Here is a 284465-nt window from a genome sequence, read left to right on the forward strand (position 1 = left end):
CGAGCAGGAGAGGAACCCACCTGGCAGAGAAGAGAGGACACACGAGACAGACTGCCGTCCACATCAGGTAGAGCCCGCAACAACACACACCACATTCACGTAGACTGAAGTAACTTTGTATTGGGACAGTGGTGATGATGATGATGATGGTGTGTGTGTGTGTGTGTGTGTATTTTATACATATATGCTGACAGTTATATTTTAATAGTTGCCATTAGCACTGTTCTATAACAGGGGCCGAGTGTTGTACAGGCACCTGTCAAGCCGATCACCGTCTGGAATAATTCATAGAAAACAACTATTAAACAGTTATTTTCTGCTTCTAATCGGCACATTTCCGTTACCCAAACTGATGTGGACCATTGTGTCATTCGAGCATTTCAGGAATATGCACATTGGTTCAAAAAACACCTTGGTTTCGCAGTGACGTCATGACTTTGTCCCGGCAGGGAGCCTGCATGGCCTGCGTGGTTACCCTCTGCTTGTTGCTGCTCCTGCCTCTGAGCTGGTCCCAGAGCACCTCGCACTCCGGGGCGGGGATCCACGCCCAGCCGCCCCCGGGGGCCCATCCGCCCGCACTGCCGGCGCCGTCGTCAGGACTCCTCCGAGACCTCCTCAGGGCCGATGAAACGAGCCACCTCAGCACAAAGCAAACATGTGAGTCATTGCAAGAAATGTCACGGTTCTCTCCAAGGCCCTTGCCTTATAAAAAAAATAACAGACAACTGACAGATGACTCCTAGATTTACTTTAAAATTAGCTATTTATTTTGCATAGTTTTAGTTGATGGATGTGTACAGCACACATAAGGATACTTAGTGAGAATGGTCAAATTCCCCCATTGGATAGAAGATTAAAGCCCAACAGGTGGATGCAGGGGAGGTGGAGGGAGTGCAGAAAGCAGGTAGCGAAACAGGTTGGGCAGGAGGGATTGGCGGCTTAAAAAGGCCGAGCCATAAGGGCGTGGCGGTGTTGTGGCGCCGTCAAGTTGTCTGACAGAAATGGCGTCGCAAGCTAGGCCTCAATTCCCGTCTCCTGAATTGTGTTTTTGTGTGCCCACAGATGCTCACCTGAACAAGGACAATGGCAAAGTGGGCCTGTTTGTCGGTGCAGCCGTGGGAACGGTCGTTCTGATGGCTATGATCTACTGCATTTATAACAAGTTCTACACTAAACAGCAGTACCTGCACACCCAGCTTCAGGAAGACCCGGGTAATGTTTGTTCATTGAGTTAAGATATATACAGACGTAAGACATAATACGTAGATTTTCTTTAATGTTTCTTTTTCATTCATTCATATATGATTGTTATTATGATTGACTCGACCTATTGGATGTCTTCCACTTTTTTGTGAGCTTGTAGCTCCTGAAAGAAACAAAAGCATCTTGATTTTAAGTAATAGTAATACACACATGAAATCCCATGAAGTAATCAACGTTTCTGTATTTAAATTTGTCTCCGCGCTCTCCCTATAGACCTGACCTTCGATCCTCCAGAGCCGCCGCCGCCCATGATGTTTTTCCACGGCTCGGCGGGAGAGGGACGAGAGAGGGTGGGCGGCTACGGCTCCCTCGCCGCTACGCCCTCCATCATCTCCGTGGCGCCCGGCCTCTCCCCTCCCCCCGCCGTTGTGCCCTTCCCTCCCGTCTACCTCTCCTCCCACTCGCTCCAAACTATATCGGCCAGGGATCTGGAGAAGAGCTTCCTCTGACAGGAAAAGAATACGGGAAGTCTCGGGATAGGAAACTAGTTGGAATAGTCTTGGCTTTACCCCCAATTCACATCAAGAGCGTCAGCGTCATGCCGCGAGGCCCCTTGCATTTTTTTCCCGTTTTTTTTTACGCCTCTGCTTTTTTTTCCCGCGCTGCGCGTGCAAACGGGAGCGTAAATTCCCACAGAGGTCCATTCAAAGATGTAATTAGTGAAAATACTTCATTACTAAACCTGATATGCATCAACCACATATATAAAATGTCTGATGCACAGTCCTAATTGGGATTACTGAGTTAAATTAACAAACAACTACATTTTAACCCCTCAACAAATTACCTCACTTATTTTAAGAAAATATTATCATTCCAGCAGGAAAATAAATAATCACGCCCAGGAATTGACTTTTGATTTGACTTCATAGCTTTATAAACTTTGTTGGTCTGGTGTCCGAATGTATCCATTGCATGTTTTTCTTCATTTAATAATCAAACCACAAATAACTGATAACAAAAATAATCAGAAAACACTTTTATTACATAAACAGCTCAATATATACACATCTTACATACATTGTAGAAATCTCCTGCATCCTCTTCTGGTTAATGGGACGAGCCAACCGCCCCTGGCTTCTCCTTCAGACCTCCTGTTAATAGCAGCAATGTTTATATATAGATTACTCAATCCAGCAATTAAACGTGTTGTATTTCAAGCCAGAAGCTGCTGGGTGAATATGTAAACAATGAACGCTAAACTCACAAACGAATCCATCTAATAAACAGTTAATAAACAGACTCGGAATGCGAATGACATGAAAAGCCAAGGGTCGACTTTTAACCCATTAAAGGTTGACACGTTCCACAGTTTGTAGTTTCAGTATAGAAAGGCTGGAGAGCGCTGCTTTCGGTAGCTTGACGCGCCGCTGACGTGGCGCTTTTGGCATGAATTGGGGTTTAGGCACAGCTGTCAGTTTAATTATCTGTCTTACCATATCACACTAGTTGGAAGTGAAAATTCACGTGTAGTGAAATATAATAAACTCTGGAGAGATGTTCTTTTTTTAAGTGTAATGCTTTGTGTTGTGTCCGTTGGTCAATTGCATAGTGAGAAGACAGGCTCTGTTGTTCAACCTTTTACTAAATGACAAGTTTGCACCAGTTCAGAATTAAAGCACTGAGTCGTACGCTTAAAATAAAAACGGGCCTCTATTTTGGGTTATTTTTTTGTCACAATTAAAAATATTTGGGCTATTAAATACTCTGAGCGTGTGCGTGTTTTCTGGGAATCCACACTAACAGCTCCTTAATCCTTGTTACGTATCAGAGAAGACGGTCTACTGTCGAGGTCTTTAAAGTGGAATTGAACCTATCCAAGCCAAGCTGGTTCATTTGTTTCAGAAATTTGATATCGGGCAAGTACCGTGGAATCGCGTCTTAAAGGGCAATTGTATTTAATGTGATTCTACACTGTTTTTATTCGATTTACTAAAATATCCCTCCAATATTGTATGCCCAGCCTGCTGACAGCACAGGTTTCATTTTTTTCATTTTATTTATGAAAACACAAAAAAAAAAAAAAAATCACTCCAAAATTACAACAGAGAGTACTATGGTAATAGTATGTACACTGAAATGACTCTTCAGTTGAAACACATACTCATAACCTGGTGCTGCATTCCAGTGGAACTCGTAAATCTGTAATTCCGAGTTAGTAGTCACCACTTCCAAGCTAAATGCTTTCTCTTGGATCTAGTGGCAGTGTATTTGTTTGCTAGCTTGGGCATTCTACAAGCATTTTTTTTTTTTTATAAGTTTACATCGAAGTTACATGTTTTCAAAATAAATTTGTTTTGGTAACCTAAACGCACCAAACCGTTCAAAACTAGAGGGCATTGTGTAGGTGGATAGTAAGGTAGTGGGGTTCAAACAGACACAGCTGAGCTGTTTGATTTGATTTGATTTTAAGATAATCCAGCAGCATTTTAAACTGTACCACGCTGAGTTCCAGCTCCCCCCCACAGACCAGGTCCAAAATATCACAACAGGCCGATTCAGAAACTGTTTTGTGCCCTTTTGTCCTTCAGCTCTTAAATCCTCAGGTGAAGTTTTTATCCGACGTGCTTCTATGTCGTTTCGGGGAGAGTTGTAGAGTGGGATGGTTGATCCGTTTGTGTGTTCTTTTATCAGCAAACTCTGTGTTTTATAATGGAGATGGACTTTGTGTGCGCTTCCTTCGTACGATGTAGTAGAGCGTCTGCGTTTTATATTTATGTCCATGCATTATCGTGAATTTTGCCTGACTCCACAACACATTCCCTAACAAGAACAATGGCGCTTCTTTGAGCCTTGTGACCTTCTCCCAGTAGGCTTGTCACATTTCTCCGAGCAGAGGTGTTGTTCGCACCCCGCCGGGCCGGTTTGGGGCGCACTGGGCCGAATCCGGCCCGCGGGCCGTACGTTGATCGCGGCAGCAAAGTCCCTCCATTCAGCCGGGGCGCTGGTACAGGAATAGCAGCTTCCGGGATGGTCTCCAGGAGGGAGGCGACACGAGACGCTCACTACAGCGGGGAGATTAGAGCGTGAGGCGCTAATCTGGGCTTCAGCACCACGGACAGCGAACATGCGGCCGCCCCAACGTCACCGTTACTTCGACGCGATTTCAACAAGTTTGATCCTTGAATAACTTTGGAAAATCTTGTCCCCCCCCCCAAAAAAAAAAAAAATTTAAAAAATTAAGAAGAAGAAGATGAAGATGATGCGTTTGCGAACAACGGTTTGTTTAAATTCGGTGACTTGGGAGTCGATTTAACCTTGGTTCGGAGCGAGTTGCCCGGTCCCGGAGGCCTGTTGTTTCCGGACGCGCCGAGGGGGAAAGTTTTTTTATGCCGGAGTGAGGAAGCGCGGAGGAGCGGCGAGCGCACGGACAGCGGGTCGGTCGGAGCCTGGAGTCGAGAGGATGGAGGTCCGACCGGACAGGTTCAAGATTGTGGCAGCCAAGACCCTGGGGAAAATCTATGGGTATGTACATCACTTTGATACGTGTCATCAGGACAGACAGGTTGCAACAAATATAATAATAATAATAATAAGAATAATAATAATAATAATAAGAAGAAGAAGAAGAAGAAGAAGAAGAATGAGAATAATATTAATAATTCAAGTGATAATAATAATAATAATAATAATAATAATAATAATAAGAAGAAGAAGAAGAAGAAGAAGAAGAAGAAGAAGAAGAATGAGAATAATATTAATAATTCAAGTGATAATAATAATAATAATAATAATAATAATAGTAATACTACTACTACTACAATTACTACTACTAATAATTATAATAGTAATAATAATAATAATAATAATAATAATAATAATAATAGTCATACTATGACTACTACTACTACTGCTACTACTACTACTACTACTACTACTACTACTACTACCACTAATTGCAGTTACCAATTTGGAAACTAAAAATCTTTATTGCAAGTCAGCACTAAAAGTCAGTATGATATGATTATATTATGAGTTATGACTTTTTTTTGGGGGGGGTGTCACCAGACATCAATTCAAACAACAGACAACACAGTACACGAGGGTAGGCCTGTACCCGGGCCTGTACCTGCAACCTGCCCAGGTGCTCCGAGGCACTGAGTTGTGGGACTTTGTGCAGAGTTATTCTGGAATCAGTTGCTGTGAGAAAATGTTCATTGGTGTATAAGTGATGTTCTCATATTCGGGAATTTGCGACCAAAACACTGTTTCGTTGTTTTTTTTTTTGGTTGTTTTTTTTTGGAGAGTGAAATGCGAGTGAAAACGCTTCGTCGCACCGGGACGCGTGGCGGCTGGTGGGAACAACCCGCGGCGGGTGAACGCGGTGCGAAGTCAAACAGGGATTTATTTCTGCGGAAACAAAACGTGAATTATTTCTGGTTCCTACATCATATCGATGTGAGCGCGGGACGCGGACTCCCGTTCTTCCCTCGGGATTTGAAGTAGCGTCTAAACACATAAATCCTCTCCAGAAATAGCTCCCTCGTCGTCCAATCTGTCGGCCCACGTAAATCCCCCGCGCACGGGCCGCGCACCTTGTCCAACGGTGGGGCTGCTCCCCGGTGTGCCCCCTCCTCCTCCGCCTCCGCCTCCGCCTCCACCCCTCCCCTCAACCCCACCGGTCCCCTCTTCTCCGCCCGGTGTGCCCCCTCCTCCTCCTCCTCCTCCTCCTCCTCCTCCACCCCTCCCCCTCAACCCCCCCCCCCCCCGGTCCCCTCTACTCCGCCCGGTGTCCGGTGTTCTAAGCCTTGATTTCCTGTCACATCCGCCCCGACGCTGCACGGGAGGGAGCGTCCGTCCCGTGTCACGCACGTTCTAGTTCTGTTCCCTTGAAGGTTCTGGAGACAGGACCCAGTCAGCCCCGCCCCTCCCTGACTCTTCTGTCCTGTCCTGTCCTGTCCTGCCCTGTTCTGTCCTGTTCTGTCCTGTTCTGTCCTGTTCTGTCCTGTTCTGTCCTGTCCTGTCCTGTTCTGTCCTGTTCTGTCCTGTTCTGTCCTGTTCTGTCCTGTCCTGTCCTGTTCTGTTCTGTCCTGTTCTGTCCTGTCCTGCCCTGTTCTGTCCTGTTCTGTCCTGTTCTGTCCTGTTCTGCCCTGTTCTGTCCTGTTCTGTTCTGTCCTGCCCTGTTCTGTCCTGTTCTGTTCTGTTCTGTCCTGTTCTGTCTTGTTCTGTCCTGTTCTGTTCTGTCTTGTTCTGTCCTGTTCTGTTCTGTCCTGTTCTGTCCTGTCCTGTTCTGTCCTGTTCTGTTCTGTCCTGTTCTGTTCTGTCCTGTCCTGTTCTGTTCTGTTCTGTTCTGTCCTGTCCTGTCCTGTCCTGTCCTGTCCTGTTCTGTTCTGTTCTGTTCTGTTCTGTCCTGTTCTGTTCTGTTCTGTTCTGTCCTGTCCCGTCCTGTTCTGTTCTGTCCTGTCCTGTTCTGTTCTTTTATATTCTGTCCTGTTCTGTTCTGTCCTGTCCTGTCCTGTCCTGTCCTGTCCTGTCCTGTTCTGTTCTGTTCTGTTCTATTGTGTTGTGTTGTGTTGTGTTGTCTTCTATTGTATTATATTCTATTACATTCTATTCTGTTCTGTTCTGTTCTGTTCTGTTCTGTTCTGTTCTGTTCTGTTCTATTCTATTCTATTCTATTCTATTCTATTCTATTCGATTCTATTTTGTTATAGTCTGTTCTGTTCTGTTCTGTTCTGTCCTGTCCTGTCCTGTCCTGTTCTGTTCTGTTCTGTTCTGTCCTGTCCCGTCCTGTTCTGTTCTGTCCTGTCCTGTTCTGTTCTTTTATATTCTGTCCTGTTCTGTCCTGTCCTGTCCTGTCCTGTCCTGTTCTGTTCTGTCCTGTCCTGTCCTGTTCTGTTCTGTTCTGTTCTGTTCTGTTCTGTTCTGTTCTGTTCTGTTCTGTTGTCTTCTATTGTATTATATTCTATTACATTCTATTCTGTTCTGTTCTGTTCTGTTCTATTCTATTCTATTCTATTCTATTCTATTATATTCTGTTCTATTCTATTATGTTCTACTGTGTTCTGTTCTATTCTATTCTGTTCTACTGTGTTCTGTTCTATTCCATTCTGTTCTATTCTATTCTGCTCTATTCTATTCTGTTCTATTCTATTATGTTCTACTGTGTTCTGTTTCTATTCTATTCTATTCTATTATATTCTATTCTATTCTATTCTATTCTGTTCTGTTCTGTTGTAGTCTAGCCTGTTCTATTTTCTTCTATTCTGTTCAGTTCTGTTCTTTTCTGTTCTATTCTGTTCTGTTCTAGTGTGTTCTGTTCCCTTATATTCTATTCTGTCCTGTTCTATTTTGTTCTGTTCTATTTTATTTTTTTCTATTCTATTCTATTCTATTCTATTCTATTCTATTATTTTCTGTTTTATTCTGTTCCGTTCTATTATATATTATATTATATTATATTATATTATATTATATTATATTATATTATATTATATTATATTAGATTAGATTATATTAGATTAGATTAGATTATATTAGATTAGATTATATTCTGTTCTGTTCTGTTGTATTAAATTATATTCTGTTATATGCTTTATGCCGAGTGTGTTCTGTTCTATTATATTCTATTCTGCTCTGTTCTACTCGGTTCTGTTCTGTTCGTTTCTGTTCTATTCTGTACTGTTCTAGTGTGTTCTGTTCTATTCTATTCTATTCTATTCTACTCTATTCGGTTCTGTTCTGTTCTGTTCTATTCTATTCTATTCTGTTCTGTTCTGTTCTGTTCTGTTCTGTTCTGTTCTGTTCTGTTCTGTTCTGTTCTGTTCTGTTCTGTTCTGTTCTCTTCTATTCTATTCTGTTCTGTTCTATTGTATTGTATTCTATTATTTTCTGTTCTATTCTATTCTGCTCTGTTCTAGTCTGTTGTGTTCTATTGTATTCTACTCTGTTCTGTTCTATCCTGTACTGTTATATTCTATTCTGTTCTATTGTATTGTATTGTATTGTATGGTATTGTATTGTATTGTATTGTATTGTATGGTATTGTATTGTATTGTCTCTTTCTTGTCTTGTCTGTTCTGTTCTGTTCTGTTCTGTTCTGTTCTGTTCTGTTCTCTTCTATTCTATTCTGTTCTGTTCTATTGTATTGTATTCTATTATTTTCTGTTCTATTCTATTCTGCTCTGTTCTAGTCTGTTGTGTTCTATTGTATTCTACTCTGTTCTGTTCTATCCTGTACTGTTATATTCTATTCTGTTCTATTGTATTGTATTGTATTGTATGGTATTGTATTGTATTGTATTGTATTGTATGGTATTGTATTGTATTGTATTGTATTGTATTGTATGGTATTGTATGGTATTGTATGGTATTGTATTGTATTGTATTGTATTGTATTGTATTGTATTGTATTGTATGGTATTGTATTGTATTGTATTGTATTGTATTGTATGGTATTGTATGGTATTGTATGGTATTGTATTGTATTGTATTGTATTGTATTGTATGGTATTGTATTGTATTGTATTGTATTGTATTGTATCGTTCTGTTCTGCTCTTCTCTGAATAGGATTCTGAATAGGACAGAACAGAATTCAGTAGAACAGAATATAGTATAATAGAAAAGAATAGAATAAGAAAGAGTATAATAAAACAGAATGGAATAGAATAGATTACATTCTGCTCTGTTATGTTCTATCGTATTAGATTCTGTTTTGTTCTATTAATTTTTATTAACTTCTATTCTATTCCATTCTGAGTATGATCTATTCTATTCTATTATGTTCTACTCTGCTCTGCTGTGTTCTGTTCTGTTCGTCTGTGCTGTTCTATTCTGTACTGTTCTATTCTAGTCAATTATATTCTGTTCTGTTCTAGTCTGTGCTGTTCTATTCTATTCTATTCTATTATGTTCTGTTCCATTCTATTCTGCTCTGTGCTAGCCTGTGCTTTTCTATTATATTCTGTTCTGCTCTAGTCTGTGCTGTGCTGTTGTATTCTATTCCATATTATTTTTTGTTCTATTCTATTGTGTTCTATTCTTTTCTATGAGTATAAGCCCTTCTACTATTCTATTATAGTCTATTCTATTACCTTCTGTTCTGCTCTATTCTGTCCTGCTCTAGTCTGTGCTGTTATATTCTATTGTATTCTATTCTGTTCTGTTCTATTCTGTTCTGTTCTAGTCTGTGCTGTTCTATTCTATTATATTCTGTACCGTTCAATTCTATTTTGTTCTGCTCTTTTCTGTTCTGTTCTTTTCTGTTCTAGTCTGTGCTGTTCTATTCTGTACGGTTCCATTCTATTCTATTCTATTTTATTCTATTCTATTCTATTCTATTCTGTTCTGTTCTGTTCTGTTCTGCTCTTTTCTGTTCTGTTCCGTTCTATTTTAGTCTATCCTAGTCTAGTCTGTTCTATTCTATTCTGTTATTTTCTGTTCTGTACTCTTATATTCTGTTCTAGTCTGTTCTGTTCTATTCCATTACATTTTAGTCTATTCTAGTATAGTCTGCTCTATTCTGTTCTATTCTATTCTAGTCTAGTCTGTTCTATGCTATTCTGTTCTATTATGTTCTGTTCTGTTATATTCTTTTCTTTTCTGTTCCTCATCTATTCTATTCTATTCTATTCTATTCCGTTCTTTACTTTTCTATTCCATTCTAGTCTAGTCCAGTCTAGTCTGTTCTATTCTATTGTATTCTGTTCTATTATTTTCTGTTCTAGTCTGTTCTGTTCTGTTCTATTCTATTCCATTCGACTTTAGTCTATTCCAGTCTATTCTCTTCTATTCTATTTGATTCAATTCTTTACTATTCTATTCTATTCTAGTCAAATCTGTTCTATTCTATTGTATTGTATTCTATTCTGTTGTATTCTGTTCTGTTCTGTTCTATTAAATTGTATTCCATTGTATTTTAGTCTCTTCTAGTCTGAATAGGATAGAACAGAACAGAGCCGAATTCAATATAATAGAATTCAATGTAACAGATAATAGTATAATAAGAAAGAATAGAATAGAACAGAAAAGAAACGAGTATTCTATTCTATTCCATTCTGCTCTGTTATGTTCTATCGTATTCGATTGTTTTGTTCTATTAATTTCTATTCACTTCTATTATATTCCTTCTATGGGTATGATCTATTCTACTATTGCAATCTTCTTCTTTGCTGTTTTATTCTGTTCTATATCACATTATATTCTGTTCTGTTCTATGACATTCTATTCTGTTCTATTCTATCATATTCTATTATGTTCTATGCTGTTCTGTTTGGTTTTGTTGTGTTCTACTTTACTATTGCGATTCTACTATTTTAATGAACTATTTGGACTGTCTGCAATTAAGAGATTCATTCAAATTTCATTTTTATTATCGGTCATCTGGTCACTGTGATAAATCCTATTCTATTATATTCTGTTCTTTTTGACTATAGGCCTTTGTGTTCTGTTGAAATGCATGCTGTTCTGTTGTGTTTTATTCTATTCTGCTATTACCTTTCTGCTATTCTAATGTATTATTTAAACAGCAGCTTTCTCATTTATATTCATTTCCATTTTGGACTAAATCCCCCAAAACCCAGTCCCTTCAATGACCCCAAAGCAGCCATAGGTCGATCGAACACAAATGAAATCAAAAATGCATTTGGAATTAGTTTTGAAGCCCAAACTGAACGGTGTCACTCAAATTGTTCACCTGCGAAATGGCCTGAAAATGGTCCTCTTCCTCATTTCCTTCACTTACCCTTGGCGAAAAATATCAAGAACCATAGAATCAAAAGCCAGGACATGAATCTCCTGCCTCTGAAGTCATTATGCTGAGTTATTATTGAGTTCTGCCTTTTATTGCTTCTAAATCAACAGGCTGATCAACATGTTTTTTTTCCACTCACTTTCACAACAATTTCTAGTCATCGCTCCCATTGAGCGCTGGGTTCGGCTGAAAGGTGCAAACCATCCAGACCCGTTATTTCTCTCTCATCCGATCAGTGATTACAAGCTGTTGATTGACCTCCGACCCGCGTCGCAGAACCGCCCTCCTCGCACGCCCTTGACGGATGAATTAAGAGATTAAGTGGGAATCTGAGTCGCGCCTCGAAACGCCCGGAACGGGAGGGGAACCAACGGGGGTTGGGCGTCGCCCCGCGCTTCACTCGGACGCGGGTCTTTGAACCACCCGCGGCGTCTCAAGCGGCCATTATGCTGTGACATGACCGGCCGCGGAGTGAAAGGTTTAGACGCGCGGCCGGGGATTATGACGGATTTTCTGCCGCTCGGGGTCGGGGACAAAGTCAGCCGGAAGTCAGCCGGTCGGTCGGGGCTGCAGGGGAATTTGTTTTCCATTCAACGGGGGTTCTTACCAGGTCCTTGAGGTGCCTCAAGTGCTTGAATTTCATCCTCAGAAATGTAATTCCTGGAGTACCTCGCAAATAGCACCTTTTGTGTTGAAGTGCTTGGAAAGTCCTTGGAAAAAAAACCCCACCGCTGAAAATCTGCGATTCTCCCCCTCCCCGTTCTGTTATTGAAATCATACATACAAACGAAATTCAAAAAAGTTCCAGAATCACTTTTACCACAGATTATGCCAAGGAAACATTCATTTAATTCAGCATGTTTGGAAATAGACACTTTTAATAATAGACGACGATGAGATTCCTTGAAAGTCCTTGAAATCCTTGAATTTCCTTTTGTAATTTTCAGACTGAACTCGGACTCAAAAAACATTGGAATTGCGCCCTTGTTTCTTTAACGGGTGCTTGGTAGGAAGGGAGGACCTCATGGAGAGAGCTTGAAAGCATCTGAGACTGAGAGAAAGAGGAGGATGGAGGATGAAACGCTGGGAGGAAGACGGATGCGGAGAGAGAGAGAGAGAGAGAGAGAGAGAGAGAGAGAGAGGGGAGAGGGGAGAGCGAGGGGCGAGGGACCGAAATAGTCAGAGAAAGAGTCGGAGATATTAATAATTCACAACCGAGTAGCATTAATACTTGATCAATGTCAGAGAGCGTCCAAACTGCGGCGCGCGGCTATTTTTGGCTCGCACGCTCCTGTGAAGGTGTCGCCGCCGAGCCGCGGTGCTTACCATTGAAGTTTAAAAATTGACTACACCGTGCAGGTTCTGCTGCCAAGAACACAGAGTCCTTCTCCAGAGTCCTGTCTGCAACCCGATCCGCTGCGGTCGCTGTCATTTGTATGCAACGCCTCCCAGCCAGGAGGAGATCCTTTGAAATCGGCGGCTGTGCGGTGACGGTTTTGCGGGCTTTGCCCGGCTGCCGCTTCCAGTCGAAGCGGGGACATTAATTCTCGCGTGCGGCCGGTCGAAGGCGGCACACAAAAGGCTCAGAGGGACAGGGACGTAGTCAACGAAACCTTTTAGAGGTGGGAGTAGAGGTGTGGCGATTATGGCATTACCGCCACCGTCGCAGTTATGTGAGCTGATCGATTCTAAAACCACGCGTTTCGGGTTGAGGCAGATAAATGTCTCTTCTTCATAATGCGTGTTATTAGACCACTGAAATCTTGTCATCGTGGCAGAAAATGACAATTCATTGCCAACTAAAATGTCTTGATCGGGGACACAGTGTACGGGATATGGAATGAGCTCTTGGCGACTTGCTTTCTCCTGGTCAGAGTGGACACATGATGATGTGGCCTCTTCCCTCTATGGCAGGTTTTGTCACATTAAATCAGTGCAAACAACTCACCGCAGCTAAAAAAAAAAAAAATGGCACTGCCTTATGAATGGGTTAGTCCTGCCTAACTTACAATCCCTGCACACAAGTAGTGTCACTCAAAGAGCCCTATCTAGTGACTGGCCACATGCCTCTAACTTGACAGATGCTATCCCTGAGACGCCAGTATGAAAAAACAATATCTTATAATTTTGGTGTGTTTGACTATTTTCAACGGATGTAGCGAGATAACATCGGGATTTCATTTTTCCTTCTGGTAGATTCATTAATGGGACTCCTCTATTCTGCGTTTAATGAAGCACAGGTTCCAGATCTCCCAAGACGACTGTGCATGACTAAAGGTCAAGTTTATATTTATATTTATATATATATATATATATATATATAAATATATCAGTTTATAACCTTTTTGAGGGAAGATCACTGATGTCTCTGATGATTATTTACCAGACTTACCATCAGATGAAAGTGTGAAGTAGGTGCCATTGGTCATCTGTGCTCTGTGCTGTAGGACTAGACTTGTATTATGGCCACAAAGCACGTTGCTATTTTAGACAATGTGTTTTTTTTTTGTTTTTTTTTTAATCTTGTTTTACTGTTATTAAAGGTCAGTTTCCCTCACTAGACAGCAAGATTAAAAAAAAACAAAAAAAAAACAATATTTGAACCCCTTAACTAATCTGGATCTTAAATTAAATAGATTGCTTTCCTGCTCCATCCAGTCTGCATATATTTGCCCGTCCACAAGTTCATTCATGTTTAATGGACGATCTGCTGCTGGAGTGGATGTTCACTCGGTGTGTCGACGGCCAGAAGCTGTCTGAGGTTCTTACAGTATCTTGGCGGTTTTTAGGGAAGCTGAGACGGAGTAAAGGATGACACTACCAGACACTACCAGATACTTGTTTCATCCCGGCGCATCGCGCCGGGATGAAACAAGTTGACAACCTCGATATACTCCCGTCTCGCTGCACCGCTCCGCAATGTCAGCGATGGAAGAAAATCCGAAGCTATTTTAAAAACAACTGAGGAGGGAGAAGACGTGCTCTCTTGTTAAAAGTTCCAGATGAGGTGGCGATTGAGGGTTGTTCGAGGTAAAAGATAAAGACCTCGTCTGTAAAGATGCGTATGAATCTGCAGGACAAAAGAGTAGACCGGCACTTTTTGGTACCAGGGCAACCAAATGTATGACGTGAAGCTTGACTAAACTTAAAAACCCAGTTCACTCAGCTGTCAATGATCGTCATCAGCTTCTATCCCTACATCGTGATATGACCTGATTTGACAGCAGCAGATCTGCTTTCAAGATTCAAGAGGTTTATTCGTCACATACATATACATACTTTCATACATAGATGCAGTGAAATGTCAATGCAACGCACCCGGTGATTACACACAATATGTTCTAGACACACACACAATAGCTACCTAAAAAATTCTGCTTGACTAACTAACTGATTCCTAAAACGTAATGCAGTAAGTAAGACGAATATTATAGAATAAATTAAAATAAAATAAGAACTCAAAGGTAATGCAGAGTGGGGGTACAAAATATAAATAAAGGGAATAGGCTAATGTATATGGGATAGGCTATTATGTATATACACATATGTGCATTAAAGTGGCATGTGAATAAAGTGAGGTAGTGTGTCTAGAGATGTACAGTACAGTATACAACAGTACGGCACGGCAAAACAGTAACACTGAACAGAACAGCAATACAGCACAGTATGCTGTAATCCCAGAACAGTGATACAGTATGCAGTACAGTATGCTACATACAGTACAATAAGGTAGTGGAGCCTATGTGTGTGGCTCAGTGAGAACCCCTGGTGAGTTCAGCGTGTACAGTCCTTATGGCTTGTGGGAAGAAACTCCGTCTCAGTCTCTCTGTTCTCGCTGTGTGACTTCGGAGGTGCTTGCCCGACTGCAGCAGCTGGAACAGTCCATTGTTGGGGTGTTGAGGATCCTTCATGACCCTGAGGTCTCTGCTACTACACCTCCTGGTGTATAGCTCCTGCAGGGAGGGGAGGGTAGTTCCAGTGGTACGTTCAGCTGAGCGCACCACCCTCTGCAGGGCCCGCCTGTCCTGAGCAGTACTGTTCCCAAACCAGGCAGTGATGTTGCCTGTCAGGATGCTCTCCACTGCTCCAGAGTAGAAGGACTTGAGGATCCTCACTCTGAATTTCTTCATCTGCCTGAGGTGGTAAAGACGCTGCCTCCCTTTCTCACCAGAGTGTCTGTTTGTAAAGTCCATATTAAATCCTCTGTGATGTGGACTCCCAGGTACTTGAAGCTGCTCACCCTGTCGACAGAAGTCCCATTAATCACCAAGGGCGCGTGCGTCGGTTGTAATCCTCGCCTCAAGTCCACAATCAGCTCCTTAGTTTTGCTGACGTTCAGGAGGAGGCTGTTGTCCTGGCACCAGAGTGACAGGTCAGCTACCTCGTCACGGTAGGCCTTCTCATCGTCGTTGGCGATCAGTTCCACCACGACGGTGTCGTCAGCAAACTTGATGTTGGTGTTTGAGCTGGACCTGGCCACACAGTCGTGTGTGTACAGGGAGTACAGTAGGGGGCTGAGGACGCAGCCCTGGGGGGATCCTGTGTACAGGGTGAGGGAGCTGGACATGTGCTTCCCCACCCTATAACCACCTGGGGCCGGGCTGAGAGGAAGTTCAGGATCCAGGCACACAGTGGAGTATTCAGTCCGATCTCCTGCAGCTTGACAGCCAGTCTGGTGGGGACTATGGTATTGAAGGCTGAACTATAATCGATGAACAGCAGTCTCACATAGGCCCCCTTCCGGCCATCCAGGTGTGTGAGCGTGGTGTGCAGTACCTGGGAGACCGTGGCTGGTACGCCAACTGAAACGGGTCCAAGCTTTTTTGGACTCCATAAGCTCACACACACACACACACACACACACTCTCAAACAGCAGTACCTAGTCCTTGTCTTGACACATTTTCTAAAGTTCAATCAAACAATTGTCAGATCAGACAAGGATACTCCAGTTTTTGGGGGAAATTCGCTTTTCGTCTGCCTTACCCAAATTCAGACAAGACGGTCAATACCAATTTCACCATTGTGTGTCCAGAACTGCGGTAGTGTCGGGTTGCATGCCTCGCTCGTGTAAAATCCGGGGAAAATACAGCTTTTAGCATCTCAAAAGCTGAGATTTTATAATCTTCCGTCTTTAATGAAGAGTTAAACAACAACAACAATATAAAACCAGGGTCTTCCGAACTATTTTCGATTATCCAACCGCTGGGTGCAGTGATTATCAGCTGTGAAGCCGCCTGTGGGACTCAATGCATGGATGCTGTAGGGTTGCCAGTTCAGCCAGAAGAGTTTTGTTGAAATTAATGTTCTGGTGCCAGGCAATGCGGTTCCTACCTGGCAACCCCAAACTCACTTGAAGCAGTGATTCACAGCTGATAATTAAAATAACAATTACATTATTTATTTTTTAACACTTTTTATGTTTGAATTCGAACTTGTCATAAAGACGCAAAGAGAGAATTTGCTGCGTATCAGTAAAATAAATGAATCTTAAAGAGTCAGTGTGTCCCATCTCAAAGTAATTACCAAATTCAAAAAATAAGAGCGGAAAAAAAGAGAAGAAAAACAACGGCAATCCACTCACGCCTTCGTACCTGACGTCTCCCTTGGCAGCGCGTTGGAGAAGAAACAAGAGAATGGCGAGACCATGGAGCTGTCGGCAGAGGGCCGGCCAAAGCTGGTGGAGGAGAAGGAGCTGCCTGTGGTGGACTGCACCTGCTTCGGCCTCCCCAGGCGCTACATCATCGCCATCCTCTCCGGCATCGGCTTCTGCATCTCCTTCGGCATCCGCTGCAACCTGGGCGTGGCCGTCGTCAGCATGGTCAACAGCCACACCGTCTTCAGGGACAACAAGGAGATCATCGTGGTGAGTTTGGGCGTGGCTGCGCGGCGATAATGGCTTTTCACCCGAGTTTTTCACACCTAACCTCCCAAAAACGTGAAGATGATCATGTCAGAAGTCCGTCTCTGTTCTTAAGATTTTAGATTTGGGTTTCAAGCATGGTTCCAATTACTGGTGTTCTGACCCACCTAATTAAGACTTGGACCCCACCAAAAGAGGTAAAAACAGCAGGTCGGGTGGGGGTCGAAACATTTATATATCCTTCTTACCTGTAATCGTGAACATTAAATTATATATCCCATATTAATGGCTGGAAAAATCTCTTCATACGATTTCAGACACCCCTAAAGCAGACCTTACCATTATGCTGGGCCACGTGCAGAGCTCCGCAGTGGATCTGCAGCTCAGATCAGAGCGATCATTTTTCTAAACAAAGCAAATAAAAACAGTGTTTTTATTGTAGATTTATTTATTTTCCTCAGATTTAACCCCCCCCCCCCCCCATTGTCATTGTATAATTCTCACTCTGGGTTCAGGGACCTGGTTAAATCCAAGGTCGCTTCAAAACGGCTCCCTGGCCAAACGGGAACATGAATGATTCATCTGAGGTCCTTGTGTGCGTTAGGCTCCGTTCTGCGACAAACGACAGATCAGTTCTGTCGTTTGTCGCCGATTTGTGACAGCATATCAGACCACTTTGTTACGTCACAGCATAAATGCATTGGTCAGTGCCACTGGACGAGATGAACCTTGCTGCTACCCCTCAATCTGAAGATCCTATTCCTACCGACTCTTTTCCTTCCCTCCATGCTAAATTCCAAGCCAAATGGTGACACTGAGGATAATCTTATATCTCGATCACCACTCTACTCCTTATGCTTGGCTCTCTACTAACACACTCAACGTTAATACAGTTATCCCCCTGGCCTCCTGCATTTAAGGAGGGAATTACCTTTATTTGACTGTGTTCATGCTTATTTTGAATTAAGTGAAATCACGGCTGTCTAAGAAATACATTTATGGTTTTTTTTTCTGGATGTGTGTGGGAGGGAAATATAAAATGTGCAGAAATCGAAGTAAAATATAAATCAAAAACCACAACAAAAGGGTATGTCAGCCATTTTCTCAAGTCTGGTTTTCTGCTTGGGCCTATCTCAGTCCAACATTGAAAGAACTTGGATTTATGCGTTAATTTTTCACCTCATGTGAAAGGTTTTGCCGCGATGCTACGACCCAAAGTTACGTCAGTCAAGACTTTTATTGGAAGCGGGCTTAAAACAAAGTAAATAAGTCACGTGTATAAAATAATATTAAAAAAACCCTCTTATTTCACCATATTCACAACAGAGCTTTGCAAACACTACAAAAAGGGTGTTTTTCTCTCTAATTGTCCAGCTGCACAAAATTCCCGCTGTTGTACTGGAAAAAATCTTCCATTTTCCTGGACATATTTTGCGATTGTGAAACTCAGGCGCAGTTCACCCGGCGGCCACTCGGGCGAAGGGTGCATTGGCTCGGCACAATTCGATATAGTTGGAGTCACTTCAAGTTTCTTCTGGATGGTTTGAAAGTTTTATACGCTTATATTTCTAAATAACAACAACTGGTTGTTTTAGCCTGTGTGTCTCTGGCCAACATCGATTCTGTATAACCTTTGACCAAACAGGTTTATTTGTGATGTTATATATGTCAGTTGGCCTCAGGTCTCAGACCTTGATCAAAATGAGTCGACCTGTCTCAGAATAGCTCCCGGAAAATCAGGGAATAATAATTCTCCTTTGGGTCATTCCTGACAGAAAGCCCAGTTTGACTGGGATCCGGAAACGGTCGGCATGATCCACGGGTCCTTCTTTTGGGGATACATCGTCACCCAAATCCCAGGAGGCTTCATCTGCCAGAGGTTTGCCGCAAACAGGTCTGTATTCTCCCCCGAGTCGTCACGCGCTCGGGTAGCGGCGGCTGCCGTTTAACCGGCGAATCCAATCTCACCGTGTTCTCTTCTCCCTTTCCAGAGTGTTTGGCTTTGCAATCGTGGCCACGTCTTGCCTGAATATGTTGATTCCGACCGCGGCGCGGATGCACTTCAGCTGCGTCATCATTGTCAGAATATGCCAAGGGCTCGTGGAGGTGCCTGGCCCTGCTCCATGGCTTTGGCTTTGCATGCGCAACTTCACACATACCGATTGCTTGTTTTTCTGTCGTGACGTGGCGGCGTGCCACTACTTTTAAAGATGGGAACTCTCGTTGAAGACAGCTTGTACTGAACTTGTACTGAACTAACTTCCGATGTCATTGGCAGGGTGTTTCATATCCGGCCTGTCATGGCATATGGGCGAAATGGGCGCCGCCCCTTGAAAGAAGTCGACTGGCGACCACAGCTTTTTGTGGTGAGCTTATGCTGTCACTGACCATTCGACCGTTGACTTTGTAATGCTTTGATAGATAACGTGATGAACATATCAACTGTGTGTGTGTGCGTGTGTGTGTGTGTGTGTGTGTGTGTGTGTGTATACACCAGGTTCATATGCTGGCGCTGTGATTGCCATGCCTTTGGCCGGAATTCTGGTGCAGTACAGCGGATGGTCATCCGTCTTTTATGTCTATGGTGAGTTATTACACCTATCTGGCTGTCTGTCCGTCCACCCGTCCGTCCATCTATCTATCTATCTATCTATCTATCTATCTATCTATCTATCTATCTATCTATCTATCTATCTATCTATCTATCTGTCTGTCTATCTATCTATCTATCTATCTATCTATCTATCTATCTATCTATCTATCTATCTATCTATCTATCTATCTATCTATCTATCTATCTATCTATCTATCTATCTATCTATCTATCTATCTATCTATCCATCTATCTATCTATCTATCTATCTATCTATCTATCTATCTATCTATCTACCTATCTATCTATCTATCTATCTATCTATCTATCCATATATCCATCTATCTATCTATCTGTCCTTTTCACACCCCCTGTGCTCTTCTGACTCTTGTCTGTTCTCTCTCTTTTTGTCCTCCTGTCCTTTCTGTCTGGGACTCAGGCACCTTTGGGGTGTTGTGGTACTGCTTCTGGATCCTGGTGTCTTATGAGAGCCCAGCGGCTCACCCCACCATCACAGAAGAGGAGAGGACTTACATCGAGGAGAGCATCGGCTTGTCGACGCAGAATTCCACGCCCGTGACGGTCAGTGATATCTGAATTCCCGCAGCATAGAGCCGCTGATACAAGGGTAAAGTGCAAAGACAAGGAAATTAAATAGATGCATGCAAAAGGGCTGGAACAAATATAATAGTTGGCATATCAACGCATAGTAGGTCCAGAGGCTTCCATTATTAATCTCCAGAATGATTTTGAATTTTTTTTTTTTTTTTACATTTTAATTTTCCTGTCTTTCTAGAAATTCAACACACCCTGGAAGTGTTTCTTCACCTCAATGCCAGTGTACGCCATCATTGTGGCAAATTTCTGCAGGAGTTGGACATTTTACCTGCTTCTCATCAGCCAGCCCGCGTACTTTGAGGAGGTGTTTGGGTTTGAGATCAGCAAGGTAATGGTTAAATCAACTGGGACTCAGACAACAGGGTTACGTGCAATGGGTTGTGAGTTGGGTTGAAGCATTTTGGTCCTTAAATTCCTGAAAGCCCATTCATCTTTCCCCGCCGCTTAGGTCGGCATCATCTCCGCACTTCCCCACCTGGTCATGACCATCATCGTCCCCATCGGGGGCCAGCTGGCTGACTACCTGCGCTCGAACCAAATCATGACTACCACCAACGTCAGGAAGCTCATGAACTGCGGAGGTAAAGTGAGGACGAACAAAGGAATATTTCTAGAAACAAGGGTCAGAGTCGACAAGGGTCAACAAGGGTTGAGTATTGGTCTCTGAGGCTTCCTCGCTGTTATATTTCAAGAGCTGTGCATCTTCTTTTATTGAGTCACTTGAGGTTCTGTGACAGGGTTCGGAATGGAGGCCACGTTGCTGCTGGTGGTGGGCTTCTCCCATACCAAAGGTGTTGCCATCACCTTCCTGGTCTTGGCTGTGGGGTTTTCTGGGTTCGCTATATCAGGTGAGAATTCTGGCCGTCAAGGTGCTTCTCCGTGTCCTTGTTCCCATACTTCTCGTTGGCGCTTTGCATCTAGAATGACTTTCCTCTCTGTCATCGATCCGACACTTCAAAAGAGATCTCACTAACACCAATAAACCCAACACTGGGTTCTCGCCCTAATCTTGTCTCTGAAGCAACCCCATTAATAAAGCAAATCTAATGAGGCATTTGACTTAAGAAAAAAAAAATATATATATATATATCCACGACTCTTTGAAGGGACTACTGAGGCAAAATACTTTTCATCGTTCTCGGTTCTCAGGCCAGTGGTACTGATGGGGTTTCCTTTCCCAAAAGGTTTCAACGTCAACCACCTGGACATCGCTCCCCGCTATGCCAGTATCCTAATGGGCATCTCCAACGGCGTGGGCACTCTGTCTGGCATGGTGTGTCCACTCATCGTTGGGGCCATGACAAAACATAAGGTGAGAGTTGACGATATCAGTATGTATTTCATTGAAACACTAAAACAAATGTCTTCATATATACAGTATATATACAGGTACGTACTGTATATATACAGTGTATATATATATATATATATACTGTATATGAAATGTATTTCAACCATCCACCACTCATCTTCATTGAGATTCTTCCCTTCATAACAATGACTCTTCCTCTCTTTCTGTCCTTCTCCATCTTGGGGCGCAGACGCGAGAGGAGTGGCAGGGCGTATTTCTCATTGCTTCACTCGTTCATTACGGAGGGGTTATATTCTATGGTGTGTATAACCCTTGTGTTTTTCATCCATCCCTTCATTGGTGCGTGGCCACATTCAAGTCTTCACTAACCCGTGTCGTGTAAAGGCATTAAACGTAAAGCGCACAAAACGTCAGGGTAACAAATTAGGTGCCGGGTGGGGGACGCCTTACCGTGACATTTGGCTATAAAATCGACACCGGTCACGGACTAACTCGACTCCGCCGCCTTTTGCAGGACTCTTCGCGTCCGGAGAGAAACAGCCCTGGGCCGAGCCGGAGCAGCTAAGCGACGAGAAGTGCGGCATTCTGGACGAGGACGAGTTGGCGAACGAGACGGAGGAGCTGTATCGCTCCAGCAGTGCCACCGGCGGTGGCTACGGAGCCACGACCCAGGGAGCGGACCCCAACGGCGGAGCTGTGGGAGGAGGCGGAGGGGGCTGGGTGTCGGACTGGGACAAAACTGAGGAGTACGTCCAGCCGGCGGGGACTAATAACTACCTGTACGGGGGAGAGGAGGAACGGGAGTTCCCATAGAAGGACTGCCTGTCGCGGAGAAGCCTTTGGGATGGTCGCCGTAGCGGCGCAGGGAGGGTAGATAACGGTACGGAGTTGCCCGCAGCACGGGGGGACTTGGAGAAGTGGGGTGTTGGGTGTTTTGGAAAATGGATTCGAGGCAGGAACGACTGATCGCACAATTACAATTGAACTCTTATAAGTAAATAAACAATGTAGATTTAGCAAAAGAATGTGTGTGTGTGTGTGTGTGTGTGTGTGTGTGTGTGTGTGTGTGTGTGTGAGGTTGTGTAATTTCACTATTGGGATTGGAATGGAAGTGAGACTTAAATATAATGCTTATTTCTCCCAGTGTTCCACAGTTAAATGATTTAATCATTCTGCAGTCGGAAGTGACACAGTGGTCTTCAGTTATATCGATTTATTTTTCAGTATTACCAAATTGTAGACACACATTGGACACATGCATACGACAGCAAGTTAAGAAAACATATGCGTAAATTCCAAAACCCCATATCTTAAAATCTGCACGGTAGTTAAAAAAAACATTTCATATGTGCCAATACGATAATATGTTTTATGCGCTAGTATTGGTTTGCTTATCAAGTGTTAACTAAAGAAAGCCACCCACCATACAGGTACCATGTTACAGTGAGGCTACCCCTTACTTGTTACCAAGGTGATATGAATTTCTCTCCAGCTGGGTCCAACTGTCTAGCACAGGCCATTCAATTGTCCTGCAATCGACTGTAAAGTGTGACATTATCCAGTGAAGTCACGGAAGTCAAAGGTCACTTTTTCAGCGATATATGCACAAAACATAATGCAATCGAACAAGAACGGCAAAGCGGAGTCATATGAATTTAGAAATTCCTCTTCTTAATCATTTTTATTTTGCTGATCGGATCACATATGAACATCGGTGGCAAATCCGGGTTCAGAAAGTAAAATTCCCCTCCGGGATTTTGTAGCCAACTGTGGTGGATTTGGCCGATTAGCCTCAACCCAGAGGTCCAACAAATGGCTCAGTGCAGGGCCGTTGCAAAAACACGGCAGGACTTTTCCTTTCTGGACCTGGAATTTCCCGACTGCATGTGAAAAACACTTTTGTACGCAACCCCTTTCCTTTTTCAACAAAACATATTTATTATTCATATTTATTCGTATCGCGTGTCGTTTCGGACATGATGTTGTAGACGTGTGTGTTTTTTTTCAAAGTGGTTTCAAACTCTTTAAAGTGAGTAGAAAAGCAGCCGTCATAGTGACAAAGCAATATCCAGGATACCCAGGATATCCAGGTGGTGTCGACGCCGTGCTCCTGATCTCGAAAATAACAGAGTTTGAGAAATAGGATACGCTCGAAACGCCCCGCTGTCAGATCAGCGTCACAGATCCATGGCAATAAGTCCAAAGTCGATCTTTTCTCACCTTCTGTCGCTGTCTCCCTTTCTCTCCCCTTCTCTGGATCTCTCCTCCCCTTTCACCTTTTCCTTTAAGGAAGAGAGGCAAGAGACGCAGCGGACGTTCACATTGTTACGCATGACTGTTCATTTGTGGCACACGTCGGCGCCATTTCACTGTACGTCCTGCAAGTTGTTTTTCTTGTTTCTTCAGTGTGTTTATTTAGGTAAATAGCCCCCAAACAAGGTTGAAGGCTGACGATCCCTGTGTTCGGTAAACGTAGTTATTTTACGCTCATTACAACATCATGAAAGAAGATGAATATTAACATTAGCGTTTTTACTGTCATCGTCGTTTTTGTTTTGTTTTGTTTTGTTCTATTCGTTGAAACTCTTTTCGGACTGAGCTATCAGTTGCTATTTGTTGTTTTTTTTTGTTTGTTTTGTTTTCTGTACCCTTTTTGTTCATTGTCAAATATAAAATATATATGTAAAAAAATTTGAAAAATATTACATTGAAAAATGGCAAATGATATTGTATAATAAAACCTAGAGGTGATAACCAAATCATTATAGTGTTATTACAGATACTGTGCTAACAACACTGCAAAATTATTAACAGAATATATATTGTCGTAGAATAACTCTCACTCACTCACACACACACGCACACACACACACACGCACGCATGCACACACGCACGCACAGGATGGAGACAGTGATGGGACTTGGAATCCGTCTCCCCTGATACGATGGTGTTATGTTTCCCACATTCTCCTCCCAGGTCTGGTATTGATCACTGAGCTCAAAGATATTCCACCAGGGGAAGAAATGTGACAGGAGCTCAGAGCGGCTCCCTGGGGCGGCTCCTAAGTGCGAGGGGAGAGGAGCCTCTGGCTCTCTGTGGACTGTACTCATTGTCTAAAACCAGGGTATCGTCCCTCAGAAAGTGTGTATGTATAGCTCTGTGGTGTGTGTGTGTGTGTGTGTGTGTGTGTGTGTGTGTGTGTGTGTGTGTGTGTGTGTGTGTGTGTGTGTATGGTGTGTGTGTGTGTGTGTGTGTGGGTGTGTGTGTGTATCCGTTGCTGATACTTGATAACCGTGCAACAGAGGTGGAAGATCTGGGTTCAGAAGGTACAATTCCACTCCAGGATTCTAAATCAACCATTTGTATTTTCTAATCATGCTGCATTCCTGTGACACTCTGAAATCTGCAATTGGGAAAAGTCGGAAGTCCCCACTTCCCTGCTAAATGTTGCAGGCATGCATTTGTTGGGAAAACATGAACATGTTTGATGACCTTGCGAATTCTAAAAGCTCCAAAACGTTTGTTGACATGACATGGAAAATGGCAGATAATGCAAGTTAGATGCGTTTTCTAATAGAAAACGGTGCAAAAAACGGACACGGGTCTCCTCTAACATATATATATATATATATATATATTAAAAAAAGGACCCCAATTAAAAGCACTTTCCAGTCCAGTTCCTGACCACGACATGGAATCACACCTGGATTTGGTCCCCGGGCGCTGACGTAGTGAAGGCTGCCCACTGCTACTAGCCGCCCTTGGAGGGATTGACGGCTGGGATGGGAGATACGCACCACTCCCTGCGTGCGTTTGTGATCGTCACCACTCCCTGCATCTGTTTGATTAGTGCAGTTGCGTCTGTGAGATCTGTGATTCTTCCATCCTGTCGTTTGCCTGTTCCTCAGTGGCAGCAGGGGTCGGGCAGGGCTCCATAGCGCCCCCTTGTGGCAGATGTACGCAATTGCTTAAAGCATATAGAACAGGGTAAAGTTTGTGAAAAAGGTGTTAACTGATAAAAAAGCCAACGTCCAAACCTGTGCTAAAACACCAGTGAACACTGGTGCAGCAATTCAACAGTGGAGGGAGCTCAGGACATTTATTTGTTGGACAGGTAAGTGACAGGACGTAGGGTTAGACACACAAGCTTGCTGCGGATAACTTTGGGTGCTGATGCTGCAACAACAGTCAAAGATATTTAACCACAATCCTTTTCTGGTCTTTCGTTATTTGCTGTCCAAAACTTTGTGTCTGTGAGGTTAATGGATACATTACCTTTCAATTGTACATAATTGATTTAATTTAATTTCAGTTTAATTCAGCAGTTAATACTTTCTGTCCATTCGAGGACACCATAGTTTATGTGAAGACAGGTTGGGGCAGTGTTGCCAGGGCCGAGGTTTTCCCGCGGAATTGTGCCACTTTGAAAGTGTTGCCGCAGGTTGAATTTGTTGTCCGCAGGTTGTGTATACCTATTTTGCATGCAAATTACATGAATAATATGTATAAATAAAAATAATAAAATTTCAAACACACGACAAACTCCCCCCTGTGCACCCTTCCTTGTCTTTCCTCACTTCTAGTGTGTCCCTGGAGATGAAAAAGGTTGCGAGTCCCTGTCCTAGCTTGGTTCCTCCATTTGCCAAAATATCAAGATAACACCAGGTGGTCGCTTTGGCACAATAGGATATTCCACACAATTGTACCATAATAGCCCTTGTTCTAATAAAGGATGGAGCTCAGAAGGGTCACTTGAACAGGTACCAACACTCCTAACCAGGTCCCAAGATGGAACGCAAGCATCGTTTGGGCGACCATGAAAATTAGCACAATGATGCTCAAAGTCCACCGAGATTCTGAGACTTTTGGATGACCGACTGTTAAATGTGAAATCTCTCTGATGTGTCTCTCTGATGTGCGTAGGACAACAGATGTGCTGGGACTTACCGATGTGGCTGTTGCTAAGCAGTGTTGTCCGATTCTTCCACACGGCTCCACGTGCATAATTACCAGCTGTAATTTACCCGGGGTGGTCCTGGCAAGTGGCTTTAAGTAACCATGGTTGATGAGGCTGTTGCTCGTGGTACGACACGTAGAAGGCTTCATCGGGTCCAAACGTCCAAATGAGCAAACAGGAGTAGCCTGCCTGCATGGAGGGGGGCCGGGGGAAAAAAAGTTGAAGACAATTTGGCAGAGCAAAATTACCTACTGGAGCCTGTGCCCTGTCCCTCCAAAAGGAAGACTCCGGCCATCCCAACTACGCTCTTCCTATAGCCATCGGTTACGTATTCGTACCTCAGACAAGCAGGTGTTGAGGATTAGGTAGGGTTAGGTATTGTTGTTAATTTAAAATAATATCTACACTAGTTAAGTTCGAAGGGAAACATTGTCCTCCGTCCTTTCCCAGTGCACTCCCTCCACCCTCTTTATCGTAATGTGCACACACTGTTAAACCGCTTTGCGGGTGGTTGTCTGCACAGGACCTGGGGCCGGAGCAGTGGTGCGATCATTGCTGCATTTTTTCACCCATCATTTGCTTTCGCTTAAGAGATCACTGTAACTGAATTTAAAGTAAACAATGGTCCCAAATGACTTGATCTTCATCACAATGCCATCCTTGTAGGCCCAGCACCTCCATCCCTGCAACCCATCCTCCTTCTGTAGCTCCATTGAGATACTACTACCCCTTAGCATCACCAACAGGCCAACAGGGATGCAGAGTGCGGCTTATGTTACTCAATCACCCTTGGGCATGCAAAAAGTGATTTATTGTAATTACCGAGGACCGAGATCTGGACTTTTTCGCTTTTTTGTCCATTGCTCTTATGTTCACCAGAGAAGGACCAGAGTGTTTGGAGGTAATGGCATCTGTGCTCCGAGTTTTTCTCTGTTGTGCCTGATCCCGGACATCGTTGAAGTACCACTTCACCTGTCTTCCAGCTTAACTGCTGCCACAGCTTGCCGTAATTGGTTCCCCAGAGAAGATTTCCGTGGATGTGGGGAGCATCAAAACTGATGCAGAGTGGTGCTCTTGTCTATAGTGTGAGTGCATCCACATTGAAATGTGACATCGCAATGAACTAAACTATTTGTTGTTTTAGCAGAACTGTTTTCAACAAAATGTCTTCAAATCAAGAAAATATAAACGACATACTAGATTTTGTAAGTGACACGATGAAAACAAACCTACACTAAATGACCAACTCAAAAAGGTAAAAAGGTTAAAACTGAAAATGATCACGCAGGACATGGTGAGTGTTTGACAGCTTATAAAGCCAGCTGTCCTGTGTCTAGATGGGATGACAGGCAGAGGCACTCTGCCTTAGGACCTCTTACCAACACAGGGTTTGCTGCCATCTATTGAAACACACTAGGTATGTTTAGAGTACTTACAGTTGTGCTTATTGTCCCAGTGTTGCCTAGCAGATGTGAAGACTCGTTTGTCCCTACAATGCATAGTACTTTAATCCCAATAACTGGCATTCAACAGTGTTTACGATGCTAAGCAAGAATCCCCAGCACCACGGCCTCTCTCGTGAGTCCTGGGTGAGAACATTGACTTAAAATGACACCAACATATGTTTTCTCTATGTAAGATAGAATGAAATGATCAGAAGATCTACGTATGCATGGCCTCGAGAATGAGGCACTTAGCAGAGGTAAGAAAAGCAGATTCCATCTTTTCATGGCTGCCGACCTCGGTAACAAGCAGCACGGAAACAAGTTGTGAGAGCCAGGCGATGTGAAAATGTAACAATATATCTAAATCCATTTCATCACATAAACATATATGCACACACATAATGAAGAACACAACTTCATGTAGCTTCCAGTCACACCCTTTTATTTCTGCACACAGGGTCAATTCTTTCACAAACCTTTTAGATTGTGTCCTCACTTGGGTTCCTGCCAAAAAGCTTGCCCCATCCTCAAAGCTTGCCTTATCTTGTCCTGACCAATTATTTTCTGCACCTGTGATGTCAAGTTGACTGTATACTCTCTCTATCTGTGACATCGAACTGACCATATATTCTCTGACTCCCTGAAAATAAACTGTTTGTCTCAGAGAGCTGCTCCTTAGCACATCTCTGATCCGACCCTTGTACAAGTAAAACCAACGTCCGTCTGCCACTTTATTTATGACCACCGATTGACAAACTGCAGATTGAAGCGAACCCATTAATATCTAACTAAAACACATCAGAGAACTGTCATTTTTCAGTAAGTCGAGTTCAGGGAGCTCAATATAACTGTTGAAAAGTAGGAAGAAAGTAAAGGCATTAGGTTTTTATCCTTTTTATAATAATATAATACAAGATAAAATGATTAATTCAGGTGTCACAGCAGCAATAAACAGTATGTTGAAGTGTAAACACTGATGGTGATTAAAATATATTATTAAACTATATTATTAAAATTGCATTGTCATGGAGTATTCCATTATTGTGGAATGGATTATAATATTGTTATATTCTCAAGGTCTGGTCAATAGCTTATAGAAACAGTTAGATGTTATCTTCTGATGTTTTTTAAATGGATTTTCTGTTTATATATCTTATATATCTATATCTCTTAAAAATATATATGTTATGCATCGTTACTGAGACATTGATTTTCACTGCGTGAAGTGCTGCCTGCAGACATCCACAGGTTTGGCTTGTCTATGGGCTAATACTAATGATAGTATTGACTAATTGTGTAAAATGTGAAGTTAAATTTTATTGTTTTTTTTTTGTTAATCAGAATCATGCTTCAAAAAGGCTTCATATGAACTCTACATTACTCCATCACATACTATAGTTCATTTGATAGATTTCATTCATCGACCGACATAGAATATCAAGTCCACCTGACTTGTACGTATGTCCTTGTAGGAGGTCAACGAGCCTGGTGCAAGAACTTGCAAGCTACAGGACCAGTGGCTTGGCATAAAGGGAAAGGGATTTACAAATTTTCACCAGGATGTCACGTGTTTACAGTCAGTCGGTCAGTGTCTCATCACAGGAAATTCTAGCGGGTCTGAGGAAGGTGGCTGTGTGAGTCTCTGCACACAGGTCGGGGTTTAGGGAGGCCCTGGCAAGCCATGAAAACAGCCGTTATCAAGCCGCTCTTAAAAAAGAACAATCTAGACACCTCACTTATGAACAATTATAGGTCTACTGTATATAATTCTTTCTTAAAGTAAAATCATTGAAAAAGCTGATTTTCAACAGCTGAACAATTTCTTGGCTCTACACAACTGTTTTGATGTCTTCCAGTCTGAATTTGGATCAAACCACAGCACTGGGACTGCTATTGTTAAGGTCTTCAATGACATCCATCTAAACTTTCAGAATTTCAGTCTTAGTATTATTATTAGATCTCACTGCTGCATTTGACTCGGTTGACCACAACAAATTATAAGACCGACTGGAAAAGTGGGTGGTCTTTCTGGGACGGTAATAAACTGGTTTAAATCCTACTTAAAGGACAGGGACTATTTTGTGTCGATAGGTAATTACACATCTAAGTGGACAAAAATGACATGTAGAGTTCCCCAAGGCTCCATTCTGGGGCCTTTTCTGTTTAGCATCTACATGCTCCCACTGGCTCAGATTATGGAAAACAACAAAATATGTAACCATAATTATGCCGACGACACACAAATTGACATAACCATAACACCAGGGGAGTATGGTCCAATTCAATCACCGAGCAAGAGCATTGAACAAATCAACAACTGGATGTGCTAGAATGAAACAAAAACAAAACTGAAGTAATTGTTTTTGGAGCCAAGGAAGAACGACTAAAAGTCAGCGCTCAGTTTCAATCGGTGATGTTAAAAATATACAAACCAAGCCAGAAGTCTTGGAGTAGTAATAGACTCGGACCTTAATTTCAACAGCCACATTAAAACAATTACAAAGTCTGCCTACTATCACCTTAAGAACATATCAAGGATTAAAGGACTTATGTCTTTGCAGAATTTGGAAAAACTTGTCCAATGCATTCATCTTTAGTGGACTAGACTACTGTAACGTGTCTTACAGAGTCCACACTAAGACCAAGAAAGTTGATCACATACCGTTCTCAGATCTTTACACTGGCTTCCTGTCCGTCAAATAATTGATTTTAAAATAGATTTTTCTGTTTGCCGGTGCCTTTTACTAAGCCAAATATTCATTTCATGCACTGCACCGAAACAATTTTTACTTGATTTTGTACTTGATTCTATTTCCTAACTTCATAACGTGTTCTTCCCTTTACAATGTGTTTATTTTGTCGGCACTGATTCGGCCGACTCAGGGCAGCTGTGCAGTCAAAGGGAAGGAAGCCATGCTGCCGTCTGCAGCCACAGCTAAACCATGCCCCTTGTGTGCCACTTACCCCCACCGCCTGACTTAGGCTGTGTAGCAGTCCGGCCGACAGCCGACTGATCTTGCGTTTATGTTCGGGCAGGCGATAAGGCCAAGCGCACCCTCACCCCTGGGGTCGTCTCCACATGGTGGTGTGTGAGACACGTGAAGCCTGGCAGGGAGGAGAAAACATGAGATAAGCGATGCTGAAGTGCGGCCACGTCCGCCCACTGGGACAGAGAGAGAGGGTCACTAAACAGGGCCGCCGAAGATCGGCTGCTTTTGGAACCTCCGGCCCCAACTCATCCCACTAAATGGTTCAGGTGAGGTTTAATCTTTCAGGCCGTGGGTTGGCAAGAATTTTTTATTCAACAAACTGAACAAAAAGGCTTGCTGGCCGAAAGGATAAATTATACAGAATAATGAGTTTGGGCGCAGGAGGAATGAGGTTCTGATCAGAAAGCTCCATGCCCCGGATTGGACCAATCAGTGCCGCCTGGGCGCTGATTCGGCCAACACGGGCAGCTGTGCGGTCGTGGGGAAGGAAGCCATGATGTCGTCTGCAGCCCGGCTTAAACACGCCCCTTGGTGCGCCACAGTGGCAAAAGATAGTGCTGTGGGGTGATTAATGACAAGTAAACTTTCCTTCATGATTCCAAGAATACCTAGGAAAGACCCAGTGAATGGTTTCTCTTCGTTTGATTTTATCTTTCTCCCTGTGTTGAAAATAGACAGGTCAGTGATGTATGCTAATGCCGAACGAGGGAGTTCCAAGTTCCAGTTAATGATGCTGATCTCACAAATTTCATCAAGCCTACTGAGAAATCCCGGCTTCCAGTTGCCTTGAACAACTACAAAAGTTCCCCAATGCATTGATTTCTCAGCAGTGGCTTTGTTTAGTACAGCTCTATCTATCTATCCATCTATCTATCCATCTATCTATCTATCCGTCTATCTATCCATCTATCCATCTATCTATCTATCTATCTATCTATCTATCTATCTATCTATCTATCTATCTATCTAATTGCGACAGTTACAATACAACACGTTTATGCCACGTGTATTTTCAGTCAAAATTCATCATATTCTCTCTCCATCCCACTCTTGCCCTCACACTGTTTGCCTTTTCTCTTCTTGATGTTATCTGGCTATGTCTGTGAGCCACCCACCTCCCTCTTGAACCCGAAACACACATGCACACGCAAACATGCGATGCTGGGGGGGGGGGGCTTTAGCATGGGAAGGATTAACCGGGTGCACAGGAGGAGAGCTGGTTCTTCAGAATAAGGACATCTGGCTACAGAGGCAGCGGTAACACCACTGTAGGGTGAAAGTGTGGTGAATACAGACCGTGGAGAGGTGCGCTTTTAAATGAGAGAATGCTCTCTGTGGCAGGGGGGCCGTGATGCCTTTCCCACGGTGTTGGACTCTCCTTGGGAGGCAGGATGTGGCACCCACTACACCTTCCTTTCAGCACACTCCACTGTGCATTACCGTGTGCATTAACCTACCTGAGCACACATTAACAGACTATCTGTCGTTCAGATTGCCCTATCGAACAAGGAACCAAAAACAGGAATGCACTCCACTGCGATGCTCTTAACCGTGCTTAACATCAAATGCGTAATCGTAACAGACAGTCGGATCCTCCCACTAGTGGCCATCTGATGAACTGCGTCTCAGTTTGGCATCACAGGTTGCAACCCGGCAAAATAAAATATAAAAAATGTAACTAGTCTGACCTTTTTCATGCTACACAGAACAAAACTTCAACCCATGCAGTTGGGAGCATTTGTCAGACTTTTTTTTCGTGATGGACTGAACGACATTTAAACCAATGCATTTTTGACTTTAGGAGGGGGGGAGGGGGTCATGCAATGGAAATGTTTTCCGCATTAGCTGATGGGTACATTAAAATTTTGGGCAAGGCGCCCATGCGAGCTATACGTACAGAATATCATAATCAAACGCTGACCTATACGGATAAATTGTATCTGTAAATTAAGTTTATACTGACGGTATGACCCTATATCCCTATTCTCGCCTAACCTTGAATTTACAGTTTTTCTCAATTGTTTACACACTAACACCGGTACGTGAGAAAACAATGACCACAACCTCTAACTCATGTACCAATCCCCTGAACTAATTCTACACTCAGTTCTCTACATTTGGCACAATCTTCATGAATAAAGTCTCTTGCATTCACATGTAACACACTGCCATTCAAAATGCTGAACTTAAATTTCCTACTATCCACACAGACGCCGCACATGGGCAGTTTCACAATTGTGCAATTAGCAATCAGAGCTTTACTGTAACAAAAGGGCCACATGCAAGCTCTTCTGTTTTGGAGCAATGGATGCCAGTATAGGAGAGCGAGTCATAGCAAGAGGAGTGAGAGTCCTATAAGAGGAGGAGGACAAGGTGAAGGAAGATGAGGAAGAGCAAGACCAAGGAGAGCCATCATCTCTGATGAAATCCGGGCCACTTCTGTTGACCATGTGGTCAACCATGGTCTAGTAATGAGGGAGGCTGGGCAGTGTACAACCAAACTTGAGCAGGTTCACAGCAGCGTCCATTGTCCGGACTTTCCCAAATGAGAATAGGTAAGAAATGTACTCTCATTACAGTATTGTAGTACTGCCTATCAATACAGTACTCAATGATAACTGTATAAAGTACATTTTTCTATTATTTGTTCTGTATGAAGAACACTGTACAGATCCAATGTTGTGTTTGTGGGGATGTATATAGCATTTTGGGGAAAAAATAAAAACATATTTTTGTTTATACTACAGCACATTTGTGTGTTTTATATTTGAGTATAAAAACATTATACGAAAATATTTTATGACAGACTACTGTGCATACGTAGTAAGTAGAACACTGAACATGCAAAAGGCATACATCTCCTGATAAGGCATTGGTAATAGTGTTTTCTATTCATAGTAGTTTTTTACATTGAGCACATCAGTCTTCAATTGGTTCTTAGAAATGTCTATTCATATGATGGTGTGATGTGTCATTTCAACACAAAAAAACATTTTGAGAAGACATAACATTGTTTTGAATTCTGAGTTTCATTTTACAAGACATTGGTGGAATTTTGCTTTGTGTGTGTGTTTTTGGATTTGTATGTAGAGTTCTGAGAATATGAGGTATGTTTTCAGAAAACGTGTGTAAACAACTGAGAAGACTGTAATAGACCATTCAATAGATTATTTTTCGTGACTGTGAGCACAAAAAAGCAAAACCAGTATCCTGCTTTTTTTCGCGCTAGACAGTACAAAATTTAAACCCATTTTAAATTTTAATACATACACGCACCACCACCACCTCTCAGCAGTGGCATACTTTCATCATAAGGGACGTGGTTAGTTTTCGTTTTTGAGGAGGTCTGGGGCAAAAATCAGAGTATCCATCCTATACGGCATTTACCCTTTGTTGCATTTGCTTGTATGCAGGTAAATTTGACGTATAAATCACTAGAGGGTGCACTGCACGTTTCTGCGACCCCCTCCTTTCCCATAACTCCCACTCCCCTTCAAAAGTTGAAAATGCATTTTTTTTTAATTTCATTCAGTGTAGCACAAAAAGAAGTGCAATCGTTCCGGGACACGATTCAATAGATACATTTTTTTGACTATGAGAACGAAAAGGTGTGATCACGGAAAACGAGAGCGCTCCTTTTTTCATTACAAAAGCGAGTAGTTTGCTCAGATGGATATTCACCATGTTCCATGAATGATAGTTTAGAACTCCCTTTATATAGTGTTTGTCGGTGCGAACAAAAATAAAAATTAAACACAATTCACTTCTATAAATACATTTATTTATAGTGAATATGGTGACATCCAACGTCAACATTAATAACATCATTATTTTGAATGCATGACTTAATTACTTCGTTTTAAGCCCAGTTCCAATAAGAAATTTGATTAAAAAAAATTTAAAAAAAAAGACCCTCAAAATTCCCCAATGCCTTAACGCAATTCTCTTCCCTTGAAACATTTGCATTAATAGAGTACGTCTAATAATATTCATTCACTGTTAATTGTTTAATGTCACAGTTTTCAATCTTTCTTTGATATAATCATTTTTTTGCACTGGCCTGCTTGTTTGCACCTGTTTTTTCTCCTCCTTCACACAGGTAGACAAGCCTCCCACCAGGTGTGATAAAGACGTCAACGCATGTCACGCACCTTAACGTAGTGTTTCCGATGTGAGGAAAAGTTTTGCCTTTCTCGTGTGATGCGGGTCGGGTGTGAACAGAGAGCCAGGAACAGGATCATGTTTAGAATGTCGTGGTTGAGCAAAGAAACGAGATATAACTGTTGACAGTTAGTCAAGGCATTACATTTTTATTATATTTATAATTATTTAAGATAAAGCTATTAATACAGTTTGTTGAAGTGTAAACACTGCTGTTGATATACTATATTATTAAAATTGCATTGTTGTTGCGTATTCCATAATTATTATGGAATGGCTGATAGTATTTTTATACTGTCGAGGTCTGGCCAATAGCTTATAGAAACAGTTAAATGTTATTTACTGACATTTTTTACATTTATTTTTTGTTTCTTTGACTGAACATGTGGGTGATTTTTATCACTAAGACATCTGCACAAGTATAGTTATTAACATAGAAGTAAGACTTTATTTCATAATTTTTGAGCAGTGTTAAAAAACATGGTGTGGTCTGTATAATGGCTTTGTAAAAAGGAATGCAACATAAATAATAAACAGCTAAAAATGCTCAAAAATATATTTTGTATGCATTGATACTGAGACGTTGAGGTTAACAGCGTGACGTGCTGCCTGCAGACATTCACAGGTTTGGCTCGTGGCACAGGTATCAGCCCTATGGGTGGTATTGACTTATTGTGTAAAATGTGAAATTCAATTTTCTTGCTTTTTTTTGTTAATCAGAATCATGCCTCAAAAGGGCTTCACATGAATTCTACATTACTCCATCACATACCATAGTTCATTTGATCGATTTCATTCATAGACCCATGTAGAATGTCCAGTCCACCTGACCTGTACGTATGTCCTTGCAGGAAGTCAAAGAACCTAGTGCAAGAACTTGCAAGCTACAGGACCAGGGGCTTGGCAGAAAGAGAGAAAGGGATTTTCACATTTCCACCAGGATGTCACGTGTTTACAGAGGCCAGTGTCTCATCACAGGAAATTCTAGCGGGTCTGAGGAAGGTGGCCAAAGATGGTGCTGTGGTGTGATAATGACAAGTTAACTTTCCATCATGTTTCCAAGAATACCCAGAAAGCACCCAGTGAATGGTTTCTCTTCGTTTGGTTATATCTTTCTCCCTGTGTTGAAAATAGACAGGTCAGCGATGTATGCTAATGCCGAAAGAGGGAGTTCCATGTTCCAGTTAATGATGCTGATCTCAGCTTCCAGTTGCCTTTAGCAACCACAAGAGTTCACCAATGCATTGATTTCCCAGCAGTGGCTTTGTGTAGAGAGTTTAATCTATCTATCTATCTATCTATCTATCTATCTATCTATCTATCTATCTATCTATCTATCTATCTATCTATCTATCTATCTATCTATCTATCTATCTATCTGTCTATCTATCTATCTATCTATCTTTCTATCTCTCTATCAATCTATCTATCAATTTAATAATGACTATCTAATTTCCCATTTTGTTTATGTAGTTATGATTGTCAAAATGTGAACTAGATTTTGTGCAATAGTGATGTGAATATTGTGGAAAATCTGGATGATGGGCAAAAGGACAGTGAATACCGAGTTACAATACAACACCTTTATGCCGCATTTCTTTTCAGTCTTTCAGTCAAGATTCATCATATTCTCTCTCCATTCCACTTTTGCCCTCACGCTGTTTACCTTTTCTCTCCCCGATGTTATCCATCTCTGTCGCTTAGCCACCCACCTCTCCCCTCTCGAACCCGAAACACACACGCACATGCAATGCACGTCAGGGGGCATGAAACGCACACAGCATCACCTCGCTGTACATCAGGCACGTGACCCAGTTTCACGCTCCCTGCCTCTGACATGGGAAGGGTTAACCAGCACAGGAGACGAGCTGGTTGTTTAGAATAAGGACATCAGGCTACAGAGGCAGCGCTCAACCACTGTAGGTTGAAAGTGTGGCGAATATAGACCGTGGAGAGGTGCGCTGTTAAATGAGAGAATGCTCTCTGCAGCACTTAGCAGGGGGGCCACAATACATTTCCCACGGTGTTGGACTCTCCTTGGGAGGCAGGATGTGGCACCCGCTACACCTTCCTTTCAGCACACTCCACTGTGCATTACCGTGTGCATTAACCTACCTGAGCGCACATTAACAGACTATCTGTCGTTCAGATTGCCCTATCGAACAAGGAACCCGAACACGAATGCACTCCGCTGCGAGGCTCTTAACTGGCTTAACATCGGATGTGTTATCGTATCTGACAGTCGGATCCTAGTGGCCATCGGATGAACTGCGTCTGAATTTGGCATCGCAAAATACAAAGATCAGCCACAACATTAAAACCAGTGACAGGTGAAGTGAATAACATTGCTCATCTCGTTGCAATGGCACCTGTCAAGGGGTGGGATATATTAGGCAGCAAGTGAACAGCCAGTTCTTGAAGTTGATGTGTTGGAAGCAGGAAAAATGGGCAAGCGTAAGGATCTGAGCGAGTTTGAGAAGGGCCAAATTGTAATGGCTCGACGAATAGGTCAGAGGATCCGAACCGGCTCATATGCGCCCAAGGCTCATTGATGTGCATGGGGAGCGACTGCTAGCCCGTCTGGTACGATCCCACAGAAGACCCACTGTAGCACAAATTGCTAAAAAGGTTAATGCTGGCTATGCTTGAACACAGTGCATCGCAGCTTGCTGCTTATGGGGCCGCATAGTGGGAGACCGATCTGAGGGCCACCTGTCCACCACCAAAAGCACCTACAATGGCCCCCTACGTGAGCATTAGAACTGGACCATGGAGCAATGGAAGGAGGTGGCCTGGTCTGATGAACCACGTTTTCTTCTACATCATGTGGATGGCCGGGGTTAGGGTCCGATCTGATCGAGCATCTGTGGGATGTGCTGGAACAACAAGCCTGATCCATGGAGGCTCGACCTCACAACTTACAGGACTTAAAGGATCTGCTGCTAACGTCTTGGTGCCAGATACCACAGGACACCTTCAGAGGTCTTGTGGAGTCCATGGATTCTATATGGAGGCGTCTCAGAGCTGTTTTGCCAGCACAAGGGGGAGCTACACAATATTTGTGGATATTAGTGGTGGTTTTAATGTTGTGGCTGTTCAGTGTATGTCAGGGAAAACGGGAGAGCTTGTTTTTTTCAGCACAACAGTGAGTAGTTCGCTCAGCCGGACTTTCACCATGTTCCGTGAATGAGAGTTTAACACTCCCTTGATAGTGTTTTTATGTGCAAACAACAATTAAAAATACGCACAATTCACTAACATAAATACATTTAATTATAGTGAATATGTGGACATCCAACGTCAACATTAATTACATCATTATTTCGAATACGTGACTTATTTACTTGGTTTTAAGCCCATTTCCAATAAAAAACTTGAAATTGAAACTTAACACTCAGCAACGCAGCGCCTCACAGCTTTTTCGTGTGCGGAATCCGACTCTCCCGAGGAATGAGTGGACTTCCGCTTTGCTCTTGTCATTTGTGGTTTTAATGAATACTGTACAGTACATGTAATATAATATTCACTGTTAATTGTTCAATGTCACAGCTTTCAATCTTTCTTTGATATGATGTTGTTTTTTTGCGCTGGCCTGCTTGTTTCCAGGCTTGTTTTGTTTTGTTCCTCGCACAAGTGGACAGCCCTCCACCTACTGTGATGAAGACGTCGATTCATGCCGCCGCACCTTTACGTAGTAGGGTCGGGTGTGAAGGGATTTCGGATGGCCTCATCTGGCGACGGAGGGAACAGCTGTTGGCCTTGTACACCTGTCGACGTCAGTAACAATAAGATAGGGGGGCAGAATCTGGCGGCCACCAATAGAACAGAAGAGGGGTGGTGTGAGAGAGAGAGAGAGAGAGAGAGAGAGAGAGAGAGAGGGTGGGGGGGAGGTTGAGGGAGTAGCAGAGCACACAAGTGAGAGAGGGGGGCTGAGAGACGGAGGGAAAGGGAGAGCTGCCGGAGCTACAGCGGACAATGGGAGTGAAAGGAGGGTAAGCCGAGCGAAAGAGAGAGATAGGTCCAGCCCGCACAAAGGAGAAAGGCAGAGAGAGAGAGCGAGAGAGAGAGAGAGAGAGAGAGAAGGAGAGGGAGAGAGAGGAGAGGGAGAAAGAAAGAAGGAGAGAGTGAGAGAGGAATCAGAGTTGTGACATAAAGTGAGTGAATGTGCAGGTGTGAGACGGGGGCTAGCCTCGGAGAACGGGTGTATGTGTGTGTGTGTGTGTGTGTGTGTGTGTGTGTGTGTGAATGAAAAAAGAGAGGGCTTGTCAGAGCCCTTGTTTCACCAAGACTCAGCGGCTCAATCGCTCAAGGTGCCGCTGACCCGATCCGCATCCCCAGAGGGGGGGGGGGGAGTGTTTTACCAAAGAGACGAGACAATCAACTTTTGAATTTTTCTGCCTCGTTACGTCTCACCCACCGGATCTTTTCCCCCCCCACAGCTCCCTATTTTGCTACGACTCCCCGGTGAAGGAGGTCACTGGAGATTCAAAGAGGAGCGCCGCCAACGACACGCTGAGAGGTATTTACTCAGAGGTAGATTACTTATTTCATACAAGCTCACTGATCCGTTCAGGCGCCTTTGTCTTCAGTTAGTTCCTCTCGACTTTTGAGCGATTCCGGCACAATCTCCGTCGCCGTGGCACTGTAGCGACGAGGGTGAGATGTCGATCATTTTCGGTGTTGGAGGTGCAAAAGAGAAGTGTCAGAATAAGGAAGTACGAACTTGTGATGACAAAAAAAAAGTGTCAATAGCAAAAAGATGAGAGGAAGAAGAAAAGCCGGAGACGAAACGGACGGATTTCATCGCATGCCAGAAGGGCTGTCTTGGAGAGCGGTGGTGCTCCTGGGGAGGGGACGGCGGAGTGCCGGAGAGGGGTGTGTGTGCCCATTAATGAAGAGGGGGAGGCTTTAATTCAGATGTTTCGTGGAGATAAGGAGCCGAGCAAAAGCGGAGCTCTGCATTAGCCATAATGATGAAAGTGGCTTCAAAGCCAAACTCCGCCGTAATTGCGCATATCACTGGAGAACAGCTTCAACACGGTTTTGTCCGGGGCTAAGTTCCCATTTACAGAACACACTTTATACGTACCCGCGTTCGGGCTTTCATCGCCACTATTTCTGGCTGTGTCGACTTTCATTGGGAGGCAATAAAAGATTTGTTTGTTTCTTCTAAATGGTAACTTTTCACAGAAATGAAATTTTCATTCCGCACGTACAGTAACAGGATTTCCCCCGGGTGCGTCCCGCTTTACACCGACGAACGCGGTCACTTCTGGTGGAAAAAAGTTACTTCCTCCGGGCCGAGGGCCTTTATGGCCGTTCCAAGTTTGGAGCCATAATTGAATCCCCGATGACTCACTAAAGCCCTGTTTCATGTGCACGGCTCCATTCTTTCACTAACTGTGTTCAATCACTCACAACCAGTACAATGCACAGTGGACTCGGGACCAACGCCGGGGGACAGAAAAAGCACTTTCTATGCTCAGCTTCGGCCAAAATCATTAATTTCTGCAATGAAGCAAATCGACCGTGAGCAGATCTGAGCCACGAACAAAATTTCCCCCGTTCCGATCACGCACAAAACGACCTACAGCACAAATAGAGACTGCAGCGTTAGAGGAGTTGGTGTTAAAAGGGGGAGGTGAGCAGACAGGAGAGACGCATGGGAGAGCTCACCGACACCCCCCCTCTCTCTCGCACTCTTTCTGTGAGGTGACTTGTCAACGAACCGGACAATACTTGCTGCTGGTGTGTTGTGACATTACCTGGCGAAAACTCTTTGGGGGTTCCACAATATGGACTCACCTAGGCACACACACACACACACACACACACACACACACACACGCGCGCACACACACACACTCGTATGCCTATACTCAATGTATAGGCAAACATCCCTTTAAGTGTATGTACAATTGATACATCTGGAACGCCTACTCAAACACACATAATCATAAGTTTTTAGAATTATGTTGGTGTGAGTGTATGTATGTGTGCGTGTGTCAGAGGTCGTGTAGTAAAGGATGCACCAGTGGTGAGTAGTAACCGTACTGTATTTGGGCGCTGCTGCGCTGTAGACTTTGATCCCTCCGATACAACCTAATTGGTTATGCAAAGCCTTCCCAGACCTACACACATAATGCACAACAAGCAGTATTGACTCTTTAAAGGCTTTTTTTTTTTTCTCCTATGAGAAAACTTGACCCGTGGGAATTAATTTGCAGTGAGGATGAAATTATACAAACCGTCCAATTTGAGGCGGGAGAGTGGTCACAGAAAGATTAATGACTCTCTCGCAAAACCCCAAAACAATTGATCAGAAGGGAGCGGAGGCAGCGGAGGCAGCGGGACGATGTTATCGAGGCCAGCGCGCCACTGACGGATCATATGTAATTTGGCTTTTCCCGAGCAGCCAAATGTGAGAAACAAATGACGTAAAACAGGACACAGGCAGGTAGTAAACAAACATGTCAACAAAACTGATGGCTCCCCCGGGGAAGGTGTCTGACTTGATCTCTTTGTATTCATTATCCAGTCCATTCCCATCTCAACTCAACCCACTTTAGTCTACTTTAATACCCGGCTCCGACGGTATCTTGCCCGGGCTTAAACGCTCTTAAAGGACCATTTTCTTCAGGAAAATGGCCAGTTGAAATGTCAAATGTGTATGCTGACTTGTCCTTAGATGGACTACCCTACCTTGCCCCAGTCCCACTGCATTGTACTTTATGTATTCCACTCTCCCACTCGCTCTCTCTTACCCTCTCATCGCTGGGAAGAGAGCGGTGTAAGGAAAGTGGTAGGTCACAGGCGGAAACTGTGACTATGCTACAGTATATGGTGCAGTGATTCCCGAGGGTTTAGTGTGAACAGTCGGTGCAGAAAAATGAGAGGGACACGCCGGGAATGTTCCCAGTGGCAGGTAACCGCTGTAGAGGAAATAAAGCCGGACTTGCTTAGCTGCTGGCCACTATCTCTGAAGCAAAGTGCAGCACTGGGTATTAAACAGTTCGACAGCAGAATGGAATGTACGGACAAAATAGATTTTTTCGCCATGCTACGTACCCATATTGTGACCAGAATGTGTGTCAATGTCATACAATGTGTCCTAAATACAACTGCACCCAGCAACCGATGCAGTCGCTTCAGCACGTAAATTTGCATGGAGAAATAATTTGATTCACCGAGATCACAAGATTATCTACCAACATTCTTTTTTAATGAACTCTTCCTATTGTTGTTTATAGGTCTGCAATAATAGAGACCTGCTGCGCTGCTCATTAAGAAGGTAGAACTCAACAGAGAAGCTGTTTCTCCTGACTCTGCAGACTGTTCATTACACAAGGAAGCGGACATCCCCTTGAGGAAAGATAATGGAGGACTGCCATAAGCCGCGGAACGCGTTATTGGTAAACGGCAACGCATCCTCGGTAATGAGAACTCGGGATAGCTCCGGCGGCTCATTTTTAAAAACGAGTTAAAAATGAAAGGCCTCTGACGTACCGTGTGATGCACTGCGGCTCCCTGTCTTCCTGTTCCCCTTACTAAGTGGTGTCAACAATTAGATTTCACAATATTAGCCGTGACATTTTTACATAATTGAAAAGGGCTTCTTGTACGCTGCCTCGGGATGTTGGGGCAGAGAAATATTCTGGCTTCTTAAAGCACATTCCATTCATCTCCTTCACGCTCTGGGTTTTTCGGGAGGCGGAGGCTGACTATGGCCGTTAGGCAGAGAGAACTTCTGAATGGGACACCAGTCCACTGCGATGCGATTAACCTGCACCCTTCTTAATGGGTTACACTCTTTATATATTAGACTCGCCGGATTCACACCAAACACAGCCTCCCTGTGTTTGGTGCTGCGCCTGGGTTTCACGTCACAATACGTCAGGGAAAATGTGAGAGCGCATCCTAGCTTTTCGCGTGCGGAATCCGACGAGCCGTAGGAATCAACGGACCTCCGGTTTGTTCTTGTCGTTTGCCATATTCGGTGTGAGGCCAGCTTGAGGGGAAACTCACGTAACCTCCCCTCAGAAAGGTCCTGAGATGAGATTTGAAGCCAGGTCCCTGGAGCTCTGTGGAGCCACAGCGCTACCCACTGTGCCACCATGTTGCTCATTGACGACGCTCCCGCCGTTAATGTCAACTCCTTATGGTCGACAGCGAGCGGCACAGCAGTACAGATCTGGGTTTGTTTTACATTTGTATTGTAGAACAATACGCCCTGTTTGTATTACCAGGCAACATTAATACAGGCTTTCATAACAGCCTTAACACTCGCCACTTAAAGGTGCAACACAAGCACACGCTTGGTAATCATTTGCACACAATGTGTGGCAAGGGCATTAGGATATCAAACAATGTGAAATATGAAACTATGGAGCGAAAGTGCTCTCAGTAATTTGTCTTGTTGGTGTGAAATTAGTTTCTTGCCCCATTAATATACAGCGGGTCCGTTTGTAACGTGACATGACAGTCACAGTTTACGGGCTTCCTGAAGTCGCGGGCCAGGTCCACATAGTGTCAGACACAGCTGTCAGCATATATTAACAGCCTGTTGGATTCATGTCCCCCTTTGTTACCTACCTGTTAACGGACATCCACACTAAGTGAAGCTGACGTCGCTGTATTGCGTCTTCTCTGGGTGATTAGTCCACGATAACATCAAATCTCCCACCTTTAAATTGGATTCTGTTGCCCTGGTCTAAGTGGTGCTGAGCACTTTCCATGCAGCGGTGTGCCTGTGACCTGTTTTCATTGTATTTGGCCTGAGGTCTGTGGTCGGGAGCTCTGGGACAATTCTAAAAAGTGAAACTTGTCCTTGAAACGGTGTCTTGATGTGAGATATTCCAGAGATGCTCCGCTTTAGTGGAAATGGTTTGCACGGCTGTGTTTTGCCTCTCTCCGCCTCTGCCGTTTATATGAGACACGAGGAGTCCCGAGGCAGAGCTGCCTTTGAAGTTTTGTCTCTCTTTTCGTGGCGTTTTTAATGTACATTCTGTCATATTCCGTTTGGAAGGAAAGACAAGGCAGCAAAGGAGGAGATGGTGTCTCCTGCATCACCCACAGAGAGCTATAGCCATTCTTTTTAATGCCGACAAAAATATTTACCCGACGTTGAGTATTACATTTTTTTTATATATACATAAAAATGTTGGCGGTGTAGCACAGGACACAACTGTTTTAGCAATAAAGGTCACATTTTAATACAGAGCAATATATATATATATATTTTTTTTTTACATTTCGTTTTCTGCAGTGGAAATGAGAGCCATAGTTACTTCCATTCATTTCATTTTTAAAAAGTAAATATTTAAACTTATTAAAAATTTCAAAGGATAATTGTACAAATTTGTTGTGGACATACACTACATTGTAGTCAAGATCTTAATAAACTTTCAATGCAGATTTACACTAAGTAACTTTTTTGTCTTTCATTTTGTGTTTGAAATTGTATTTGTAAGGCTAAAAATAATTTAAGAATGAAAGCAAGACACGTGATATTCAAGGCGCCTCGGTGCACTCTGTTCCGAAATGCAGACTTGCTGTGCAGTACCTTCCATTTGAGGGGGTTGGGGAAGAAAAAAGCATTTGGATGGAAAAGGGGAAATCTCAGTAATAGCACGGGGGTGTTCAGGCCCAAATGTGGGCCAAGCTGAGGGCTCCCACTCCTCCCTACCCAAGTGAGACTCCCAGCACACGCTCCATCCGACCCAATAAAAGCCCGTCTGACGAGGACATGGCTGGCTTTGATCCGCAGCCCGACCACCAGACTGCCTAAAAGACTGACTGACTGGCCTGGCACTTTCAGCTCATGGTCACTACACCCTTTTCCATGACGTTCCATGTGTTTGAGTGGTGTCTTCAGGAGTCCATCTTCAGTCTCACACAGCTTGTGGATGTGTGTGCGCACGCGTGCGCGCGCGTGTGTGTGTGTGCATGTGTGTGTGTGCGTGTGTAACCTCCAAGGAAAGCTATGGCCTCTTTTTCTGGAAAAAAAAAATTAATAATAATAATTTTTATAAACGATCACTGTGGGTGAGATGACTTGATAGAATGGCCGTGCAAGCATCAATCCAAGGAGTGGAGTGGAGGTGGTTGCAATGTTGAAATGGAAGGATTTGTGATGATGATGGTAAGCTAATGAATTTGATTTGAATCCACTTAATTAACGGTAAGATGTAAATCCTTTGTTTGAACGCAGGCTTGATTGGTGTTAGGCACACAGTGATTTTGTAGTTTTATCTCTGTTAAAGCAGGACTTCCTGTTGTGAGTGCTTGTGTGTGTGTGTGTGTGTGTGTGGTCTATTGGTAATAAAAATCTTATCTCTGTGTAGTTTTAATCAAGGCGGCTGGGATTGCCAATTAAGAGCTTAACGCTTGCCCTTGAATTTCATGAGATTTTCGTCAGTCACAGTAGATTTAGCTACCCTTGCAAATGGACAACTGTACATTTGCGATTCACATCTTAAATAAATTCTATTGCCTATTGATTTGCATGGATATTTAAAAAAGATTCTGGTTCAGTTTCTCACCTATTTTTATGGCTGTATTTTACATACAGTCATATTTGAACATACCTTTATTCAGCCTCCTCCTGCACAGGACTTTTACTATGCCTCAGAAACATTATCTCTCCCAATACTGATGACTGATAATGCATCTTCATTAGAAACAAAAAACCCACTCCTAAAACACCTCATCCAATATCAATTCCTGAATGCCTCCTGTCACAGTCGAGGGGAGTGCGGCGGTGGTGTGAACAAGGTTGAAGGATGGAGACCCAGTGAAAGAGGAATATGGAGGACACAACTTGGCCGCTCTACTTTCACAGGGCATAAAAGTGGGACAATCTGTTCCTTGGATGATTTCCAATTCTACTTTCTGGGGACTGATACACTGAAAATACATCTATACACATGCTCTGTCCTACATAGGCAGAGAGAGAAAGTGTATGTGACAAAAAGAGAAAGTGAAAGGAAAGATGAAAGAGAATGGACGTGACTACTGTGTTGACAACCCACAATCCCTCAGAAATGTCTGGTGGTGCGGATTTTATTTTCCGTTACACCCCCTGTGAGGGACCCAAAAGATGGGAGAAATCCTAGCAGTGGAGGGTGGTCTTGCAGCTGGTGAGGTCACTTCCTGTTCGTTAGTGGGTTGTTCTTCATTCACCCATGAGGCTGTAATTGCTCTCCCACTTGGAGACCACACTGACTCTACCTTCGCCCGTACGCTGAAATGAAAATGGCCTTTTGAGGGATCGGTAAATAGATTAAAAGCAGAAATGTAATGTACTGTAATTATAGTTGCCATTATAGTCGAGATCATTTAGGAATTATTTTGAAATAAGTCCTGCTAGACAGGAACATGCAACATGTTATTTATCAGCTTTAAGCCATGTGGCCTTTTGTTTACAAAACGCTTAAGATTCCTGGGAGACATACACAAACAAGTACAACAAAATACATCATGAAATAATAATGAAAGGGTGCATATCCTTGGAGGAGAAGAAGGTAGAACAGTTGAGACGGATTCAATTTGGTAAAATCTATTAAAAATATTGTATTATACAGACTCCAGGACACCCAAGTGTAAGAAAATGGGATTTAAGTTGTGATTTGAGGACAACGAGCTTGGCAGTAGGAATAATCCAGAGACTGCGGGCCCTGACCGCGAATGCCCGGTCAATCTGTTTAGTGTCTGGTCCGTGGAACGAAAAGATTCTGCTTCTGATCTCAGACTGAGGTGGCCCTCGAAGGGTTAAAGGATTAGTGATGTAACTGGGTGCAAACCTAGTCTTTAGAAGTCCAGACGAGATCTTAAAACCAATCCCAAAGTCCTCTCCTGAGTCGGAGAAAGCAAGACTGAATGACCGAATAGCCTGTCTGTGCAGGCTAAGCTGTAGGTGTCAGCAGGCCACCTTTGCTTTGTTTATCTATAATACATTTTGCGATATATTTCGCAATACATTTTTGTAATACATCCAGACCATGAAGACCTCGCGAGAAAGACTGGTGGAACCAGGCTAGGAGGCGGCCATTGGTTGTGTTGATTTGTTGGACATTGGGATTGAGTGTAAGGTACAATTAAATATCATTGTCATAGAAATGGAAATTAACCTTATATCTCTGAATAATGTAGTAACATACATATTGAAAATAAGAGGGGTCCAAGGGCATACACTAGGGGTACCCAATAGGTTATCTCTCCACTCAGTTACTAAGGTTTTCCAATTAAAAACAATCATCAGAGCTATTTCAATTGTTCAAAGAGAGCATTTTTACTTTTAAAGGAAATTAATTGCTCAGCAGCAGCTTTTTCTGAGGCCTCCTCTAGAAAAGGCACTTTGGAGATCGATCTATAATTATTCAGGGAGCTAGGGTCAAGTGAAGAACTGCATTTTTTAAATAAGTTGGGGCTGTGCCAGTTGTTAGAGACACATTGATTATGAACAATTCTATATATTTGGAACAATAGATCCATACACTTCTTTAAGGAATCTTGTTGGTAGGATGTTGAGTTTGCACAAGGAAGATGTCCTTTTACAAATATCCTTAGAGTATCCCTTGTAATTGTATTTATGGACTCAAATTACCTGTCACCCAGAAAGGAGTAGATACAGCGAGTGCTTAAGGCGGTTGTTCATTCTGTTAAGGTTAAAAACTTCCCATTTGTCAGGGCTGGGATCAAGGCTGACACATGATTGGGCAGGAGTGCCACTAATTATATAAAATAAATGATCCTAAAGTTATTACGATTGTTTTAATGAATACAATTGTAAAACTTTTCTGCAACAGTCTTATTTAATCTTTTTATGTATTTTAATTACCTGCAAGTCTGGTGGTTTTCCGACTCTGCTCTACCCTAATTATGCGTATCCTTTCAGTTATCCACAGTGAACAGAAATGGGAGGATTCTCTTTGCTTACTAATGGGGGCAATTTGGTCTAAGATCAGCAATCACGAGTTAAATTAAAGTTAATAAGCCTCACATTTATGTTAAAATTTGGTCCCATCTCAACCAACCAAGGGGAAGGATTAATGGCACTAGGGAATTGAGCAGCAGAGGTGGGGTTGAATACAAGAGTACACTTTTACACGGATTACTTGAGGAGCCATTTAGTAATACAGAGTCAAATATATAATAATTGCTGTAGTAGCACCCATGTCTTTACTCACATGACAAGGGTATGACCGTTGTTTGACTGCCCTGGTTAGGTTGAATGAACTATAATGAACTATAATGAACTATATATAAAAAACCTGTGGTTAAAGTGTTGCAGGACAAAAGTGTTTAAAGTGGTTCTGAGAACTCTCCCTGAGAAATAACCCAGGAAGTCACCAAGAGATTTTGGTCTATAAATTATGAAATTTGAATGTTACTGGCCCATTGGGAAATTGCCTAAAGAGCTAAGACTTTAAGAGATAAGACTTTAAATTACTACCCCCCACCCCACCGCCCCTACCAGATAACCTGGGGTGATTTTTAAAAAGGGAAAATTAGATGGTCAGGATTTAATAAGCGTGGTAACGTCACCTTCGTTAAGCCATGTTTCAGTTATCATAAAAAAGATCAATCCTGTCAGCTGATGAGGTCATTCCAAATTCACGACTTATTGCAGAGGGACCTGTGGGAGTGTTAAGCAGACCACTGACACATATCTGAGAATTTAAGAGAAACAGTTTATAAGGTAAATAAGTTGTTAATATTTTATGTGGCAGTTCCGCCTGCTACACTCCACCCGAGTGGCGTTTTCAGGGCCCTCCGACCTAAGCCCCTTTCACACATACAGTAGTTCCCAGTAAATTACAGGGATAATCTTTCCGGCACCGCTAGAGATTTTCAATATTCACACATGCAGCTACATTCAGGAAAATTTCCGTTTTGCCCCTTTTCACACATGCCATGATAATGCTGGAATAGATGGGGCAAGGGATAGCCCAGCAGAAGTCACCCAGTGCAGTCCTGGTCTGCACCCCCGCCCTCGAGAGCGACAGACAGAGCAGCAGCGCATGGAGCGATGAACGGACAAGGCTCATTCACTTGCACACACAAAGAGGAATATGTGGACGTAGCATGCAAATGAAAATAAATATGCCTATGAAATAAATCATTAAATAAATCAACAAGGCAATAAATGAGTAAATATGCCCCCGACGGACTGGGCGGAAGCAGGCGGAAGTGTGCCCAGCACAGCAACCCTAACCCAATGTTATTAAATCAGCGTGATAATTTTCCATCTGTTCTACACTCTCTGCCTCAGGAGAGGGAACATTTCCCACCCGTTCCGTCCTATCTGCTCGCTTGATGCAGGATGACGTCATCAGACCTTCCTGGGCGTAAAAGACACTTCTAGGGTCTGAGTGGCATTTTCAGAAAAAAAAATTATACGATTTCAAGAATATAAAGAGCGGTTTCCGTAGAGACTGGACGTGTTTCTCCTCTTTGCAGCTGAGCTCCACGGTTCGCCTCAGACTCCCCATTTTTCAGAATGTTTTTCTTTCTTCCCAAACTATTTTTTTTTTAACTTTTGTATGAAATTTATTTTCAGAAAAAACCCACAATTTGTGCTTTGCCGATACCGAATACAGATTCAGCTCCACCGGTACTTCACGTGCTTGTTATTTCTATGTACTGCTTATTACCGGCAATGTTACTGTTTCCATTCACAACACAGCTGTAACACAGCCGTACCGGCATTTTCCCAGAAATGTCTTAAGGTGGGAAATTGCCTGAACAGATTTCCCAGAATATCGATCCCTACTCTCCTTCACACATGACCCCATGCAGGAACGATTCCGGAACATTGCTGGGAAAGACTGCATGTGTGAAAGGGGCTATAGAGACACAGGCAGAGATGTTGCAAACACACCCATTTATTGTAGAGAGTGGAAAGATGTAACAAGCAAGGAGCAAATGGAAACTTGTGATGACAGAGGCTCTCCCCGAGTATGTGTGGGGATGGGTGATTTACCTCTTGCTCGTTGATCACTCTGACAAACAACAGGCATACAGCCAACCAGATCCCAGGCATAACTATCTAGACCCAAGACAGGTGTGGCTGCTTAAACCGCACCACCCCCACACCACAATGTGATTCTCATTTGTATGGTGATTATGTTCATTGTATCTACTATGATTTGGAAGGGCGAGAAAAACATCTTAATCACAGTCGTTTCTTGAGTATTCCCTGTTATTCTTTCTGATTGGGATGGAGCTGCACTGAGACTGAATCTGATATTGGATGTGCTAATGTCAGAGCCGCTAATGTTTTTTTTTTTATTGTTTTTGTCTGTGCGAAACACAGGGACTGGCATGAGGTAGCATATAGGTTGTAAGTGGCTAACAAAAGGAGAGAAGGAATAACTTTAATTCCCTTGCTGTTACAGCCCCAAGGGTTTCTATGAGCCAAAAAGGAGCCCCAAAATGATTGTGACTGTCGCACTTTTTTGCAAACAACTAAATCTAGATTATACCTACTGTTAAAGGCAAGGTAAAGATAGAAATGAAGAAGAGATGTCTTTTCAAATCCATCCATCCATCTTGCTCGTCGGTGGCTGAAGGAGGTTATCTATCTCTGTCCGTGTTATCAGGATTAATTATCGCCCAATCCTCATCTTAGTTTCTTTGTATAACCTTGGTTTCAGCGGACCAAGATCAAGTCCAGACTGCTCTCTGCTATGCTTGTCATCAATACTGAGCCTGTAAGGCCTCTCCTTGGATTGCAATGGACCCCTTCATGATCAAAACTCAAACTGTCACACATGGCATATTAGATTCCACCAGGCAGATTACACAAAATCCTCCCGTGACCCGCATCATGCCTCTTCTTAATCCCACTCAAATGTCAGCTGTCAATAAAGTTCAAGAGGTTCTGCAGGTTCCGGGGTTTATTTTTCCCGTCTCCATCCTTCTCAACATGGCGGTGTTCTTCTCCGCCACTCCTGTCTATCACTGATTGCGCTCCCCGAGCCCAAACGCAACTTCGCTCCTCTCATTTTTCCCTCCCTCCTCTCCTGTGTATTCTCTTTAGTTTTACACCCCAATTAGTTGGCCTCTGCCCGCCCCCTTCTCTTTCATTCTTGTTACTTACCTCCCCGCGCTCAAAGACTCAAAGTTCTTCAATATTTGATGAGACTTTGTTCATAAATCTACCTCTTCCAGTGGTCCTCCCTCACGCCTGAATGATAGTGGTAATCTCCCATGCCCTCGTAGATGTTGCCCCATTTCCACCTGGGGAGTTATTAAAGCGATCAGACAATATGTGAGTATTGTGGTCAGACTCACACGCCGTGGGAGAACACGAGCTGCAGACTGTATTTATCGAATGGTTGCTTCAGGGCAAAGCCGGCCGTGTTCCTCCACTCTTTCGCAACTGATGGATTTCGCTACAGTCCACTATAAACCTCTGTGGGGAGGAAAAAAGATTGATATTTTTGGTGGGATTAACCAGACATTCTCTCTCTCGTTGAGGTTGTTGTTTTCTTTTTTTCTTATCTATAACATTCCCTCCCCAATGTATTTGTTCTTGCTGAACTGGTAAGACACGTTTTCTCTCTTTCAGCCGGTCGCCATTCTTCTCGTCTCCCTCTGCTTCCCGCCTCGCTTCCTCTGACAGGCGTTTGTTTATGGTCATGCAGCCCCTCCTGTCATTCCAAACTCCGCTGGGGAACCACGCTCTGGCCGTTTTCAGTCTTTTTTCCCCCCAATGCAGTATTTGTCATTTCATCAGAAAATGCTCAACCGGCAGACTTCCTCACGGATATGTGACATGGACAAACCCGATTGTGAGTTTGTAATTCATATCCTGCTAGTTTAATGCTTGAGTGAGCCAAATTTTATTGCAGAGCTGAACATACTTGAAGCTGTAAAGCTGTCAAGCTGCTCAAAGAATCACATTATTTGATGCTTGTTTTAGCTGGCATTTTCTAAGAAGCAGCCATTCAATGTATTGGTGTTATGTCTGTGCTCTTGTATATGTTGTTTCTAATGTTGGTGGCGGGGTCCACCAGTCCAGGCGAGAATACAATGATCAGTCACACACAAGAAGTGAAAGGCAGCGAGGCAGAATTTGATAAACCGGCATAGCTCGCTAGCTGTGATCAATAAAATGTTGATATTGATAAACATTCACAAGAAAACACACAAATTGATGGATCAGAAAGTATACTTTGGAGAGAAGAATTGTTGAGGGTAAACCTGGATATTGGAGAAGTATAAGAAATTTCCGTTTCCAATTGAATTCTGGGACTTGTTATGTAATCCACCCAAAACAGACTAGATTACCACTTTAAATTAAAAACATATTGTTAGTGATTGTAGTCTATTCTCTATCTCTATTATTTGTCTACTAGCCATTCAATTACTAATTTTTTTTGCATCTTAATCACCTTTGTTAAGATTAGACAATATTACATTTATTGGAGTGAATTTAGGCCGCTGGAATTTATTTTCAGCCTACATGATGAACTGCAAAAGTACTGAGAACTGTGACACCAAGTGACTTTACGATCAATTGCCAATGTAGGGGAAACATATTTGATTAGCAGTGGATCCACTGATTCAGTGTGAGATTTTTTTTAATCATCTCGGAATATTTTGAGAATCCAGATCGCCGTCCAGATTTGCCTCCAATTCCCATACTATGTGCCCCTGGTCTCATGTGACTTATTGAGCTCCATCTGTCGAACTCGATATACTGATTCCGCTCTATTTTGGGTGCTCTGCTCGTGAGGCGTTCAGAGTGCTGCACAGTAAATTAGATGGCGGGGGGATTCCCGATGTCATTCGCCATCATTTTACCACAGCGGCCGGATCTGCCATTTTCCATATCTGGATAATGGCAAGCCGTCTGCAGCCAAATTCTACCAAGCAGCAAAACCAGATCAACTTGCGGACACCACAGCCTGATCTGAAACCCAAATGAGTAATTTAACAGATGTAGCAAGTGAAACTATTGATACAACCAGTTTCAAAAGACTGTATATTCCCTCTCAGAAATGACTTTCTACATTTCTACCTTCTTTCTATCTACTTATTCATAGCATTTCACTTTGGGTGAGCGGGAAAATTATCCACGACTGTGCTTTGGAAAACACCTTCCGCTGCATTCGTGGGACGGGGCAGTCTTCTTGACCACACACTAAACCGTACACCACCCTAGCTGTCGCCTATCCTGTGATGCAGATTCATAGAGTTTAAATATAACCTGTCTTCCATCAGCCTGCTATTCCCCGATGCATTCCCAGTAGCTAAATGGAAAATGTGGACCAGTTCGGTGCACTCATGCAAACTGTGAGATTTGCCTCCGGCAACTGCTTCTATTATCACGCTTGTCTTTCACCTCAAATAACTCACACTCTAAATTGATCGCCATAGCAGAGCACATGTGCGGGGCACATGTGTTAATATCAGCATAATGGTAACGTGAGGAAAAAGGGCCCAAGGCTTAAGGACTCTCTCCTCTGCTCCTGTTTCTCCACAGCATGTTCCTGGTGATGAAGCTGCAGGAGTTGCATGGGAGGGCCATGTGTCTCCATGACAGTGATGCCCTTCCAACCTCCCTGCAGTGACCCCCTCCCCAGTGAAGGATGCTGGGAAACAACAAGCACTTCTACCTGGACCAGGACGAAAAGGACGGGGAGGATGAGGAAGAGGAAGAGGAGCAGCAGGGCAGAGACTACAGAAAAGGGGAAGGCGGGCGCGACAGGGAGAACGGCGGGATGGATGGGCTGGAGGAAATGGAGTTGGGGGGCCGACGGTCGTGGGAGGGTAAAGGAGGTGAGCTAGGAAAACCGTCGGCCATCGTGGTCGGTAGACAGAGGGCCGACCGCCTGCTGAGGCCCGGCAACCCGGGGACACGGGGCCTCCCGTACACGTCCAATCAGGCCCTTGCTCATCATCAGCCGGCCAGTAAGCAGCTGCAGCACCATCTTATTCCGGCCAATCAGCAGCCTCATCACCCCGTACCAACCAATGCATTGCAGAAGAGGCGGGCTCTCATGGAGCGCAGTATGACCACAGTGGGTCCCCTGGAAGACACTCACCTGACCATGATGGTGTTCCGCGTTGGGATCCCTGACATCAAACAAACAGTAGGTGCTTGTTGTCACTTGAAACGCTCAGTGCTGACCTTTATGGGCATCGCCTTCTCTCAAACCCAGTTTCTTTTAATAAACCGTACCATTTCAAATCATTTATATTCCTCCTGCCATAGTGATGGCCATGATTGAATCATAAATTAGAGCACAGCAGGTGAGTCCCTCTTAAAGGCCACCCTCAGCATTTTTGAGCTGTTGAGTGTTGGTATTCCCAGCTGCAACACATCAATACCACAGTCACGACCACACATTTCTCACGAATAATTCACTTTATCACCAAATGTTACAAATTGCAAGCTCTTATTAAAACGGTACTTGTCAAAAAGTGACACGCAATTATTCAAGCTGGAATGCCCACTTACTTAGTATTGTAAGTTAAATAAAGTTCTTGACAGTTAGTGACTTCGCGACTTAGTCAAAAGAGCCTTTTGATGACAAGTCTATGGAGGGAATCAGCCTTTTAATATAGATAAATCCTCGACCACCAAACTTCTAAGTCGTCTCTACCTTCACTTCGGCACTGAATTATTTATGCCACAGTAGCTAGTGGCCTAGCATTTGTGAGAATAAGCTTTGTTTACAACTTGTGGCTAAAAGTTGACGGTCGTTTGGTTACCGCAACATGACTTTCTGTTTGGGGAAATATCACAAGGGAAGTGCGGGGTGGATTGAGGCCACTCCAGGCGGCCTTTAAGAGTTTTTACAGGTGAAACATCTTATCTTAAAAAAGAAAGAGAAGAAAAGTAATGGAAAAGCGTATGATATTCTTCTTGACCGTTGTTGTGAAACCAGCACGTATAAACACATGTAGTCAATTCAACATAACCAGCTCCCTCGGGCCACATGTATTCATAGTCCCAACATTTAGAAGTGAACCGAGCAGCTATTGTATTCACACTTGGTGAGCCCCACCAGTTGTAAGGTGGGAGCAGGTGGGAATTGGCTGGCCCCACACAGTGTGAAAACCGCTGCCTGGCGCTCAAACCCCTCCCACCACCGCCAGCCTAGCTCTGCGTTTCAAACTCCCTGAACATCCAGACTGTTCCACATGTCAACCAATCTGCCCTCAATATAAGAGTAATTGCTAATTATCTAATAGGAATTTAATGAGTTTGGAGAGGGAGCAGGGAGTGGGCAACGTTGGAGAGGCATGAATGTAATTAATGGTGTTTCGTGGTTGGTCGGGAGGGTCCAACGGCGCGTCGGCTCCACGCTCACACCAAACAAACAAGTCAGCCGCTCGAGCCTCACGGCGGAAACACGATTGAAGGTAATCAAGGGGTTGGAGGAAAGCGGCGGCGAATGTTACGAAGATGGCAAATTAAGAGAAGAGGGAAGATGTTTGAAAATGACAACATCACAACTGCGGGTTTGAGATGTGAACTAGCTCACATCATGCTGAAGGACTCCTGCTGGAAGGATCTCATAACACCCCACCAGGCTTTGAAAGACTCCCCTTCATTCATATTGCATTACTCTTCCCTCCCGCTGAACGTGCTCACACATATGGCCACAGCGAATGACACACACACACACACACACACGCACGCACGCACGCACGCACGCACGCACGCACACACACACACACACACACAAATCCCCATGCAGTTTACCTCCCAGGGACCACCAAGACATTGCTGCAGCAACGGATGCCTGGCTCCCGTTAATGAACCGGTTGCCATGCCAATGGTGTTGGCTACACTATCAAATGCAGGGACCCAGTGTGGGAAATATGAGAGTTTTTGTGTGTGTGTGTGTGTGGGGGGGGGGGGGGGGGGGGGTTTGGTCTGTGCTTAGCTCTGCAATTTTTACTTACACTTTGGCCATAATGGAACAATATGGGATCTACAGATCTCACCCAGGCCGCTTGGATCCGTTCCCTTCAGCTCGACCCCCATTGAATTTGCTCAGCCCAGGAAATGCGGTGAAATTAAGCGGTTGGGCGGGGGTGGGGCCACAGCGCAAATCACCGTGAAATCGAATTTAGAGTAGCGGCTGCACACGCAATGTCAAGGTATTGTTCACCGTGACCGAGAAATCGCCGCATAAAAGCCAAAGAAGAAGCTCATGAAAAACGTTCTTTGCTCCTCTCGTTCTGTTTCTCTTCCTTACCCTCTTTCTGTCTTGATCTCTCTGTCTCTCTCTCTCTCTCTCTCTCTCTCTCTCTCTCTCTCTCCCTCTCTCTCGGTCGATATCTCCTGAAATAAGAGAACAAACACGGCTACATTCCCCCCCAATATTGCATCTTTAGTTGACTCTATCTAGGATTAAGGCAAAAAGCGGCTTGTGAAAAAAGTCCTGACTGTTACGATGGAAGGTTTCTAGTAGAAGTCCTCGTATTTCCACAAAAATACTGATTAAATATTTACACTTATTCCATTCATATTCAGTGCACATAGGAATGCACGCTGCTTGGGCCGTTGTGTATATTACTGGAATTCAGTGCATCCTTCACAAATTAATCAACACTTCGCTTTTTTTTTGACTTGCTTATTCCTGTGCTGGGTCATGGGAGGCTGGCAGTTTTAAGGTCTTCACCATCTCCAGTGTTTGTATCCAGACTCGTGTTCTGCTGGTATACAATCATTTTCGCGAAGAGCTGGGTAACGCCGTCCCCGTCTCCCGTCTGTCAGAGGTGTCTGCAGTTTGACCCCGACTCCACGGTGTGGAGCGCCAAGCAGCAGATCATCTGCTCCCTCAGCGAGTCGCTGTGGGACGTCTTCAACTACGGCCTCTTCCAGCCTGCCGGTGACAGGAGGGACGCCAAGTTCCTGGAGGAGGAGCGCACCCTCCGGGATTACCCACAATCCTTTGAGAAAGGGGTACCTTACCTCGAGGTAGGAGCTCTCTGGCTGTTGGGTCGTTTGAGTTCGCTGGTATTGAACCAGCAGGAACATGTTTGTTCGTCTTCAGGCAGAAATATTCCTCGTTCTGCTGGCATCTCACAGTTGAATCCTCCCCCCGCCATCACACCGTTCAGCCAGTCCAACCCAATCAGCAGCGTCACGGGTGGCCCCAAAAGACCCACTCAAAGACACTTGGAAAGGTTTAAAAATAGGCAGAAATCTTTCTCGTTCTGGCATACAGCAATTTTGGTTTAGTAACAAAATTTCCAACATAGCACGCCTCATCCTCGTGACGTCAGAGTGCCCCAAAAATAGGCTCTCTGACATCAGAGTGCGTCCTTCTCCAATACACCCACAAACACGCACCTCTCCCTACTGTGCCTTGTAATTTCTCCACAAGTTCTACTTAAAGTGGTGTACACTTGTTAATCTTCAGACGGCAATGGGTTTTTATCTGTAAGTCTTTTATTTGCATGCTCATTCGACTCGTATACTTTGAGCTCCCAAGAGGCAGGACTGCAGTGTCATAGAACGGCTCACATTGTAAGTCTTGAGGTAAACAGCCAGATTGAGGAGTGAGAGAGAGAAGTGCGTGAGTGTGTTGTTTCTTCAGTTGCATGCCGAAATGCAATTAAATTCTCCGTGAAAGTTCCACCTATCAATCTCATTCACTCAATTCCTAGTTCATCGTCATTAATTACCTATTTTCACAATACTAATTGCATTATAGTTTATTCTGAAATGCACCAGAGTCCCAAGTCCATTTTGACATAATTCATTTTTTTTTTTCTTTTGAAAACGTGTGCCATAATAAACCTGCCACAGTTTCCCATTTTGTACAACATTTAGGTTGCAGCTCCCTCTAGTGGCATATGTGAGCAGTATCGTGCCCATGAATTGCATAGAGCTTGAAATACTGTGCTTTTTGGTTTGACTTGGAGCCAGAAAATGTGTTTACTTTTTAGAATTGCTGCCAGATGCAATAATGGTGAACATAGGGAAAATATTAAAGGGGACGCTGAATGTTTCCTGAGTTATCCCCTGCTTTTATCCGAAGCAAGGGCAGGCAAGTGGAAGAAGCTGAAGTGCATCGATTTTTGCCTGCATAGTCCAAGGAGTGAAAAAACCTTGGCACTTTTAGTGAGCTCCTGCTACCCACAAACAGCATCAAATAATTGTGAAAGAATTCTTTGCGACTCCAAACTGACCATGTTTAAAAGTTAAAGTCACTACTTTTTCCCCCCTGTGTACTGCAGTTCAGGTACAAGACCAGGGTGTACAAGCAGACGAATCTGGATGAGAAAATACTCGCCAAACTCAGCACGAAGGTACCCCGGCAGTTGTTATCGAGGCGTTCGGAGAGCGGGCACCAGTGCTCCAGCGCTGAATGGCTTTAACAACATTGATTTCTTCCCCTCAAGGCCAGTCTGAAGAAGTTTCTGGACTACATTCAGACCGGAGCGGTAGAAAAGATAGCTAAGGTGCTGGAGAAAGGGCTGGACCCAAATTACCATGACCCAGACAGCGGAGGTGAGCTCAACACCTACCCGAGGGTGGTTTCGTAAAATAGAAGGGTATAATTGACAATGTGCAACAGGGGTCATGCCTTGCTGCTGTCAAAAAAACCTTTTTTTTTTTTATGTTGATTCATTTAAAAATGGTCAGTCAGCTTTTGAGCAGCGCAGTGAGTGTGTGACCGACATGCTGATAAGCGGCTATTTTGAATAAGTCAAGGTTCGTCTCGAGATCTGTCTGAGCACCGTTATCTCGCTCCTTCCTCCCACAGAGACCCCGCTCTCGGTGGCCGTGCAGGCCGGTCTGACGGTGGAGGGGATCCGGCTGCTGGTGCAGGGCGGCGCTCACCTGGACTTCCGAACCAGGGACGGGCTGACGGCTGTGCACAAGGCCGTCCGGGCTCAAAACCACGCCGGGCTGCTGGTAATCCTCAACAACCGCACACTCACACAAAGCGGAATTCTGCTTCATGTCAGAACTCCTGATCAGAACAGGGCCTTCAATTAGCCCCAGGCTTATCTTTAAACCACGGGTCTTGGTTCATCTTTTTCCGTCAACTTGAGGCTAGTGATCAGTGTCGACCGGTATGACCGTCGTGTACCGTTGTGTCCAGGGTCCTCAGGGTCATCGCTTTATCGTCGTCTATCAGGTCTGGTATGTGCAAAAAGGGAGGTTCAGAAGAGCTGATTGTTCTTGTACGGGTATCCCTCCCGTCAGCCCTGAGTCATAGTCATCCCTTTTCAACAGTTCGTGTCGGCAGCCTTGTGCCGCACACAGGAGAAGGCCGACCGTCTAATCCCACCCCCTTGCACATTCATCACTTTGTGAACGATGGGAGCGCTTACACGTTTGCCTTATTGCGCTCGGTGTTCAGCGTCTAATGCGGTGAGCGGGGTGTCTGTGGGGACCATGAGACGAGCCTCTTTCATCCATTCACAGGCTGCTTCCACGTTTGTGTAGGGTCTTCGTCTGGTTTCTAGACCATCTCCATCAGAAATGTCCGGTTCCTTAGTGGAACGCAGACCAGCTCCTTCAGCTTGGATGGCCGCCTCAATGCTCAGTAGATGGAAGGTAGATTAAATGCGTAAGAAGGCTTCCACCGTTGTTTTCGGTATCTCACCCACTGCCCCCCCCGCTCCCTCACCCTCCTGTAGGCGCTCCTGTCCCTGGGCGCGTCCCCGAACTACAAAGACCGCCGTGGCCTGACCCCGCTGTACCACAGCGTGCTGACAGGGGGCGACACCTCCTGCTGCGAGACCCTCCTCTACTACAGGGCCAGGCTGGGCACGAGGGACGAGAGCGGCTGGGATGAGTCTAACCAGGTGGAGGCTGGTGGATCTATCTATCTATCTATCTATCTATCTATCTATCTATCTATCTATCTATCTATGTATCTATCTATGTGTGTCTGTCCGTCCGTCTGTCTATCTATCTATCTATCTATCTATCTATCTATCTATCTATCTATCCATCTATCCATCTATCTATCTATCTATCTATCTATCTATCTATCTATCTATCTATCTATCTATCTATCTATCTATCTATCTATGTATCTATCTATGTGTGTCTGTCCGTCCGTCTGTCTATCTATCTATCTTGCCGTCCGTCAACACATCACTACCTCAAACAGTTTTCCCTCCTTTTGGAATTCCCACACGATTTCCTCTCACATTTTTCATGTGAAACCAATATTTCCTGCTCCGTCCATCTCTCTTTCACTCTTTCATCGCTCTCTCTGTCCCTCCTGTAGCTCTCCCTCGCTCTCTCTCCTTGTAACACAATCCCAGTTACCTTCATTACGTCTAATGTCTAATCATTAAGCAGCAGCCTCCTCCGCCCCGCCACACTCTGACTCACCCTCCCCCTCCCTCCCACCCTCCTTCCCACCCCTCAGTCGAGTGCCCTTTTTCTCACTGCTCTCTCCATTCCCCTCCTCCTCCTCTCTATCCGTAGCCCAGGGATGAAGAGGAATATGGAATGGAAGAGATGCATAAGGTACCCTTCATCCGCCCCGTCACTCCATCCGCTGAACGCACAAAGGCCATTATACAATTAAAGTTGCCTAATGGCACAAGAAAAACAACAAAAACAAACACAATAAAACCCTTGAGCCACAGTCCGTCCGCCTGATAGGAATCATTTCAGCTTTGTATTTTTGATATTGAGTCCGCAGGGTTACAGTGTGTACCTTTATGTTTCTGTGGCACTCGAGTACATTTGCGTAAGGAGTAGTATGATCGTTGTTGTTTTTATTTATTGATTTATTGATTTTATTTATTGATTTATTTATCTATTTATTTATCTATCTATCTATTTATTTATTTATTTATTTATTCTTCTGTGTCGGTTGTATTTCACTTTGGCAGCTGCGTTGGCCTGTGTTTTACGTCCTCGTTTCTTTGTTGCCTCCTCTCGTTTTGGTACCTGCACAAAAATATGAGGAAACCTATTAGCCCCGGGGTCTTATTTCAGTTTGTTTGAATGGGCTTCTCTCTCTGTTTGGTTGAAGTGCAGATGTAATGGGGAGGTTGGGGTCCCTTCACTCTGACCTTCTTTGGGAGTGAAGTACAATATGAATGTGAAACCGAGACCGTGTATTCGGGGTTTTTGTTTTTTTTTCCTTCTCACTTATTGCATGTTTTCATCTGATTTTCTCTTTCCTCTTTGTCTCTCCTTTCCTCTTTCTTTCTCCCGCTCTTCCTTGCTCCCTAGCCGTCTCCTTCTAATGTACCACAACATGTTCACTTTATGCGAACATCGCTTCTTTTTTGTCCATTCCCTATATCTCCTCTTTTAGCTGTTGTAACCGGGCCAGGGTTTTAAATAAAACTCTTTGTATTGCGTTCCTTGTGTCTGAAGGCTTGCCAGAACGGTTTCGCCCAGCACTTGGAGCACCTTCTGTTTTACGGAGCTGACACCAGCTCTCAGAACGCCTCAGGGAACACCGGCCTTCACATCTGTGCCCTGTACAATATGGCAAGTATCGTAAAACATTGTTATTGAAATGTGAATAAGAGTTTTTTTTAATATTAAAGCTTATCGAAGACAATATCTTTGTGGTAGAATAGCATTAAAACAGACTGTGCCATGCAAAATAACTGCTAAATGTCAGCCCCCTGTGTTCAGACACCGTGATTTGTTTATATGACAAGGGAGTGAGAAAAACATTCTTATTTGCTCATGATAAAGACTTTCAAATAACACTTTTTCATTATTTGTTTTAATGGTCATCGTAATCTCTCTGCATGGGGCCAGTCCTCAATCAATGTTGGCCGGATGAATCTGATATCTGCTATTACTACTGGAACCATGCTTACTATGTCCCTCAAGATTACTTTGACATTGTTATGTATTTTTATATATAACAAATACATTTTAACGAATACTCGTCAGAAATGTGCTAACTGATCGCTGTGTCTCTCTGAACAAATCAGGAAAGCTGTGTCCGTGTTCTTCTGTACAGAGGAGCCAATAAGGAGGCAAAGAACAAACATGGCCAAACTCCTTTTCAGGTAAATACTCCCAAGATACTTTTCCAACACCTGCTTAGCAACAAAATGACATAAGTACGAATATCACAAAGTACAGTAAATAGTAGATGGAGCTAGTATGTATATGTAACCAAAGCTGTGTTTTCCTTGTGATACTGGCAGGTAGCAGTAATGTCTGGGAACTTTGAACTCGGGGAAATCATCAAAAACCACAGAGACGCTGACGTAGGTGAGCGTCATTTCTAGCTCGGTGTCACCCGACGGTCCCGGGGGCTTGTACTCTGCTTCTATTTGCCTGTTCTCGTCGTTAAATCTATTTAACTGTCACGTTTTCCCCTTTTCCCCATTAACCTCACCGCCCCTCCCTCACCTCTTACATTTCACCTCGTCTCACTGATTTACCCGCAATTCCTTCACCTTTCCATCTTTACCCTCATTATTGGACGCCCAGTGCCCTTCCTGGAATCCCCAAAGTACGTCCCAAAGCGTAAGGAGAGTGCCCGCACACTACCTCTCCCCCTGCTACACTCCCACCCCCTCCTGCGTGCCAACAGCGATAACACCATGACCCAGCCCGACCCCATGGCTCTCCCCAACAAAGCCGCCACCAACCCCGTTCCCAGACAGGTACTGAAGTGGGTGGTGGTGGTGGTGATGGAGATGGACTGTCTCTCTTCCAGCAGTATCCAGCACAGACAAGACAAACCCACAGCGCATGAAAAAAAAAAAAAAAAAAAGATTAAGTGATTCATCGACGTGAGCCATCACTCGTCGGCTTAACACTTAACATACATTCCATTTCGGCGTTACGTGACAAACGCATTAAGAAACACTAACTGCAAAATCAAGAAGCTTTGTCTTGGCAGTCTCTCATCTTTACCCGCCTTTTTCCCACACCAGAGAATCTGACATTTAAACTTTCAGATGTGTCTGAAACGCGCCATGTTACCATGGCAACAAATTTTCCTCCAGTATGGTCAGCAGTAGCTTGGTCTTGGTAGAGAAGATTACAATGCATCGGCGAGGCGGATCACGGAAGGGCCACATTCGTGCCTCTGTAGTATAATATAAAATAAAAAAGATGCCATTTATAATGTCTCATAATATGGCAATAGTAAAACCTTCAATTTGGACATTGCATAAAAGAAACATTTGGGAACCTGCACTGTACACTGAACGTCGGGGAATTTTTGGGACTGTGTGCAGGGCCAACGCAGGGCCTCGGTGGGCATGAGGAGCTCCAGCAGCCCCAGGACTCGAACCCGCTCTCCGTCCAGAGGGAGAGGCGGTCAGAGCGACACGGAGGAGCGCCACCGGCAGCCAAGAGGCCGACAGGGGTGAGCAGCCTCAAGAAAACAGTCTCACCATTATTTTGAGGGGGGTCTTTTCCCCCCCTCAAAATCGGATTGGATGGAAGAGTAGAGCCCGACAGGTGGATGCAGGTGGCAGCAAAGCAGGAGGAGCAGGAGGGATTGGCATCTTAAATAGGCTGGCCCATGAGGGCGTGCCGACAAGTCGTCTGGCAGAACTAGCTCCGCAAGCTACACCTTATTTACAAAGTAGGATCTATGATAACAGTATTGACATTGAGGGCAATGGGCAAACAGCATATTCTGACAGGTAGAGCGTGCAAGTAGTAACGATTCAGAAATACATTTTAAATTTTTCATTGGAATATTGAATATTTACTTTGTGAATGAATGAGTGAATGAAGACCAACAACCTCTCATTAAAATCACAAATACCTCTGTGTTTGTTCCGTAAGCTTTCAGTAGTAATGGGTTTAATAATTGGTCATAAGGCTTTTCCAGTGGATACACACACCTTTTAAAAGACTTTTTGTCTCTTTCTCGCTCTCTCTCTCTCTCTCTCTCTCTCTCTCTCTCTCCCTCCCTCTCTCTCTCTCTCGTTCTCTCTCTCTCTCTCCCTCCCCTCCCCGCAGGGGGACCCCGGCAGGGGGGGGCGGCCAGGTGAGGCGCATGTACAGTGCCGTGCCAGGGAGAGTGTATGTGGCCACGCGCGGCCACTCATCTTCGGGAGACCGAGAGCTGACGCTCAACAAGGGGGACAAGGTCAAAGGTCAGACAGATCTATCTATCTGTCTGTCTGTATATCCGTCTATCTATCTATCTATCTATCTATCTATCTATCTATCTATCTATCTATCTATCTATTTATCTATCTATCTATCTATCTGTGCATGTATGGTCTGTCTGCCAAATTTTAACCATCTTCCGCCCCCCTCCTCTCTCTCTCTCTCTCTCTCTCTCTCTCTCTCAGTGTTGAGCGTTGGAGAGGGAGGTTACTGGGAGGGGATGGTGAAGGGTCGCACTGGCTGGTTCCCATCAGACTGCGTGGAGGAGGTGGGAGCTCCAAATAAGGACAATCGGCCAGGTAAGACACACACACACGCACGCACGCACGCACGCACGCACGCACGCACGCACACACACACACACACACACACACACACACACACACACACACACACACTCTAGTAGTTATACTCATATGCCTATACTCAATGTATTGGCAATATAATAGCAGAGAAAAATACAGATGACTTCAGTAGTGCCTAGGGAATTGTTTTTTAATTCAAGAGCACTCAAATAAAATTTCAAGTGAAAAGGAAACTACGACGCCCTGTTTGCGCCCTACTGAGTTCTGTATTTGATTTACAAAAACACGTTCAGCCTCGACACTAAACTAAATGACTCATAAAGATGGATTTTGTTTTTTTCTCGCAGTGAGCGCGACGCCAGCCCCTTGCTGACGGAACTATAAATAAAACCATGAACGTGGTGCGAGATCCGCCAGATCTGAAGTGTCGCGATAACGGCAACGCCTCAGTGGAAACGCGCGCCGCGTCAGAGATTGGCGGGCGACTTTGACGAACTCATGCCACTTTGTCTTGTCTCCCTAGACGCGCGCAGCGAGAAAGCCAGGAGGAAGCTGTTCAGGAACGTCACCGTGGGGGCTTATGACGGAGTTGACGGCCCCAGGTGAGGATCCAATATGGCCTCCTACCAGGAGTGTGCTGAGCTGTCGCCTTGCCGCACCAATAAAGGGAATATGAAGACACCAAGCAATAACGCATTTACTCACATTGTGTTGCTCTGTGATGCTTGAGCACAGAGAGATGCAGTTACTGTATACTGTATGTACGGCGTGTGATTCATTTCATATTTCATCACATAAATGCATATCTAGCTGATGTCTGACTGGGGTACAGGTAAATGTGTTCATTTTTTTGTGCCATAATCGCCCTTTGTGAGTGTTTGATTTAACTACACTATATATGATAATGCAAATAAAAATAGAATAATTCTGTCGTCACCTATAATCTATCTTTCCTATAAGATATATGGATAGATAGATATATAGATATATAGATAGATAGATAGATAGATAGATAGATAGATAGATAGATAGATAGATAGATAGATAGATACATACATACATACATACATACATACATACATACATACATACATACATACTGTACATACATACTACATATACATAGAAACTTTACACACACCGAGTCGGAAATTACAGTGTCAAAGTAGCTCACCTCCAAATAGGCAATGGCAATAATAAGAAAAAGAATAAAAAGTAGAAAAGAGAAGCACTACACAATAAACCTCAATACAAAATGTCCTAAAAAAAAAAAGCGATGCACATATACCTGCATAAGAACTAAGCTAGAAATGGAGAAATTTGCAATGTATAATAAACCTTGTAAATTAAAAAAGAAATTAACTAAATATAGATAATGTAGAAAATAAATTTGGAAATGTACACTAGACCTAACAATAAATATTAGATATAAACCTATAAATTGAAAATAACTATAAAATTAACGAAAACCTTTAATCGTGAACAAGAAAATAATGGCAATGTACAGTAAACTAGAAGGCCAGACACTATCGATATAAAATTAACCCAAAAATACACAATAATAATAGAAATAGAAATAAACCTAGCAATAAACTGGGGGAAAATAAACCTAAAATGTGGATCTCTGGGAAATTACCCCTCGATAAATGAAGGGACGAGACTGTGGAAGAGAATTGATTTTCTGAACAAATCTCCCATCTCGCAGATCAGATCAAGTCTGTCTGGGCTCAGCTCGATTTTCTTTATTTATACACACAAAGCAACAAAATAGCTGCATTTCCTGCTTCACTCTCCACTGACCACTCGTATAGTTTTTATTTTGCATAATCTGCCATTTGAAAAAAAACGATGCTCTCAGTTTAAGAGCGGTTAAGACAGTTTAAGACGCCTTGGCGATGGGGCAGGCGGGACCTGAGGTGTCTGCTGGGATGGTCGTGGAGGGCAGTCCACGTTGGGTTGACTGTTGTTTGACAACATGACTTGTGTCCGTGTGTGTAGGATAGATTCGCACCTAGCTTTCCGCTTCCCACTCTGTTGCCATGCGTGCGTGTGAGTGCCACAATCCCCTCCTGTTTTGTTGTGGATCCAGATGATCTGATGCTCTTGTTCAGTCCTCCGCTCTGTCCAACTCTCCACTGAGTAAATGCCCTCGTATTTTGGTCCACATTGTTTACCCCACGCAAGCACTCTTCAGCCGGTGTTTCTTCTTTCCTCGCCACAGTGCGAGAGGCAGAGAAACTAATTGCAAAGATGGCCGGGGACCGTCTTTACTCATCGCCCGCATCACATCTGACTCAACCACTTGCGCCGAGCTGCACAGCAGCTCCCGGGCCGCTGCACTGGTGCATTTTACAGCCTACCCTGCATGGATGTGTGTTCGTCTGCGTTTCTAAATGTGCACCACGTGTGAGTGTGACGGCGTGTGTGTATGTGTGCAAGTGAAACCATGCCCGATTTTTGCTAAATCTGTCCATCCTGTGCACAGGAACAAGCAAAGGTTTGCCAGTCCACGCTCTGTGTGCACAAACAGGAAGCTTGCACTTGGCCTCTCCGGGGTTTTCGTTGTTGCTGTTGTGTTTTTTTTTCGGTTGTGTCTTTTGTCTTTCAGTGGGCCTGTGTGCATGTAGGCTCTGCAATGAGTCATGGAGAGGGTGGAGTGCCAAGCGCTGGTCAGGTCCAAGGACCAGTGAGTGGGACTCACTAGTCACCAAGGCCTTGGGAGTTTCCCGCACGCCGCCACTGACATTGGTCGGGAGCTGAAGCCGCTCTCGCTCTCACTGCGACATAGCCGCACTGCGATCTTACACCAAAATAGCTGCTAGTTGCTAAGATTACCCGGGTTTGTCACTGTGGGAGGTGGTGGGAGCACGATAACATTACCTATGTCAACTGTTGAGTTCTAATGACTGAGAGGATAGTGTGTGTGTGTGTGTGTGTGTGTGTGTGTGTGTGTGTGTGTGTGTGTGTGTGTGTGTGTGTGTGTGTGTGTGTCGGGAGAAGTGCCTCTCAATTAAGAGTGCAGTGATTTTTTAGATGTTCCTGACTACATCCCTGCATTTAGGAGAATGTCAATGAGCTTTTTAGTGTGTGTGTGTGTGTGTGTGTGTGTTTGTGTCTGTGGTTTAGAGAGAGCTGTTATTTTGGTTTTATTGGCAAAGAGGGAGGGAGAAATTAAGGTGTGTGTGTGTGTGTGTGTGTGTGTGTGTGTGTGTGTGTGTGTGTGTGTGTACATTTTTGTATGTGTGTGTGTGTTTCCCAAATGAGTAAACCCAGGGTGGGAATCAGCTGTTGGTGAATCTGTGATACACCAGTCAGTCGAATGTGCAAATACATGTCTCTCTCTCGCTTTCTCTCACTCTCTCTCTCTCACTCTCTCCATCTCTACCTCTTTCTCACACTCTCTCCATCTCTCCCTTTCCCCCTCTCTCCCTCAATGTGTCTGGATGCAGCTGTACCCATCCCCCCATTACCACCCGCAGATTCGAACCCTCTCTCCTCTCTTTCATCCTCCTCCCCCTATCTCTCCTCACATCAAGCACTGCCTCTATCCTCTCTCTCTCTCTCTCTCTCGCTCTCTCTTTCTTTCTATCTCCTCTATCTCTCTTCCTCTCTCTTTGCCCATGTCACTATCTCTGGCATTCTCCCTAGTCTTTGACGCTCTCTGCGAAAAGAGAGAGAGAGCCCTCTTTTTCGCACTGTCTTAAGCATGCCGGGTGCAGAGCCGGTGATCTCTCTCTCTCTCTCTCTCTCTCTCTCTCTCTCTCTCTCTCTCTCTCTCTCCCTTTCTACCCCCCCCCCTCGCTATCTGTGCTCCGCTCTCGCGACGCTCTCCGGCTGAGCTCTCGCTGGGAGATGGGCAGAAGGAGGGAGGAGGAGGGGGGAGGGAGGGAGAGAGGAGGAGGAGGTGGTGGCGGAGGAGAGCGAGAGAGAGCGAGAGAGAGCGAGAGGGAGAGGGAGAGGGAGAGAGAGAGAGAGAGAGAGTAGAGAGAGAGGAGGGGGGGACATGGCAATGGGGGGATGCGGAGAGGGAGATCTCTCTCTCTCCCTCTCTTCTTCGTGGCCGTCATTGGGTCCCAGAAACAGGAGCGTGTGGTTCATTTACAGGTAGCGGCTGCTTCCTCATTCATTGGCTGGCTATGGATGTGAGGAAAGGACAATGGAGAGAAGGGAGAGGTAGTGTTGCCACTGAGAGGCCGTGTTCTTCAAAGGCGGACTAACGAGCTATGTATTCTGTCTCTCTCTCTGTCTGCATGCATCTCTCTCTGTGTGCATGTGTGTGTGTGTGTACGTGTGCGTTTCATTGTCTTTTCCCCGTGCCTGTCCGAGCGTGAGACGAGTGACTGTTGGATGGAGATTGTGATTCTGCATTCTTACATCCTGTGGTGTTTCCTGTGGTGTTTCTCAATGCTATTTGTGTGTCTGTATCTGTGTGTGTGTGTGTGTGTGTGCGTGCGTGCCTGCGTGCGTGTGTGTGTGCGTGTGTGTGTGTGTGTGTGTGTGTGTGTATGACCGTGTGAGGGAGTGTGGATTGATGGATCTCACTCAGACAGTGTGGGTGTATTTCATTCTCTTTGACTCATGGTTTCTAAGAGCAGATATCTTTCATTCACCGAGACTTTCCATCTGTGTTTCGTATTTCTCTGTGACTTTATCCGCTGTATCATGTAAAATGGCTGGTTTTTCACTCAGAAATGTATGGTGGTCCGGTAGCATAAGATGAGTTATGTTAGCTAGTGTGGCTTGTCAGTTGCTCTTGCGCTTAATTTGGGTTTGCGTGTGTGCAGGTGTGTGCATATGTCAGGAATAGGCATGTATTCATGGTATATACTGAATACAAACACTTATTATTTAATCTATCTGGTCATCTAACCTGTAAATACATACTTTATTGTAGTTAATGGTCCTTGTGGGCGGTGTGCATTGTGCTCTTTTGTGTATCACTCATGTAATTCAGGTGGTTTACCTGTGATGTGTGGGCACCGTCCCCAAATGGGCAACCTATCCGCATGCGCGTTGGTTAAAACGCCCCCTTGCCTGTTTTGTCAGTAATTGTGGATAGGAGAGGATGACTCAGGAGTGATCATAATAACACAGCTCACTAATAGGCTTATAGCCCTGGTGAAACCGCTGCAGAGAGTGTGTCCTGCTAGCTGATAAAGACTAACCGAGGGCCATTTGGACCCTGGAAACCATACTCAACAGCGTGCGCTTGGATAACAGAGAGGCAATGGCGGCGTGAAGTCAAGGAACCCCAGTGTCTCACGACCAGCCCACCGACCTCAGGATCCGCTCCGGCCGGGGATTGATGGGGACTCTGATCGAGGGCCGGGCGAAATCTGTCCACCCACTCGGCGTTACTTTGATCCTCAGAGAGGCAAAGCAGGATGGAGGACAGGGTGCGAGAAAAAATAAATGAGGTGTTAGGAGCAGATGGAAAGGAGGCGGCGGTGCGTCGGCGAAACAGTAACGTTTACGGAGAACGCACAAGGGACGGACATCGGCAGGGGGAGGCTAACTTGCTCGCCTGTTCGGCGCGAACAAAGTTTGCCGAAGCGACTTGAGCGTAAAGCCCTTTAAGATTCCACATGAATTCACAGGGCAGTGGCTGGGCCTCTATCGCAAAGGAGAAGGAGAAAACTACGGCAATGGCATGTTGGTAGCATCTATGTCGTCTTATGCATACTAGTGAGCCTTGGGTTTGCCGTGAAAACTGACCGGGCTGCCCGTCGCGTGGCCAAATTCAGCAACTCTAGAAATTCATGTCATTCCTTTGATTTGGGTACAGTTTGAATCGGATGTCGGTTGAAGTTTAGTTCAGCGCCAACTGCGCTAATGCGGAAGCAGACCGTTAAGAAAATAAAGTGCCCAGAATTCCTCTTCAAACCGTACAATTCCGCCGGGGGCTTGGGCTTCCCGAGAAGGCATGAGTAAATTGACATTGGAGGAAAGTCAAGTCCTAGATGGGCGGTGATGTGTGGCAGCGGCGTGGCGTCCGGGATGTTTGTTTCCGCTATTACGAGAGACCAGGGTTTTGGGTTTTGATGTACCTGCAAAATCTAACTAGTCCATCAAAGACCCAGAAGACCCAGATGTACACGATAACGGTGTAATCAAACAGCTGGACTTGCTGGCGCCAAGCGTGCCACACCACCGCTCTCTTGCCGTGTAGTTGCAAGATGCAGTCGTCTGCCAACCGACAGCGTTGCAATTGACAATCGGTGACCACTGTTTCTGCCCTCCCCATACACCGTCCTTCAGGCTGTAAGAGGCTGAGTGGGGATGAAGATTTGAGGCCCGTTGGATTTCCCCACCGCACACAACATAATTTGAAGTGTCATGTATGACCAGGCGTGGGGCTCTACAGTCGGTAAAGCGGTGATCCCCGCAAAGGCACTCAGAGGCACTTAAGGCTAATGCCGCGGTTTAGGTGCATTCGGAAGTTTCCATTGCCGACAAAGTGGATGTGTGCATTTTTCTAACGTGCACCACCACCCCCTCCCAAGCCCACCCCACCAAGCCCCGCGACACTGCGAGGCAACACTGGCCCGATTAGGCCGTAGTATAGACGCTGACTTACTCACATGTACTACCACAAACCTATCAGTGCTTTTGGTATGATGAACCCGAGCCACCCCATCTCGCTGTTTTGGTGCAGTGTCATTTCATATTGTGATGCACTATAGCTGTCTCTCCTGTTTCTACTTAGAAAAATAGGCTTTATTTGCATGACAATGACACATTGGTGTTGCAGGAGAAGTCATATAGATCGCTCTCTCTCTCTCTCTCTCTTTCATTTTCTTTCTGCCTCTGTCTCTCCCTCTTGCTTCCTGCCCCTGCCTCCTTGTTGTTTTTAAGTGACTACATCATTAAGGAGAAAACAGTGCTCCTGCAGAAGAAAGACAATGAGGGCTTTGGCTTTGTACTCAGAGGAGCTAAAGGTGAGCCTGCTCATCTCCTCGAAAATGTACCTACGATGTCTCCACATGTTTCCATATAATGTTCTCTGTTGCAAAAACTCTACTACTCATCCAGGGATGCACCATACTGACAGTGAACATTGACTTAAATACAATCCCTGCATTGGAGAGTATCCCACGTGCAAATATGCATATGTGCATATGAAGATGATGATCAAATTGGATAATTACCGAAAAATGTCCTAACATCTTGATTCTATGTAAATTATTATGTTCTAATGACCACAAACGAATGGTCCAAACCTATAACATTCAGGAAAGTCATCCATTCAGGAAGAACAGCATCTTCTTCCTCTCTGTATCTCTACAGTCAATCACTCACTCACACACACACACACACACACACACACACACACACGTACAATTTACAGTATACCCACAGGTTTCATCAATCTGTCACTACTGGTTTCAATCTTTCCTCCAGCTCAGACTCCCATAGAAGAGTTCACCCCGACCCCGGCGTTCCCAGCACTGCAGTACCTGGAGTCTGTCGATGAGGGGGGCGTGGCTTGGAGGGCGGGCCTTAGGATGGGGGACTTCCTCATTGAGGTGTGTTTGCCCACCAGGGGGTGCGGGGGGGGGGGGGGGGGGGCTGTCGCTTCGAATCACTCCAGAAGCCGAGGACGACGCAGGACTTAAATAAGTTATAGGGAAAGGGACCTGCCCGTTCTTTAACCCAACACTTTGAAATCATAGATCTGAAGAGGTCAGGGTGACGAAATCAGGCTTATATTAAATCTTTCCTTAGCTTCTATTTCTGTTGTTTATATTGTATTGTTTCTCATTCGGAAGATGCTATCGATCTTTACTTTGAAAAGGCATACACAAATGATAAAGATAGACCGATCCTGTATTCTAATATGATGGGGGTTTTTTTACATTTATAGTACAGTACTGTAATTATTACTTACATTCACATTTGCACTTGTCACTAACATAAATAAATACAGTTGATTCTAGATAGAATTTTGTGTGTGTTTTTTAGGTAAATGGGCAGAATGTGGTCAAAGTGGGCCACAGGCAGGTGGTGAACATGATACGACAAGGGGGCAACAGCCTCATGGTCAAGGTCGTGATGGTGGCCCGCAACCCAGAGATGGAAGACACTTCCCGGAAGAAAGGTGAAAACCAACAATCGCCCTCCTTTATGCTGTGTGTATTCAGGTTTAGGATTCAAAGTGAAGCCCGAGTGCGTGTTTATTTATTGGCTTGTTTGTTACGTAATAGCGTAATGGTAATGGCAGTGGTGGAAGAAGTACTCTGAGTTTGTACTTAAGTACAAATACAAACACAAAATGACTCCAGTAAAAGTGAAAGAACCACCCTGACATTTCTACTTCAGCAAAAGTAGAGAAGCACTTGCTCCTAAAAGTACTTAAAGTATTTAAAGTCAAAGTACTTGTCATTTCCAGAACCCTGGATATAACCGATTCTATAATACTTCATGAACATTTTTCCTAGAGATGATCATGTTCAGTGCGTATCATGGTTAAAATTAACAAAAGAAAATCAGTATAAGTGGAGTCATGGTCATTTTCAAATACATGAAAGTTTCGTTCTGTTTGTCTGGTCTCTAACTCATTTTTCATTCTGCTTACTATATATTTTTGAATTTAATATTAATATTAATATTTTAATATTTTGTTTTATTTTGTTTTGTTTATTTTCTTTATTTTATTCTATACTATTTTACTTTACTATACTTTATTTTATTTTATTTTTTTATAATTATACGGATACTTTTTTACCTGAACTAGAAATGTAGTATAGTAAAAAGTACAGACATTTGTTTTTGAAAGGTAGTGGAGTAAAAGTTGAAAGTCTCCAAAACGGAGTATACTTCAGTCAGTACAGATACTTGAAAAATGTACTGAAGTACAGTAACAAAGCATTCGTAGTTAGTAACTCCGCTCCACTGGGTAATGGTTATAATGGCTGTGTGTTTGGCGGTCTCCCTGTGGCAGCCCCGCAACCAACAAAGAGGCTGACTCCTCCTGCCATCGCCCTCCGCTCCAAGTCGATGACTTCCGAGCTGGAAGACATGGGTAAGTGAGGGAAACGATGGGATTGGACGGCGGTAAGGAAGAGGGGGAGAGGGGCATTACGGGTGGAGATTAGGTGGAAAACAAACAATAAAAGTGTTTGCGACCGAGACGTCTTGATATCAGAAAAGGAAGAAAAGGCAAAAGTTTTACATCACTAAGACGCCCACGCGCCACCAATAATGAAAGCGGTGCCACTATTTAGGTGAGCTGAAAACTCCTCTTTACAAGTTGGACCACACTGTACTATCAGTGTAAGGGCTGCATTCGATGCTGTGCAAGTACAGCCAAGGTGTGATTTCATTTGAATTCGATCTGGCACAGTAACGGCAATGCGTCTCCCCCCCACCAACGATATCTGATGTCTACTGTGAAATACCAAAAAAATAACCACTTCCTCCTTTATTCCCCCCGCTCACTTCCAAACCCTCGACGTGTGTCCGCCAGTGGAGAAAGGTGGGAGAATCCCGGATTCCTGTGCTCTCATTGTCATTCCCATTCCCCATCGCCACCCCCCCATCACAGCATTCCCACCCCCTCACGAGTCTGAGTATGTACAGTGTTTCATGGTTTCAGCTGCACGTTCACGCGGACATATATGGTTATTCTAGAGCGGAGCCTAATTTTTTTTCTCCCTGCCTTTAACTCTCTATCTTTATCTATCTCTCTCTCTCTCTCTCTCTCTCATTGTGTATGCCGTAGCAGCGTCTCCCTGGAAAAAGAAAGGTGAATATCAGTCTTTATCTTTACGCCACCCACCCCCTCACCCACCACCATCCAACCCGGAGCCTTAATTAAGAGTTGGCCCGTTTGATGCAGAGATATCTATTTTTTTTTCCTTTCCTCTCCTCTTGCTTCAGATTTTGACTCCTCCCAGGCTCCCGATAAGAAGAGGACAGTCTATCAAATGGCACTAAGTAACTCATCCTAACTAACCTGTTGCTCTAAAATGTCTTGACTTTGGAAAGACGCAGACCCGGGCATGCATGGTGGTTGTGGTCCTTTCAAGCAAGCTCCCTTTATCTCTTTGTCTCAGATAAACTGGACGAAATCCTCGCCGCCGCCCAACAGACAATTACGCCGGACAGCCACGGCCAGAGAGGTCACGGGGGCAAGAGAGACCGAAGCAAAAGCATTGTTCCCAATGTCCCCAGCGAGGTACGGTGTGGGATCGTGGAAGTGTTGGGTGCGGGATCAGCGTTGGGTTATCGGACTTCTGTTTGTTTTTTTGTTTTTTACACCGCCAGAATCTGGTACGTGAGGACTGCTTTGTGCAGTTTTTTTCTTTCCTCCTCTTAGAAAAGGCACTAATTTATGGTAATTTATGGGATTTTTCAACTAAGGGCCCCTTTATATGAGAGAAAATGAACCAAGGACCCCCTTACATATGTCCCAGAACATAATTCAAAATTATTTGATATTTAATATATTTCTCACACTAGGGAATGTATTCAAAATATATGTATTGCATCATTTCAAAATACAAAATATTAAAACAATGTATTCAATTCAATTGACATCCATTCAATTAACAAGTAACATTGTAGTAACACAAAATATCCCACACAAATCAAGAGAAATCTACTATAGACAGGCACGCGCATGGTGGTGCACATGGAAGGACTTGTATGTATATATTGCATAAAAATATATATTCCAATATTATATTTCATTTCATTTTCCGTACACTTTTATTGCACTGAATTACTTTGCCACCCATAGCTTTCTAGAACACCAGCCTCCGCTCGAGGCCCCTGCTAGGGTCGAGGTGTAACCTTTTATTGTTGTTGATGATGTTTATGGACCATCTTAAACCACAGTCTCCAGTCCTGTAATGAAACCCTCACTTGCTGAGGTGCCCCAAACATCTTTTAGTTAGAGTAGTTCATGCTGTCACTGTGAAGCTGACATTTATTTCATAGAGGTAGATTTGCCTATAAATACACCATGAACCCTGTCCTCGTAGATTGTTCACTGTGATGCCGTTTAGTGGAGTCTTGCAGTGCTATGACATGCATCTGTGGCATGGATTCTTTGTGGGAAATCATATACTCGTCTCAGTATAATCTTTGCTGCTCTGTGAGTCATGCAATGTGTGTTTATTACTTCCCCTTTTCTTTTCGCCAGTACCATAGCTCTCTGTTGTGGTGCACCAGCTGTATATTGTGTCATGCAACTTCAGCTGCAGTAATATTCTTTTTATTAGTCTTTGTTAGGTAAACAGTTTTCACTCTACCCCTCCCCCCCATCCTGCTCCGTTCCTCTCTTTGACTCTCCCTGTTTTTTTTCTCATTTTCATTGTATGTATCAACACATGAAGGTGGGTTATGAGCAGCAGTCATCGGTGGTCATGATGCAGCCGGCACCAGGCTTTAGTTTCAACCAAGCTCAGTTTCAGCCTGGACACGGCTCTCAGCATGCAGTAATGATGCGGCAGAAATCCATCGGTAATGCTTGTCCAAGTGTCTCGAAATTCTCTGACAGTTTTTGAAATGTGAGCCTGCCGTTTCGCTATTATAACTAAATGTGTGTGTTGTGGTGTGTTTGTTTGTGCCTAGGTGTGACAGAGGAAGAGAGACAATACCTGAATCCCCCAGCCATGAAACTGGCCCGCAGTCTTTCCGTCCCAGGGCCCGAGGAGATCCCCCCGCCGCCAAATACCTCCGCCCCTGAGCCACCGTTATCAGCAGGCCCCGTCCCCGGAAGAGGGCCTGCTATGCCCATACCTCTTGTGTCCCAAGCCCACTACCAGCCCCACTCTCAGCCAGGGCACGCCAACCAAGCAGCTTGGGAACAGGGCGGGCCAAGCATGGTCCCCACCCTGCGCAGACAATCTGAAGGACTGACCCAATACAGCAGGGAGCCAGAGGCACCCAGGAGAGGTGGAGGAAAAATGGGGGGGCTGAGAAGGGGCTACAGTAGCGCTACGCCACCAAGTAGTGCGACGTCCAAATCCCAACATGCTCCACAACATCTCCCACAAGCGGTGAGCCGGGAGCAGAGCGGTGGAGGTGGTGGAGGCGGTGGTGGTGGTGGGGCCGGTAGGGCAGGAGCTCGGCGGGGTGGTAGGGGGGCTTTAATGAAGCAGTCAAAGGTAGAGGATGGACTGAGGCAGCACCGGGGGAAGGGAGGGGCAGCCAAGGAGAAGAGCTCCATCCCCATCCCCACCATTATTGTCAAGGCGCCCTCCACCAGCAGCAGTGGCCGAAGCAGCCAGGGCAGCAGCATGGAGGCCGAGCCACCCCCAGACATAAATGATGCCACTACTGCACCAGAAACCACCAACAGCCCCAACACCAGTCTGCCCTCCCCCCTCACCCCGACACCACCTCAGCCCCCCATCTTGACCCCTCTCCCACCATCTTCTGCAGCCCCCGCCCCCCCCTCACAGCAGAACTTGGAGAACCTGGAGTACACCTCCCAGTTCGGTGCGGCTTTCGTCGGAGCAGCACGAAGGGACAGGGAGCGTTTCAGAGACATGAGAAGAAAGAGCGCCTCATTCTTCCTCTCCTCTGAGGATGATATCCAGGGAGAGGCGGGGGGAGTAGAAGGTGGAGGAGTGGGTGGGGTAAGGATTCAGCCTTTACAGAGCTCTCAAATGGAGGTGCCAACACCTCGCCTCCGGCCGTCCAAGTCTATTGATGAAGGTATGTTCTCTGGGGACAACTATGTCAACTATGCGAGCAGCATGCCCCCAGCGTTTGGACTTCCAGAATATTCCTCCCCCATCCTTGGTCAGGACGGCCAGCCCAAGTCTGCTCCCTCCAGCTACGGCTCTGGATCCCAACCCGCTACAACCTTCATCCACCCACTCACAGGGAAGGTGCTTGACCCATCATCCCCTCTGGGTCTGGCCCTGGCTGCACGAGAGAGAGCTCTAAAAGATGACCGGAGGACGCGTCGAGAGGAGAGGCACTTTGGTCGGCAGATGTCCACCGTGGGGTCGTTCCCCACACCCGTTCAGACTCCCACCCTCTCACTGTTTGCCACCCCCACGCAGTCCGCCTACACCTCCCCCGTCTCCCTGCAGCTCACCTCTCCAACCACTACTACCTCCCCAGCCTCCATGAGTCGGCCTCAGTCACCTAGAATATTACGGCTTGGAGGAGCAGGAGGGGAGAGAGTAGACAGGGAGAGGGATGGAGGACCCAGAGAGGGTCTCAGAGTACGTTTCTCAGAGGACAGAACCAACCAATTTCAGCCCCAGTTTTATCCCCATGGCACCAGGGACAGAGAGAAGGATAAGGAAGGGAATGATGGGAGACCTGTTCCACCAGTACAGCCTCCTGCCCCACCGACACAGCCAGCCCCTCGCCGACCCTCCTTCCTACAGATGGAGAGCAGTCCTAACACCAGCTACGTGCCCCAGTACACTGTCCCAACAGCTCCAGCCCTGATGCATGAATCCGGAGGTGAGATTAGACCAGTAGGGCCTGGAGGTTTGGGACTCATGGTCCTACCGCCTCCAGCCCCCTCAATAGACGTAGACGAGGAGTTTGTCTTTGCAGACCCACTTCCCCCACCTTTACAGTTTGCCAACGGTGGCAACGACAGACTTCCCAAGTACCCCCAACAGCATCAGCCCCAGAACCAACGCCTCAATACCGTAGCCCCACCTCCCCCACCCCCACTTCCTCCCTCCAAACCAACTGTTGGAGGTGCCACACAGCCCTCCTCCCAGGGAGGGGACTCTGCCGCTTCGAGCCTCACCTCCTATGACAGCGAGGTGGCAAACCTCACACAATCTGCTCTCTCACCCTCCCTCCCTTCCCCCCAAATATTTCCCCCTTCCTCCACCGCCACAACCTCTGCGCCCTCGTTGCCCTCCACTTCACTCCACCGCCCCCAGCCCCTGTCCCACACCCACTCTTACTACAGCACACCCGGCAACCCACCTGTGAGTGGTCATACCCCAGCCGGCATGACCGTTACCCAGGACAGAGGTACTGCCGTCTTAACCACCACCATGACCTATGCCACCACCACAATGACAGCCACTGCTGCCGCTACCACCACCACAGCCTCACCAACGACCTCTGACTACAGCATGAGCTTACCTGGCTCCAAGACCGGCGGAGGAAAAGCTGGAGACCATCATATTCACCCAGCCGCCATGCCCAAGAGTGGAGACTGGCAGGACGCAGTTGTGGACTCTGGGATTGAGGAGCTGGACAGTCACAGCAGCAGTGACCACCATTTGGAAATGCTGGGAGTGAGCAGTCTGCGGGGAGAGAGAGAAAGCTTGGGTGGGGGAGACAAGAGTGAGAGGGATGGCGAATGCCATGACCCTTACGTGACCTACTCAGGTGGACAAACCTTTGAAGTGCACAATGCCAAACCCATAAACCCAGTATTTCCAAAGATGACTCATTACAAGGAGCCGGGGGTTAGGGCACCTCCTGTAGCGCTGCACCGGCAAAGCAGCACCCACCCTGCCTCCATGCAGCCCCAGAGACAGATTAATCAAGAAGAGGAGGCGAGGAGGGAGGGAGCTTTAGCAGATGACAGGAAACGCAGGCAAAGCAGGCCAAAGTTGGAGGATGGTTTTGGCTCCACATTGGCTGCCTGCTTAGAGAGACCCATGGAGGCCAGGACCGGGTGGGGGGAGCTGATGGAGCAGGAGCGAGGTGGTGCTGGGGTACAGAGGGGTGGCATTTCTATGGACGCACGCCGTTTACATTCGCCTCTCTCAGGAGTCAAGGCCAGCATCATCAACGAATTGAGCTCCAAGCTGCAACAGATGAGCCATGTTAAGAGCATGGACGACTGGAGCTACACCCCCAAGTCTCCCACTGTGCATAGGTCTGTGGTTTTGGTTATTTTGTTCCATAGAAACATATACAATCTCTGTTGTGTTTTATTTAAAGGGACTCTACTGTTAGTGTTAAGGTTTTGGGTTTGTTCTGTGTCTATTCCAGGTATTCGGCAGATTTCAGTGATGCGTTCCACAGCCCGCCCACAGGCCACTTGACGTCACCCTTGCCCACGTCCTCCCCGCAGCACCATCAGATCCTCACTCCCAACCTGTCCACCACCCCCTCCATCTCGCCTTCGCCGCAGGTTCAGCGCACCTGGAGCCGCTCTCCGTCTCCCCAGATGCCCCCCTCTCCGGTTCACGCCCACCCACCCCTGTCCCCAACTTACGCCCCATACCCGACCTCGCCCAAGCACCGGTCTAAGTTCCGCAGGCAGACATTTGACTTCCAGTGCAGCTCTGGTCAAGAGATGAGGTCTGCAGCCTTGCGCCGCCGTGCCCCCAGTCCCCTTATCTACTCCACGGACCAGCCCAATCCCTCGCCCCCCAGGCCCTCCTCCCTCCCCATCCTCCCCAGCACACCGGTCTACAGCAGCCCCTTTGATTTCCCCAGCCCCCTAAATTCGCCCTGTCATCCTCTGGGAGACACCTACAACCCCTCCACGCCCCCTCTCTTCTCCCCCTCTGGTGCCCCTGCTCACAACCCCCTCCTGGTGTCCCGTTCGCTCTCCCCAACACAGTTCCTGTCTGGGGCCTCCTCTCCCATGCATCTGCCCCCGAGCCCCTCTTGCCTCAGCTATCCCCACCTCACCCCGCCTCCACCTGCTAAGCCCTTCGCAATAAAGCCGCTGCCCTACTGGACCAAGTACGACGTGGCCGACTGGCTGGCCTACTTGAATCTTGGCGAGCACAGGGAGCGCTTTTTGGACAACGAGATAGACGGCTCTCACCTGCCGTCACTCACGAAAGACGACTTCCTGGACCTGGGGGTGACGCGCGTGGGACACCGCATGAACATCGAGAGGGCGCTGAAGAAACTCACTGACAGGTGAGGGAGGAGACCAACCCGACCGACTGAGAGAAGCCCAGAAGCGTTGGTCCCGGCCGGGGATGAGTGGCAAATGGGGCGAGGGGGTGTGGAGGGGAGGGTAATAAATACTCAATGGAGAAGAAACGTCAAAATGTTGCGCTCCTTTCCTGCTCGGGTCCATTCCCCTTCCCCTCCACTGATACCTGACGTCATTAGACGTCATTCCTCCACTCCCTTGTTTATCGCCCCTCACGTCCTTCTTTCTTGTAAGCCTTCCTTCCCCTTCCCCATTGTTCCTTTCTCACCTGTTTATTATTCTTTTACTGACCCTCCCTCTCTCTCCAGGCGGCTCTCCTCCCCCTTGCATGTCTCTCCTTCTCCCCGAGACACAGAGTGAGCGAGCGAAAAAAAAGCGCGAGGTGACTCGAGCCTGAGAGAAAAGGACAGATCGGCCGATGGACAATAACAAGAGGGAAGAACCGACACGTCGACCGACAGGTTGAGTGGGGACCTCGGACGGGAACAGGTGTCGTCGCGCCGAACACGGATCCACCCCATGCGACGGACTCTTTTATGAAGCGACGTTTGCCGCGATGGAGCCAAGACAACGGTTGCACGAAAAGACTTTCCTCCTCTACCGATGGACAGGCATTTAATTAATACGTACTGAATCGTGCTCTAGCGGATATACAGTAAACACATACACAACCACACACACACACACACACACCCCCACACACACACACACACACACACATTCTGAGTGGTAGAATCTTGGGCCATCTGTTGTTTGGCTAGACTGAAAAAAGAAATTTTTTAGGTATTTAGAGATATTGCCTTTCAGAATTTATTGGCGTGGTTAAGGGGAGTCGTGGCCACGTTCTAACTTCAGCACTGTAGCTTTAAGATCCCAGAATCTACGATTCTATGAAATTCAACAGCGCAGAGGGTGGCGCTGAACACGACAAACAAAGAACAAAGAATCAGTGCGATTTGTAAACCTCAAAAAGATGAAAAGATGAAAAGGAATAGATAACAATAGTACTCTCTTTTTTTGATACAGAATACATTTATTTACCATTATTCCCCAAAAAAATTCCCCCAATATACTTTGGTTTGTGTGTATTTTTGTTAGCGCTGAATATATTCTGCGTGTAAAAAAAAAAAAAAGGAAAAAAAGGAAAAAAAAGGGATCCTCTCGAATTAGAGCTCTTTTGTTTTGTATTTATTGCTGATTGCAATCATTCTTTTCCAACCAGTCAGGGTGTTTCTAATCGTTGAATACAAGTTGTGCAGAATAAGGATTATACAAACGTTGAAAAAAAAACAAAAAACATCGTGAAATTATTGTTTTTAACCGGAAAAACGCTGACGTAACAGCAGCGGCTCTTTCTCGCACACAGTCGCATCGATAAGGGCTTTACACTGCTTTTACGTCACTTGTGAGCGTGTATGTGTGTGTGTATGTATGTGTGTGTGTGTATGTGTGTGTGTGTGTGTGTGTGCGTGCGTGTGTGTGTGTGTGTGGCGAGTGTGTGTGTGTGTGTCAGCGTCAGCCTGCCTTGTCAACCAAGTCCATTCCCCCAGCCCTCGCCCATAACTTTCCAATGCCTTTGCCGACGTATAGATTTATAATGGTGAGAATACAATATGTTTTTTTGTTTGTTTTGTTTGTTTTTTTCCATTACTTGACAATCCATGACCCCCCTCCCCACGAAGGCAATTTGAACGTACCCCGGGACCTTGGCTTCTGTCACGCAGGCCAGTTGTTCCCCAGAAAGAAGAAAAAGACATTGTTTTTGGGTTCGTAAACACAAAGATGATTCTGAGCTTAAACAAAAAAAACAAGAAAATAACATTGAATAATTTAACCATGATTCAACAATGTTAATTATTAAGTATGATAACATTTTTTTAAGAATCTCCGTCTTCCATAAAGCGTGGAGAATTCTTTTGAAGCCCTTTTAGACTTTTTTTTTGGTTGCTTTTTAGGGGGGGGGGTTCATTTGACTATTTTCCTGTAAATGCTTCTTATACTTCGCGCCAGCGGAGCTTGCACACATTCATGCTTTTTTCCTCTGTGAGTACAAACACATGAGTCTGTCTTCCTCGCGCTGAGGAGCCACGCCACTGTCTTATCACGGAGGCTGTTCGGAGGAGCCACAAACGGGAAGGGATTGATCGGTAGTGTATCACATTCTTTGATTTTAAAAAAGAGGAATATTTTAGAAATAGTAAACACAATGAATATGACTATAAAGTATGAGCATAAGTTTGCAGAGATAAGAGGTATATATATATATATATATATATATATATAGGAATATATGAATATGAAGTTTTGTTTTCGATAAAAATGCAGTATATACTGATAAACAATATAATAGAGCTATAACTAAGGTGTTGAAATAAAAACTGAGTAAACCATGGGTTTGGCCTTGATTCATATTTCCCCACGGATCCACACCCCTCTACCGCCATCACTCTGATTCACATCGTGATCCAATTTAAGGAGTCCCCTTTGAACTGAGCCCCTTGGCAGCAGCCCCGCAGTGTTTTGACGGCCAGGATCACTTTCCCCATCACAACAGACGAGACTCTGAGGATCGGCCGTCTGGTCCAACACCGAGGGCTCGCCCCAGGTGATTTGACGTCTTGTAAGACGCTCGATAAACACCATGAAACAAGAGGGATCGTGGGATGAAATAGTTCAACGGTGTCTCAGCTACGGAATATGGAAACAATATCAAAAACATATGAACTACAGAAACACGGTTCCGTAATAGGGGTTGGGCTGGGTGTGGAAAGCAGATTAGTTTTAACATATGACCTTTCAACCTTAGTGAGCCACAACTGAACTGACACTAAAGCTGTGTACAGTAAGAACCAGTAAAAGTGTTATGCACCTCTTTTGTGAAAGATAATGTTGTCAAAACAGTTTGCTTACAGTTTTTCTCTTGTTAAAATGATCACTTATTTTTGTTGAAATTAAAAGCGGATTCTTTTCATTTTTCTTATTTTAAAGCAGCATATGACCATTAGCTCAGTAATTCAGGTATTAAAAATTGTCATCCTACAGTAACGCTTCCTCAGTCAGAAAGAACGCAGTTTGGTTCAAAAACTATATTCGATTGAACTTGGCTGAATTTTTTTTTGGAGCAAAGTCAAAGAGAACAGCTACCATGTAATCTCTCTTTCTGCCGCAGGAAGTGAGGTCAAGGAGTCAGCACCAGAATCCATATTGAACATTTATGTTTTCAGGATTTTGGATGAGTGTGCTGCACAGCCCTGGTAATGTATGGATATTACTAGGCCTCACCAGTCATTGAGACCAGTCGCCAGAGTGAGTGGTCACAAAGGAGTACAGGGCGGCAGCCAACACACACACACACACACACACACACACACAGACACACGCACTCACGCACTCACGCACACGCAGACACACTCACAGACACGCACACACACACACACACACACACACATACTAATAAGCTCACATGATGCTGGACCACACTGACACTGTGCCGTGACCAGCGGAGGACCGAAGCAAAGTTCACATCCTCTCCAGAGGTCATTTCACGCATCGACATTATAGTTCATTAGCACCATATTGAGAGAGAGAGAGAGAGAGAGAGAGAGAGAGAGAGAGAGAGAGAGAGAGAGAGAGGCATGCTTGAGGAGAGGGAGAGATGGAATGTCTCACTCTTTCTTTCAGCTGTTTTTTGATACACAGCGCCGAGTAAAGCAAAGGCAGATAGAGATAGAGAGGGAGAGAGAGAGGGAGAGGTGGAGAGTCCGAGAGGGGCATAGGACACTAACAAAACCTACCGGGGGGGAACCAGGGAAAGTATCCCAAGTGAACGAGAAGAGAGGGATGTTGAGGGAATAAGGGGCAGAAGAGAAAGACGTTCATCCCAGCAATAAATGTTGGATAGATAGAACCTCCCAGGGGATGACTGCAAGGTAAGAGAGCTCCTTTTGTTTTTGTTTTTTCCCCTTTATATTTCCACGCCTGGAGCCAAGTAACAAGCAAAACGGTTTCCATGCAAATGCACGGTTTTGTTTAACTTTTTTTGATTCCTGTTTGACTGGAGCAGCAACTGTGTGTGTGTGTGTGTGTGTGTGTGTGTGTGTGCGTGCTTGCGTGCGTGCGTCTGGCGTGCGTGCGTGCGTGTGTGTGAGTGTGTGTGTGCGTGTGTAACTTTAAGTGTCGAGGGGAAACTGGGTCAGTGTGGAGTGTGTGAGAGAGAGAGAGAGAGAGAGAGAGGGGGACGGGTACCCGTGGATAGAGGGATAGACTGAGGGAGAGAGCGAGAGAAAGAGGGAAATGGAGAGAATTCTGAACTAACAAGTGGTGACTTGAGTAAATCACGGGTCACTCGGAGACACAATGTAAGTGTGGGCTTCTCGCGGGGCATGGCTTCGGTCACAATCTGCTTGGCGTTTTCTGTGTGGGCAAACCTTTCTCGCAGCTTGCATCTTTGATCGTCGGAGACTGAAGGAGATCAATGTTCCGAATCGTTGTTTTCCCCCACCCTTTTACGCTGCTGCATGCAGGGGACCAGACTCACAAATCTGGGGTAGTTTGATGGGACTTGGTAAGGCTCTTACATGCCGATGGTCTTAAATGATGGGGGTTTTGAAGACCCCTATCCAACCAAATCAACAGGGAGATGAGGCGTGATGAGGTGCGGTTACTCGCTTCCATACCGCTTCTGAGTGATAGGGACGGAAATAGGCCCCGACGCCGCTGCGGAGTATGTGTTTGTGCGATCAAACTCCCACACCTTAGGTAGCGAGAGCGCACTTGCCGTGCCCATCACATTCGAATACGGCATGAAAATATCTGTTGCCTGGGTAGTTAATTCCCCCTCAAATCCAGCACGCTGATCAGAAATATCCCCCCCCTCCCGTCGCCGCCTCTGTTGTCACGATATCCGTTTTCGAATGGCAACGGGTGATTGAGAACGGGAGCCAGTTGGTGCACTCGTCCGTCCGAAGGGAAATATGACCTTTCCCCGCTGTTTTATTTTGGGAGGGCTGTGCAAGGAATGCCGAACGGGGGGCTGTTCTATTCCTGCCGTCAGATTCCAGCCGGCCGCTGGAGTGACACACCCGGCCTTCGCGCGCAGGCCTGCATGTGTGCATAAGCAACATATTGTACGGTATAAATAACACCTTGTGGGGATCTTCTAGGTTGTCATGGCGCTGCGTTGCCATCAGACTCTGTACGTTACATGAGGGAAAGCAACGCTAAGGAGGCAGTCAGCTAAAATCCTCTAGACAAAAGTGTTTCACGATACGCGTGCTAGGTCTCTGCCAAACTCTTATTAATCTGCTATGCTTTCCTAAAAAAAAACAAATCCTACCCAGCGCTGACTATTTCTCCCCCCTCTGCTCCAGACTAAGTCCCCAGTAATGGCCTCTCTACCTAAAGAACCTCCCGAGGACACCAAGATGCAGAGTTTCTGGATGGTGAGGAACATTGTCTATAAAGTTTAAAGTGGGGAAAAGGGGAATGGAGGAATGCTCAGCAGTAAATGACTGTAGGGAAATCTGTTTGTCTGTCTGTCTGTCTGCCCTCCCCAGCCAGGGAACTATGGGCGCACAGTGCAGCGTACTGACCAGTGCTACCAGGCCTGCAATGACATCATGGCCTGCTTCCGGGAGCGAGCCAAGGTGGAGAAGCAGTACGCTCAGCAGCTCAGCCAGTGGAGCAACAAGTGGAAGTCCATCGTCGAGTTCAGTGAGTACGATCACAATCACAAAGAGGCACGTTGACGTTAAAACAAGACTCGCATCGGTTCTGAACTCCGCTTTCTGCCGTATTGGGGTCATCTTGATTAGTTGAGGTCAGTTGTGAAGTAATTAACTTTTCGTCTTGCTTACATTCCAATGGAATTGTCGCTTTTGGCCTCGGTGGTGAATTTCCAGATGGGCCTCATTGTTTTCTTAATCGTTCCCTGAGTTACCTTTGTCCCCTTTTTCCACCCCACCCTGTGTCCCCAGGGCCACTGTATGGCTCCCTCATGAGGGCGTGGCAGGCTTTCTTCACCTCCACGGAGCGTCTCTCCGTCCTCCACTCCTCCATCTCCCAGTCCCTGGTGTCAGAGGAGCAAGACAAGATAAAGGCCTGGCAAAAGATGACCTTCCCAAAGAAGATATTCTGTGGATTCAAGGAGACGCACAGCAATGAGAGGAGCTTCGCAAACGCGCAGAAGCCCTGGACCAAGAAGCTGAAGAAGGTCAGAACTTGCGGTGCACAACCGGGTGGAATTTATTTGGTCTCAGAATATATTTTATGTCTGACATGATAATATTACCCAAGAGAGAGTTGACTTGTAGCCTGGATAAAAATAGTGTAGATACAGTAAACATTAGAACCTAAAGTGATAAAACCCTGGAAGTAAGGTTTTCACCCTCCCCAATATACCAAAATAAAGACTAATTCTAATTCAATCATTGATTCACACTTCACTAATCACTAATTCACACTTTTGGTAGGTACGAACCACTGCATACCGGGAACACCCCACAAGACCTGCCGTTTGGAGATGTTCTGACACAGTCGTCGCACAATCACAATTTGGCCCTTGTCAAAGTGGCTCAGATCCTTACGCTTGCCCATTTTTCCTGCTTCCAACACATCAACTTCAAGAACTGACTGTTCACTTGCTGCCTGATATATCGGTGTAGTAGTTAACTATAGTATTGTAGTAGTCTAACAGTGGAGCGTAGTATAGTACAGTATGCTATAGTATAGTATAGTGTTGGAATGATATAGTATGCTATAGTATAATACAGTACAATACAGTATATTATAGTATAGTGCAGTACAGTATGGTATGCTATAGTATGCTATAGTATAGTACAGTACAGTATGCTGTTCTATAGTATAGTATAGCACAGTATAGTATAGTACAGTACAGTACAGTATGGTATGCTATAGTATAGTATAGTACATTACAATACAATATAGTTCATTACAGTATAGGACAGTATAGCATAGTTCAATATGGTACAGTACAGTATGGTATGCTATAGTATAGTACAGTACAGTACAGCAGAGTGTGTTTTGCTATAGTATAGTACAGTACAGCACAGTACAGTACAGTACAGCATAGTACAATATAGTACAGTACAGTACAGATAAAGTAAATAAAGTACAGAATATTATTTACGGTACATTCAGTACTGTATAGCACAGTATAGTCCAGTACAATATAGTACAGTTAGTATTGTATAGTTTAGTTTAGTTTAGTATAGTATAGTATGGTATAGTACAATACAGTATAGTACAATATACTGTAGTACAGTATAGTAAAGTATAGTACAGAACCATATAGTATAGTTTAGTACATTACAGTACACTATAGTATAGTATAGTACAATACATTACAGTACAGTAAAGTATAGTATAATACAATATAGTATAATACACTATAGTAAAGTGCAGTATAGTACAGTACAATATAGTATAGTAAAATATGGTATACTATAGTATAGTGCAGTACAATATAGTATAGTAAAATATGGTATGCTATAGTATAGTACAGTACAATATAGTATAGTAAAATATGGTATGCTATAGTATAGTACAGTACAATATAGTATAGTAAAATATGGTATGCTTTAGTATAGTACAGTACAATATAGTATAGTAAAATATGGTATGCTATAGTATAGTACAGTACAATATAGTATAGTAAAATATGGTATGCTATAGTACAGTACAGTACAATATAGTATAGTAAAATATGGTATGCTATAGTACAGTACAGTACAATATAGTATAGTAAAATATGGTATGCTTTAGTACAGTACAGTACAATATAGTATAGTAAAATATGGTATGCTATAGTATAGTACAGTACAATATAGTATAGGAAAATATGGTATGCTATAGTATAGTACAGTACAATATAGTATAGTAAAATATGGTATGCTATAGTACAGTACAGTACAATATAGTATAGTAAAATATGGTATGCTATAGTACAGTACAGTACAATATAGTATAGTAAAATATGGTAAGCTATAGTACAGTACAGTACAATATAGTATAGTAAAATATGGTAAGCTATAGTACAGTACAGTACAATATAGTATAGTAAAATATGGTATGCTATAGTACAGTACAGTACAATATAGTATAGTAAAATATGGTATGCTTTAGTACAGTACAGTACAATATAGTATAGTAAAATATGGTATGCTATAGTACAGTACAGTACAATATAGTATAGTAAAATATGGTATGCTATAGTATAGTACAGTACGGTGTAGTGAATGATGATCTAATTAGCAGTTGCAGGTATGCTGATTAGCAGTGTGAATTGTCTGCTCACATCCCAGCTGGAGGCGGCCCAGGCGGTGTACCACAAGGCGTGTCAGAAGGAGCAGGCGGCCATCAACAAGGAGAAGCAGGCCACCAACAACACGGACACGGTTCCGGAGAAACTGCAGAAGATAACAGCGGCCAGGGAGAAAGCCACGGAAGAGAAGGAAAACGTGAGTGGGAACAAGGAAATACTTAAAAACTCAGTGGTTCTCAACATGGGGTCCGGGGATCCCCCCAAGGGTCCTTCATGAGGGTCCAGTGGCCCAGCCACATGCACAGTAGTTAATAGTTAAACTTCACTGTTATTTCATTTACAAGACATTGTTCAATCAATTCAATTGAGGGCCCTTGATCAGGGGCGCCAGATTGTACCACGTAGTGAGGGGACACGGGGGGGGCTCAAAGTAAAACAAAAAAAGAAGGGCACATGGATATTCATATCTTGCCCAGAAAATAAATCTGCTACCTGCTTGTCTGGACTTCCTCTTCTCCTTTTTCCTACCGGCTAAATAAAGTCATTTATTCTGGAATATGTGATTCATCAAAACCCCCTGCTTAAATATGGCTTTTATTTGGGCTTATATTATTCTATTATATCCAAAGTCGACAATTGATATTCAGATTAAAAAACAACATAACGAGAAGACGCTCCACTGTCCACTTCGCCTTTGCGCGTCTCTCTTGGAGAAACTGGTTCGGCTGCGGTGGGGCGGGCCTCCCCCTTGCGCGTGCCGTGGGCGGGCATGGGCGTCCCACCGGCTGGCCTGCGGGGCGGGCAGGGTGGGCGGGCAGGGTGGGTCGTTCTGTCGGCCCCGGTTCTGTTTCTGCGGCTGCGTCTTGTGCCTGCACTTGTGGGTGGGTTGTATGTGTGCGCCCCTGGGGTGAGAGGGGTCTCCTCGTGCTCCCTGGGACTGGGTTATGCTCCTCGGGGCCGGGCGTGGGGGTTGCTCCGCGGGTCTCCGTCCTCTCTGGGGGCCCGGAGGTGCTGTGGCCGTGGGGCAGGGTGCTCGGGGCTTTCCTGCACCCGTGGGGTGTCTACGCAGCTGTGGAGCTCGGGGGGGCTTCAGGGCCTTTTCCGCTGCTTGGAGGCGCCACGACATAATACCGACTTTCTGCACCAGAACCAATTGGGATAAGTCCTGTACACTCACCGGTGGACACCTTACACACACACACACACACACACACCACCACACCTTCTTCGATTGCACCCCAGCACCCTCCTGGTTGCATTCCTCTTCTTTCCTTCCTCATTTACTGCCATAACTATGACAGGAGGAGGCCATGTGCCCAATAGTAGTTCCAGTTTTCCTGGACCTGGTTAACTGTTCAATACATGTTGTCGTCCAATGTTTATGTTTTTGGGTAAATGTTGTTCGGTTCTATGTTTATTTGTCTCACCCGTGGTGATCCTCCCCCCGTTGGAGTAGTGATCAGTTGTTTATAGACCCAAACATGATAAATAGTTCTCCAAAGAGGGGGATTGGTGGCGGTTCTGTATAACCGAAATCTGTCTCTCTATCTTATAGGTCGTCCACAGGACAGAGTTCTTGCAGCTGTTCTTGATGATTTAAGAATTAATAAAGAGTTGCATTGCAGGTTGAGAACTTGAACTCCACTTGCAGAGTAACTCTGTCCAAATGCAATAGCATACAAATACTCTGTGTTGTATGCCAAGCATGCTGACAGCACAGGTTAAAAAATAAAAAAATAAATATAAAAATAAAAATAAAAAATAAAAAAATAAAATAATAATAATAAAAAATAAATACACAAATAAACAAATAAATAAACAAATAAATAAATATATGTTGGGTTTTTAACCCGTTTTAGAAAAAAAAGCCAAAAAGCCTGTTTTATTACCGTAATACCTGGTGTAGACGTTCTCACCAATAACCATTTTCCATAATACCCAAAAGTGGGGTGACAAAAGGTCCTGGTGTCCTCCCTATTCCGGCGCCCATGCCCTTGATATGAAAACGTTTGTAGATTACTGCTCTAAGACCTATGACCTCTAATATATTTAAATTAGGTACATATTTTTAAAATCTGAATTCATAATATTCAAAATGGAACTATATGAAGGACAACTGTATAAGGGATAAAACCTTATTGAAAATATTTATTCAGTTGAAGCCAGCGAGTGTCATCCTGGGAAGGAAATGCTTCAGGGGGAAATGATCTCATCTACAACACACGATTCAACCTTGAACTTGTTTTTTTCCAAAGGAGAATCTCCTTCTATGGCGCAGTGTTATTGTTACCATATCCAATGTTTACGCTTGCCTAAATCAACTGCACGTTGCATGGGGGGCTGGGACAGCAAGGAACCGAAGGCAAGGTTTACCCGTCTCCAAGCCACCGGCTAAGAAACACAAGCCACGACCTTCATGCTTTTCATGACGTGATGCCCCATCTGGTTCTGATTGTAAATCCCGCTCTCCCCGGGCTCCCCCCAGGTCCGCGAACACTACGAGAAGCTGCTGGAAGATGTGACGTCCTACACGCCTCGCTACATGGAGGAGATGGAAGCCATTTTTGAACAATCGCAGGAGGAGGAGAGCAAGAGGATTGCCTTCCTCAAAGAGGCCTTTCTCTCCATCCACCAGCACCTCGACGTCACCAGCAATGAGAGGTCAGCGTGTGTGTGTTGAGGTGTGTGTGTCTATCGCTGTCCTTACACGGTGTGTATTGTGTAATCAAAGCGTGTCCCATCCCTCCGTCAGTGTGAAGGCAGTTTACGGCGAGCTCCACCAGACCCTCATGTCCATCAGTGAGCAGGACGACCTCAAGTGGTGGAAGAACAACCATGGGCCCGGCATGCCCACCGACTGGCCAAGGATTGAAGTAAAAAGAAAAAGGGAGCTATCTTAGAACTATTCGCCACTGAACCAAAATAAAAACGGCATGTCAGACATAATGGCAGCATTTGATTTATGATGCGTGGCTTGCAGAGCTAGTTCTGTCAGACAACTTGACGGCGCCACAGGCTTCAACACCCTTATGGCTCATCCTATTTAAGCAGCCTCCTTCCCTAGCGGCTGTACTTCCTGCTTGACTTCCTGAAGATAATATAAATAATAAAATCAATGAGTAACTCAAAAATAAATTAATACAATTTTAAAGTAAATCTAAGAGTTGTCTCTCAGAAATACCATTTCATCAACTTTCATTTGTTGAACTAATGAAAGGGTTACATATCTCTCCTTTTTTCATCAGGAATGGGTCCCGTCTGTCAAAAAACTGAAGAGAAAGAAACGTGACCGAAAACGTCAGGAGGACCGTCCGTAAGTTTAGGAAAAAGCCGAGGGTCGCACGCAGGTCAACCTCTGTAGAGATGATGCAGAATTATAATACCTTATATTGGGGCGCAGCAAAAAAAATTTATAATTTTCTCAATTTACAGTTTTAAGTGTATTCTCGTGACTTTACCTTAAAAAAAAAATATATATATATGTAAACTAAAAAGATAAATAAATAATATATAAATATATCAGTTGTGCAGATAATCCTCTAATATCCCATTCAAATCTGTTTTATTATACTTATAATGCCTAGTCTGACTTATTTTGGTGAATAACTTAAAAGTGGTGTTAAACAGATAAATACAGGATAAGCAATACATATTTTTTGTTTGTCATACATATACTTATACATATTATTATTATACTAAAAATTGGGACAACTCGGCTGCATAGCTGCCGATCTCAATGTGGTCAAAAAAGTCAAATAATGACTGATATCGGTCAGGCTTTTATACAGTTTTTATCATTAACGCAAGTAATTTTTTTTCTGTCAAGTCAAAATTGCAAGTCACCAAAACAGTTACTCCAGTCGACTCGAGTCCAAGTTACAATGACTCAAAGTCAACATCTCTGGTAATTGTAACTTTTTTTGCGTTGATACTCTATTCTATATATGCTATGTATTTGGACTTATCCGCAATGTAAACGAAAGAGTGGAAAGGAATATAAAGGAAAACTGAAAGGAGTACAAAGCAGCTACGCTCCGCTAAGTGGCTGGAGGGAAATGACTTCCGAAAGACGAAGCTTGGACTTATATAACTTCGGATGATGATGTCCGAAGCAGCCCGCTCCTGAAACTGACAAAATTATGACCGTTTTTCACAAATTTCTGCTCCAAATGTGGATCAATATCGATCAAACTTGAAAACAAGACGTCTGAAACGTACTGGTTCTAATGAGACCTCAATATCTGTGCACCTCATATCTGTGCCTTCTGCCGTTGTCATAAATGTCGTAATAAACGCTGAGCAATAACAAACGGTTCCAGCCCTGCGAAAATCATTTTAAATATGCTTTAATTGAACAAATTGCACATGAATAAAAAAACTATTTGTTTAAATAAGACATAACTATAAGATATTACAGTTTAATTTCCCCTGCTCCCTTAAAAATATTTCGCTCTAAATTCATCCAAAACATCTCTTGAAATAAAAAAATATATCTGGGGGGGAAACAACAGAAATTACAGTTCCACTGAATGCGGCATCACTGCCGAGTTTTCCAAGTTCCATGAACACACCATCAAATCTATTATCTGAATAGATTTTTGATGTACAATTTTTAATTATATATATATTGGTATATACATATATATAGTCAGAGTTTGTATTACATAGTTAGAATTGCTGATTATTTTATATGATTCACAATCATTCATTCAAAAGTTTTATCTCTGTAATTTGGTCTGACAATGTGCTCCAGGGTGATGATTGGCGGTGTGAAGGTGCGGGCTCTGTACGACTACGTGGGGGAGGAGGGGGACGAGCTGTCCTTCAAAGCAGGTGACTGCGTCTCCCATTACATTTGAATGTCTTGAATTTAAAAAAATAGATATTGTTACGCAGAGGGACTCATAGACTTTGTTTATGAGGGCTCATCAGTTGAACCCCAGATCCCAGTCATGTCAGTAGATTGGAACGATAAGAACAAGGGATATCAGCAGAGGCACAGAGATAGTTAGATAGCTGTAAAGAGAGATGGGTGGATAGATAGAATCATGTGTAGGAAAAATCAGGACTTGAACCTGCGACGGCTGCGCTGGAAGGCAATGTCTGAACGGCCACACCTCACCACAAGGTCGCCCTCACACTTGGCCCTGGTCTCGGGCGCAATTTTGTGAATGAGTGAAGAAATTTGCCCTTTAACTGTCTATCATATGGTATGTATATCAAATCAGGTATAAACGGAAATTGTCCATGAAAGATGTACAACATGAATTAAAATAAATAGCACACAACAATGAAAAAAAAATACATAAAAACACTTCAGCGTTTGCTAATTATCAGGGTGCGGGTGTGACAGCCTCTATTTGGAACCCACTCGGCCCTTTTTGTTCCAGATAGGAGTCTCAGGTCAGCCTGTGAGTCGCTGCAGGTAGAGTCATGAACAAAACGAGCAAATGACTCTTTGGCCTGAGTAGTATATTCATAATCTTTTTCTTGTCACATTGTCTTTTCTAACACAGTGAAGAGCGTTTGAACGGTTCGGTGAGATCTCTCAAAGAGCTACCTCTAAATAGTTGATGTTTATGAGCCATGCTTGCATTTAGTGAGGTGGAGAAGAGCCTCACATTGGTCCTGCCTTGGGCCCCCAAATCACTTAGACCGCCCCTGGATAGATAGATGATAGATGGATGGATGGATTGGTTGAGAGAGGGATAGACACATCATTTGTAATATTTATATCATAAAACATAACAAACTTCAATATAATTTGGAAAAGCAAAAAAAAAAAAAAAAAAAAAATACACTTATTCTTAAAGCTTGACTTTCTTAACGTCTACGTTTTGTGGCCCCAAAGGGGAGGTGCTTCTCAAGGTGGAGGAGGAGGATGACCAGGGCTGGTGCCGGGGGGTGCTGAGCGGCGGCAAGGAGGGCTTCTATCCCTCCAACTACGTGGAGGTTGTGGAGTGATGTCAGGCGGTCCCCTCAAACGTTGTGTTTTCAAAATTGTTTTTGTTTTTTTCACACGCCCCACAGTGATTCAATGACCTGGGCTGTTTTTATGTTTACAGTTTTTGAAATGTTATGCAAATTGATACCACAATAAAAGCACAGTATGTCACGTATCAGATGTTGCTGTAAAAACTTTTCTCAATAATATCTGAAAGATAAATGACACAAAATGTAAATTATATTATGACCTATGCAGTGTACGGCTTTTGAAATTGTGAGCGACTAGGAATCCACTCCGTGTGTGTGTGTGTGTGTGTGTGTGTGTGTGTGTGTGTGTGTGTGTGTGTGTGTGTGTGTGTGTGTGTGTGTGCGTGTGTGTGTGTGTGAAGCTATTTAGAAGATATTTATATATATGATGTTTATTGATTTAAACACAGCAAAGACCTCCAACTAGAATGTATAGGGATCACCCAAGAACAGGTTTAATTTGATTAGTTCTGCAGATCGGTTTGAAATGAGGAACAGATTTTCAAAATAAAAGTTGAATCATTATCGCGCGTGGCGTCATGTCTTTTCTATCAATTCATGCACAGGACTAGTAATTTACCATATAAATGAAGCTGCTGCTGCTGCTAAGATGCATCCGTGGATATGGCTTGGGTTACCACGGAGAGCATTCCTTCCATTGCATGCCTTTCTTACAGCACTTTAAGAAATGTTTAACCACTGTTGGGAAATCCAAAGGCGGAGTATGCAGTTTAGTGTACACCCAATGTGAGCTCTACTGGAGGGTGACTTGAAGAAACCGGTTGGGCGAGCCCTTTGAGATCACAGGCACGAACGATAAGTGACAAAGTCCCACACTTCAAATGTCTCTGGGACCGGGAGGAAGTCACATTGAGTTCTGTTCGGAAGCGCTTTGCGTAAGTGAGTATCCATTTTTGTGACAGCTTTGGCCTTCCAGTTCAGATATGCCGTAAATGTCGCGTTACTTCAAGTATCTGGGGTGTTTCGCACTTGAAAGCACAGACTACTGGAAAGGGATTACATAATACATAATACAGTGGACATCATGGTGTCAAGTCTTGAATAAGGAATCGTTGAAAGACGTTAAAAAATGATTTAAAAAGATAAATATGAATTATTTTTTTAAGCTTCTTCTACCATAATTCTTATCTCTCTTAAAATCCTTTCTTTCAGAGGCAAAAGTGAAAGAGAATTCCACCTATGGAAATTGCTTGCGGCTTTGTGTACGTTCCCCCGGTAACCAGTCAGAAGGATGGACAAAGGTCAAGTCCAAACAACATTAAACGCTCAGGTAGGGCTTCTGTTTTTCTGTTTTTCTCAGACATTAGATCTCGTGAAATACACCCGAGTGAGGAGTGAGAAACTGTTTTCTATCTATGACCCATCTGCCAAAAATGAGTCACATTCTCTCCACGGCAACACAGTTGGTGCGGGCAAAATACCTGACTGTCTGTCAGTGCATGCAGTTTAGCAGCTTGGCAACTGTCGGGATATCAAATCTTTATTTCTGTCCACGTATTCTAGCCCTGCTACCTCCTATCAGCAAAGTCCGGCCCTGCTTCCCTCCTCCTCTTCCTCCTGCGGCCAACGGCGCCAAACTCAAAACAACACAATCCCTCTCCTCCAATCAGAAGTTCATTGAACGTCTGGAAAACAATAGTGAGGTGAAGAGAGGGGTAAAGCCTTCTCCCACGTATGTAAACATTGCTTGCTGGAATGCCGGGGCCGACCACAAAGCAGAAGCAGACGCGTCTGCACAGATCGCACCGCCTCAAAAACCAAAAATAGGTAAAGGGTGTATAGTTCAAAGCCCATAGGGTTCGCCGCATCCAAAATTGTAATAACTCACAATTGCCTTTGGATTCTTCTCACAAAATGGTGTTAACACTTAGCTCTGCTGCCACCGCACATGAGACCGGCTAGGAGCAGCTCCCTGCCTTACAGCCAGCCGCTCACCTCCCCCGGCGTCAACAGTCTGACCGTGACCTACGACCTCCCCAAAGAGGAAACCCCTGACATCAACCCCTGGGATCCCGACCACCCGTACTCCATCCCAGAATGCAGCAGCGGAGAGATAAGCTTGGCGCAAGCCGCCGCGAACGGCCCGGGAAAACCAGAGACCAAAGGTAAAGCCGTTCTTCCTCTGGGGCACATTTTTGTTTGTGAATCGGAAACAACAGATTTCCTCCTCAACCTTTAGCTCCGCCCCTCCCTCCGAGGCCATCGTTCATGAAGTCGATGCCGGAGTATCTGGTGCTGTTACCCACCTCGCCCGCGTCTTCCTCTTCCGCGCAGATTTTCCCTGCGTCCCCGCCGCCCGACACAGCACCCGCCGGTAAAACTTTGTGTCCGTGTATGATCCCAACTTTGGAATGGCTAAAAGGAGGGCCCCTTTCATTATTACCAAACCTAATCTCGCTCTTGGCGCAGAATCCGCAGATGATGGACACCTGCCAGGGAACCCAAATGTGATTCTCGTCAGCTTGGGAAAACTGCTGTCAGAGGAAAATGGTCGGTAAACGGGATCAATCCATGCCGAAATATCTATCTTATATGTTTTGAGCTTGATTTAATTAATTCTCCCAATGTTCACCAGTGTGTGTGTGTGTGTGTGTGTGTGTGTGTGTGTGTGTGTGTTCCCAGTGTGCACCATAGAAGGATATCCCCCGTCGTGCTCCCAGTGCGGCTCTGTGCTGGACACCTACTATGACAACATGGTATTTATTATATCTGTGATTTACTCTTAATTGAGAAAGAGAGTTGCCTCAGGATGGAATGCCAGTCATAGCCAGTCATAGCCAAAGAAGTGTTTCTTTGCAATAACAGTAAAATAACATTTTAGACCGTCTACAGCTTATTTATAATACCTAATGACATAAACTCAGGGATTAGTAGAGGCCATGTATGGTACATTAGCAGTAGAAAAACATTAGTTTTGGGTTCAAATTCCACAAAACATTGTAAAACAGAATTAGCTGAGGTTTGGGGTAAGGTTTAGAGACCGTTTTTAAATAATCTACCTCTTTATGTTCAACTGCAGGTCGACTCGTGTTACTTCTGTCAGTCGTCAGATCCAACCGCCCTTTCCGCCGAACCGCAGTGTCCCCAAAACGGCTGCCAGGACAGCCTGTTCCTGGTGAGCCCAAATGACAAGCCCCTGTCGCCTTCGGATGCTCTGCTCATCTTTTGTATCGACATATCGGGCTCGATGAGCATAACCTCCCAGGTAGAGCCTTGCGGACCGCATTTCTCTTATCGATGCTTGATGGACCTTGCCGTCACCGTAATCCCTGTTCCTTTGTTTCAGGTCTTAGTAGAAGAGCAGGTCATCTACAGAACCCGTCTGCAGGTAAGGCCATTAGTCTTACACATTACTTTAATGAGAGTATTATTGTGACAGATTTGTAATTCAGATGGTATTAATGGTAAACCGTCGCATCCAAACCAGTTCGTCCAGGACGCTGTGTTGCTTTGCATCCAGAGACTGTACCAGCAGCAACCAGACATCCGAGTGGGTCTCATCACCTTCAGCAATCAGGTAGAGTTTGTCCACATGCTTGCTCAATTTTGGCTCGACCTTCGAAGGTCAGTCGCAAAATGGGTCCCATTGTAACCTAAGGCGTGGACTTGAAACCTGGTCTGAACCTCGACCTGGACTGGCGATTGCTCACCACTGACGTGCGTGTGTTACCACCAGGTGACGATTCACGGCTGCGGTGAGGCCACCTCCCGTTTCCTGTGCAATTCCGAGCTGATTGACACACAGTATCTGAAAGAGGCCGCATGGAGCTTCCCGAGCCCGCCGCCACTCACGCGGACCAGGGACTGCCTGAAGAAGGAGCTTCTGGGGTAACGCAGTGCTCATAACTCATAACTCTCATTGGGATGTCAGTGATTTATAGTCGTTTATAGTAGTTTATAGTTTTATACAGTACTATTTGTCAAAAATCTAACCGAAACTGAACAAATTTTTCACAAAAATCATCATGGACACAAAACTTTTTATTTACTTTTTCACCGTTTAACTACCCATGGGGGCTGTTTTTATCCCTGGTGGATTTGCATGCTGCGAGACCTCTATTGTTTACTCTCAAGAACAGCTGATTGCGTTGGCGCAGCCGGCTATGGTCGTCAGCAAGCGGCCCACTGTACGGGAGGAAACAAGGAGACTGCATCGAGGGAGCAGAGTGGGTGTCAAGCGACAGATAAGGAAAAGGAGATACAAGCCTTATCTTATTTCCATCATCATGGGCAACGGGAGCTCTCTGGGCAATAAGATAGAGGAGCTTACGGCCGTGGCGTGAGGACAGAGGGAATACCGTGAATGCAGTCCGATGCCTTTTACGGGGACATGGCTGCAGAAGGTTATTCCCAACGCAAACACCACCATGGAGGGCTTCCAGACAGTGTGGGCGGACAGGATCCACCTTCAGTGCAGCAAAAAGCGAGGCGGGGGAGTTGCTGTATTTGTCAGCAACAGATGGTGCAATCCTGGCCACATCATGTGAAGGAAAGTGTCTATAGCCTGGACATGGAACTTTGGGCTGTAGGACTTTTCCCATATTATTTGCAACGTGACTTCTGACATATTCTTGTTGTGGTCGCATATATCCCACCCTCTGCTAAGGCGGAGGCAGCGTATTAGGCGATGCACGCCGTCCTCGCGAGACTACAATCCGACTACAATTCTCCCAGATTGTGAAGCGCCCCTACTAGGGAGAACAAACCACTGGACCTGTTATCATGCTAATGTGAACAATGCCGAGATCTCAACAGCAGATCCCGGGCAGATCGGACCACACTCTAGTCCACCTCAAGCCCATGTATGGGCCTCTAGTCCAGCAGCACTCTGTGACCACTAGGAATGAGGAGATAGACACATTGGACACAGGAGGCTTATGAGGCTCTGCAGAGTAACCTCTGCAGCGTAAGAAAGTGAGAAAGTCTAATTTTTGTTTCATTAAATGAGGACACAGAGGAAAATAAATATATCCACAATAAAAACAGACTTTTTATTTGTTTTGTTCTGAGAATCAGGGAACGGGTAGGTACAGCTGATCTAATGGGCCCTTCCCAAATCTGCTTTTTAATCTCGCTTTTATATGAGCATGATTATCGCTGGCCTCCATGGGCAACCCTAACAGCTGGGACCCAGAAAGCTTTCCCCTTTTTCCCCCCTCATGGGCGGCCCCGCCTGGGGGTGTCACTGGGGGACAATAAACTGGACTGGACTGGAAACACAGATGTCCTGTACAAGAGGGCCAGAGTCGGCATCATTTCCTGAGGGGGCCCAGGTCCTTTGACGTGTGCAGGACTCCGCTGCACATGTTTTAGCAGTCAGTGGTGGCCAGCACCGTGCTGTATGCAGTGGCATGCTGGAGAGGCATCTAGAAGGGTGACACCAAGAGGCTCAACATGCTAATTAGGAAAGCTGGTTCTGTCCTCCGTGTTACCCTGGACACTGTGGAGGAGGTAGCCAATACATGTAGGAGGATGAGCATCAAACTCATGGCCACCATGGACAATCCCTCCTATCCCCTACATGACACTGTGGCAGAGCGGAGAAGCTCCTTCAGCAATAGATTATTACAACTACATTGCACTAAGGAGAGCCATAGGACATCTTTTCTGCCTGCCGCACAAGACTGCACAACTCCTCTTCCGGCTGGCTCGATCAGGGTGATCAGAGTCAGGCTGAGGGATGTTACACCATACTGGACTGCTCGTACTGTATGTAATGTTTATAAAATGTCCATTTTATTCTTTTGTCACCTTTGTTTGCCCTCGGCGATCAATAAAGTGCCTACTTGCCTGTCTATGGTCTTATATATACCAATGGAATTTTTTTGTATTTATATTTTCTTAAAAGGTTGTTGGAGAGTGGAGCCACAGCTCTGGGTCCAGCCGCGCTCCTGGCCATAGCGATGGCCTCCAGACACCCAGGGTCAAAGGTCAGCCTGGTGCCTTCACATTACTTTACACTTTACACACACACACATCACATTACTTTCGATCGAAATGTGTTTTGTTAATTTTAAGATTTAAACAGATTAAAACTACTCAATTGGATCTGGCAGGTGATCATTTGTACGGATGGGAAGGCCAACACGGAGCTGGGAAACCTGGAGGTGGAGGATAACAATGCCTGTACACTCCTCTCATCCACCATCTTTTACCAGGATCTGGGCGAATATGCTGCCCGTCAGGGGTGGGTGTAAATCTGTACATTGACATTAAACATCCTGAATACGAACAAGTCAATGCAGAGGATTTGATTCTCCCTCTGGTTTGAATGTGTGAAGATTAGTAGATGCACAGAGGTGCTCCTAGCCCTCCCTGGCACATACTGCAAATGGCCTCACTGAACTTTACCACAATGGTAATTGCTCAAATGATCCTAAAGTTTAGCTGTTTTTTAATATAATAACAACAAGAAAGTAATAGTGAAATAACCTTCTTCCAACTAGAGTGACAGTGTCGGTGCTGTCTCTCGAGGGAACAGATTGCAGACTGGATGAGTTGGGAAGACTTGCGGATCGCACAGGAGGAATGGTGAGAGAGGTTACGCTGTTAAAAACCCAAAACATTTTTCAGCACATGACTCGACGAAGCAGTGCGTGGCTTTCAACCCACTAACGTTTCGCCGCCGTCACTTGTCTCTGTTCCGCCCCTAGGTGGTGATAGCGAGGCCTCAAAATATGCACACCAAGTTCAAAGAGATGATAGAGAACAAGGTCATAGCGACTCACTGCAGCGTCACTTTATTGTTACCGAAAACATTGTAAGATATGACTACACACACACACACACACACCCATTGTGTTTCTGTTTATATTTTATACAAGTATACTTTTGCTGGATTACAAGGACCCTTTTTGTCGCTAGGCGTGTGAAAGGGGAGAAAGAGGCCGACCACAAGGGAACGAGAGAGGTAGGGAACGTGGCCCCACACAGCGAGATAACCCTTCAGTTCGGGCCCAAGGAGGACGATCAAGAAGGTGAGACCTAGCCCGCGGACAGTCTAGTTGAGTGGAGTTGGAACACGATTGGACAGGGGTTCCTTTTTTATGCCCCACGCACCTTTGGTGTTTCTCCGTACCAGCAGCTCCAGCCTCCGGAAGCTGTGTGTCCATCCAGCTACAGCTAAGGTACAGACTGAGGGATGGACGGAAGATGCTCAGGGTGCTGACCGCAGACCGGCAGGTGACCAACGACAGGTGATGATGATGCTCCCAAAATGACATGATCGCGTTTGTCAAAATCCCCAATGAGAAGCCTCAGTAAGACAACAGCTGTCCAGCTCTTGCAGGACTAACTATATCTAATGCTATGACCCCCTACCTTCCAGCTCATCCGTCCTCTCCACTCTGTCTCTGGCCATCATTCAGCTCAACTCGTCCCAGGCCAGTGCCGCTCTGGCCGTGAGGGGTCGCTCCACTGACGCCAGGAGGGAGAGCCAAATGCAAAGGAAACTGATCGAGAGAGCGCTGTGAGTGAAGAACCAACTGGTCGCAGCATGAATCGATCTTAGGCCTTAGGGCATCAAAATGTTCCTGAAAACTTGGCAACCTAGATTTTGAATGTTTCTGTATTTCTATAAATGGCTACAAATGTATCGTAGAAACATGTGTCTGTGGCTGCAGGGAACATAACCGCAGTGCTGAGGCCGAACAGATCTACTACAATTGGGTAAAAACAATGGAGCCGATTCACAGCAAAATTAACAACTACATGAGGGTGAGCTTGGAACGATCGACTGCTCCGCAAGTTTGCTTCTTCGCATCAATGAAAACCAAATCGAATCTTGGCACAACCTAATTTCCCTTTTCTTTTTTTGTAGAGGGGATCGGTCATTTCAGACACACAGGTAAGGCATCATGACAAATAACCGTATAAACGCACAGTTTGCGCTTCCTCTCTCAAGTACCTGTCTTTCTCTCTCAACATCCTCCTCCTCCACCATAACTTCATCCCCTTAATAACATCTCTTCTCTTGCAGCCTCTGACAGACAGGGGGGCCGCACTCCTCTACAGCATGAAGCACAGCAATAGGAAGTCCATTTCGCTGAGGAATAAACAATGCTAAAAACTGCTCAATCTGTTGACATCGTGCTCCGACCTCCATGTTTGACTGTGGCTGACCAGAAAACTGTTTCTTAGAGAAAGACTTAAGTCAAATCATTGGGAGTTTTTTTTCTGTGTTGAAAAGGTGAAAAACACAAACCGAATGCCTTTGCAACAGAAGAAAATATGGATGGATATGTAATGGCAAGGAACCAACAGAGCTAAAGAACAAAAACAATAGTTTTTTCTTAGAATGGAGGTTGTGGCTCAGTGGCCTTCAGAGGCCACTGAGCCACGGTCCGCGGCTACAGTCCGCGACTACACCAACCTTCAACTGGGAGCTTTTCAGACGGGATGGAGGCATCCAGATACGTCAACCCGATGGAGAAGACGGGCTGCGCGTGGAGGAAGACCTAAAACCATGGTCACAAGACACCAGGAAGTGTATGACGTGATTAACAGGGTCAGATGCTGACACCTCATTTGAGCAATTTATGCAACATGAAGTATGTAGCATGAAGTATGTACACAATACATGCATTCCATGGCCATACACATTTGACAAAGAATTGATCTTGGCACTAAAAGTAACAATGTATAAATAACTAAATAAAAGATCTTGTTAAACCGTACTTGGCACAAGGTGATAATTATTCAAGCATGCCGGCCCACAAACTCAAACCGTGTCTTTGCAATTGTTCATCCTATTCGTGACGACAGCCTTTGGACAAAAAAACAATTGAGCAAATCCTCCACTCCAGAACTTCAGTTTGAGTGTCTGTTACATTCATTGTCTATATCAGAGAGCAGCGGGTAGTACCCTAGTAGTAGTAAAAATCTGCTTTGTTCATCACAAGTTGCCACGGTGCACCCTGGGCAATTTGCTAGTTGGCAAAAATCTGAGGGGAAAACAGCCTAATAGTGTTCCATAAAATTTCACTGCACGAGGAATAACAGTAATGAAGTATTTACTGGATTGAACAAATGCATAATAAACCATGAATAACTAAAAACAGGTTATGTGATATTTGTTCTTACAGATCTGATATTTGTTCTTATGGTGTTTACACATACTGTTTACAACATTTTTATTAGGTGATTATGACTGAAGATTGATATTAAAGGTGCAATCAGTGCACCACACAATTAGCCACCAAAAAGGAAGCCATAGAAACTACACAAACATTGCCAAACATGATTGCTCCTCCTCCATGAGGCTTCTTTGCAGAAGACCATATATCATGGTCAATTTGCACAATGAGCAAATAAAATATGACTTATTGTACATTATTGTACCTAAGATAAGTTACAGATAAAGTAACAGATATTTGCTGTTTTGTTTTTAAAACATTTAAGACTAGTCTATCATAAATTACACGTTTCAAATCACAATGACAATACTCCAAGATAAAGATAAAAAAAAATTATGGACACCATACACATATCGTCCACATTGTTTTGAAAGATAATATTATCAAGCTTCAGCCCATGATCTAAAAACATTTAAGGCCGACGGCGGGATGTGAGTGAATCCCTAAAAACAGTCAAAATATCTCACAGTTCCTCTTCCTTGACCAGGTACTCTGGTAGGCTTTGAAAGGCAGTCACCGGCACGGCCATGGGAATGGCCAGAGAAATTGCACTGGGTTCCACTGCGCTTGGGGAAACGTCCATGGGGGGCGAAGGGGGCGGGAGGGGGTCCGTGTGTTGGATGATGTTTAGGTCACTCAACTGGGTGGCTTCGCACGGCTCCTCCGGGTGTGTTCTTAAGTGCTTGCGGAGATATGCAGCAAACAGAAAGGTTTTACCACACTTTTTACAGCTGTGGGGTTTGGTGGTGGAGTGGATCTTCTGGTGTTTGCGCAGCCCTGCTTTGTTGAGGAAGCCCTTCCCACAGCTGTCGCAGATGTGGGGCCGTGCCTTGGGGTGCTGCTTCTCATGCTCCTGCAAGTCCACCAGCTGTGTAAACCCTGCCTGGCTGGTCTCAGATACGTGCGAGCCAGCGGACAGGATTTTGGTAGCGATGGAAGGAGTGGACATGGTGTGGACACTTTCATGGGTCTGCACTTCCTCCCAGGTTCCAAACGTCATGTCGCAATGGGTACAAGAGAACTGGGGTAGGGTGGCGGGGGCAGGGAAGGCCAACACCGAGTCGGACCCCGGCTCCTGTTGCGGCTGCTGCTGCTGCTGCTCAGATCGCTCCACCAGGTGAGTCCTCTCATGCTTGCGGAGGCTCGAGGAGACGACAAACGACTTAAAACATTCGCCGCACTTAAACGGGCGCTCGCCGGAGTGGACACGGCGGTGCTTATTGAGGCTGGAGCGCTCTGCAAAGGACTTGTCGCACTCGGTGCAGGAGAAGGGCCTCAGGCCCGTGTGGACCAGCATATGGCGCCGCAAGTCCCAGGACGCAACAAAGGCCTTGTCACAGCTCTGACACTTATAGGGCCGCTCACCGGAGTGCACGCGCTCGTGCACCGCCAGATCGGCCGGCTGGCGGAACCTCTTGGAACACTTATCGCAGGGGTAGGGCTTGAATCCGGAGTGGGCTCTCTGGTGGCGCCGAAAGCTGGAAGGGTCAGAGAACATCTTGCCGCACTGTGGACAGAGGAAAGGCTTCTCTCCCGAGTGAGTGCGCAGGTGGGACTGGTAGGAGGAGAGCTGGGTGAAGCCCTTGCCGCACTGCTCGCACTGGTAGGGTTTGCTCTGGGAGTGAATGCGTTGGTGGCAGGCCAGAGAGGAGGAGCGGGAGAAGGCCTTCCCACAGTCCGAGCACAGGTAAGGCTTCTCCCCCGTGTGGGAGCGCTCGTGGTTTTTGAGGTCCTTCAGCTCTGTGTAGGTCTTCCCGCAGTCGTCACAGGCGTATGGCCTGTGACCCTGGTGGTTGCGCCGGTGCTTCCTGAACACAGAGGGGTCTGCAAAACTCTTTCCGCATTCGGCGCAGAAATACGGCTTCTCTCCCGTGTGAGAACGCATGTGCACCTTTAGTTTAGACAGGGTGGGATAACTCTTTGAGCACTGCGGGCAGGAGTACGGACGCTCGCCACTGTGCTGAGTCATGTGTATCCTGAGGCATATGGCTTGCATGAAGGCCTTTCCGCACTCTGTGCAGATGAACGGCTTTTCTCCGGTGTGAGAGCGGCTGTGGTTGCGGAGCTCTGTGGGAGTCTTGTAAGCCTTGTGACAATCGGGACACTGGAAGGGACGCTGAGCCGAGTGCGAGCGCTCATGCTTGGAGAGCTGTGCCTTGCTAGAGAATGTTTTACTACACTGGGCACACGCATGCTCCTGGTGCTGACGTCCTCGGCCGTGGGCTGACAGCTTGTGACCCCGTAAGGCCGAGGGAGTCCTGAAAGCTTCCTGACACACGGAGCATTTGAGAGACGGCCTGGGTTTCGGAGGCCGGCCCCTCCCTCGCTTTTTTGTAGGCTTCTCCTTAACCACCTCCTCACTATGTTGGCTATCTTCGTTCTGTGCCGGAACAGGGGTATACTGCTCGGCCGTCGGGGGAACTCCCGGTTGGGGAGAGGCCATCTTTGTATATTAAGATGTTGACGGCACTGCCCTTGGTGAGGAGAAAAATAGAAGTAGCGTTAGAGGGTTCTGAAAATTAAAAAAATATATGCAAATATATATATATATATATATATATATATATATATATATATATATATATATATATATTTTTTTTTAAGGGCCTCCCCAGATGAGTCCAAGCTGCATCGCTCAACTTGCAGCGCTAGTCTAGATCCGTTATATTTGTGTATCCTGATGATTGGAGAGGAGGATGAGAGTGCGACATAAAGGACAACGCGGAGGGCGCTAGGACCCGAGGGACACGGAGCAGGGCCGGACGGAGGAAGTGGAAGGAGACGGTGCACAACACGTCATATGCATGGATATAACATATACATATATATATATATTATTATATATAAACATATATATAAAACATAGATACACAAAAGAGCCGCGGCAGGTGTGCGTGAAAAGAATCTAAAACCGGAGACGATGCCATGTTTATAAAAGCTGAACATAGTTCGTAACTTGAGGTATTTGTCTGTCGCTAGTTGTTGTTTTGTACCGACTCAAAATGGCTGGCTTTAGGACCGGCAGCGCAGCAAGAGACTGGCAGAGCAGCCACCATTATTATTTGTATTAGTATTATTATCATATTCCGGACACGTTTCCTTTCTGTTTTACATTTAAACATCAACAATAAAGACGTTTCTTACCCTAATTTGTTCACGGATGATTATAAATCGCCTCGATCCAAAGCTTCGCCGAACGCGAGCGCTGAGCAAGCGACGCGACACTGGAACGAATCGTTCGCTACGAACGATCCGTCCCAGTGACTCGGTGTCGGGAGTCACTTCGATAAAAAACAAACAAACAAACAAACAAACAAACAAACAAACAAACAAACAAACCAAAACATCAAATGTTGGAATCACATCAAGTCAGTGACACCAGGACTGAATTAAACACCAAAACACATTTGGCAGAAGTTACATCGAATGTGACTGATGTTAAAACCGCCAAATAAACCATTTGGACAGAAGTTCATCACTGCACGTGTGTCTGGCGCGTACGTCCTTGTTGGCGCCTTTTACACGTTTTGTTTCGCTTTCCTGAATAAATACTTATTCTGATTTAAGTTCATTTTCTTTCTACTTTGTTTTTTTTTTTTTCCCCCCGTTCATCCGCGTTTACTTCAATATCCCACTGCGCCGCTGTGTCTTGGCCGCAAACAAACCACGAATCCCAATCAAATATTCGATAGAATCAGATGAAACAATTTTCCGTGATCAGTAAAAATTAAAAAATAAAAACACATTGAATGGTTTTTTTTTTACGGGACTGAAAAGATTTGAGCGATAATTCCCCATTCACGACCCAGAGCCAAAGACTCTTCCGAATCTCGTTCATCGTTTACCGACAACCATCCCTCCCCTGTGCGGCATACCAACCGAATCAAATGGACGAAAAGCGAACGAATCTTTTTTTTTTTGGGGGGGGGGGGGGGGGGGGGGGGTGTTTAACTGAGTGACTCGTCAAGGACCGAATCTGAAATAAACAGTTGAAGCTTTCATCGCTACCGCGGCGGCGGACCAGCTCCGGTGCGTTCGAGTGTGCGGGCACATACAAAGCGAAAGGCGAAAGATGGCGTGCTAGCCGCAGCTAACGAGCTAGCCGGACGGCTAACCAGGCAGCCGGACCGCTAACCAGGTAGCCAGGCCGCTAACCAGGTAGCCAGGCCGCTAACCAGGTAGCCAGACCGCTAACCAGGTAGCCAGGCCGCTAACCAGGTAGCCAGGCAACCGTGAAAAGTTGTCTCGGAGTGATTTCAAAGCACGAGCTTCTCTGGAAACCGAAACCAGCCGCACCGCGGAGCGACGGGGGCACTTTAGCGGGTGACGTCTCCGGGTGAAAGTTGCTTGAGCTCGGGCGGGACGCCGCGGGGCGGGCGGGACGCCGCGGGGCGGGCGGGCGGGCGGGCGGGCGGTGGGGGAAAGTGGCCACGTCGCGGGGTGACGTTCCGAACATATTTCCCACGTCAACGGAGACGAAGCCCCTTCGGGTTCACTTTTACTTTCGGGGGGTGGCGTTACACCCGCGCGGCGCTTCGACCGACGGATGTTTTCGTCCACTAGGAACTGTGCGCGGCGTCGCCGGGGGAAGCGTTTGAGTGCGACACATTTCCTGTTTCCTAGCAACAAGAGCGGTGTGGAAATGGAAGATGGGAGAGAGAAAAAAGGAAAAAAAAAAGACAATTGAAAGGGGATTTTCCCTTCCTCTGCCAATAAACGCTGCGCCAGTTCGGGGATGAATGGGGAGAAAAGCCTCCGGGAGTAATTCCACGCTCGGCACGGGACCAGGTATTGCGTTTGCCGCGCCCGGCGCCGCGACGCCTTTCTGTGGAAAACGACTTCTGGGCTTTTTGGTGCAATGTTTGTTTAGCTAAGCACGGGCGTGCTAGCCGCTAGTGGCTAGCACGCCGATGCTAGCTCGCTGCTTGGCAAGTGAAAACAGACAGGGAATCGACCGCGCGTCGCCACAGTTGAGCGCAGGACACGCGTGGATCGGTTCGGTCTGGTTGTTTTTGAATGTGTGAATGTAAATGTCTCGGAAATGTCTGGGCGGCGGAATACCCCTCGCCAGGCGTTGGTCTTTGGTTTATTGACACTGCTAACCGCGTTAGCCTGCGAGGCTAGTGCCAAGGTGGAGCTTGGCTCCTAAAGTTTACTGATATCGATGTGATTGCCAAGTTTACTTTAAGATTTCGAAATGTGCTTTGAGGACATAATTGCGGTTCTCGACAAACTTGAACATTTACATTTTTTCATCTTCTGTGATTGCACATCCAGACTATTTAATATATTTTATGTTTGTAATTAATGTGTGATTTTTTTTTTTGTATTCTCTTTTGCTGTCCATTGAAAATAACTACTCTATATTTCATGAGCTGATTATTACTTTTTGTTTATTGTGTATATATATATATATATATATATATTTATTTTTTATTTTTATTTATTAGTTAATTTACTGCATATACTTCTATCATAAGTAAAGGCAGTCAAAAAGTCATTGTTTATTAGAAGTCCTGTCCACAATACTTGAGTGAATTTGTGTTAAATTTGTTTTTTTAATCATCACTAATGCATTAAATGTAAGACACAGGTATTTTCATTGTTCCTTATAAATATTTTATTTTATTCTATAAGTATTCAACTTACTGTATTACGTTTTAGGAGTCAGTCGGCCTATTAGAAATATTTTTTTTATTTTTATCTTTTCCTAGGACATATTGTGTGCTATCACCGGGTGCGTTGCATTACATTTCACTGCATATATGTATGAAAGTATGTATATGTATGTGACAAATAAAAAATCCTGAATCTTGAATATGATGTCGCTCTAATCAACCTCCTTTTCTCTCCTTTTCAGATCGACCTGCCTCCCCGACACCCGGCCCGTTCTGATTTTAGTGTGTGTTGATATTCTCTTGGGCGCTTCGTGGACACCTTTGAAAACAGTTTGCCTCCTCCTACGTGGAAGAATTAGGCAGCCGTAGATGTATTTACATCCCCGTTGTTTTTTTTACAAGCTGCATCTCCATTTTTTCCCAAACATAACCCTGCGATGGATGAGCCAGAGCCCGGCCGGAGCAAAGGGTTTCCTTGCAAACAGTGCAGCGTAGTTTGTTCCAACATGCCCAGTCTCATAGAACACATGGAGTGTCATCTTGAAGACGAAGACCGCAAATTTAAATGCGACGAATGTGGCCGTGGCTATAGACATGCCGGCAGCTTGGCTAACCACAAGAAAACGCATGATGTCGGATCTTTTCAATGCCAGATATGTGGTAAAGAAAACTCAAATGCGTTGTCGCTAAAGAGTCACCTCCGAAGTCACACCTCTCCGAAAAAGTATAGCTGTGTGGAGTGTGGCAAGTCATTTCGACTGGCTAGCCAGCTGGCTACACACGAGAGGGTTCACCTGTCCCGGCAAGTAAAGGAGCGATCTTGTAGGAGGACGGGAAAGGAGTATTCTGCCTCAGAGAATAGAAATGAAGACGACTCTCATCCCCTTTACGATCATTCATCAAGTGGTGGAGCTTCCGGGGAAAACAGTCCCACTGAGGAGGAAATGAGGCCGGGAGACAATGCGGAAGTCTCTGACGATGCGGCAAATCGTCCTTACAAATGTGATTTGTGTGACAAGGCGTACATCCACTACCGAAGTCTGACCAATCATAAAAAGACACACCAGACAGGAATGTTCGAGTGCACCGTCTGTTTCAAGTTGTTTAATAACATGGCCGCCCTCTACAGCCACCAGAGAACCCACAAGACCAGAAGTGGAGCAGAGCCTCCTTCGAGGGGCGTCCCGTACACAAGCACACCCCTCAGCCGCTTTTCACCTCAGAGCCAGGACCCGCCCGTCTATTTCTGCCACTTATGTCAAGTGCTGTTCCCCAATGAGGAGGAGTTTCAGGAACACATTCAAATGCATAACTCTTCGTCCACGTCATATGGTGTTCACGATGACTTGCCAGAGAACCATAGTGTTTCTTATGAAAATAGCATTCATTCCCCGGAGTCAAATTTTTATGGCTCCCCTGTAAATAATATTCCTTCTGTGTCGTCGTCAATTGATAATCACGGAGATTTTGATCATTCTCGGGAGCAGATTCTGAACAACGGAAATATGTACTCTGACTGCTCCGGCAGTCAAACACCCGCCACCATGATCCCTCAGGGACAGCCTTCAGTCCCGAATGAAAATGTCCTCCATCCTGCCCCGGCACCGACGCAAAATGAAGACGTTGCACCAGAGATTGAAGACAACGGTGCAGCCGACGGCGAGGAACGGCGCTACAAGTGCGAGGTCTGCGGCAAGCGCTATCGGCACTCGGGGAGCCTGATCAACCACAAGAGGTCCCACCAGATCGGGATTTATCAGTGTTCCATCTGCAGGAAGAGCTACCCTCACCTGGCCGCCCTGAAGAGCCACCTGCGCCTCCACAAGGCGCAGCCATCTTCCTTTAGCCTCAGCAGTGAAGGGGATTGGCTGTCGTCTGAGCCCCTGACCCTGGAGAACCAGCAGGGGGGCTTTCTCTCACAAGAGCAGGAGGAGGAGGAGGACGAGGAGGAGGAAGAGGAGGGAGATGATGCAGGCGCTATGCTCTCCCTCGACCATGACACCGCTGTCGACCCCAGTAACGGAGCTTTATACCATGACCAGTTCAATCCAAACTTTTCGCAGGATGGGACTGTGCATCTACCTCAAGAGGAGCATCTGATGCAGAGGCACATGTGTGCAGACTGCGGAGAGACCTTTGCAGACATTGCAGGGATCAAGTCCCACAGCTGCCCCTCGCTACAGCAGCAACACACGGCCACTAACAACAGCTACGGTGGTAACACCAACTTCCAGGAAAGTAATAGTCAATGTGCCATTAGAAACCCAGGGGATAACATGGGGTTTCAAAGTCTGAATGGGAGTCACGACCAAAGTTATTTTAGCGAAGATGATTTCCACGAACATATGCATACCGGGCATTTGAACGGTGGCGGGGAAGAAGCGGATGAAGAGGAGGATGATGACGGAGATCTGTACCAATGCTCAGTTTGTGGGAACAGCTACACAAGCATGAGGGCTCTCAGGAGCCATCTTCGCGGTCACACCCAGTCCCAGAGCACCCCTGCAAGTTCAGGCCCTTCCTCCATGTCCTCCCATGATGAAATGAGGGATGACGAGTCTGGGGAGATGAAGATTTGCAGCACATGCGGGGAGAGTTTTGCCAAAAGGCAGGACTTCATTACGCATCAGCTTTCGCACCAGCCCCAGGTAGACAATACAGAGCAACTGCATACAAACAGAAACCACACCGTACGCAAGGAGGAGAGCCAAAGTGTCATGTGTGGCAACTGTGGTTTGATTTGTACCAGTTACCAGCACCTCACCAACCACGGTTGTGCAGCTGACAGTAAGAAGGCCACAAGTTATGAAGCTAACTCTAAAGTTAATAACTTTTCTACCCGTGAAAGGAGGGCAAGGCTCAATGAGAGGCTGGATAGTGCAGATCGTCAGTACAAGTGTGAACAATGTGGCCGCTCATATCGTCATGCCGGCTCGCTCTTAAACCACAAGAAGTCACATAAAACAGGAGTATTCCGCTGCCTTGTTTGTCAGAAGCGCTTCTACAATCTTCTAGCCCTCAAAAACCACCAGCGTTCACACTTTGACGTCAAAAGGTGAGTGTTAACTTCACAGAAGAAATAAAAGATGCTGTCATTTCCCATAATTGGCACTTGGCAGTTTATTTACAAGGAAACACTGTAGTATATCAGTCAGTATATGCTTTGTCAAGAGTTTCATTTGTCTATATGGCAGAGGGTTTATAATACCATCCCTGTGGTATTGTTTTAAAATTTACCTTTACTTTCATACAGAAGTTTTCAGTAGCAATTTCTTATGGTTTTTTAAATACTTGAAATATTAACTGTATAGTATGAAAATCCATCTGAACTGCTAGGCACATTAACTCTTTCCTGCAGAAACATTTTAGTTTTATTTTTGGCTAATTGACATTAAAGAAATAATCTACACAAATGTTGGTATCTATGCAATTTGGTCGATGGCATCAAAGAAATTCAAGTCATCAAATGTTCAACTCCACCCTCTTTAAATCTCTTCCGAAAGCTCAGTTTTGTAAACGCAGTATTGACAATGTGTTCTCCATCCCTCAGACATACTTGCCACGAGTGTGGGAAGGCCTTCAAGATTCAGAAGCAGCTGTTGAGTCACCTGAGAAGGCACAAGGAGAACCAGGCCAAAATCCAGGAGCTCAACAACCAGATCCAGGCCCTCATGCAGATGAATGGGAGCGGCTCCGATGGAGGAACACAGCGCGTCAGCGCAAACCGCGGTCGTCCTTCCACCGCCACCCGGCGGCGCAGGCAAGCCCCTCGGGACAAAAAGGCTCAAATGGGGGCAGAGACTGCGGTTAAATCGGAAGACTCGGGCGACCTTCGGCCTTTCGCCTGCGACCAATGTGGGCGCACATACCGCCACGCCGGAAGTCTGGTCAACCACAGAAACTCCCACAAGACGGGCGAGTACTACTGCTCTGTGTGCAACAACACCTACTCCAACCAACTGGCAATGAAGAACCACCTGCGCACCCACTTCGCATACAAGAAACACTTTTGCCAAAACTGTGGGAAAGGCTTCAGGGGAAAGAAACAGTTATTGTCGCATGTCTGCGCACACTTCAGAAAGGATGGCGCAGGAGGTGCGAGGGGACTGAAAACCAGAGCCTTAAAGTGCAAGGAGTCCTTCCCGTCCGGCCAACAACTGGCAGCCCACACTTGTGACGGAGCTTCAAACAACGGTGGCGCACACACAGGTGTGTCCCACGTCAAAGAGGAACGTCCCTTCACGTGCAACATATGCAGCCGCAGCTATCGCCACGCCGGCAGTCTCCTCAACCACAAAAACACCCACAAGACGGGGCACTTCAGCTGCAGCTTCTGCTCCAAGCCCTTCACCAACCCCATGGCGCTACGAAACCACACCCGTATCCACACGCAGAAGAAGAAGTACGTGTGCCTGACGTGCGGGAAGGCATTCCGCCTTGCCAGTATCCTCCACAACCACCAGAAGATCCACAGCAGAGGGGCCAGCCACTTCACCTGTCCAGAATGCGGCAAGAGCTTCCAGGGCAGGTCCGGCCTCAAGAGGCATCGGTGCCGGAGCGGGCAAGAGAACCCGGCACGAGCCAGCGTCAATCAGGTTGATAGCGGAGACAAGTGCTTCATGTGAGTTACTGTCACATAGTGAGCGCAGTATGTAAGTCTTGTTCCATCTTTCAGTCATTTATACTATAGTACGTATTTTTCAAGTCCTTTGCCTTTGACATATACATTCAAATATAAACAGATTTTATATTTTAGGGTTTTCTGCAGGTCCTTTAAAATGTCTTAAATGTTTTACAAATATTAGGCCTAAAAGGTCTTGTATTGGTATTCATGAGGTCTTCATTTCAATGCAAAATTTTTCCTTTTTATATCCATATATTTATTTTTTGTCAAAATTAGTCAAGTTCATCTGCATCAGTCAACATTAATTGTTATGAACCCTAAAACTACTGTTGAACCTGATATTTACCTTGCTACGCTTACCTGTTCTAGATGAACTCACCTCATACTTACCTTTCATACTTTATCGGATAAGATATGATTGTCTAATCAGTCTTAACATGCATTCATAAAGTTTTCAATTAAGAGTTTTAAATTGAACTCTCTGATACTTGCAGACACTCAGAATATCTCTGCTAGAAGAATCTTACTTTATTTGAAGGTTTTCCATTTCATTGTGGTGAATGATGTTCCCTTGAGGCACTGAAATTGAAACACGTCTCTGCTGCAGGTGCGACCTGTGTGGACGCTCGTACCGCCACGCCGGCTCCCTCCTCAACCACAAAAAGACGCACTCTGAGAACCTCCACCACTGCACCCTGTGTCTCCAGACGTTCCCCGATCCTCTCACTCTCCAAATCCACTCCCAGATGAAGCGCCACTGCTGCCCCGAGTGCGGCAAGACCTTCTGTCTGATCTCGCACCTTCAGAGCCACATGGAGGTGCACTCCAAGGACCGGTCCAGCATGGCCAGCTACCAGCAGCACCACGAGATGAACCACCGGTCCCGGGCTGTGGCCGGGAACCTCTGCTGGGACTCCAGCGTGGATCACAACATGGGGCTGGGCGGCATGGAAAAGCTGGCTCCGCCTCTGTCCCACATGCAAAGCGACGTTGCCGACCCGCAGGAGACGAGCGAGGCCGCCGGCGCGGAGGACAAGAGCCACGTCTGTGACCACTGCGGTCGCACGTATCGCCACGCCGGCTCCCTGCTCAACCACAAGAACAGCCACAAGATGGGCTCCTTCTTCTGCTCCGTCTGCCAGAAGGAGTTCACCAACCTGATGGCGCTCAAAAACCACCGGCGCATCCACACCGAGCCCAAGCGCTACCAGTGCGTGGAGTGCGGCAAGGCCTTCCGAGTGTCCACGCAACTGATCTGTCACCGGAGAATCCACACCAAAGAAAAGCCCTTCGCCTGCCTGCTGTGCGACAAGAGCTTTTCCAGCAAGTCCAACCTGCGGCACCACCAGAAGATGCACCAGAACGCACAGGCCTATGACTCCTCCTTCAGCATGGACGCCAATAGCTTCATGGACCTGGACATGGGATCTTTTCTCTGAGGGTTCTCGCGCCGTGTCGAAACGTGGAGCGAGACAGAATATAAATCGGGGGTTTTCCTTTTGTAGTTATTCGTCCTCCTATCGATAATTGTAAGACTGAATAATTTTCAGACATTGTTCTATTGATATTGGCAAAAATGTCCTCAAAGACGTTGACATTTCATCACACACTTGCAGTCTTACCTCTGCCACTGATTGGAATATGGTCGGTGAGAAGGCTCTGATGGGGGACAGGGGGGTCTGAATGATTTCCACCGAATGCTCAAGTCAGTCGATAGAAACATGGAATCACCAAACCAACCAAAGTGAACAGAAAGATGCCGTCAGCCATGTGAAGAACCTGTTAACTCACATTTTCCATGACTGTTAATGGCACAGTTCTCCTGATATTGGTGATATTTGTGCCTCTCGCAAGGTATAATTGTCCAGTGCCTCTGTAAGTTCCTTTACAAAAGAAAACATACAGACTATATATACATATATATTTATCTTTTGAGTCCTTTTGTCAGTTTAGCCATAAGGTTAAACTTATAGGCAAAGTGATTTACTAAAATCATGTAATCGAGTAAATTGTTGTACTGCTAATGATATTTAAGTTGATGGTTGAGTGGCATTTTATGCTAAAATGGATGTATTTAATCATTTATTCCTGTCTACTGATTTCCTTTTTTTCTCCCCGGTGTATATTTCACTAGAAAAGATTTTTTTTTTTTTTTTTTTTATAAATGTTTCAAGAATACGAAACTGCGTCTTCTCAGACCCATGTAGCCTTCAAGGAAGCTCATCAGTGGATAAGTCATCCATGCAGTTCCCAGTTTAGCTCAAAACGCAGGTTGGAACCAATAAGCCAAGGGTTGTTTTTGGCGACACTCAGGGGTAAACCTTCTAAAGGGACACACCTGACGTGGAGAACGTTGTAGATAAAACTCTAATGTGACGGAGACCGAGAAACGTCTCGCTTGTGGCATTTCAACGCCCCCCCCCCAATCTTCTCGCTCACGTGTTCTTCATCCAGCTCGTCCCATCGCCACTCCACATATATTGCATGTTCCTGAATTGTGATTGTAATTTCCCCCCTGAGCTTTATATAAAAAAAAAAAAAAAAAAAAAAAAAATCATTGACTTTGTAAAAGTGCCAATGACTCGAACGTAAAGCGATTGTAGCAAACAACTGTTCAGTGTGAGCAGCCCCGATTCTCACAGAAATTTCTATACTGTAGAAACCCCATTTACCTTTTTTTTTTTTTTTTATTATTTTTTTTTTCCTAACATACTTTTGGCATTTTATTAATCTTGTCGTTTGTTGGTTTAGTCCACCTCAATCGGTTCATGTCTGCGAGTCAAGGGGGAGCGGGCAGGGGTTAACTGTTAAAAAGTAGTCCTATTTTCACGCTAAAGTATTTTCTATCGCGCTCGTGAATTTTATGGGTTTACGAGAGAACCCTATACCCGTTTCCACCTCGCTGACCTAATACTTTTTAACACTTACTACATAGTGAAAAAGGTGCATTGTTATAAAATAGAAGTATTGTTGTTTTTTTCGGGGGGGGGGGGGGTTTGGGGGCTTGGTTTAGTGGGAGAACCGGGAAAACAGTCTGAAATTTGTGCCTGTTGTTCAAGCAGCAGTATTCACAGGAGAGCTGACGGCCTCCTTTTAAATAAACCTTATGTTTGCTTTACTTTATGCCTTATGCTTTACCTTTCATATATTATGAATATTTAAATATGTGGGGCGCTACTCGATTAAAAATGAATCGAGTAGATGTATAAAAAAGAATACCTCATCAAAATCCCTGCCTAACTTTTAACTGTTATCTTAATGCCTCATACAGCATGATACTGTAAAAGAAATACACTGTAATCATGCAAACTCGCTTGGGAATCAGTTTCTTTTAAGTTTTAAATTGAAGATTCTGATAACCTGCAGAGTGTCAGGTTCGTTGTTTTCGCTACGTCATTCGTAGGAGATGTTTTCACTGCGGCGTGAACGTGAGATTTTTGGTGTTTTGGGGTTTTTTGGGGTTTTTTTTCAAGGTAAAATTTGCACAGGTACAGGCGCTCGTAGCCTATGGAAGGTGAACAAGCGCAAGCCTTTGTGAAAAGTCAGCCAGACTATGAATGGAGCGGGTGGTTGGGGTGCCGACGCATTCCTACGGCAGTCACCGGGGTTCGGATGGCCGGGCTGTTTTAGGAAAAACCTCAGCTAGTTTGTGAGTCTTAACCCAATAAAGCAATATGCTGACAGCTCAGAGAACATAGTTTCAATACACAGTTTAATTTATGTCCCTCCACTGTATCAAGTATCGCAGATTCAGTTCATCCTCCATGTGGAGGAACCTTCAACCTGCAACAGTCTGAGCAACCTGCTGTCTTGTCATTTTATTATTTGAATATGTCCTATTCATACTAATGTAATACTTGACTGCTTCCCATGATCCTGGCACACGGGTGCTAATATGTTGCCGGTACTAATCTAGTGTCCTGCTGGAAGGCGCGGTGGATGGGCGGTCGGCAATGACATTGCCAAGTCGAACGGGTGTTTTGAGCCTCGCAGTAACGGGCGATCCGCCGCCTCCTCTCACCACTCGGCATCATCCTTCTTTCATACGTGTCATACACCTTGTTGGCCTACATATACGACAAACACATTTCCGATGAAAACTGCAGCCCGGGTTTTTGGTTTTTGGCGATCGCAGTTCTGTCTCTCAATGGCACTTAAGTGTTCACAGCCCATTATGTGTAAAGTGGAAGTACTGTAAATAGCACAGGGTCAGTCTCTGTATGACTACGGCAAGAGTTTCTCTTGGGGAGGAAACTGCTAGTTTAGATATGATGTAATAAAAAAAAAAAAAAAAGCATATACCACACATTTTGTTGAATTTTCAGTGTTCTAAAACCTGAGTCTGCTCGATATTTAATTCATATTTATATAACTATTTTGTCACTTTGAAGCGTAGGTTTTTACTTCTCTTTGGTAGGTCTCTGATCATAGTGTAGGGTATAAGCAGAATATGGAGAAATAGCTGTTGAAATTTAATGACTTGGAAAATAAACCGTGCAAGCGATGCATTTGTGTTGTGTCTGTTTCAAAGTTTAACAAGATAATCTGTATGTCCTTCCAGTGTCAAGATGTGGAAAAAACGGGATCAGGCCTTTTTTCGAGAATTCTTATTTTATTGAGAAAATATGCTGAGTACACAAAGCATAGCTCATTTGTAACATTAACTACAAGTCTCTCTCACTCACACACACACACACACACACACACACACACAGCTAAAGAGCAGGAAAAGGAAATTTAAACATTAGTTATTGGACTTTACAAGGCATGAGGCATAAGGGTTAGAAGAATCTTCACAGGAGCCCCTTCGACAACCTGTCTACATTAACCAGGCGTTGCATCTGAACATGGCAAGAGTTAAAAAAAATAAATAATATAAACACAGGAAAAAAAATACGTATCTAACGCCCAAACTGGATTTTGCTGCGGTTTTGCCACCACATTTTATTCTATGAAACTGGTTCAGTTCCGTTTCAAGTTTGAGGTTGTCTGCATAGTGTTAGAAAAAAAACAGAAAAAGGATGCCATCCAAATAGCAATTTAAACTTCATTTGGACAAGGTCACATACAGGCCTGGGTCAATAACACAACATAATTAACAAAAATCACAAAAATAAGAAAATTTTTAAAAAAGGAGATCCTTTTTTTCCCCCCTTTACCTCCAAACAAAAACATTGAAATGACCTGCAGTGGAGAAAAGGTTTTTTTATGTTCCTGGAGTTTCCAGTAAAGGTCGGGTCACACCGCGGGGACAGCCAGGTCTCTGTGCCCCGCCCCCCCCGGGTTTAGTGGGCGTGTTCTCTCCAAATCGATTGGCTGTTGTGGGCGTGGCAAACACTTCAAACCTTTCCCTTTTCATTACATTATCACTTTTTCATATTTAATATACGTTTTATAGATGGATGTGTAGCTGTTTACCGAGAAAAATAAGTTACCGCTAAAAAATACGTAACTAGCCCCTTATAATAAAGACTTTTCCTTGTCGGAGAAACATTAAATGACGTGTTCCTTATTTTATTGAAAGTTTAACGGACGATTTTCATTTAAAAGAAATAATCTAATCATGAAAAATACGCATTGGTCAGGACGCCACTGAGAGCGGATCTTCCCTCCTATTAGCTGTTGCCCGTGGCTCGGCGTTGCTCATTTGCATAAAGTTGACGTCTGCTCAACTTTTCTTGTCGCCGCGAAGCCGTGCGCCCATCGCCGACCGCTCCTCCGCCTCCTTCAGGTGGAGGAAGCTCCGGTGTGACCCCGACCATCACAGTACGTTAGAAGGTCTAGCCTTCACTCCTTTTATGAAAACAATCTAAAATATTACTGCACTAAAAACATGTGTGTGTGTGTGTGTGTGTGTGTGTGTGTGTGTGTGTGTGTGTGTGTGTTTGTGTGTGTTTCCAAACTGGAGGTACTGGCAGGTTTACCATTATTTCACCTTTAAAAGGAGCTACATTCAAATGGCTATGATGTGCTTAAAAGTTTGTCCCCATCGCTTCTCAGTCAGGTTGTTATAAAAACAAACACCGCCCCCATCCACCCACCCTGTGAGCCATGTGATCAAACTACAGATCGGACATTTTACATTCACTGAATTCGTGAATCTGACAAAAAACAATAATAATAATATTACGTTTCCGCTGAAAAACTGGGTTTTCTCAAGAATTCAGTACAAAAATCACTAATTGGGAAATTACAACGTCACTGGCCCCTCGACTGCGACGGGACCCGCGTCCTCACTGCGATGAAGTAAAAAAAAGAATAATAACTTAAAACAGTTTCGGATTCTATCCGAGGACCCCCCTCCCACCCTCCCCTGTGGAGTGTCGCTGAGCCGCCCGGTGGTCTGTCGGTGCAGTGACCCCCCCTGACGTCGTCCTCCGACGCGTCATCCCGTCGCAGCTTAGTCCCGCGGAGACGACGACACTGCGGAGATCAGCGGGGGGTAAAAAGGCGCGTTGGTTTTAATCTGCGTCGATGGAAAGTGCGACATCAGGTGTTTATAGCCAGTTAGAAGCGCTGCTGTCTCGGCCAAACGGTGGCTACTCACACGGTCACGCCTGATAAAGCGGCCCGGCGGTTTCCTCGATGGGTTCTAGGACACGGGAGGAAAGTTGATTAGATCGGTACTTCAAACCCACACGCTCCAAACAAACGCCAATAGTTCCCAAAACCCACAACGGGAGTCCCTGAAGACGCTCTTACCGCGTAAAGGCCGTTTGTGGGACTTGCGCCGATGCACCATGACGCCGATGACCAGCGCCGAGCCGACCAGCACGATGGCCAGCACCGAGAAGCTGGTGATGGCCGCCAGCCTCCACACGTCTGACGTCTCCTCCAGTTGGATCGGCCGACCTGCGGGGCCCAAAGAGCCGTGACCAAAAAACACAAACGAGCAAACCAGGACTAAATACTTACATCCTGATGGGAAAGGTGAAGGAACCAAGTCATGCAAAGTCTTTAAGCGGACACAGCCGCCAACCGGACACGCCCAGATCGCTTACATGTGTTACACGACGGGATTTTGGGATACTGCTTGCATGACGCACATGGCACGCAGACGTCCAGGTCCGAATTCCAGAACTCTGAGCCGCTGCATTGGCCTGAGGACAGAAACGCAATGGAAATCAACCCAGTGTGTGTTATGTCATTTCGGGTCCCGTGAGTCACTCCTCCGACGGCCCCTGAAAAGCTCCAGGACATTTATGAGATCCTGGGTTTTTATTTCCATGAAGCCAGAAAACATTTCCCTCCGTCTCCAGGATACGGCTGGAAGTCACGACAAACGACGGTGGCAGGAAACAAGGAAAGAAAACAAGGAAAGAAAGAAAGAAATACAAAAAGAAAGAAATACAGAAAGAAAGAAAGACATGTCTTTCTTTCTTTCCTTCTTTCTTTCTGAAAGACAGACAAAGAAATAAAGAAAGAAAGAAAGAAAAGAAAGCGAGATAGAAAGAAAGAAAGACAGGCAGACAGACAGAAGGAAAGAAAGAAAGAAAGAAAAACTTAAGAAAGCGAGAGAGATAGACAGACAGACAGAGAGACAGACAGAAATAATTATTTCCTGTGATTTTGTAAAACCCGTTTTGTCGAGAAACCGTCCGAGCTGCTGCGAAGCGTCGTGACCTCAGGTCAAAACAAGACACTAGAAGCGGCGGCTTCGTCTTTTCTTCTGAATTCTCCGGGAATTTCCTCGTGGTTTCACTTTCTCGCTGATGCGCTCGAACTGGAATAAGAATCAAACACCGTTTCACCGACGGCGGCCGCGCGACTCAGACGCGGCACGTGAGCGACAGGAAGCGCGCGCGCACGCGTGCGTGTGTGTGTGTGTGTTATCTCACAGCGTTTCCGTTGAATTGTTTCAGAGACTGAGAGTAGAGCACTACTTCCAGAGAAAGAGAGCGGGAGGGAGGGAGGGAGGGAGGGGTGAGACAGACAGAGAGGAAGAGAGGGGGGGAGAGAGAGAGAGACAGAGAGGGGGAGAGCGAGAGATAGAGAGGGGGAGAGAGGGAGAGAGAGAGAGAGAGAGAGAGCGAGCTGAACCCAAGGCGTCGCCGAAGAGCCAGAGAACTCCGCCCTCCCGTCTCGCTCCGTGGAAACCTCGTCCTCGGGACACAATGGAAACCCGGGGGCCGTCCAGAACGCAGAACACAGAGGGGGCCCCGCCCGCCCCCCACCCCTCCCTCCCTCTCCGCCCGGGAGATAAGGGAGGAAACCGGGGGCCACGGGTCCAATGTGAAGGAAGGAGAGCCGAGAGGAGAGCGGAGCGCACTTTCATGACCAGATGTTTGGAGGGATTCTCTTTATAATTCTACCCCACTCTAACCCCATCAATAAATCATATCAAATATTGGATAATGATGATGATGATGATGAGGAAGAAGGGAGAGGATCCCTCTCTGGGTCTTGAGTTCACTGAGAGGCCGAGGCCTTTCCCGCGGGTGACCAGCGGCCATCTTGTCGTCTCGTTAATTGCGAGGGAAGAACAGAAAGGGGTCATCGAAGGAAGACGACGGCAGTCCCCCAAACCGCGACCCAGTCGTCACACGGCAGGAAATGACTGCGGCTCCGCTCCTTCGGGGCGCGGACAACGGCACTCTCCGAAAAAAATCCTCTCCCTCCCGGTGACTGAGCCCCACGTGCGTGACTGTGACTCCACACTGGCACTCTGTTCTCCGCTCCGGAGGAGTTTCGGGGCGTGAATGACCAACGCGAACCCGGGAAGGAATGCCAGGGCTGATCATTCCACATCCACTTTGGCCCGGGTGGAGTGGAATGAAAGGAGGAGGGGGAGGGGGGGGGTGACGGGCTTGGAGCACTTGTAATAAATCAAACATAAAAGGTTCCTCTCCCACCGACGGTATGAGTCGCCACCGGTGGGAAAGCTGTTTACGCGTTGCCCGGCAACGCCTCCATCAACCGATGGATTTCCTAACTCTAATCTGACTCACCTTGTTGACAGAACCGTCGCATGAACGCGACGACGCAGTTGAGGCGGTGCTGCCACACTGCGTTTCAGCACGGCCGTTATCATCCACTATTATTTTCCGACTCCACTGGTAACTATATACTTTATGTTTATCACCTCTGCGGACTCCACCCTGTTACATCCAAATCAGCTTCATGTGTTGACAGCGCTATCGGCTCCAGCGAGAGATGAGATAATGCGAGGCCGAGCCTTTCCTTTACTCTCTGGTGGGGGGGGGGGGGGGGGGGGCACGACCTTTTAACCCCTCTTCAACTCCCGGGATCTGCTTTTGGGTGTTTGGGAAGCCGCGCTTATCGGCGTGGCATCGCCCGGGCTCGGCCAGGAAACGCTCTTGTCGGTCGGGTTTGTGTGGGGGCGATTCTTCCCCGAGCGAGAACGACCTGTCCTCGGGAAAACCCTGCGTCCATGGCCTGCATCCATTCATTCCCCGGAGCGCTCCCGTCGACACGCCGCGACTCTCAAGGCTGTTTGAACGACGCTGACAGGCCATGGCGTCACTGCCGCGCCATTAGAAAGGGCACAAAGAGGTCAAATGACTGTTCTTTCCGTTGTTAATGGGACCGCGGCCCCCAGCACTTCAAGGCGTCAGGCCGACCGTGTTCCATTGAGTTCGATTCTTCGACACTCTCTCCACGTGGCCTGGCAACCGTGGCCGCACGATGGGGCCGACTCACCGGGGTCAACGGAAGTTCCTTCAAATGACTCCGGCCGAACGTTGACTCTGACGGAAACAATACTGCGGGAGCTATCTCAACGTCCAATTCTTTTTTTTTTTTTTTTTAATCTTTTTACCAATTTGATTATTCTGTGAGGTTGTTATAGCTCTTCCACACACATTAATGGAGGGGTGGGGGCCCACGACATCCTTCCGTTAGTGTTGGACCCTTTGTCTTGGTGGGTGGGGTGGGTGGGGTGGGGAGCCGAGGTTAGTCACAGCTGATGTCCAGATGTGGAGATAGTAAATTATGTTTTATGTTATTATTCATGTGCAATGCTCCATAAGCCTCCAATGATATGTTGCTATGAGGTCTCTTCTGTAATTTAGAAAATATTATAATGAATCATGATTATTTGATTTCATTTCATATATTATGTAATTTGTAATTATTCAATGCAGTATGTACATATATTATATTATTTTTAATATAATAAATATTTAGATACAATTTAATTTTTTTATTAACATTTTGTTTTGTTTGATATAGCTTCTTTATATATTTTTTTGAAGTTATATATTTTTTGTATTTTATTTAATTCTATTTTGAACACAATTCACTGCATATATGTATGAAAGTATGTACATGCATGGGACGAATAAATCTCTTGAATCTTGAATACAATACATGTTATGGCTCTGTTCACTGACTGCATTGCACGGACTGGGACGAGAGTCCCCCCCATCACTTCGGACACAGTGTAAGTGCATGTATAGCGTCAAAGATGTTTGTTTCTGATGTTTTTGTTTTCCTCCTCCGCTGCGCGCCAGACAGAAAGTGTCCAGTCCTGCCACACAGGGGGGGCTGCTCGGGGTGAAATAAGGCGATCGGAATGCGGAACCGGTGAGAAGTGCAGCTGGTGGAGGAAGTCTCGGTGTGGGACTCCATTAATAACGAGCAACGCGCTCCACGTTCAAGCAAATAACAATTTGAAAGGAAAAAAAAATAAAAAAAAAATATATATATAAAATACAAAATTAACCACTAAGACAAAGATGAATCACTTGGTATAATGAGAGAGAGACCATTCAAAGTTGCGAAAACATTGTTTTTTTCCTCAAACTTTTCAGACGTCTACTTACTTTTCTGAGCGTCTACACAGTAGAAATTGGCCGCGGCGGCGACGATAAGTCCACACAGAGCGCAGAACGAGCCGGGAGCCATGGCGGGACCCGTCCGGGGGGAAAAACAAAAAAAAAAAAAAAAAAGGGGAAAAAGCTGGTGTGAGGCGACGCGTCCCCCGCCCCCCGCTCCGCTCCGCGCTGCGCCTTTTTCGCCGTGGAACCGAGAGCAGCACAGTGAGCGATCGCCGAGTGCGCGCCCGTGTTTTAACAGCGCACACACCCACGCTCACAGCGCAGCGCCGTGACTCATTTCCTATGGACTGGAAGTCTGCACCGACTCCCAGACGCTGCCAGGGGGGAAGGAAACCCGCTCGCTTTCACTTGCAGAGAGTAAAAGTGAAAGTTTAAAAACGAAACGTCTGCAAATATACGCCTTATGGTGTCTATTATTTCATGTTTTGTTCCCCCCCGCCCCTCCTTCGCTCCTCCCACTGGCCGTGGGAGATCTGGTCTGGAAGTGATAGTGTTCTCATTGTTGTTACCACGCCTGGTGACGTCACCCCCGGCCCTGCCAACAAACACAAACTCTGGAACTCAGAGACTGAGGAAGAACAAGGGCCGAGCTTCTCAAACAAAAGAGAAAGACGGCAGTGCACCCTTTTCCGCATTCCCTGACCATGGGGACGATAACAATAACAATAATAATTATAACAAATCCGTTTGAGATGAGATCAAACTCAAAACATCCCTGCGATGACTTTTCTTGACACCACCCATTTCAGCGAGTGTCCTTGAAGCCCAGGCTGGATATCAAGTTATGGATGTCTGGGGCTAGGGTGTAGTCCGCGGCACAGCTATGCAATAACAAAGCCGATGGACGCATGCCCTGGGTGCGATCAGGTTAGCCCCTCGGCCAAATAATAATTCACGAGCAATTAAATCACCCGCCTGCACGACACAGAACTATCTGCGGCCGCAAAGTTATCGCTGTTGGAATTCACGTGACAGGGCAGACGCGCTAGTGTGGCAACAGCAACGCCAGACGCATTTATTACCGGTCTACGCTGTTCCATATCGGGAATACTACATGCAAACCCAGCGTTGGCGCCGTTTCAGGGTGAAGATTTACATTTCTTTCACACCACAAGCGTTAGTATTGTGGAGACGAGGCAGCACAGACTTCCATTCCCACACAAGTCTAATGGCAAACAGACGCCCTTATTACACAGCATCATCAGAAGAGGGCGAGGGCGGGGGGGATCCAATTAAGGCAGAACCGTGTTGTTAAGCAGATGTTTTTATACTTTAATGTCACGGCTAACCTTTAGTAAAGTGGTCTGTAAGGACAGCCCACTAAGGACACCCATATGAGCCGACTTTCCACTGGAGTGATTTCATCAGTAATAGGGCCGTATGAGCTGCAGATGTTGTGTCAAACTCTCCAGCGGTAACCTCGGCAACAGGATGAACACACACGGCGGCCCCTGCCCAAGGTGATCCAAGTGCTGCGTATGTGCTGACTCGAAGCCAAACTACACTGATGACTCCTGGGTGTCGTCAATGGGAAAGGGGATTCAGAGATGTCGGGTTACACAACTGCGGCTCTTGTCACGGGACAATGAAAACATCGTTAGTTTTATTCATACAATCTACGCCAGTTGGAAATAACAAATAACTAAAATTGTGAGAACATTTGGCAGAACTAAAAAAAAATAATAAAAAAAAAGTCAAAACATTTTACAAAACAGCAGCACAACATAATTCAAAATCAGGGAAGATCGACAAATCACCATCCAAGGTCCAAGTTTTGTTTTGACATTTAAAGTGCCAATGTCGAAGGTTTTCATTTAAATAAGTGACTTAAGTCACAGCAATTACCGCTTTCCACCATAGGGCATAAACAACAAAACGGAAATCTTCGAGATTGCCACTTTAAACTGTCGATCAATGTTTAAAAGCCGGAAAAAGTCAGCTAAAAGATAAAACCTTTGCGACAACTGCAAAACAAAGACAAGAGAAACTATGGCGCAGTGTGTTGACAGGTTAAGAATTACCACATTGCGGCCAAAACAAAACAATCTGTTTATTAGCTACAGCACGACACTCGCTCAGTCACAATTCACACTGTTTGGTCATCGACTTTAGCACCAACTGGAAATGATGCGGTAAAACAAGTCTTTTTAAAAAAAAAAAAAAAAAAAGAGAGAGACGGAGAGAAGTTCAAACAGGGAAACACAAGCCTCCGGCACCCCAAGGTCCTCTGTCGTTCCTGCCTTTCCCACTTCATCCTCTCCGTGTCTTCCTCCTCCCGTGTCCTAGGTGATGTAGATGCGGTGGAAGTCGTTGGCTCCGAAGGCGCAGTTGCACTTGGGGCACTTCCTCTGTCGTGTGTCGTAGCGCGTCTTCAGACACTCGTAGCAGAACACGTGGAAGCACTTGGTGAGCACCGTCTCCTTGTCCCGCGTGTTGCAGCAAGGGCAGCGCAGCTTGGCCTGTGGCGGCGGAGGAATGGGAACGCAGTGCTTTACATCCAATGTGGCAACGCAGCTATCATACAGCGCAAAACACAGCAAAAGTATAAAAAAAACCACCGGGACAACCAACAATGTGCTGAAAAAGTGTCAACGATTTAATTAATCTTCCTCAAAGTATAATCTACAATAATTACAATATATATTTATATCTTGTAAAAATAATCTAACAATAATGATGGAATCCAGTGACGTGAAGAGCTGTTCTTTCTTTCTTACGCACCTTGTACTGGTTGATCTCCTCCTGCAGGATCTCATCAGCGTCGGTGTATACCTCCACCTTCTTCTGCTTTTCCAGCTTCCTGCGCAGCCTGGATAGGTCCTCCTGGAGGACGTCAGGACAAAGGGTGTCACGCACACATGCCCACACACACACACACGCCCATGCCCATGCCCACACACACACACACACACACACACACACACACACACACACACACACACACACACACACACACACACACACACACACACACACACACACACACACACACACACACACACACACACACACACACACCAGCATCCACATCCGATCCTAAACAGCTGCAACTAACTAACTCACAGCAAGACTTTTACATTCAGTCAGAGGTGAACAGACTTGTGATCTACAACAATACATGATCGATTCGTAAACTCTTCCTGCTCACCGAGCATCATCATAGCTTGATGACCCCAGGTACATTCTGTCTCCCAAAACTAAAAATGAGCTCTACTGCCATGTTCTACTTTCATTCACCCCACCCCACCCGCCCCCACCCGGTACCTGTGCTCGCTTCAAATTGCCGCTCTCCCTCTCGCGGGCGGTGCGGTTCTCCGCCACTGAGACCTGGATCTCCTTCAGCTTGGCCTGGGTGTGCTCCAGCTGCACCTTCAGGTCCTCTGCCAGCTGGGCGGCCTCCACCGCCTGCGGGGGGTGGAAGGAACAGCGACAGTGAAACGGTCCGACCCACCCCCTCATGCTGCTGATCCCTTTTTTAATTACAGTGTCAAGCTGCTGAATTGAAACCTGGTTTGTTTAGCCATTGCACTGCTTCCCCAGACGCATTCCTCCACACGGATTCTGAGCAATTTGATATAAACTTTGACTTTAATTGCCCTCAATAAATGTCTCAGGTGCTTTAAATAGCCATATAGTAATAAATGAGTGACATAAAGCGTTGGGAGCTCCTCACCTTCCTCTTGTTGAGTTCCAGCGCTTGAGTACGGACGCCCAGCTCTTTCTCCAGCGCCGCCAGGGAGCTCTGCAGGACGCCCTCCTTCTCCTCCAGTTTCTGCACCACCAGCAGCTGGGCATCCACCTGTGACAGACAGCAACGGTAGCCAGTGAACGCTCGGAAAACGGGCGACGGCGTTGGAACTGAAAATAACGCGAAAACAAAAGACCCTGTCCCGTCGGCCCACCTGGGTCTTGAAGGTCAGCACTTGGTCGGCCAGCTCCTCCTTCTCCTCCTTGAGGAGCTTGTAGATCTGGTTGGACTTGATACGCTCACTCATCAGCTTGAAGTTGGCGTCGTCCTTCTCCCTCAGCTGCTGCAGCAGGCGGCTGTTCTGCTCCTGCATGTCCTCAAAGGCCTGGCCCGTCACGTCCATCTCGCTCAGCAGGGCCTCTTCCTCCTGGAATTACCACCACCACTAACGTCGTCATTGTCAGCGTAATGCTCCCTTTGTAGGTAGAACGCAGGCTTAAAACAGCTTGTCACAGGAATGGCAAGTAGAGGAAGGGCACGAAGGACAGAGGAGACAGGGGACAGACGAGGAAGGACAGAGGGGACAAGAGAAGGCAGACAGACGAGGAAGCACAGGCAAGACAGGAGAGACTAGGAAGCACAGAGGAGCCGGACTAGGAATGACAGAGACAGACAAGGAAGGACAGAGGAGATGGGAGACAGACCAGGAAGGACAGAGGAGACAGGAGACAGAAGAGGAAGGACAGAGGGGACAAGAGAAGGCAGACAGACTAGGAAGCACAGGCGAGACAGGAGACTGACTACGAAGCACAGAGGAGTCGGACTAAGAATGACAGAGACAGACAAGGAAGGACAGAGGAGATGGGAGACAGACTAGGAAGGACAGAGGAGACGGGAGACAGACCAGAAAGGACAGAGGAGATGGGAGACAGACCAGGAAGGACAGAGGAGACGGAAGCCAGAGCAGGAAGGACAGAAGAGATGGAAGACAAACTAGGATGGACAGAGGAGACTGGGACAGACTAGAAAGGACAGAGGAGACAAGAGATGCAGACAGACTAGGAAGCACAGGCGAGACAGGAGAGACTCGGAAGCACAGAAGAGACGGACTAGGAAGGACAGAGGAGACAGAAGACTGACCAGGAAGGAGAGAGGAGACGGGAGACAAGACCAGGAAGGACAGAGGAGACGGAAGACAGGACCAGGGAGGACAGAGGAGACGGGAGACAGACTAGGAAAGACAGAGGAGACAGGCTAGGAAGGACAGAGGAAATGGGAGACAGACTGGGAAGGACATAGGAGAAATTAGACAGTCTCTACCCTAGATGGGACACATGGTGCTCCAGAGGAAGCTACTTGACTCATGTACCTGACTGAAAACAAAACCCTATACATTTAAAAACATAAATTGGAAAAAAAGAAATGCACTGTGGAAGTCATGATTTAAAATCTCATGATTTTAGGAGACACTGCCTTCGTCTCCTTAAATCATGAGAACAAAGAGGAGCGTGTTCTTACTCATCCGCACACGATGTACCAAGAGAAGGCAAAAGGAGGATGAGTCTTTATCGGCGGTGTTTTTTTTTGGGTGCTGCAAACACAGATGTGTAGAGACAATGTGTTTCAAATTAACTCCAATTTATGCCGCGCTCCACCATAGTCAAACTAGAACTTCCTAAACACCTCCTAAACACCACAGACACCACATTTGTGGCGGCAGCCGGGGATCAAATGTTAAAGAAACAATGTAAAAGAAGAGCACATCGTGCAGCCTGGGTGTGTCCGCTATCTGTGCGACATTACAGCATGAGAGTGACGCTGAGCCCAAGAGTGCGGTGAAGCTGAACAAACATTGTTTTCTCCAGTGTTTCCTTTGTCACTCGTGGCCCTTTCGTCACCCCGTTGCTAAATCACTGAGATGCCACAGTAATGACGCGGTTAATGCAAAACGCCTACTGAACCATGAGGTCAAGGGCACATAACCAAGCGTGTATCCATTTCAATTGGATTTAACATTCTCATCCTTTGCTCTGTCTCTCTCTTTTACAAAACGCACACAAGATCGTGTTCATTTTGGCCTTTCAATTTGAAAGGGACTCGAGCCATCAGTGGGAGTGCACGATGAGATGTACACACACCGACAGCAAGCGGTGGGAGAAGTCACTGTAGCCAAAATATTACAACTAACGGGCAAACTGGTGACTGTAAATGACAGGAGATGGAGCAGGAGAGCAGCTTTTCTTTGCGTCCTCGATAAGAGCCGGGCGACATGTTTCTACAATATCGACATTGTGATACAACATTAGATATTTTGGGATCTGTGATATAGTTAAATGTCGTCTTTAAGGAGCACTACAGTAAAGTAATGCAATTTTCTGATCTTCATAGACTGTTGTTGTAATCAAGGCCTTTACAGGGGGAATCATTATTTCTCAGATATTGCTTGTTTGTAATATCTGCTGAAAGCACTTAAGTCATCCCTAAAATAGCGTAAAATTATCGATAGAGGTATTTGTCAATGAATATCGTGACATTTTGTCAATATCATCCAGCTCCGTCCCCAACACGGCAATTTTGCTTTTCTAGTTAAGTATGGGTAACACACAAAATGCCCTTGTAGTGGATTAATCAGCAACAGTTTGCTTATACAGTTTCCAGTTTCTTATAGGACGAGCAAAATAAAGCAACATAAAAGCGCACACATCATGAATGAACATCAGACACAAAATTTCTTAGTGGTAAGAAACTATTCCAACTGATGCTTCTAACTGCATTTCAGAGCAAACTCCCTACCGCTCAGTTCTTGAACCGTGCCATCAGTTACCAGGTAGAAATATGTTATCTCCTTCTGCATAATTTGGTTGAAGACAAAGCCGTTTCGGAGAATTATTAATGGCAATTCTTTGCAGTTTTTTTTTCATGGCAGCACAGCACAAGCTCACTGGGACAGCATGTCATGAATGAAGGCATGGAAAAAAGAAATGCCAACCTTGAGAAATAAAATTACATTTGTCTTTTTTGACCAAATCAAGATTTGCCAGTGAACCTGGGGTATATTCAGAAATCCAATCAGGACCTCAGGACAAATAGAAATAATCAACAGTGCACTGCTACACCCCCGAGAATAAGAAAAGCTCAGTGTTTTGTTAGTCTCCAATCTCTTCTACAGCTCCTAAACGCAGACAAACAAGTAGAGTTATTAGCGCAGGGTGTAGGAAATTTGCATAACCCACCAATGCAAATCTCATGTCAGCAAGAGACACCATTGTACAGTGAAACCCATCGGTGGTCATTAGAAAAGAACAGCTAAAACACACACCTATTATGCTCCTTTTTAAACAAGTTAATATAGATCGCTGAGGTCCCCAAAACAACATGTCTTTTGAGTTTTATTGCTAAAAACACCACTCAGATTATGCATTTGAGCCATTCTAGCATGCCCACTCTCTTGTTCCAAAACTGGCTTTTTAAGTGGGCGGAGCCACCCTCCCGAGGCCCCGAGGTCTGTGAGCCAATGGGGTTTGAGCACAAGTTGCGGGTTTTGTGAGCCAATGGTGTTTGAGCATGGCTTCCGGCTTTCGTTGTATTTACTCAGTAACGTTCACTTATGTTATCTTATCAGTCCATCAAAATCTGTTTCTGAACAAATTTGAGGCAAGAAATAAGCAATCCGCTTGCTGAATCTTCACTCATATTAGATCTACAACGCCTCATTCAAAAGTTTGTACCGACTTTCGTTGCCTCACAGCAAGAAGGTCCTGGGTTCGATTCCCGCCTGGGGCGCTGTTGGCACCGTGCTCCGGGCGGGTTATCTCCCAAATAGGAGCCTTTCTGTGTGGAGTTTGCATGTTCTCCCTGTGCTCACATGGGGTTTTCTCCACCTAACGTCAGTAAGGACCCCCACCAAAAACATGCACCCATCATCGTCTGACCAGCGATGGACACTCGTCACCAGGTCCCCGGGCGCGTCGAAGAATGTTGCCCACTGCTCCTGGCTGCCCCCCCCCCCGGAGGAAGGACAAGCCAGGATGGGTTAAATGCAGAGGCCTTATTTCACCGGCCACCATCCAAAGCATGTGCATGTGTGTGTGTGTGTGTGTGTGTGCATGTGTTGTAGTGTCGTGTGTTGTGTGATAATTAAAGAAGATTCTTCTTCTTCTTCTTCTTCCAGAGCCATGCTCTTGTGGGACACGGACACCGCACTGTAACTCTAGGACACGGGGATTATTTGAAAGAAATGAAGAAATCTGGCACGAGTTGATGTCAGCTGACGTTGAGCGAAGTAAAAACCGTTGCAAGCCGAGCATTCGGAGGGGTTGGAGGCCTCAGCGCTTGGATCCCAGTGATTACTTTGTCATTACTTTACCTCATTATTTGACACTTTGGCCATGTCTAATATGAACATCCGACATTGTAAAATTATATACAGTATATGACAGAAAATAAGGAAAAGCATAATAGGTCCCCTTTAATTCTGGTGGTGTATTGTTGTACCAGCATGGTGAATTTACATGTTAACACATACCTCCTGATCACTGAAGCAGACAGCAGCCTAGCCTCACACTACTGGACTACAGGCCTGAAGGCAGATATTACATTATTTCTGAAGGCTGAAGCCAGATGTGGTGCTTATTTTACGTTAGTTGTGATTAGAGGATGTGACTTTACAAGTTTACTGGCTTGTTGCCGCTGTTGCGTTAACATGGATTGGTGGAGCAGACTACAGGCTGGATGCTGGTATTACATTACTTCTGATTGGCAGCGCAGACCATCTGAAGTGTCAGGGGGAACAAACCCTTCAGTTTAACTTGTTTATCCAATTCATCCGCCCTTTTCCGTCCTGATTGCCTCACACTAAGCTCGGGTGAAGTCACAAGGGAACAAGGGAAAGGCCCTGGGGCATGGGAAGACCAATTCACAATAAGTCATATATAGAAAAAAACTCCAAAAAACATGACCAGGTAGTAGATAATCTATAATCACATTCAAATTTGTATGCTTTATTATTTATTATTATTATTATTATTGCTGTTATTACTACTACACAGTTCCACATCTCCGATCAGAGTGATCTTTTCTCCAAACAAAGCAAATAAAAACTCCAGATTTATTTTATTTACTTCCTCCTGCTGCTGCAGGAGCAGATCACAGATCACCCCTGGAAAGATCTTGCCCGTGTTCTCATGGTCCGTGTCCGCTCGGTCCGCCCGAGTTGGGAACCGCTGCACTAGAGGCGATACCCTTGTTAATGGTCGGCTTTATTTCCCACTTTCATTGACCACATCTGTGGAATTACTGGACATTCTGGTTAAAGGCGCACTCTTCCTTGTACACTCAGTGAAACACCAGAGGAGAAGGAAACGCGCCGGTGCATCTCCGCCAACGCGGACTTCGCACAGTTACTGAGAATATTTCTCTCTAATGTGCGTTCACTGTTCAACAAACTGGATTAATTTATATTGAACTTTGTTGCTCATCACATGTGAATTGATTCGCTAAAGTTAAAACACTTATAATTAATTATTTATTTATAAAAATAAATACACAATCGAATGGCAAATTCAGCATACAAACAGTGATTATTTATAAATATTCAAATTCAATTTGAATTCAGTTCCTGCATCCCTACCATGTAGTGTTTCTTTCCCCCATCTTTGTGACAGGTAGAGTACAGAGATGAAAGTGTGTTGTAAAATAAGACATGAATTAGCGAACAAGTAATTCTGAATGAATATGTATGAAATAGATAGTGGCCCCTATTAATTTGACAAACCTACAGGGAAACAAATAACAATTATTTCAATTTAACCGCAAACTGAAATGCAAACGTTTTCCAAGCTCCGAGGTACCGTGGCCCTAAGAGCTCACTGCAACTCTAGAAAACACATACAAACAGACAACACAGAAATGCAAAAGCAACAACAAAACAGAATAAGCAACAACAGACCGGAAGTGAGGAACAATAGATGCACTGATTTATCTGCAATAAATCAATTATTTCCTGTTCTTTTATATAAGAATTCATACAAGTCCTGAACCTGGAGCCACAACTATCACCAGACCAATCACGAACGAATCAGGGATTCAGTGAATCCATGACCGTTTGCAGAGAAAGACACGCTCACACTCACTGAGTGAGTGTGAGCGAACGTCATTCAGAATCACCTTCGCTCACAACTGACTGAGAGCTGAACTAAGCCGACTGATGAATAGATCATTTCAAGATGCAGTTCAGTTCGTAAACCCAAAAGAGCAGAATAGTTCACGAAAGACAACACAATAATGGAGACTGGAAATTTTGTTTTCTCTGGAATATTGCACTTAAATGGCCGAAATAAAAACAATTGATATTAAAGTTGTTTTTTCTATTTATTAATTGCATGGAGGAAGCAGATGGAGGATTTGATCATGGTGGTCTCGCGAGTCTTTTTGCATGTGTTTGCTTAAGTTGCAGAGTTATGTTGTGGCTTTTGCATTTGTGTTTTGTCTATTTGCATGTGTCTTCTTAAGTTGCAGTGTTGTGGTTTTTGCATGTGATTTTTTCTATTTACATGTGTTTTCTTAAGTTGCAGTGCGTTGAGCTCTCAGGGCATCTGTACCGAGGCTCAAAACAAACTTTCACTACCGAAAAATGCATCTGCGGTTTCACAGCGGCACCAGATCAATATGAAGAACATAAAAAAGAAAGAATACAATCATGGCGGGAAGGGACTAAATTTGAATCAGCTATTGTTTTTGTTAACTCTAGCAGCTAGTGTAGAAGTAAAGTAGAAATAACGTTTCAATGTTAATTATTTTACTTAAGATTTTGATCAATGTAGGTGCAGTGGTTACTATCATGGACTCAACCATATTTATTGTAAAATGAATATGTTTGACAACACGATATTTCTCTCACACGCTGTAGTGGAGCGAGGGAACTGGCCGGATGCTAGGTTGTAGTGTTGGTACCTGTTTCGTGGCGGCCAGTTTCTTCTGCAGGTGGTCGATGGTCTCATCCGCCACCCTGATCTTCCTGAGGGCGTCTTCGTCCGCCAGCTTCTTGCTCTCCTTCCTTTCCCTTTCCTCCAACTCGCGCACTCGAACTCTCAGCTCGTCCACCTACGGGCGGAGACAAAGACTGTGTGATGCGATACACAAACGACAGAACGGGGTGAAAGGTCTTTCTTTCTTTCTTTCTTTCTTATGCCCGAGAGGGACTCTCGTGGGGAAAGCTTTTATTGTGGGAAATCCGAACCTCCGCCTTGGACTTGCGTTCGGCTGCCATGAGCTGCACTTTGTCCCTCTGCTCCTTTGGGGCAGACTTGTACATGTCCAGCAGGAGCTTCATCTCCTTCTGGGACTCCTGGGCTTTCCTGATAGGGGTGAAAACAAACGTTGTTGGGGGGAGGGGGTTTCCTTTCTTAAAGCAGGGAGTAGCTTTGAGACTAGGTAGGTAACTGGCTTCAGTTAGTAGAGTAGGAGTTGTGACTATTTATAAGAGAGGATCTAAAGATGACTACAGATGCTGAGGGTGCGGGCCAGTTTCCTCTTTAATAAGGGCTCCTCTAGCTAATTTCACTTCCTTCAAATTGTGGTGCAGTTAGTATTAAATATTTCACATAGGCATCGTCACTGGAACCGGCAATAAAACACAACAGATTCTCACTAACACTACAACCTAGCATCAGTTGCAGTGAGGCAGAACGAGTGTAAAACAATTGGTTTAGTTCACAATGAGTGCTCGGATCATAATACTAAGTCACTTTTGCTGAGTACCACAAATAAAATGTGCAGCTTTTGAAGCCAAAATGAAAGTTTGTCAGAAATGTATGACGATGAAAATATTCTCATTGCAATTCTTTAGACCACCATTGCGAATGGGTATGCAATTTATTTTAAGTTCCTTATCTTCTGTATTATTCACTAAACACAAGCAATAAATCATTTTAGAGTATCACCAACACAAAAATGGATACAGTCAACATATAAACTACTATTTCCTATAGGCCAGGCCCACGTGTTATGATGAAATGAGATTAATTGGTGCGTGAATTGATATGAATAACATATCTTTATTTAACTATGGAATTGTAAAAAGAAAAACCTTAAATCCCAGTAGAATATTGTCTTATTGATTTAACTTCAAGTCTTGTAATTGTGCGAATCTGAAATTAACATTCAAAAAATATGCAGTGTTTCAGCAGAAATGTATTATTTTTTACAAATTGTTGCACGCATACGTCCACATACACTGAGCGCCGCCGTGTGCTCAGGGAGAGCTTTATGCTCAATCAATTAAAAAAACAAAAACAACACACATTATTCTGGAAAAGGCTCTGTCCTCGACAGGTGTTCCAAGCTCTGCCAGCAGCACATGACATGCACAGTGCACTTGTCTTTTATTTATATTGGATTATCTATTATATACAGTATATATCTATATATATTATTAATCTCATTGTCATCTATATCATCTATATTAGTATATTTAATATATACAGTATATATCCAGGGTTCCCCCAGTGTATTGCAAGACCGGCAGGCCTTAGCATGGGGGGGGGGGGGGCTCTCTATTTGTTTTCCTATTTAAAATGGGTAAAATCGTATTTCTCTCTCTTACTCCCGCTCCCATTTTCACTAGAGATAACGTCCAGTTCAAACAAACTGTCAGTTATTTATTTACATGTAAAATGTGAAAAGAATATGTAAAGTAATGAAGTACAAATGGGGTTATTTCATAAAAAATCTGAAAAAACGCCCTAATCTCAATTTTTATAGCCCCAGATCCATTCATCTGTCATTCCGATCATTCATTAAAGCCCTCGAGAATAATATGATACACATACTTGCCTCCGGGGCGAACAACTTTTCTGGGGAAAACCCTGATATCTATATATATTATTATCTCATTGTCATCTACTATTATAAGTGTCTGTTTCCAACCATGCTGGATTAAATGTACACTTTTTTTACAAGGACTTTTCAAGCACTTCAGCACAAAAGAGGATATTTTCAAGGTATTCCAATACTTAAATTTCTGAGGACAAAATTCAAGCACTTACTGCCCCTCAAGGACCTAGTAAGAGCCCCATTTATGGTATGTATTATACAGTGGGAGTGTGAGTGGGGGAAAGTGTATTAGACAATCTTCTTGATAGAAGAATAGTCCAAGGACGTAACAAGATCAGTTAGTGGATTAAAATTTGATTCTGTGTTCCTGTGTGTCTCATTATACTGTCAATCAATATAGTAGCCTATCACACGACAGGGGAGGAAGAATGTGGTTTAGTGGCCTTTTTTTGAGGCAAATGGGTGGCAAATTTGTAAAATTAAACAAAAACATTGATCTTAAATAAATGTTCCCGCCAGACGACATACTTGAGTTCAGCTCTGAGCATCTTCAGTGTGTCGGAGTCCTTCCTCTTCAGCTCCTCGCTGCGCTGCCTCTCCCTCTCGCGCTCCCTCTCCCGCTCCCTCTCCGCCTCCCTTTCCCTCTCGCGTGCCCGCTGTCTCTCCAGCTCCTTCCTCCGCTCCTCCTCCTCCTCATGCTCATCATCCTCCTCCTTCTTCACCTCCACGCCCTCGCTGGTCGTCTCCTCCAGCATCAGGATGCCAGCGTCGCCGCTCTGGCAACGTAGCTGGCCAAGAATACAACTCCATTAGTTATTATTATTATTCATTAATAATTTTACACATCCTAGCGACTGCCACTACTGAGCAGGATCTCACAATTAGATTCAAAATCAGAAACAGTTCATTCCACCAGGTACATTATTGAAATTTGTTCTGGTGAGCTATGTTGCGTTACACTGCTGACTATTAACATAAAAAGCTTAACGGTCAAAAAAAATGGAGTAAAAGTAATAATGAAAATAAATAAGGAAATATATAGAAATCGTCAAAATAATACAAAAAATAAATAGGCTGATATAAAAAAATATACTGAATATTTTTTATATTATCTTTTACATAATATCGATTCACCGATATTCATGAGATGGCTCACGATACAATTTTATACCAATCTATTTACATTTTATAAATAATGATAATTTATGTTTCTGCCAGTGGGTGCCGGGGGGGGGGGGGACAGAGGCGAAGCCGAGAATCTCTCGAGATCTCCTCTCCTCTCCGCTGTGGAGATAAGGGCGCAACACCCTCTGCATGTTTCTGCCGGTGGGTGCGGGAAATTGGAAATGGGGGGGCGACACATAGCAGAGCGGAGATCGCGGGCGCAAAATTTGCGTCTATCAATTACCCTCCATGCATAATGGGCAATGCGCAATTTGTGCCCCTGTCTCCCTCTCCCTCTGCATTTTTCCCGCACCCACGGGATCGGCGCCTATTTTACAGTGAACCATCAGTATATCATCTCAAAGCATATTTCATGTTACAAAACCAGTCTAATACAGAAAAGTAATATTTCAATGAATTTGGGTCTATGGTGGTAGGAGTATTATTTATTTTTAACACAACCCTAGTTTTACATATTATCTCGAATCCTTATTCTCCCTTACCATAAAGCCTGTCTGGTAAAGGTGCGGCGCTGGGGCATAGTCTGCCGCTCTCTTAAGTCTAACCCCGCGGTCTACCTTGTTGATCTCCACCTGCGTCTCTCGCAGCTTCCTCTTGAAGCGCTGCACGTCGCCTTTCAGCTGCAGGTTGTGGTTCTGCAGGCTGCTGATCAGGTGCCTCATTTCGCGGTTGATCGGCCCTGAGGAAGCCAGAGGAGTCAGGGCCGCCAGTCACACCACATCACTCAAATTATTTAATACACTGCGATAACACGTCAAAATGTGAGAAATTAAACAAGAAAACCTGCGACACAGAAGCTACAACGCAATGTAAGACTTTAATCTCAACGAAAAGAAATCGTCGAGCAACCTGACTGTTACCAACTGTCCAGAGGCGGCAGCAGCAGCAAAGGGGTTAATTTAGCCTCTGAACAAAGACGCTGGTTGAAAATAAAGATCCACAAATATAAATATATATAAATTTTCTTGGGTCTGATGGTGATTCCACAAGGCTATTGAATTGTTTTTATTCTTTTCTTTGGACTTATTTGAAAATGATCAGCTTGTTTGTCAATATTGACGGGCATTCCTGTTGTGGAGCCCATTATACCACCTCTTATCAATAGTATTATAGACTTAAATTTTGTCATAACAGCCTTTTGTCTTAACTGCAACATTTTTTCTGATAATATCTTTAAAATGTGATTATTGGCTTATCTAGCTGAATCTCAGCAGCCCAACAAATTGGTCAACTCATCATTGTCATACCCAGGGCTGCATAAAGTGCACATACTGTTGAAGTCAGTTTTTGTGGAGTATGACTCCTTTGATTTTGTTTTATAATAACATATCCAATTAATTTTTGGTCCTTTATTTAAACATCATCATCCTTGCTTTGTATAATGTATAATGCAAGATCTGAAATGTGGGTTTAGAATTTTTACTATCATACTGTAAAATCCTGCATATTGTTATTAGGGTTCGATCGATATGGGTTTTTAAAACGCCGATACCGATATTTGTTTGACTGGGGCTGCTGATACCAATATTTTTCCTTTTCTTCCCTGAGAAAGACTCAGCTCCAACTGGCCGATATTCAATATCTAATCAAACAGCAATATTGGCCCAATATATCAGAAATCCGATACTACGGTCTAAATCTAATTGTTATATTGTTATAAAATGCTCAATAAATGTATAATAAAAAAAAAAATTAAAAAAAGACATGGTGCTTGCGATACCTCAAGCCCCGCCCCACCCTTATCAAGACTAAAATTTACTATAATTATGCCTCAGATTCCTTTCCAAGCTGCCTGTTGGCCCGGTGAATTCATATCGAGTTTACAAGACTGGTAGTAAAGAATGTGGCATCAACTATTGACGTCCTTCAACCAAGCATCATCCTCTTGGTTGATAATATGAAGCTACACACTTTCAGACCGTAAACATATACCAGAATGCACTTATTTGGCAGCAAAACATTGTGGTAGTCACAACTGAAACCCACTTCACCTCCTGCGACAGGCTGTGCATCGACTTTGCATCTACTCTCTTTGTGAATCAGTGTTCGCACCTCGCACCAAGGAGGGTGGCGTCATCGAAAATATAATTCCCTGACATGCAACCATGATGCATCCGCACGTGTGTAAACGCTGTGTTTCACCTGCTTGCTCATTGGCGGCCAGGTTCTGCTCAAACTCGATCCGCAGCATCTCGTACTCCTTGCGGACTTGTGCCAGTGTGTCTTCCAGCTGGATGACCTCCGTCCGCAGCTTCTTCTGGAGGGAGAGCTCGTCACTCTGCACGGACAGGAGAGGGTTAACTCCAATTCAAACAATGTTCTCAATGTTGTTATATTGTTGTTATATGCGGTTCTGGCCCAAAGCCGAGATGTCAAACAATTGACAGAAACAGCCAGATCCCTTTCGAACGAGCAATGGTGTAAACATAAACATGGCAAATGTTGTTGAAAATACCGTTATTAGTCTATCCGAGACATGTGCCCGGTAAAGTAGAAACACGTTCGATGATGAAATCTCGCTCAAACCCAATATCAGGAAACGATTATCTTCATTAAACGGTCATGAAAACATGTGAATACAGTTTGAGTCTGCCTGCCTGATTTTGCGGCCAAATAGCGTGACCCCAATGTTGAATTAGCTGGAGGCAGAAAGTGTACCTGTGTCTTATAATGAGACCGATTCCTTTGGATCATCTTGTTGAATAATCACTTATGTTATTATTTTTTATATCTGAAATATCTAGAGGCAACACAGAGGCCCTGCGTGCGATACCTCCATGTGCTCGATCTGCCGCAGGTGGGCATTCTTGGCGGTGAGCAAGAGGGCCCGGGCTTCGTCCAGCTGGGTCTTCACTCCCAGAGACTCGTTATACAGCAGGGAGAACTGAGACTGCAGGCATTTGTACTCCGGCGTCTCCTTCACCACCTCCTCCGGGATGTTCCGCAAGTCCATCTGAGAAATTTGGGGGGGGGGGGGTTTAGGTCAAGTAATCGGGGTTAGGGTGAGAAAACATTTTGCTATATTGTCAAAAAATTGTTTTTCCATAAAAAGCAGAAGTGATACTAAATAGAGCTTTTTCACATGATTTGACTACTTATTTTTCAGGTGGGAAAACAGAATATCAAGAGGACACGTGTAGTCTAGCCTGAACTCGAAAGGTACTGAGCCAGATTTTCCTTATACTGTTGAACAATGGCTAATGGTGCTTGCAGAAATAATAATACGATACATTTTTTTATTGTGTCATTTTTACAGAATAAACCCACAAAAGGTCATTGGCGCGACTAGAAAGCAAAGTATGAAAAAAAAAAATTACCCGTCTGGTAAAAACAGTACATTTTCCAAATTACCTACTGCAGATGCACAATAAGGACAAATAGAGAGGGGAGGTATATTTAATGACAGATTTGAATATTTGAACATTGAAAGTTGTGACTGATGAATGAGCCATGAAAACATTGGTTGCTTGAGTAATGATTTTTTGGGGGATGGATAAAAAATAGTAAACTATTCAAATGGGTCTCTAAATATAGCTGGTGGGAAACCGAGCAGGGACGGGCACGCTACCTTCAGCTTTTCACTCTCCCGCACGGCCTCCTGGAGCTCCAGCTGCAGCTTCTCCAGCTCCGCCATGCGGCTGTTGGCCAACTCCTGGTTCTGCTCCAACTCCGCATTCAGACTCTCAAACTGACATCAACACACACACACATACACATTGTGTAAACACGTGGCAAATGGAAGAAATGCGTAATGTAAACACGGCCTTCTCCAACACGGCATCTTGTTTCTCCAAGTGTGACATTCAGAGTTGCGCGGTGCTCTTAACATGTGCGATAAGGGGGGGGACGACACACAAGGCACTCGGGGCTAAAACGGCCGCGGGGCCTCCTCCATCTGAGCACTTCATTCTGAACTTAATTTACAAAAACAGCTATAGGGTTACAATCGGCTTTATGTTGCACATATAAATCTCTATTTGGATGGGACTGGTTTCCCAGGATTCTGACTCATGTGTTCTTGTTCAAATTGTAACGTCAAGAGCTGTTTTACATCAGAAAGGAGAACTGGAACCCAAGGGGAGCAGATAGAAGTTGTTTGGTGGACCCGTCACACCCCTGCCCACGGAAACTATGCAGCCTTTAATGTTTTCCAACTGATTGGTTTGTGTTTTTTTTCCTTTACATTTGTAACTGGCGTGGGCTAACTTTACAGTCTCATCTGGACCAATCAGCTGAGGCTACGCCCCAAGGCAGAGGAAAAAAAAACAACCTTCCTTTGCTATTGGTAAAAAGAAAAAAAAAAAATCATTCCTCCTCTGCCACGAAATGCAAACAAACTCACAGCCTGGAATGGCATTACTTGACGTAATTCCCGCAGTGCCAAAGTTATCGGCAAAGAGACGGTAATCTTTAACGCAGAGTGCGTTGGCATCCTGTAATATTGAAACTGACGTGGCAGAGACGGGCTTAACTCGCAGAAAAGCTCCGGTGTCATTTCCATTTTGGTCATTTATTTGGTGCCAGACCTCTTGAACAACACAGCTGAACAGCAGAGTGTGTGCACGTGGAGTCAAATAAATCACATTTTTGAGAGATGCTCACCTTCTGGATGTTTAGAGTGATCTGGCCTCCAGGTAGGCCCCCCGAACTTCCTGTGCTGTTGTATCCAGAGTTTAGCTGTACAGAAAGAATGAAAGAATGAAAGAACGAAAAAAACAAAAAACAAAGAAAAACACTGCAGGTCAGCGACCAACACCACTCGCCCCAAGCACATGCCAGAGCACGCATGCCATCTTACCAATAATTGGTTTACTAGGATACCCTTATTTTGTTGACATTAGGGCTGTGACAACAACCAAATTACCGCAGTACGTGATGTCACCGCGGCATTGAGCTCAATACCTTCATCACCGCAAATTAATTAATTATATATATATATATATATATATATATAAATTATATATATATTTTTTGCTGGTGAAAGTTACAGGAGGACATGAAATATAAACACAAAAATCACTGCCAAGTTATCATCATTGATGATGACTTACCAATGATTACCGTGATTATCATAATCTTCCATGCTATGTTCAAGGACTTCTGGAGAAACTTTTCAGTTGCTTCGCCCCTGCTCGTCACTTCAGCTTTGCATATGAGGGGAAGGGACAGTCCATTAAACATATGGGGGATTTCTTTTGTGTGTGTCCGATTATAAATAATTTCTAGGGCTGTACCCGACTCAGAATTTTGTCAGTCTAACTGGTATTGGCTGTTGTATGCAAATATGAATAGGGCACGGCTCTCGGGAGCACGGAGAGCTGTGTTCGTGTCAGGACGATTCACACATATAAATATATTTAGGATTCCCCTTTATAATTCCTCATTGAAATGTTATCCCTGTACATTTTTGTATGCTTCTGTCTATTTTATCCTATTATTGTAATGCACACTGAGTGACAAAAATAAAGAAAAGAAAAAAGTCAGTTATACGTTTCTTTTTACCGCAGTAAGAAAAGATTTATACTGTAGCCCTAGTTGACATTCCCATGGCTGGTGTAAACAACACTCCTCCATGGATGTACACATGGACAGTATATAATCCATTACACTCGGAGCAGTCACAGCTGGTGCCTGCTCTGGATTACACCGATTTGGGTGTGGACGCGCCACACACACACACACACACATACACATACACACACACACACACACATACACATACACATACACATACACATACACACACACATACACACACCTGCTCCAGCCCTTCAGCCAGATGTTTGTTGAGCTTCTGCTCCCTCTTGCGGAGTTTCTCGATGTCCCACTGCAGGTCCTCCACAGTGGTCTCCATCTCGGACACCTTGGTCTCCGAGCTGGTCACCTTGTCCACCAGCTCATTGTACTGCAGGGACGGAGAGATGCCAACAGGGCACGTATTTAGCGAGACAGAATGTGTTGGTGTGATGAAAACCTATTAGTCCACTTCTTCAATCACAGGGGGTATCGCCAGAAGATTTTCAACAGCTATACCTATATAGACTTTGATAGCGGCTCATAAATAATACGTATTTCTGTTCTATTTTACATGTTCTTATGTTTCCTATATGCACCGAACACCAAGATAAATTCCTTGTACGTGTAAACTTACTTGGCAATAAAGACTATTCTGATTTAGCCACCTCCCGATTTTCTTTTACAATATCTGAAAAACGAACTTGAAAGTGGCACGCTGGTTGTAAATAGGAACTCTGACATAGCTATCAAAACAACTATCTAAAAATAAAACTGTATGGCACATTTACTGTTACTGTACAACCACCCTTCAGTTCGATTTCTTTTGGTATCTTTAGGTATCAAACATTGCAATCAAATGCAACAGAACGTTTGGTGAGTTGGTTGATGCCATACAATTTTGATACGCAACACTATAGATCACATATTTTCTAATCAATTTGCTAAAAAGGCTCTAAAAATCTCTCATTGTGCTCTTTATCTAGCTTTTTGTGGTTTTCCTTTAAGTGATCATTATGTGGACACAGGGATATTGTAACTAAGGCTGAGAAGTGTACACTCAAACATATTCTACTGTTGCAGCCATTTAAACTCTCTCTCAAAATGATTGGTAGAACTTTCATAAACAATCAATCCATGAAGCACAACCAAACACACCTCCATGGACATCTTGTGGTGTCTGCCCTGAAGGAACGAGGCCAGGTCCTGCAGACGGTCGTTTTCCACCAGCAAGGTGCGATTCATGTTGATGATGTCGGACCGATTGTCGTTCTCACACGCTGCCGACGACAGTTCCGTTAGGAGGCACGTAATTACAAAAGCAAGTACTGCAAGTCCCTGACAACCTGCCTGTGGAACAAGTTGATCCACTGGCAACATCATTTTTCTGACAGCGGGATACATTCATGCTGAAATACGATTCAAAAGGCCGATGGGTATCAGGCTTTACAAAATTAAATTCAAGTTCTTTCAATGACTTTTTTAAGCACTACAGTGACCTATGCAGCACAGAATTTTGGAGTTAACTGTCTCTCACCATTTTTGTAGTCTGGATTTTTTGGGTGTGGCTAAATAAAGACTCAGAGCGGTCATACTCAGCATGGCCCCTTCCCATAATACTATATAAACACCAGGTCAGACTGTCGGAAATGGAGCATCAGTGGTGAAATAAGTTAAGCTAACAGGAGACCGTGAGCTCATGCAGGTCTTGACGCCGATACTGTGGGTGCGGTGTTGCACGCGCGATGTCGCACAGCGGAGAGTCCCCCCCCCCCCAATTTTCAATGTGATCTTTATTAATAAAATATAAACTTAGTCTCACTGTCTATTATTTATATTTTTGTATTATTTATATCTATATTATATCTATGTATACGATATTAATCTTGTCCTCTTGTGTCTATTTCCAACAATGCTGAATCAAATTTACATTTCCATGCCACAAACTATGTTGTGAAAGTGATTCTGGAAAAATGTTATTACGTTCCGATTTCAGTACCAAAACCAGGAGGATATATCACAGGTTTTCAATGATTGCGTTATTTTTCAAGGACTTTTCACGCACATCATCACAAAAGGGGTTTTTTTCTAGGCACCCCAGTACTTAAATTTCTAGGAATGAAATCCACGCACCTCAAGGACCTGGTAAGAACACTGATACTGTAAATGGGACACTGGGAAGACTAATGTAACCACAGAAACACAACCAAAACACAAACTCTTTCAATAAGGAAAAGATGATACACTGGCATTTTGGTTTTGGACGCTTCTGCAACCATTTACAGATACATTTTGGTTTTATTTTGTGAATTTGTCGAGCCGTCATTGCTCTTTGTAAAGTCTGTTTTAAGCAATGTGTTTTATTAAAGCTCTACATCATTCTCCATTGCATCTGTTTACAGTGACTTCAACCCACTCACCTGCTGCCTGGACACGCTTGCAGAGGTCGTCAATGCAGCTGTGCAGCCTGGTGAAGACGCACACCAGACAGGAGATGGCCTTCTTGCTGAACTGCATTCGGTCCTGCAGTTGCAGAGTGAGCTCTTCCTCTCCGCTGTGCTCCAGCGTGGCCAGGAAGGCTTTGGCATTGTCACTGAGTGGAGGAGGCGGCAGCGCTGCATCTGCACAGGGGGGTGGGGGTCAGGTTGAGGGGTTGTCAATTTCAGAAATCTGGGTTAACCAATGACCCGACAATGCCTAGATGTTTAATGACCTGTGGTTAGCGTGAATGTAGTAAATCATTTGCGGTTACGACTGATGTAACCAGCCTTAACCGATCACTCTTTCAACAACACAACTGCTTTGATTACACAATAACCGGACAAATTGTATGGGCGGTGTAACAATATATCACATGAACATATATGCACACACATAATGAGGAACACAACCTCATATAGCCCCAGTCATATCTTTATTTCAACACACAATGTTCATTCCCACAGACACATGCAGGTGCTTGTGGTCAGCCTTGGACTCCTGCCAAATATATTTGCTACAATACTGTATTATTGTATGATCATATAATCAAACATAGTTGTGTACACTTTTTAACGTAGTACTCTGCATACTGTGTACACTCGTCACAATTGACAACTCCGGTTGAAACCAGTTAAAACCATTTCTAGTCACCCCATCGTCCGTTACATTGTGAAAAACTCATTCCTATGTCATAATGCGAACCATGACCATATAAACTTGTCTGTGTTCTGAATAAACTGTTCGTCTCAGGGAGCTGCTCCTGAGCGCATCTCTGATCCGATCCTTGTACAAACTAAAACTAATGTCTGTCTGCCTCTTTATTTAAAAACCACCGACTGACAAACTGCAGATTAAAGCAACTCTTTAATTTCTGTAACAGGCTGCTTTCAACAATGAGACAGAATTGGTTAAAAAAAACAAAACACAAAATCATCAAACCATTAAGCAAACTCACAACTAGCAAACGCTCAAAACAATTGAGCTGGAGAAACCCTCCTCTTTGATAAAGTCCAGACTTTGGAAATATTTTGCTTTTCTACTGCTATGCCCGTTTCATAACGCAGACGAAAGATAAAGTTTTATTAATCCCCAAGTTCAGGTAAAATAATCTAAACTAACTTCAGTCTGCCAAGGAGGCCTCGTCGTAAAAAGGGAACCCCTGGTCTAGAATACAGGGTTTAACCACTTGGTTTAACCACAGCTTTGCTGAAATATGAGTTGCTAAGAAGCACTTAACTTTTACCTACATTATATGACAACTTGACATAGTAAAACAGAAAGCCACTGAAAGAATAATCAATGCAATTCTTTACTCCGACAAATGAGAGCAGTACAGAGCTCCACATTTGACATGACACCTAAGCTAACTGACAGAGTAATTAATTCAGGACCCAGTCATTTAAAAAACAAATTAGAGCTGCGTTGAGTGAATATGGAAGGAGGAGTTGTGTTTATAGCAGTGCTCCATTAAACACTTGCATTCAGGTTGCATTTATGCCTCCTATTTGTTTGGTAAACAAAGATGAACCTGTTACTCATTTTACATTAAACTGATAAATATTTACATTTGTATTCTTATAACCTTTCCAATTAATATGCACGTAACAGGGCATTCTAAAAAGTGTGCCTTGACAATAGAAACTCTCCTTACAAGCTGCTGGTTCCTGGGGGGGCTCTGTGGGCGCGGGTGTCTCCGCCACCCCATCGGGAGGGGGGGGTTGTTCCTGCTGCTTCTCCTGTGGAGGTGGCTCCGGCTGGCCGTCCTCATTGTCTCCCTCTGGAAGTGGAGGTGGAGGCACGACAGGGGCTGGAGGTAGTGGGATCTCCCCATCCTCCGTCGGGACGGGGGCGGAGGGAGGGGCCGGGGCTGGAGCGTCAGGCTCAACATGCTTGCGCAGAATGTGAACTTTCTCCTCCAACTAATTTGAAACAAGGCGAGAGATGCGTTCAGGTTCTAGTTCACAGCTCTGGTAAAACACTTTGTTGTAAATATAAGGTGTATATTTTATTTTTTTATTTATTAGCATGTAAAATGGTGACAGCACTGAAGTCCAGTGATTGTACTGTATATGTAAACGAGTCTAGATACATCTCGAAATAACTATGATTACGAATGGCTACTGGTTCGTAAGCTTGAGCATGACATGTTGCTTTGGGAACTTGATTTGAAAATATTATTCTCTATAGGGTACCTGAGACCAGTAGCGGTTGACAATTAGCAGAGTGGTGTCATCGGTAGCTTGTCTCTTCTCCAGCTTTTCGATTTTCTCCCGTAACTCATCCTCCATGGTCTGCCGCTGCTCCAGCCGCTCACACAGCTTCTTGTTTTTGAATTGGATCACTTTCATGTCCATTTCCTCCTGCAAAAGACAGAACGGGGTCGGGGGGCATTGATGCAGGCGCCAGAGTTTCAAACTAGATCACATCATTCAATTTTAGAGAATTAAGTTGAAGGCAAGGCACTGAGATGAGCTCCCACCGTGGAGGACACTCCCCCGATGCGTATGGGCTCGATCAGCGTGGTGGTGGTCTTCTCCTCTTTCTTACTCTTCTTCTCAGGTGGGCCAGGGGGGCTGTCCCCTCCCGAGGGTCGCTTCCCTCCCCCAGCACCTGACATCTTGACCCTGTGATAAGAGGAAGAGGAAGCATTGCCAAACAATACTACTGGATCAACACACTAGCAGCATTGTTCGGCACTGTTTCACACACACAGCAAGAGTGGTTTATTGTCCACTAATTTCAACGGACTACGGGAGGCTCCAGACGACGTTATTTTGCTGTTTGTTTCGAGGTATTCCAAAATGAGCTGGAAAACGACATTTTACTGAGACCCGCCTGGAAAACTACAAAGTGCCTTTCATTTAAGGGGTGGTGCATCCTGCCAAGCGAACTATGCTAATTTAGCTAACTGACTAGGAAAGCAGCCTTCTCACATTCTGATGGATTTTTTGCAATTGTTTTAATCGGCAACGATTTCGAAAAAAAAAAAAAGAGCCGCGAGTTGGTATCCGCGGAACATCTCCGTCCGTGAGTTTAATGCGCTCGGCTTTCGTTTTCTAACAAATATTACAAACCTTTTCTACAAGCCGCAACTGCAGTCGTCAAGCGTACGTGAGCCGCAGGAAATTACGTAGGTCATTTCCGGTAGCGAATTTGTTTTTAACTGGGGAATAAAAACACCGACTTATAATACGCTTTAAAAAAAAAAAAACAAACACAAGATGTGTGTTTTGTGACGATATAAAAAGAAATAAAATATAAAACGTAAAAAAAAAACAAAAAAAAAAGAGACGTTGAATATCTCCCTACACGTTTTACACCCTGTCACGCGATGGCGCTGCGACGTCTCCTCAAGCCCCATCTCAGGCTTGTGTGCGAGGATGTAAAACGATTGAGGTGCCGATGCTAACCGGCCTTTCTAGAGTGCAGACAGTTGTGACTTGATATAGCGACGGGAGGGACGGAGCCTTGGGACTTTTTTTGGGGGGGGGGGGGGGGGGGACTTTCCTCCGATTTGAGCCGAGAAAAGAGCCGGAGCTCGGGTCATTGAAAATGGAAGAAACGGCGACCCCCCCCCCCCGGCGGTCTGCAAGACGTACGGCAGCCACTTCATCTGGCACGACCCGTTGATTGAATCGGATATGTGCACATTAAAAATGTAAATGTTTTCATTTTGATCATCTGATATTCGTGTTCATTTATTAAAGTGCTGCAATAAATGCGTCTGTTGTCTATGTGGATATGCTTCAATAAAAGATTAAACATTTCTTGTCTAACGAGTCAGTGTTTAGTTACGTGTTTCAAAGAAAGCAAACGGTATGAAAGCAATATACACCAAAATAAACTGAAGCAATGACCCGATACACTCCGAGTGTACGCATTTTTTGTGGAGGTTGTACAATTGTATCCATTCACAGTTCTCACTCTTCCACGGGGCAGCGCTGAAACGTTCAAACCTACCGACCCGATTCCGGGGTCTCCGTGACGTCACAGTCACGTGGCGATCGTATTTCGCCACAAACCCCAGCGCTGTCGATAAAACCGTGCCCGTCCAGCGTCGACGTCAAGCCTCGCGTTCCCTGTTAACCCCCCGATGTCGCACTGTAAGTTTTCTATGTCGTTTTTTGTTTTTTTTTAATGTCTTTGCTGAATGGCGAGTGCTTCCTGTGTCCGTGGAGCTGCTAAAGGCCGAAGCGCACCGCGCACACGGGGCTGCGGGACGTGTTTGTGCATCTGACAGCGACGTGCGGTTCATAAACCCGGCGGATTTCGATTTGGACATTTCCCCTACGCACATCCACGCTGACATAGCTTAACGTTGGATGCACACCGGCAAGCTTTTTAGCGAGAGTCGGGCAGATGGCGTTCCAAAATATAGTTTTGCATCAAGTCCTAACCCTTGCTTCACAGTCATATCTGACATCGGACCCTCCCCCTAGCGGACGCCGGGTGAACTGCGCCCGTTGAGTCCTGCGATTTATTTATTCTGTCCATTGTTCCAGATTAATAACTCGTCACGATGACCAAAGACATAATTGTTGGCGATGACCTGCCCGACTGGGTCGGGGCCAAGGAGTTCTACCAGAAGTACGACCCGAAGGAAGTGATCGGCAGGTGAGTCCAACGTGGAGGACCAGTAAGTGCGAGCAGCTTGACTGGACCGACTGTTGATGTTAACACATGCGTTTCCAGGGGTGTGAGCAGTGTGGTGCGCAGGTGTGTCCGTAGACACACGGGGCAGGAGTTGGCCGTGAAGATTATCGAAATCACGGCAGAGAAGATGACGGTGCAGCAGCTGGAGGAGGTGAAAAGCTCCACGCTGAAGGAGATCCAAGTCCTCAACATGGTGAAGGGACACTCCTCAATAAGTAAGCCGCTATTCTCATCTTATTGTCTATCAAACTGTGCTTGACTGAGAAATATATAGAACTGAGCCTGCCTTTCCATCCATCTTTCTCCCCTAGTCACTCTTATTGATTCCTATGAATCCAAGACCTTCATATTTTTGGTGTTTGACCTGTGAGTTTGAAGACATGTTTTATAGCTATACAGTACAATATTCAATTAATTGACATTTTGAACCCTTAGTTTCTGTTTTAAATTCCTGCTGTCTTCTCCTTTCAAACAGCATGAGGAGAGGAGAGCTGTTTGACTACCTCACAGAGAAAGTTACCCTGAGCGAGAAGGAAACTAGGTATGACGCCACAAATAAGCATGCACCACTAAGGCATTATTTCCTGTACGCCCAAAAGCTTTTTGTTGACCGGCTTCGACCTTAACATTTTGTTGTTTTCAAAGATTGAAATGATTTATTGGTCACATACATATTGCACTGTACAGCATGTAGTGAAATGTTTTTTTTTTATTAAAAACAATAATTCTATATTTATTTATTTATTTATTTGCAACCTCCCGAGACTGTGCTGGGCCGGGTAAAAAATATATAAAATAATAATAATTAATAAAATAATACTAATAAATACTATTTATACTACTAATACTATTTCAGTGCTCAGATTTTTCCTGACGGATACAAAAAAAAAGTCTGTCATCAATGTCAATCACGATCAATGGACGATTTCATCGTAAATCTATCCAAGCCTACGCAGTAGATACGCTCTGTACGGGAAGATCCGCATGAAGGTAAATAACTGGCGCATGATAGACGTCATCAACACGTGACACGCCCACTCGCTCGCTGTGAATGATCCGGACAATTACCTGCTCTGTTCACACACACCGCTCAATTGGACATAACCCAGACTTTTTACTAGGGTGTTGGGTGGGTAAAGTCCAGGTAATGTTTGAGTCAAATGACTTAGACATTTGCATTCACACATACAGCTCATCCGGGTAAAGTCCGGATAATTTGAGGTTTACATTGCACGTGTGAAAGCAGCATGAGCCTCCCTGTTCTGGTCTTGTTGCTGCGGAGGCGTCTGCCTGACCGCAGCCACTGGAACAGTCCATGGTTGGGATGGTGGAGATCCTTTAATAATCCTCTTAGCCCTGGTTGCTGGCCGGCAGGAGCATGATCCGAGCTCTGCTGGAGGCAGTTCAGTACCTCCACTCCCTGAACATCATCCACCGGGACCTGAAGCCCGAAAACATCCTGTTGGACGACCATGGACACCTCAAACTGTCTGACTTTGGGTTCTCTGTCCATCTGCAGCCCGGTGAAAAGCTACGAGGTAAAAAGAAAACATACACCATAGATAAAGATTTGAATACCCCCTTAAATTGTCCATTGGAATTATTTATGTGAAGCTATGACCAGTAACTCTGTTGTTCTAAATTGTGGCTCTTTTTTTAACTTACTTCAGAGCTTTGTGGAACCCCTGGTTATTTGGCTCCGGAAATTCTGAAGTGCTCCATGGATGAAACACACACAGGTTATGGCAAAGAAGTGGATCTGTATGTTTATTTAATTTATTTTATATTTAGGTCATTCTATTATTGTCATCTTTTGCAACCATCACTACATTAAAATAAGAATGTTCCCATGCACGAAACCTGCCCATAGATTTGTTTCTCATTTATATATTTTAATAATTTAGCATATGGGTCAATGAAAAGCGATGATGTAGACAATTTGAAGTCTCGGTTCAAGTCAAGATTAGGGTAAGGGTCTCTGGACCTGCCTTTTCAATCATTAAAATAGTAGTGGATTTATATCTTGCAATTCTTAAACTCAAGCTTGCTAGTGAAGATTTATTTTATGTCTGTCTGTCTATGTGCCTACCTACAGCACATGAGGTGACAAGTATAACAAAAAAGTGCATTGTTTCCAATCCATGTATCATTGGTTGATTTGTTGCTGTTCTTTCTTGTGCTCTGCGTCGTCAAGATGGGCGTGTGGAGTAATCCTTTTCACCCTGCTGGCCGGCTCTCCGCCCTTCTGGCATCGCAAACAGATGCTGATGCTGAGGATGATCATGGATGGTCGCTATCAGTTTAGCTCTCCGGAATGGGACGACCGCTCTGACACAGTCAAAGACCTGGTAAAAGACATGGCGCTGCGCATTTTGCTCCCTACAGAGCCCTGTGAGTCATGAAAGTGGCCCAACAGCTCAACAGTCAGTAATGGCCGCTTCCCACCTAGATCTCCAGGCTGCTGGTGGTCGACCCGGCTCTGCGTCTCACTGCGGAGCAGGCCCTGGCCCACTGCTTCTTCAGGCAGTACCAGAAGGAGAATGTGCGTCTCTTTAGTCCAAGGAAGACCTTTCGGGTGAGGAGCACAACACATTTTTTTTTTCGAGCTCCCTCTGCTGCATTTTACTGAACTAAGCCTATGGAGCAGAGCAGTCTAAATATCAGGGTTTTTGCGAGGTCCTTGAGGTGCTTGAAATGCTTAATTTAGTCCTCTAAAAACGGAAGTACTGGAATAACTTGAAAATAGCCCGCTTAGGTGTTTGAAAAGCCCTTTAAAAAGTGTAATTGGATCATTAAAAGCACAGACAATCAGTGATAACCCCCCTGGTTTTGTTATTCAAACCGTAACGTAATACAATTTTTCGTAATGTTTTTTTTTTTTTTAATCTTGTACACACACACACAAGTGTGTGTGTGTGTGTGTGTGTGTGTGTGTGTGTGTGTGTGTGTGTGTGTGTGTGTGTGTGTGTGTGTGTGTGTGTGTGTGTGTGTGTGTGTGTGTGTGTGTGTGTGTGTGTGTGTGTGTGTGTGTGTGTGTGTGTGTGTGTGTTTATTTTTATATATATATATATGACAATGAGATTAAGATGATATTTAAATTGATAAAGATCACATTGACAATTGATTATACACTACTCACAAAAAGTTATGGATATTCGGCTTTCGGGTGAAATTTCAGGATGAACCTAAAATGCACTATAACCTTTACAGGTGAACTTAATTTGACCTTCTCTAAACTTTTGAATGCACATGTCCAACTGTTCAGTGTTTCAGTACTTTTTGCACAACTTGCTGTTCTCTCACAAGGAGCTGAAATTCACAACAGGTGCTTGATGCATGAATCGACCAATACGTTTCCTGGTTCAATTAGAATTGATATTTAAACAGTCCTCTTCATCATGCTGTTCACAGTTTGACAACATGAGACCAAGAAGACACCTAACAACTGATCAACAGTACCTCGCCATTGCGAGGCTTCAAACAGGATGTTCTCAGAGGGAAGTGGCCATTGAGCTTAGAGTGTCAGAGAGTGTCATCAGCAGGTTGCAACAGAGATACAGAGACTGGAAGAGTCACAGAAAGGCATAGAAGTGGACGTCCTTTGGCCACATCCCACACTGATGACCGCTGCATTGTGAACAGTGCCCTGCGGAACCGGATGATGAATGCCACTCAACTCCAGGCACATTTAAGGGAGGTGAGAGGCACCCAAGTGTCACGTCAGACCATTCAAAACCATTTACATTGGCGTGGTCTACGTGCTAGACAACCTGCAAGGGTACCTGACCACACCACCAGGCACAGGCATCATTGTCTTGCACGGGCCAGGGAGCATTTACGCTGGACGAGGGACCAGTGGCGTCAGTGCTGTTCTTTGATGAAAGTCGATTCACGTTGAGCAGAAATGATGGCCGCCAACGATGTTGGAGACGTCAAGGAGGGCGCTATGCATCAGCCACTGTTGTCATCAGATGAGCCTTTGGTGGTGGTGGTGGTGGTGGTGGTGGTGGTGGTGGTGGTGGTACAGTGGGGGCAGGTGTGTCTAGTCAATACAGAACTGCCCTTCACTTTGTGAATGGTACAGTAACAAGCCCATACTACCTGAATAACATCATTAATCCAGTCATTGTGCCCCTGCATGAACAACACAGATCTTATTTCACCTTCATGGACGACAATGCTCCAGCTCATCGAGCTCGCATCATTAGGGAATGGCTGCTGGAGACAGGGGTACCTCAAATGGAGTGGCCTGCACTTTCTCCAGACCTGAATCCCATAGAAAACCTATGGGATCAGCTGAGTCGCCGGGTAGAGGCTCGTAACTCTGTGCACCAGAACATCAATGACCTGAGGGCCGCCCTTAAAGAAGAGTGGGGGGCCATGCCTCAGCAGACAATAAGTTGACTTGTGAACAGCATGAGACGTCGTTGTCAAGTTGTAATTGATGCTCAAGGGCACATGACAAGTTATTGAGACATTGACATTTTTTGTTGTGGTATATCCACCACTGTTGTTGGCTTTTTTTTCAATAAATTGTTTGAGATGAGGAAATCACCATTGCATGCTTCTACTTAAATGCCCTACTTTCATGATATAATATCACTGTAGCGTGAACTTTTTACATTTTCCATAAATTTCACCCGAAAGCCAAATATCCCAAACTTTTAGTGAGTAGTGTATTTGTTTTGCATCAAGTCCTTGAAAATTGGGGGGATAGTGCTTAAAAAAGTACTTGAAAATCCTTGAATTCCATTTTGTAATGTCAGAATGAACCCTGAAGTATAGATTCTCGTTGTGCTCCGTCCCAGGTGTGGATTGTGTGCGTGCTGGCCTGCATCAGGATGTACAGTCGCTACCGACGGGTGCGTCCTCTGACCAGAGAGGTTCTGGCCAGGGACCCCTACTCCATCAAGGGCATCCGCAAGCTCATCGACGGCTGCGCCTTCCGCATCTACGGACACTGGGTGAAAAAGGGAGAACAGCAGAACCGGGCCGCCCTCTTCCAGAACACGGCCAAGATCATGCTTCTGGGGTTGGAGGACCTGGAAACCTGAAGGTTTCAAACTTCATTTTTAACCCCTGTCGCGCTTTTCTTTTTACATTGTTTGAATTTTTGTCGAGGTTTGCTCACTGTTCTCTTTTAACGTGTCATTGTCTATGCTTACTGAAGACACTTGGAAAACCAAGTATATGCCTTTTTTTTCTAACACAGTGGCTTTATTATTTATAGGCACATCATAAGCTGCTTCACACATGAACTCCGGACAATGTCCGGATAATCAGGTCTGGACATGGTCCGGAGTTTCCCCTTCACACATGTGGGACACAACCGGATACTCCACGTATTTGGACATATCCGCCATATAAACAAAAGACTGGAAAGGAATATATGGAAAGCAGAAAGGAGTATGAAGCAGCTACGCTCAGTGCACAAAGATCCACACAAAGGTAAATGACTGTCGCATGATGGCAACACGGCCACTCGCTCGCTGTGAATTCTCCAGACAATTACCTGCTCTGTTCACACATACCGCTGAATCGGACATTACCCAGACTTTGTACGAGGGTGCTGGCTGTGTAAAGTCCAGTTAATGTCCAGTCCAAATGAGTTGGACGTTAGCGTTCACACATACAGCTCTTCCGGGTTTTGTCCAGATAATTTCAGGGTTTCAGCACATGTGGAAGCAGCTATACTATTCCATATTTGTCATTTATAAAGGTTAAATCAATAGATAGGTTGAAGAAAAGACCAGATTCTGCAGTGCTTCTTCTTTGAAATGCAAACTACAATGCACTGTCTTTTGGGAACACAATAAGATGAGGTGCTTCATTGCCTTCTTCTCAGTTCGACTGCAGAATGAAAATTCCAATCCTAGTGTGACTGCAAATAATGTGGTGTGTGTGTGTGTGTGTGTGTGTGTGTGTGTGTGTGTGTGTGTGTGTGTGTGTGTGTGTGTGTGTGTGTGTGTGTGTGTGTGTGTGTGTGTGTGTGTGTGTGTGTGTGTGTGTGTGTGTGTGTGGTCTCCTTAATAACTTCTAAGCAATTAAAAAATGTTTCCTGAAATGTCAAGGCTCAATTATTCATGCAGTTTTGGAATGCTGTTACGTCATTTATGGTTGTAATTTAATGGTTTTAACCCAGAGTAAGAAAACTCTGAAGAAATAACACCAACGAAGACGACGAGTCTGTCACCAAGTCAGTGTTCCCTCTGAGCTGTATTTGTTGTACAATTGTGACGTAGTTTACAAGTTGTAACAGAACTGTATGAAGCCATTCCATTCATAAGTGTCCCTTTCACTACATTAAAAATGTGCTTATATGTCTCAGAAGTGGCCAACAATTGTGCTCATCAACAATACAGAAAAAATATTAACCAATAAAAAATATATATATTTGACTACATTATTTATATTTTTTTTGTGTAAATGACAATTCCAACAGAATTGTGTTTATTAGTTTGTTTTTCTTAACTGTTACTTTTTCCCCTGTGGTTGGAGCTGTAATGATGTCAGTGCATTGTTGAGCTTCTCCGTGGCCTCCTTGAGTCGCCTTTCCATCTGCCGTGACACACGCATGCCCTCCTCGCCCACGGCCTGCTGAATGATGGCCCGGAGTGCCGCCTTGGAATCTGACAAACAAATCAAACGACATATTCCAGCCTGCTTCCACGAGTGACCCGAGTGTGGTTTTTGTTGTGTATTTGCTCCCGGTCCCGATCTCACCCGGTGGAGTCTTTATGGGCTCAGTTCTCTGCGGTTCCTGTGTTTCAGCTGGCGAGGGCTCCTCTGGTTGTGTCGCCGACTCCTTTTCTCCCTCTGTGGGAAATGAAAATTAAAATATAGCAGATTCCTCTGCATTCACTCCGCAGTAACACCAACGCCACAGCTGGAGGGAGTGTGCAAAAAAAACCCAAAAACAAAACACATGCATCACTGAATGACAACCTATTATGCTCCTTTTTACATGTTAATATAGGTTTCTGAGGTCCCCCAAGCATGTTTTTGAAGTTTTTTTGCTAAAGATACCACTCAGATTATGCATTCAGGCCATTGTGACATGTCTGTAAACCCGGACTGTGCTAAAACAAGCCGTTTTCGTGTGTGTAGCTTTAATTGTGAAAACAAACATCGGACATTGTAACATTATATATATACAGTATGACAGAAAATAAGAAAGAATAGGTCCCCTTTAAGACCAGTGGTATTAAAACTGGTGAGCGCTCTCCCCATTGGAGCGCAGAGGAACTGGAAGAGGGTGTCACAAAAATGAAATAATAAAACTTTAAACGTTTATTTAAAGTTTCTAAATCGAATAGGACAATTGTTTGTGTTTCAAATAATACATCTTGTTCATATTTACATTTTTTCATTATTTTCATGAAATAAATTCATTAGTTGTGCACCTTTCTGTGTGAATCGGCAATAAAAAGCACAAATGAATGCGACTGCTCGACCTGGTTTACTATAAACTATGTTAGTTTGCATAACACACTTTTTTTTTTATTTGTACTTATTTTTGGGAGGGGGGCCGTCAAGTCCTCGAAATCCTAGGGAGGGGACTGGTAAAAATATAAAGTTTGAATACCACTGATTTAGACACTTCCCCTCTAAAACACAATTGAAAAGGTTGTTTTAACTTTTAGAATTCATATTAGTGTGCTTAGGTATACACAAAACATGTTGTTATAGAGTATAAGCATTGTTTTCTTATAAAAAATAATTGGAACATCTCACAAAACTTCCCATAAGTCTGCGCACCAGCCATATCGCAATATTTGGACCGAGAAAAGTAGATGGGTACAAAACACCCTGAAGAAAACCCCGTATCACACTGCACAGAATGAGACCTGGAGGAGTGGGGGCCTTCGTGGTGACGTCATCCTCCGGAACCCCGTGATAGGACAGAGACAGATTGAGTCGCACCTGTAGGCCGCAACGGAGAAACAAGTACATGTCAGGAATAATAAATGAACACGAGCGGGAACTCAATAACTGAGACTCCCATTCATACCGCAACTAAAAAAAAATAAAATGAATAGAGTAGAAAATAAAAGCCTTCAAATTACCCGCGGGGTAAAAATATACTTGTAGAGGTTGTAGTGTCTGATATAGGTGTTGCGGATGTACGTAAGGACCTGGTTCATCTCCTGGAAGGTGAAGAGGTTGACGCTGAACGGGGGACGCTGTGACAGGACGCACGGCGAGAAAAGGAGAATAGTGATGATTGGAATGACACGAAAAAACAAAATCCGAAACGTTTTGGTGGTGGCGTTTCAGGTGTCGCAAAGGAAAGGAGTCCTCGTTTCACACACCCTGATGGAGTGACAGAGCAGAAGTTCACTGCAGTACTCAAAACACTCCTCCATGTTGTTCAGCGAGGTTTCTGCAAAGGGGAGAGTTTAAGGCAAAACACAAGCGAGAGTGAATACCACAGAATAGCCAAATTAAAATGGCCACAGTTGTGTGAGTGAGTTTCAGACAGTTGGGGTGAGGAAAATGAACTGTGAAAGCTGACGTGACATAGCTGCATATTTTGGAGATCACTCGTATTCACTGTTAATGTCGGTCAGTATTTTTGAGTTAAAAGATGGATTGAAGGTGTTTTTAGGTGGAAAAACTGCCACAGAAAACCTTGCAACCCTCTTGTGTGAAACCTCCAAGCTTCCCTTTCTCCCTTCCTTTCTTGTACATTTTGTATATTTGAGCTATTTCTCGATGCAATTGAATGGAATGGATCCCCCATGTTTGGCGACCAGAGTCCATAGCAACCCATAGCAACAGTCAAACTTCATATTCCCTTTTATTGCATATCTGATTATAGCCAAGACTTGCCGCACTACTCCTCCCAGTTTTTGAGCCAAGTACACATGAAATATATTAAAACGACTGGGGCTATCCCCGTAGGTGCGCTCCAACTCTATGCGAAAGGCTTTGGTCAGGGGTTTATGAATTATTCTACTTTTAGTGCCAGGATTTCAGCTTTCCCAGAAATATATTAGGAGAGCACACACAGGGCCAGCACACTATTCCAATTTCACCAGGATTTTTCTAGTTACACTATTACTGCAGTATTAGATAATGGCATAAACAATTAAATTGTTGTTCGTAATTATTTGTATGACAATTCATCGAGAACCAACACTAAATGATGGTGACAGGCGTAATTGTGGCACAAAACAATGGATGATCCATCTATTCCCAAAATATGTTTTCAATAAGCGAAGATGTGTTGCTTGTCGTGTGTGTGTGTGTGTGTGTGACTTTTAAATGGCGACCTGTGTTGGCCTGATGCATGGACTTGACGATGGACAGGAGGGCAGAGGTCTGTTCTCTACTGAAGCTGCTCCTTCTGCAGAACAGCACCGTCTGCACGTACAACTCCAGCAGGATTCCTCTCCTCGGCTCGGGGATGTCGATCCGAAACACACGACCTAGAACCCTGCGGCGGAGGAAAGAGCGAGCAGGATCGCGTGATGACGTGCTGTGGGGATGTCCACACACGCCCCCCCCCCCCCACCCCCACCCCCCCGATGAAACGGACCAAACCTCTCTAAATCGTCGACGCAGTGCGTTTTCTCAATTTCCTCCATGTCATTGTAGCTCACATCTGCCCTGGATCAAGTGAGAATACATGTCACAAATGAATAAAGGCCCCCCAATACGTTTCACTCAAAATGACAAATAGGACAACTGGAGCTCTTGTAAATGGTGTCCCAAAGCGAATGACCCTTTACCATAACAACACTTTGGGTTTCGGTGGATCTGGTATCTGCAAAACAAACGAACGCTGAATGTAGTATCACATATTGTCAAATATTTGGGATCCAGAAGTGAATATATGCAGGACAGGAAAACCGTCTTGTACCTTTATTTGTGTATCCATTTCACCTACTCATGCAATACTCCTCAAAGAGGTTTTTAAAAACACTACACGTTGGAGTTGCGCCCGGGACGCGTCGAGGATCGTTTGTTTCTCCGTTGGCAAGCGCACGTCGGGGCGGAGCTTGTAGCGAAGCCCGACGACCACCTGATGTGACGTCATTGAACCCCTGGAGAAGGGAAGTGGTTTGATAGGTTCGAAAGTTTCAGCGCTGCATGACGAAGCAGTAGGGACGTTAACGGGAGAATACGCACTTATAAGCATAATTACAGACGGATAGAGAATAGACAAAGATATATATGTATATTCTTTATATCTATCCTAATATTTGAGAGGAGGGATCGGTAATAAATATATGAATATAATTTCTAAATACGTTTTATAAATAAAATCCGGTAAATAAATATAATTGTACGACCCCAAACACGGATGATGACATTTTTTTCTCCCCGCACAGATTAAATATTTACACATAAATGTAAGTTGTAAAGGAAAAGTGCATAACCCCAGGGTGCCTGCGGGGCTTACATTACTCTGTGGAAGGAGTCAATAGGAAAACACGAAGCCTTATTTGGGGTTTTTAGTGTGCAGACAGAGGCTGCTATGACGCGTGCAGACCGTCAGGTGTCGCTGTTTCCGTCAGTTTTCGATGCTTCGGCTCTTTTATTCGGCACAAACCGGAAGAAAGCCCCGAAGCTTCACTCCTTCACAAAAGCCCCTTTGCCACTTGCAGTGAAAGCCGTTAATCTACTGGCAATGTACCGTATTGGCGTTATGTGCGAACAGGAGCTGGTATTGATGTTCCCTAAAAGTCGTTCCTTAAATTTCCCCACTCTCGAAGTAGTGTCATTTCCGGCAAATTGCAGGTACGACTGTGAATGGAAGTGTATGGGAATGGAAGCAGTAACATTGCCGTAAAGAAGGGGTGGCGCCAAATCCAATTGAAGCACAAAAAGTGGGTTTATACAAATTTTTATTTTGTGTTTTGTTTTTTTGAAAAAAAAAACCAACAAAAAAAACCCCACATTCTTACAAATGGCGAGTCCGATCCGAACGTGGCGCTCGGCTGCAAAGACGAGAAACTGAAAACACATCCAGTCTTTATGGAGACAGATCTTTTTATAATTAAATGTTATTATTTTTCCTCTTAAAATGCCACTCAGACCCTACATGTGTCTTTTACAGTTAGGAGTGCAGTACGGGGACATTGGGCACAAGCGCTTGTGCCCAATGTCCCCGTACTGCAATGTCCCCCGTACTGTCCCCGTACAAGCACTTCGCCCGCCGTGTCCTCCGGAGCGTGGAGCCAGAGGGAGCGAGCGGACAGGGAGAGGTAGAACAGGTGGAGAACGTTCATTCTCCGGCGGTAGAGAGTGTAGAACAGGCTGAAAATGATCACATTGAATTAATAACATTGGGTTTGGGTTATTGCGTCAGGGGACAGGGGCCCTGTCCTCTCTGAGTCACTGGAGGGAAGAGTCCCTGGGGCGGTGAGATGGGGAGGAAAGCATTGGTTCTAAACCGATTCTATTGACTAATCTTGCATACTATCAGCCAACTCTCGGGTGGGCATTACGTAATGTATCTGTAACAATCATCTATGTGGGAACAGACTCCATACTGAACTTTTCCGTAAACATTTAGTCATTCATTTAGTAAAGGAGGCTATGTGGGAATGACTACCTATATACATATTTTTTATCCAGCAATGTTACGGATTCCGTGTGCGAAAGAGGCTAATGATATGTCCGCCCATCACTTATGTCTATTTAAAGTTGTCTTTAAAGTTATGTTGCTAAGTTAAATATGAAAGCCCATTTCCGCCAATGTGAAAGATCCTGTTAGTCATTATAATGAGAAACTTTCTCAAAATAATGACTTAGTATCTCAAAATAATGAGAAACCTTCTTGAAATAATGACTTAGTATCTCAAAATAATGACTTAGTATCTGAAAATAATGAGAGACCTTCTCAAAATTATGACTTACCTATCTTAAAATAATGACATAGTATCTCAAATTAGTAAGGAACTTTCTCAAAATAATGACTTACAGTACTTATCTCGAAATAATGACTTAATGTCTCAAAATAATGATGAAACTCCTGATTGGTTACAGGCCAATCAAGAGTTTCACTCCAAAATGCAAGAAACACCACATTGATGAAAAAAAAAATCCTGTCAGAAATTATAATCAGAAACCTTCTCGATATAATGACTAAGTATCTCAAAATAATAACTAGTATCTCAAAATAATGAGAAACTTTCTCGATATAATGACTAAGTATCTCGATATAATGACTTAGTATCTCAAAATAACGACTTAGTATCTCAGAATAATGAGAAACTTTCTCAAAATAGTGACTTAGTATTCAAAATAACGACTTAGTATCCCAAAATAATGAATTAGTATCCCAAAACAATGATGTAGTAACTCAAAATAATGACTTAGTATCTTGAAATAATGACTTAGTATCTCAATAAAATGACTTAGTATCTTGAAAAAAAGACTTAGTATCTCGAAATAATGACTTATCCCAAAATAATGTGAAACTTTCTCGATATAATGACTTATTATCTCAAAATAATGACTTGATTTCTCAAAATAATGATGTAGTAACTCAAAATAATGAGAAACTTTCTGGATATAATGACTTAGTATCTCAATATAATTACTTAGTATCCTGAAATAGTGACTTAGTACCTCGAAATAATGAGAAACTTTCTCAAAATAATGACTAATTTATCTTTAAATAATGACTTAGTATCTAAAAAAATTACTTAGGATCTGAAAATAATGACTAAGTATCTCAAAATAGTAAGAAACTTTCTCAAAATAATTACTTAGTGTCTCAAAATAATGATGAAACTCTTGATTGGTTACAGGCCAATCAAGAGTTTCACTCCAAATGCAAGAAACACAACATTGATGGAAAAAAAAGATCCTGTCAGAAATTATAATCAGAAACCTTCTAGATATGATGGCTAAGTATCTCAAAATAATGACTAAGTATCTCAAAATAATAACTTAGTATCCTGAAATAATGAGAAACCTTCTCAAAATAATGACTTAGTATCTCAAAATAATGATAAACTTTCTCGATATAATGACTAAGTATCTCGATATAATGACTTAGTATCTCAAAACAATAAATTGGTATCTCAAAATATTGAGAAACCTTCTCAAAATAATGACCTGCTTTTCTTAAAATAATGACTTAGTATCTCAAAATAGTGAGAAACTCTCAAAATAATGACCAAATTCTTCATTGGTTCCAGACAAATGAATCAAAATGACATCTTAGTAACTCAAAATAATGAGAAACCTTCTCAAAATAATGACTTAGTATCTCAAAAATAATGACTTAGTATTTCAAAATAAAAACTTAGTATCTTAAAATAATTGCTTAGTATCTCAAAATAATGAGAAACTTTCTCAAAATAATGATGGAACTCTTCATTAGTTACAGACAAATTAAGAGTTAAATTTCAAAATGCGAGATATGCCACATTTTAATAATTGCTTTTTGTTATCAGAAATGGCTGTTTGTGTGAACTGTTATCTGTGGACAAAATATTTCTGGCATCAGATTCTGAAATAAAGCCTACATTTTATGTGTGTTTAAAAATGCATCTTTATGCAGAACGTGGTAGGATGTCCCACAGATGTATTTTCTCTCAAAATGCCACACTTCCATTACACAACTAGATAAATAAAATAAGGGTTAAAATAAAATACATTCATAATCCTTTACCACCCCATTCCATAAAGCAGGCATAGTGGTTGAGTGGATACCGTCCATGCCTTGTAAACAGGCCATCTATTTTTGATACTGGCTCTTGCCAGCGTCAATGTCTTTTATCAGTTAGTCGTTGCAATCTACTTCAAACACTGCCTGTATTTATTCATACATACAAAGGATAGCAATGTATTGTAAATGTTTTTGTAAATGTTTTATGTGGCACTTTTATTGATATTTTTTCCATTTATTTCGGTTTATGCAAAAGGCAACACATTGCTGGATGAGGGTTTTCGTTCACAGTTGACATTGTGGGACTACTTTTCACTGAACAGATCTGCATAAGCAATTATTATAGGCTATATATTAAAATCAATCAAAATATAAAAAGCATTTATAAAATAAACTACATATATCTCACTTTGCAAATTTTTTCTCATTATTTTGTGATACTAAGTCATTATTTTGAGATAAGTCATTATTTTTTAGATAATTAAGTCATTATTTTGAGAAAGTCTCTCAGTATTTTGGGATACTATGTCAATATTTCAAGATACTAAGTCATTATTTTGAGATACTAAGTCATTTTGTTTTATTCAAGATAATTGTAGTCAACATAAGTAAGTCAGTAAGCAAGGGACTGACGAAGTGTTCCTGTTACGCACAGTTACACACAGTGTTTTCTTTGGTTTCATTCAATAACAATAAAAACACACTATTATTGGTTTTGTCTGGAGAAGGTGGGCGGAGAGTAGACCGTGGAGATGGGTGGCGCAGCCAACCCTTTTTTCTTATTTTTTAGAAATATTACAAATATGAGATATTTAAAACAGGAGGATTGACAGCTATGATCTAAGTGGATATCATTTTGCACGAGACCTTGATGTTAATTTGCACACTAGACATTTATGTTTATTTGCGCATGAGATGTTTATGTTAATTATGTGCATAGTACATTTCCTCACCTGATCCTATTTGCTAAACATGTTGTGTTTTTTCTTTTGTTTTTTTTTAAGAAAGCATGGCAGCTTTGCATTGAAGAGGGTCCCGGCCTCCAAGAGTCTCTTCCCTTCAAAACAAACAGACTCAAGATGGCTGTGGATCAAGAACAGTCATCAGTCAACCACACATGCTAATTTGGAGCTCATCGGCCCCTGATCTTTTTTTTTTTCTTGAGGGAGGGGGCAGTTTTATACAATGTACGTTACATTATGAAGTGCAAAAATAAAGCACCTTTTCACGCGAGAGGCCCATTTAGGAAACACACCCTATACTCAGGAAATATTTTGTTTGTGTCAAGTTAGTGTATAACATTAGGAAAAAAAGCACTATTGGATCCCAATTCCTTTTCATACTTTGCTTAAAACCGTACAATGGTATTAATTGAGTGTCTTTCTCCGCCGCTCCACAAGCTGTGCAGTGGCCGTTAAGAACATTATCCTCTTATAATCTCCTTTGCCTTCTGCCACATACAGGTGGCAGGACCATGTCAGACGGAAGAGGAACAACTAATAGAAGCACCCAGAACCACACACAGCAATTGTTGGAGCTGAAAACGGTGCGACAATAGTTTGGATATAATATCCCTGCCGCTGGATGCGATAAGGCCGGCTAGATCTACCGATCGTTTAGCTCCTCTTGTAGATTAGTCGAGGATTGTGTGACCAGAAGTCTTATTTATGCTCAACCCGGACATGGAGGACCCAAATATACGTCAGCAGAAGCTGGACAACCAGGTAAACAACAGTCATCATAGTCCTTATTTGGATAACAATCATGAATGGACCTTTGAAATGTAATACGAGAAATAATTTAAAGATTTATGTTGAAAACAGAACATGTGCTATCAAATGAATGTTTTATTCAGTTTTGTTACATTACAAGTGCTGAGCTTGGTAAAAAAAAAAAGAAGCAAATGAGTCCCTATCAGTTGTTTGCACCTGAGGCAGCCATATTGTGTATTCAGTAACACCATTAAACAATCTCATGGAGCAGAATCCTCAGATTCAATCTGAAGAATCCCACCGGATCAGTGTGTTTATCATCTGAATTCCACTATAACATCTTTTACTGACTCTTCTTCCTGGCAGTGCTGTCACTGTGCTGTTGGATCTTTTCCTTGGATAAACAGTGGTTTGTTCAGCCTGCTATGTCCAATTCTTTATCTTAATATGGCGGTCTTTTTGTGTCTCTTTCACCCCTTGTTATTGGTTAATATCACCTTATTTTGTATGTTGTGCAGGTGGCCTACTTTCCCTCTCCATTCCAGTAATCTTGCCAGTTCTGTGTTGCCTTCCTCCATATGATTCATTTTGCTTCTGCTTTACTCAGAGCTACTGTATCTTTCAGTGTGTCGTTGTGCCTCTTTAGCAAGACCTTCTTGCATGGTCTTTGACTCACACAAATGCTATTGGAACTGCAGCGACTTCCACACTATAGACATTCAGCTTGTCTGTCATACAGTTAGTTCGAGATGTTCCATGTATGGGGACTTTAAAACCGCACCCTGTTATAACTATCTTTTGCTCTATCAGGTGTATATGTGTAAAAGTTCTGGATATCTGTAATGGACATGAGTTTGGAATGTTGTTAGCCTGTCTGTCTTGTTCCCACACAGCAGGTGGCATGTCAACAAGTCTAAGTCAACCAAAGGGGCATTCAGTGCCGAGGGCGGTACTTCTGTACTTTGTACACTTGGATTTATTGCTTTGCGCCTTGCTCCCATCTCTTCTGCAATTGTGTCTCCTCCATTGTGTCCACCCAAAGCTTGTTTGTCTTAGACCCCTTCCAAATAATCATTGTAGGAAAATTGTACGGATTTTTCTGTTAATACAGGCTTCCTATGGGAGAATGGGATGCCTGAACTGAACCACATGTAAATTTATTAGGGGATTTCCTCACAACCCCGATGGGGAGCCATCGCCAGGTGATGTCTTTGTGATGTCACAACTCTCGCCTACAGTTGGGAGGGGGGGGGGGCGTGGATGTGGCCGTGTGGCGGTGTGGGCCGCCGTGAGAGGAGGACGAGGAGGAGGAGGAGGAGGAGGAAGGACATTTGGAAGAACTGGTGTTTGGACAAGCGCGCATGTACAAACTAATGTGTGGAGGCAGCACAATAAAACAAGTGAATGCAGGCCACCATAAAATCTCAAGAAGAAGACGAAGCAGAAGCGGTGTGAATAGATTATTAGTCAAAAAGAACGGTACAGGATGCAAGCCGTCATAAAAAGCTCAACACCAAGCTTTACAAAAAAGAAGACGACGGCACATTCATCTGTACATATGTACACACACACACACACCAACACACACACACAAACACACACCATACACACACGGACAGACGCAAGCACACACACACACACACACACGCCAATAAATACGGAAATCCTCTCACCCTGTGTTCCTGTACATCCAGACCCTCGCACTACCAAACTATTCTACGCTAGTCATAAATTGTTATTTTAATAAGTTCATAAGCAAACAGGACCCTGTACAAATGTAAAGAACATTTCTGACGGACAACTTGCATCGCTTGATCTTGGCGTCTGGACTCTATTGCTCGTCACTCCCGGCAAGGTGCACAACAAATATAGGGGTACTTAGTGAGCTGGAAATATAGGAGTGATGAGCTTGAATCCTCCCACGGAATAGAAGCAGCAAACCATGAAAGCAGGTAGAGCGGGGGGGATTGGATGCTTAAATAGACCAGCCCTTAAGGGCGTGGAAACGTGTGGCACCGTCAAGTTGTCTGACAGAACTAGCTACACATCATTTAACAAAGTTGTTTACATAAAGAAATACATTGGAATTCTTTTCGTCAGCCTTCCGACATTACAGCGTAAATCTTAATATTTCACTTTAACGATTGTCCTTTTTCTAATCTGTGTTGAGAGGGTGGGGGATCTCTCTGTGTATCTCATATGAAAAGAAATTGGAATTTGAAAAATGATGGTAGCCCTGTAGCTAATCCAAAATTAATTGGACCTAATTTTATGGAGCGACAGGCCTGAGCTTGAAATTAAAATGACTTAAAATCTCCCTGCAGCGAACGCTTTTGATAAAGAAGCAACAGAAGAAGAGGGCTGATGCTCAGATGGTGACGGCCAACCGCGACACTAGGCCCAAGAATCGTAAACACAAGACCGGCAGCAAGGACGACACCACTTTGCTGATCAGGCACTCCCAGAGCAACACCTCTCTTAGTGGTGTGTGCTCACTATTATGATTAGTCCTACTACTACTAGTTGGCCTCCAAATTCCTCCTGGCATTTTTCCAATAGTGATTTGCATTACAAGCTTTGTGTTCCTAGATTTCCAGGTCGAACATGCCCATGATAACCCACTGGAGGAGATCACGCTGGGCGAATACGGCGTCGTAACCAGCATGACGTCAGATGAGAGGCCTCTGGAAAAGCCAGTCGCTCCCAAGACCATGGACCTGAGCATCGACGGAGAACCAGAGTCAAAATCCGAAGTGGAAGATCACGGAGAGGCACCAGAGAAAAAGACCAAGAAGAAAGCAGTTAAAAAAGAGAAAGGCGAGCGTGAGTATTAGGAGTTGCTCGTGTGCGAGAAAGAAAGTGAGTGTGTAAAGTACATTTAGATACAAATCTTGATCCGTGACATGTTAATATTTGCCTTTTGTGAAGACTGAGACAAGTGAACTCAAGCACAAGGCACAGAGACAGGAATAGTAGTAAATATGAACCAGGAATTATTGAAGGGATCAAGGGGGAAGAGGATGGCAAGCAGGGCAGCCGGGGAATTGTCGGGCAGGCTACAGGGGAATACTTCAATAAGTATCAGGACTCAAACACTGAGAAAAACTCTGACTAAGAATAATAACACAGCACAGCCAGGAGCGAGACTTACATAGTGGTTCTAACAACGATCTGGCGATGAGGAGATGGAAAACCAGGGCTGATATACAGCTTGGTGATGAGTTGATGGATCGCAGGGGAGTAGGCAGAGCAGGTGAGGTGAATGACGTCATCTGGAGAGAGCTCCAGAATGCAGCCACGCCCATGCACATACACACATGCAGACACAGATGGGGGCGGGAGAGACAGAGAGAGAGAGAGAGAGAGACAGGCAGGCTGCAGGCTGCAAAAATGTTGAGGGTCTGACACCTTTGGCTACACATGAAAACAGACCCCATTTACTGACAGAAAATTAAGATATAATCGATAATTGTTCTGGATGAGCATATATGCAACATAACGGGGTGTCTTACATTCCACATCTTAATGGTTTTTAAATTTGAAAGGGAGGAGATCCTACAGAGCATTAAACAAAATGACCATCAAAGTTATTTGTCCTAAGTCATAGGGAGCAATTGTTGGTTTGTTTGTTGTTTTATTTTGGCAGCGGAACAATATTTCACACTTTTAAAGTAGTTGGCTCTACATTTAAGTATTACAGACACTAAAAGAGCTGTGAATAATCTCCTGAACTTGAACTTGAACTTGAACTTGAGTACCAGCCTTAGGCCATCAATACCAAAAGGACCAAATAGGAACTCCTCTCCTCTTCAGTCACCCATAGTTTATTATTTAAAAAAAATTGTTATCGACCTGATGAAAACTTCACGTGGGAAGTAATAGTCTCTGTCAATTCATCGTTGTCATCATGGCTGTCAAAGTGTGTTCTCAAAACAGTTAACTTAACTTTAAGTTAACTTAAACTCATGAAATATCCTCCTTTTACATTTCTCAGATCATACATGCAGTTTTAATCGACAACTATGCCTGGTTTAGCTTTTCATCTGTACTTCGGTTGGAGATGGATCAAATTATGATATGATCGACGAACTGCCAGTGTCTTTTAAGGTTCAATGTTGCTTCATTTTTATTTATTTTTTTTACTTTGGGCGATTTCAAAAATAATTGAAGACAAAACAAACAATCCCAGGACATCTTATCGAAATACATTTTTAACCCGTCGGCTTGCTGCTTTTACAGAGACGGATCTGAACGAGGCGGAGGAAAAGGGGAATGTTAAAGACAAGGAGAAGAAAGAGAAAAAGACCAAGAAAAAGGATCTGGGAAAGGGAGAAGACACAGAGAAGAAAAACAAAATCCCTAAGAGTGAAGCGCGTAAGTGACCTGTGTTATTAAGTGTATTCCGCCATAGACAATAGCATGACATCATGTAAATCATATAAAAGTATTTGTTAAAAACCTATTGAACACTGGCTCACTGCGCTTCACCTAACACCCTGTTGGGAATTCTTCATGTTGTTTAAATACACTGAACACTCTAAATACACTCAACCTTACCTTAGCAGTAGTTTAAATGCATCCCCATTCACAGAGAAGCCCCCGACCACCCAGATCGAATCGGTGGTGGAATTCACATGGCCTGAGATAAATAAACACAGCGACAGCGAGGATGAAAAGGACGACCGTTCCCAAACACCCGTCTGCCGAACCCCTAGGAAGAAACAGCAGCTCACCACATGTGAGTTTGCCACAGTCAGCAGCGGTGCGCCGTCGAAAACTCATTGCTCGCTCGGAATGACCTTGTCCGCGTCTCCTCCACAGCCAGGTGCCAAATAAGTGACAGCGGCAGTGCAGCAGAAGAGGATGTTCCCGAAAAAGAAAGAAAATCTTCCAAGAAGTCCAAGAAGCGAGAAGGAACCAAGAAAAGTCTGGCTCTGCTTAACTCCAATTACAGGGAGCGATCGTCCTCGGACGGCAGCTCTATCGAAAGGGTAAGGACACCCCAAAGCCATTAAAACGAGCAGATTACACAGGTACCCCATCTGAAGTATGGAGTTAGAACTCGTCCTCCAAACTTTTAATCACTGGAATTTTCTTGTCCCCAGTCCATTTCTCCCATCTCGGTGGAAGACCTGGAGAACTTTGCCCTGCGTCCGGCCCCCCGCGATGTGACGATCCAGTGCCGGATCACCAGGGACAGGAGAGGCGTGGAGAAGGGAATGTACCCGACATACTACCTCCACATGGAAAAGGACGACGGCAAGAGGGTCAGACCTCTTATCGGTTCATATTCACGTTTTTCCTATTCACTTTGTTTTCTTCTAGCTGCCTAAAACCGTCCCCCAAATGATCCTACTAATCGGTTCCTCTTGTGGCCTTGTAGGTGTTTCTAATGGCGGGCAGGAAAAGGAAGAAGTGCAAAACCTCCAATTATCTCATCTCCATTGACCCCACAAATCTATCCAGGGATACAAACAGCTACATTGGGAAACTGAGGTGCGTGTGTGTTCTCTCAGATTCTGTATCCGTGTATGTTTCACCCCAGCATCACACCCCTGATGTAAGGGTTCCCATGCAACCTGGAGGACTTGGAAATGTAGTTGTCAATCATGGAAAAGTCATGGAGAAGGACAAAATTGTCCTAAATGTCTTATTACAGCTTTATCAAATGTGCCACAATTTCAGAATTAATATTTATATGATACCACGCGGTACTTTATGCGCTCATAACATTTTAACTGGCTTCTCTGGGAACCCTCGGTCGGGTGTTAAGGGTGATCAGACTTGAGGTTCAGGTTGAGGTCAGAAATAGGTCTTCACGGGAGAAAAGATCTAATCTAAGATCTAATCTAAGATCTGAGGAATAACCGTAAAAAAGACCTTTGAGTGGACAGGGTCTTTAATTTGAATACATGTGTGTCATGAACAATGTCCTGGAGGGGAATCTCTTGAAGACAGCGGGACCCCGTGTGTAATTTCAGGTCGAATGTTCTGGGCACAAAGTTCACTGTCTACGATGGAGGAGAAAACCCGGAGAAAAAGCCCTTCATCAAGGAGTCTGAGTCAGTTCGACAAGAGCTGGCGGCCATTTGCTACGTGAGTCCATTTGTATACTCAAACGTTGCCCTCGGGGAACGTTTTGTCATTCCATTCAACAGAGGGCCAGAATATATAGAGCTCCTCTAACAGACCAGTTTTAATTTAGATATTTGAGAGGATATTTGGAGATTTCTTCTGACATAATTGAATAATATTTCCAACTGCCATGCTCCAGGAGAAGAACGTTCTAGGCCTCAAGGGTCCTAGGAAAATGACAGTCATCATCCCTGGCATGCTGGAGAACGACCAAAGAGTATACATTCGCCCGAAAAGTGTGAGTTTTGCAAAGTAGAAATAGACCGTTTGAAAGACTGGTCGTACAAGGTGCAATGTATTGAATCTGATCCAAAACCCTGCCCTCAGGATATCGAGACGCTATTGGTCCGCAATGAGAATGGCAACACGGACAATTTGGTCACCCTGATGAACAAATCCCCCAGCTGGAATGAACAGACCCAGTCCTACGTGCTGAACTTCCACGGCCGTGTCACCCAGGCCTCCGTCAAAAACTTCCAGATAGTACATCCGGAAAACGGTGAGTTATCAATGAGTGTGGTGAAGTTCCATGGTGCAAGGCCAGGCAGAAGACAGAGGTTGTACAGGGCAACTGGTATTTGATAAAATTTAGTTGGTTCTGCCTCAGGGAGTTTACTTTCTCAGCATGCATTAGGTAAATAAACTAGCACTGTCAAATGATTAAGGTGATTAATCGCGATTAATCACATGATATTTGTGCAATTAATCGTGATTAATCACAATTTTTACATTTACCTAAATTTGACCCTGAATAAAGATGTTTCTATTTAAAAAGCAGTGCATTGAGTTATAGCCATACTATCATTTCATTATTGTGTACAGAAACACGAAAAAAATATCTAATCCTATCCTCTCCTAATGTATTTGAGGGCATTTTCACTGTAAACAAGCCACCATCATTCTCTTCCTTTGCACTGAGACAGTTGCTAAGACAAACAAGCCTGTTTACATTAAATACAATATTGAAATATGAAAAACAATAACATTTAAAAAACGTAAATATCTTAAAATAAGGAAAGAAATACAAAATAATAATAATCTTAAGGCGGATCTCTGCAATTCCTAGGGGACCCCTAGGGGGCAGCGGATCCCAGTTTGGGAACCCCATGTAGCGTGTTAATGTGTTATTAATGTGTTATTAATAAAATTATTTATTTTGACAGCCCTTAAATGAAGAGAAACAAACTGAATTAAAGTAGATTGTAAATATTGATAACTCTCTTTTTTTTTTTTTATCCCCGCTGTGATATGACCTCCAGAGGACTACATCGTGATGCAGTTCGGCCGCGTAGCGGAGGACGTCTTCTCCATGGACTACAGCTTTCCTCTGTGTGCGCTGCAGGCCTTCGCCATCACTCTCTCCTCCTTCGACGGCAAGCTGGCCTGCGAGTAATCCACGTTTGGTGTGCCTGGTGTTGGGCAGCTTCCAAACTTTAGAAGTATTTAACATATTTTTTGCATGAGGAAATCCGAAAAACAAAGACAATTCATCTCCATCTAGATTAAAATGAAGGTGGTCATTTTAATCTATACGTTCAACTCTAGCTATATATGAAACAATATCATTTTCTACCACGGTCCCTATTTCATTTTACCTCTGAAGTATTTCAACATTTATTTGTTAGGTCCTCTTCACACTTCCTATTAAGTTTTACCACAGAAAAAAAACCTGCGTGGCTGAAGGTTTTTTTCCCAAAGAATTTACTTTCCTTTGCTTGTCTAACAACTCATTCACATTGATTCTATATTTGGCTCAAAGAAGAGTCGTTCCAGTTCATCAAAATGCCATTTCTGCTCCCGTGCAATATCATTATTGATGACAACCTTTCAAAGCCAACTGTTTTAAATTAAAAGGGATAAATACAATTTCAGTAGTATTTCATCTTTCATGAGTTTAACAAAGTAACCCCAAAAAATCACTGCTTTAATTTTAAATGCTTCAAATGTGACATTTGAGACAAACAACTTCTGCCTTTTTGCTGTACTGTAGTTCTAGCAGTTTACATCTCCTCCAGAGTTTCTATCAAAAAGGAAGCACTTCATCAAAGTGGTAAAGGACCAAGCTGATATTTAATTCCCGGGGCCCGAGGAGATTCAAATCTGACCCGCATAGAATTAGTTTAGCCTCTTGCGCAAATATTAACACTTTCCAAGAAGGATATCACAACTTTCAGTGCTTACCACAAGCAGGTTTTCACTTAACTCTGGTGTTGCTTCACACGTCAGAAGGTGAGAGGTGATAAGGTTCAAAGGTTTTGCGCTGAGGCTCAATCCTTTTACCATGACAGATGATTCCATTTGAAAATGACTGCAGCCAAATTAAACCTGCATGTCTGAGACAAATACTTCATATACTTACTAAATACTTCATCATAATGTTTTAGTGACTCCTGTTTTCTGTTGACATGAAAAATGACTTGTGTGAATGTCTCTGTGAGAATGTAGTAATATGCATACAATATATCATATGTATAGTAATATATATTATGTTACATAATATATATTATGGTTTATGATATATATATTATGTATAATATATACTGTATATATAATATACAATATTACATATATTTTAATATATCATAATATTATGTATAATATTATATATGTAATTCTATATTATTATATTATATACAATATAATATATACTATATATATATACAATATACAATTATATGTATAATATGATATTGCAATACCCCAAAGAATTTCTAAAAGTCTTTAATATATTAAACTCTCACGTAAAATGCAGTGCCTGCTTGTTAATATGTCAAATTTTCAAAGTAACTGCAAATCCATCCCTGAAAACCTGCGTAACTTTCAAATACATAAATCAGAATAGGAGCCAAACAGTATTTGTTACAACATGTGCATTTCCTTTATTTTGCTTAACCCATGTCAAATCTAAAGACATTCCATTTAAGTACATGTTGCCATCTTATTTCTGTAGACTATTCTCTAGCTACTGTTTACATTACCTGTCCTATATTATAAATAAACCAAAATGATCTCTTATCTGAAAGAGGTGCCTAAGTCTGCAACGTCAAGTTTACCAATTCTGTCAGTCTTCATCTGCCACATGAATTCTATGTAGTTGTATGTTAAATCGCATGGATATATTTTTGTATAGCAGTGTAGTAGTAATAGAGCTATTCGCAATTTGTGTTATTTCAACATGTGAATAAAAGTGAAGAAATAAGATGTTTTGTAGTTTGACGGAGCTCTCTCTCCAGATGATCATCTCTGTTATTAAGTTGAGGCCATCTGTATTCATGTACCGAGATGGGAGATATCGAGTCTGAAAACAAGACATCGGCACCAAAGATCGCGGCTTCTTCGCCTCTACGAGGTTGCCATAGTGACGATGAGACGGGCCTCAGATAAGGAGTGTCGTTTTTGGAGGTTCGTGTTTAGATTTCATACTGATAACAATAGGTTTAGGTACCTCTTATGGTGTACATTGAAATAAAGTGAAAATACGCCTGAGTAAATCACAATAGGCCTTTTATGGAATAATTGAATAAAGATCAATTATAGTATCCCAAGCCTCATGCCTTGACTATATACTGTATATGTCATGTATTTATATGAAAGAATGGAAAGAGAATTCCAACAGAATAGTAGACTTTTGTTTTGAAAGACCATAATGACTGAATATACTTCAGCAAAGGCTGTCAAACACTTCTTATCTCAAGAGTGAGAGAGCTGACGTGGGAGATGTTCCTCCTGGGACACCTCCCACCCCTCCGGCCGTCTAAAGTGTCGAAAGGTTTCTGAGGAAGTCGCACTGATCACCCCATTCGATGGACCGTCTCGCTACAATGCCGCCGCCGACAACAACCACCCTCCTGCTGCTGTCCACCGTGCTCATCCGCGCACACAGCCATTCTACAAACACAGGTTATTCTTGTTCAAAAGTTGTCTTTTCATTCATGTGATTTTAAAATGTCATTCACCCTTTGAAAGGGATGGGCCTCAATATGAGTCTCGACATATGGTCATGGTTATGTGTTCTCTGCGAAGATGTAATCATCAGAATGTGCAATGGTATCATCGAGAACGATACTCTATTCTCTACTGCTATACTGCTCACAAATAAATCATAAACCATTAACAAATGGACATACTGGTTTCCATGGCGTATCAATGGTTAATACACTTGTAAATTCTTATAAAAGTACCAGAAGTCATAGAACATATACACGCTACATGTACTTTTATTTGACATGAATATTTTGCCTAAAAAGAGCAAAGTATTTACCCTATTGTATGAGTGTTGATGGTTCAATTCTGGTTCCATGCAGGTGGAAATACTGCTTGAGCATCACTGTAGAATCTTTCCTTTTTTTTTATTAGGAATGGCCTACGACCTGGCTTGTGTGAATGACTACCTGTTCACCGTCAACTGTTCGCTGAGCTCCCTGAGACAGAACGCCCCGGACTTCAGCAGTGGCCACTGGCTGGTTTTCACTCAGCCCCTGGGCTATCTCGACTACACAAAAGAGTGAGTACGCACACATGGCCCTCGACACGAGCACATTAATCGACATAACTTTATATTGGCTATGTCATTGCTTCCTCTCCTCCGATCACGCAGGGAGAGATATGTGTGCCCATTGTCCCGCACCGATGGCTCACACGCACACTGTTCCTTTGACAAATCCCTCAAACCGTCCGACGAGGAGCATTACATTGAGGCCGAGACCTTCGAGGACCTGGACAGCTTCAAGATTACTGTCTGTCACAACGGAGCAGATGGGTTGGAAAGCTGTGTGCTCTTGGAGGAGAACTACAGCCCTGCCAAAAACAGTACGCGGGAGATGAGACATCTTTATTTGACACCGAGATATACTGTTGACCCCAAAAGCGTGGCCTTTTGGGTTGAAGCATTTTTACAGCCTTATGTATGGTGGCCCTGAAAGCGCAACGCAGAAAGAAAACACATGCAAATAGATAACACAAGTGCAAAAAGCCACAACATAACACTGCAACTTAAGAAAACACATGCAAATAAACAAAACATAAGCAAATTAAGATTATCTTTACCAACATGACACTTGCACAGCATTTAGAAAACGCACTGAGAATCCAGATGTGTCGAATCAGCTGCATAGCAAAATGCTTTGCAAATACGGAATGGAAAACACAACCGCATTAACAGAAAACACAACCGCATTAACGGAAAACAACCGCAAAACGGAAGTGGACACACCTTTACAGAAGTGAGCCACCGCAGATCTTTAGCTCCAATAGAATATAAATAAGTGCAGTTAATAAATAGAAAAAAACAACTTATCAATCTACATTTTTATTTCATAATTTGCGAATCATTTGCGAACGACACCACACTATCACAAAGCCAGTAAAAGCTGTTTTCTCTGAAATATCCCACTTAAATGGCTTCAATAAAAACCGTGGATTGATATAAAAGTTATGTGGTTTTGCATTTGTGTTTTCCGTTAATGTGGTTGTGTTTCCTGTATTTGCAAAGCGTTTTGCTATGCAGTTCGTTTGACACTTCTAGATTTGCAGTGCATTTTCTAACAGCTGCGCATGTGTCATATCGGCAACGATGATTTTTGAATTTGCTTGTGTTTTGTATATTTGTATGTGTTTTTGTAAGTTGCACTTATGTCGTGGCCTTTGCATTTGTGTTTTATGTATTTGCATGTGTTCTCTTAGATTGCAGTGCATTGAGCTCTCAGGGCCACCGTACTCAAGCTTGCTTCTCACTGAATCCGTTATCGACAGCAAACAGTCGGATCCTCCCCTAGTGGCCGTGAGAGGAACTGTGTCTTTGGTTTCGCGTCACAAATTGTCTGGGAAAATATCTTAAAAATATCAATTTAAGAGGCTGCAAAATATGTGTGTAGGTAAGTTGAAACACATACTTTGCTATGGCCATATTATTAAAAACTACTGAAAACATGTCCATCAGTAATAAATACATTCAACGAGTCTATGTGAAATCAACTGACTGTTTTAGATGTTTTGCAACAATCCAAATCTTCTATGGCAGTGGTCTCAAACTGTGTTGTCTTCTTCCAGGTGGGGCCCTGTTGAATTTCAAGGGAAAGCCGTCAGGTTTTGTTTTTTTTTCTCCCACACCGGTGACTTGCCTCCGTAATCCTGTTAGAAGTAGATCACTTGTGATCGATTTCATTCTTTTTTATATTTTCAAAACCCCTAAGTACATTTGCGTGGATGAATTAAGCATTATGATTTGAAAAAATTATTTGCGGCCAGATTTATCAATATATTATCACCATGTAGCGGGCAACATTAGATTGTCTCCTGGGCCGGATATGGCCCCTGGGCCTGTAGTTTGAGACTCCTACTCTACGGGGAATATTTAAGCTTGATGTCTTTAACGGATTGAAATTAAGATGCTTTGCTTTATGTTTGATGATGCATCTTGTTTTCTTGGCAGTTACACCAAAGACGCCCTGCAACCTTACGGTTGTCTTCAACTCAAGCCAATACAACTTTTACTGGAAAAACAGCTATGAGGAATATCGGTCGCTCTACGAACACCTGAAGTATCAACTCCAGTTTTCCAGAACGGGCCACACAGAGAATGTAAGATTCAACAGTGAACGCTGCATGTTCATGAGAGAAAGAAAATCACACAGACCTTTTGGGCTCAACAACTCACAGGCTGTCTTCTCGTCCACTTGTGACCACAGAAAGAAATTTGGTTTGAGCCTTTAATTGATTTTCCTGCAGCGCAATTTTGTTTTTCCGGACAAGACACACTTCTCGGCCGACCGTCCTTTCGTCCTGGACACCGAATACACCGCAAGCGTACGGTCCTCCCCTGATGGAGTTATCTACCGTGGACACTGGAGCCAATGGTCGCCTGAGGTCCACTGGAGAACAGCTCCCGTCATAAAGAGTCTGATCTTTTTTAACTCCCCCCGTACCTCCATATACTCTCCTTTTTAAAGATACGTGGGTTCCCCATACGCAAGCATATCTCATAATTCTCCACATTGGTGTCCATTTCAGGTTCTTCACCAAATTCTCTCATGAATAAGACGCTGACCATCACCTTCTGTGTCCTGGTGACACTTCTGCTTTTTATTTGCCTTGTCGCCTTGTTTAAGTAAGTGCATAGCTCAGCTCTCGAGTCCTTGAAACCTGCCATGCTCATATACATTTAACACTGTTCTCATGAGTCGTTCTCTACTTGCAGGGCCAAGAAAAGCACATTCATACCTACTCCTGTGCCCTACTTCTCTTCCCTATACACTGACCACCATGGAAATTTCAAGGTCAGTTGAACAAGGGTTCCCTCGCCTGTAAAATACCATCACAAATTTCCCAATTATAAGAACCGCTGTGATTCTAGAAGTGGGTGGTGGCGCCAAGCATCGATCCTGTGGTCCAGACAGAGGAGACCCTAAAAATCGACAAACTGGTCAAGATGTCCAGTGAGGAGCCAGACCACACTGTGCAGTTTCACACGGGAACCGGACCTCATCTGAGCTCATCCGACGCGGTTCCGGCCATTGCTTCTTCCCCGGGGGTCCCTTACGCCATGATTGGGCCCAGGTCCCCGGTGCTGGAGCGGAGGAATCCGGTGAAGAGCCCGTCGCCCAGCGCCAAGTCCCCCCAGGCGGCCGAAAACGACTCCGGCTGCCGGCTCTTCGTCTGTCGAGAAGGAACCCTCTGTGCTTTCCATGAAGCGGGTTTGGTCATGGAGGAACACCAGGGCTCGGGGAGCCTCTGCAGCAAAATGCTGCCTGACAGGGATTATCAGAACACATGGCAACAGGTTAGCAGCACCGATATTTTGTCTTGAACAGTTTTAGGCCTTGGTGTAGATACATATTTTAAATTACACAAGCATTATTCTGTATTTCCTACCTTGAGGGGCCGTGAAGTGGAGTGGTAGTGTTTCTTAGGTCGTAAAAGAGTGATTGAGCGTACTCAAAGTGACAAAGACCAGTTCAACGAAAGAAAACCTCTCATGGGAGACAACATACTGGTGGTCTCCCTGTGAAGCTACTGTACATTCATGAGTTTTTGAAGAGTAGTATAGAAAGAAAACAAGCATTATTAATGACTGCATTAAGGGCTGTATAGCACAAATCAGTATTAGTAGTTCATGTGTTTTGGATTTAGCTACATTATGAATTTCTATAATCTCAGTGCTTGCAAATTTTTGCCAACCGCAGAGTACAAATGTATTTGTTCAGATCGTGACTGACATTATTCTGGATTCCCAAGAATATGTGGCTCGACTTAAACAAAAGGAAATGTGTAGTTTTATGGGCGCTTAACAGGGGAAACAATTACAAACCCTTTCCCAGTGTCATTGTTTAATGCAGCCCTTGTATTTTTGTTCTGAGGAGGATACAATTCATTTTTTAGGGAACAAAAATGTGTTCATCCAACTTAAGTGCTTTCCATTAACCTTCCTTATTCTTTGTTTGTTAGAAAACTATGTAGTGACTGGACCTAATGACTCATGAGGGCTGCCCACACTTGATGTATCCAAAGACGACTCCACAGACCATATTGCTTTTTGCCCCGTGCTCAGTGGTCCAGGTTTTCTTGTGATTAAGTTTTTGTTGACCGTGTAAGACCTTATACTGTAGGCCAGTCTGTAAGCTTCTACTTGTAACCAATGCGCCTGTTAAGTCAGACACCAACTATTTGTAATGTCCTCTTGAATGTAATTTGCACACATGTTGAAATGCAGTTTCTGTTGCAACATCACTGACCCATGTATCTGGCTTTATAAAACTGTTTTAACTCACCCTATAAAATAATCTGTTCAGATTTGGACTTTCGTTTGATGTGGATTCTAGTCAATTATCATTGACCTATTATCAAAATAAACTCACCCCCTAACACACACTTGCTTGAGCCAATCATGTGAGCAAATGTGGAAAACAAAAACCTCCAGCTTGTTCCGATGGAAAGGAGACAGTCTTTGCGTAACCTTTTTGAAAAGAGAAGGTTTCGTAGACTTCATGGAATGATACAATTGCTGAAATGTGAAATATATGGGGATCTTTGAACCTCATGGCAGATTAATTGAAGGATGATGGAATATAGTGTAAAATAAAGCCATGGAAAAGCTTTGTAGAAACAATTTTATTTACTCCAACACATACATGAACAAAAGCACCATATAAACAAAAAAAGTCTGATACAGAAGAAAGCCTACCTGCCTCCGTCATTGTGGCCATTTACTTTTTCTTTCCCAACATAGCAAACACTGGATAACAAAAAGACAGCCAAGGCAGCAAATCCTATCTTATATTACAGCATGCTGAATAGAAAACCTGCGAAAGGGGATTAGACAGCGCCATCTAAGAGACACTAGTGAGATTACGACAGTATAAAAATGCCATTCATTATACAGCAGTTGAAATACTGAAATGTACTTAAAATGAATAGCAAATTTTACATTAAAATCATTGAAAAGTAGGGGGGGGGGTAACATAAAGGAATAGACCCTGTGAAAGAGCAAAAATAAAGACAGACATTTTTCTTCCTGGATTATTGACAACCAGCGTGTACAGAACTGATGCGCTGTGTCCCTTGCACCACATAAGACAAGGTTTTTTGTTTTTTTTTGTTTTTTGTTTTTTTAATTCTTACTCTTAAAACGGCTAAAAAGGAAAATGGTCAATGCCGCTCGGGCACCCGTGGCGTTCTGCTATCGGGCGCCGACCGGCAGTTAAGAACGACAAAATAACAGGTCAGCTGAGAGCGGATGGCACGGGGTGTGTGTGGAGTTTTAAATAGAAGTCCTTAAGAAAGTCCCGATGTGATAGGAGCACATTCATTGAGAGACCAAGTGGAGAGGTGATCCTTGTTTTAACCGATTCCTTCTGCCGCTGCCGGAAAGGGTAAGGGGGGTGTGGCCTCGCTTACGACGAGAACTTTTTGGCTTGTGCTCGAACCCTTTTTTCGTATTCTACTCTGTTTTGGCTGCGAATTGGCAAAAAGAAAGAAAAACAAAAAAGTCAGGAGAAATTCTCACCAATATGACAGGACACTAGAGACCATGCACCTCTGGAATCTTTCCAGAGGTGTAGCAACACAGCTCCTAAAATCAGTTATGGATCCAAGTATTACTATAACAGGGTAGATTCTGGCATTTAAGCACCATTTGTTCTTTTTCAAGCACTTCACACAAAACAAATACATCTTCAATGTGATCTTTTTTATTAAATATAATCTTAATCTCGAATCAGAGCAATCTTTTCTCCAAACAAAGCAAATTAAAAAGTTTTTATTCTAGACGCATTTCATTTACTGTTTCCAGATGGCTTCTGAAATAACTCTGGGAACCACTGCACTAGAGGACATTCTGATGGTGACTGTCGGGCGGCTTGAGACCGTGTACCTCAACTGAAGCTGATGGATTAAATCTTTAAATCCAAACCCCTGCAAGACATTAATCGGCCGCATATCTTTGTAGATAAACCTGAAAGATGTATCTGTTATTGCCGTTTGGTTGGCAGCTGCCCACGGACAGAGCTCATTCACTTGCGCGCACAAAGAGGATGTATGTGGACGTATGTGCGCAACATTTTCAGAACAAATTAGATTTCTGTTGGAATATTGCTTTTTTCCCCCCTCCCATTGAATGTTAAGAATGTTTCAGATTATTATTATTATCATTTTTTTAACACCGCTTGACAGTCCATATATACATACATTTGTCATCTACCAAGGGACACTAAGCATTTCAGAACAAGGGAGGCTATTTTCAAGGTATTCCAGTACTTCAAATGCTGAGGATGAAATTAAAGTACCTCAAGGAACCTGGTAAGAACCCTGCTAAAAACAATACTTTACTGGTCCACACCTTCAAACAACACACACATAATCACTGTTATGATTCTGGTATCTGGAGTGTGAATGAGTGTTTTTAAGGGCCCCAGTACATACTCATACTGCGCTGCGTATCCCGACTCTTTCCCATTTAGAAAAAAATAGAACAACAACCTGGCTCTCTCTGAAACAACATTTTTCATCTAACCAGACGGAGTCGACCTAAACTTAAGCCTTGGGCCTTTTGCTTCCCCTCATCGTTCTTTCTGCGTTCTTTGATTGCTTGAAGACACTGTGTTAATCCAAAACTGAGTTGTTGTATGGACTCACCAGTAAATCGTGTATGCCTCTGCTTGGGCTGGATCCTGGATATTTGGCTCATTTAGAAGTTCCTGGATGCCTAATAAGATCTGCAAGATAAATCTGAAGTTACGCACCATTGGCAAAACTTGCCTTAATTTCTTACTTTCAAAAAGCCTACGAAAAAAAAAGATTAAAAAATAAATAAAACGTCCATCAATTGTGTGCATTCAAAGCTCCCACCGAACATATCTGAACAGTCCCTGAAGACACTTTCTTCGCACAGCAGCTCACTTTGTGCTTGACAGCATGCAGTTTAGTACTTCATACATCATTATTCAGTCAGTAGCTTACAGGGTAATATAAGACAAGATACTTTATTGATTGCTCGTAGAGGGGAATTCTGGCTTTGCAGCCGCCCAGCAGGAAACATTAAGTATGTAAATTGTCTTTACGGATCCCACTAAGGATGTATATCGGAACAGGAAAGTGAATATTTAAATGAGCAAGATGCTCAAGTCATGCACAGAAAATGTAATTCTACATTATAAGAAAATGGAGGCTAAATGACTGAATATACGTTTACACTGTACAGCAGCCCAAGGTTAATCAAACTGCTCTAAAGTTTCCTGACTGAGCACTTCTCGTAAATTAAGCACAAGCCTGCTGGGGTAAGAGACATAGCAAGCTCAAAGTGGAGATGGCAGGAGTACTACTTTAAGACAAGTAATAAAGGCTACCCTCGGAAAAGCATATGATGTATGATGGTCTATGGCTGTCAATATCATGTACAGCCTTAGCAAATACTGTGTTTGCATAGTGGGAATGTAGAATAGAAAATCTGCCAACTTCACAATTTGATAAAAACTACCCAACTATAAATTGGCCAAAATAGCTGGTGAGTTTACTCTTTAAAAAAGGTTACTCTGTTGGCCAGAGTATCTCTGGGAAGCATCTACAGGTAGCTCTCCAGTGAGTTTGCTTCACCCGTCCCAATGACCTACTCTAATAAATGTATATTGTGTATACCATTTTTTTGGCCGGGAAAATCTGTTGAAGTCTGACATATTTAAATCTATCCGGTCATAGTGTCCAATGAAAATAATTCCCTCCAAGCAAAATTTGAATTAGTGCTAGGTAGATCATTTAAAAAAAATTAAATAAAAGTCTGTGCAGATCTGTTCATTTCCGCACTCGGCAAGTTGCAACGGAAAGCCAATCAGTTTGGGACGATCTAAAGCTGATCTGAAAGCTTCACCTCTGACCAATCACGTCTATATAGAACTTAAGCCCCACCACTCCCTTGTGGCCAGGTTGCTTGCACAGACAGACAGACAGACAGACAGACAGACAGACAGACAGACAGACAGACAGACAGACAGACAGACAGACAGACAGACAGACAGACAGACAGACAGACAGACAGACAGACAGAGAAGCTGCAGTGTCTAGAACTTTTGAGGAAATATTGTAAACATTTTTCTAAAATGTTGTACACCTTGTTTTTTTTTTTTTTTTACATTCTTTACTTTAAGTTGGAAGAAAGAAACTGTAGTAAAATTCCTTGAATGTGTACTTGGCCAATAAAGCCTGAATCTGATTTGGTGGCTTGGCGTAAGGGGTGTTTCTCCTCATTTCATAATGGAGAAGTTTGTGGCAAGACTCACTGAGATGGTTCAAGCATTCAGGAATATTTACGACCGGTCTTTGCGTGAGTTAAGTATTTGAGCTTTTTGCCATCTGCCGTAATGGAATGAGTCAGATGTCAAATAGTAGGGATGCCACGGTAAGGAATTTTTCCCCACCGGTTAATAAACTCATGACAACACTAATTTTAAATGAAAATTAGTGATTATAAATTAGAGTTTTTTTTTCATTTGATGAACGTCTGCGCTGATACGTGAAAATTAACTAAATGTTTTTATTTAGGCTCTATTTATTCATTTTTATATATATATATAAAGCAACACAACCGTGGGGGTGGTGGTCAAGTAATGTAATGGGTGTATGCCCGAACACCGTGTAACACCGGTAACCGCAGCAACCCTACTCCCCTGGGAATTTTCTCTCTACCGCCCCGTCAGTCCGGTGAGGACTACTACCCCTGGCTTTCTTTTTCCTCTCTCCTCAAAATGCCTTGCACCCTACAAAGATGCTCATTGATACAATGACAAGATTGTTCAGTTCTTATTGATAAGACAAATCCTAAATCGATAAAATTATTATTAGAAATTAATCGATAGTCAATTACTTGTTAAAATCCCCAAATGGTCATTATGGAAAATGACTATGGCAAATGAATCCTTGTCCAGAAACACTGTGAGGATAAAATGGCTGTTTAGTTCTCCGGCTGCTCGACATTCTAACCTGTTTAATTGTGATAGCTGGTCTCCAGTCCTTGTCCTCCTCTAGAATGGATAGGCATACTGTGCCTGATGGGTAGACGTTTGGATGGAAGAGTGGAGGCTCAAATTTACCTGAAACAGATAAGGAATGTAAAGTGCACAAGTTGCAGATGTTGCAAACATTTCAGGAACACACCGATTAGAACCTAAGATCAACAGTTAGCGCATGCATTCTGAACTACATCTTATGTTGCGATTTAGTCATTTAGCTATTTCAGTGTATTTAATGCGATTTTTTTTTTTATAAATATATTTTTTATTAACACAATATCTCAACATGATTCATATGGAAACATTACATTATCCACTACTTACGATTTATATATAAACAAATCATACGGGCAGTCACGTACATTTTGGTGGTGAGGAGGGATAGTCGTCCTTGAATAACATGCGCAGCTTGAACAGCCCTCCTTCCCAGGGAGTCTGTAGATGAAAATGCTAAGTTAATGAAATACCGGCATGATGTAAAAAGAGGAAAATGCTTATTTTGATAACGACATACAAAATGTGACTATTAAGTTTGGACTTAAGAGGGCACAAGCTTGTAGTTGAGAAGTAAAGAAATCAAATCAGTAGCCTTCTGTGGTAGGGCATCAATGTGTCTTTTTAGCATTTTAATTGAGAATGTGGCGTTAGTAGAGGACATATCCAGAGATAAGAGACGAAAAACAGCTGCAGCAAAGCGCAGCGATCTCTCGCCGCCTTCAAGTGCAGACACCGCTTTTATGTTCAGACACACAAGGACAATGGGAGTGCACTTTGTCTGTTGAGGAATGTACACAACGTCTTGCAAGTTGTCAACTCGACAAAGTACGATTATAAAAAGGCTTCCATTGGTTATTTTAGTTGCCGTTTACTACGATAGTCAGGAGACCTGTTCCGTATCACCTAACTTCAGACTAACCCAACGTAATCTTACACACTTCTGTACAATTGACATGAAGCCACAAACAGAGCATTACCCCCTTCTTGCCAGGAATGGCACATTCCCAATTCATCAGGTTCATGGTGCCGTCTGGGTTTTTGGTTGGAACAGCAACAAATCCCTGAAGAAAAAGAAGGGGGGGGGGGGGACGACAGTAAGACACTGAGGTTCACCAGAAGACGAGAACACGTAGGCCGTTTCGAGTCGCCACTTACGAAAGGATGGTCTTTCCGCCACGCCTTGCGCTCCTGAGCGAGCCGGCTCAATGCAATTCCAGACATTATCGCTGGACTCCTGCAGGGAACAGACCCAAGTTTGAGAGGCAAGACAACCCAAACTCGGGAGAAACAAACCCGAGTCCTGCGAGAGAAGTTGCACCCTGTGATAGGGCGAGAGATTAAAATGTGATGGGCTAAAGCAAAAACAAAAGAGTGCGTGTCAAGGTTATCCCGTGGGCTAAACTAGTGCTTGAAGGTCACGGACCAGTTGATGCTGCTGGACATTTGGGTGTTGAGCAGACATGATGGTCTGCAGGCAGTGGGCCAAATGTTTAACACCATCCCACCCAGCACCAGCATTTAACCATCCGGTGATTAGTTTATGACATTCACCATACTTGAATTAATTGATGTCATGCAAACATCACCCGGCTTCAAGCCGTTTTGAGGGTGTTTGGTTAAAGTGGATGTATAGGCTACAGGGTGCCAGTAGTCCGTGTTGATCTGAGAAATCCATTGAAATGATTCCCAGCTGTCTAACCCATGGAGCAGATGTTACGGCTAACCGGTTGTAATTGTACTCCGGTTAGGCGTGTCAACAGTAACAACTATATCCATATTTGTTACTGTTGACACGCCTAACCGGAGTACAGTGCTAACCAGCTAGCATGCTAATCAGTTAGCATGCTAGCTCATGTGCGCCAGTTCCCACTAAACGACGGACGCTGGCGCCCGTTAGCGCCTGGCGCGGCCTGATGCGTCGGGAGAAATCGCGCATTCGCAGTGGATATCGCCGCAGACGCAGCCGCGGGAGAAGTCGCCGGCGCCTCGGTCCCGGCCGCGCGAATGATATTGAAAAGACGCCGTGGGGATATTTGCAGGCGAGTTCCGGGCGAACACGGTCAAAAAAAAAAAAAAAAGTATCCAGAACAGGGAAAGGACAAAGAGCGCCAGAGCTAAAAAAAAAAAAAAAAAAAAAAAAGGCGCACGTTTACGCATTGGCCAAACTATGGAAAATGGCGCAAAGTCGAGAGAGCGGAAAGGAGCCTCGCACGGAGCCGCGGCGGCGGACGGAGCCCCGCGCCCCCCGCTCACCTTTCAGCTGCGGCGGCCTTCAGAGATGCGGATTTAATGCGCAGATCGGGTTCAACCGTAAAGTTTCCCTCCCGAAAAGCCTCCCGCTCCGGCTCCCACCACAGAAGAAGAACCGGAAGAGCGCTCGCTGCACTTCCGGCTCAGCTCATCCGCTCGCTCGCTCGCTGCCGCCGCCGCCGCCGCCGCCGGGACCCGGAGCTCGGCCTCGGCCACACGGTGGAATGAACCCGCGTTGCGCTCACGTCCACGGGCGTCGCCTCGCACAGGGATCCGCTCGCACGGAGCAGCTCGGCGACCAAGGCCTCGTCGACACTGACCCGAGGCCCCGGAATGAACAGGAAATAGCTTTTATGGCGGTCCGCGCGGCGCATGCGCAGTGTGATGTTTGTCGCGGCGCTAATTTGAACCATCATAACAGAAAAAAAAAAAAAAATAATAATACAATTATTGTTGCGGTATAGTTCGTTTGAAAACTGATCAAAACAAAAAATCGACAAATATTCGCACATGCCGTGTGACACTGGTCTGAGCCCAAATAGCAGAGTGGAATGGAAAGATTTTGTTTCCCGTTGTCTTTGTCCAGACTAAATATCAAGGCCATCGATTGCGGTGTTGATTACAGACACGACCCTTTGAATAAAGGTTCCTGTGGTTCCGTGCGGGCTCAGATCGAGACAACTTTTCTTTACTCGACATTTCCAAACAGCAGCAGCAGCTTTTTATTACGGCGGAACGTAATAACGGACACTTTTGAACAGGCAGCTCTTTTGGCAGCTTACCGAGGAACCCGCAAGTGCAGTCTCTCAACAGGACACCAGGTGGCGCTGCTTATTTAAAAGAACAGGCCAAAGTCCGTGGAGCGTTTCATGCTTTGATGGCGCTGAGAAAACAAACCAAAACCCAAAACAGTTGAAGCCTGTCAACACATTTAACATTTAATCACTGTACACGGGCAGTTCACTGGACACTTAATTTTACCACAATCACATACACACGCAATGTATTCCAAAATGTATTTCCAGTTCCACATGTTCAATTTATTATGGAGGATGCGGTGTTTTCATGGTTATTTTACCTTCAAGAAGTAACAGGCATGATGTAGGAAATGTAAACATCAGTTAAATAGGAAAAATCCTTAAAATAGATTTAAAAAAGGCCTTTGGCATTATGTCACAGGGGCCTATTTCGCTGACTCGTGTTCTTTTATATTACTGAAGTATAAGAAATTGGTCACAGTTCTTTACATTACGTACACAATACATCTGTTTTATTTAAAAAAATATACCTCACTGAAATACCTTTAAAAATCAATCATGCGGTTACTATATATTTCTTTAAATGTATGTGTGTGTATATATTTATTATATCAATAATTTAGATTTTGTTCCATTTGTGAGACTCGTTTTTTTTTCCATTAATATAGACTTATCAGCCACGAGATTAAAGCCACCACTAATATTGTGTAGCTCCTCCTCGTGTCGCCAAAACAGCTCTGACAGGTCGAGGCATGGACTCCACAAGGCCTCTGAAGGTGTCCTGTGGTATCTGGCACCAAGACGTTAGCAGCAGATCCTTTTAAGTCCTGTAGGTTGTGAGGTGGGGCCCCCATGGATCAGGCTTGTCGTTCTAGAACATCCCGCAGATGCTTGATCGGCTCCACTTGATGTAGAAGAAAATGTGATTCATCAGACCAGGCCACCGTCTTCCATTGCTCCATGGTCCAGTTCTGATGCTTATGTGTTCATTGTAGACGCTTTCGCGGCTACACTGCTCCATACACAGCAAGCTGCGATGCACTGTGGGTTCTGACGCCTTTCTATCATAGCAGCATTTTTCAACAATTTGTGCTACAGTAGCTCTTCTGTGGGATCGAACCAGACGAGCTCGACTTCACTCCTCACGCACATCAAATAAGCACCGTTTCACCGGTTGTCCTTCCTTGGACCACTTTTGGTAAGTACTAACCACTGCATACCGGGAACACAAGACCTGCAGTTTGGAGGTGCTCTGACCCGGTGGTCTAGCCATCACAATTGGGTCCTTGTCAAAGTGGCTCAGATCCTTACGCCTGCCCATTTTTCCTGCTTCCAACACATCAACTTCAAGAACTAATTGTTCACTTGCTGCCTGATATATCCCACCCCTTGACAGGTGCCATTGGAACGAGGTGTCAATGTCATTCACTTCACCTGTCAGTGATTTATATGTTGTGGCTGATTGGTGTATATGTTGAATGCATACTGTCATTTAAATCTGTTAAAAACAATTTCAGTTTGGAAAGTGAAGCAAACAAGGCAATTGCAATAGTACAAATCAATATACACACTCCCCAGGGATTATTTCCCCGCAGAGTCATTGGCCACATCATTTTTACTTGCTGCGTTGCCCAGGGCCACCCTGGTTTCCGCGTGGGAGCGCTGGGGGGGGGGGGGGGGGGTCTCAGCTGGGGCGCACTGCCTGAGGTGATACCAGGCGTCACCTTTCCCGTCCAACCGGACAGAGTGGGTGTTTGTCTGGACCACTCGGAACGGTCCGGTCCACCTGGCCTCCGTCCCCTTCCTTTTCACCGCTTTCAGCCAGACCCAGTTGGAGCCTTTCCCGACGGTGGGCTGATTCGCTCTCCGGCATGGTCCTGTATCTGTGAGGAGAGTGAGGCTACCAGTACATTTAGGATACCATAGTACGATGCGTGATCCCCGTGGGTGCGGTCCAGGGGCAGTAAAGGGAGAGTAAAGGGTGAGGTCCAGGGGCAGTAAAGAGAGAGTTAAGGGTGAGGTCCAGCGGGTGAGGTCCACGTTAAGTAAAGGGAAATCAAAAAGTACAAGAGAAAATGCACGGCTCCAGGAGTGATTGGCAGGGAAAACCCCATTTGTCTTAGCGGGTAAACCTGCCGACATCCGTATTATTGAACGTGCGGATGGCATTCACTCACCACCTGGACCATTTCCAATAAAAGAGATATCATTTAAACATACACACAAACATTACACAGACACATACACATGAACATTACACAGTCATTTACACATAACTATGACAGATGCCAGTCCTGTACAGACTGTCTAATACTTTTTTACCTAAAATTTATACCCGTCTCATTTACCCAACCATGACAACCTGGCCTATTGAACACCTGAAATTTAACATTCTTGTACCCAAAATCTAGCATTTCCTTGAATACCCAAAATCTAGCATTCTTGTATGTTTCTTTCACCTTTCATTTATCTATGACAGTAATTTTATATAGTCAATATGCACAGTTCTGTTAAAAAGGTTTGTACTTAACTTGTTTTTATGAGGCGTCTCTCGGTGTCTGGATAGATCTGGATGTTGTTTGGGGAACTTCCAATATCCCCGTGACTTTTTGTTTATAACAAATTGTAATTATGTCATTCTCGTCACTTACAATGTTATTAATTTGTAGTTACGACCTCTGATTTAAACTCCCTCCCATCACGTCGGGATCACCAATTGTTGGAGAAATATCATCCTCGAGGATCACCCAGTTGTTCCGTTGTACAAAACCTGTTTCAGTCAATTACTCTATTCTGTTGATTGAACAATTAAAGCCTGTTTTGATCAATTACTCTATTCTGTTGATCAATTCCAAGTACAACAATTACCTTCGAGGTTCCCCGCGTGCTCATTGATGGGTTGGAGCGTCAATCAGAAGAAGTATCACGAATTTAGGAGGAGAGGCAGAATCAAAAAGTACAAGATACAGTCTCTGGGTCCGCACTTTGTATCCCTGACAGAGCTATATAGCAGGGTCAGTTCGCAAAGTCTCAGCCCCGTTCCTTCTTCTCTGGACCCTTATATAGTCTAAAGTACGCAAGCGGTCACAAAAGGACATATGGATCACAAAGAACAATGTACATGCAGAACAACATGAACAACATGTACGCGACTGGTCACAAAAGGACATTTCCAACCAGAGACGCCATATAAATTCTACGAAAGACATGAGCAAAGAAAGGACACAGGGGACAAAGATGAAAGCAGGAGGGAGGAAATCCTGAAGGGAAGAAGGGGGAATTAAATGATCCATCATAGAGAGACAGTCAATGGAGCTTTTATCTACATACACACACTGTTTTGATTATATTTAATAACAGCTGTCTCTTTTATGAACAAATATCATGAAAGGAGGGCCACCAACACATCCGGCGTAGAACTTCTACCCAAAAGAGAGCAGCTTTGTGAGCGACGGGAGGGTCACAAAAGAAAGAAAGAGAAAGGAGAAGGGTCCGACAGTGATTTCAAATATAACCCCCCCCCGCCCCGCCGTCACCTGGGAGACCTAATAAAGATGTTGTGATACCTGCAGATGTCAACATTTCTCTGGCCTCAAGAGCTTAATCAGCAAATGACAGTTGTCCCAGGAATAGGCAAGTTAAGAGATGAACCTACAAAGCGGAAAAGGGAAAACTAGATGGTTGATGTAAAGCTTTTAGCTGAAACAAAAACAAAAACAAAAAAAAAACGGTTAAGTCAAGAGTCCAAAAGCATCGCTGGAGTCAGGCAAAGAAAGGTATCAGTGGAAAGTTTAGGGGTCTTTCTTCCAAAATAATGTCCGCTAATGGATGGTTTACTCTATAAAGACATTGTTCCAACACAGCCAAGTCTGCTATCAAACATCACTTGCCATCCAGAGGACCACACCTGCACGTACGGTATGGGGATGGAGTAAGGAGATCCAGTCGCATCGCTCCGTCAGCTACCAGGGGGGCGTCATCATTTGATGTCTTTGTGACATCACAACACTCCCCCTTATGCACTGTAGGCCCCACCGGGTGTGTCTGGACTGTCAGATTCATAAATGTATTGCAAGATCTGTGTTCATTGGTCATTATATTTATTGATCGTATCTTTTTCTTCACATTAGATACTGCATATTGTTTTGTTCTCCTTTTTTTAATTTTGTTATAATAAAAAAATGTATCATTAAATTACATTGTTTATTTTTAGACTACATGAATCCGCCATGCAACCTTACGTCCTGTGTGAGCAGAAAAAAGTGCTTCAGTTGGTGTAATTGTGAATTATATATAATTTAAAAAAAACAAAAAACGGCGTCATTTTATCATATGAAGATGATGCGTCTTCACTGAGAATTGGACATTGACAATTCGGTCAACCTTTTACTGTTTGAGGCAAAAGTTCTGGCAATTCAACAACAAGAGAAACTATAAATCGTATAGATACAGCATAAAAAAATATATGAGTATGTGGAAAATTGTGCCTGTTGTTTTACAGTGGCTATAAATCGGTCCCTAAAATTAAATTACCATTTTGCTGAGGTCACAATGTAGGACAATTTGATGAGTTGACAGAAAAATATGCTAAGAATTGTGAAATTCTAAGAAAATACGAGAATAGTACAATTTCATGTGGTCTATGTTGTTCAACACATTGCTGAGATACAGTATGAAGCGATGGAGTGAAGTGGTTTTTCATCAAGTTTATATTTAATAACAGCAAATTTGATGGCTTTGTTAGGGCAGTTTGCATCAAACAGTGTCATTGATGCCCGTTTGGAATGTGTGCAGCAAAAGGCAAACATCAAAGAATACAAACAGAAATAATGATAAACTTTGTTTTTATTGGGTTCACCTTTTGCAAGACCTTATGAATCTATCTCGTTAACATCAAACTCAGTTTTCACCTTTTAAACATTGCATAAGATCATATAGAAGTTAGAAGTGATTTATGTAGTGATATGAGAACCTTATGCATCGTTATCATTAGTCATTATAAGAAACAAAATGACATTCATTCCCTCTGATTACAAGTGTGACCATCCTCCATCATGCATTACAGTGGTCTGTGGTTTTATGAATCTAATGCATTATTTTAAAAAGGTTAACTGGGCACTTACAAGTATTAGGCTACAGATCTTATAAGTTACCGCAAATGAAATGACAACCAGTGACAAATGTTCAAACAGTCCTTACGCACCCTGTTGGGAAAGGATGTGGTGTTGACAACCTAGACCGGTCGACGTCAAGTACGGTTTAAAACGGAAACAAAATCTTTTGTAAACGCACTTCAAATTTTACTTAATTGAAGCTTAGTTTCACCTTCCAAAATAAGCATCACCATTTCCACAAACCGGGATAAATTAGATTGTCTCGAACGCTCAGGTGGAGGTCGACTGTAAGTATGTGGAGTTTTGACGTGGATGAACAAATCTAGGCTTCACATGGGTTATTGGTCCTTATGGAGTCAAACAAGTTAAACCATGTTACGGTATGTGAGGGAGTGCAAGACACAGTAGAATTGGAAGGCTTCAAAATACTACAGCAAATGTAAACATAGCCTAGCTCTGGCAGGAAAACCCCTCTTATTTTGATTTGACCTTTCGCAAATCTCAGATATTACACTTTTGAAAGCCCTTGGTGTGTTTGTGTGTATCAAAACCATGCATCCATATATTTGTCTGTTACAATATAAAATTGTGTATTAGTCAAATGTGCAAGTGCACTTTGTGTACATGCAAGTAAAAGCTTTGTGTCGCATCAACAAGTCTGTGTGTAATGTACCAATATATATATGTATATATATATATATGTATATGTGTGTGTGTGTGTGTGTGTGTGTGTGTGTGTGTGTGTGTGTGTGTGTGTGTGTGTGTGTGTGTGTGTGTGTGCGCGCGCCTGCATTAACAAAAGATCACTCATCCCTGACACTCGCATCAAATGTGTACGATACACATAAGACATTGGATTTTGGTCATCGGGGGGAAAAGGCAACACTATAAACGATTACTTGTGAATGAAATATCCAGCCAGTCAAACACTTCAAGCCTCAAACAGCTTTCTATAAAAAGGGTGTTCTAAAACGCAGTATTTACATTACAGGCTTAAAAGCATTGTGCAGTGTTGTTCTCACTGAAGTGCTTGAAATGCTGTGTACAAAATCTACACAATTCAAAATGCTTAAAAGAATGTATCACTGCAGCCCCCCCCAACACACACACACACACACACACCACCCCTCCCCCCGCTTGAATGTAACAGTCAACTTTTTATCCAGCCAAGGTATAGCTTCGTTATTGGATATCAAAATATGTTCCAGGCATGTTCTCAGTGAAGGAAATGATATTGTTTGCATTAGCCATGTCAATCCTCTAACAAATCTCCATAGGTCTAAGATCCTGTACAAACGACGCAAAACGGGAGTTGACATTGTCAAGATTTGCTAGCTTTTAAAGATCCAGTATAAACAACTTGTATTTGAAGTTGTACTTTCTATACAGTGTACAAAACGTGCAGTTTTTGAGTTAAATATTAATATTGGACTTATTTACATCATAAAACAATGGATATGAACAAATGTTTCCTTCACCACTGTCTTCGGACAGTTCCTATCCCCTAATCTTTCATGCTATATATAAAAAAAAAAAAAAAAATTATAATTAATATATATATATATATATAATTTTTTTTTTTTTTTTTTTTTAATGGAAAGATTACCCCTCCCACTGCACACAGAGGAAAAACAAAACTACGCAACATTACAAAACTATATGATCCCTCGGACTTAAAAAGTAAACTTGGTTCGGGAAAAACCCCAAAAGTCAGTGAGAGAACGAAAACAACATTGTCAACAATTTTTTTCCCTAGTTGCTTGATTTGAACAACAAAATCATACAGGCCCATGTTTATTGGCCCCTCGTGATGTTCAAAAGGAAATTGATCACCGGCCCAACAACAGAATTCTCATTTTAATAATAAAATAGGAATTGCAAAATCAGGAACCAACCCTTGAGTTTTTCTGACCACGAGGAAGACTCTCAAAGCGAGACACCAAAGGGTAAACAACTGGAGCTGATGTCATCCTGTCACATTTCTAACGTGACGGACGCCAACGGCGACTCTGAGGACACGTTCTCCACCACAACGCTCCATAAGCCGCCTCTCGATTTCGTAACGCGGTGATGTCAATGAAACCCATGTCATGAGACGATCGATTTGCGGGGGAACCCTAACATTCGACGAGCTAGCTGGGTGCAAGGTCATGAAAATGTTTTATGTATAAATTAGCCTGAAACGTACATATATGTATATTAAATATTGGTAAATAAAAATCAGAATTCTTTGAAAGAATTCTGTCGTTTAGTGTGGCATGCACGACTATCTTGAGACTACACTACACCGGCTGAAGGTTGTGTGTTTTTGTCTTCGTGACAAGTTCCTACCACAACTGTAACACAATCTTTATCAGACTATGTGAAATCATAAAATATCCAATTCATTGTCTCAGACCTTTGAGGCAATTTTCTGTCAATTCTGTTGTTGGTCACCGCCGCCACTCCCCCATTTAATGGCCCTACTCTCTACATGAGCTTTTACTGTATGCAGAATTCCCTTCTTTAAATCACAATTTGTTCAAATAAAAAAAAAAGGTAGATTTTTGGGAATACAACTTTGATACTTTGAGTTTGAAAGACCACTGTGATCCCTTACAAGAGCCTTGAGTTGGAGGATAAGAAGATGCAACATACCCTGAGTGAATCATTGGCCTTGTAGGACGATGGCCATCGTACAAAGCATAAAAGTGTAGCAAGACTGACCGACCCGAAGCTCCGCCTTTCCTTAATGCTCCAACTGCAGCCGCCACCACCCTGCCACCGTTTTGTGATTAACAGGCTAAATGGAACGGCTTTCTCCTTTTTGGGGTGGGGTTTCCAGCTTAGCAACAGGAACCAGGTATGGGCGACACTTGGAATCGATCAATTCCACCTTTTTTGTTGTTGGAAAGAAACAAAAACATTATCCGCCAATTCAAATAGTCCAGTTTAACTATACAGGCACAAAAAAGTAAACAGACTTATTTACAATCAAGGAAAAAAAACAAAACAAGCCAATGGAGGGAAACCAAAAGCAAAATGTACAACCCCCGCCCCCCCCAACCCCCCCTAAAATCTCCATTGTGCCAAACGTTCTTCTACTTGTGTGATATGTTTGCATGGTAACACCTGGTAACACAACACAGCTTGTAATACTGATTCCTCTTCACATCCGGGAACCCCGCTCCTGGAGAATCTGTGGAGAAAGAAATAAATAAGTACAACAAATGACACATTTGGTCACACACACACACACCTTAAATCGCCTTTTTAAGAATTGTAAATAATTGCAAATTCCTTATCGGCTACTGTTCTCAATTAATCACATACATGATTCTTATCCAGTGGCAGGAGAAACCTGAAACTGATCCTAGAACAGGCCCAGGAGGTGCAAAACTGGATTTTGGAACAAATGACCACCCACCACTCGGGATGCCACGGTGAAGAACTTTCCCCCATTGCTGAACGAATTCATGACACCGGACATTTTACAACAGGGGAGGGGAGGCGCAGAGTGGAGTGTTCCTGTGTGACGCACGGGCGCCAATTACGACAGGTCTCGATCTACACCTGATCGTAGGTCTGGAGCCTCTCTCCGCTCATCCCATCATAAGTGAAATGTGACACTGCTGCACGCACAAAACAGACACTTTCAGTTTCACTTTCGTAGCGTCCGACTAAGTATTGATAACACGCTTAGTATTTTCACAATTTAAGAGTTTTGTTTTTTTATTTGATTAACGATGGCACTGATACGCAAAAATGAAATGATTAAATGGGTTTAATTCCTATAAAAAATAAAATAAAATAGGAAAAGAAAAAAGAAGCAAAACAACGGTGGGGGACAGTGGGCAAGTCATGTCATCGTGTATGCCCAATACCGTGTAACGGCGGCAACCCTACCCACCACCCAAATAGACACCCACCCACATATACAAAACGGGTTGAATGTTGGCTGCTACATGCCACGAACACACACATGCAAGCTTAAACTAAACACACGAAAATGGAGTCCAAAAAAATGGAGAGCGGATGAACGGATCTATACTGAAATACAAACTTATTTGACCACTTACGAAGCATCATTTGGATTCATTAATGGACAGCTGTCAGGTGGAGTCGAGCTTTGTCTTGGAAAGGAATAGTGCTAAAATGAGTTTAACGTGGTCCCATGGATGACTGACTATGATAGCAAAGTGATTTCTGATTGCAATGAGTCAGAGGGGCTGAACAGAGCTCCATGGTTTCAGCCTACAGACTCAAAATGTCCAGTACACATCAGGACAAATTTACATTATTTACACTGGGTGGCACAATTTTCACTTAAAAAAAATAAAATAAAAAAGTAACCTGCACAAGATATTTTTAGCAGGCCCTGTCTCGCTTTGAATCCAATTGTATCTTGTTCCTCTTGGAATTGGTCGACCAAATGACAGGACAAAAATCTTTCCGGCTAGAAGACTAAGGTCTACAGAGCAGTATAAACGGGAGGGAAAGGGGCGACTGGGTGGATCTAGGCAGGTTTCAGGGTGTGGAGGGGGGGGCTCTAATGGAGCAGTTGAGCGCTCACCATCGAGTCACAAGTCTAATCAGAGTCATTCATTTCATAGTCCGTCTCCTCATCCTCACTCTGAGCAACATGCAGACAGCGTGGAGGGAGGAAGAAGACAAGAGAGGCAAGTCTTACAAGAATGGAAATTAATGTTGGAGGAGATGTTAGAGGAGGAATCAGTGGTTAAAGAAAAGAATGATTCAGAGGAACAAACACAAGGCTATTTCCACAGAATGTAAAAGAGATGGAAGAGGGAACACTAACAAATTTACACACAACATATGAACCCCGCAGTTCTTGGAAACTGAAGCTGAGTCAAGCCTGTATCTTATTTATTTATTGATTGAGTAGGGGTGCACCGATACCATTCTTCTCGCCATCAGATCCGCGCACTTCATGCCATAGTCTGCTGTGTCTTGTGTACGGCTTGTTTGCGGTGTTTCTTAGCTGATGCGCACATTATCCTGACTGGATGGTTGCTTGGTTGTGGTGGTGAATTCTTCATGCTTCTTAGGATGAGGATGATAAGGTTTGTTGTGTTGACGTTTTCAATATGCGAGCCCCCGAGAGACAACCTTATTGTTGAACAGACGGAAATCAGCCATTTTAGGACTGTATTCACTGACTGCAAAGAAACACCCACCTCCCCGTTTCTAGCAATATTGAGCATGAAATAATTTGCAATATTTAAGCATCAGTATGGGAACTGCTCCATCTGCTGATCATTGTACGAGTACATAGGGACCGGATCGGTGCAGACACCCCACCTACAGACACTATCGGTACACCCCTAGTTGTTGGTGGGCAATATGGATTTCTGAAGTCATTTTGGGATTGGGACTGATCATTTCTTCACTGTTTTAATTTTTTTTATTAACCGTTTTTTTGATAATAGGCAGAATACAGCAAACGTTAAAACCTTGTTTGTCCAATGATAACACCTTTTCAGTAAGTAGCAGCCTATGAATGGGAATGAAGCCAAGAAAAACATGTTGTACATTGTTGTTCAAACAGCTGAACAGCATGAAAAATGCATATAATCTCATCCAACTGTGATGCATATCAAGCCCAAGCCCACTTGCGGTGGCGTGTTGATCCTTTGCTTCCTAAGCCCTTTAAAAGAAAGACAATCCTCATTAATGACCCAGCTAATCTATCCATATACCTGCGCTTTTGTGGTACTCCAAACACAGATATCAATGTTAAGGATTTCGTCATTCAGGGCAAATCTTACATGACAAATATTCAGTTTGGGTTAATGCCATTGGGCATCGGTCTGGCTTTTGTTTTTGGTTTTTTTTTGAGGAAAACTGAGTTTTAAACAGGAGAGCATGGTTGGCTGCATGGCTGTTTCTGCCTGGTCATATTCAATAGTGCAGGCTTTATTTTAACAATATCCTGACTGCACTTAACTAATGAACACCTGAACTTATTTGAGAGTAAACCATTTGCTTTTAGCAGTGCTTCCTTTCACAAGCAGTCTGGTTCAGGCAGCCACAGTGCACTCCTTCATGGCGGCTTTCCATCAGTAAAAAAAACAAAACAGGGGTACTCATCTCCGTACCATGGGTAGCATGCTCATCAATGCAGCGCATTTAAAAACATCCAGCACAGATCATCATTCATGGATGTTTGAAATGGGCTCACACATACAGTCTCAAGAGTTTACCTTGGCCTTCTCACTGGGCTCGCTGTTCGTCCCGTATGATTGGTTGTGCAGCTCCTTGGACACGACGCACAGAAACTCGGCCTGGTCTTCGTTTCCGTAGTTGTAAGAGGATCCTATGCTGACCAGCTGGAAGGAGCCAGAGAGAGCACACGGAGGGAGTCAGCCTCAAGAGAGAAACACCAAAACACTGGGTGCAGAGAGGAAGAGGTTTGACACCAACAGAAACAGATAAGAAGAGGAACAATGACAAAAAAAAAATTTAAAAGCTGCATTCTGTGTCTCTAGATGTCAGTTAACACGTAATTAACACTGATTTGTTTGATGGCTAGAATTACAATAATTTAGTTAAACGTTATATGTAACCTTTACTTTCATAATAAATAACAAATTTATTAAATAACAAATACTGAGAGAGAAGTCTGAGAGTGAGTGAGTGTGTGTATGTATATATATATATATATATATGCTTTCCTTATGCGACATTTATGGATGGATTGAACATGACAAGGTTTTCTATAAGGACCACCATATGTGGTAGATGTAGACGACAACTTCTCACGCCAGCGCCAATTGCCTGGTAACATTGACTGCAGCAGTGGGAGTCAAAAACACTGTCTGATCTCTGTGGCAAATTGGATTCCCTCCTACATTAAAATAAATAGAGGTGATACACTGATATAGTGTGCAGGCATCTTTAGTCAGCTTAATTTAGTTTAGTTAATATAGTTTGACAGGGTATCCGCAGGGTTCTCCAAGTTAAATTTAAGACCTATTTAATACTACGGCCATATTGGCACGTCGAGCCTGTAGGAGCCCCGTCTGCGCATGGCGGAATGATCGCTATGAGAGCAGATACACTTGCTGCGTGTTATTAGTTTATCCTAAAAGTTAGGAAGTGGCTGTCTACTCCTCAAATAAATGCAAGTCCAGAGTCCTGCCTCAGTGGAAGGAAATCAATCCATGTGGAAGATATGTATATTAAATATTGGTAAATAAAAATTCAGAATTCTTTGAAGCTTTTTAGGAATACAAGTTTGATACTTTGAGTTTGAAAGACCACTGTGATCCCTTACAAGAGCCTTGAGTTGGAGGATAAGAAGATGCAACATACCCTGAGTGAATCATTGGCCTTGTAGGAGGATGGCCATCGTACGAAGCATAAAAACGTAGCAAGACTGCAAGACTGACCGACCAGAAGCTCCGCCTTTCATTAATGCTCCAACTGCACCCGCCACCACCCTGCCACCGTTTTGCAATCAACAGGCTAAACGGAACGGCTTTCTCCATGTGGAAGTTCCCAACAACAAGGTTCATTCAAACGGACTAAACACTGCATGTCCCTCAGAGACATTTAAATGAACTTTGTCAACTTTTGGGACTAAAATAAAACAGACACGATTCAAACCCGTTACTCTGGAGCTACAAGGGATCTCCATGTGTGAAGACACCAACACAGATTATGTTTTTGACTGACTTGGGGGTGAGTAAGGAATGTCAACATTAAAATTCTGCCAGCTTACTATGCATGCCAGGTATAAATAAATTATTTATTCATCCCTTTTCAGTCTTTTGCAATGGATCCCAAATAAATATAGCTGCAGGCAGCAATACACTAGGTGAGTTTAGTCATGTTAGGTATGTATTACAGTTTTACGAGTTACCGTAATGCTGGGATAAGGCAACACAAATTCAGCAGTATTTTGTCGTGGCTGACAAAATCCCAGCGTTGGGCCCGAATATGAACGTCGGGAACAACAAACTTTTACCCTGTGTAGTAAGACATAATCGCGTCAACCCTGACAAAAGGTTTAGCATGTCAGACTTCTACGATGCCGCAATACTCATTGTCAGCTCATTATCATCGCAAATAATATATTTTTTGTATTACTCTTTTTGCTGGTGAAAGTTACAGGAGGACATGAAATATAAACACAATAATCATTGTTTAGTTTACATCATTGACTGTTTTCCAACCTATGTTCAAGGACTTCTGGAGAAACCTTTCAGTTGCTCTGCTGAGTTTTCTCCCGCTCGTCAACTTCCGCTTTGCACGCTGAGCGCGAGGGGGATGAACAGTCCATTTAACACATGGGGGATTTATTTTGTGTGTCCGATTATTATTAATAATTTCTAGGGCTGGACCTGGCTCAGAATTTTGTCAGTCAAATCGGATTTGGCTGTTCAATGCGAATATAAACACGGGCACAGCTCTTTGCTCTTCGGGGCCCACTGAGAGCTGTGTGCGCGTCATTTCACACAGTTATGCCGCCCTTTCTTCTAAGACCGGCAGCATCAGACATAGCGTTTCTGTCGTCATGTCATTGACCCTCCTCCCACAATGACCTATGAAAGGGAGCACGAAGTACAAATTTCAGTGTTTAAATTGAGCGTGGCATCAGCTCCTCTGGTCTGTCGTTGAAAACAAGGGTAAATACTACGTCAAGCAACCAGGTCTACACAGTGCGACTCTCCGAATGCAAACAAGCACCCAGAGAACCGGGCTTGTATAACGTTGGATGATGAAGTCACAAAGCGCCCTGCTCCTCAAACTAATTGAGGTACGCCAACGTTCTTCAACTTCCGGTACATTTGCAACAGTTTTTCACTTATTACTGCTCCAAATGTACATAGATATTGATCAACCGTGAACCACAAGATGTCTTAAACATACAAACTATATGTTACATGGCTTAATTCACCACAAAATGGATATTAATGTTAGGTTATTTTCCCAGATAGGCCTGTTTATTTTCCTCATCAGATATGGATTTGCTTTTCCCACACTTAATCACAGTGACTGTGCTGGGTCCTATCAGCACCACAATTGCCTGACGTTGTCTGATGTCTGAAATTATTTTAGTATGTTTTGGGTTAGGCCTATAGCCTACACCAACATTTATTCAACAATTTTCTCACATTCAAAGCAATCACTTGTTATAAAATTAGTTGTTTTAATGTAATGCCTGGAAATAAATCAATTTTGTGCGTGCATTTGCAAATGTATGAATGTGAGTGAATGTAAACAAACATGGAGGAGTGTGGCGCTTTGCAGACCAATCACAGTGCACAGAGCTTAATCCTCTTCATCCCTTGTTAATAACCTACAACTTTCTAATCACCAACTTGAAGTTCATAAGGAAATCTCAAATTGTATGATGGCATCATTCATGGATTACTACACTACACTCCAACACTTGCTGCTACCGAGCCGCGACAACAAAAGGTGAGGGGGACTACCGAGCCTAACCAAAGTTTCTTTTTGTTTGGCATTCGTGTTTTATTGACTGAAAGTGAACACAAACAAGTAATTCGAGTCACGTCTCAAGTCCTCCCTCTCTCTCCCTCTCTCCCTCCCCCTACCTCTACAAAGTAAAATGTATTTACTACAGGCACATAAGAGGACCGCTTACATAGCCCCCGGGTCCCCCAAGCTAAGTGTTTACGAACCACAAGGTAACAAAATGAAAATGCTATAATCAACTGTTTAAGATGAATTAACGGCGTGTGACTGGTTTATATATTATTTAAAATAATGCAATTGTTTTTCCTGCACTCTCTAGTAAAAATGCGATTACTCTATACGTTGCACGAATACTGATATCCAAATCGAGTTTTCAATTACTCATGTCCATCCCTAACGTCAACAAGTCACAACGGATTTTTCCAACGTATCGGTTTCTAATGCATACTGAAAGCTGCGTACCAAACGCTTCAATATGAATACCTGTATCCTTACACCCCTAGTACTTTGTAAACTAAATTCAATACTTTTAAGGCCTTATTGAGAATAAGACACATACAATGGTTTGTTTTGGGTGTTTTTTTTGTACTTTTAAGACCCTGCGGGTACCCTATGTGAAGTGTATGTTCAATATAAACAGTAGCTTCGCTGTTGAACATTTGGGTTCCCTATCCTTTTGGAGTTAAATTTTGTGCATTGCCACATGTCCCAACTAGTAACTGCCATGTTCTACTTGGGGAACATCCTACTTTTGTTAGTCACTGATGATTTTGCATCGAGAGAACTTCAACCAAATTAAAACAAATGTAACCAAATTAAAAATGCAAAGCACATCGCTGAGGCTACAGCACTTTTTCTTGCACATTTCAATAAGTCTGTCCGCACCAATGTGATCTCACTTCCCTTTAAGAAAGACGATCAGGAAAATAGGAACAGCGTGTACAGGGAGTGGGTTAAAAATAATTGTGGAACTACAAAAAGTGTATAAGCTACACTAGTACATACAAACAGTAAAATTCCTTCTCTGGATCCAATGCTTTTAACTCTGGATTTTCAAAGTGTGTGTTTGTGAATATACACTGCATGCTACATGCATGCCGTCTATACCCAGGTGTACATGTCCAGACATGCACCCGCTCATTAGCCACTTCTGCCACAGACTTGTTGTTAAGCATATTGTCTTACCAGGTACTACGTAGACTTACTCTCTGTGGTGCAGCAAAAAGGGGAGAAATATAACCACAAACTACCTTGGATTCTACAATCTATCACATAACTAATGTTTAAATTAGCAGGGACCTTGGATTATTAGTGACAACATGCAACTTCACAACAAAATAATTTTAAAGCAAAGAGGCCAGAGCATTTGACAGCCCTGAAAGCAGAGCAGTGGGTCAGCTGAGCCCCGGCTCCCCAGATGTCGGCGCTGGGCTTTACGCTTTGCATAAGGGAGCGTTTCTAGGGGCCTCCCGTCTGACCTGCGTAAGGAGATTAGGCAGATTTCAAGCTCTGATGGGAGCTCTAGTGAACCTTTATCCCCGAGGGTAGTCTCATTCCACACACACACACACACACACACACACACACACACACACACACACACACACACACACACACACACACACACACACACACACACACACACACACACACACACACACACACACACACACACACACACACAAAGCCTTTGATGGTTTTGGCCAGAGCTCATGTAAAGCCAGTATCATTAACTTCACCACCTCATTGCACAATTAAGGTTGCTTTCTGCCAAAATCGTACTCTACTTAACTCCTTAAGAACTTGTAGCTGTGCTGAAGTCCCCCTGCCCCCACAAATTAAGACATCTGGCTGTATCGACGCAAAAGCAAAAATGGCAACAAGCTAGAACAAATTGTGAATGAGATATGAATAGAAAAGAAACAAGGGAAATAAAAAAGTGCCTTGCACCCGTTGCCCCATTGGTGAACAAACAGCACAATGAACACTAAACGGACCAACTTAAAAATGGCTGTGAGCGCTGTGTCGAGCTGGGACACCTGAGAGCCAACAGGATGTGTGCAGATGGACAACATGGGGACCATGCAGTGACCGGCCCGTGGACAGAAATTTGTGGGACACACCTCTCCGCTGTTGTTTGGCAAAGCAGACGCCTCTCCCTTCACCTCCCTTGACACAATCAGCAGAAACTCTGACTGGTGGGCCCGCCCGTAACCTATACTGACAAGCTGCAACAACCAATCAGAGCACAGACGGGATGCCAGATCATGTATGCGGACATTCAGAAAGGTAAGACTTGCCGTGATTTGTTTTCTTTAAATAGTTCTTTATATTTCCAACATGGAGGATCGGGTTTTATGGACAATGTGAGGAAAGCTGGGCAGGCGAAGCACATGAAAGGAAAAAATACTGCTGCAGCTCTGCAAGATGGGCTTTACCTGTTCAAACTTCCAGCCGTCAGACATTGTCGACACCATCTGGGTGAGCTCCTCTTCCTGGCACTGCAACACCCGGTACACATGCTTCACTGGAGCCTGTGAAGAGAGCAGGGAAGGAAAAATAGGGAGGGGGAAGAAATTAATATTGGTTCCTGGGGGTGAATAAAGGCAAACGAAGAAGAACAGAGAAATAAGTACTGAAGCTTATTCTGAATTGTACAATAAAAGAGCTGCTTCAAAAAGACAGCACCTTTTGTTTAAAGCCCACAGCTGGGGGAATATCAGACAAATACTGCCAATAGATCGCAAAGATTTTGACGGACAGAAGAATGTACAACACCTGTGATGTTTTGCAGTCCCGTTCCCTGATCTTGTCCTTGATGAGTTTTATTAATGATGTGATGTTGTAAAATTCTGCTTCCTCGAGCACACCTTAGAAGAGAAAGACAAAGAACTCTAGCTTTGCTGCTGGCGGACACTCTGAACATAGTTCTACCGACCACAGCGTTGGCATTGCGGGGCCTTGGCTTAAACTTTTAACTCCAGTGATGTTGAGTCTTACCTTCTTCTGCCAAGTCCTTGTTGAGCACGAGTTTACCATGCCTCAGGTAGTTGAGCACTGGCCCAAAGTAAGTGGGGTCTCTGTCAATGAGATAGGCACCAGTGTCGTCCTGAAACATCGCAGAGAAGACAAAGCATCATGAACAGACTCCAATAGATATATTAGAGATACATGCATAATAACAGTAGAGCGGGGGATTACAAAATAACAATACAAATAAAAGACCTACACAAAGACACATTAATAAACCTCAAATAGAGTTTCCAGAGAAGGCAAATCTAGGCATATGAAATATCAGGTCAAACCCCTGAGCACATAATCTCCAGAGGTTTAGTCGGCACGTATATACAGAGCCAAACTCCAAGGCTTAAAGAGAAAATTTTTCACACAAACGCACGCACACAATTCCCAAAGGCCTTGGGTTAAATTATCATTCCTTCACAGCCACTGGGTATTCCCCTATTTCTACAAGTACTGTGCTCAGAACATCCTCATCTCGTGGGGCATGGAGGAGGTTAAAACAATTAGAGCAGAACAGAGAGATTTGGGACAGCCGGCTGGATACACTGAGGGGACCAGCGGGAGACACCACTTGCTATCTTCAGCGAACAAGCACGGTGGCCCAGTGCATCGCACTGCTGCCTCACAGTAAGAAGGTCCTGGGTTCAGTTCCCGCCTGGGGCACTAGTGGCACTGTGCTCCGGTGGGTTATCTCCTGATTAGGGGCCTTTCTGTGCAGAGTTCGCTTGTTCCCCCTGTGCTCACATGGGGTTTCCTCCATATAACATTGTAAGAACCCCCACTAAAAACACGCACAAAAAACATCTGACCAGCGGAAGTTGGTCCTCGGGTGCTGTAAGCTGCCCATAAGCTGTGTATCTCGCCGTAGCTGCATGTATACATTGTCGTGGTGTGTGTAGTGACAAAGATGAGCTAAGCATGTCCAATTTAGTTTCCGTTAGACTATGTTAGACCGGGTGTCTGAAGGTGCAAGAGAGTAGTCCAGTAATGTGCAAATCCACAAATGTGACCGCATCTTAAGCCCCTTTCCCACATGATATCTGTAATATTGCTGGGTAAAAACCATCCGACAAAGGCAGTAGGTTGTCATTCCCACGATGGCCTCCTTCACGGAAATGTTCCGTTAGGAGTATGTTCCCACATAGATTACTGTTACGGATACATTACGTAATGCTCACGAGAGTTGCCCGATATCACGTGAGACAAGGCAACATGGATCAGTTTTGAGACCAGAGCCTCACTCCTCGTCTCCCCGAGAAGGTTGGAGCCCTCGTCCTTGTACACAATAACCCTAACCCAATGTTGTTAAATCAATGTGATCATTTTCAACCTGTTCTACACTCTGCCTCCAGAGAATAAACGTTCTCCCTCTCCCTGTCCGCTCGTGCCCTCTGGCTTCACACTGCAGTTCAGCCGTTCCGGCAATTTGCCAGAAATTATACGACTTTGAGAGTGGGGGAATTTACAGAATGACTTTTATGAGGCATCGACACCGGCTCACATTCCCACATGACACCAATACGGAACATTTCCAGTAGATTTACGGCTTTCAGGCAAGTGGGAAAGGGTCGAATCCTGACCAGAGGTGGGCGGGACACCACTTAATATAGGCAGGATTACCTTATTAAATGTCGCTTGGGCTAATCTACTTGGAATCAATTTAAGGAGCCAGTCTAGTCACGATTAAACAGGACTCAGATTAAAAATATTTTTTAAGGACGAGAAGTTTGGGGTTCAGAGTCTCCATAAGAAAGAATTGCTGCCAGTCCACGTGTCCGAGGAGATTTCAATGTCCAGGACAAATGGGAGACATTCCAGTCAAATATTATCTGTATTTATTGAGCTTAAAAACAATTGATTGCAGGCTATATAAATAATAAATTCTGTACACACTATTTTTTTAGTTGAATATTAAAAAATTAAACAAGTCCTGTCAGTTAACGCTGTTACAGAGTTAATGCTAAATATTGCACATATTACAACTTGAAATCAAATAATTTCCCTTTATGATCAATAAGTAACAAGTTCAGATGCTTTGATAAATATTTCACTTAAATAAGATTTTGATAAAATCTAAAACAAAATAAATATGGAAAATAGGTCTAGATAAATAATAAAAGTTTGTGAAGTTGCACGTCTTGTCGACATAATTAACACAACGGATATTTACCGTCTGCTTCGGGTCGGAACTTTATTGCAAGTAAAAAAACAAACAAAAACACAAAACTACATGTGTCCTTGTTGTCAACGATACATCATCTTTCTGCTTCTCCTCAGAGTTCTGGACTCTGCTTAGTCGCTGCGCCGTCTGTGTTTACAAGTGTCGTCTGTCCACAGGGGAGGGGTTGGGGCTTGTTTCTATATTGACAAATGTGATTGGTTAGAGGTGAAAGGTCCGCTTTAGATCGTCCAAACTGATTGGCTTTCCGTTGCAACTTGCCGAACGCGGAAATGACCAGATATAGGGAATTATTTTTAATTAAACTGATAACGTATATTTTATTTTGACACAGAGGGGGAAAATGGCGATAATTATGGTTATATCGCCTGGCACAAATTCAAATTGTGCTTATAGGGAATTATTTTCATCTGACATTATGACCGGAGAGATTTAAATATGTCGGACTTCAACAGACTTTCCCGGTCAAAACACGCTAATTACTGCATAACGGAAACTCTGTTGGGGATTGGGGGTGTGAAGGACTCTTCCCAGCTGCTCATCATGTAGCATCGGTTGAGTCACGGTTAAGGAGAAGAGTTAAATTTTCTTTTCAAAGTCCTTTGCTTCACTGTATTATAATGACAGCACAATTTGCAGTTTTTTGCGTGTAGTATACTGCCTATTAACTGCACGCTTATTGATCAAGATGATCGTTATACCTGCAACAAGCAGAGTACAACTTGTGATTATCTGCCCCTGGGGGTGGAAAAAATAGAGAAAACATTGAATTTCTGGGACAGAAAATTAATAGATATGAATACAATTTTGTAAACTGCCCCGCAGGTTTACCATCCCTTATCGACATACATTTCTGCCTCAGCCATTGCAGTTTTCCCAACACTAATTATTTACACAAGAATAAGGATTATTTTCATACCATACAGGATACAAATGTATAGGCAAGCCCCCAGTAACCAACACTGCAGGATATTCAGAGCTAGGTCGTTCACTTTTGCAAGTCAAAAGATTGATGGGCCTTCGACTCGAAGGTATTAATCTTTACAGTAATGAGAAAAGGGCCCAGTGCTTTTTCTGTTGTAATGAATCTCTGAACCCTCATGGCTGGCTGACCTCCTTTCCAGGGCAAAAATACCCCACAGGACCCCAATTGAGTTCTATTCTAGTCTTATTGCTATGAGTCAGTTCCTTACACCTCTGTTGTCATTGGCCCCATTTACACTTGTCATTACATGCATCTCTTATTGTGGTAATATCCAGGTACATGCTGCAATGTAGTAATGCTTAACACCACAGAAATTGTTGTTATGCACATATATCCATGTTCTCTCTCAAAGCGTGAGGTAGAGGGTGTACACAAATCTAGGAAAAAATTACTATTTGTATGGTTTTTCTCGCAGTCAATCACCGCAAGGGCGCTTGATTTTAATGCGACAATTACCATAAGCATTTTGCGAATTGAATGCAGTGTATGACTGGCTCACTACCACAGCAGCAGCTACAACAGTTTGTGAAAGGATAGGTTCACAATTTTTCCAAGTGTCTTAAAACAACATATTAACAGTGAAAGGTGTTCCTCGCTGTTATCATTTGTAAAGTATGGGAGCTAATCCACGTTAATGCAGAAAGAATGTGCAAACTCTCTGTCAGTCAATTAAGCCCGAGCCGGGTTTGAACCAAGGATCCTCTAGCAAACCACCGAGCGACTGTGAATCCAGACCCAATGCATCTTGGTAGCGTGAAGACTTGTCTTTTCAGCCATCTAACCAGGTCAAGATGCATGAGGTGGCTAAGTGTTTCCTAGATTACCTAAAGGGATCATTTCCTGTGTTACCTACCATTTGAGTGACCATCAGAGTGATTATTTCTAATCTAAATTAGGCTTTGGCGATCGTGCAAAGGTCCAATCACTGCCCCCCAGCGATCTGAACAAGATAAATTCATGAGGAACTTCTCATGAACCTCGGCGTTCCTACGATGTACGCACAGTGGCTCCGCTGTGCTGCTCCGTTTGCCCAGAGTGGCAAAATGCCCAGAACTGAGCTGGGGGTCCATGTGCCTTTTCTTTTTTTTTTTTTTTGAGTATGTGACCCCAAAAGTCTCTGTACAGGACTGTAAAGGGGAAGTGAGACCTGATCACCAGTGGTTACTTGACAGCTTTGAGCGGAGAGGGAGCGAGCCTCCGTCCCCGCGCTCTCTTCCCCCCCCTCTCCCCCTCCGCTGCAGTTTCAGAACACGGTAAACAGCACTTACACTGTTCTCAGATTTTTCCTGACGGATAATAAATACATTTTTTAAAAGTCTGTAATCAATGTCAATCACGACCGATGGAGTCGATCACTGATAGACTGAGTCAATAGCCAATAGACCATTTAATCATAAGTCGGCCCAAGCCTTATCCAAATATGTTTCTATATGTACATTTGGGTCAGTATGGTAAATAGTTGCCAAAATGTGTATTTCAACTGGTCTTGGGCCCACTGCTGTAGGAAAGACTTAACTTACAAAACACTTTAAAACAAAAAGTAAGATTTTATTTTTATTTTTTTTACCCTGGTATCAAATTAATAAAATCTGCAAGACTTGGGTGGCAAATAAAAAAGGAAAAAGTCTTTGTGAGGGCTTATCATGGATTTGGTCAGGTCAGTAGGGAGAAACTTGGCTACAGAGACCTGACTGCAGAGAGGACTTAATCATATATCTGGGCACAAAGAGCCTTTCATAAACATGTGCGGGAAAGCACAACCATCATTGACATTTCCATAAGCTCCAAGCTGAGCTGAAGGGCTCAGTGCTGGAACCTCCCCAACTGACTGGAGTGGATCCTCAGTGGGTGAATGAGGAACAATGTAAAGGGGAATGGGGCTGGGGGGGGGGGGGGGGGGTTAGTCCCCCATATTTAGGGGTGACAGTGGCCCCGTTTCGAACTGGCTCGTGAGCGATGTGGACCCAAAACGCACAAAGGAGGCAGTGTTTTAATGAATAACAAGAGCCTGTGTCTCTAGGGGCCTGGGCAGGGGGAGCATTGGGTGACAAACAGAGGGGAGGATGGGAGTGAGTGATGGCAAGGGAATAGGAAGAGGGCCACCGGGATGTAGCCAGGCAGGAGGGGAGATGGGAGGCATTGAGAAGCACTAAAGAATATGGTGGATAAATGAATAATACAATTTAAGAGTTATTCTCGAACGCCTGAATGAATAAAGATTTTGTTTATGACCAAAGCCTGATCTGACAAAATGGATAAGGATTAATACAGTGACAATTCTAATTATAAAGAGGAACTTGACTGAAAGCTAAAGCTGTTATGGGGGTTTGAAATGACAAGACAGCCTACTTCATTACTGCTAGACAAAGTTGTGTTTCTCACTCGATGTATGACAGAGTTTTGCGGTGAAATTATATTGAAAAGGTGGACTTATTAAACAAAGGGGCAGTTATTGTGATAGACACTAGGGTTGTATATGATAAACGCAAGCATCCTTCAATACCATGGTCTGTTCATAGTAGGGCTGCACGACTGGAAAAACTGACATTGCAATATTTCTTTTTTCTGTGATATCTATTAGGTATGAAAAATTCAGGAATTTTCACCAGATGACTTGAATAGCTCAATTTGGAAAGAATTTATCATTCAAGAATGATTGGGGTGGTTTTGTAGGGGAGTGCATCTGCATAGAAAATAACACCATGCACCAAGCACATTTGGGCTTTAATGTGTAGTTTACACAACTGTGCCACGAAGGATTCTTTTTCCCTTTAATTATAAAAATATTACTCTCTAAGGAATGATCAACAAAAACAATTATAAACCCAAACTATTTAGATAAATGATGGAAAAAATAAAAAATAATTACAGTAAAGCTCAGCCAAACTTTTGAGCATTTGCAGTGGTCGGCCATGGTCCAGGATTGTGCATCCCGATACCGTTTCCATTGTTATGTCGCAAATCAGCAGCAGAACTACTTTAGGGCAATATTATATGCCATGGTGCTTTAGGTTATCTGCACGTGAGATCGATGTAAACAAACATGGGGGAATGCAGCACTTCGGGAAATTACTCATTGGATGGATTATTCCAACATTTGCCCATCTGCTACTTCACCGCGACAACATGAGGTGCGTGAGGGAGGAGCGCAACTGAAATATGCAGAAGTAAGGTACTGATAAGCAGAATCAAAATTCATGTGTCTTATCTTATGCTTTGCTATGGTATGGTGTGTCTCATGCTAAAACTATTTTTTGTGCAGCCCTAGTTCATGGCCAAGTATAGCAAGAGACACCTGTACTTTCAATCAAATGACAGTTCTTACAAACACCTTTGGCAGGCTGGCTGTATGTCTCCTTTTGTGTGCAGAATATTTTCCCTGTAGTTGTGCAGATATTCTAGTGTTGAATGTAGAACTGAGACTAGAAGCCTGAAATTCAAGAGTAAGGCTCGAAAACTACTACTGTTGCGCATCAAGACCTCTCACTACCACGACAGGGTCATCATTAGAACAAACAATTTGCAACCTTGTGTTTTAGCATTTAAATTCCTGAGCAGGTGAATTCCAATATTCTCAACAGATGGTAAATTGATGAATAGGAAGTCTAATCATGATTACATTTGAAAACAAAATATAAATGGTCACCGAGAATGACCACCACCAAAACAATCAGCAGGGTGGAACTCCAAACGAGGAAAGCTTTGCTGTGTAACCTTATCATTCTTCTTGTGCATACAATGCATATCCTTCGACAGGAAATACCAACGGCCCACCCTTCAGGCACATGCAAGTACAATGAGGCGCAGTGAAATTGCAAACATTGCACTCGCCGTATCATTTCTGTTAAGTTAACACGCTGTGACAGTATTTGCAAGAAGGATGCATGTAAAACTTAACAGACAACCTTACTACGCTCACGTGGTCAGGGAGAAGAAAAATTAAGTTGCAATATTCAAAAAAAAAAAAAAGAAAAGAAAATGTTTTAAATTAAACATATTAAACGTCTTAAAAAAGTCATTAGTGCGTGACATAAAAACATCAATTAACTCAGTCATGTGAAATTGTTGAAATACACAAATGTGTTTTGGGCCAAGCTAAAAGAATGAACGCCTTATTAACACAGACACTAAATTCAGCTGAGATAGAATATAGGCACCCTGCGGTCAGAGGACTGAATGATGCTATAGTAGATTCTACTTGGGGGGGGGGGGGGTCACATGACTGTAGTTACTTAGCTTAGCCAAGTGGAAGCCAGGCCCTTAAAGTGTTGGAGCCTAAGTCCCTCGGGAGCACAACTAGTAATGGCATAGTCAAATAGGCCTGCGCTCACTAAATAATACACACCATCACATCAAAGCTACATTATGTGGGACCAGCTTATATTTCAAAATACTTGACAGTGTTGTTTTAGCGCAGGTTTGACCTTAACCGAATGGGGTTCTCTCTGTCAAACATCTCCTATGCTCACATCAATTCACTTCAGAGGCGCACACCACGGGTGGATTTAGCTGAACAATTTATGACAGATGGAGGTTTCAGGCACTAAATGAACAAACTCCTTTTAGAAGACCCCCCCTAAAAGCTATGACGAGAAGCAGTTAATAGTTTCATGGCTTGGCTGGAGAGGAGGTAATCTCCACTAGTCAGACCCGTCGTGGTTAAGAGCAGTACCAATATGAATCAAGGTAGAGAACGAGAGTGGCTTTGTGTAAAATATTTATTCTGTTTGAAAATGAAACATGATGGAGGCCCATGTTCTCTGTTGCAATCTTTGGGGAGCGACGACAACACAAGCCTATACCATTCAAAGTTGGTGTTATTTTGTGAATGAAAAGGATTTGGGCCAAGGTTTAGAATGGTTTAAGCTGCGCTTAAGTCGCCCCTGGTCTGCCGTGTTGTGCTGCTCAACACTGGCTGTGTGGAGGCGACAGCGGGGATGATATTTACGTAAAATATTCATGTTGCCTCCCTCAGTGTGCTCAGGCATGAGATACAATGTGAATCCAGCTAGACTAAATGCGGACTTACTTCTCACACAAGCCACAGAGAGAATGTTCCCAACTAGTGAATAAAGATGAAGGTGAAAGGAATCTGATGCGAAAGGTACAAGAATTCTACGTGATGGAACACTTGAAAAATTCATGCCACTCAGAAACAGAAAGCTGGATCGCCAACAAAGTGGCCTGGGGTTGGTGTCAGAGGAGTAGTCCGCCATTACACATTAACAATAAATAGAAGAAAGAAAGTAAAGCACTAAATGGCAAAAATCTTTCAAGTATATCCACGAGCTTGTCAATAGTCTGGGAGGCATTCTGGAGACCGCAAAAGATGAATAACTAGGACTGTACCTGACTCAGACTTTTGTCAGTCTAATCGGATTCGGCTGTTCAATGTAAATATTCGACTATTCGGGGGGTGCGGAGAGGGAGCGATTGGGTCGCATTTTGCGCACCCGTCTCCCTCTCCAATGGTAGCGATGGAGAGGGAGAGTGCACCAGCGATGCGGGCCAGCCATGGGGTGCCCGCGATCGGCACATTCCTCTGTGCCCTCTCCCACACTGTATTTAGTTGTTTTAATTGGAGGGATTGGGGCAAACGGACGAGCATGATTCACACACAAACATTTATTTGATTCCCCTTACTTATAAGTCCCCATTTAAATGTTATCCTTGTGCATTTTGTAAGCTTCTATCTGTTTATCACGTTATTATAATGCACACTGACTGACAAACTCCCGATCTTCGAATACCAGTAGCCTGGGTACCCATCAAAGTCACAACATTAAAACCACCAGTAATAACTAATATTGTGTAGGTCCCCTTCGTGCCACCAAAACAGCTCCGACCTGTTGAGGCATGGACGCCACAAGACCTCTCCATGACACTGCTGCCAGTTCACCACTGCATACCAGGAATACCGTTTTGGAGATGCTCTGACCCAGTCGTCCAGCCATCACGATTTGTCCCTTCTCAAAGTCGCTCAGATCCTTACGCTTGCCCATTTTTCCTGATTCTAGCATGTCAACTTCAAGAACTGACTGTTCACTTGCTGCCTAATATATCCCACCCTTTTGACAGGTGCCATTGGAATGAGATGAGCAATGTTATTCACATCCCCTGTCAGTGGTTTTAATGTTGTAGTTGATCATTGTATGTATGCACAAAAACATGAATACGCACATGGACTCCACTTTACCCGGTCAGCCCAAATGTGCTAAACAGGCTCCAGTCAACAATATGAATAATGCAGTCGTCCTGATGCACGTCGGCCTGTGTGACTGGGAAGGGAACCACTCATGTCTTTGGCCAGCCAACACAAAAGTGCATTTTCCAAAATCACAGCATGAGAGCTAACAATCAATCTCCTGGGCTTTGCCTTCAGGGGGTGCACGAGGTAACTTAGCAAAGTGGCTAAAATGTATGCACCATACGAAAGAATGTATTCACATTTGAGAGGTGCAGATTTTAATTCTGAACTCCACTCGTTTCCCTCGGCCGCCAGCCGTAAAAGAAATGGATGGTTCGTCTGGTGGTTTGCGTGCACTTAAGGTACAAGGGGTAGAGACGGGGCGATAATCTGCAAAAGAGCTGAGTAAACAGAACACACACCCCAAACAGATTATTCGGATAAGGTTATTTGCATTAAAATGTCGACGGCACCCGGCGTCTGGTTGGGTATATGGGGCAGTGGGATAGATTAAAAAAATGGATAAGAGCAATGGAGTAGTGAAAAGTGTTCACAACAAACACAAGACTAAGCACTGTGTGTGTGTACACACACACACACACACACACACACACGGTTTGACCCAGTGCTGCCATTGTGGGAGATGGGTGAGTTCATCCCTTCGTGTAGTGCTTTTTAACAGGGGCTGTTTATTCCAGACGTGTCAAGCAAGTGACAGGGAAGGAAGGAAGGAAGGTGCGGAAAGCGGCCCCTCGGAGGCTGTAAAGACACTTTTCTATTCCATCAGTTTACTTCTGGACACCATGCACACGTTACACGTAGACGAAATGAGAAAGTATTTTATTGTTGGTGTGCACGGACAACCATACGAATATAGCTCCACTCCGACCTGACTTTCTGGAGGACTATGTGCACCGTCTTCAAGAAAGTCGGGACGGCGTAAGGTCGGCTATGAGAGCTGAAACGGTGCAAATGAGCAGGCTTTTAAAAGGCTAGCGTCATGCGGGATGACTGTCGGAATGCCGCTAGCTTAAGCGCGCTACAAAGAAGCTAACGCGGACCAAACTTGCGAGTGACACACGTCGACGTCAAAAGCACTGGCCTGGCCCAAAGCACGTCTCAAGCCGCAGGGGGAAAACAAAAAAACAAAATCTCCGACGAACACGGGGAGTCCCGCGCGTACTTTTTGAAATGGCTAGCGGCGCAAGCTAGCGCTAAGCTAGCTAGCTTAGCGCGCTAGCCTGACTAGCTTCGGCGTGTACCTTGTCAGAGTCCAGCTCGGGGTCCGCCTGGCTCAGTCTGTACAGGAACGACTTGGGGTCGCGGCACAGCGTCTGTCGCGTCGTCAGAAAGTACGTCCCCCCGACGTTCAGGCGGATCCACTTGGACGCGTGGGTTCTGTCCCCGGGAGAGTGAGCCAAGCACCTCCGGTACACGGAGCAGCTGGTCTCGGAGCTGTTTTCCGCCATGCCTCTTCTCCGCCCTGGGCTCTGTGCGACTCCGCAGAAGCAGCACAACTCCATGAACGGCTGTGGCCGCGCCCACTACACTGAGGCCGCGCCCATGTCGACACCACGACCAGACCCACGGGGTGAGGGGTAAATAGAGGAAATCATAATACAGCGGTGCCTCGACTTACGACTGGAATTCGTGCTATAAGAACGGTCGTATGTTAAAACAGTCGTATGTCGAAGCCATTTTTTCCCCCCATATACACCACGCTCATTTCTTTTTTCTATGATTTCCTTCTTAGTTTCAATGGGAATCTTTGCCTTTTTTCTTTTCCCCATCATCCTTCTTCTTAGGACTCATCATGAAGGGTGGAAATAAACAAAATACACAGCACAAACACAGTGAATATGAAAGAAATATGGATAAGCCACGAACTACGTGCACACACTATGTGACCTACATCGTGTGTGCGCGTAGTTCGTGGCTCGCTGACTGATTGCTGACTGACTGACTGACTGACTGGCTGGCTGACTGACTGCTGACTGACTGGCTGACTGGCTGACTGACTGGCTGGCTGCTGACTGGCCGCCGACGCGCCAACTGCAAATTTCCACGCTCGTATCTTGGAGCAGTGGGTCGCAAGTGGATACAAATTTTCCCGACTATCGCTGCTCGTATCTTGGATTGGTCGTCAGTCGATGCGGTCGCAAGTCGAGGTACCACCGTACATCTCATTGACAAGTTGATTTCAATCGAGGTGTGTTTAAATAATATCGAAATATTTATAAATCACCTCGGGAAATAATGTGTAAAATGTTTATATTTACTTGTGGTAAATGGAAACAGCTTAAAACATACATCCCTCAATGAATTCATAACCAGTTACCACGTGACCGTGAAAAAAAAATGCATTTGTTTGTTTATTAAGGGTATCACATTGATGTTAATGAGAATGAGCACAAATCAAATGCTTGCTGAGAGCATTAATTCATTGAATTCATCTCATGATACTGTACAGTTTGTGCAGCATGTTGTACAAACTCTGTCCGCCTGAAATGTTGTTGGTCTGCACTCACGCCCTTTTGAGGTTCAGGCTTTCAGAATGGAAACTCCACGACATAAGAAAATAAAGACACGTGTGATGGGCTGATACTTTATTTACACGTTGCAAATGTTGGGAGACGCCATTGTCAGTGAACGCTGCTTTTATTTGTGTCTTGTGGTTAACAGAAGACAGGACACATGGCTTTATTTGTATTTTTATGCCTAAATCCCTACATGCTTTAATTACTGGACTACCAAGCATTAAGTGGAAAATTCATCATTCAACATCTACTGACCTAGCGCACAAATAATCAGAGAGAGAATGAACAGATTCATTAAATTATCAGAAATATGATTAAATCACTGAGCAAATAGAAAATGTATATGATATAGTAAGAAAAAAGCTGTAAAATATTATAGTTTACAATAATTATTCACATTCAAAGGCTTTACATCTCAATACATACACAACATGGCCCCTGAACATGACTTCAATCCAAATATGATTCATATATTAGAATTTAAATAACACAATGAACTAGAGGCTAAACAATAGCCATCAAATAACCTTATACAAGAATAAAAATACAAAAACTGTATCCTAATATCATTGCATTACTTGCTTCAGATTTCATAATACATCGTCTGTACATCACAGTTCTAGTCAGTCACAAACCAGGCAGAGGATTCCACACACAATGTAACTGACCGTCGCCAACTTGATTCAAACAATTTTTGAGCAAGAGAGGCAAACACGTTTCTATAGTGTTTACTTGACTTTAGAGACAGATACAGCAATTTTATCTGTTATTTGGATCAAATAGACACCCTTTAAATGACATCCAACCACGACGAGCCCCTGGCTCTTGGGCCAAGGTCCCTGCTCCACCTACTCCAGTCACACACTGCACACACACCGACTCAGCTGGAGGAAGAATCCTTTAAGGAGGACTTTAGTATGTCAAAATTAAAAGCATCACAATAACATTCCTTTCTAAAAACAAGAGAACAAGGTAAATCATTCGCTTAATTTAACCAGAGGTAATGAGTTTCCTCTCGTTACCTCTGGCCCCGTTAAAAATGGGGCGCTCCCAGTGAACATTGGGAACCCGAGGAGGCGGTCCTGCCAACTCGTCCAGGGACTACAGCCTTACTGTGATTGATTCCGAGATTGATAGTATGTGTGTGTATGTTGATGAAGCTTTCCTGTAAAAACGTTGGGTGGTCAGCATTAGATTTCCATTTTTTTTAATAGGACAAACTGAAGATGAGCCTACAATCCCACCAAAAAGAAATGTAAATATTCACACCACAAAGAAAGAGCCAGTGAATGGTACAGAACAGCAAAATCATCCAATAATAAGAGCCAAATGCAGTCAAAATACCCAACTTTGAATAAACTATATCTCCAGTGCCCAATGAGAGAGAGAGAGAAAAGGATAAGGCTGCGCTACAAAACTGGCCGTGCAGGAAAGCGAAGCAAGTTATGATAGAGTTCAAGCTAGTGGCATGTTCACCCGCTCCCTTTTAGCAATGTATCCAGTAACTGTCTATGGAGAGCTCCCACTAAAAACACAGAATGATTCAGATTCACGTCTCACTAACAGACCAGTACCCTGTTCTGTGAGATTTAGACCCTAACTGGACTACAATGTGCAAGTACCAAGAGCCAAGATAAAATCTCAGTATGCTATACCCTGGGAACAATGAGGCTGTGGCAGAGAAAAAGAAAGTTAAAAAGAAAATTTAATGTTTGAGTTTGGCTAAAGTATGACACTGAATCAGGTTACATCTGCTGCGACTATGTAGAATATATGCACTACAAATGGGGTTTGATTACTCCTTACGAATACAATGAAGGATTAGGATATGGTTTAAGTATCACACTGTATCAGAATAGGCTCTGGTTCAGTAAAAAGCTGGATTGTGTTTAATGGTGTCAGAGAAGCAGGAAACCAGCCCTTGCACTTGACATGATCTTAGCGGTACCTAAGCCTGTGTTATTCTACAGACAAGCCAGCCTTTTGCTTTCTCTTGCAGAATGTACGAGAAGCAGATGTGCATGGTAGCAGTCTCATCATCCACACGTGGACAAATGCAATAGAAGCCTCACAGAGAGCACAAAGAACAAGCAAAGCAACCCTGAATCCAATGTTGTACCCCCCTCCCCCTCCCACGGTTCTGCTCAGAAGAAAACAAACAAGGTCTAGATGCCAGCGTCTCTAAAAGAGTGTTTACATTGCGGTGATGAAGGGCACTAAAGAGGATGTTACTCTGCTCAGTGATTGGCCTCAGAGCTGAGGGGAAGGACTGGCCACGCGAGGAACTTCTTCCCTATAGGCCAGGATTTTGGTGCCGTTGATAGATCTTTCTCCACACTTCCTGGATCTTCTTACACCATTTGTCAGCATTTCCACTTGGGTCCATCAGATAATATGTTCGATTGGGCTGAAATGACGAAATAAAAAAGGTAAAAAAATAAAATAAAAAAATAAAAAAAAAGGGAAAAAGAAAAGGAAAAAAAAAAGTAGGTATATAAAAACAACAATTCACCCCATAATCTTGCAAACATTTAACAGACTGTAAAGGGCAAAAACAATTAGACACAATTTACCGTGTGGACAAAGAAAGTCTTAAAGTTCTTGGCCTCCGGGCGCAGCTCTAGGGACCAAGGAATTTCCCCCTTTAGGACCTTATTGACGGGGTCCACGTAATACAGGTGTGGTCCCTCAGTGAGAAGCAGCTGTCTCCGCCGTGCAAACAGACCCTACAGGAGCAGATGTGTTGAGACACTGGCTCAACTGGAGAGGGCGCTGTTGCACAAACAACACATTTACTTCTAAACCAAGGAATTCCCCCTGATTACAAGTTGCCGGAATACAGAACAATAACTTGAGAAACGTAATATGAGGGTTTTTACTATGGAAAAAGGGAACACTTGACTCAAGACAAATGGCATGCCAGATGTAGACTATTTGTGAGGAAACTCAAGTACGAGGTTTTCAGAAATAAATGAAGCTCATTTTGAATCCACAGACCTTTCGTTTATCCACGGGACCCATTTTGAGGATGAGATTATTCTCAACAAACTGGTGCCTGTGCATAAGAAGAAAGCAAAGAAAAAACCATGAGTAATCAATACACAAGACAGAGAAATATTTAAATAATGTTAAGAAATAGTCTTCAATTAACTTTTTTTCTTTTTTCCCCCTCAAACCACCTTTACTAATAACAGCAACATAAAAAACAAGGACACAACTTTCACACTAAGATGTTTGCACCAGCTGGTGCACAGAGCAGGGGCCTACCAGGGGTTTCCGCTGGTCTGTTTGTCCAACAGCAACTGTTTCTCCTCGTTGGAGAACTGCAAGTCCAGCTCGAAGGAGTTGTTGTCCAGGTCGTGGATGTACTGCTCGATGTTGCTGCTGGACCTCTGTGGGGGGAGGGACTCTGGCGCCGTCAGGGAGTGGGACGAGCTGGACTGGGCCACCTGCATGCTGCTGAACTGGCTCAGGAGGTCATCGTACTGGGGTCGGACAGGACAGGACAGGACACAAGGAGTATTATTGGGTTTGGCCGAATATAAAGGATTTACACAAAGACCGAAATTGAAACGCATTTGGAGTGGTTGGAAAAAAGAGAATAGCTCACATTTCCGTAGCAGTCTTCATCATCTTCAGACATGGCTGGCAGGTAGGGGGTGAGTTTTGGGGGCGTCTGCAGGTGGAGGTCCCCCCAGGATATGGTCTCGAAGAAGGGATGCTGTCTCAAGGGGTCGTACCCTCCCATCTCCTCACAGCCGATCCGCTTGGAGGGGTCCAGAGACTGAAAGCACATGATGGATAACCAAGGTCAAGTTTGATCATGGAAGAAAAACAAAATAGCCGCATCATCGCAAACTTCAAATTGCAAATGTTAAAAACTTGTGTCTGTGTGAGTAGCTGTTTTTATAATAGCTAAATTGATAGAAATGGGACCTACCAGAAGCTGCTCGACAAGATCCTTTGCTTTGGGGAAGAATTTCTCTGGGAATTCATACTCCAGTTTTATTATCTTCTGGAATATTAGGTACTCGTTTCTACGACAAAGTGGGTATACAACACACACAAGGGAAACATGCATTGGCCAAAACGAGAGTGTTAGAAAAGAGAAAGAAGTGAGATGCCCTTAAAAGCTCAATAACACAAATAAAACTTGATCGGTCTGATTCCCACACCGCATGATTCTCATTGCAGTGTGAGAATTATGTCAATTGTGAAAACAGCTCTACGATGCTTACCCAGCTCTGAAAGGTGGTAAACCAGCCACCAGCTGATAGATGATGCATCCTAGCGCCCAGAGGTCCGAACTAAAACCAAGGGGAGCGGAAAGGTTTTACCAAAACACAGTAATGAATCGAAATGTCCCTTTAAATTCATTAAACATGGAGGAGGGAGTGGTTACCTCTTGCAGGCTGATTTATCTGTTAGCAGCTCGGGAGAGACGTACTGTGCTGTTCCAACAAAGGAGTTTGCTCTTGCTACAAAACGTAACAGTAAAATGTTTAAATAGAAAAACCAAGTCACTTGTTAAGCTTTGAAATGTATAAATAAAATCATATAAAGCATTTCCATGTTATGTACCTTGTTTACTGTCTGATGACAACTGCTTTGCGGTCCCAAAATCTGTGATTTGGATATGCATCTCTTCACTCAGAAGAATATTCTCTGGTTTTAAATCTCTGTTATGATAGCAAGATGGGATTATATGTCACAAATGCCAACTTCAGACACCAGAAAGTGTAAAAAAAAACCAGTTAAAACAATGCAGAGGACACAATAGTTCATCTTACCTGTGTATTATCCCCTTATTATGTAAATATTCTAGAGCACAAACTATTTCCGCCGAGTAGAATCTAGTACAGGTCTCATCAAAAGAACCAATTTTGCGAATGTATTTCAGGAGCTCTCCATTCTTAGCGTAGCTGAGACCGAAATCTTAAAGGAGGTTATTAAGGAAAAACAACCGCTGACACGGACAACTAAAAGAGAGATTAAGTGGGCCTTTGTATACTCTAACCGAAACCTATTTCTAAATCATACTTTGGGTAAAAATGTTAATCAATGAACTGTTATACACACAAACATTATTTGAATATAATGAAAAAGCGGGCGAGTCTGACCTAATGTCATTTCACTACATATGGGTACGCTCGTATGTATATGGATGTGACAAATAAACATATTCAATCTATTACAAGTGACAAGTTTCCACATCATGAGCTACAAACGTAGTTTAAGGATACACAATTTCTCGTCGTCTTGAAAGGTGAAGTAGAGTTTGACAAAGAATGGGTGATCGAGATTCGACATCAAATCCCGTTCTCTTTTCACGTACTGGGCTTTGTTCTCCTTCACAATATGCCGTTTTTCCAAAATCTTAACTGGGAGAAAAAAAAAAAAGTTTAAAAAGTTCCAAAACATAGTTAATATGGTCATACTGCCAAGGCAGACGACTGAAACGGGAGCGTTTCGCGGCTCCTGAACAAGCCGAGGCATCGAAAGTGACTTACTTGCATATTCCTTCCCTGTTAATTGTTCCCTCGCCAGGACAACCTTTGAAAACAAACAAGCGGGAAACGCTGCGTCACCTCGGGTTTCCACGTGCGAGTCTCAACAGCGGACCGAGAGACTCCCCGGCCCGCGCTCATGAGCTCACCTCGGACGAACTGAGGATGAGTCACCGAAATATCTTGACCACAAGAATGCTCGCGTGCAACAACGTCTATCTGGCGCCAAGTCAGAAGCCGAAAGGAATGCGCACAACGTACCGTGGAGAAGGAGCCCTCTCCCAGGATCTTGCCGAATTTGAAGTCCTCCGGCCGCTTCTTGCGAGGCTGAGCGGCCGGCACGGATGACTGCGCCCGCAGCTCCGCTCCCTGGGCGGTGCGGGCCCCCGGCGCCGGGCCCTCCATGCTGGGACAGGGGCCGCTGCTGGGGCCCGGGATAGCGAGTGGCGAGCAGGAGTCGGGCTGGTTTCTTACCATCGATGGATGCGGGCAGGAACAGATGACGACGCCGGATTGAATGGGCACAACATCGTACTGAAAGAGGAGAAAGGTCCCAATTAAAGGGCGACGCAGCGTCAGGTACAACTCGGGAAGATTGTGAGAGTGGCTCAGATTGTGTTCCCATTTTTTTTGGGGCTTTGCTGAGAAAAATAAGATAGGAAAATCAAAAACGGCGTAAACGTTGATCGAGCAGGAACGTTGGGCATTTATAATTTCAATGAAATTGTTAGTGACTGATTCCAACTCTAATTTCAATGCATTCAGGTTACAAATTTAGATTTATTGCAAAAGTGCTATAGCTGCATTTCCAAAACATAAAAGTTCCTTCTTATGCCGTGTAATGCACACATAACACCGTCTGTGTAATTGATAGAAAAAGTTTGGATGTCTTTGCATTATCTTCGGGCTCAGGACAATCAGGCTGTTATTTGGAAAGCTGATCGATAACGGAACACTGCGGAAAGTCCTGTTGGAACTCATTATGGACCCACCCTCAAGGTTAAAAATACAGAAAGTCAAGCTGTGGAGCTGGGTCCTCACAGGTGACACCAGAACAAAAGTCAAAGTGATGCAGGGATGTAGATGACACCAAACTGGGTGAGAAACATAACAGTAAACGGATCCACACTAACAATCCAGCATGGGCACTACTGCCATTTAAAAAAAATTAAAAACTCGTATTCCAAGTTATCTTTTTGTTGACAGATAAAGTTCGGGCCTTTCTTAAATTGAAGGGTCGTTTCCCTCAGATCATTGGATCGGGTTGTCCTGTTTTCATTCAAATCCATCAGATCAAGTATGGTCCGCCAAGGTGTGGCCCTTTACTGAGCACTCTGATCCAATAGTGTATGGGTGTTATTTGGCCGCATGGGTGGTAGTTAACCGATTACTGCTGCTTAACTACACACTAGTTACTTCATCACTAGAGTGACATTAACCAAGCACGGCGAGCTCTTGGGTCACGACAGGCCTGAACAAAGTTTCCTGTGAGCTAATAACGTTAGCTCCCGCTAGCAGGCTAACGTTAGCTACCGCTCGCTGATGCCGGCCATTGACAGCAAGTTAAAAAAAAAAAACTTAACAGCAAAAAACAGACACCGACTTTCCCCAGAGTTTAACTGATAAGACAACTACGAACTTATGTGCTACCTACACGTCCTTTACCCGCGCTTAACGTTGACAAACTACGGCAAACTGCTCATTTAAATTAGCCGAGGTTAGCGGTTAAACTAACATTAACGTATGTGTTAGCATGTAGCACAGCGTCGGCAGAAAGCGCGAAGCAGGCTACCTCCACACTCGCTGACAACCGGGGGCTCGGCGTGGAGTCGGCGTCCGGCATCGCATGTAGCGCTGCAGCGCCGGGGCGAACCGGGAGGGAAAAACGGCCGCGGCGCGTGTGGACGCCGAATCAGCGACGCCACTCAACTTGACGCTAGCTGTTGTGCTAGCTGTTGTGCTCGCCCGCTAACAGTGCCGTTTGGCCGCTGTTTCAAACGAGGGCCCGGCGGGTTGACGATCTGTTGTCAAGCGGCCGCCGCGCCGGACACTTTCCGCGGCGGCATCGAACCGACACACGCGCGAGCACCGCGATACGTACCAGCTGACTGGTGGCCCTTGCCATGGAGGTTTTCCGCGAGTATTTATTTGGAATAAAAATAATTACGGAGCCTCCAGTAATGGCCGCCTCTGCGCCTTCATTTTGGAGCTGTGACGTCGTTCCACAACAATGTTACACCGCAGGCACACGCGCACACACACGCGCACTACAACCCTGATGATCCGGAGTCAGATCATCCCATTGGACGATATATACACAGCACATATACAGTATATATACACATAATATACGACATATATACACACACAGTATATATACTATATATACACATAACATTCTATATATACACTGTGTATATAGCATGCCATTGGATGATATATATATACGTAATATACTCTCTCTCTATATATATACACACACACACAGTGTATATATATCATCCGATTGGACAACATATACAAATAATATACAGTATATATTACTGTATGTATATGTATGTATATATACATACATAATATATATATTAGTGTATGTTCAGTATATATACATATATTTATATGCGTGTGTGTGTGTGTGTGTGTAAAAGGTGTCATACACCCAAAAAAACAATAGCACTGCTCACGTTTATAACAACACATTGTTTATAGCATGATTTACACTTCACAGCACTAAACAAAATGTCCATTTACAATCTCCACTCTTACTATGAAAACACAGGTTTTCCGCTGTGTTCTCTACTGGGAGTTTATTAGGAACCAAACTGTTACGACTCGTCACCGCATCCGTTCGCATCCTCCTCCTCCTTGTCCTCCTCATCATCATCCTCCTCCTCCTCCTCCTCCTCATCATCCTCCTCCTCCTCTTCCTCACTGGAGTCATCCTCTTCCTCGGGACCACTGAAAAAAATGAGTAAATCCAGACAATAAAGTGAGATGTGACATCCATTTAGAACAGAAAACAAATCAGATATCCCAGTTACACAGTGGATCCAAGCTGGAGAACAGAGACAAAAACCCTTCAGCTCTCACCGCTGTGGTCTGTTGAGATTCATACATTCTCTTCCGCAGTCGACATCGAAGGGATCTGCAGGAAAAATGACCTTTGGTTCAAGAAATAGTCTCCTTCATTTTGGCATAATTGCACACACATTTCATCAATGAATGTGGAGAAATTGCAAAGGGGAGGTCTCACAACGAAACATTCTTTACATTAAACTGCGGATAATTCTGCATGTTGAATGACTGTAATAAAACCCATTGATTTTTTTCCAATATATAAAGCCGCCCCCATATTATTTCATTATGTTCAGTTCAATGTGCTTTATGATAACAGTGTTTATTAAATGCACCCGAAGCCCCTCCCTCCCTTCCTCACTCCCATTCATTGCATTTTACCGATGTCCTCCTCCTCGAGGGCGGGACTCATGTAGTCCTTCTCCACGCAGAGAAGCTCCTCCTCTGACCGGCACGCTGCGTAGCGCTCCAGCAGAACTTTATTCAGCTCCAGAAAAACCCTCCCCCACTTGAACTTGCTCAGCAGGAGCCACGCCAAGTCCGGAAAACCTGCAAAAGGAACAAAATAAAACAATCCATTTTTTTATAAATCACATAAGTGTTGCAGCGGGAAAAATAGAATGCAGTAAAAAGGGACAAATATAAAGAACTAAGGGATATTAGACATGGCTCCCTATAAGATATAAGCTAAACAATAGACATAAATAATAAGATAAAAATAACTTGTTAATAATAATAATAATAATAATAATATTTTTTATGGGGGGGGGGTCATGTTAATAATATGAGGATAGGGTTATGTCCATTTTAATAATTATTTTATTTGGGGGCTTTAAGTGTATTTGACAATTTTAATTAAATTTGATTTTTACTTCAGTTTTATTGTATTTTATTATAATTATTTAATTGTCCAGTTTTTCAGACTGTTAAGCTTCTTTTTAAATGCGTCATCTTCAGCGAAGTGACCAAACTCCACAGATGTGCTATTCAAGACCAAGTCATTTGGACGTATTGTTGAGCTGACTTGCCTACAATGCAGAAGGTGGCAGCAAAAGCTTCAACACATGACAGCTTGCAGGGTTTGCCGTAGTTGACGGGGTTGGCTGCCACAAGGTACGGCAGCAGCCGGGGATGAGAGCCCACCATCTTACTGAAGGGAGTTTCCTCAAGCTTGGCCCACGAACAATCAATGACTGCCAGTCCACTTTGAGTCACAATCTCTCTATGGAAAGATAAAAAATGTTGAAATGTCCATGAGCATGATAAAGCATCTTGGTGCCCACTGGAATAGAAAGGTTGAGATACCAATTACTGTCCATTTTCCATTCATTGAAATTATTTATTTGTTTGTTTTATTAATTGTGCTGTCAGCATGCTGGGCATACAACACAGAGTATTTGTATGCCATTGCATCTAGGACAGAGTTAGTCTGCAAGTAGAGTTCAACTTCTCAACCTGCAATGCAACTCTTTATTAATTCTTAAATCATCAAGTACAGCTGCAAGAACTCTGTCCTGTGGACGACCTGCAGGATGACAAGAGCACAGCTTTTGTTATACAGAGCCGCCACCAATCCCCCTTTTTGGAGAAATAGTTTAACATGTTTGGGTCTAAAAACAACTAATCACTACTCCAAGAGGGGGAGATTCACCACGGGTGAGACAAATAAACATAGAACCAAACAACATGTACATGGAAAAACATAAACATAGAAACAAACAACATGTACATGGAAAAACACAAACATTGGATGGCAACATGTATTGAAAATACAGAGTTAATAAAGTCCAGGAAAACTGAAATAGCAGTTGGGCACGTGGCCTCTTCCTGTCATAGTTCTGGCAGAAAATGAGGTCAAAAGGGAGAGGGATGTAACCAGGAGGGTGCTGGGGTGCGTTCAAAGCAGATGCCCCTGGTCGTGAGTGCGTCTGTGATGAGACCGCCTGTATGGTGTGCGTGTGTGTGTGTGTGTGTTTATGTGTTTGTGTGTGTGTGTGTGTGTGTGTGTGTGTGTGTGTGTGTGTGTGTGTGTGTGTGTGTGTGACAGAAGTGTCCCCCGGTGAGTGTACAGGACTTTTCCCAATCTGTTCTGGTGTATAAGGTTGGCACTCCATTTATTCAAATTCTAAAATTCTGCTCTTGGGTTTTTCACAGAAACAGTGAGACTCTGGCCACCCGCTACATACCTGTCTGCCGGCGTGACGTACTTGGTGCCCATTGGGGACAGTACGAGGCCGTTAAATCTTTGGTTCAGGCGCAGCGTTCTTACAAAGCCCTTGCGGACCAACTTCCTCCCGGTGCAGCGTTTGGGATCACAGTGGCCCAACTCCCACATCGCAAGAGGACAGGGAAGCTTCACCTGAGCCGACGCCCCCTCCTCTGGGTGTAGGCTCGCTGAAGACCAAAGGGAACATCGGCGATTCTCAAAACCTTTTCATATCAAGGAGCCTCCATTTAATACACATTAGGCCACCGACACCATGTGAGATTTCATCTCCGGGACTCAATTTGTTATTGTTAGATATGATTGAGTCCAAACTTCCATAACTGTCTGTACTATAGTTAGGGGGGTAACAGTGAAACTTTGATCAAAACATTCATTATTCTACATTCCCTGATGGAGCCGACATCTTTATATAATGACATTTTAAATAAAGTTTTAATAACTTATTGGAGGACCCCCTGGAACCTCTTGAAGGACCCCTTGGGGGGGTCCCCGGACCCCACGTTGGGAACCACTTTCCGAGGCGCTCATCACATGTTTACTCCGAACATATCACATGAACATGACAGACGAGGACACACAGGCGGAACACGTCGAACGGTTCTGACCTGCTAACGCGCAGTGCATCTCCTCGGTGAACGTCTCCAGACATTTTCCTTTCATTTTGTGTCTTTTCTCCTTTCCCTTGTGCTCGGTGCGATCCCGCTGAGGCGGTTTCTTTCGCCCCATGCTGCACTCCGCAGCAACAGGCAAGGTGTTTACACCGACTGCTCTAGCTGGGAACTACATAAACCCATTCACACGCGGAAAATATGAAACTGTGTTAAAAGTCGATCATCGTTTGCGATAAACAACGTTTGAACTGAACTTTTGATGACTATCGTTGTCTTGATTTATACACTTCACCGGTAAGATCACTGACAGAGCGCATCGTGGGGAGTGTAGAGCGCATGCGCAGTAACGACGCAGGCCTCGCGAACGATTCGTTCCCAGCAAAGGGATCTTTTATTTTTTTTTAACGAGTCGGAAGTCGGGAGCCACGCCAGGCAAAAGGAGTGGTTCGATCGTTTTTTTGTTCGCCACTCAGTAACTGCAGCCGGGATATATCGTTGAGGTTCGATTCGGTGAATGAGCGAGAGAGAGAGAGAGAGAATCTTTGACTCCCAAACTGAGTATAATTACAGAGCACCACGCTGATCCGTAAAACGCATTTGACATCATTTATGCGGGGTGTGACTGGGTTCCACTTGACATCCCCACGACACTTCGCACAAGTAAACTACTTTTACGATTCACACACGTAAAGCACATCAATCACGTTGCGAGAATAACGCTCAAACGCGCCGCAATTGGCGACTTCGACAGAACTCCCGCGTCCAACCGTGTTACCAACGCGATCAAACGAACGACTCTATTTGAACTGAGCGACGCGTCAGGAACCGAGTCTCCGAAAATGAGTCGAGTTTTTCAACGACGTAGGGGCAGAATTTATTATCGTCACATGATCTGTCGCTGCCTCTTTGCTTCCGGTACGAGCCGGAAGCGGAGGCTGAACGACCCAAAACATCAGCCGCATAACACCTCATTCTCCAGGTGTAAAGGGAAGTATCGCGTCATGGCGCCGTGGGTTTACTTCAGCCTTTTCAGTAAGTTTTACTATGTTTTACTGTGTTTGTTTTAAGTTAAAAAAAATCTCTATATATATATATATTGCTTTTTTATTACAATGGTGTTGCATGTTGAATTACTGTTTCCCTTTCACTCCAGTGACACAGTATGCCTTAGCAGGGAAAATGAAGATAGTAGAGGAGCCGAACACATTTGGGTATTCATTCAACAATCTTATCATTAAAATGATGCATCTCTTTCCGGTCAAAATCTCTAATGGATCCCCCCCCAATTATTACAGACTAAACAATCCCTTTTTGGCACAAGGAAGCAGACTGCAGCCTAAAGCTTCACCATCTGCAGCTTCAGGTCAAATATGGATGTGTGACGTTTGATTAGACTTAAATAAAATATATAAAATCTACTTTCATAACGATGATATTCATTATTTCATTTAGGGCCAACACATCTCCATCGCTTGGCTGGAAAGTGCTTCAGTTTCATAGAATCTATGTAAGTTTTAGCTGTTTAAGAAATTCAGTATGATCCACATAAAAAAAAATAATGTAAATTATTATTTGCAAACTAATGATTGCATTTTACACAGGTATAAATATGAATTCTGCCCGTTCCATAACATCACGCAGCATGAGCAGTCATTCAGGTGGAATGCCTACAGCGGGATCCTGGGGTAAAATGCGGCTTTTCAACCTACAGTCACATTAACAAGTTAGTGTGGATGTGCGTGTGATAAAGTGACATTATTCTCTATTGAATGACGTTCTTGCCATGTGCTCCCACAAGGATCTGGCAGGAGTGGGAAATAGTTAACAACACATTCACAGGGATGTGGATGAGAGACGGGGACGCATGCGGTGGTCGGAATAGGCAAACCAAGGTTAGTGACATTTTGCAAACAAAAGCTCGACATCTGTGTTTCATGGAGGAGCCCAATGTTGATACATTTCAATATCCAATTGAATTGAAAATGGATAAACAACTTTTTTCACCCCCAGGTTCTTCTCACATGTGGCGGGAGCAGCAAGCTGGCTCGAGTATCGGAACCCAGCACCTGCGTTTATTCTTTGACATTTGAGACTCCGCTGGTGTGCCATCCCCATTCTCTTCTCGGTGAGACAAATAAGACTTCATGTCATAAATAACCGCCGGCAATGGAACCACTGTTTTGTAATTCCTTGTATTCTCGCTCAAGTTTACCCCACACTGAGTGGGAAGCTACAGAAGGAATGGGATGAAGCTGAGCAAGCTCGATATGAGGGCCTTATCACTGAGCAGGTATGTACCCCTGACTGTATTTTCATCCATTCAGGAGTATTTAAACATTTTGGACATTCCTCCTTTGACCATTTTATTACTAATATCTATTGTGGCAGGGGTACAACAATCTGTTGAGGGATATTTTCGAGGACGCTGGTTTCCTAAAGAGCCAAAGAGTGAAGGTGAAGCCGGATGTCACAGGGCCTTCAAAACCACACGAGTCCTTACAGAAATGCAATGAGGTATGTGTCCTAGTCGGTCTAAAAAGATCCATCATCCACAGTTGTATTATTAGAACAGCTGATATCTAAGATTGGTCACTTGTGTATCTTGTAGGAGTTCCAGAAACAGACCAAAGAAATTGAAAGATTACGCGCTCTGCTCACTCAACACAACGTTCCCTTGGAATCAAACACATGTGAGTAAACCCAGCTAGACCTCTTAGCTCTGTCCAACAGATACACTACATGCATACAGACAGTTTTAAAATTGTGATTGCCTGCGTAATGTCATTCTTGTCCCCATTTCTCACAGATGAAGTTAAGAGTCATGTCAGTGTGACGGTACAGAGTCAATACCAGAGGGGAGATACAGGACTTATAGTGGATCTGCTCTAAAAGTCATTATTGGACAATTATTGCTTTTTTTTTTGTAATGAAGTAAGTAAACCGTGGCGGAGAAGAGCATGGACATCATTGATGACCAGAACTTCAGAAAATGGACCAAGAATGGACAATCTTCACACATTTGTTTTCCAGACTTTTGAGGCCTGCAGTAAACCTTTTAAGGCTATGATAAATAAGAGAAAATATAATAACCTTGCACAATTGAAAACTAAATATGGAATCGTATCGGGAATAAGGAAGTATGAGCTTTTAGACAATGAATTTGCACTCTACTGTACTGTAACCGTATTGATTTGCTTATACAGCACATTTTCTCCTGCAGAATCATCAGTTATGGAAGTGGCTCCAGAAAGTTTACAACTGGCACAGGAAAGACAATGTATAGATCCCCCCCCCAAGTGTATTGTGCAAATAGAGATACCACTGAGAGTGACGTAGTGTGCAAACCTAAGATGACATGGAACAACCCGGTCAGCGGAACCTTAATACAATATTTTGTTTTCCTATCCTTGGAAACTTCTCTCAATATGTCCACAGATTGTGCAATATCTGCATGTCATATTGTTTGAGGGGTGTTGAGTACAAATCTCCACAATCTAATAATACTGACCAACTTCCACAATGTGAACTTTGGTCTGGGACAGTGGAATTGTGTTCAAAGACGGGCAACAGTTGGAAGTCCGTGGATGCAGTCTCTCTAATGTTTGCGACTCTAATGAAACATCAATCCTGGTCATAATTTTAACATTTCTTCACAATGCGATCAAATCAGAATTCACATAGTGAGTGGCACAATACGCCATCTACTGGTTGAAGTCAGTGCAAGGATTATTACTGTACTTTAAGTGGCTCTCTACGTCACAAAAAAAAACAAAGGACAGTCCAATCCACACCAACCACACGGCGGTTGCTGAGTGGAGACTGTTAAGAGTTAGAGTGTTAAACCACTCATCCCTGCTCCCTGGAATTTTTCAAGATTGCGCAGTGGCTGAGGTGAGGCTCAAACCAGGGAATTAAATGTTTAATATGGGAGGAACTGAGACAGATGAGTGGGTTACCTTTGGCTGTAGTGGCAGCCTGTGTGTGTGGAAGAACTGACTACCATAACCACGCTGTGACGAGATCATATCCACTAGTGAATTCACGCGTTCATATAGTAGCTGTGCCTGGAATAGCTTGTCGAGCAAATGCAAAGACCATTGATCTGTACTTTGAGTCCCAAAGAGAGTTCAGAACTCAGGGGAAAAGTGCAGACTGCACAAAAAGACAATTATTTTGTGTTCATACAGATGCAGCCTCCTAGAATGGCCGACTGGTCCTTTACATATCTGGCTGGCAGCCGGCTGGAGGCGGCCATTCTTGTGAAGCAAAAAAAAACCCCCAAAAACCCCAGTCATCACAGCAATGCTTGGTTGTAATTATCAAGGGAATAGGGAGCCTTTTATTTGCAGATTAAGCATATCCTGCCCAGACAGGTCAATTGTATACATTAACAGTGCAAATACTGCAAGTCATCTCACACTAAGTTGGAAATAAGTTTCTATAGCAGCTGATGGCCTCTATCGAAACTCAGAAGCATTCTGTCATGAAATTTTGTGCTGAGCTGTCAGGTTTAGTATGTTTGCCAATTCAGACCCTATCACACACGTGGCTCCCTTTTTTTTTTTTTCCCCTCAAAATTCTCTAGTCATCTCAATCAGCTGGATCAGGTTATTCCAGTCTATTGTAAATAATTATTGCAGTTCAAAATGATGGTAAGAGCTGCACACACACACACACACACACACACACACACACACACACACAGATTGGGGATCAAGTTAAAAAATATTCAGTGTGTATCACACACTTTTGGACAAACAGAAACCAAGATTTTGGCTAATTTTTCGACCTGCAGTCTTATTAAAAAGGTGTGGCATTGTAGGTTCCTCCTTTGATCAAAACCCTAGTCTGAATGCAATTGGGTCAAAGCTGACTCAAAGTATCCACAAAGGTGGCATTTCTCACTAGTAGCCTGACACCAGCGATCACTTCAAGATGATGAGTGGTACAACAGCCTGGGACTGTCACCAAATTGACCAACGACGAGGGATATGAATCGGTCATTTTCTGGTAGGTTTGTCCACGGTCACGGTGGTTGTAGGTCAGGGAAGCAGCTGGATGACCTCTCGAGCTCTTTGCATCTTCTGCTGCTCTTCTTTGTTCCAGGGACCATCCCCCAGCCCTTTCACCAGGGCCTCCGCCTTCTGTACAGTTGTGTCTCTGGCTGCACCGCGCAGCCCTTCAAGGTACAACAGCAGCACAGTGAAGCTCTCGTCAGGCATCTGAGGACACAAAAAGCATTCTAAACACCTCCACGTGTTCCGTTTCTGCCCATGAAGGATTAAGAGTCACCCAATAGGAACATTTATTTTGGATAATAAGGTTGGGGTGGGGGAATAGTAACCTTTAACTGGAGCCTGGAGTCACTTCCTGGATATCAGTATGCATTAAGCCTGAAACTCTCCCACGACTTTTAGGTGATACCACTTACCTTCTCAGAGTCAAACATGTGCTGCAGTAACCACGTCTGCCTGGTCTTCTGAAACCGCCATTCTTTCCGGTTACTATCCCAACTACAAAGACAGAACCACAAGTGACCAAAGGAAGCAGAACAGTCACCAAGCAGATTTCAGAACCAGCCCGGATCTCTACTTTTGGCAAACACAATTAGGCAACTGGTCCATATAGAAGAGACTGATCGGAGTACCCTTACCAAGTGAGGTAATCTAGAGCCTGCTGAGAGGCCAGCGGCTTAGTGGGTTTCACCACTGTCTTCCCATCAGCTTTTAGAGCTGCCTTTTCGTCTTTTTTCCTGAGCTTCTTCAGCTTCCTATCAAGCATCCGTCGCTCCTCTGGACTTAGCTCCTCGTCATCCTCCTCTTCCTTTCCCACCGGGGTCACTCTGGGTTGAGAGGGTGGTTCTGCGATCTGTCAATCAAATCAAACGCTAGTTGGCTTATCTACACCAACAGCCGTTCTTTCTTATGTACACACTATTGTCAAGTCTTTTGGTTTCAAAGAATAAACAATTTTCAAAATGGTTTGGTTTTGCAATGTTTGTGTTGAGGAGGGAAGGCACACACTAAAAAATGACTCCTGTAAAGTATGCCCATTATTTAAATATTCATCAATTTAGTTACAGCTTTTTCCGCTTTTTAAATGTGACAGTTTAGTCTGATACTTAAATAAGCGAGGCATATGCAGGCTCGGCTTCTTCGGTGTTTCATCACATCTTTTTCTGTGCTGTTTAAGAGGGCCCGTTTCCTGTCTCCACAACTGGATGAGGTCAGCGTCACACTTTCTCATGTTGAGCGTAGTTATTGAAACCTGAGGTTGGATACAAGGCACTGGCTTCCTGAGTACATCTCACAGATGTCTCAAATAAGATGGCAGGATGTTGCAATTTATCAGATATAAGATAAAAGTCAATATTTGACTATTAGACTAATATATTTGACTATTATTATTATATATATATATATATATATATATTTTTATAAATCATTGACAGGATGAAGAGTGGAACAGAGAAAAATGAAGCCTGGTCAGAACAGTCAGACCACAGAGACCCTATTCATAGAGAGTAGAGTTTCTATTTATTCACCAGGTTTCAATTTCGCATCTCCCTTTTCCCCAAATAAGTATTGATTTTTACCATACAATCTACTTAATTCCATTCAAAAGGGAAATTTGAACATCTTGATATGATTTACACAATGTAATGTACATTTTCTAATGCTTTAAGTTTAAGGCTGGTCATCAAAAAAAAAGGGGGGGGGGGAGGGGAGAGGGGAGGGAAATATTTGGTCACATGGTCACAAAGTCATTCTGAAAGGAAGCAAGCTAGGTCTTGGCCGCGAAAATAATAAAGTCCATTCATGCAGACGGGCTGTATTCACACATCATTTTGAGAGAGTGGGTCTTCGAGGCAGCTTCAACACACAACGTCGAGTTTGCGGAAAACAAATAGGAGCCGAGTGACTAAAGCGTGTAACGGTAAGTGAAAACACATGTCTTCTGAGAAAGTTGTTCCTCAAAGTTGGGCAGACAAAAGATAGCAACACATAGATGTCTTAGTCGCCTCAATGAATCATGATTTTCCTCTTCTTTTTAACACTGCTTCTGAAAAGACACCGTTTGAGAAATATACAGCTTGCAGTGTCATTTATGGATTTTGTTATTCATTGGTTTCGGGGGGGAAGTGTGAAATACAGCTAGTGCAGACATCTTTTTCCAAATCAGTATTGTTCAAGACAAAGTTTCTGGAAGATGTTTGTTTGATTCAATCAAAATGACAAGCACATGTTTCTTAAAACTTAACAAGAACATAATACTTAAGCTGGTAGCTGTCACTGTTCTGGTGTTGAATCTTGAATGTTTAATGAAACAATCATTATTTGCCAATGGTAAAAGAGTATATTTGCCAAGCCAAGACTACCAAGCCCACATTTTTCAACATAACATGAAATGCTAATTGTAAATTTTAGGCAATTGTGTACTGGACAGTACAGGATACTCTTGCTTAAAAATACTACCATGGAAGTGCTAGTATTTTAGAAGATGACAAATATCAGTTTAGAGATAACAAATATCAGGAAGAAAATGACTGAAGGTTGTGGATACTGTAAGTTTCCTGTCTTCAAGGAGTTACGCCTTAGCAGGGGTTCTCAACCACCAGGCCACCAGAAGGCGGGCGAGGCTGCTCCGTTTAGCCTGTGCCTTTTTCATTTTTTTAGGCAAAACTCGATCAGAGCGATCTCAAATCGAAAACAAGCCAGAGAACAGTGTGTTTTAATTATATTGTAGGTATATTTAGCTATTCATCTATCTATATACCACTTTCACACATAGTTCCCAGTAAAATGGACCAAGAATGGACAATCTTCACACATTTGTTTTCCAGACTTTTGAGGCCTGCAGTAAACCTTTTAGGGTCACTAGTCACCGCTAGTGAGTTTCCGTATTCACACAAGAGCTACATTCAGGAAAATTTCTGTCTTGCGCCTTTTCACACATGCCGTGATAATGGCGGAATAGATGGGGCAAGGGACAGTCCAGTAGTCACTCGGTAAGGTCCCGGGATATAAATAGGTAAATATATGCCGGACGAACCGGGTGGGGGGGGCTCGCCGGTGCCCAAGTCAGGGGCATAATTACGAGTTTATTCTCGAAACACAGGGGTACTTTTTTTGCGTGCCCCTAATAGTCTTATCGTACATGTATTTAATGTATTCATTTCCTCCGATATTCACAAAGAAGCAAAGATGAAATTTGCAGTTCTTAATGCTTCTCTTCCTCCTTTTAGTCTCCAGGCAAACCCAACTACAAGCTTCTACACCACCATGACGAACACCAGCACACCGGAGCCTTTCCCCAGTAACACCTTGCAGAACCTGGACAACTCCACCTCACCACTTCTTGACATCATTGCAGCCAATGACCTGACCTCCAGGGCAAACTACGTCTATTTGTTCCTCGCTACACTGGGCCTCGTCTCCGCCTGCTTCCTGCTCTACAGCTTCATCCAGACCTACAGAGCCCAGAGGCGGCTGGCCTGGCTGGACTGCTTGCTGTGGGCCTTCTGTGGCTCCCAGTTGCTTCTCGTACTCCTCTCCCTCTCATCTGTGGCCCACAGACCAGGTTACCTAAAGACCACGCTTTTGGCCTGTGCTGCTCTGTCCTTTGCTGTCAATGTGGCCTCTCTCTGTGGCTTGCTGCTCCTGGTGCTGATGGCCTATGTTCTGACCTTTGACCCGCCTTCCCACGTACTGCTGAGGAGGCCTGGGGTGAGTGTGTCACTTGTTATGTTGGCCTCCATTGTGTCTTCCATGTTGCTGGCTGGGATACGTGGACCCAGCCAGGGACTAGAAACAGAGGACAACTGTGTTGTAGACCCTGTCCAGCCTGGTCGTTCATATGCAGTAGCAAAGCTCTGTCTGTCCTTTCTCATTCCCTACACGGTCTTACTGGGACTATTGATTGTTGGCTGCTTTCACCAATGGAAATCCAGCGGGCGCTTCCTGTCTGGCGCTGAGGAGAGGCCCATGTTCCTCACGGTGGCCATAGTCATGTTTGTCTGCCAGCTTTTCCATAGCATTGCACTGGTGAGAGGGGGGGGGCTGCTGAACGAAGGTGGGCTGAGCCATCACGAGCAGGCGTTCTTGAACGTAGCGGAGTTTGTTCTGTTCTCTGGGAGCGCATTGAGCCTGCTGCAAGTGTTGCTGGTGCACAGGTCGTGTCGGGAGAGCCTCAAGGGCGTGCTCAGGCAGCTCAGAGACTGTTGCCAAAGTCTAGGAGGCGCACAGACCAATAGACACATCGTAGCCCCCCAAATTGAGATCACGGACACACTGCAGGACTCTGAGCATTAAAATCCAGCAACAATCAGACAGAATGGACATTTCAAAATCAAGAAAATGTAACAAGACCATCTTTTTCTGTTTTCAGGCCAATTAATTGGCAATATTCCTGAGTCAAACAATACAATCTACTTTCTTCATTACATATCTACGATTTTTGTATGCCGACTGTGCACAATACAATGTATTTATCAAATTTCCAGGGGCATTTTCCTGTTTTCACATGTATATATTCAAAATGTATGTATATATATTTAGCTATTAATATCAAACCATAGAATTATAGAAAAAAACAAATCTTTAAAACTTAAGGCCAGCGTTTTAACACACTCCTTTCTTGGAAGTAGGCAAGAGCAATGTTTGCATAAATATGTTTTCGCACAAATGCCTATTCAGACAAAATGTCAGACAGGGAAGGGGGGGGGGGGCACAGATTACCAAAACCCACATAGGAAAGAGTTAGTGCAGGGAAACAATTACATCATGACTGGGATTCAATCCAGATGTCAATATTTTGAGCATTATCTAAGGGTCTTTCATGGTTTATGGGAGGAGTGTATAGAGGAGTGCTGGTCACAGTTTCCTCAATTCCTTGTTTGAGGAAAGCAAAAGACACCTGTTCTGGGAATGAGCCACGTCAGCATGTGTTGCTTCTTTATGGTATCAATAATACGTTAAATCCCTTATATGCTGGTCCCAGTTTTAAAACCAGTTGCTGTGTGGGTAGCACTTCAGGTGAATTATATACAGCGCCAGCTCAAAGTTAGATTGAGACAGAATTTTGATTAATTTACACTCAACTATGATAGGAGATACAAATTTTCTTTTGAGTTTGTTTAACAAAAACTTTAGATAAGAAGTTTTACATTATCTTTATAGTACGGGCATAGTAGCATTACAATAATGTTGGACCAGGACCTGATCTCACCCAGTAGATTATTATTTTCCCACTCAAATAACAAATTAAGAAAGAACAATTTGCGAAGCCGCCTGGCAGTTTATATAGGCCAAGTAATGACAGCGTGATTGTATTGTAACGTCCTGGGTTGTATTTTGTGTAAACATGCTGTCGTAGAACTGTTGCCATGGCATTACCAAATCCCATATTTACATATTTGAACTTTCTACATATGAGCCGCATTATAGACATGTTTTAGAAAGCATTGCATAGTTTTTTTTGATTCTCCCTTCTATAAAAAAATAAAACAGTACATACAGATTGTTTACATTGATATGCCAAAAAAAATAATATATATATATATATATATAGATATGTTCTCAATGCACAATTCCATGAATGTTCAAAACTGGCGGTAGGCGTGTTTTTGTGCTTCCTTGCTGTAAAGGGTGAGTTCTACCAAACCACCTGAGAGATGAGAAGAGGGAGTCGCATCTGCTGGAACTCATGGGATCTATGACAATAATCTATTGCTAAACCACCTCAACTGAGAAAGGAATGGACTAAAACTAAAGCAAGGAGCCATAAGTAAGTTTAGGCATTTCTTACTATTCTAAAATGCTCAGTTAGCTTACACCGAGTGCTTGGCAAAATTAAGACACTGAGTTGTTGATCAACTAAGAACAATCGCTGCGGTTTTATTCTTAACAAAATTATATCGGGTATTTTTTATCTCTTATTGCTATAGCTTGTCTATCAATATTGTATGCGGTAATTAATATCAGTGTTAGCTGCTGAATATTTTTGTTTTACATTAAGACATCAACAAATTAAACATTTTGTGCAGGATTGTTGCCTTTTCCAAACTTTAATAGAGACTATTATCCTGTGACTGTAATTTACACTGTGGTTTAATGTCCAAGTTGTGTTATTTACTCACATATTTGTTCCTTTTAACTATAAATCATCATTACTGCATCCAACTATACCAAAATACTGAACATAATCTCCATTATACTACAGAGTAAATGACTCAAACTATTCAGTACTGTCAAGGTTATCTACAGTATATTTTTGATAATATACATTATTTGGTAATCAGCACTGCATGAAAACATGACCTGAAAACTACTCTCCCCTCTCTATGTTTAGGCCTCTGAGCAGCCACCAATGTTTCAATCTGATGAAGACAGTTAAAAAAAAGAAAGTACGAATAAAGAAAAGAAATGCATCCACACCACAGGCTTCGCTGTCAAAAAGACCCTATATACCAAGATAACCAGAACAATGACTGACATGGAAGTTGCCATGCATGCCGTTTATCCAGAAGACATTGAGAACAACCTCACTTTGCCTATGAATGGCTCTATGGGAGCAGTTTCCAGCCTGGCGTTGAAGGTTTCATGGCGTGACCAATATTATCCCGTTAGCCTTTTTCTCTCCTGCCTCTACACCATATTCCTTTTCCCTGTGGGCTTTTTCGGGAACACCCTTATTCTCTTTGTCAACCTGAGCAGCCAGGGTCGCCTGACAGCACCGGACATGTATTTTGTGAACCTGGCTGTGGCTGACCTAATGCTTGTGGCGGACTCTTTGATCGAAGTGTTCAACCTGAAGGAAGGCTACTACGAGAATGTCGCTCTCTGCACCTTCATGAGCCTCTTCCAGCAGGTCAACATGCACAGCAGCGTCTTCTTCCTCACCTGGATGAGCTTCGACCGCTTCATGGCACTAACAGGCACAGTGGGCCGCAATGTGCCACATGCCCGAATCAGCTGCAGCCTGATATGGGTTTCCTCTTCCTTCCTCACTGTGGTACCTTTCGCTGTAGCCCAGGCACAGCACCCAGGTGACCTCCACTTCTGCGTCGCCAACGTGTCCCAGATCCTGTGGCTAAAGGTGATGCTTGGCTTCCTGGCGCCTCTCTGCATCCTGAGCCTGTGCTATTGGAGAATAGCGCAGGTGCTTCTACGTAGCCAGGTGGACCACGGTGGGCTGCAGCGTCCGCCTCGCAGGCAGAAAGCACTGCGCATGATCTCAGCGGCGGTCTTGGTCTTTTTCATCTGCTGGCTCCCGGAAAATGTGTTTGTCAGCGTGCACCTTCTGAGGGGGCCAGCAAATGGCAGCACACTATGGCAGGACTACCCACTTACAGCTCACATTGTGAACCTGGCAGCCTTCTCGAACAGCTGCCTGAATCCACTTATCTATAGCTTCCTCGGAGAGACTTTCCAGGACAAGCTGAAGCTCTTACTCGGACTGAATGTCAGATGGACCAAGCTGGACCGGACTACCTCAGTCAAGTCCCCTAGTTTGCGCGCTAGAAACATGTAGCCTTCCAATGTGCCACACAACAATGAAGCCTACACAGCTAGTGCAGAGCTCTCCTCACCTCTCACAAACAATTGTACACCCCTCTAGTCAAAAGCTACCAGAACTGATAGAATTTACACATTTGGCCAGGTAGGCCCTATGTTGGTGTTTTGAAGAGAAAAAACAAAATACAATAGTAGCATTGCCATAATAACGTGCTCTTAAGGTAATCTCTGAACAGTAGAATTGTTGGATGAAGATTTGTCATACAAATGTTTGGGGGTTGCCAACACCTTGAAATACACTGACGTTTGATACCATGGAGGGAAGACAAACCAAGGTGGCCAAAATAAGTAAAAATAAAGCATTGCAAAATCTGTCTGTTTGGAAGAATGTTTAGCTCGATATAAGAACTTTACCCCAAAATGAAAGACAGACTTGTACCTTTTAATTGAACTGCACCCCATCCATACAACAACGCATGCATGTAACAAAACTAAATCTTGAAACTTGCTTTTGAAGCACATGGGTACTGTTCAATTCAATTAAATTCAAATGAATGAATTCATATGTTACTTGATTAAAATCCTCCCAAATATATGGGCTAAACACACCCATCACATAAATATTATGAGCCCAAATGCTTACCTCCTGTTTTTCCTTTTTTTTCTTTGTTGTTGTTTTTTCTTCTGCAGCTTGTGTCCTTTTTCTTTTCTTGAGACATTTCTCTTTCTTGATCGATATTTCAGGAACCTGTAATGAAAAAGTCACTATCCTGAAGAAAACGGTCAACTTCTTTCAGCACAAGTGGAACGTAAAGGAGACAGATCTGACAGTTCCACGCACCTCTATCGCAGTCTTCTTCCTTTTCCTCGCAGTGATCTCTGTTGCTTTCTTCACAGAAACGTCCAAGCCAGACTTCATCCTTTTGGTCCTGCTCGCTTTCGAATTATATTCCAAATGACTTATTCTGAGCCACTTGACATCCAATTAACAGAATCGACACAATAGGTTAGGGGTTCATCTCAGCAATTAACAAGCTCAATCAATCCAAGTGTGCCAACACGGCAGCACAGTTACTAATATTACACATCATATTTTAACCACGCTACTCATCTCAGTTGTTGAGACAAGTACACACAACATATATCAACAAACAACCAGCTCAGTCCCAACAGGTGTGCCATAAGTATGTGGAACATTTTGGCCAACGGCTTACAAAATAATTCCACCTTTTGTGCGAAAAATTTAACCCATGAGATTTCCCATAGCAAAGTAAAGGCGTCGTCATGTGACGTCTTTGTGGCGTCACAACGCTGCGCGGTTGGCAAACCACCCGCGATTAGTTAAGCCAACACACACACACACACACACGCACGCACACGCATCATAATTTCCCCGGGAATTGCCTAGTTACACTCCCGACACTACATAAAACGAAACCAAATAAATATGACTCATTTCTAACTCTAAACTTATCAATTTAATTTTCTTTACATTTCTAACATGAGTCCATCAACACTCCCAGGACTGACTGGGGGTTAACGGTTAAACTCAAACGAATACATCCGTATGCTTACAACTTATATTTATATTCCCATAAGGGGGGGAATTCAATTAAAAACGAGGGTTGAGATGTTGCGTTTGTCTGAACTCTTACCAGCTCTGGACGTGCTCGTCCGCAGCCCAGCGCTCTGGAGATCCGCGCACGGGCTAAAGAGGCAGAGCAGCGTGGGAACCCAAGCCGGATGTGACGTTGTTTACATCAGCGCGATGGTTCGACAAATATCACGCGCTGTCTGACGTCAGATTCAAGCTGGAAGATTGAATAGAATAATATCAATAAAATCAAATCCAAAATTAAATAAGACTCAAAAAAAGGTAACACCAAGTTGGGGGTACAAAATAGAAGGGAGGGCGCGTCATTCGTTTTTTTTATTTATATAAAATAACAAGGTTATCTTTATATGTATATATATATATTTTTTTTCTTTTTATTATTTACTTACCACCACTTTGCAGTATTTATTGTTACACTAATGTTGTTGTTACACTAATCTCTGTCGCAATGTAGCTTGGATGTTATTCTCCCTTGTAAGTCGCTTTGGATAAAAGCGTCTGCTAAATGACTAAATGTAAATGTAAATGTTTATAAATTAATCCAAAACAAATATCTCATTATATTGGTTGGCTTGAACGTGTTTCATTCAAACGATCATCAAAAAAAAGGGTCTCGTAATACACAAGTTATGCTGCCTTTCAGTGACATATGAACTCGGATAACTGCGACCTCCTACATTAAGCGGGGAAGAGGAGATGCGGGTTTTTTTTATAATGGAAAACGCGTCCGACCTCGATTGAAACTACCCTTTTGGGGTTTTTTCTAAGTTATGGTAACACAGAATTTGGAGCTTGTAGATTCAAACAAACGGGCGTCTATGTTTTCCCGAACGGGGGAAACGGAACACATTTTCTCTTTGGGAGCGGAAACCGACTCGGAATGGCCGATGTCTAAGCATGAAAGGAACGCAGCATTATAAGGAAGTGGGGAAGGCATTCGGCGTTGCACAGCGGTGTGTTACATGACCCCGGCGGCAGCAGACTTTTACCTAAGATGAGCGTTGTTGGAAATGTCCGCAGCACGACGTCTGGTGTGGTTGGCGACGCGGCGCCGTACGAGTCGCGGATTACTCACTCGCGAATCTGCGGCGAGCTGGAGGTTCGTATAAAGCTGTGTAATACTCAACCGAGCCGAAGCCCAAGTTAGAGGAGGGTCAATGACAGCCGTGGTCCTCACGGCGCCTTGAATTTCATTTTACTAATACTGTGTCGAAGTCACTGACCTGACATTCCATTTGATGAGGTCTAATCTAAATAGACACGCGGTCTGATTTTTATTCACCCATGTATTTATTTTAAACGTCTGATGTTTTAAAACCCAAAGCCCACCCTTCATACTTACCTTACACCGGTATATTCTAGATGAATCAATTAAACTTTATACATATTTACTACTATATACAAGATCATTCATTTTCATGTCCAGTTATGTGGGAAAGCACTTCCTAATCATTTACCTTTATCTGACCAAAAGGAAACTGTTCATACTATCTAGTCCAAATTTCTGGCTAACTCTTCAGTCTTGAAAGTTATGATTTGTCTTAGAGTATTTTTTAACCCTGATACCTGCGGACGCCGCGTGCAGGAATATGACCAGTCAGTGATTGTCTTCCCCCAAATCCTCAAACAGGAATAACTCCGGCGTGAGACCCCTCGCTTTAACCTCTTCGGAGTGGGCCAAGTCCAATGAACCGGCGGATGAGCCCATGAAGTTTAGCACCAGCAAAGCCAGCCACAGGGTGTGGAAGGTACACAGCTCCATGGGAAGCCAGCATCAGAGGCCATGGTGGAAGGTCCTTCCCCTGAGCCTCCTCGGAGTGGGCCTCTTGCTGTGGTGCGCGCTTCGAGAGGAGACGGACATTGACGCAAAGCTGGAGAAGCAGCTTTTTGAACATTTGCCTGGACTGCTGCCGGAGGAAGAGGAAGGCCAAGGTCCAGATAAATCAAGCTAATGCCGCCCGGACTCTAAATGTGCATGGTTTGGGTTATGTGAGGGATGGTATAGCTTGTCTTTACAAGATGCAACACCATATTAAGTCAGTGCAGGAGATGCAAGATGATTAGTTAAGCCTGGTACCCTAATGTCTTCTGGAACGCTTCTGGAACATTAAAGTAGGGTGAATAATTTACATTTGAGCTTGTTTCAGTCTTGTATTTGTGTAATTAAATGGATCTTGTACACCCTGTGTACCTCCCCACAGTAAACATTGCTTACTGTATATCTTGCGCTTTTATTTTGAGTGTGGCTTATGAAAAACATTTTCTTGAACATTTCAACAATAAAAATCATACAACAGAAGTCAGAATTGAGGTAGCGTAAATTTTATTTACAACATTGTGAAGACAAGTCTTGACATCTGCCGACAGATTTTAGCACATCCTCAAAGGCTGCAAATGTTTCGCATTCATCTCAACACATGTTTAATGCAGGTGTCTAAGTTATTCTATAGTGACCAGGACAAAAGGAGAAGGTTGAGGCTTGGATGAGACATTAAAAAAAAAAGAAGAAAGTTTGAGTAAGCATAATACAGGCTAGATTAAAAAAAAAAAAAAAAGACCCACAGCCATTGCCACCCATCACCCACCCCCCTAAAAAAAAGTCAAGTTGATTTAAGCATTTGACTTATGCACGCTCTCCCCTGATTCGCCGAGCCAATTGAATGTCCTTGGGCATGATGGTAACCCTCTTGGCGTGAATGGCACACAGGTTGGTGTCCTCAAATAGACCGACCAGGTATGCCTCGCTCGCCTCCTGTATCAGGTCAGAAGGGGGGGGGTCAGTTCAGTCTAAAGAAATTCAGGTTGAGGTCAACTTTCATATCCAAGTCTATCCCGCTGACAAACGCCGTACCTGCAGAGCACCGATGGCGGCGCTCTGGAAACGAAGGTCGGTCTTGAAGTCCTGGGCGATCTCCCTGACGAGGCGCTGGAAGGGCAGCTTCCTGATCAGCAGCTCCGTCGACTTCTGGTAACGACGGATCTCACGAAGGGCCACCGTGCCGGGCCTTGATGAGAACATGAATATACCATGTTAAACACGCCAACGGCACCCAGGTGAGAAGGATTTTGTGTTGTACCAGTTCAGCGAGCGTCTATACCTGTATCTGTGTGGCTTCTTCACGCCGCCGGTAGAGGGCGCGCTTTTCCTCGCCGCCTTGGTGGCGAGCTGCTTCCTGGGCGCCTTTCCCCCAGTGGATTTACGGGCTGTCTGCTTTGTACGAGCCATATTTCACCTAGTAAAGTAAAAATCAAATGGAAATTAATTCGATGGAGACAACGTCGCTGCCGCCCAAATATTCCTGCATTGTATCCCACCCCGGTGTAGAAAAATCATCCATTATCTGCTAGTACTAAGTATATGGCCGTGAGCGGGTAAACATGGCGCCAGCTCCCGGGCAACAAATGCCTCCACGTCCCGCTCTAACGAAGGTTTGAATGTTAAATATAAGTAAATAAAACCACAAACGACTCCCGACTCTCCTTCGTATCACAACAAAGCTGCGTCTGTTGAACCAGGACAGCGGCGGGTCGCAGATAGTTCAGACTTAAACCCAACTGACCGAACGTGTCGCGCCAAAGCCCGCGTCATTTCGTTCCGAGACAGAACGGCCGTGTTTAACGTCTTTCCAGTTTAAAAAACAAAACAAAAAAAACAAACAAAAACAAAACTCAAAAACGTAAACGAAAAAAACGGATCGTTCCACAAATTATCTTTGTATTTGTCTAGACTTTCTTTACGATAAAACCGTGTATATGTAGATATTATACCTTGTGTTTCGTTTTGAGTTCCTCTGTGTTTGTTCCCCGCGTCCGCTCGGAGTGTTTCTGTTTGTGAACGTAAAGTGTCCCGATGCATTTCGGACTATTTATGGAGCTTGACAAGCGGGGAATCCGAGGCCCGCCCACGAAGCCCCACGATTGGACGACGCTTCGATTTGACGACGCCCCCTCGGCCAAATGATTGGTGCAGAGATTTACTACTCCCCACGCATTGTCGACCCGTCTGATCGCCCGGCAGCCGAGTGCAGGATTGAACGCGTAGATCTCCCGCCGCCTCCCTCTGCCCGGTCTCCGGGATCCGGGATCCGGGGCATGTGACGCCAACGCTGTGGTTCCGACGCGGCGCGTTGGGGGTTCGCGTCGGTTGCGTGATTGTGGCGTCACCAGTTTATGATGTCACCGAGCCACCGGAGGCGGTGGGATTTGCGGTTTGAAAGTGTTGCTCTCCCGTGAAACGAAACCAGCGCCCACTCATTTCAAATCTCAACCCCCGAGTCACTTCTGCATTATGATAATATTCATACTCAGGGTTCAGTTATTAACAGAATAATAGAGGGCCATGAGCAGAAAGCTTGCTGAAAAATGAATAGAAGAATGGACACATATGATAATAAGGATAGACAGCTATATCTGATATTAATGTCTATTTTTTCTATCTTATAATTTCTGTGTGTAGGCCTTTTTTTTGACATTGCACTTATGTGTTCATATCCAAGATCCAAGATTTTTTTATTCGTCACATACATATACACACCTTCATACATATATGCAGTGAAATGTAATGCAACGCACCCGGTGATAGCACACAATATGTCCTAGGAAAAAATAAAAATAAAAAAATTCTTTCTATAGGCCGACTAACTGACTCCTAAAACGTAATACAGTAAGTTGAATACTTATAAAATATAAATATATAGAATAAAATACAATAAAAAGAAATAAAATGGAATAGATAGAGGGAATATGCCTATGTATATACAGATATGTGCATTAAAGTGGCATGTGACTATTTTGATGTCATTCTATGCTTTTATTGTTCTCAGCATTTATATAATGTGTAATGTATTTTCTGGTTCATATGACACTTTTTATTGTTTTTATGTATGAAATATTCTGTCCAAATACAAACTATATATAATCAAAAAAATATATAAGAACCTACACCCCATCAGTTTTATCACCCCATCATCGTCTGACCAGCGATGGACACTTATCACCTGGTCCCCGGGCGCGTCCACGTATGCTGCCCACTGCTCCTGGCTGTGCCCCCGGAGGAAGGACAAGCCAGGATGGGTCAAAAGCAGAGGAGCCATTTCACCGGCCACCACCAAGCATGTGCATGTGTGTGTGTGTGCAAGCATGTGTTGTGGAGTGTCGTGTGATGATTAAAGACTGTTTCTTCTTTCTCTTCTTCTTTTATATTAAAAAAAACCCGATTATGAAATGTTTTTTTCCCCCTCATTGCTCAAGTCAAGTTAATTTATGTTTCACAAACCTCACAAACCCATACATCACATAGAAATCAGCAGCATCCCCTGGTCTGAACCGTACCCGGGCGAGAAAAAAAAAAAAAAAAAACCCTCGAGAAAACCCCTCTGGGAAAACAAAAAGGAAGAAACCTCGAGGAGGGATCACGGAATTAGAGATGCTTCCAAGATGACCAAGCAACATGAATAATATTATGACAAGTCAGAGGTTAATGTACTTCTATACTATGCCCTGTTAAAGCTGAGCACCACACACGGGGTTTGAACCTTGTAACATCTATGCATTTATTGCAGCACCTTCATGACGGAACACGAGTGAAAACACGACGCTTTCGTATCGCACTGAAACTACGAGCTGAAGGACCCGTTCGAGTTTGTCTGCGGTCTCCAGGTGAAGAGGCGGCCGTGCCTCCTGCAGACCACCAGGTGCCGCCGTGTTTTTTTTTCGTTTTCCATGCCAAGAAGCTTTGGCGCAAACCGGAGGAAAGCGCCAAAGCTTTACTTTATTTTTATTTTTTTTACCTTTTGATAAAGCAAATACAAAATATACAAACAGTATGGCTTTCAAAGTTTCAAAAAAAAAACCCCAAAATAAAATATGAAAAAAAAAAAAAAAAACTAGGGCTTTTGTAACAAATCACATTCGAAAGCCCCAAAGTTTCACATTCGTTCAGGTAAAACACTGAAAATTCACCTTAATGCCACCGACTCTCGGAAACCACCGTTGTGTCGCCCGACGCAACGCGGAGGCCCCCACAACGGTCGGAACCCTGGTGCTGTGGAAACGTCGCTCCGTCGGCGTTGTTATTCTGGAACACCCACTTCGCGCGTGCTCTACCTCGGGCCACGGCGGTGAGCGGGGAAAACGGAGGAACGTCAACAAACACGACAGCGAGGAATGTAAACAACGAGGCAAACGCAAGGCAGCCGAGCGTCTCCTTCATCCTTCTAAATGATCTATCCCCATTACGTGGGAAATACAACTTTAATTTTGTTTTCAGTAGTGGAGGAACTACTATGGCCGAAGGCAGGCTGTTTATAGGTATCTGCACTTAATCGCTGAAATATTTCGGTACAATCTTCAGTCACTGTTAGGCCACACATATATACACATATAAATATGTATATATATATGTGTGTGTGTGTATGTATTAAGTTGATTTATTGTGTGTGTTTGTATGTTGCAGATATTGAACCAAAGCCAAATAAATCTGCTGATAGTGATCACAGCCATTTGGCAGAGAAGCCCCTCTGGACACACAGCAACAACTCCTTTAAGTTCAACTTCTTCCCAGGAAGCTCCTCCGCACCCAGCGAGGAAGTGTCTCTGGCGGACGGAAGCGTGTCGCCTGTGAAAACGTCAACAAGGCTGACGCCTTTTGAAGGACAGGGGTCTGGTTTTGCCTTTAACTTCCGAATTCCAGCGGTCACGCCCCAAGCCATGGAGACCGCGGCAGTCCAGAGCCCTGGCAAAGAACAAACGCTCCCTGACACGCACAAGCAGTGTCCCCCGGCTGACACAGGGGTGTCATCCAAAGCCAAGAAAAAGAAGAAATCTGCAAAGATGAAAGCCCCGCAAAGCAAAGAGGCACCGCAGATGGAGTCATCTAACGAGAGTCAGGCAAAAGAAGACGCAGGCTTGGTCAGTGTCGAGCTACTTCCTTGAACGTAGTGATCGTCTTGGTGACTTATGTAGAAATAATTTGATGGTAATTCGGTTTTGTACAGTCGCATGCTCTGTTGTGTCTTGCAGACTGCGGAACAACGGCTGGGAAGAGAACTGGACTGGTGCATGGAGAAACTGGAGCTGGGACTGAAGACACAAAAGGCGACGCCTAAACAGAGTGAGTGTCATGCACCTCTCAACAGATATAATAATACTGTTCTGTTAAAGGAAATATTAAATAGACACACAGATAGATGCTTTTGTTTCAAAGAAGTAATACTGAGGTACTGTTACATTTATGGCACCATTTTACAGAGGAAGATGCATCCCACGCGCTTAAGACTTTGCGTAGCTCCAAAGCTCCATTGGCCAAGAAGCGGCAGATCATGCGAGCGATGACCGGAGACTACAGGAAGAAAATGCAGGAGGAGAAGGACAAACAGTTCACACTCATTCAGAAAGGTGAGCTGAGCAAGTAGAGGTACAAAGAATGACAGAAAAAATAAGTTGAAATACTGTATATTCTAGCGAGAGAAAAATATAGAATTATATATAAATAGAGTATTCAAGTTCAAGAGATTATTTGTCGGTCACATACATATACACACAGTATATGTATGTATGTATGCATGTACATCGATCAGCAACAACATCAAAACCACAACTAACAGCCCCTAATATTGTGTAGCTCCTCCTCGTGCCATCGAAACATCTCTGACCCGTCGAGGCATGGACTCCACAAGACCTCTGAAGGTGTCCTGTGGTATCTGGCACCAAGACGTTAGCAGAAAATCCTTTAAGTCCTGGAAGTAATGAGGTACGACCCCCATGGATCGGTCTTGTTGTTCCAGCACATCCCATAGATGCTCGATTGGGTCCGACCCTGACCCCAGCCATCCACATGATGTAGAAGAAAACGTGATACATCAGACCAGGCCACCTTCATTCATTGCTCCATGGTCCAGTTCTGACGCTCACGTGCCCATTGTAGGTGCTTTCGGCAGTGGACAGGGGTCAGCATGGACACTCTGACTACTCTGTGGCTAAGCAGCCCCATACACAGCAAGCCTTGATGCACTGTGTGTTCTGACACCTTTCTATCATAGTCAGCATGAACTTTTTCAGCAATTTATGCTACAGTAGCTCTTCTGTGGGATTGGATCAGACAGGCTGGACTTCGCTCCCCACGCATGCATCAATGGGCGACCATGACCCTGTCACCGGTTGTCCTTTCTTGGACCACTTTTGGGAGGTACTAACCACTGCATACTGGGAACACCCCACAAGACGGGCCGTTTTGGAGATGCTCTGACCCAGACCCATCACAATTGGGCCCTTGTCAATCTTGCTCAGATCCTTACGCTTGCCCATTTTTCCTGCTTCCAACACATCAACTTCAAGAACTGACTGATCACTTGCTGCCTGATATATCCCAAACCTTGACAGGTGCCATTGGAACGAGATGAGCAATGTTATTCACTTCACCTGTCACTGGTTTAAGTGTGCGTGTGCGTGCGTGCGTGCGTGCGTGCGTGCGTGTGTGTGTGTGTGTGTGCGCGTGCATTCTGAAATATGTTTGACTATTGTTTTTAAGCTTTTCTTTAAGCCATTTGTGTATATCTAGTCATTTTTTTCTAATCTTTACTTCCTTTTTAATTCTTTTTTTTAATGATAATCATCTGTAGATATGCACCAATAATCACCATGACAAATTCCTAGTACATTTAAATGCACATGGCGGAATAAAGTCATTCTGATTCTGAAGTCTCCCTTCTTTCCACTCTATCAACTCAATTAATTTCAACGGATGAGACAATTTGTTGAAATCTCTTTCAATTCTCTTATTGTGAGACTTTATTGCATGATAATTCCACAGAGAAAGATGATATTGTTCCATATCACCATCTAAAAACCTTATTATTTATCAACTGCTCCTCTCTCTTATAGCTGTGGCGTCGGCACAGGTTAAGGCTGTTTCGGGCACCCCGAAGATGTCTGTTTTCCACCGCAGAGCCGCAGATGACACACAGGAGGAGAGCGGGCAACAGATGGCACAAAATGGGAGCCAAGACCAGAACCAGAAGCAAACATCACAATTTGTTTTCACACCATCAAAAGACGAGTTCCGGTTTAATTTCATCTGACTGATTGATCTTTCTTCTGATGATTTTTCCACCACATGGGATGGGAGCTTACTCACAACGAAATAAACTCTTAAGACAACTGCACTCACTTGGCTTTCAAAGTTAATAAATTCTGATTTCATCAACCAAAATATGGCATCTATTTGTCGTGGCGTATTTTTCAATGAACTAGTATGTGTTTACATTCTCTTGTTGTGGAACTAAGGCGACTTAGCACTTTTTGTTATGTAATGGTAGTTTTATTTACAGCCAATAAAATATTCAATATTCATTATAATCAACTCGTAGCAACACTTTATAATGCATATGTGGTGAGAACCCTGTAATTTCATAGTTTTGCTGGTCAGTATATTTGGTTGGAAATATACTAGGTACTGATTATCTATAAAATACCCTTATGTTTTTTCTCATCTATGTAGTAATTTAACCATAACCCTCTCTGAGGCAGATTCACATTTTTACAATGCAGGTTTAGGGTAAGAATGGAATTACCGTACTTAAGTACATCTTTCAGATATCTGTAGTTAAGTATAAGTATTCAGTTTCAGAGATTTGACTTTTACTCCACTGGATTTTGAAGGAAATATCGATACTTTGTAGTCTTTACTTTCGTGGGAAAAAGAAGTGTACACAGATGATTTTTTTTTTTATATCCAGGTTTGATGATACCACCGATACTATATTTTGTGGGAAATTGTAATCAGGATATGCATGAGAAATGATCAAGGAAAATATTAGGGAACTTGATGCAGTATATAGGCTCTGTTATAGCAAGCCGCTGGATATGACGAGTACTTTTAAGTACATTTCAGAGCAAGTATACAATTTTGCTTAAGCAGAAATGACATTCTGGTGTTCTCACTTTTTTGTCAAAGGTCTGAACATTTCCTCCACGAGGCTCAAGGGTGAAAGAACATCTGTGCACAGCAAAGGACTTACCCATTCGGTAAGTTAAACGGAACTACGTTTCAGGTCGTGGAGCGAAGCCGAGCGCAATTGAATGTGACGCACAAAACAAAAAGTCATAACTTTCCTTCATCTCACTGGGACAGCGTAATAATTTTCCAGTTTCTTGTAAGTATAAATTTGACACAATTCAAATAATTTAAAACGTTGAGTTTTTAGACTTTTATTTAACCGTTTTTGGGTTTTTCTTAGATGAAACTTTGGATACAATAATTAGTTTGAACAGACGCTTTTAACGAAGCTAACAAGCTAGCAGGCTAAAGTTGCTGTGCTGACAGCTGGTAAACTGAGCTAAAATCACAAATGTGTTTGGTTTTAGACGTTTAGTGTGAATGACTTATATCTTAACAATTTCCGATGAGTGTGTTAGCGTTATAGTCCACCGAACCGATACAATCATTAAGTCAATGAATTGTACTTGTTGGAATATTTCAGTAAGAATAGAGTAATCCGTTTTTGATCTGTGTTCTGGATAGTTACAATATGTCCGAGCTGAGCGACGAGGCCAGTGAGTCCGAGCAGCTGAATGGCAGCCTCTCCCTGTGGCTGGGAGACTCCCTGGTGCGACCCGAGGAGCTGGACATCCCCCTGGACCTGCACACCGCCTGCTCCATAGGGCAGTATGATGTGGTGTCGCAGTGCATCAAGAAGTAAGTGTGTCATATTCAAGTTCATCATAAGTGAGTGGGTGATCCCAAGGGGACTATCCCCATCCCACAAACCTCTGTGTCAGTGGAGCTCCACAGGACCACCGTCTAGATAGTAACGTCCAATACTGTTGTCCTTGTACTGTTTAGGCGAGAGGTAGACCTGGATCGCAAGAACGTGGGCGGCTGGACTCCTCTGATGTACGCCTCCTACATCGGCCATGACAATATTGCCAATCTCCTGTTGGAGGCAGGTGTGAATGTGAACGCCACCACGGACAAGGGTCTCACCCCACTCATGCTGGCAGCCAGCTGTGGCAACGAAAGCATCGCATACTTTCTACTGCAGGTATGCTGCGGTGGTCCAACCGATGGCTGTTTTCAATTTGCTAGCCAATGCTATGAGCTTTGCACGCCGCGGTGACAAGGTAAAATCACAACACCTTATCTTGCACTTTCTATCGTTTACTTTTTAGTTTCAAATCTTAAATTGAGCAAGCGTCAGCACAGTTAATTATAGCAAATGAACAAGTTGATGAAATGAGTAAAACAAACAAAAAAAAAAACAATTGAAGGATATATTATCAGACATATGAAGGAGATAGTAGCGGAAAAATGCTCCTCTCAGAGGAGGAAGCTAAGTGTTTTTGGGGACCCCTAGTGGCTAGATGCTCTAACTGTCCAGCTGCAGTAACGCGTTTCGATAGTCCTTTTTCTCTCAGGGTTGTGTGAATATTAATTACATAATTCAACATATTCACTTGTACACTACTATCACCAGTGAAAGTGAATATTTACCTTTTTTTTTGTTGTGAATTGTTCATTCCTTCCCTGTTCTATCTAATGTAAAACAGAATGTACATAATTGTTTTGGTTTTATGTCGAAAAGCAAGGTGCAGAGTTGGAGCTGAAGGACTTTCGAGGTTGGACTGCCCTGCTCCACTGCACCAGCACTGGCCACCAGCAGATGGTCAAGTTCCTCCTGGACAACAACGCCAACGCTAATGTCAAGTCAGTCTCCATGTTCATTTCGGTCCGGCTACAATATTTGGCCGCCACCCAGCAGAAAAGAGATATACATGTGTAGCAGAGAAGTTGCAGGTTATAGCAGCAGCTCTGTGTCTGGAAAGTAAATGTGAAATGTGTCTCCTACTTTGACTTATGTATCGGAGAATATCCTCAATAACGTTATCCAATACCAAGAACCACATTAATTATTTATGAGTCAGCTCCCACTTGTGAACGTGTTTACATGGATGAGTAGAAATCGATGAGACCAGACCGTGATTAAAAAAACAAACCTTCCCCAGGTGAATAAAAGTCAAAATAAACATCAGTCTAATCAGAGAGTGAGATATCTGGTGGGTCTTGCATCCGCAGGGAGCCTCTGTCTGGTTTCACTCCCCTGATGGAAGCTGCCGCTTCTGGACACGAGATCATTGTTCAGTACCTGCTGGACCATGTGAGTGAACTGCACCACACTTTGATACTCAATACTTTTTTCAATACCAATTTCTTTGAAATGGACCCTCTTTTTGAGCTTTAAAAAAAAAACAAACACACACATAAATAACAGATTTATAAATGTTCCACATTCACACGGTAGCGGTCTGCAGTTGACAGCAAACAGGATGTTCATAGCTCTTCAACCGGACCTCACCTTCGACCAGCATTGAATAACAATACACATCATAGTCACCGCCAGAACCTTAATCATAGAGTTCAATGTTCTCAACTTTTGCCGCAATGACAGAACAACAAAACAGATGTTACCTTTTGGAGGTAAACATGAATTGCGGGAGGCTACACATTTTATTTGAATTGCTCTATGTGCTTTATAATAAATGTCCAAAAGACCCCAGAGACTTAATCGAAAAGCAATGACGCGTAGAGAAAGATTGTTTCCAAATTCAGTGTCCCAGACAGTTTTTGGGTACTTTTTTGCTTAGTTTTTAATTTGTAGAATAGTAAACACAAGACGTTTTTACAATGCAGGACCTATTTTTATAGTTCTAAGTTCCTTTTGGAGGAAACCTCCCTGTTTTTGTGTCTGCACTGCACAATTTATTACAATTTATTATAAAAAACAACAAAAAAAAAACAGCACGCCTCCACCCGACCTCGCTGCGGACTGGTACTGACCGTCGATCGGGGCAGACTGTCCTCAGTGTGCTCCAACTGAGTCGCATCGCTCTGGGTGGCCCACGTACACTCAGCGGCAAAAACCCCCCCCAAAAAAACCCAATAAAAATCGTGTTTTCTTGTAGATTTCTTTATTTCATGAATTGTATTTTATTTTTTTATTTTGAATTAAACAAAACATCCCTGAGTGTTTTCCCAATGAGTGCCCCATGCCTTACGAAAGTCGGAGAAAACTTTTAAATGACATCTTGTAGGTCTAATATGAGTGAAAATTCAGCAACTGGATTGCGTTATTCTCGCCTCAATTTTTTTCAGAAACAGATTTTGGTGGACTGAAATCAGTTAAAGTTTATCGACTAAATACAACACAGTCACTTCAGCGTTCCGGTGCGAATGCAACCAGAAAGAAAGCCATTGAAGGTATTTAGTTCGCGGGGGACCAGTTCCTAGTTCCCCTCAGGGAGTCCCCAGAACTGTTTGGTCCGAAAACGCCCATGGTCATTAAAGGACCTCATATTTTGACACTCTAAAATATGAAATTATGTCTTCGGCTCTCTAATATAACGACTGTTTCCCTGCTGCTAGAAGGTGAAAGCAGATGAGAGGAACGCTAAAGGAGAGACCGCTCGTGCCTTGGCCATGATGTACGGTTACACCAAGATCGCCAGTCTCATCGACACGCGCTCCCCGAAGGCCAAAGCAGGTACAATCGCAAAGACCCTCTAACAGATTGCTCTGTGATATAACTGTAAATTGTGTTTAATTGTCTGTTTAATCCTCATCCTGACACCTTGCTCTGCAGGACACTTCGAGGACCTGAGTTCCTCTGAGGACTCGGACAGTGCCCCGCCGAGGTTGAGGCCAAGCAGGAGCCGCACTAAAGGGCCCAGCATCCACGACGGACCCCAGGCCATCGCCAAGTTCCGCGTCGGAGGCTCCAGTAAACCCCAGGGTACAGTCTCAGGGATCGATGCCAAACCGACGGTGGTTTGAATTGTTACGGTATAATGGGTCTAAAGCGAAACTGACAATCGGGTTGAAGCAAGAGTGATCGGTCGTTTAATAACGAAGTGGCTACGGCAGAGACAACCCCCTAGTCTGACTACCCTGCAGTCCACTTTGTTTTTAATGGATGGATTTTAGGTAACGGGATCAAAGGGGTTTACTCTATAACCATAAACAAAAACACTTAAACTGAGCCAAATCAAATACTGGAGCAGGGAACAATGTAGATGGCTGATTGAGGTCTCTGGTTCACGAGAGTGTATCTTGACGAACTTGTTAATGTGTATTTGTAGTATAATTAACAGTTTAGGAACAAAACATGTGGCTTTTTTCTTTATTGTGAGTGAGAAACACAAAAAACAGATCTCTCAGCTTGTGCATCGTCATCAGTGACCATCTTTTAGATAGTACTTGGATGGTAAGGCTATTATGTTGTCTAGTTTATACTCAAAATAGTCAACAAACAGTACATCTGAATTCTAACTGGTCAGTCGTCTTCTTTTTGTTTTTTTGTTTTTTGGTACACTTTGTTTAGAGCCAGCTACAGCACCCCCGGGTTACATGACGTTCCGTGACGTGGGAGAGCAGAGCGAGGGGATCTGTTACCGCGATGTCACCTCGCCCATCAACGAGCTGGACGGCCAGAGCAACAGCAGCCGAGGTCTGAGACAGCGACCCCTCTCACTGTAACCGTAGCGGGGGGGGGGGGGGGCGGGGACTCTACAGCTAGAACACACAGAGATGAACGACACAAAGCACTGTTATGCACCTATAATATTAATGTTGCGATGTTGAGACGAGGTCTATCTAGAATCTCCTTGTGAAACCCTCGCAGACGAGAGTCCCTTCTTCGACCATGACATGCCCACCATGAGGAGCAGCAGCAGCAGCAGTGAGGGTCTGCCCCTGGTGGTTGGCCTTAACTGGGAAGGCTCCATGGAGAGCAACGAGGTGACGGCCCACACGGCTCATGTGCACATTGTGGCCTAGAACACACACAGACGAAAAAAAATAAAACACTGCCACGTGCCTCTCCCGTAGGACTCTGACCAGTCCAAGAAGAGTAGCTGTCGTCGCTTAAACAAGGGCCATCACTCGAAAAGCAAGAGTCGTCACGGCAACGACGACGCGGCGTCCCATTCGAGCGGCACTGGGAATTGCGGGGTGCGCCTGCCGGTCGGTCCTCCTCCCTCTTACGTGGGCCCCAAGGCACGTCACGCGCTTCAATATCGACAACCCTCCGCCATGCTTAGGCCGCAGACATTCTTGATCTTAGTCTCGTACTGTGTCGATTTCCCGGGCTGACCTCTCGACTCCCTCCAGGACCTGTCGGTGTTCCTGGAGCAGATCGGTTTTTCCAAGTACCTCCCCGTGCTCGAGGAGCAGGACATCGACCTGAGGATATTCCTCACGCTCACAGAGAATGACCTCAAAGAAGTGGGCATTACGTAAGAGACCTTGATGAGATTGCGCTCTTCTCCCTTTCACATTCACCTCGCCACTCACACGCAGTGCGGCGCATGGTTCTGCAGGCTGTTCGGACCCAAGCGGAAGATGACGTCGGCAATCGCCAGGTGGCACAGTAGCGCCCGGCCACCCGGCGACGCCCTGGAGCAGGCCTATGCCGACCAGCTGGAGGCCAAGATGCAGGAAATGGCCATCCAGCTGCACAAGGTGAGATCAGCCTTACTGCAGGGTCGGCAGTCACCACATTTGAGTTATGTACAAGTTAATTAAAATGTGGATACCTTTGATGTATGTTTTGATATATAATACTCCAAACACTGAATAGTTATGTGTGGGGCAAAGAAAATTAATCGATTGCCAAAAGATAAATACACCCATAATAATATTGTGATAGTTTTAAAGCCTCTAAATTTGTCATATTAACATAGAATATAGCACAGCTAATTTCTCTAACAAGATTTTTTAAAGAGTGCAAAACGCAGTGATTTTTACATTGATTAGTATTTTAAAGGTAATTCATTCATCTTACAAAATGATTTTGTCGATTCAGTTGTCCTTAATAAACCGATAACATTGTTTCTATTTTGTTTTTGTATGGGAATGAGAAGTCAAAACAACTTTTACCTATGTGATTCCATTCAAATCAGTCTTTTAAGGAATTCAGGTTTCAGTTGTGGCAAGTTGTTAATTGCTACATCATGCAATCTCTAAATGTGCTGATTTTGTATAAAATAAACATTTTCTTTATACTATTTTCTATTTATATTCTCCTGAAAAAACAAAAACACACACTTTAATTGCTTGATTACTCCTTTTTCCCATTGGTTACCCCTGGCCGCCCTCACTCCATGCAGCGATGCGAGGAGGTGGAGAGCCTGCAGGGCCAGGTGTCCCAGGAGAAGGAGCTCCGGACGGTGATGGAGGGATGCCTGATGGAGGACAAGATGGCCTGGAGGAGGGTCCACGCCGAGCTGGTGGAGAGCCACCGGCTGGCGCAGGAGATGAGCGCCACTCTGGAGAAGGTCAGAGCCTGTCATACCGAGCTGCTGTCCTACCTGGGCCTGGACGCCAACAGGAAGGAGGAAGACAGAGGAGATGCTCTGGGTCAAGGTGAGCATTAAAATCCAAAATGAAACCGTATACAGGAGGTTACGATTACGATTATAACCCACACTGGGTGTAAAGTGGAGTTTCAGCTTGTTCACCAGTCACATGTTACATCACCTAGGTTTGGGCCATCGTGCAAAATTCCAATCGGCCATCGCAGCAATCGGTGACATACAATTTTATGGGGGCGTGTGTGTGCGAGGGGGTAGATAGAACGGGGATAGAGGGGATAGAACGTAACGTTACCTAATGTGGCAAATGCGGTCTCCTTGTCACAGAAGTGCAGGATTTATTATTTGCAAGTAAATTATTTTCACAAAAACATCCAGATTTTACCAAATTACGTCCCATAGCAACGGGGAGATGTGTGTCTTGACAATGGGGACGCACAAGTGGTTACATGACAGCTCTGAGCGGAGAGGTCGAGAGCCTCCGCCCCCACTCTCTCTTCCTCTCCTCTCTCTCCCCTTCTCTCTATCCAGTTTCAGAACAGGGTAAACTGCACTTCTACCGGTTCAATGCTCGGATTTTTCCAAAAAAAATAAAATAAAAAATCGTCTGTCATCAATGTAAATTGCAATCGAGGGAGTTGATCGCTGATAGAAGATTAAATCGTCTCTCGGCCCAAGCCTAACATCACCCTGATCGTTTTCCGGATGATGGCTCAATATTTTTCATATTTTCCAAAACCTGAAAATGGAAACAATTTTAATACTCTAAATGTGTGTGCTATTATCAGGAAAATTTTCAGGGGGTAATGTAACCTGTGTCTGCTGACAAGCTTGCTCAATTACCCTTATTGAGTTCTGGAAATGCAGCGGGTCACTTGAATTTCTGGAAATTTGAGCAAAGCGTTTAACCTTGATGTATGTCAGTACAGCAAATAAGTCAGGGTGTTTCAGTGTCACACTAATTGTAAAGCTGACAACAGAGAGAGCCTTGCAAATCTTGAAGTAGAACAACTATTGAAACTTTGCAGTGGTTCCCAAAATTGCACTAGGTGACAACATTTGGGTATGAATCAATTATTTGAATCAAAATGTAATAGTACTTTGATTATATTCTAATGTTCTTTATTTTCGACCTTTATTTTCGGGGGCGGTAGCTCAGGAGGTAGAGCTGGTCGTCTAGTAATCTAAAGGTTCCTGGTTCGATCCCAGGCTCCTCCTGCTAGCATGCTGTAGTGTCCTTGAGCAAGACACTTAACCCCTAATTGCTCCTGATGGCTGCGTCCGTCGGTGTTTGAATAATTGTAAGTCGCTTTGGATAAAAGCGTCTGCTAAATGTAAATGTAAATGTAACCTCCCATGTACCACTAGAGGGAGCTGGTGCACCATAGTTTGTGTGAAGTAGCTATGAAATGTGATCAAATGTAACTGGTCTGTCTAGTATTTTGAGTTTTATAAAGACCAGTTGTCTCCATTTCACTCAGTAAAGCACGTGTCCCCTTGGCCTCATGTACTAGTTTCAGCTGGGGAGAGACTGAAGCCCTGTAGTGTCTCAGAGCTGATGAAGACGCTGGATTCCTATGAGGAAGAACTCGGTGAGAAAAATATAACGTTTTGGAGAAATTTAAATGTACAGTAGTGGTCTTGCTTGTGTGTCTCTACTGGTTTTGGACGAAACCCAGCCGTTCCCCTCCCCTATACATGACTCGTGACTTTAAACGCACCAGGGGGGAAGCTGCAGACGGTGCTCCACAGCCTGCGACGACTGAGCGTCCCAGAAAAGGTTACTGATAGCTGGGAACGGCCTTAGCCTTCACAGGTTTGTCCTTGAAAACCGTCTTTTTTTTTTTTTTTCCCCCTTTCCTTTTTCTTTCTTCAAAATGTCCCCACTCAGTAGTCCTCAGCACATTTCACGTCTGCTTCATCATCTTCACATCTGGAAGATTAAGCTGAGAGGGAGATGTCAATATTCAGCTTCATCTTGATTGAGTGTTTTTGAATGACTTTAATAATATTCAAAAGGGCCAGTCTGCATTGATGTGTCTGCCAAATTTGAACATCAATTGAACAGGCTTTGAGACCCTGCCATCAGGGAGATTAAGGCATTTACCATTTGAAAATTGAGAGGCTGCACTGGCGGCAACTAAATGACAGCACAGAGCTGGCTACTACGCTTTGAAATCACTTTATATAAGTGTCAGGCATCCAAGCCCAGATCATTTGAATCAAGTTTAATAGAATCAAACATTATACATATTGGTGAGACGCAAGTAAATAAACTTGTCTTTTGTTTTTTTAGCAGGAGGGGCTTCTGATATTGCTAACGGAGGGTGAGCATGCCACCCTGAACACAGTGGGACGGGTGCAGGCCGGAGAAAAGGCCCGCACCACCCGACCAAAGAGGCCTGAGGCGTGAAGAGGGCGGTGTTCTCTCGCTCTCCCGAAAGAAAAGGCTGCTGGATGAGGGCTGGCCGGAGGGAGACGAGGCCGACGGCAGCTACTGTAGGAACACGACAAGCGGGCGGAGGGGGGTTGACGTGACCCTCACGTGCCTGTGCTCCATTGCTAGGATGCATGAAGGAGGAGGGCGGAGGGATGGACCAGCAGGGTCTTGAAATGTGAATCCAATTCCTCCTCAGATGAACTGAACTGCAGAATTTTCTTTCTGAGAGATAATGACGTGCGATCACCAAGTGAGCTTCATTTTCAATATTAACTCACCAAATAGTAGATAGATCCGCCTTACTTTGAGTGGTATTTCAGCAACTCCTACTTTGTCACATGTGACTGTAAAATAGCCCCTCGAAGCCAAACGATTACAATTCTACCCACCTTTACGTTAATGAAGAGTAGATATTGAACAGAGGTGGAAGCTGTTTTCACAGCTTTAAAGGCCATTGTGACAGTGCTGTTGCGGAGCTTCTGCCTGTGTTTTACAATATTCATGAATTTAACTAATGCTCAATTTAGCTTTAGCAACATGGAAATACTGATGATACCTAACTGAGCTCTGGAAGACTTGATGATTCCCCAAAACATTTGTTACAATGAATTTTAATGCCTGCTGTGAAGTGCTTCTAACCGCTGTGGCGCCAATTAAAGTGCAACTCCATTGTAATTTCCTGATGAAAGATATTTTCATTGGTTTTCAAAACAACTTTGTTGGAATAAAATAGGTCAGTTGTTCAAATTTGTAAAAGCCGTCCTCCAGACCTTGCAAATGTTCTAAAATATACATTATACCATTTAGATATTGATGATATAAAACTATGGCTAGTACAACAGGCTCATCTAATCCCCACAGTACACTACGATATGCTGCTGGTGTATAAAGACGAGTTCCATACCTTGAAACTGTTTGGGCGCATTGAACCACGCTTCTTAAACCAGATTTACGGAGGTGAGACCGGAAGAAGAAACTAACATCACAATTAATTTGGGAGACACTCATGAATCAGATCTGGACAAATGGCATAATACTCACCTGCGAGGAAAAGGGGTCCATTGAAATCCGAAAACGGGCCCAGTGGACAGTAAACTAGTTTAACTATCCCTCACCTGGAATGCTGCAATTTTTGATAAAACTTCCCAAAAAAGACCCCATTTAATCCATGTGTAATTATTTATTGCTTTATTAGTGTGCTAACTAATAGAGGAAGAGCTTGGTGATTTCAAATAATCTCATTTATCATTATATACAGTCTTCCAGTACACCTTTGAGCATTATTTACATATTTAGACACTTCAACAATTCTTTCAATATTAGCATCATTCTGTTCAGATGGGGTTAAAACAAAGCTAAAATGGTGGGTCACATATTGCATTGTTTTCGGTACATTTCGGCCATACCAACCTCGGATTTCCAGAGATTTACGTAAAGAAACAAAAAACTCAAAAGGGGAAATATGAACAATGAAAGTGTTTACTCGACCTGTCAATTAAATTGACCCCATGAAATGCCCCAAGTGACAACTTTTCTCCTCTGTTAGTTCAGGCAGACTGATCTTCTCAACAAATGCATTCCCATGTGACAGTTGGCCCCTGACGGCTCCTGTGGACTCCAGGGGCCCAAACAGGACGAAGGGGGGCGGGGGGAGTATCCCACTTGAGTCCCTCCGGGTGGTGTGTGTGCGCAATCCAGGCGCGTCGCTGGGACTCAGGTGTACTCACACAGGTGGCCGCAGCCGGCCGGGCAGTGGGAGCTTATCTTGAGCCAGTTCATCATGTGCTCCAGATGTCCGCCATGGCTGCAGCCCTGACACCACACAAACAGTCCTTTCACCACGTGGTGGCACACGGCGCACACACTGGCACACTGATGACACCTGAGGGAGGGAGGGGGTCTTGTTAGTTGTGTCCTCTCACACATAGTCTAACAAATGAAGATAACTACTTGTTTTAAGTGATCATATTTGACCATGTTTTTTGACAAACAACTTTCAATTCTCTCATCATTTCGCAACTCTTATCACGGTGAAAATTCTAACTAATAAGAAAGCTTTAAAGTGGTAATCCATTATATTGTTTTCTTTAAAAACCCAATATTTTATATTAAGCTGGCACACTGGTCACCATGAGACACCACTACAAGTGTATCCTGGAGCAGTACCAGCAAATCACAGCGGTTACATAGCAGTTCATTGACAGTTCAAAATGACAACGGTCCGAAAGCACAATCTGAGCCATTTGAAGCTTTGTGACATCAGGGCTTCTACGCTTTGTGACATGCCCGGACTTCTACGCTGTTCAAGTTCAAGAGGTTATTTGTCACATACGGTCATACATGCAGTGAAATGTCATGACACCCAGTGATTACGCACAATAAGCTCTATAAGCTCTAGAAATACTAAAATGTGCGTAATCGACACAAAGTGCTCGCGCAGGCATTGCGTCGCGATTCTGGCTTCTATAATTATATAATAGAATTAATTGTCTGTGTTGTATTAAATATACATTTAAATCCTCCTAAATGAAACTTACCTTAATTTACCTCCAGTACTTACCTCAAGTTTCATTTAATTTATTTATACATTATTTATTTATTCATTTAATTAATTTTATGATATAATTATAGAACCCAGAATCGCGATTGTGGCGCCGCCACTTGCGGCCGCCTGCGCTCGCACCTTGTGTCAATTACGCAAATTTTAGTTTTTTTTGTATTTTTAGAGCTTATAGAGATTATTGTCTGTAATCAACGGGTGTCATGACATTTCACTGCATATATGTATGAATGTATGTATAAAATACAAAAAATGAACGTGTGAATGTGACAAATAATCTCTTGAACTTTATAAGCAGCAGCAACTGAATGTATTTGCTTGTGCTCCTCTGTGCTGTTTTAACATTGTTGGTGGCAGGGTCCGCCTTTCCCGGCAAGAACGCACTGATCTAGGAAAGGCAGCAGCTGTAAATTTGATGAAGCAGCGTAGCTAGTTGTGGCCAATGAACTGTGGATATGGATGACCATTCATGAAAAAGAAATCGGATGAAAAACATCCCCACCACCTCAAGTGACCCAGAAAAAAACCCCAAAGCAAATTGATCCATCCGTAGAAGTCATGCTTTCGAGAAACGTCTCGCAGTTTCGAATGGAATTCTGGGACTCGGCCTAATCCACCAAACAGGGATTACCGCTTCAACCAATAGAAAAGCTCTCTTCATGACGTGATGGGGGGAAAGGTCAGGGGCAGCCCTACCTATCACAGATCCAGCCCTTGTTGCTCATGGGCCGCTTGCAGTTGCTGCAGTTGACGTGCAGCGTGGTGGACGCCTGGTTCAGGCAGGTGATGGCGCTGCAGGTGCTCAGCTTGATGACCTCGTTGGACACGTTCCACAACTCGAAGCGCTGCAGCAGGTCTATGTAGGACATGTACCAGTGCTCCTGGAACGGAGAGACAGCTCTGAGCACAGTGTGCTGACGCAACCGCTTATTCAGCTCTTTAACCCTGTAGGGCAAGATCTCACCCTCCCATTCCGTCCCATATTCCCCACTGACGTACGTACATAACTAAAATATTTTAGGAACAGTCCAATAGTAATCCATAGTCATCTGTGACTGGTGGTATTGAGTTTAAGCGGAAAATGCTTTCATAACTTCCAAGTATTCATATTTAAAAATAATCATTTTGATGCTGAAATTGCAACAATAGAACTGAATCGTATCAGTGTGACAACCTAATAACCCTTGTATTTCACTCATTTCGTCAAAATACTTCACAAATACTCCAATAAAAAATTGAAATACTTTTCTTCTGTTGACATTTTACAAAGCTTTGGGGGACAAAGAATGTAACATTTCACAAAACATCGACGGACAACAGCGACAATCTCTCCGCGGGAGATCTCGGTCACTGACCTGGGTGAGGTCGTCGATCTCCTTGCGGATGCGCTCTCCCAGGACGATGAGCACCGACACAGCCATCTGGACGTCGCCCTGCTCGGCGTAGTAGCCCAGCATCTCGCGCACCACGGGGCAGAAGAAGCTGGCGGGCAGGTGGGGGGTGAACAGGGGCTGCGAGGTGGAGATGAGGGAGCAAGACTCGATGGGCGTCAGGCAGGTGACCTCGGCCTCGCTGCCGCTGACGTGCGGCGAGTCGGCCTTGTCCTGCTGGAGGTGCTCCGGGGCCGACGGGTTGTCCACAATCTCGTGGCGCAGCGGAAAGGCCTCCTGCGGCAGTGTGTACTCATGCTCCTCTGTGGAAACAGCGAGCTCAGTCAGAGAGCTGAGGGGAGAGGCTGTTACGCCACCGACTAGAGTGGCAGAGCCGAACCCCTCCTTTGGGGTTTCATTTTCGGGACTTTGAACTTCAATCAGTAGTTCCTATTTTTCCGAGACACCTGCAAATACCTACCTGCCTATACTGCAAATAAGACACAAGGGTGCACAAGAACGTAACAAACCCCCTTTTTGGGCGTTCTAAAGCCATACTGACAACGGACCGGACTGAGACGCACCCGCCTGGTTGTCGTGCTCCACTGAATACAGGTCGTCGTCATCCAGCTCTGCATCGCCAAACATGTACTCCGCCTGGCCCTCGCTGCCCTCCGTCTCCTCGTTTTCTGAATAGAGGAAAAAATGAAAGGCGTCACCCAGAGAGTTCAACGCCACGCATGATGGGACGTTACGAAGACGTTGACAAGGCTCTCACCGTCGTTGTTGCTAATGTGGGAGTTTCCGGACTCCAGGTGGCCGGCGTCGGGTCTGCCCTCACCTTTGCCGCGGTCCATTCTGCTGTCCGTACCCATCCCGGCACTCATTTCCTTCATGCTGAAACTGAAAAGCACATGGAAACGGAACACCTGGTTTGAGTGCCTCGGTGATCCCCAGCGCTGACCTAAAATGTGCAGGTGCAGTTTAAGACTCATACCTGTTCATTAAAGGCAAGGTGCCCAGTTTGCTGAGGTTGTGATTAGGACAGGCTGCCGGGTCTGAGAACATGATTCGCAGCATGGTCCATGTGGTGGAAACCTTTAAAATGGGGAGGTTGCCAAGTTATTTGCGACATACTCATAGTAACTATCGTTAAATTAATGGTACCCTCAATTTGAAAGTCATAGCTAAATTGAAATAAGGCCAGGTTTGGTCAACCCGCTGACCTGGGGTCTGTTGAGCTCCTTCGCCACCTTGGCGTTGTGGTCGCACAGCTCGCCAAATGGCTTCCCGCTGAGGAGGTAGAGACGAGCAGTCTTGACGAACCAGTCCATGCGGTTGCTCTCCAGGTCTGTCTCGAAGACGCTGAGCGCGCTGGACACGTGGGCGAACTGCTCCGTCAGGTCGGGCTTCTTGAAGAAGAAGATGGGGTAGCGCCGGTCGCCGCTCGGGTATGACTTCCTGTTGGCGTCGCTGCTGATCAGGCTCTCCTTGGCGGCGAAGGCCAGGTCGCCGAACAGCCCGAAGCACAGGCCCTCGGGGTTGGCCTTGTCCACAGGCCGGCTGGCGTCCTTGAACATGTGCTGGTAGAGCGTGCTGTCTTTGGAGCCGGAGAGCAGGAAGTAGGGGTCGTGCTGGTGGCGCCACACGATGCCGGTGGTGACATCCTTGTGCTCCTCGAACGTGGCGAAGGGGATGAAGGGCCGGCGGACGTCCCACACATAGATGTTGTGGTCCACCATCATGGAGCATGTGGCCAGGTGCCAGCGCCGCTCCGGGCGCCACTTGACCCGAGCCACAGAGGCAATGGTTTGCACACAGTAAATCTCCTTGGCCCGGTTGGTGGTCATGTCCCACACCTTCACCATCTTGTCCCTGCCTCCGGTGGCCAGCCACCCCCTGCAGAGGACGGGATTTGTCGGTTTCTTTACATGTTTGTTTGTTCAAAGATTGTTTAACTAGGATTGTAACACCCGGCTGCGGAAGAGATGAAAACAAATACGTGATAATACGTTGTGAAACCTCGTCTGTTTGACTCAATGCGTCACCTGTCTTCAGGATGCCAGTCGCAGCAGAACACGGGGCCGGTGTGAGCGGTGAACATCCTCTCGTAGCGGTCGGGTCTCCTGATGTCCCACAGCTGGACGTTCCCGTTTTCGAAAGACGCCGCAAACGTGAAGTAATCTTTCATGCTGAACTGGACGTCTCTCACACTCTCAGACTGACCTGCAGTTTGAAGAGAAGGGGGAAATAAAAGCATAAACCATTTTGTTGTGTAGATTTAAGGCTAAATGTATTTCACTTTGTGCATTTCATTTCAGCATCCACATTCAATTTCCCAATTTTTTTTGTATCCTCTATATTTACAACTATCACTATATATTTTTTGTTTCTCAATAGTATTTGTGGAATTTATAACAGCAATAATTTATCCTGTGCATAGTATCACATTTAGTATATTCTGTATATGTTTATATATCTGACAATTTCTGTTTTCTATTACTGTTTTTTTTGGCGATTTGTATATATTCGACAATTAAAATGATTTTTTACTTCACTTTTTAATTTAATTTCATTTTATAAATCTTTTTATTATAATTTTTTTATGATAATCGTCTGTAGTGAAACACACCAAACCTCACCAGGACAAACTCCTAGTATATAGAAATGTACCTGGCAGTGGTTTAATTTACACTTATACGCAACATTTCTTTTCGAATTACAATCAGCCTTATTTTTTGGGTGTGGCACAATGAGTTCACGCTGGTCCAACAGGACCCTCTACCTGAGAAGGTGCTGACCGACTCCTTCTTTCGCAGGTCGAAGCACTTCATGTAGCCGTCCTGTGAGCCGCTGAGCAGCATGTAGACCTCTGTGGGGTGGAAGCACACCTTGTTGACGGTGCGCTTGTGCTCGGTGAACAGTTGGTCCTGCTTGTTGCGTGAGGGCTTCCCCAGGTTCCAGGTGACCACCGCCCCGTTGGTGGCGGCGGTGGCCAGCAGGCTCTCCTCCATCTGGTGCCACATGACGTCGGCACAGCTGAAGTTGAGCGAGGGCTTGCGGCCCACGCGCAAGTTCAGCTTCTCCATGAACTGCTCGTCCTCCAGCGCGTAGATCTTGAAGATGTTGCGGCCAGCCACCACCACCTGCGTGGCGTCGCGGCACACGCTGATGGCGTTGGCGGGCGCGTCCAGGTGGCAGAACATGGTGCGGCCGCCGATGCTGCTGCCAAGCGCCGTGGTGACCCGCGACATCTTCTCCATGGTCCTGAGGGAAGGGAAGCAAAAGAGGCTCAGCCACCATGGAGGCACAGTTAAAGGAAAAGCTTCATCACAGGATTTGTTGCACCCGCCTCTGCTACAAATGTTTTCTTTTGAATTTGTCTGCAACATTATTTAACTAACATCCAGCATCACAATGTTAAACTAATCGCAACTTCTACCAGTATATGGCACTGAAGAAGGTAGACAAACTTAGACACTTCATGGACACAAATTGTGAAAACTTTGGAAAGCTGATTTACTAAAATCTTAGTATACATATATTTTTAGTATAATGTTTTTTTATAATTTACAGACAGAATAAATGTGCCTGAATGGGAGAGAGGGAGGCGAAAAGCTGAGAATGCAAGGAGTGGAGGTTGAGAAGGCGAATGAGTTCAAGTACTTGGGGTCGACCATCTAAAGCAGCGAAGAGTGTGGGAGAGAGGTGAAGAAGAGAGTAGAGGCAGGGTGGAGTGGGTGGAGAAGAGTGTCCGGAGTGATCTGTGACAGAAGGGTTCCAGCAAGAGTGAAGGGGAAGGTCTACAGGACGGTAGTGGGACCAGCTATGTTGTACGGTTTAGAGGAGGTGGCTCTGACAAGAAGGCAGGTGGCTGAACTGGAGGTGGCAGAGTTGAGGATGTTGAGATTTTCATTGGGAGTGACAAAGACGGACAGGATTAAGAATGAGCACATTAGAGGGACAGCTCAGGTTGGACTGTTTGGTGAAAAAGCGAGAGAGGCGAGATTGAGATGGTTTGGACACGTGTGTAGGAGAGATGAGAGTTACATTGGGAGAAGGATGCTGAGGATGGAGCTGCCAGGCAAGAGGAAAAGAGGAAGGCCAAAGAGAAGGTTTATTGATGTGGTGAGGGAGGACATGCAGGTGGTTGGTGTAAGGGAGGATGATGCGCAGAACAGAGGGTATTGGCAGAAAGAAAAAGAAGATAGCGTCACATGAGGACATTTCTTTTTATGGTGTGCACATATTTTGCAGTCACCAATAGATGGCACAAGAGCAAAAAAGAAAAAGAAAAGAGTTTGCAGTATGAAAACAAAATAGGAAGAGCACTTTTGTGTTCTCAATTTTTTAAAATTGTTTATTGTTATTTTTTTAGGTTATATATTTTGTTGTTTATCATTAGGTTTATTTTTTTTTTCATTATGTTATTGTGTACACATTTTCCATAAATTGCCATTTTCTTATTTTATTCCATTGCTTTATTATTATTGCTTTTTATGCATGTATGTAAGGAACTTACTTGAAGAAGTAGAAGAGGCGTTCTCTGTGCTCAGCAACACAGAGCCCGCACAGAGCAACACGGAACCCTCTTCATGCACAGGTGCCAGACCTCAGTGGCTTGTGTTGGGGGATTGACACATAACACATCATGACTATGACTATATTTTCATGTGCAGACATTTTATTATATAATGTTGCTTGGATACTATTTAATTCAGAATTTGGACTTACCTCGAGATAAACTGTCTTCTGTGACTTTGTTTAACACAGCAGTCCCCTCCCTCTGTTGGAGGCACATGACGGATTTTCTCTCCCAAACTCACAAGTCCACACTGAATTACAATGGTGAGAGGCCCAAGACGAGGTTAGCACAGAGACTGGCACAACAAATTAACATGTAAAAGGTAACCTGATTGCCGTTGGAATGCACCGAAGAACATATCATCGGCTATTAAACACAGATTATGTAAATTCCCATGGCCAAATTAGGTTGATTTAAGAACAGAATAATGTCACAAAGCTTGGAGTTCTATTTTTTCATTAATTCAGCTCTGATTGCTTTGGTTTTACTCTGAATTGAGCAGCATATGAGCTCGATATTGGGCATAATAGGCAATTGTAAAAAAACAATACCATTTTCAGCACATCCGAACCTACACATACTCAACAATTTGTGAAAACTTGTGATATTATTGTATTAATATTATAAATTGGGAGTAACGTAGCAGTAAAATCTTAATTTAATATTTTCTTCATAGAAATCGATAGTATTACATATATTTAGCAATCTACAAATATTTCTTCATCACGTACAGAATATCCCATCCATATTTATACCAGCAGTCGATACTAGCAACCCCACTGCCACTGCCCCTGCCATAACATTTTAATTGAATCTATCCTGTATACTGTGTAGAATCACATTTTGTATATTCGGTATATTTAGTTTTTCTTTCTTGCCTTTTTTTAAGACTGTTAAGTTGAGTTTGAGATACTTGTCTGCACAACAAGACGAACACCTCGCATATGAAACTGTGGTAAAAAAATTAAGCAGATTCAGATCGTGACAATATCACGTGTTTGTGTCTTAACAGCTGAACCTGAAACATCAACACGGCTGGAGTATGATGCTAACGGTAGCTAGCTCCAGTTAGCCCACAATCGCTATTCACTGCTCCGTCAACGCTCCACGTGATATTCGTCAGTCGTTTACGGATGGCAGATGAAAATATGATCTAAAAGCACCTCGTTTTTCACGTAGAAATGTTTTTTGGCGCGTGTATTCAAACGTAATTCTGACCACGAACCTTGAAACTGCTGCTCGATGGACAAACCGGAAGTACAATAGTATTTTGCTCGCCACTCTCGCGAGAGTCCCCCGTCAGCAGCAGGAGATCACGTTGTGGTTTCGTTCGGTGTTTGCTGAAGAGAAGAAAGCGAAACAAAAAGCGTCGCAGGCGTCTCTGTGCCGTCGGTGAGTATCTGTACTGCGTTAAACAACTTTATCCAACAGTCTTAGACGTTTCGTTTCTAATGGGAAACTAGCATTGTTTTGTGAGATGGCAACGCCGTGTGTGTGTGTGTGTGTGTGTGTGTGTGTGTGTGTGTGTGTGTGTCAGGCATCCAAGCCAGATCATCTTTTCCCCCCATCAATGGTTCTTTCAATATCATGGTCCTAAAATAAAGATGAGAACTCACCGTTATATTGATGTGCACACGTATATATATACACCAGTCAGCAACAACATTAAAACCACTGACAGGTGAAGTGAATAACATTGCTCATCTCGTTCCAGTGGCACCTGTCAAGGGGTGGGATGTATCAGGCAGCAAGTGAAGAGTCAGTTCTTGAAGTTGATGTGTTGGAAGCAGGAAAAATGGGCAAGCGTAGGGATCTGAGCAACTTTGACAAGGACCCAATTGTGATGGCTCGACGACTCGGTCAGAGCACCTCCAAACCGACAGGTCTTGTGGAGTGTTCTCAAAATGCAGTGGTTAGTACCTCCCAGAAGTGGTTCCAAGGAAGGACAACCGGTGAACCAGCCACAGGTTCATGGGCGCCCATGGGCTCAGTGATGCGTGTGGGGATTGAAGTCCAGCCCATCTGGTCCAATACAACAGAAAAGCTATTGTAGCACAAATGGCTGAAAAAGTTAATGCTGCTATGATAGAAAGGTGTCAGAACACACAGTGCATCACAGCTTGCTGTGTATGGGGCTGTGTAGCCCCAGACCGGTCAGAATGCCCATGCTGACCCCTGTCCACCGCCAAAAGCACCTACAATGGGCATGTGAGTGTCAGAACTGGACCATGGAGCAATGGAAGAAAGTGGCCTGGTCTGATGAATCACGTTTTCTTCTACATCATGTGGATGGCTGGGGTTAGGATCTGATCCGATCGAGCATCTTAAGGATGTGCTGGAACAACAAGCACGAGCCATGGAGGCCTTGCAACTTACAGGACTTAAAGGATCTGCCGCTAACATCTTGTGGCCAGATACCCCAGGACACCTTCAGCGGTCTTGTGGAGTCCATGCCTTGACGTGTCAGAGCTTTTTTGGCGGCACAAGGGGGACCTAAACAATATTAGTGGTTATTTGTGGTGGTTTCAATGTTGTGGCTGATCGGTGTGTATATATACACATGTGTATATATAATAAATAATGGTGATCTAGACTAGATCTAGACGTTGGGAGGTCCTAAATGATCATATCATCTCCTGCATTTCTCCTGCATTTTCCATGTGCACACATGGTAGTTCATGATAGTGTTAGTTCTGTGTCTTTTTAAAAAATGTTCTGGAGTGTGCTTGGCTGATCTGAAAGCACTATTTCCCTTTTTGTATCCTCCACAGGTTGTATTTTGAATTATTAACTGCCTAACACATTGCCATGAGTGCCCTGTTTGCCTGCAAGGACCCCGGCCAGTGGAGAAGGGTGTATGAGAAGTACTGGGAGGTGGTGGAAGCCAAGTCCTCAGGGAAGGGAAAGAAGTCTGGCAAACTGCTGGCGCTTGACAAGTGGTGAATGGGGTTTAATCTCTCGGCAGCTGAAATCCCCTGCAGTCCCAAATCCCATCCCATACATTTCGATTTCACGTGAATGAGTGTTGAGGATACATCCCTTTGCCAGGTATCAAGAGGAGCTGCCCACGGCCATTTTGAGTCGATCTGAAAAACATGTGACTCTGCCGGAGCTGGTGAAACTAATGGAGTGGAAGCTCACTGTAAGTTTTCATGTATAAACACAAGAGTTCAAATATCCACAATAGGTTTGAGATAGCGTTATTGTGAATGAATCTATATACAGGCTGAGTCTCTTGAAAATGTCTAAGCTAGACCTCTCATTTGTCATCAAAATACAAAATCAGCCATTGGCTAAGTTTGACTTAACGGGCATCATGTCGTGCAGAGAGGTAAATTTCGGCCACGGCTGCAGCAGCTGGTAGCATCCAACGGCGAGGAAACTGTGGAAAAATGTTCCAGAAAGGCCTTCAGCTTCCTGCCTGATGTGAAGGCAGCCATCGCAGAGCTCAGCACTCTCAAAGCTCTCGGGCCAGCGACTGCCTCAGGTAACTTTCCAGTTTCTTTGGAGTCGTTACATTTAAAACAATATCACCATATCAGTTGACGTAAAGACTGCACATTAAGCGCCGTGGTCGAAAGCTTGCACTGCAGGGCTGAGGCTGTCACTCTCCCCGCTCTGTTTAAGTGTATTTAATATTCAGGAACCATGAGCTCTGCGGTCCAGGGCCACATTTAGTCTTGGCCTCTGACTGACTGTCCCTGTATGCCGCAGCTGTGCTGGCAGCGGGCGCCCCTGCGCAGGTCGCGTTTATGTCTGATGAGGCTGTGGAGAGCGTACCCGGACTGACCCCCATTCAATACACAGCAAAGCACTACGGGCTCTACCTGGGCAAGGTGGCTGAGCGGTCCAAAGAGCTAAACAAAGGTAAGATAGGCCGTCGACCAACTTCTGCAGTTTTTTCCCCAAGCCGTATGCTACCATAAGGATCCAGAATGTACAACTGGATCAGTGTTATTCAACCTTTTTCCCCGTGAGGACTTCAAGGTCTTGAAACCTCCCCTAAAAAAAAAGTCATTTGCAAATATAGTTTATAGTAAACCAGGTCGAACAGTCACATTCATTTGTGGCTTTTATTGCCTATTCACACAGAAAGCTGCACAACTAATGAAAATAAATAATGAAAACAAATTAATTAAATTAATAATAATAATAATAATAATGATAAAAAGAATAATAATAATAATAATAATAATAATAGTAAATATAGCTGCAGGCAGCAATACACAGGGTCCAGTTTAGTCGTCTTAGGTACATATTATAGTTCCCTGGATTCTGTGCAACGCAGCACGAGTTAGTTTTTCGATGTTTACAGCCACTTGAGATGAACAGTGGATTTATATAGCATTGGTTCATGATGTTACATCATGCGACTGTGTTCTCAATGTTAGGCCAGCGTTCTTAAATTTTCGGTGAGTTTGTAACGTTTTATCAATATTTCTTGATACAAATGTAGATCGGTGTGAATCAAACTTGGACGGCAACGCGTTCCCATTGTTGTTTGGGGAAAATAACTGGGAAGGATTTTGCTTCATTGGTTTCATCTCCCAGTAGTGGTGCAGGGTTGTTCCCTTCTGCTGGTGCTACAGACAACATGTCATCAAAGTGCTGCTCTAACACTTCCCGTACAATATCAACTGGTTGGAAACATGTTCCATAAACATACCATGTTGTTTATCAGTTAATGTTTCATCAATATTTTCATCTTCTGAACTTAAATCGGCATTTTCAATATTATTAATGCACATAGCTTCATTATTGTAATTTGTGGTTTTTGGATGTTCTTCAGTTTTGGAAAGAGGATTATTCCATTCATTGTTCAATTCTACATCCTTATACGACTTGTTATGTATTCTTAAATACGCTAACACTGACTTTCGGCTATTTTTCAGCATCTGGAACAATAACAAAAACAAACTTTGTAATTACTTTACATAACAATAATAATAAATGCATTTATTTTATAAATATAATAAGTAAATGTTAGTTTTAATTTGTAGTTCATTGTATTTCTCATGTTAAGAACCTACAATTGGAAAATTCAGTTTAATAGATGACACGTCTATATTGTAATGCAGACAACATTTATTGAGCTTGAACATTAACTTGTCAATACTAATCACCTTTTGCCTTTTCATTAATTTCTAGGTTTAGGTATAGGAAACGGTTTATACATGAATTTTCTTTAAAAAAAAACGTTTTCCTTTTACTTTAAACCAAACCATGTCATTGTTATAACTTACCTTGTTGAATGTAAGTACATGTGCAGTCTCAGGTAGGTGGTGTTGTATCTTGTGTGCCTCAATTATGGCGTAATTACGTAGGTTTACGTATTAACAGAGGTTTACGATAGTAGCCGAACTTACATAATTTGAGTGGTGAAGTTTTTCAGTGAATTACATTTGGATTCAAGTTTTCAATAGGTTTAGTTTTAATGAAATACTAAAAACGTTACGGTAATTCTGTGAGTAATTACCATTGCATGGCTTCTATTTTTCCGAACACCTCTGCTGGATCTTGAACGCATCACTCAGTCGTACATGTGGAGAGTGAATTCGACTCCTGTGGGCTGGGCCCCTATTGATGATAAAAAATAAATTTTAAATATGAACAAATTGTATTATTTTAAACAAACTTTTATCCTATCAGGTTTATAAACTTTAAATAAACATATTTCCTGAAAAATGTAATTATTCATGTCAAATTAGTCCTTAAAATGAATATATTAAAGGCCTACTTTTTTTTTTTTCTCATGCCGTTTGAATACTACTGAACTAGATGGTAATTTGCTTTTCCTTTGGGTGTTATCTTGATCATTGTTCTATAGCTAAAGACGAAAAGGAGAGGGTGATTTTTTTATTTTACTGGCTATGTGTTTGAACTCTTCTCCTCAGTGGACGGGCAGCGGGACTGGACGCCCCATAGGGTGGAGCTGTGTCTGTGGACGTGGGCCACAGCCAAGACGCTGCAGCTTTCACTCCTGGAGGAGTTTGACATAAACTGCGGTGATGTGACAAAGTGCGCAGCCTCAGACACCAACCAGAGACCTGTGAAGAGGATGAGGACCAAATAAAATCTTGAAATGGGTTCAATTGTATACCTTTTTATGTGTAATACCAATGCACTGCCTTTATACTATGTGATACCAATGTTTTCCCTGTTGTAAGACGAGTGATTTTACTTAAATAAAACATTTATATAGAAAATTATCAATTCAGTTTTCAAAAAGGTAAATGTTGAATAGTTTCAGAATATCCAGCTTTCTCATCTTTTTTTTTTAAAATAAATAATGTACATTACCCTGTGACAGTCAAAAATCATGTTTTCTTCACAAATAAAAAAACAAGCACTGGCACAGTAAAGATGTTGCCACAATATTGTTCTTTAATCATATTGTTCCTAAATTAAAAGCAAGTACAATGAACAGTACAAAATAAAACAAAATATAAATATATTTACAATATAAAATGGTTCTGTTCAGAACATTTAAAAAGTACAATATATCATGAAATAATTAATGAGGACTGATATAAATTATCAATATGTAAATTTAGTTTTCCTTAATTTTTTTTTTTTTTTTTTTTCGTATTTTTTCCACGACCCAGAGAAAAATAGCTTCTTATTTTGTTGTAAACGTGGTATTTGTACAACCTCTGCCGTGGTTTTCGAAGAGATCGCACCTCCTAAGCTTGGCACCATGTTATCAATGCAAGTAAGCAGCTTGTGAAAAGGACCACAGCAGCGCGGGGATGACGTCACATCGACGTCAAACCACACGTCACAACCTAACCAGGGAAGGACCGCTCTCTCAAGCGCTCCCACAGACGGTCTGAACCCAACTGAGAGGCCACTGAAGAACATGGAGATGCTGTCGGTTCCAAATGGAAAATGGAGGCAAACTTCCTCACCCCCCCTCCCTCCGTTTAACTAGTTATGACCAAATTGGCCGTGAAGTGGAATATTAGAGCGGCGTTCACCCCTGCTCTTCAGCTGCGGAAGCGACGAGCCAGCCGAGGCCAAACGGGCCTTCAGTTACAGAAAGCTCTGAAACCCGAGTGCGATTCCTAACTCCATATTTCATCTAAACGGATAGGGGTGGATCAGGGAGCCGTGCAGACTTCTGAAGCACCGGCGTTCAGGCGGCGCGCTTGATGGGGGTTTTCAGCGGCGTCCCTGGAGGGTTAGCTGACTACTTCGAACTTCAGTGGTTGGCGTCGCGCTATCGCGTGTTTCTGTGGTCCTCGGCATAGAAGTCGGAGAATCCCTGGGGTTGCTGTCGATATATTATATATAAAAAAAAATAAAAATAAAAAAACAAGGTTGCGATTGGAAAATGAATAGGGTGAGCATCCAATGACTCTTGATGTATATACAGTAATCTGTCTCTAGAGCTACAGTAGCCTGTTTTTTACCTGCTCCCATGGTGAGTAGTCAAGAGTATATTCAGTCAAAGCAGGTCACGGCCTCAGGTCAGAGCAGCTACTATTTACATATAATTCACCTATAGAGTAACAGTTTACTACATCGGTGATGCATTGGCTTTCTTTTACTGGTTTCTAAGCATGATAATGCATACATACTGTACAGTCAACACGAAAGCAGCCCTCTTGCCCGTTAGTTATTTTTGGATTTATATAAACAAGGCATTGGGCGTTAACAGCACAATGGATTGGGGGGGAAAAAAAGAGGAGGAGGAGGATGTACCTTTTTTTTTTAAACAAAAAAAAGCATCGAAGAGTGTTTATGGCACTAGAACAGTATGGCACACAACAAACATGTCCGTAAAGCACACATTACGACGAGTGCATCAAGGCCCACCTATGAGGAAACACAGGGACGGGGGTACAACACGGTAGTCAGAGAAATCTCAAGTATGCTGCTACAAAGTTTTGCTTTTTTTGTTGTTGAATTTGAACGAGCACGGCGACATTAAGTAGGAGAAGCTGGAATACCTAATAAAAGTCAACAAAGGAGACGGATCTACAGCAGGGATTGGTACTTGGATTACGTACTTTCCGCGCGACGCTTGGGTCATTTTGTAAAAGGCTGCTCCCTCTCGCTTTCCATGCTGTGTCGTCACACCCCCCAAATGCATGTCCGTCACCAAGTTGGAAAACAAATAAATCACTCAAAAGACGACAATTACACCGACATCATGCAGCCTGTCGGATCCGTTTGTTTTAAGGGAGATGTCCCGTCGGTGTCGCAGCTTCGTACACGCATGCACCGAGGCGATCGCACGGCTGTTGCCGTGAAGGCACAAAGGCCCCTGCCGCTGTTTGACAGGAGGTGCCTAAATAAACCCCATCTTCCTTCTCCTCCTTCCTCTCTCTCTCTCTCTCTCTCTCTCTCTCTCTCAATATATATATATATATTTTCTTTTTAACGTGGTCGAGTAACTCTTTAAAGTTGAAGAGGCATTAACATTAACATTAACTTGCTCTCCGACCTCCACTATATTTTCCTCATAGGCTAAAGGGATAAGTCTGCATTATTCATTAGTGGATCCGTGCCATCCCTATCGTAACAGGCGCCCACCCCCTAGTGGGCCACGGATGAATTGCAAGGGGGAGAAAATAAAAGATTAAAAAAATAAATAAATAAAGTACAAAAAATAAATACAAATAAATATAAAATAATACAATTTCTTTCTATTTTAATTTATTTCCATAATTTGTTTTCACTATTATTAGCGTACTATTATTTTTTCATTAGTTGTGCACATTTCTGTGTGAATAGGCAATAAAAGTTGGTTTACGATAAAACGTTAGTTTGCACATGACACTTTTTTAATTTGTATTTTATTTGTACTTTTTAGGATGGGGGGCGTCAAGTCCTTAAAATCCTAGGGAAGGGGCTCGGCAAAAAAGTTAGAATACCACTGTATTAATTAATACATTGACTAGTTATTTTAATGTAGGTGGACTTAAATAAAGATGGCTTCTCTACCTTATTGTATTTGTGCTGGGACTTTCTACTTGAGGTCTCTAATGAGAAGCAGGGTTGTCATTGTCAAGATTAGAAAAAAAAAAAAAATACTTTTTTTTTTACTAAGCAGCCAGTGGATATTCAGATGACTTATTGATCTGGAAAGCTTGGAAATGTTACAATAATGAGTAACTGAAATTGCCATCCAAGTGCTGCTTTTGCGCATGCTTGAAACGGTCCATGGCTAAAATGCCGCTGGACGTCTCTCTGTAATGTGAGAATGTTGTCAGAGTGTTTCTAGCTACATGGAAATACTTATTACATTGGTGTCAGAAAGACACAAATATCCACAAAAGAAACTGATCTAATCTCCTGCAGCCTTTGACCGTGGCAAAGCCAAATGGAAAATAAAACAACGGAAGCGTGGCAGAAATCAGTCAATGGATTCCGACCAAATATTTTGTTTTCTGCTCAGCTCTTGTCCTCAGTTTATTGGTTCTTCTATGGCTTATTTTGTAAAGCACTAAAGTGTTATATTAAGTCAAGCACACCAGAGTCATTGGTGCTCATCAAAGAAAGCATGGGGATTTGAATCCTTTTGTTCAAACAGAAGACCAACGCCAAATAGCAAGGTAGCAGAAAGACAACAATCATAGCATTGAATTTGCACCATTTGAAAATTTCTCCTCTTTTACCCGAAACAAGGAAAGTAACACAAATATACTGTTAATGAACATACAATATACACATCCACCGTTACATGGGATCAAATGGAGAGAGAACTGAATAACACTTTTTTTTTTTTTTACTTTTTTTATGGGTACATTCCTTTACAAAAGTATACAGTCCCTAAGAGTGAGAGAAACTGAGGTACAGTTTATTCTGAGCCTGACGGCGACCCCGACGCTCTCTGGTAGACAGGGAGGTCAGAGGTCAGGAGACGACACATCCGCGCCCTCCCGAGTTTAGTCAGCTAGAGCGCGAACAGGCAAAGGCCTTTATTTGTGTGTGGGTGTGTGTCTGTGTGTGCGTGTGGCGTGTGTGTGTGTGTGTGTGTTTGTCAATTATTTTTTTCTCTTCGGTTCTCCAAGCTGATTTATACAATATCAGGCAGTGGTTCTTGTCAAGCACACAAAAGATGAGACCCTTTAAATGCCTTTGTTCTGGAGTGCTAGTACACAAGATGAAATATTCCACACGGTGCTTAAGCGAGTCGGCGGTTAGAGTATGACGACACGGCGATACTCAAACTCAAGTGTCATTTTCTCTCTCTTTCTACGGTCGAGTTCATTTCCCACCTCGATCGTCTGGTCGCAACCTTGAATCTGCGCTGCGCTATGCTCTCGCCACTGGTTATATCGACAGTGTCGGTAAAATGTCACTGAAAGCAACGTTTTAAAAAGACCCCATGAATGTCATGTGATAAAACCATAGCACGCTGCATGGGAATCATGCAGGCCAAAGAAAGTTTGGATTAAATGACACCTGAAACAGGCAAAAATGATATCTTTGTGTCATTCTTCCTCCATTACAGCTTTTGTTTTTACTTGGGGGTTGGAGGGGGTTGGAGGGGGTGGGGGGGTGGGGTGGTTTCGCAGTGACCATGAAACGCTACATCGGGTGCTCGCTTCCATGGCAGCATGGAAAACATTTTCTACTCTACTATACTATAGTATCTTTGCCTGGTTAAACACAGCCAATGTTACTAACAATCAATGCCCTACTCCTGTTCAGTTGTGGTGAAATAGTGAGAAGAACCTCACCTCAAATCCTGCCTCAGAAGGTGGCGATGACTGCTTTATATCACTGGTTTTTAAATATGCATAATTCCCACCAATTTCCCCTTCATTAACTACACTCAACATTTCCACTTCATGGGGTCTGCAAACAGCCTGTACTGATGGCTGTACCTTCTGTTTTAAAAAACAGCTGTTAAAAAAGGACAATTAAAAATTGCAGAAATGTTTTCCGGCCGCTCAGAGGTGGAAAAGATTTCAACCCTAATAAAGTATGTAATTGTCCCTCAAATTGGATATGAGGTTCTTTCACCTGTACTTGTGGGTTGCTTCTCTGATCCCTCTTTAATAAAAGAGACGTACTTCTTGTATTTGCAAAGTATCGAAACGAAAGTGTTCCGGGTGCTTTAGTTTGCTTTAAATTGACTGATATCGGTTGAATTGAGGTGAAATGCGAAAGGAAGCAGGAAAACCTGGAGTCAATGTGTATGGTGGGAGAGACGGCCTGGGAGGAGGCTCGAGATGGGGCCGGGGGGCCTTTATCAGGGAGGCGGCGGGATCTGCACGCCTAGCAGCTCGTATGCGAAGATGTTCCAGAAGATGGCGAAGAGGAGGAACGTGATGAAGGAGAAGACGATGACCCACCAGGAGCACTGCTTCTGCAGGCTCTCCTCGTAGCTGCGCAGGATGAGCAGCCCCATGCTTATGCCCACCACGGCCCCCGACAGGTGCGCCATGAAGCTGGGCTGCGGCCCAGAGGAGGGCAGCGGGGGAGAAAAGCGCAGCCACACGGCGCGGCCCACCTCCGAACTCACTGCGAGCGACGAGAACAGAGAAGAAGAGAGGAACAGAGAGAAGGGGCTGAGCGCGGACGTGTTTGATTAGCTTCTGCTGCGGGGTGAGCCGAGTGGGATTGCGGGTGAGGCGAAGTGCTGAGACTGGGCAGGATTATAAGCGCGGGGCTTAGACTGTGTACACAGCTCTGGTTCGGGATTGAGATGACTGCATAATGACGGCTGTTGCTGTGCTACATGTGGTAATGCAGTGTTTTCCAGTCTGGCTCAGCATGCAGATGGGTTAAGAAAGGGGGATTAATAACTTGAAAAATAAATAACTACTAAAATAACGTTCCTATTTAGAACATTTGTGTCACCTATTTGAAACACACCACAGGAGGCTTGTTGCTCTTCGCGTATGTGGGAGACCGTGGACAGATGGATGGAACATATTGCTTACTAATAAAAGTCAGAGTGATTCAGGCGCCATGTAGATACAAAAGCAATGCAGCATGACTCACAAAGTCCAATAAGCAAACCACTCACTCCAAGCCATTAAAAATTATTGCATAAAGGCCATGTCCTGCACTCCTTTTCAGGCTAATAAATCCCACTCTGATAGCAAATGTTTGGCGAATTGGTTACACTGCAAACAGGTGTAGAGTCTTTAAATGTGTTCATTATAAAGGAAGATTCTGTAAGGGATAGGTGTTGCTGAGGACATTGTAAGGACAAACCCAGAGGAACTTACTGCAGACAAGTGCCAGGATCATCCTGAGGAGCTTGTATGGACACCGCATCCCAGCCCAGTTCTGCAAGACCAACAGAAAACCTCTGCTTAGCCAGATTAACAAAACAGTCATGAGCAATACAAACATATTATCAGCACAGCAAGAATCGCTTCACTTCATTTTTCTTCTGGACGCATTAATACTAAGGAGCAACAGGCCGACGGAGGGCTCCAGTACCAGACGGAGACATGATTATACATCTGGCTGCTCTCCACTCGCTGGTTCCATTCCAGTGGCACCCCATTAATCAGGGCTACGATAGCTTAACAGAGGGTGAGAAAAGACCAATAAACAGCGCTGGTTGTTCTCCAGGGAACAAAAACAACAACAACAACAACAACAACAAGAAGAAGAACAACAACAACAACAACAACAAAGGCATCTGGCCTTGGAATAACAGATTTGTTCCTCAGGATAAATAATTGAACCTATACCATCTCTCTAGAAGTTCCTCAGTCTGGCTCGATGGAAGAGCGTTTTTTCCTGTTGCTGTTCTTTGTGCAAAGCAAGTAAAGACTAACAAGCACGCAAGATGCACGATACCTAGCCAAAGTGAATAAGGTCTAATCCTATAAGCGCTGTTGTGGCCGATATCTAATGTAGCTGTGGAGTGACAGGGCTCATAAAACCATATAAGAAGTCACAAATAAATGATGAGTATCATGGTAGGAAGGCAGAGCAGCATAGATAAAGCAATCTCAACATTAGGGAGGCAGACGGCTGCTACTTTTTTCAGTACAAGGTGAATTTCCCATGACACATCGGAGCTATCGCATCTCTCTGCAAAAAGGAGGCCATGCCTCATTTTGCATCTTGCAGATCCTGTTATTATACTGTTTACTTTGAATTGAGGAACCGTAACATAAGCGCATAGCATAGCAACTGTTCTTTTTATAGACTCATTTTTCCCTTCGACGTGTAAACAAACTTCCCTCCCAGCCTCTTTCAGTGGATGTGAATGGATGTTCTGTGCCTGAATCGGAAGGAAGGATGAATGCAATGATAACAATAAATATAGCTGCAG

At 43.9% G+C, this 284465-nt stretch overlaps 23 protein-coding genes across 26 annotated transcripts in view; 12 read left to right on the top strand and 11 right to left on the bottom strand.

Annotated features, from left to right (window-relative positions):
• The first annotated feature begins 4263 nt into the window (after positions 1–4263).
• On the top strand, positions 4264–24089 carry LOC307245762 (vesicular glutamate transporter 1-like). Of its 2 annotated transcripts, XM_080021428.1 has the most exons (13): positions 4264–4728; positions 16567–16819; positions 18592–18710; positions 18808–18922; positions 19095–19182; positions 19314–19400; positions 19849–19991; positions 20206–20355; positions 20476–20608; positions 20765–20875; positions 21212–21339; positions 21569–21638; positions 21854–24089. In XM_080021428.1, the coding sequence occupies exons 1-13, from the start codon at positions 4667–4669 to the stop codon at positions 22150–22152; spliced, it is 1758 nt and encodes a 585-aa protein (XP_079877554.1). In that variant the 5' UTR covers positions 4264–4666; the 3' UTR covers positions 22153–24089. The 2 variants fall into 2 exon arrangements, with proteins under 2 accessions (XP_079877554.1, XP_079877555.1); XM_080021429.1 differs by lacking the exon at positions 21569–21638 and having other exon boundaries at positions 21854–22041.
• Positions 24090–53492: 29403 nt separating this feature from the next.
• LOC307245760 (SH3 and multiple ankyrin repeat domains protein 1-like) lies at positions 53493–80083 on the top strand (the record flags this gene model as incomplete). Its single annotated transcript, XM_080021426.1, has 25 exons — positions 53493–53996; positions 56636–56839; positions 58105–58176; positions 58270–58378; positions 58635–58786; positions 59518–59685; positions 60320–60361; positions 61226–61342; positions 61801–61878; positions 62020–62086; positions 62309–62484; positions 63064–63194; positions 63800–63936; positions 64138–64251; positions 64781–64859; positions 71113–71195; positions 71659–71783; positions 72220–72355; positions 73199–73279; positions 73979–74002; positions 74137–74193; positions 74313–74449; positions 75612–75723; positions 75835–79078; positions 79195–80083. 25 exons carry the CDS (start codon positions 53493–53495, stop codon positions 80081–80083), a joined length of 7038 nt encoding a protein of 2345 aa, XP_079877552.1.
• A 3745-nt stretch (positions 80084–83828) lies between these two features.
• Positions 83829–94880, top strand: LOC307245293 (protein kinase C and casein kinase substrate in neurons protein 1-like). Of its 3 annotated transcripts, XR_013844669.1 has the most exons (11): positions 84313–84456; positions 85468–85539; positions 85654–85810; positions 86074–86309; positions 88420–88575; positions 90865–91040; positions 91132–91252; positions 91625–91692; positions 93133–93212; positions 94231–94684; positions 94715–94880. XR_013844669.1 is itself a non-coding variant. In XM_080020783.1 (10 exons), exons 2-10 carry the CDS (start codon positions 85483–85485, stop codon positions 94341–94343), a joined length of 1164 nt encoding a protein of 387 aa, XP_079876909.1. In that variant the 5' UTR covers positions 83829–84027; positions 85468–85482; the 3' UTR covers positions 94344–94880. The 3 variants fall into 3 exon arrangements, 2 of the variants coding, with proteins under 2 accessions (XP_079876909.1, XP_079876908.1); XM_080020783.1 differs by lacking the exon at positions 84313–84456 and adding an exon at positions 83829–84027 and having other exon boundaries at positions 94231–94880; XM_080020782.1 differs by having other exon boundaries at positions 94231–94880.
• A 259-nt stretch (positions 94881–95139) lies between these two features.
• On the top strand, positions 95140–102438 carry LOC307245277 (circularly permutated Ras protein 1; the record flags this gene model as incomplete). The annotated part of the gene is made up of 21 exons (XM_080020758.1): positions 95140–95252; positions 95526–95643; positions 95877–96011; positions 96245–96478; positions 96553–96687; positions 96783–96863; positions 96996–97069; positions 97393–97578; positions 97660–97701; positions 97801–97890; positions 98050–98201; positions 100222–100303; positions 100430–100560; positions 100820–100904; positions 101027–101133; positions 101238–101350; positions 101455–101569; positions 101701–101841; positions 101996–102089; positions 102193–102219; positions 102352–102438. Exons 2-21 carry the CDS (start codon positions 95553–95555, stop codon positions 102436–102438), a joined length of 2202 nt encoding a protein of 733 aa, XP_079876884.1. The 5' UTR covers positions 95140–95252; positions 95526–95552.
• Positions 102439–109562: 7124 nt separating this feature from the next.
• znf646 (zinc finger protein 646) lies at positions 109563–115188 on the top strand (the record flags this gene model as incomplete). Its single annotated transcript, XM_080020778.1, has 3 exons — positions 109563–112180; positions 112676–113746; positions 114357–115188. The coding sequence occupies 3 exons, from the start codon at positions 109563–109565 to the stop codon at positions 115186–115188; spliced, it is 4521 nt and encodes a 1506-aa protein (XP_079876904.1).
• A 4874-nt stretch (positions 115189–120062) lies between these two features.
• On the bottom strand, positions 120063–124891 carry LOC307245504 (tumor necrosis factor receptor superfamily member 12A). The gene is made up of 5 exons (XM_080021103.1): positions 124534–124891; positions 120751–120849; positions 120452–120601; positions 120297–120341; positions 120063–120172 (listed from the first exon to the last, which is right to left on the bottom strand). Exons 1-4 carry the CDS (start codon positions 124613–124615, stop codon positions 120301–120303), a joined length of 372 nt encoding a protein of 123 aa, XP_079877229.1. The 5' UTR covers positions 124616–124891; the 3' UTR covers positions 120063–120172; positions 120297–120300.
• Positions 124892–126118: 1227 nt separating this feature from the next.
• Positions 126119–149365, bottom strand: rnf40 (ring finger protein 40). Its single transcript, XM_080020729.1, has 20 exons — positions 149323–149365; positions 148728–148872; positions 148441–148608; positions 147900–148167; positions 146188–146388; positions 144926–145047; positions 144012–144158; positions 142856–142930; positions 141822–141941; positions 141027–141206; positions 140396–140531; positions 138811–138932; positions 137597–137856; positions 135474–135591; positions 135188–135337; positions 128451–128663; positions 128222–128347; positions 127813–127953; positions 127270–127371; positions 126119–127007 (listed from the first exon to the last, which is right to left on the bottom strand). Exons 2-20 carry the CDS (start codon positions 148863–148865, stop codon positions 126831–126833), a joined length of 2964 nt encoding a protein of 987 aa, XP_079876855.1. The 5' UTR covers positions 148866–148872; positions 149323–149365; the 3' UTR covers positions 126119–126830.
• Positions 149366–150254: 889 nt separating this feature from the next.
• Positions 150255–156090, top strand: phkg2 (phosphorylase kinase, gamma 2 (testis)). Its single transcript, XM_080020971.1, has 10 exons — positions 150255–150351; positions 150751–150862; positions 150941–151116; positions 151213–151267; positions 151377–151442; positions 152276–152439; positions 152572–152662; positions 153096–153249; positions 153351–153476; positions 155710–156090. The coding sequence occupies exons 2-10, from the start codon at positions 150768–150770 to the stop codon at positions 155953–155955; spliced, it is 1173 nt and encodes a 390-aa protein (XP_079877097.1). The 5' UTR covers positions 150255–150351; positions 150751–150767; the 3' UTR covers positions 155956–156090.
• A 1285-nt stretch (positions 156091–157375) lies between these two features.
• cfap119 (cilia and flagella associated protein 119) lies at positions 157376–160784 on the bottom strand (the record flags this gene model as incomplete). The annotated part of the gene is made up of 9 exons (XM_080020760.1): positions 157376–157530; positions 157625–157717; positions 158749–158824; positions 158968–159084; positions 159214–159284; positions 160177–160340; positions 160448–160513; positions 160636–160670; positions 160767–160784. 9 exons carry the CDS (start codon positions 160782–160784, stop codon positions 157376–157378), a joined length of 795 nt encoding a protein of 264 aa, XP_079876886.1.
• A 5429-nt stretch (positions 160785–166213) lies between these two features.
• LOC307245280 (tubby protein homolog) lies at positions 166214–173771 on the top strand (the record flags this gene model as incomplete). Its single annotated transcript, XM_080020761.1, has 12 exons — positions 166214–166255; positions 168568–168727; positions 168833–169066; positions 170483–170617; positions 170835–170981; positions 171065–171234; positions 171349–171510; positions 171627–171739; positions 172225–172339; positions 172518–172616; positions 172706–172877; positions 173638–173771. The coding sequence occupies 12 exons, from the start codon at positions 166214–166216 to the stop codon at positions 173769–173771; spliced, it is 1683 nt and encodes a 560-aa protein (XP_079876887.1).
• Positions 173772–181474: 7703 nt separating this feature from the next.
• ube2ib (ubiquitin-conjugating enzyme E2Ib) lies at positions 181475–188452 on the bottom strand. The gene is made up of 7 exons (XM_080021771.1): positions 188122–188452; positions 187024–187102; positions 186846–186929; positions 186234–186306; positions 185843–185952; positions 183506–183585; positions 181475–182326 (listed from the first exon to the last, which is right to left on the bottom strand). Exons 2-7 carry the CDS (start codon positions 187087–187089, stop codon positions 182266–182268), a joined length of 474 nt encoding a protein of 157 aa, XP_079877897.1. The 5' UTR covers positions 187090–187102; positions 188122–188452; the 3' UTR covers positions 181475–182265.
• A 6687-nt stretch (positions 188453–195139) lies between these two features.
• Positions 195140–217291, bottom strand: kctd5b (potassium channel tetramerization domain containing 5b). Its single transcript, XM_080021918.1, has 6 exons — positions 217069–217291; positions 206435–206543; positions 206213–206304; positions 205873–205968; positions 200194–200319; positions 195140–197168 (listed from the first exon to the last, which is right to left on the bottom strand). The coding sequence occupies exons 1-6, from the start codon at positions 217273–217275 to the stop codon at positions 197139–197141; spliced, it is 660 nt and encodes a 219-aa protein (XP_079878044.1). The 5' UTR covers positions 217276–217291; the 3' UTR covers positions 195140–197138.
• A 1114-nt stretch (positions 217292–218405) lies between these two features.
• Positions 218406–226074, bottom strand: pdpk1b (3-phosphoinositide dependent protein kinase 1b). Its single transcript, XM_080021638.1, has 14 exons — positions 225952–226074; positions 224112–224384; positions 223854–223896; positions 223587–223724; positions 223134–223278; positions 222925–223022; positions 222746–222821; positions 222582–222650; positions 222284–222380; positions 221954–222127; positions 221611–221828; positions 221341–221398; positions 220917–221069; positions 218406–220750 (listed from the first exon to the last, which is right to left on the bottom strand). The coding sequence occupies exons 1-14, from the start codon at positions 225973–225975 to the stop codon at positions 220637–220639; spliced, it is 1680 nt and encodes a 559-aa protein (XP_079877764.1). The 5' UTR covers positions 225976–226074; the 3' UTR covers positions 218406–220636.
• Positions 226075–226675: 601 nt separating this feature from the next.
• On the bottom strand, positions 226676–230063 carry tsr3 (TSR3 ribosome maturation factor; the record flags this gene model as incomplete). The annotated part of the gene is made up of 6 exons (XM_080020773.1): positions 229758–230063; positions 229112–229319; positions 227954–228147; positions 227307–227474; positions 226941–226995; positions 226676–226808 (listed from the first exon to the last, which is right to left on the bottom strand). The coding sequence occupies exons 1-6, from the start codon at positions 229876–229878 to the stop codon at positions 226676–226678; spliced, it is 879 nt and encodes a 292-aa protein (XP_079876899.1). The 5' UTR covers positions 229879–230063.
• Positions 230064–230714: 651 nt separating this feature from the next.
• On the top strand, positions 230715–233348 carry gnptg (N-acetylglucosamine-1-phosphate transferase subunit gamma). The gene is made up of 11 exons (XM_080021366.1): positions 230715–230795; positions 230917–230974; positions 231059–231126; positions 231216–231270; positions 231365–231448; positions 231562–231655; positions 231774–231888; positions 231971–232053; positions 232152–232277; positions 232372–232453; positions 232570–233348. Exons 1-11 carry the CDS (start codon positions 230765–230767, stop codon positions 232650–232652), a joined length of 879 nt encoding a protein of 292 aa, XP_079877492.1. The 5' UTR covers positions 230715–230764; the 3' UTR covers positions 232653–233348.
• Positions 233349–234079: 731 nt separating this feature from the next.
• Positions 234080–244002, bottom strand: chlsn (cholesin). The gene is made up of 6 exons (XM_080020877.1): positions 243934–244002; positions 243120–243214; positions 242922–243026; positions 235417–235631; positions 235195–235276; positions 234080–234985 (listed from the first exon to the last, which is right to left on the bottom strand). The coding sequence occupies exons 2-6, from the start codon at positions 243195–243197 to the stop codon at positions 234806–234808; spliced, it is 660 nt and encodes a 219-aa protein (XP_079877003.1). The 5' UTR covers positions 243198–243214; positions 243934–244002; the 3' UTR covers positions 234080–234805.
• Positions 239507–242903, top strand: LOC307245346 (G-protein coupled estrogen receptor 1-like). Its single transcript, XM_080020876.1, has 2 exons — positions 239507–240548; positions 241113–242903. The coding sequence occupies exon 2, from the start codon at positions 241248–241250 to the stop codon at positions 242292–242294; it is 1047 nt and encodes a 348-aa protein (XP_079877002.1). The 5' UTR covers positions 239507–240548; positions 241113–241247; the 3' UTR covers positions 242295–242903.
• Positions 244003–246202: 2200 nt separating the features above from the next.
• h3f3d (H3 histone, family 3D) lies at positions 246203–247787 on the bottom strand. The gene is made up of 4 exons (XM_080021500.1): positions 247662–247787; positions 246992–247126; positions 246745–246898; positions 246203–246645 (listed from the first exon to the last, which is right to left on the bottom strand). Exons 2-4 carry the CDS (start codon positions 247117–247119, stop codon positions 246517–246519), a joined length of 411 nt encoding a protein of 136 aa, XP_079877626.1. The 5' UTR covers positions 247120–247126; positions 247662–247787; the 3' UTR covers positions 246203–246516.
• A 2217-nt stretch (positions 247788–250004) lies between these two features.
• cUnh8orf33 (chromosome Un C8orf33 homolog) lies at positions 250005–253089 on the top strand. Its single transcript, XM_080021630.1, has 5 exons — positions 250005–250202; positions 250348–250802; positions 250914–251004; positions 251142–251288; positions 252774–253089. Exons 1-5 carry the CDS (start codon positions 250178–250180, stop codon positions 252968–252970), a joined length of 915 nt encoding a protein of 304 aa, XP_079877756.1. The 5' UTR covers positions 250005–250177; the 3' UTR covers positions 252971–253089.
• An 889-nt stretch (positions 253090–253978) lies between these two features.
• Positions 253979–263546, top strand: anks3 (ankyrin repeat and sterile alpha motif domain containing 3). Its single transcript, XM_080021503.1, has 16 exons — positions 253979–254044; positions 254413–254586; positions 254734–254932; positions 255473–255594; positions 255964–256045; positions 257311–257428; positions 257528–257677; positions 258266–258391; positions 258566–258681; positions 258772–258939; positions 259054–259178; positions 259263–259404; positions 260052–260307; positions 261770–261847; positions 261980–262071; positions 262552–263546. Exons 2-15 carry the CDS (start codon positions 254420–254422, stop codon positions 262060–262062), a joined length of 1932 nt encoding a protein of 643 aa, XP_079877629.1. The 5' UTR covers positions 253979–254044; positions 254413–254419; the 3' UTR covers positions 262063–262071; positions 262552–263546.
• Positions 263547–263886: 340 nt separating this feature from the next.
• Positions 263887–272448, bottom strand: wdr24 (WD repeat domain 24). Its single transcript, XM_080021650.1, has 12 exons — positions 272436–272448; positions 271360–271460; positions 271148–271245; positions 269411–269892; positions 268674–268851; positions 267852–268524; positions 267623–267723; positions 267404–267528; positions 267210–267314; positions 266611–266948; positions 265952–266136; positions 263887–264577 (listed from the first exon to the last, which is right to left on the bottom strand). Exons 4-12 carry the CDS (start codon positions 269886–269888, stop codon positions 264409–264411), a joined length of 2352 nt encoding a protein of 783 aa, XP_079877776.1. The 5' UTR covers positions 269889–269892; positions 271148–271245; positions 271360–271460; positions 272436–272448; the 3' UTR covers positions 263887–264408.
• Positions 272449–272470: 22 nt separating this feature from the next.
• LOC307246033 (uncharacterized protein) lies at positions 272471–277508 on the top strand. The gene is made up of 6 exons (XM_080021818.1): positions 272471–272602; positions 273982–274149; positions 274259–274352; positions 274538–274697; positions 274925–275077; positions 277105–277508. The coding sequence occupies exons 2-6, from the start codon at positions 274019–274021 to the stop codon at positions 277281–277283; spliced, it is 717 nt and encodes a 238-aa protein (XP_079877944.1). The 5' UTR covers positions 272471–272602; positions 273982–274018; the 3' UTR covers positions 277284–277508.
• A 4777-nt stretch (positions 277509–282285) lies between these two features.
• The window catches only part of rhbdl1 (rhomboid, veinlet-like 1), a gene marked incomplete at its 5' end in the record, with an annotated part of 50414 nt that continues 48234 nt past the window's right edge, over positions 282286–284465 (bottom strand). Inside the window, 2 exons of the mRNA XM_080021722.1 lie at positions 282286–282688; positions 283402–283462. Of these exons, the coding sequence (XP_079877848.1) occupies positions 282417–282688; positions 283402–283462 (333 nt within the window). The 3' untranslated portion in view covers positions 282286–282416. The remainder of the gene's footprint in view (positions 282689–283401; positions 283463–284465) is intronic.

The sequence above is a fragment of the Zeus faber genome (genome assembly GCF_960531495.2).
Source record: "Zeus faber genome assembly, chromosome: 20".
Classification (NCBI taxonomy): Eukaryota; Metazoa; Chordata; class Actinopteri; order Zeiformes; family Zeidae; genus Zeus; species Zeus faber.

Bases quoted from the DNA above. Each gene is read 5' to 3' on its own strand.
- anks3 (XM_080021503.1), top strand. From the start codon at position 254,420: ATGTCCGAGCTGAGCGACGAGGCCAGTGAGTCCGAGCAGCTGAATGGC. The intron at 254,587-254,733 runs GTAAGTGTGTCA...TGTACTGTTTAG, and splicing joins GTGTCGCAGTGCATCAAGAA to GCGAGAGGTAGACCTGGATC. The intron at 261,848-261,979 runs GTGAGAAAAATA...TAAACGCACCAG, and splicing joins TTCCTATGAGGAAGAACTCG to GGGGGAAGCTGCAGACGGTG.
- cUnh8orf33 (XM_080021630.1), top strand. From the start codon at position 250,178: ATGGCCGAAGGCAGGCTGTTTATAG. The intron at 250,203-250,347 runs GTATCTGCACTT...TGTATGTTGCAG, and splicing joins CGAAGGCAGGCTGTTTATAG to ATATTGAACCAAAGCCAAAT. The intron at 250,803-250,913 runs GTCAGTGTCGAG...TGTGTCTTGCAG, and splicing joins CAAAAGAAGACGCAGGCTTG to ACTGCGGAACAACGGCTGGG.
- phkg2 (XM_080020971.1), top strand. From the start codon at position 150,768: ATGACCAAAGACATAATTGTTGGCGATGACCTGCCCGACTGGGTCGGG. The intron at 152,440-152,571 runs GTAAAAAGAAAA...AACTTACTTCAG, and splicing joins GCCCGGTGAAAAGCTACGAG to AGCTTTGTGGAACCCCTGGT. The intron at 152,663-153,095 runs GTATGTTTATTT...TGCGTCGTCAAG, and splicing joins TATGGCAAAGAAGTGGATCT to ATGGGCGTGTGGAGTAATCC.
- h3f3d (XM_080021500.1), bottom strand. From the start codon at position 247,119: ATGGCTCGTACAAAGCAGACAGCCCGTAAATCCACTGGGGGAAAGGCG. The intron at 246,899-246,991 runs GTATAGACGCTC...GTTCTCATCAAG, and splicing joins AAGAAGCCACACAGATACAG to GCCCGGCACGGTGGCCCTTC. The intron at 246,646-246,744 runs GTACGGCGTTTG...GACCTGATACAG, and splicing joins CCGCCATCGGTGCTCTGCAG to GAGGCGAGCGAGGCATACCT.
- LOC307245293 (XM_080020783.1), top strand. From the start codon at position 85,483: ATGGCCTCTCTACCTAAAGAACCTCCCGAGGACACCAAGATGCAGAGT. The intron at 86,310-88,419 runs GTCAGAACTTGC...CTCACATCCCAG, and splicing joins GGACCAAGAAGCTGAAGAAG to CTGGAGGCGGCCCAGGCGGT. The intron at 91,041-91,131 runs GTCAGCGTGTGT...TCCCTCCGTCAG, and splicing joins GACGTCACCAGCAATGAGAG to TGTGAAGGCAGTTTACGGCG.
- ube2ib (XM_080021771.1), bottom strand. From the start codon at position 187,089: ATGTCTGGAATTGCATTGAGCCGGCTCGCTCAGGAGCGCAAGGCGTGG. The intron at 186,930-187,023 runs GTAAGTGGCGAC...CTTTTTCTTCAG, and splicing joins GGCGGAAAGACCATCCTTTC to GGATTTGTTGCTGTTCCAAC. The intron at 186,307-186,845 runs GTAATGCTCTGT...TTTCATCTACAG, and splicing joins CCATTCCTGGCAAGAAGGGG to ACTCCCTGGGAAGGAGGGCT.
- LOC307246033 (XM_080021818.1), top strand. From the start codon at position 274,019: ATGAGTGCCCTGTTTGCCTGCAAGGACCCCGGCCAGTGGAGAAGGGTG. The intron at 274,698-274,924 runs GTAACTTTCCAG...TGTATGCCGCAG, and splicing joins CGGGCCAGCGACTGCCTCAG to CTGTGCTGGCAGCGGGCGCC. The intron at 275,078-277,104 runs GTAAGATAGGCC...TCTTCTCCTCAG, and splicing joins GTCCAAAGAGCTAAACAAAG to TGGACGGGCAGCGGGACTGG.
- pdpk1b (XM_080021638.1), bottom strand. From the start codon at position 225,975: ATGGCAAGGGCCACCAGTCAGCTG. The intron at 222,381-222,581 runs GTAAGCATCGTA...ACTTTGTCGTAG, and splicing joins TTACCACCTTTCAGAGCTGG to AAACGAGTACCTAATATTCC. The intron at 221,829-221,953 runs GTGAGCTATTCT...GTCCGACCCCAG, and splicing joins ATGAAGACTGCTACGGAAAT to TACGATGACCTCCTGAGCCA.
- LOC307245762 (XM_080021428.1), top strand. From the start codon at position 4,667: ATGGAGGTCCGACCGGACAGGTTCAAGATTGTGGCAGCCAAGACCCTG. The intron at 16,820-18,591 runs GTGAGTTTGGGC...CATTCCTGACAG, and splicing joins ACAACAAGGAGATCATCGTG to AAAGCCCAGTTTGACTGGGA. The intron at 19,992-20,205 runs GTCAGTGATATC...CTGTCTTTCTAG, and splicing joins AGAATTCCACGCCCGTGACG to AAATTCAACACACCCTGGAA.
- kctd5b (XM_080021918.1), bottom strand. From the start codon at position 217,275: ATGGCGGAAAACAGCTCCGAGACCAGCTGCTCCGTGTACCGGAGGTGC. The intron at 206,544-217,068 runs GTACACGCCGAA...GCGATGTTTCAG, and splicing joins CCGAGCTGGACTCTGACAAG to GACGACACTGGTGCCTATCT. The intron at 206,305-206,434 runs GTAAGACTCAAC...TTCTCTTCTAAG, and splicing joins CAAGGACTTGGCAGAAGAAG to GTGTGCTCGAGGAAGCAGAA.
- chlsn (XM_080020877.1), bottom strand. From the start codon at position 243,197: ATGAAGTCTGGCTTGGACGTTTCTGTGAAGAAAGCAACAGAGATCACT. The intron at 235,277-235,416 runs GTAAGGGTACTC...CTGTCTTTGTAG, and splicing joins GCTCTAGATTACCTCACTTG to TTGGGATAGTAACCGGAAAG. The intron at 234,986-235,194 runs GTAAGTGGTATC...TTGTGTCCTCAG, and splicing joins ACATGTTTGACTCTGAGAAG to ATGCCTGACGAGAGCTTCAC.
- gnptg (XM_080021366.1), top strand. From the start codon at position 230,765: ATGGCGCCGTGGGTTTACTTCAGCCTTTTCA. The intron at 231,271-231,364 runs GTAAGTTTTAGC...CATTTTACACAG, and splicing joins TTCAGTTTCATAGAATCTAT to GTATAAATATGAATTCTGCC. The intron at 232,278-232,371 runs GTATGTGTCCTA...TGTATCTTGTAG, and splicing joins CCTTACAGAAATGCAATGAG to GAGTTCCAGAAACAGACCAA.
- wdr24 (XM_080021650.1), bottom strand. From the start codon at position 269,888: ATGGAGAAGATGTCGCGGGTCACCACGGCGCTTGGCAGCAGCATCGGC. The intron at 267,529-267,622 runs GTATGAGTCTTA...TGTGCTTTTCAG, and splicing joins ACCTTGCCTTTAATGAACAG to TTTCAGCATGAAGGAAATGA. The intron at 266,137-266,610 runs GTCAGTGACCGA...TCTCCGTTCCAG, and splicing joins AGATCGACGACCTCACCCAG to GAGCACTGGTACATGTCCTA.
- LOC307245346 (XM_080020876.1), top strand. From the start codon at position 241,248: ATGACTGACATGGAAGTTGCCATGCATGCCGTTTATCCAGAAGACATT.
- LOC307245504 (XM_080021103.1), bottom strand. From the start codon at position 124,615: ATGGCTCCCGGCTCGTTCTGCGCTCTGTGTGGACTTATCGTCGCCGCC. The intron at 120,602-120,750 runs GTAAGCGATCTG...TGGGCCCCGCAG, and splicing joins AATCCCGTCGTGTAACACAT to GTCGGCCGATCCAACTGGAG. The intron at 120,342-120,451 runs GTAAGAGCGTCT...CCCGTGTCCTAG, and splicing joins CCACAAACGGCCTTTACGCG to AACCCATCGAGGAAACCGCC.
- rnf40 (XM_080020729.1), bottom strand. From the start codon at position 148,865: ATGTCAGGTGCTGGGGGAGGGAAGCGACCCTCGGGAGGGGACAGCCCC. The intron at 145,048-146,187 runs GTGAGTGGGTTG...TGTCGTCGGCAG, and splicing joins CAAGCGTGTCCAGGCAGCAG to CGTGTGAGAACGACAATCGG. The intron at 141,942-142,855 runs GTGAGCATCTCT...TGTTGATGTCAG, and splicing joins TCACTCTAAACATCCAGAAG to TTTGAGAGTCTGAATGCGGA.